Source organism: Falco cherrug, chromosome 3 (genome assembly GCF_023634085.1).
Source record: "Falco cherrug isolate bFalChe1 chromosome 3, bFalChe1.pri, whole genome shotgun sequence".
NCBI classification, from domain to species: Eukaryota; Metazoa; Chordata; class Aves; order Falconiformes; family Falconidae; genus Falco; species Falco cherrug.
In genome coordinates this window covers 81919572-82207929 of record NC_073699.1, presented here as the reverse complement: position 1 = coordinate 82207929, position 288358 = coordinate 81919572, and the positions used below count along the sequence as shown (strand labels likewise).

At 38.1% G+C, this 288358-nt stretch overlaps 3 protein-coding genes across 5 annotated transcripts; all 3 read left to right on the top strand.

Moving 5' to 3' along the window:
• The first annotated feature begins 29500 nt into the window (after window positions 1–29500).
• C3H7orf57 (chromosome 3 C7orf57 homolog) lies at window positions 29501–43602 on the top strand. 2 transcript variants are annotated; one of them, XR_008731570.1, is made up of 5 exons: window positions 29501–29621; window positions 32433–32556; window positions 39177–39277; window positions 40303–40439; window positions 41386–43602. XR_008731570.1 is itself a non-coding variant. In XM_027798605.2 (4 exons), the coding sequence occupies exons 1-4, from the start codon at window positions 34698–34700 to the stop codon at window positions 41490–41492; spliced, it is 363 nt and encodes a 120-aa protein (XP_027654406.1). In that variant the 5' UTR covers window positions 34410–34697; the 3' UTR covers window positions 41493–43602. The 2 variants fall into 2 exon arrangements, 1 of the variants encoding a protein (XP_027654406.1); XM_027798605.2 differs by lacking the exons at window positions 29501–29621; window positions 32433–32556 and adding an exon at window positions 34410–34715.
• Window positions 43603–51893: 8291 nt separating this feature from the next.
• UPP1 (uridine phosphorylase 1) lies at window positions 51894–63594 on the top strand. Of its 2 annotated transcripts, none has more exons than XM_055705396.1 (8): window positions 51894–52031; window positions 54367–54431; window positions 57245–57362; window positions 57872–58051; window positions 59060–59174; window positions 59630–59839; window positions 61326–61472; window positions 62949–63594. In XM_055705396.1, the coding sequence occupies exons 2-8, from the start codon at window positions 54379–54381 to the stop codon at window positions 63086–63088; spliced, it is 963 nt and encodes a 320-aa protein (XP_055561371.1). In that variant the 5' UTR covers window positions 51894–52031; window positions 54367–54378; the 3' UTR covers window positions 63089–63594. The 2 variants fall into 2 exon arrangements, with proteins under 2 accessions (XP_055561371.1, XP_055561373.1); XM_055705398.1 differs by having other exon boundaries at window positions 51895–52031; window positions 57872–58030.
• A 7610-nt stretch (window positions 63595–71204) lies between these two features.
• ABCA13 (ATP binding cassette subfamily A member 13) lies at window positions 71205–282881 on the top strand. The gene is given in 62 exon segments (XM_055705974.1): window positions 71205–71458; window positions 79256–79349; window positions 80915–81038; window positions 89686–89837; window positions 90704–90732; window positions 92335–92498; window positions 95314–95429; window positions 96492–96625; window positions 98378–98542; window positions 100074–100276; window positions 101318–101445; window positions 105220–105314; window positions 105556–105732; window positions 106175–106380; window positions 107930–108069; window positions 109680–109797; window positions 111727–115451; window positions 115454–116408; window positions 118489–118595; window positions 121749–121867; window positions 122881–123053; window positions 124199–124275; window positions 124802–124923; window positions 127572–127766; window positions 129766–129930; window positions 134322–134499; window positions 136236–136375; window positions 140781–140894; window positions 141869–141959; window positions 147451–147627; window positions 149685–149985; window positions 150817–150931; window positions 152176–152505; window positions 154404–154473; window positions 158839–158973; window positions 160327–160464; window positions 163712–163898; window positions 164725–164943; window positions 167585–167781; window positions 168590–168747; window positions 169152–169382; window positions 175879–175969; window positions 196769–197015; window positions 197914–198003; window positions 198605–198677; window positions 200399–200517; window positions 201518–201605; window positions 206979–207087; window positions 216652–216706; window positions 217302–217479; window positions 220851–220966; window positions 224760–224916; window positions 225868–226121; window positions 226408–226600; window positions 227944–228053; window positions 237921–238071; window positions 247068–247202; window positions 249940–250043; window positions 252648–252740; window positions 267491–267596; window positions 268443–268580; window positions 270107–282881. Coding segments are annotated over 62 exon segments (13230 nt in total). The 5' UTR covers window positions 71205–71389; the 3' UTR covers window positions 270197–282881.
• Window positions 282882–288358: the final 5477 nt, after the last annotated feature.

Below are 288358 nucleotides of genomic sequence, written 5' to 3'. Positions count from 1 at the left end.
GACCAGAGCTGACAGGGCAAGGGTCTCACCACCTGGGGGCCAGTCCCACAGTACCTACGCAAGGCAAGCAGAGTGGGCCCAGTGACAGTGGCCAGGTTCAATCAAGGGTCCAGATCCTCAGGCAAATTCATGGTGATGAGGCAGGTCCCAGGCCATGCCAGGAGGTTAGTCTGCAGGACAGGGTCTGGATCAACAGGGGCTGGGGCTGAGCTAGTGACCAACACTCCAGTGACTTAGCTCAGGCAGGGACTGAACATCCAGGGATGAGCTTAAACAGAGATCCTGGGGCTTGGGACAGGTGGAGGTCCCTGGCAGCACTGGGTCAGGATCCTTGAGGCTTATTAGTACCCCCGGCATTGATACAGGGCAGACTTGTGCCTATACAGCAACTACACAGCAGAGAGCAGGCAGAAACCACAGTCTGCACAGAGTCATCCACAGTCAAAAGGACTTCAAAAAGAGGACAAAGATTTACAGAAAAAACAGCAACAAGATTTCACTGTGAAAACTGGTCAAAAGAGAGTAATGGGAAAGGAATATTAAATTGAACCCTGACAAGTGTTTCTACCAGCAAATTAAATGTGCCTGGTAACATTTCCAGGTGCTGAGGCCAGCTGGCATGTGATGGACTGTGTCTATGCTTGTAAGATACCTTGGCTTTTAAGTATCACAGCTGAAGAAATTCCCCATACAGAATATAGAAGGCAGGAGAGCACTCTGGGCATTTTTGAGCTTAGGCTGCCTAGTAAGGGGAGAGCCATTTTTCCTGTCCCAAAGCTGTTGTGTGAAGAAAATAGCTGGTAGGTAGGACAAGAGCCAGTAAATGCATATGACAAAAATGTGCTTGGATCTCCTGTCCAGGAGAGTGCCTGTTCACCACAGTGACTTACCATTCTGTGCTTCAGAGGTGGGACATGTTACGAGTCGTGGGAGCAGTTAGGGCTCTCTCATTCTGCCTGAGCTCTTGCAAAAGCCTCCGCAGCATGCGTGCTAACAAATCCCGAGCCATCATGGGCTGACAGCAGAGTTCATTCTAGGACACCCTCAGCCTCAATTTTGCTACTAGCCAAGCTGAGTCTTTGGGCTGTGAAGTGCTACTCAGCCAGGCTGTGATTGCTCTTTTGCCAAGGAGAGACCTCCAAACCTGAGACCAATCATAGAAAACACAGAGTAAATTTTCACTTTTCTGAGGCCACTGAGGATTCTTTATATCTATGTCATCCCCTTCTGTTATCTATGTTTTTCGGGCTGAAAAATTTCACGTAATTTTGCTCAGTAGAAGCAAATATACTCTGATCACTCATGTTTCTTCCTCTGTACCTTTCAGTTATGACTTGTCTTTTTAAGACTGCAGTCAAAACCGTATATAGTATTCTGGGATGGGCTATGGATTTGCACAGTAGAATACTGGGTTTGGTTTTCTCTCCAATTCCAATTTTACTTTTTTTTTTGGCTTCCTTGAGCAGCCAAAGTCGTTCACCAAGAATGACTGTCAACAGCTCCAAGACTGCTTTCAGGAGTAGCTATAGCTCATCATTGTACATGGGCAGTCAGGGTTGTTCCCTGCTGCCTCTCCAAGCTGCTGCAGCTTTGTGATTAGTAACACTGAAATCCCTCTGCTGTTTTATCACACAGTCATTGTAAATTCTAAGATCTTTTTCAAATCTTTGTGATCAGCTTTAGTTTTGTATACTTTGAATAATTTTGACTTCTCATTACTCAACAACTTGTCTAGATAATTTATGAATGTATGAAGCATGCATCCCAGGGTGTATTCCTGTCAATATAAAGGATCTGTTGTGAGGACTAGTCATTTAGTCACATCCTTTATTTTCCCTCTTTTAATGAGCATTTGTAAATTTGTTTTTTATGTGAGCACTTTTGATGAGACATCTTTATTGGATTATTTTTTTCTAAAATCCAAGTATACTTATCTGCTTCCTTGTTCACTGCCTAAAGAAAAAGATCATAAATTTGTGAGGGACAACTTCTCTTTACAAAAACTGTGTTGACTTTTGCTTATTTAATCATTAATCATAGATCTATTCATTTCTTCATTCTGTTTACCTCAGTTTTCTTTGCATGAAAGACAGACTTCCTGGCTCGTAGTGCCCAGGACCACTTTTAAAAATTTTGCGTGACATTCACCACTTTACGTTTTTCTGGTAGCAAAGTAGATTTAAGCAATAGATTACACTTAGCTGTTTGGCAATCTGTTTTACAATCTGGCCACAACCCACTGACTCTGAATTTTTTTACTTTTTTTTCACTCTAATTTTCTAAGATGTTTGTCTTTTCTTACCTTGCCAAGGGAAATTGTATTTGAGTTCCCAGTTTGTGGTTTTTGAAAGTGATAAAGAAACATTATGAAGAATGACCATAAAACTCATGATTCATAAAAATGTGTGAAGAGCATTGCAGGAAGAGTTTGACCCACCTCTTCCATTTAGTTTTGATGCACGTTGTATGTAGCCCTTCTACCAGCTATTGATGGTAACCAGAAGAATTGGGTTCAATACATGAGTGATATTCGGTAGTCTGCCCCTTTCCAAGCAGAATTTTTAAAACTAATGAAGACATATGGCTTTTCTGTCAGAGCTTGCTACAAAATTCCGGTTAGTTTTTTAAACCTCATATTGTATTGTATTCTACCCTTTAAATATATAGATACAGGGATAGAGTAACATATATATATATATATATAGGGGTAGAAAATATTAAAAGGTATATGTAAAGGTATATCTCTAAGTATATTGATAACTGATCAGGAAACTAGTTTTACTATGCCATTAACAAAGTGTTTCTCCCTGCTTTTTGGCTATGAAGTCTGCCATATAAAAAAGTGATCATTAACAAAAGAGTTACAGCTAAGATCTCTCAATCCCTGGAAAGGTCTGTCTTGAAAAAAATGGAGACATACTGCAAACTACCATTAGTCCAGATCACAAAGGTCTAATCAAATTACTGTATATATGGGCTTCTGATTAAAGCTAATGTAAGCACAGCAGTTTCAACCATGTGTTTTCTGCTACCCACATTATTAAGAGAAGCAAAAGTTTCACAAATTTACTACTTCCTAGGATACAAGAGCAGCCTACTTGAGACATCTAGATGAGTCTAGTATTATGAAATGATCTTTCAAAGTTGATAAGGAGGAATTTATGGGGAAGTTGTCGCAAACTTCATCATGCCATTGCAAATGTCTCTTTTGAACACAGAATGTGCATACTTGAAAAGTGATTTAGTCTTTGGTATTACAGTCAGTCTTTCAAAAGTTTTAATTCCTTCACCAAACCCACATTGCTTGATCATATTGTCATGGTGATCACTTTGGCTTTGGTTTGTCTTTTAGGTGGACAACAGTATACAGGATTCTATAAAACACTTATTGCAAAAAGTGTTTAACTGCTACGAAAATTCAGTAGGTTTTCTAGGACAGCTATACAGACTGGGTTTTTCCTGGTCATAGACTTATAGTAAGATTTGCATTTGCTGAGATATCCTAAAGTCATCTAGTCATCTAATTCAATGCCCCAGTTGAAATCAGGACTAACTTCTAAGTTAATCAGTCTGTTTAGGGTCTGGGACATGGCATTTTTTTTCCATGTCAGAGAATTCTGAGGGATTTCTAATATTTATAGACTGTGACTAGAATTTTAAAGTGCCCCAGCAAAAATAGGTTGAGACAGCTAAGAAAAGTGGCCTTTAGTGCCAAAAGGAATACAGCAACGGGTATTGGTAATCCACAGGAAAGGATCCAAGAGGGGGCCATCATTTGAAATATGGTCAGGAATGCAATTTCAAAACATTTGCATGCCCATGCAAAAAACCTGCACATGGAGCCAGAAAGGTCTAGGTGAGAGGGAGTTTGAAGGAAAGAGGACTGTATAGGAAGGATAGGTAGAGGCAGGGAGAGGAATTGGTTTGGGAATAATGTGGGGAGTATCAGCTGACTTGATGAAAAGGATTTAAGTACAGGGTGGGGGCTTGTGGACTGGAGGTGCTTTTGGATAAGAAGGCTTGAGGAGCATTTCTCTTTGAGTTTGTGGATACTCAGAAGCAGGAAAGTTAAAGGACTTCAAGCTCTGACAAACAAAATAAGAGATTAAGGCTCCCATATTAAAGAGAGATTAGGAACATCCCTGCACGCTAGTTGAGGCATTGAGAGGATTTTTGGGTGTACCCCATCTTTCCCTGCCCTGTGTTCAGCCTATCTGACACAAGACTGCTTTCCCATTTGGCTTGTACTGTTGCAATTCTGCATAGTCAGCATGGAATGACATTGCCACATGGACATGTTTCTACTTCAGTCTTAACCCTAAAAAGGTAAAAAAGGCTGGGGCAATTGCTCAAAGATAAATGACTAGCCTTTTAAAATACTCTGCTGCTTTTGCTTATGATCACAAAAAAAAAGTATCTTGTGAACATTTCCTTTAGTTCCAGATTATTGGAGAGAGAGCGAGAGCAAGTCATGCCTTATTCCCAGATATCCAGGTCAGTGATTCATACATGCTGGTTTTACAGCAGTAAAATACTGCTTTGAATTCCTTGTGGACTTTCTGCTTTTGTCTAACACCACAAATTCTTTATTGTAAAACTTACTGGAATATTTTTTTCCTTTTCTGATTTTGTGCAAATCATTCCTTCACTTCATTCCTCAGTTTTCTGATTTGTAGAAAGGAGGTCTACATCAGAAGTTCTACATTCACCTCATGTTTTGGGCTGTCACTGTTCCTTACAAGCCATTCAGACACTCCAGTAGGGGCCTCCAGGGAGAAATTTATAAATTAAGGCACAAGTCTGATTGGTGTACTCTGCTCTTCAGGGGAATTTACCATCTCATCATATTCACATTTTTGTTGAGAAAGAGGTATTATGAGAATAAATTGTTTCCATCATAAACAGAAGCTGTTGGTAGAATTTTGTCTTTATTTGAACTGTGCTAACATAATTTCTGGCAAGTTCCTCTCTCTTTTTAATTTCATTCTTAGGTGTCCTAGGATATGCATAATCAAGTCTTCCTGTTCCTATTGGTGTACTGAAAACCTAGGAGTAAATTATAACTAGAAAATAGGCTAGAGATAAGTAACCCTTGAGCCTAAGCTGTAAACCAACCCCTAGCTACTTAGATGAAACTCCCATAATATGGGTTCTTCTGGAATGTAGGAAGTAATGAGCTATGAAAGCTCCTGGGTCCAGAATCACTGGCACACTAGATGTGTACCACTCCACAGTGGAGTAGTGGGAGCTATTTTCCCTTTTGAAGTCATTCAGCTTTGAAAAAACTGTGAATGGAGAATACTTAGGCCTAAGAACAAAGGCTAATAAATGGACTGCTCACTTAAATGGAAAGGTCAGAGTGACCTTGTTTATTAAAGAAAAAGAAGAGAATTTGTATTTTTATTACTTCGGAGTTTATGAGGTTTTTCTTTTTAGCTGGCAATGATGTGCAGGTTACGTTATAATAATAATGTAACCACGGTAATAAAGCAACAAGTGTTAATGTGGGCTTAATGAAAATTATTTGGTTAACTAATTTTACCAAATGTATTAACTAAGGGTTCAAGTAAAAATAAGGGCACAGCTCTTTCTGTCTTTTCCTAATGTAGTGTTTCTAGAAAATAAACCCCTCTGCTTCCACTCAGGTAGGTCAGGATGAAGGAGGCAGGTTACTGCTTTGCTTTTAGCAATAGAGGTTGTGTTGCAGAGTGTTTTAGTGTAGGTCAGAAGAGTACTTCCCAAGGAAGTGTCCTGATCATCCTCATTTCCCTGCTGCTGTATGGAATGATGTCCAATGTGAGAAACAGATTCCTTTGAGGTGAAGCTAAACTAAAAGGTGTGTTTCAGCAGCACATCCAGTGTGCTCCAACTCCATATGACCATTCCATCCATGAGACCAGGCCAAGGCCTGATCAAAATAAAGCTCCCTGAAACTTAGTCTGCACATTGATTTCTCAGCACTGGGTGTTTCACTCTACATATCTGTACTAGTCTTTAATGCAGAGGTACTCTGTTTCTTGAGATCTACTTAAGTATGCCTTTGACTTTCTGCAATAACGTTAATGTTAAAGCAGAAATTGAACCTAACAAGTTTCACAACAAGTGACAAGACACTAACAAGTGTGAGCCAGTCCTACCCATTTATAATAAAGTCTGATGACTGACATAACCACAGGGGTCTTTAATATGACAGAATCTCGTCCCAGAGATTTCTCTTCTGTTTCTTTGAGGTCTGTTGTTGGTGTCTTATACCTCTCAGCCTTATGAGGATTTTCCCATGTAGATTGTATGGTGGAAAAGTTATCTATGGCTGGTAGAAAAAAGTACAAAGCAGAAGTTGCAGTATTGTAGTTTACTTTTTGGTACTACTTATACAGTAGGTAAGAATGGGAGAAAATGCCTTGTAGAGAGAAGAGAAAGTGTTCAGTGCAGAAAATAGAAAAAAACAAAATTCAGAGAGTGCTTGCTCCAGTGTAGTTTGAGCAGATACCTCATGGTCATGAACTAAAACGATTCCATGTTTCATGGAAATGGAATCATAAGGGTATCCCCAACCTTCATGTATTAATGTTACATCAGATTGATATGGGTATATCTTAAGTTATACCTCCTGAAGAAGCTCAAAAATGAAAGCAAAAAAGCACCAAACCACTGAAGGAGAAAACAACAGCAGAAATATTGCTTTTGTTAATGACATGACTGTAGTTCGTGGAACATTGGTCTGGGTATTCACCATTTGATTTGGCATGACAGAACTTGGACAACACCTACAGCTGCTATGACGCTATGTAATCTGACAAATCACTGCTGTATATAAGCACTGAGTCTTTGCTGACAGACTGTAGAATTTTGAATCCACAATTAAATTGTAACTTAAAATCACTATATCAGACAATGCAAAGGAAAGGTTTTGCTTCTTTTAATCTTCAGGTACCAAAATTTTATGTGGCCATTCACATGGAATATAGTGATATGACTTAATAACTGGTACAAAACCATTATTTGTTCCTGATCTTAGAAATCACTTAAGCCATAGCATTTCCTCTCTTGTGAATGTAAGTAGTCATTAGTGATCATATTATAATAAAACATTTACCTTGTCATGCTGTATTGTGATATTTTTCAGATGAAGACCTCAAATCTTTAAATAATTCATTCTGTAGTCTTCCTCGTGTCTGCAAGAGAAATACAAGTGAAAAGGTAGGACAAATAATATTGATTAATATTAAAGTTAATAATGTCATATTTACATCTGTGTTTTATGCTCCTCTATCATCTTTTAATCTGTCTCTTCATTTTTAATTTGCCAGTTACTCTATTCACACTCCATTTCTCATCTCTTCTCTTTATTGTTTAGCTCAAGAGTTCCCAACAGGTTACACATGTGGAGCATGACAGGGTAGGACAGGGTCTCACCCTGGCTTGTTGTGTCACTCTTTGCCTTTCCAGGTCACTTCTTAATTCTTATACCTACTTTAAACCAGTTTGGGAACAAAGATTGTACTCACATCCTTAAGGAAGCATGTGTTAATTTAGTGGTAGCCCAGTGTGAAGACATGCAAACATCAGGGAGCTCTCCTCATTCCATTGTGTGTCGGAAGCCTTATACAAGAAAGAAAATGCAAAAAAAAGGCTCATAAGGAACTGCAGAAATCACTGATATTTCAGGTTCTGGAAACCTAAGAACTAGATAACAGGTAAAGTGGGTAATAACTGGCTGAATACTGCACTGTTAAATGCACGTTGTATATATCAGTAACCGCAAAGCACTGGAAAAGCTACATCTTTAAAATGGAAGCACATAAATGCAGGGCTGAAAGGAGAAAAAATCTCTTTACAACAGGCAAAACCATCTTCTATCTCCTTTCATTTGGACAGTAATGCATGAATAGTGTGCGAGTGAAGTCGATTCAAGCTTTCAATACAAAACAGTTCATCATTATGACAAAGAAGGAAAAAAACCAGAGATAATTCAAGAGATGAGCAAGAGAAAGCATTAAAAATCTAAAGGGGCAATGGAAAAGTTTGAAGCAAATACAACTTAGGTCAGTGATGCCTGGGCATAACAGCTTTCTACAAACTTAGTAACTGATGGACTGGGGGACTGAAATGGGGATCACAGGAGGATGCTGGGAAACAAATCCCCCACAACATCTTTTATGTGAGAAAGACTCTCCTCCTAAAGAAAGTTTATAGAAAAAGTGGACATAAAAATGTGCTCCAACATTGCATTAAAGACTTGTGGGGCCACAAGACAGAAAGTTGAGAGTAGTGTCCTTTAGATTAAACAGAGCCTAAACCATACTGATCTGGACTGCAGAGATGAATCATGATCTGAGGTTGGCCTCTGAAGAAGAAGAGATGTGGCTGCAATTTCTGTCCCAGAATCCTCACCTATGGAAGCTCATCAGGCTTTGTACACTATGCAGCCCTTTTCTACCTTCACACACAGTTGGCCTTAAAGACCATATACAGAGGTTGTGAATGATCAGACTAAACTAAATTGTATATAATCTACCCTAGAAACTTGTTCTGGCCTTCTCCATCCACCTCTACTGTATAGGCAGGGTAATCAAATTTAGCACAGATACGCAGTTTTCGGAGGAATAATGCATCAAGACTACAGCACAGAGCAGACCACAGCAGAAGACATGAACTCTGAAGGACAAGGTTGGCAGCACGGTCACACCACATGGGTTGTGCCTTTCTTCATCCTGATATTTTAATAGGAAGAAAGACTGCAGCCAGAAGACACCCAAAATGTGGAAATAAAGGAATATAGGCAGCCACTTTCTCTAAGATTTACAGAGGATGAAGCAGACAATATTAGGAGGTGAAAGGTAATGCCTAGGAATCAAATAAATACTGATTCCTGAAAGATGTGAAAGACCTACCTAAAAATCACTTAATTGTTATCAATTAAAATGAAGCCAGAAGATGCAGTGAGGACTTAAGTCACATGTTGTGTTCCTTGTTGCATAAAAGTGATCATAGCCAGACCCCTTAGACACACATTTTTGTGCTTGCATGTTGGAGTGAGAGTGTGGTGGAGTTAGGTCAATACTTAGAAATCGAACAAAACCAGAATTATCTTCCTCTTCCATATGATCTCATCTTGAAATTCATCACATTAATTCGTACATAACAAATAGGAGTGGAGAGCCCCACTGTACCTCCAGGTGTGTGTGTGTGGAAGATATTACATCTACCTCCAGAAATCCACAAGACATTTTGAACTGGGCCTTAAAATGTTCTAGAAAGAATTTCAGCTGGCCTGAATATGTCTGCTTTGCAAGAGCTGTAGCTGACAGCTTCTGCATGGTGGGTGTGGAGGGTATTGGTTAACACATGCTTGGCGTTCAGACTGATGGTGTTTTTCCTCAGTGGAAGAAATCTTGGGATGTCTGCATGACATCACGATTCCTGTGATCCTCAGATTCCATACTTCCTGTACTTACTCATGGTTTGTCACGGCTTTTCATTCCTATTCACTAGCAGTGTTTATCAAATCATCTAAAAATAACCATGTTTTCTGATGTCTGGAAATTAGCAAAAGGATACCCTGCCACAGTAAAAATGAACAAGCACAGAGGGACGTAGCTGTGCGAGCTAAGATACATTTAGCAGAGCTCTCTACCCAGCTCCACCACGGCTTTCCTGTTGTATTCCTAACTGTTCCTGCAGTGAGCTTCTATCTAATTAAGACACTCAATCTTGTTCTATATCTGGTAACAAAGAAAATAGTATCTTTTTTCTCATTAGGCACTCCACTAAGTTCCACAATAACTGGAGCAAAAATCTAGGAAAAACAGTTGTTATATTCAAAGATGTCCTGTCAATAACTGTGTGACTTCAAAAGACTAGGAGCCCTCCCATGGGCTTTTATTCCTCTCCCATGATCTATGACAAACCTCAAGGGTTTTCTTGCAAGATATCAGTCCACTACTGTATTAGTGGGACTGGATATCTCTTTGACTATAATAGCTGCCTGGAGGGAAAAAAACTGTGTCTTGTACCTTAACAACACAAACCTATATATAGCAATGCAGCTTGCAAGGTTACAAACTGGGAAAGCCCTGTACACCATTTTGCTTTCTCAGTTCTATTCCTGCTTTGTGACAGTGGGCTGCTTTGCCATCTCTTTCCCATAGATAGTTCGGGTTGATCTTAAAATTTTAGTATCTCACCAGCAATGAGCATAAACTGTTCTTCTGAAGGGTAAAAATCTTAGCTGTATTGTGATGATTTTTGAATAAAACTTCAGCTTGTCGCTGGACATCATTCCATCAAAATCTTCTGAAAAGGTCAACAAAATGCATATTTTCAAGAACATCATAAAAAAGGGGGGGGGGGGGGACGACGGGTGTGCGCAGGAAAGGAAATAATCATTAGAGCACTGAAACCCCCTAGCCTGGTGGAGTTTGTTAAATCTTATACTAAACAAAAATGCAAAGAAACTGTTAATCCAGAAGCTTCACTTTTATGTACGAGTGATCTGATTTACCTTTTCCTTCAGCATCAACTTGTTATCAAATGGCTCTTGCAACTTTTGAAAATGTTTCCTGCATCACTACATTTTGTGCCCGTAGGTCTCTAAACACGGGCTTTTCTTTACTTTCATGTTTTCAAGATTTCTCCAGATCCAGGCTCATCCCAGAACTGTATTTGGTTACATACCTTCCTGTCTGAAACATGCATTCACAATAATTACAAAAGTTATTTTCTTGAGTCTTCCAGGTCTGTAATTTGGAGACTGACACACAAACGTTTATTCATGCCGAAGAGCAGAAAATAACACTCATTACATTGCTTTCTTTAGCTTTTGTGATTGCTGCCGATGTAAGAGTGGCAGTAGCACACTGCGTTTTAAATTGGCCCTCAGCATAGTTCTTACTGATCCACAGCTGCATGTGTGTTTAAGTGCTTTTCTGAAGGAATATACTACAATTAAGCCAATTCAAAGACCACTTACCCGAAGCTGTCTGCGCATATTGCACTCAAATAAACAAAACAGAAACTAGCAAGAGAGCTATGACCACCTGATGTCTAGCCAGAAATTTCTCTCTCTGGAAAGTTATTCACATCCAGAACACCACGGTAACTGTCACCTGTAGCACAGCAAAACATATCTGAATACATTGGAGTGTTGTGCATTTTGAAAACATCCCAGACTTTTTCTCACTGCCTAGGACCTCCTTAGTAATAACCAGCAAAAGTTTTTCAAAAGCCATCACATCATTTAGCAGTATCTCCTTTTGATCAGGCCATCTCTATATACATACACCTCTGTTTTTGCCCCTGCTCACCCCACAGGTGCAGTCCCCAGTAGCCGTGAAGTCAACTGCAGAACAGTTGACTACATCATCCACACCTAAAATTACCACTCTGTGCACCCATAGCCTGTGTTCTTTAACTGCATGCCCATTGTATCTGCGTGTGTTTGCTATAGGAACCAGAAAGGGAAAAAACGTATTTTGGGCATGGGGGATGCAGGGCAATCCTCCCTCCTGGCTTGTGAGGGCAGAGACCCTGGGTATTCCTCCAGCCCCTGGTGGTAGTGCCAGGCTGGGGTGGTTCCCTATTTATAGGAGGAGGTTGCAGCGAGTTTGGGTGCATGTTCTCAATACACACACAGACGCATCCCACGACCCCAAAAGTTTTCACATAACTCCCTCTTACCTGCCTGTGAAAGTCAGCCCTCTCTTACAGTGCTATCTGTAACTTTTTTCCACCTCTGACTCCGATACTTCTTGCATCCATACAATTCTTATGCCATGTTCAGCAGTTTTTCAGTTCAGTTACTTTCAGCCAAGGCCAGGACCCTAGTATTTGCATGCATTCTTCAGGAGGAATGGTACAGATTACTGAACTGATTTAAGAAGTAGTCACTCGCAAACAGATAATCCCAATTAATTTGTTTGGAATGCAAAGTATAAATCACATCACACTCCTGCAAACCTTCCCATATCTTCTTCCACCCCCTGCAAGGGACTAGCAAGGACTCCTGACGAAACTGAGATATCCTAATGGATAAAGACCTCAGAAGCTTAGTCATCAGACACACACTGCAGATTAACAAAGCAAAATGCCTTTGAGTATGTTCTCCCTTCTTAAAACACAGTATGTCTTGAATCCATCGCATTCATGTCACACGCATTCTGGGCAGAGCCCTTTTTGGCCTTAGGTTTACTAACCAAACAGAAACTCACACTTCCCCTTTTTTAGTTCTGTCCTCAGCCATCATGCTACAGACTCAGTCCAGGGTATAAACATTAATGAAGGACAATGGAAACTGTAACACAGATACCCAAATCATGCGGACACAGACTGAAAATCCAAAGTTTATATCCAGCTGACTAAGATTCTGGGAACAGTTATCTAATGGAAATAATCACAGATTAAAAAAATTGCTTTGAACCAAAGAAGTTCCAGACAGATTCCATAGGAAGAGCTTCCAGTAAGGAAGGCCACTTCTACCCCTTCTACATAGATCTGTTGATCTCAGTCAAAAAAAGAATGTAAATTAGGGAAAGAATCTCAATAGCCATAATATTTTGAATATAAACTCCAGATTAATGATTCCACCAGAAGCTACATGGATATCCAAATCCTAGCTCAACTTGCTGACCATAAGCTGTACAGACTACAGCTTCGGTGAAGGAATTTCCCGTTCAAATATTACAGATTAATAGGTTCTAACCGTGTAGTGGAGCATACAGATATTAGACATATTAATACCAGCTAAAGGAATGAGGATGTCTTTGCTTGCAGAAGAATCAGAAGTCAATGTGCTTAAATGTACATACTACAGTGAATATAATCTGTTGAAATGTTGCACGGAAATATATTGACAGAAACACAGAGGGAAAATTTAGAACCCCAAATGCTAACCAATAAAACCTACTTGTGTTCATGTTCAAGCTATTGGCAGGTGTTAAAAGTATCTCAGTAAGCAAGCACTCTGTACCTTACTGAAAGTAATTAACATATGGAATATACAAGTTTTCTAATGACTGTATGTTGGAGATATGTTTCAAAAGCATATATTTTCTGGAATGGTATTAAACTTAAATCAGTGCTGTAGATGTGCAGAAAGAAGCGTTAGTTATCTGCACAATCGCTACTTTTGGCAAGACACCAGAGGAAGCAAGACAATCAATCTTTAAAATCCCTTGAGAAGTGTGATCATGTAAGTCCTCAAAATATTCTCCGGTACAATTATCACTGAAAGGAAAGGAGACCCATCAAACTGTGCAACACCTTATGTTGGTGTTGTGAAATTACTGTAATAAAAGTTAATCAGAAAATGTAATGAGATTCTGCATAGCACTGTCTAATTTTATTGTGAGGCATTGATGTAGGCATCAGTTTACATACTGGTCAATCAAGGACCATGAAGTGATGAAAATCCATACTAATAATAACGCAGAGATGATTAAGAAGTGGCCTGATTTTAATACAATGAGAAAAGAGTATTATACTTGCCTATAGCACGTCTTCTAATGAAAAAAAAGCACCCACCCATCATCATACAAGGTACCTCTTGATTTATAATGTTAGAACTAGCAATCTCATTCTAGAAACACACAGATTTGGTGGGTTCATATTCCATATTTCCTCTGTGACTGGAAGTAGGGCTCTCCCATGCTGTATATGTTACACCCATTGCTCTCCTTCTGGTTAACAAAGGTATTTCTCACCACAAGACCATAAAGGATATGCCCACCAGATAGTCTTTTTAAGCTACATAGAAAGTAAATTTAGTTGGGGCTTAGGTTGAAGGTTTGGGCCAAAATGACTGGTGACTTGTTCAGCCTAATTTATCATTTTGGTACATTATATTTTTCTCTTTTTTTTCCTTTTTTCTTCCTCTTGATGTAATAGTCTGTTCTTCTGATGTATTTTGGAAGAGCCTCTGTACCCAGTTAGTTATCTAAACAAGCCAACCCCTGATTGTCTGATCAGCTTACTATGTATTACCTATTTTGTGGGACATGATGTGTAGTAATATCCCTTTGGTATTCTATCATACAATTTCTACAAAGAAACTTCCCAATTCCATTGGGAATTCAGAATTTGGAGTGGCTGAATCCAGCAGCCTGAGAGTGGCGCCGCTCCTGCAGTGCGATGCTCAAGATCCAATCTGTAGTGAGGCTGAGTCTGTATTCCCAGTAAGTGTGCACACACATACACACACACGGAGTGTACTTATGTACATAGATACGTAGTTGGCTACACAGATCAGCACTGACAGACACGCTCAGCACACACACACATAGCACCAACAGCCTCATCCTGCTCTCCTCTCTGGCTGACCAGGGTGAAGGTCCATTAGTGGGATATACATAAAGACACGTGTACAATGTGGATCCCTCCAGCAGCTGAGCTCAGGCACCCAGTCTGCCCAGTAGATGCCCTGGCATCCAATTCTCCCCAGCTTCTGGCACCTGGACATACAAGCCACTGAGGCTGCAGCCCTGCTCCATCTGCTGGTCCAGAACCCCCTCGATCACAGCCATGCACGAACATGCACCACACACATGTCATCTCCCAGTAGTTGGCCATGGACAAATGGTCCATCCTGCAGCTTGTCCTGTGCCTCCTTACGCTTCCCAGGTGCCTTACCCCCAGAGACACAGACATACATGCACACACAGAGATACACACATGCCCACACATGCAGACGCACACCCCTCACTGGCACTTCGCTGGGAGTCCCCTGGTCCCTCCGTAGCTGGCTTCCCCTCCTCAGAGACTGCCCCAGCCCTGGCTCCCAGGCCACATCACCTACTCAATGGTTAGTCTGGTTTGACAGTCAGACCAGTGACCTGGCTAGCACTCACACGCTCCCTTGCACACCTGCACTCACTCCAGTTTCTGGCAACACAGACACAGGTGCCCCTGTGACCCATGGCCATACCCCAGCCACTGCACGCAGATGCCACGCACGGACACTTGCACACAGAACGGGGAGCCCCGCACCCAGGAGAAGAGTTAGAAATGCAGTTAAATGAGAAGACAGGACAGACTATGTGGGTCAGGCACGGGGCATGGCCAGGTGAGAACGCTGACCAGCAGACTGTTTAAACACAATCAGCCCCACTTATCTCTTTATCCCTCTATTTTCCCATGCTTGTTCCTCCATAAGCCACCACGATCCCTTTCCTCTCCTACCTTTAGTTTCTCTTAAACATCCCAAGGAAAACCTTGGCCAGTCCTAAAGCGCTCTACCCCTGCACCCCATAATGCGTCCTATACTCCTATAAGCAGTGACCCCTCTCAGCCTGTAAGGTGATGCCGACAGCCTTTCCTCTTGACTTGTGGTGCTGAGATCATGGGGCTGATGATGTCCTGGGACAGCCCTGGGAGGAACCAGGGCAGCACGTCCATTCCTTTGACTGAGTTATTGGGGTTCCCTCACCTACCATTATGCATCCTGCTCCTTGCTGTGTCTGGAGATGGGCTTTTTAAACATATATTGTAACATTTCTATGCTTCTGTGACCTCACAGTTCTGTGACAAGTTCATTATAAAAATAAAATATTCTTCAAAGATCTCTGCCAGTAATGTTCTTCTAGTCTCTTTCACACACACTACTTTCCATGCCTCCTGCAAGTCTTCTTTGGCTTTCCTCTTAGTTTTCTGTGAAATCATATTCATGTCACGAATTTATTTTGCAAATTTGTGCTTAAAATACGGTTTAAGTTAGGTTTTTACATTCCTGTTTCTAAGGATTTATTTCTTAAATGAAGAATCAACTTTTGAATGGAGACAAATTCTTTGTATGCAATGTGGATTGAAGCCAAACTTCAACAATTAGATTTTAATTTTTACTTTAATTTATTCACAGTTGTGTCATCATAACAAGATGACTTGATTCTGATGTCTGCTTTTGAAAGAGTGAAGAGACAAGGGCTATGGAAGGGGCTTTTGTTTCTTTATGTCAACTCAAACTTGCAGATGACGCTGCAGAGATCAGACAGAAGTCAGAGTATTGTACAGCTTTTGGTTCTCACTAAACATAGAAGGAGGAAGAACATCCTTCACATGTTAAGCCTGCTGAACGCTAACTAATGGTATGGAGTAATGGTTGAATAAACTGTGCAATAAACCCGTATTGTATAAAGTAATTTTTAATATTGTATTCTTCCCATTTTAAAGTGAAATAGAAATATCAGGTGAGATTTAGGAAGAATCCATTTAACAGCAGGTGCTGTTCCTGGTGGATACTCAATTTTATTGCAAAAATATATTGTTAAAGTTTTAAGTCTGGCAGAAAATGATTTTAAAATAAAAGGGGCTCCCAATTTGTACTCATTTGTTACAAAAACCCATCAAAATCTGAAATCTAGACTTTTTGACAATAACTGTGGCATGTAAAAGGCATTCCTAGAGCTCAGACAAAACCCAGTATAAGTTACTTATAACTGTGCTTGTTAAAGGAGGGTGAACACTGTAAGAACAGTAGCATTGGAGCACTTGATCAAAATACATAGGTGAAAAGAAAACAGCTTGAAGGGAAAATGCAGCACTCCATCTTGCATATGCTACCAAACAGTTTTCTTTCACAAGAAAATCCAGGTAGGTTGTTTCCAAACAATTAAATTCCTTGGAAGTGCTTAGTCAGAAAGAATACTTCCTCTCCTGTACTTCTCTCACTCATCCTCCATTGTGAACCACAACCACCTCCTCCACGTCACCTGCCATTTTCTGTTAGGCCGAGATATATTTGGGATCTACTGTAATGCCCTGACACTAAAGCTTCCAGCCTGGGATTTACCTCCTAGGTCTCATGCTCTGGGATCAAATGGAAGCATTTAGCATAGTTAAACTTCTAATCATCCAGAATTTTTCAGTACTTCAAGACAAACAAGAATTCAATGATATTAAGTAAAAAGGCAAGATGATAGAGGAACTCTCCCCAGAAAGGAACCATCTCTTTGACATATGAATCTCTATTGGAGATTTAGTAAGAATAACAGAAATCTTAAGTGCAAATGATGAGAAACAGATAGGGAAGAAACATTCAAAGAAACATGTATTTTTTTTCACATATTGATCAGAAAACACCTGCATTTATGAGGGCAGTTAACTGGTTATATTTCCAGACTGTACCCAATTGCATTTTGAAGCAAGCCAAGGTATAAGTACAATTTTTCTAACTGGAAGGACAAACTGCGAGCTATAAACACACACATAATTCAGTAACCTTTCAGAAAAAGAAAAGGATCTGAGAACTTGAGCCCTTAAGGAAAGGCAGTCAAAGCATTTGACATCTTGTTTTCTTACCAATTGATCTTTACCATTTTCTGTCTTGCTGCCAAGACCTACCAAATACAAGTGACGTCAAGGATTGACAAAGATATTGTTCTTCCCCACCTTTTTTGTTCTAATAAAGGCTATTTAAAAAGTAAAGCTCTATACATATGTTTACAGTACCTGGTTGGGGAAAAAAATTTCCCTTAAGCTGACACTCTAAAAATGGCACACATCAATATTACTATACATTTTTCTTATACCCTTAACACACATCTCAATAGTGTTTACAGCACAAAAAATGGACTGAAGAATACAGCCCAGTCACAATCTTCATCAGTTCTGAACCACCAGTATAGCAGTTCAGAATGTCAATGGAGGAAGGGAAAAGAAGGGAAACAGGAAGACCTTGTGATGCAGAGGGGACATTTTAAAAGGAAAGAAAGTTGTTAGGATAGAGATGACTGAGTAGAACACAGTAGGAGTTTGATGGAGAGGAGATATATTCCTCCGTATCATTCCCAACCCATTGTTTTGTTCCCAAAGTGTTCCAAAGATGGCCATAATGATGCTGCATCAGCAACATTTGCGCCCATCTGTCATATTCTCCAAGAGCAGAAATACAGACAGATTAGGATTTTCCCACCACTTGCTCTATCAGGAGTTAGTAAAGCTGTTTGGAAGTACTTTTGCAAAAACATTCCAATGAAAAGATGAAGCTTTTTATAAGAAGTGAAAAGTAAAATGTTTCTATCTTTTACATACACGCCTAGTCAGTGAAAACTTCTTCAACTTTCATATTAGAAAGAAGTGTCAAGCATATTTTAAGACAACTTCTTACATAGTTTGATACCATGCTTATGCTGAATCTTTCATTTTCAGCTATACTTAATGTTTAAAACAGTCTTTGTAGGCATAGAAGGTGAATAAGATGTGGCTCAGTTTTCAGAAGTGTCAGATAATTGCTGCTTAAATTCAAATCAATGCATTTTGGCAAGTTAAAAAACTGTGGAAGCACAGAAAATGAGAGGTGGAGCTCGCCTGGACCAAACTTATGTTTAAAACAAACATCAGATGGCTGTGCCTGGGTGTGAAGAAAGGCCATAACAAAGGCCCATTTTTTAGTTTCGTGTCCTGAGGTCTTAAAGTGAAATGGATACTATCAGATTAAATAAATAAAAAAAATTACCAAAAATACACACCTGCTATTCTGCTCTTTGTTTGTCCTTCATTTTTTTAAAGATTAATTAAAAAAGTCCTGGCTTAGAGAACAAAACGAGAAAAAGTTTGTAGGTATGACTAGTCCAGTGATCAGTTCAAAGGATATATGGGCAACTGGGTTCTAGTCCTTGATCCAGTGAACAACTTCATATTTGATCAAAATATATAGGTGGCTATGATGTGTTGCTAAGGACTTTAGCTCTGTCCCAAATCAAACCAAAAAAGCACCCAAAACTTGGTCTTCTGTAACCAAGATGAGTTTTTCCAACAGCTGAGTATTGCAGACTGAGAGTTAACACCCTCAGACTGTTTTTTTATGAAGGTGGGAGGCTTAGGCACCATCTCTGAACCAATTCTCTTGTGTTGAGTCACCTGAATGAATTAACGAGATGAATCCCAACAGAGTATTGGCATTCCTTCAGTTCCGCACAGCCCACACAGAAGTGATCCTGCACGTGCCTGCCAACAAACATACAGGGAGAGCGAGGAAGCCCTGTTTTTTGAAGATCTATTTGTTTTATTTGAATGCTTACTAAGGCAGTCAGTATACAAATCCTCCTAGTGAATCTAGACTTGTTTTCACTTCCAGAAACACACATTTAGAGCATGTAGTCTAGTGCTCATGAACTCAAGAGGAAGAGATTTCACTGACATGATATTAAGTATTTCTGATGAATTTGCTCCAAGATAGCTTTATTTAAGAATAATTCACTGGAATAGGGCACTCACTCATGTCCTATATCTTCCTGATGTACCTTATTCAAGTAGAGGTTTGGCTGTGTAAGCTATTTTAATTAACACTTTAAGCTAAGCCTTCACCATCTGCTCTCCTTTATAATTACAAATGGAAAGGGAATCTCATTCTCAGTAGTATCATTAAAATTCGAGATACTAAGGAAAAGATATAAATGCATGCCATTTTATTCATTCCAAGGACATTCATTTGCTGTGTTCCTTTTTACTGTCTTTGCCTTATCTAGGACTCAAAGGACAGAGCAGTGCTAAATGGTGCCAAAATACTTCCTTGACTGAGCTCTTGGGACTGCCTTTAAAATCATGGATGACTCACACAGGCTTCTGAATCACGAAAGAGAAACACGTACTGTAGCAATATTATTCTAGGCCAATAAGGATTTACTTTCAGGAAATGTCACAGAATTTTTCTATATCAAATTCCCCAGCTTTATTAATTATAGGGGAAAAGGGTTCATCAAGAACATTAAATTAAAACCAGGAGTCCTACGAGTAAAAGATGGAAAGAAAGAATGACAGAAGAAAATAAGTTTCCTTGAAGTATTGTAGTACTTCCATTCTCCAGGTACTTGGAAACCTACTCAGTTATGGTTTCTTGTATCCTGTGCTGACCTAGCAACTTGTAGAGCAATCTAACCATCCGGTTCACCAGCATGAAAAAATAATCCCTGCTAGCTTCCTCAGAAATGTCCCAGTGCCACCTGCAGTATCAAACAGCCATAGGTCCTTGTTATCTGATGTTCACCAAAGACAAAGTTGAGTCAACAGCCAACAAACTGCTAGAACTCTGGTGGGAAAGTCCTTTCAGTAGCTTTGATCAAGATTTTGTATAATAACCAAGGAAACTCTTAGTAGTTAGTTCTCAGTATATTCAGGAAAAGTTTATGTTTGGAACTGTCTTTGCTGAAAAAGAAGAGTACACGAAAGAAGTGATTCTATCATTGGTTTCTCTTGCTAATGGAAACCCAGCACAGGACTCTGAATAATACTTAGTCTCTTGGCTCCCCCAAGTCCATCTGAAAGACCCTTTCCCTGACTTCTACATTCAAAGAGACCCTCTAGAGATGTTTTTCTACTGTTCAAGTACATGCACAGATAAGGTTCCTTTGCAGAAGAGACCTAATTGATATTTTGAATGAAAAGAGTTCACTTGCTATTAAATTGCTGCTATTTTTAGATGGAAACAAAGAAGACATCATGCTATAAATTATTCAACAGCTGTTAAATAGAAGCATTAGGACTTACAGAGGTTTTAACTTGCCCAGAATTGGAGTATGATTTGTTCCCAAATGCAGGAGAAGCAGGAAAAATAATTTTGAAATTATTTGATACAAAATTATTCAAATAATGTATTAATCTTAGATTTATAGTTTATAATCCCAGCAGTTTCTTCATTCTTTCAGCATTTCATATTCAGCTTGATGTTCTTCTGTAGTTCTTGGTGGTTAATAGTAAATATTCTTAATTCATTAATGTCTCTAATATTTTGACTCATGGAATTATTTCAGCTTCTTTGTTGGCCTGTATTTCCATTAGAATCGATCATTCCTGATATAAGCACATTCCATTAATCAAACTAAAAGTGAGAGATATCAAATGCCAGTAATAACTTGGATATGATCTATTATCTCTTTAGTCACAGTGATTTCTAGTCTGTAACTCAACATTTATTTTTATTTTTTCATTTTCATTCTAACATAAAATTGTCTTAGAGGTCCACAGACTCTGGGCTATTCTTGCTTGTCCTGTTGGCTCCACAAATTTGGCATTATCTTCTGGTAATACATATGTAGCTATGGGATATACCTCCTCCCTGCAGCTGTAAGACTTTGTTACTTTTATGGGCAAAGTGAACTCTTAGCATCACCAGCAAGTGTGCAAGCCACAGGTTCATGACAGAAGGATGGATATTGACACCACTGCCTAAGGGAAAACTGGACACAGCTTGGGACTTTGCTGCTGTTCTTTCTAGTTTCAGCATGCCAACTCAACTTATCCAGGAGATATCTTAGCAGATGCAGAACTTCAGTTACAGCATATATAGAACCTGCAAACTTATCTGGAAGATGACTAGTAAATTTCGAAAGTTTTTAAGCTCAGTTAGCAACTGAGCAGTTGTTTTCTCATTTGTAATTTTGAAGCTTGACACCTGAGATTTATCTTTATATTATATCTGGCACTGAAGGCCTTTCCTGTATGTTCTCATTATTACAGGTACCACTGAAGTTGATGACAGTTGCTTGTTTCTTATCACCAAATAAAATTCCTGCTAGCAGCCTTTTAATTAATTCTGATGTTCAGTAGACCAATCATCAGAGAAAGGCAAAAGGGGTTCATAAGATTTCATTTTGTCTATGCTTACTCCTACTGAAAATTATGACTCAGTGGGAGAAGAGGAGGCCAATATGTAGCACTGAATGATTCATTACAAATATTTCAGAACTCTGACAGCAGTTATTAAAGCTTTTATAAGAGTGTTTCCTGGAGAGAATCCCATGGTTCAGATCTTCCAGTACGGGCAGACTTGGTTTTGCCCAAAACAAAAGTGGGCAACAGTGGGTTCAAGCAAGATTTATAGGCTTCCAAATTTCTAACTTCCCGTGAGATAATCTCAAACAATTTTGGATTTATGTCAATTTTCCCCAAGCTTTTAGAAGTGGCAAATAAAGACTGTATGTGTTTTGTAGATACAACCCAAACACAATTCCTGGGGAATTTGTTAGTTGGGTGTTAGTAAAGATCTAAAAAGTTTTTGACGACTAAGCGAAGGCAGTATATTTTTTATTAGACTAAATTGCATAGACAGAAAACCAGGAAAATTTTAATATACAGAAAAATTTCTTTGTGTATGGAGCAGAAGGAACGAATTTTAAAGCTGAACAGAAAGTTAAGTTCTTCTTGTGCAAACCAGAAATAAGCGTATCCTTATACCTGATCATTTTGCTGTGACTGCTGAAGCTTTTCTGTCTGAATCTCACTCAACCAAAAGAAGAGTAGACTCTTCCAGATGATTAGATACTGTATCAGTTAAAACTGCAGCAGCTGAAACAGAGGAGTCAGTGAGTACTTTCATTTAAAAGGAAAAACTGAAGCAGAAAATGTTTAATCTTGGATCACAAAATGTGTAATTGAGGTACAATCTGAATCCCAATAAACATAATAGTGACCCAGGTACCACCTGCAATTTCTTCACAGACAGCAAGCTGTAGGTGATAACTTCCCCATAAGCACCTGCCTCCAGGGAGCTCACCCAGCAAAAGCTGTCTCTGCTCTGCAGCATCTTAATTTCAACATCCACGCTATTCAACAAAGAGGTTGTGAAGGAATGGGTCACTGTGGAGGGGCACCAACAGTTCAGTCCTCCTACTCTGGGCCATCAGAGCTACGCATTGCCTAATCCCTGATCAGCACCATTTGCATGAGCTTCCTGCTGCCCAGATGTGTCTTTGGAGAAAAAAAATCTTGTTGAAGAAATGTGTGGACAGCATGATATAGCTGTAGCTGAGGAGCAACCTGATGACTGGGTGGTAGGAGAAAGAGCTGCATCCAGATCTGGCTTATGAATCAGTTTTGGACTTGTAAACCGGTCCAGCTGTCTGAAATCAGAACCTACAGCTCTTTCACCATAGGTCTATAGCATCTCTCACACTGAGCTGCCTGAGCTATGCTTTTCTGTAGTGTCTTTATTGAGATGAAGTATGTCGATTAGCATATGACTAACTTCCACTTTTTTGGTAGGAGAAAAAAACCAGTGTAAAAATTATATACCTTATTACCATACAGGATGTCTGTGATCGTGACTTCTAAAACTGGAAGAAAATACAAAAGAGACCTTTCTTAATCATTGCTTAGTGTTAATATAAAGGCACCAGAAGGAGCAGATGAAACAAACCATTTAGGTTAATATACACTTGTCAAGCAAGAAGCAGTATGATGGCATGACTCCAGCCTCTCAGAGGAAGGAAATTTTTTTGTTCAGTGAAAGCTGGTATCTCAGTAAGCCGCCCAGCACAAAAATAGGAAATGAAGTTAAGAAATGCAAAGCAATTCTATTCCTCCCATCTTTTCTCCCCACACTATTAAGTGATTATGTGTAATGTTATGGGAGCATACAGAAGAGAAAATAACCCTAGCTTGTCACCAGAGCTTCACAAAACTAGAAATAAGTTTTCTTTTATTGTCAACATACAATGACAGTTTTCATAGTACTATTACAAGTGTCAGCACCCTATAAATACTTATGTCCTGTTATGGGTAAGCAATACTTATGGGACAGAAACCAATTGAATGAAAACCTATCACTTGCTAAATGAAGAGTCAATGGCATGCCGACAATGTCATGTAGCAGATTCTGGATGACACACACATCACAGTTCATTTGGATGTCTCAAATTTAAAGTACAACGTACTCTGTTTACCAATCTTTATTTCATTATCTCATTAGGTAAAAATCAAACAAGAGTTCAATCCTCTTTCAACAGACTAGTCTAACTTGATCATTCCCTAATTCATACCTTCATTGATTCACAAATTCATTAACTCACAGAGGCACTAGCTCACAAATTCACTCTCTCATCCAGTGTACATGTTGCTCTCACTTTAGCTTAATGGCATTGCTCCCACTATACACCAGGCTTTAGCATGAGCTGTGTGTTAAGCAAAAACCTGTGCAGGAGTCAAGTGAACACCCACATTCCACCACTTGATATAGGCCAAAAGTCTAGTAAATCGCGTGCCTCAGTGAGTGGAGGTTCTGTTACTCCTTTTGCCTCACTGAGGGTGAGGGTAGGGGAGGACTCTGAGCAGTTTCATGGAAGTCTAGCATTACAGTTTCTTATTAGGTAACATACTTTCAGCATCATGATGTTAGCAATAAACCTGTATATATAAGTATGTTAATAGAAAACAAATAGAATACAGAACAACAATACAATGAGCATAAGGTTCAACATATGTGATACGTCAGTTGCAGATGATGCATAACCCTCAAAACTGTCATACCAATGATGTCTAGCAGTTTGTTCGATTCCTGTTGCAATCTTGACAATCTAGTCAGTAACACACCTGATAGCAACAGTCATCTGGTTTTGATAAGCAATTGCTTTTTTATATTTGGTGATTAAAATTTCAAATTCTTCAGTCTGAGAATGTGCCATGTCCCATATTCGTGCCAATGGTCCTATCTAAGTTGTAGGTCAGGGGTCCTCAAACTACGGCCCACCGGCTGGATACGGCCCCCCAGGGTCCTCAATCCAGCCCCCGGTATTTACAGAACACCCCCCCCCCGCCGGGGGCTGGGGGGGAAACCAAGCAGCCGCAGATGGCTGCCTGCCACTTCATCCGCGCGCCGGCCCCCTGGTTAAACAGTCTGAGGACCCTTGTTGTAGGTCAATATTCCACCAGCATCAATGTGAATTATCTTTTTGGTTTCTATAAAGTCACTGTCATTACGCAGAACATCACAAAGCAAACCCAACACATACATAACCCAATTTTCACTTAAGTACAACCATGCAGTTACCATACGTAGCCTAAATAGCAGGTACCTGAGGTCATATTACTCGTACAAGGGTCATGTAACCAAGGGCAGCACTGTTCATGGCATCCCCATTTTACATCCACGAGTATTGATTAGGTTACCTTTGTTACCCATGCATTTGGTCCCTTGAACTGGCAGCCATATTCTATTAGCTACAATAATGGGGAGTGGAGCCTATTGGTAAACGGGTTCTTCTTTCCTTACTTATGGTGCGGTGATAAATAGATACACTCAACAGACTACTTTTATTTGCTACCTCTAAGCTTTGATAAAACGGAGTTTATGATACTGGCACCAATCCATTAATAGGGTCCCTAACAGCAGAATTCCCCTATGGAACCAAATGGCCTGTGTTTCATATTCATTTATAACAAAGGTTTGCATGGTAACACAAGCAATGTCACTGCTGGTATTAGCCACAAATTTGTGAACACCAACTCATGTTTTCTTGAAAATCTTCCAGAGTGTTTTCCAAGGGTTTAGGCTAATAGTCAAGGTATTGGTAGTTGCATTTTTTCCATTTATTAAATCCATGGTTTGACCCATTATAGTTTGTTTGCTTAATGATCTTACCTTGGATACTTCATTAAATGGTCCTAGCCTGGATACTTTATTACCAGTGATTTCTAAGTTGATAGAAACCTGTTCCCAGTCCCCTGGAAAGATCCCTAACTGTGCAGGTTTTCCAACGGGATGCACTAGTGTTCATATATAGGTACTATCCATTGTAAGCAATTTGAATAAACATATGTTAATGTTGTCCCATTAAATTTGAATGTAAGATTCAAATACTTCAGAGGTAAAACCTGCATATTGTGGGGGAGATCCTTGGGTAACTATTACTGGTGTAGCAGTGGTAGTGGGAATCAGGGAAATTTCAAATTGCATACTGCCTACTGTGGCATACGAGCCATAACCAAGGTTACTTGGCTCACAGCCTCCTACAACGAATTTTAATGGTTCCATTCCCAGCAGGCATCACTGACCCCTGTTGTGTTGCCTGATATTTTTGCATGTGTACATTTGTATAAGAGGAAAAACTGAATGGGACCTTCAGTAGTGTTGCGATCATTTGGGGGGGGCTGTCTCTCCTTTATAATGTATTGGCTTCTCCACTCAATTCCAGGTTCCCAGATACAGATCTTTAAGCAAATTTAAGGTTCATAAGGGCTTTCAAGTGGATACCCTGCTTCTTGCTAGCCTACTAGTGGGTTTTGAATATGTTCAGCCACACACTCTTGTGTTGTCATGGAAGAGGTTACCATCATCCTTAGGTTTGCCTGATTATCGCATAGTGCATCAACATTTATCTAATAGTATCCTAGATATCCCAACACAAGGGTCAGAGCTGTTTGATATATAAAGGATCCCAACTTTGCAGATGTTGTCAACATTCTTTCTGATGACAGCTTCCTGACAGGAAGTGTTGTTAATGAAGTTCCAGGGAACATTTAGTGTCCTCACTAGATGGACACTTTCCATAGCATGCAGGGCAAATGGCATCTTTCACTCATTCATGCAGGAGGTCAGTGGTTCCTAGGGAGTGAGAACAAAGACTTATGACTTGTACTGTATCCAAGCCTCTGTAATGACAAATTTCACTCCCATACTATCTGCAGCTTCCTATGTTCCTTTCCCTCAAAAGCACTGCAAAGTAACCCGGAGTTTTCCTAGTAATGCGTGTTGATTTCTCACCTGATCCACACTGAGGTGTTCAAAGCATCCTGCTGGCACTGGATAAACACAGGAGATTGTTCAAAACCTTTATACAGTGGACTACCTGTCCTGCCTGTCAGGATTTTAGAATTGCATGGTGTCCCGTAAGTTTCCTCCTCAATCAGTGCCACCTATGTGCCATTTGATTTTTTTAAGCAACATGCTTCATCTTTCTTCTCTACCATTACTAAGGTCAACAGAGTAAGTGCAAAGTCAACTTAACTCCATGCCCAAGACAGCATTCCTGTACTGATTTATTTTTAAAATGTGACCCATTATCTGACTGTATCTCTTGTGGCATTGGTGGTGTAGCAAATCATCGGTTTCATCACGCTACAGTTTGCAATCTGGATGCAGTGTGTGCAAGGTAAGCACTATCCAAACCACTCACTACTTCAGCCACGGTCATAATAAATTTCCACCCCTTGGAGGTACATGTCATGAGTCTGATATAGTCTACTTGCCCAGAACCCCAAAGGACTTTTCCTTCCCTAAGTTTTGCTTGTAGTTGAATAGAGAATTCTTAATTTCATTATCAAATCCACTGGTTGTCACTATATGATCTGTTTGTTTCTCAGTAATTGGCCAGCCTCGTCTTCACATGCTAATGCAAGTCATATGCTCCAGTGTCTCCAACTCATTCATGCAGTCATTCAGCACGCAAGGCAGAAAGCAGGCCTTGAGTACTAAATGGCTAGGAAAATGCCATCATTTTCTGGTGTGCTGCTATATGCCCTATAGTAATAGTACGACAACTGGAAATATATTTGCTGGCAACATTTGCTTCCCTGTATATTGAGATATATAGGGAATTTGCCCAATTTCCTAGCCATTTTGTAGCACTAGCCCATACAGCATAGGAATCAGCATACATGGCCCGTGCACCATTTCTAAGCACTAATACTGTGGCATAGAGCTCTCCTAATTGAGCAAAACCTTTTATTTGCTCAGTTACTACAGGTTCTTTGGCTACAAATACAGCAGCAGCCATCCCTTGCCATTTACCCTGTATTCTGTGAGCACTCCTGTCAGTAAACCAGACACAATCTGGTTGACAGCAGTTGAATTCGGGGGCACCCTGCATAAAAGAGCAAGGAGGCTCCATGTATTCAATGAGAATTCCTATATGCTCTGCTTCGGTAATTTTATTCTGCTTAGGTAAGCCATCTACAGTTTCATGGTGATAGATATATAGTACTCACCTTCGTACAGGGGTCTTACACACTATAACCTAAAGGTACTGGTTTACCAGCAAGCATAGGTTTAAGAATAGGTATTGGCAATGTAATTTTATGCTCCCTGGGCCAAGGGTTAGTCCTCTCTGTAAGCTGCTAACAGCATCTTTTCAAAAGTGGGATGATGGTGCTCGTCGCTCTGCCAGATATACATATATACTGCACAGCAGTGACCTCCTGTGGTAATTTTAATGTTTCTAGTTCTTTAGATAATACAGCATGAGCAATGGTCAGCGTTTAAAACATGCACTAAGGTTTTGTGAGTAAAACCTTAGTAAAAGCTCTGCAGGAGGTGTTTGTTCAGTACCTAGGCAACAGGTGCTGGTCCTTCCAGTTCAGCTAAAATAGTGGTTTTCAGGGAGGCAGTCTGCAGGCTGCCTGCTGAGGTCCACTGCTACGTGCTTGCTGCCCCAACATCAGCAGGATGTAAAGTACGTTGTCAACACAAAATGCAAGTCCAGGGACTTCTAATATTTGTCCGTGCAGTATTTAGAAATAATACTGAACCTAATGCTAATGATCAAGCCTCAGCTGGGGTATGGTGGAGCTAGTTGGCTCTGGCTGTCCAGATTTGTGCTAGACAGCCAAGGGTGTTTCCCTCAGGGAAACACAGGGGCTCCCAGCAACCTCCTCTTGTGCCTTTCTGCGTTTGTAACTAACTGGGGCTAAACTTTTGACTAAAGCAACTTAGTTTGAATTTCTAGTTGTCTAAAATCTGTTTCTCATGTATACCTTTCCTTTTCCGCATCTTCCTTTTCCTTTTTCCATCGTACAATTTCCCCCTTCAATTCATCAATCTTATCTGCTGCTGCTCTAAGACCGCTACCTAATAGCCAGTGTATAGCATTTTCCCCCTTTCCCTTCTTTCTGCTACATCAGGAAGATTACTACTTCATGTCTGAAGTCCTACCTTTCAGGCATTTGCATTAGACAAATGACTAACCATTGGTTAAATGATGTTTTTGCATCGGTTGAAAGGAGCAACCCCTTCAGGTAGCTGTGAAATTCATACAATAACATGCTCCTGGTAGAGGTGTGTTGGAAGTCCCTTATTCATTGTGGAATCCATGTTCTTCACCTCTGTTTTCACCTTTTTAATTGCTAGCTTCCCTAACTATGTTGGGGAAACAGGGAAATTATAGCAGCACTTTTTCAATTGTTCTGCAGTTTGGACTAGTAAACAAGCACACTGGCTTGGAATACCTGCACTCACCTAGACATGAATATAGAAATGACCTAGTCGTGCACTTACTCACCACCTCACTGGGCTGAAAGTTCACTGGTGGAATACACACATTACCAACTTTCTTTTACAGCCCTCTCTTGTACCTGCTACACAAATCCTAGGTGTCTCCAATACCTGGCTCTTCACCTGCTCACCAGCTAGTCCAGCTTAGTTTAGGAGATCTCACTCACACACAAAAAAACGTTCTAAATGGAGTTTACAGAACAGACTGCAATCACCAGGCACAGCAGGATAATCGCATAGACCAGCAGCTTGCTGTCTTGCCATGGACCCCTTTCATTACTCATCTTTTCTCTGCCTTCCCACCTTTGCTATCCCTGCTGGGTACTCTTCAGAGTCCCTCAGAAAGGGTCAGCCCAGTGCCCTCCTTAGAAGGAGCATGGGGTCTGCAAGTCCCATCATACAAGGGGGCCAGGATCCATTTCCCCTGCAAGCACTTCCGATCTTTGCAGTCAGTCCCACCTCTTCCTCTTTTCCTGCTGCTCATAAGGGTGCTTTCCTCATCTCCTGGTCTCCAGTGTTCCAGCTGCCTCACTGCTAACCTTTGGCACCAGCTGGCATCACCACCCTCTTCTTAATTCTTCATGAGCTCTTCCTGGGCCAGGGCTTCTTGCCAACCCAACGGCACCCTGCATGACAGCACCTGTCACAGAAGGTACTTCCATACAACTGCTTGCTGCATTTTCTTTCCTTGAGTTGTATCTAACTGTATTTTTAGGCTTCCTTTTGATATGAGTGCATATGACATGGATTTTGTAAAACTCTTCCAGTGTCTGACTGTGCTCTATCCATCAGCTCTCATCATAAACTTGACAACAAAGCCCATTATAACCTGTCCAGAGGGTCAGTTAAGGCTGCCTGTTAGAGGGAAGTGTTTCCTCTATTGTTAATTTTAAATACCTGCTAAGTGTCTGCAAGATTTATGCGGTGTTTTGGCACAAATGGGAAGAGTATCTACTGCACCACAGAATAAAACGGGGAACTTAATTTTGACTGTTGGTTTTTATTTAAAAAATGAGCCATTTAGTGGTGGGCCCAGCTTCACAGATATTACTGTCCAGGTACTTGTACTCACTGTTAAGCCGAAGGCTGCTGTCCTGTCCTTTTGTTGGGCACAGAAACCTCAACTTCTTTAGAAAAAGCCTCACAGAAGATCAGCCCAGCCTGTTGGAAAATGAGGGTTTTTTTAATGTTTCTCTCATTTTCCTTGTACCAGAGCAGTATCTTTCCACAAAAGGAGTCCATCCTGTGTGCCTGTTTCCTACTGAAGGAGATTCAGTCCTTCAGTTCTGCTGTTCCCTTGGCTCCCTATAGCCCTTGAAAACCACAGCACTTGCAGAACCAGTTGCTTCTTTGGCTTCTCAGCACTATCCAGGTTGTGTCAGGCTGAGGGCTGGCTGCTACCTAAGGTATGGAAGCCCAGAGTCACCTCTGGGCAGGGCACCCACAACCAGCACCCACACCACAGCACACGTCCACTGCCTGTCTCCCACAGACAGGCTGGGACCACTGAACAAGAATTCTGTTTGCCAAGAGTAGTGAATTGCATAGGAAGTAAAGCCTAGGAAGGTAAAAACTAACTACTGGCTTTCATCCACACTTTAATATACGTCCTACATCATGTGATCAGGAACTGCATTTCTGGGTCCTATGCTGTGCCTGCAGGACTTCAGAGAAACACAGCTTTCTTCTCATTCATTAACTGCAATATGAAAACTGCAGAAGCTTGGGTGGACTACACCTTCCCTTCAGTAATAATCCAATGGCCCAGCTAGAAGCATCTTGCCAAGCACTACTAACAAAGCATCATCCCAGAGTGCTTCTCCATCATACCTATTGTACCTTCTTTTTCTCTGCATTTTAATCGTCCACAGCATCCTGCTGCCAAAGCCTTTGTGCATCCAAACCAAAAGGCTCTCTTCCCAGCTCTTAGCTGTTACCATGATGGTCATAAGCCTTAAACTTTCTGTGAATCATAAATTCTGGTAGAGATGAAACAGCTCTTGCAGGTAAAGATATAATGCTCATTTGTGCCAGGGATACATTCTTAAGTTGCACTTTATTACAGAAAGATTCTGAAAGGCTAACAGGCAAAGAAATAACCAAAGAAGTTATGTGGGCTCTCGGCTGACTTGCTGTGGCTCATCAGTTCCTGGGGGACTGGAGCAGTGCAAGTACCAGTCAGGCACAGCATATGCTGCTGGAGATGACATCCTTGTCTCAGGAGCGTAGTACCTCCATTGGTCTTAAGATAAAAATACAGGAGGAAGTAAGGGATACTGGGTTTTCTGTGGATTCTGTTGTTGCTGGTAGCAAGTAGTGACAGGGCAGCCATTCTGTTTCAGTTGCTTTGTAGAGAAGGCAACGAGGCATTATACTAACACCATTGGGTGTCACTGCATACTGCTGCAGTCCTCCAGAGGCCTTCTTTGCCAAGCTGTCCCATGTGGGAGACACATGTCGTACATGGACTAAAGCTCTCCTTACACTTCAGACTTGGTCTAAGGCTGGGTTGATGCCTCAGGCTGCCTGGTCCCCTTTCTGTGGTCATGATGGCATACAGGCTCCACAGTGGACAGACATTCCTTCCCCTGGAATATGCTCCTTGTCCTGCAGAAGCTTCTCAACCTCCTGGGGCAGGCAAGGTTAGCCACTGCCTCTCTCCTTGGCTTGAGAGAACTGGCTTAGCCCTCCTGAAGAAAGCAAGTCACCCCTTCCTCACCGCAACACCTGTTCCTCTGAAGCAGGGGGGGCGGCATACCCCTGTCAGGAACTTTCTGCTCTTAGCTGGGTTCCTCTGATCACAGCAGGGGAGAAGTTTGGTTTGGTCCTGCCTGCAGACCCCAGTGCTCTGGCAAGCAGCAGGTCCTTGGCTTGCAGATTGCCTACAAAAAAGGAAAGAACTTAGATGTGTGAGGCAGGCACTACCAGCATAACTGGTCTTGTGAAGGCTGAAAAAAGCAGGCTAAACTGAAAAATAAAAATCCTTTCAGCCTTGCAGCCCAAGTATTTCTTACTGGAAGGGCTGCCAGGAGCTGCCTGAATCCACAGCTGAAAGCACAGACAGGTACACACGCAAGGAAGCTGCTACCTAGCCTATACCCCTACAGTTCAACAGTCTGCAGTGCAGGGGGGTTGTCTGTCTCCCATCTAGCAGCATTTCTTTAGCAGCCAGCTTGTCACTGGCCCTTTCCGTGGCATATTTGCAGACAAATGCAGACTGAGTAAAGAGGAAGAGAAGGAGGGAAGGAGGGCTAAGTGTAAATGCATGCTGGTAAGTCTGGGGGAACTCCAAAGAAACATCCCAGGTGGCTAGGTCCTGTGCTGCATCCCTGAAGCGTGATCTGCCAAGAGAGCACACACAGCTCTGCAAGGTGCAAACTCCTCCTCTGTATTCTAGGAAGCTCTGGAAAGGTGTACAGCATACAATTCATCAGGAATAAACAAGCCACTTTTGTTCTACTAGGAAACTACCACCCCGAGGATCCTGTGCTTCTTTTCCTACTGCAGACCACTAGTAAGGAGCTGGCCAGGCTTCTGAAGCAAACCTCACCTGTCAGGAACACGAGTCAAATCCACTGCCAAAAGAGGTAACATCGGTGTCCTTCTGGTTTGGGTCGAAAGGAAAACCAGGACAGCTAAGGGACATAATCCATCCTGCAGAGCGCAATACCGGCTGCATGAAGCTCTCACAATCCCTGTAACAAGATGTATCAGGGCAACTGCTTGGGACTCCCTCAGTGTGTTCCAAAGTGGACTTGTCCCTCATTTCACTGAGACAAAAACCTTTCTAGGCCTAGTCCCGGTGTTCATGAAGAGAGTGGAGAGACTGCTGCTGCCTTCCACCCCCTCCCGACCCAGCTCTCGGGCTGCCCTCATGTTCCACCCCCACCACACCAGCTGATGAGGTGGAACATACACTTGGGGAAAAGGGAAGAGGATCTTTCAAACAACCCCGTTCAGATCTTGGGCCTTTGGTGGCTGTCTCTCCGTATCGGTTGTGGTGCATGCACCAGACACCCTGAGTGAACCCAAAGCTCTGCAGTCTCCATTCCCTCCAGACTGAGAGTGACAAAGGCACAGGGACAACCTGGAGCTGATGCCCCGCTGTGTCTGCCTCAGTGCCAATGATGTGAGGCAGGTGGCAGGGCAAAGGATGTCAGAAAATTGTCAGCAGGGTACCTTACTGCCTGTTACGGAATACCAGCTGCTGGTTTTTTTCTGTAAATCGAGACCAAAAAATGGAAACTCCCAGAAAGAAGACTCATTAACGAAAAGCAAGGCCATTTTTGTGACAGCCTGCAGCGCGGTCACAGAACCCAGGGCCTTGCGCCCCAAAACCTTGACCCTGCTCGGCACCGCCGACCCAAGCCCAGCCAAGGTCCCGAGAGGGCTCCCCCGGAGAGGGGCTCCGGCCCTCGCTGGTCCCAGCGCCGCCCCGGGCTCTGCGACCGACCGGTGGGCAACGCACCGCTTGCCCAGCCCAGGGCGGGAAGAGAAAGATGAAGAGGCATCCCGCCACAGGCTGCGGCCGGCGAGGGAGGGCGAGGGACGGACTCACCGTCCCGCCCGCCCGCGGGGCAGCCACCCCCGCAAGTCCCGGCTGCCGCAGCGGGGCGCGGGCAGGCGGCGGCCCCCGCCTGGCTGGGGGGAGCGTCACGGGCCTCGGGCGCCCCCCGGCGGCTAGAGGCCACCACCGGTCGCGGGCCGACTCCGCTGCAAGAGGGGTGTGGGGCGCTTGCAGCGGCGCGGCCGGCAGCCGGAGAGCGGCCGGGGCTGGGTGGGCAGGGGGCGGTGCCGAGGGCACCTCGCAGCGGGCGGGCGGTGCTCTTCGGGCAGGGCCGGGGCCGAGGGAGGCTGCCAGCGCTCCCCGGGCCAGGCGCCGGCTATGAGGAACGGGTAGCGCCGGCAGGGGCGCGGAGCTCGCTCGGCTGCGCTGCTGCCTGTAGCGAGTACGCGCTGCGCTGCGCTACGCTCCGCCTCGCACAGCCGCCAGGAAGGAGCGCTGCCCGGCTGTGCTGCTCTGCCCCCACCCCGAGCTTTTGCCCCGCCCCGAGCCTTTGCCCCTCCCCGAGCTTTTACCCCGCCCCGGGCCGTTACACCGCCCTGAGCCCTTGCCCCGCCCCGAGCCTTTGCCTCGCCCCGAGCCCTTGCCCCGCCCCGAGCCCTTGCCCCGCCCCGAGCCCTTGCCACGCCCCGAGCCTTTGCCCCGCCCAGAGCCCTTGCCACGCCCCGAGCCTTTGCCCCGCTCCGAGCCCTTGCCTCGCCCCGAGCCTTTGCCCCGCCCCGCCCCTTTGCCCCGCCCCGAGCCCTTGCCCCGCCCCGAGCCCTTGCCCCGCCCCGAGCCCTTGCCCCGCCCCGAGCCCTTGCCCCGCCCCGCCCCTTTGCCCCTCCCCGAGCTTTTACCCCGCCCCGGGCCGTTACACCGCCCTGAGCCCTTAGGCCTCCGTGCCCGGGCGGCAGGGTGTGTGGGGTGCGCTCCGAGGCGGATGCTGGCTGCAGGCGCTCGGGGGCGGCTCTGTCCCGGCCTGGGGCCGCAGCGTGCTCGGGTGGCGCCGTGTGCGCCTTTCCCTGTTCGGCGGGCCAGCGAGGGAGCTGCCGCCGCACCGCTTAGCGGGTTCCTTTCCCTGGCGTCTCTACCCCGGGGTGGTGGCTGTCGCTTGCTGCTGGCGCCGCTCGGTGCCGCCGTGCGGGGGAGGTTGCCGGGTGCTGCTGTCGGGTTTCCCTCGGGATGGCAGCCAACGGCACGGTAAGGCGCGGCCGCCTGGGCACCCTTGCAGCGCCCATCCCGCTCGTTTGCCCCCGGCATGGTGTCTATGGGTAGCGTAGCTCAGGGTCGAGCTGCCGACGCCGGGGGGCTAGGCCATCTACTGCAGCCAGGTCAGAGTGGGCACGTCTTTCTCGGTGCCAGGTGAAGAACTTGCTGTTTGGTTGGATGCTGGGAAGGTCTTGGTGGGGTTGGATGGAACATGGAGCTGATGGCTGGCTCTGGCTTAGCTCTGCCGGGAGAGTGCCATCATCATGGGCTCTTCGCTGGCTGGTTCCTACCCGACTGAGTTTCCTCAAGTACTGTCTGAGCTCTAGGCACCTTGACCACCCCCAAGCCATTTTACCTGGTGTCCTCCTGCGGTCTGTCTGAATGCCAGCATTTCATCCTTTTGCAGAGCTCTTCTAGAAGATGCCAAGTGGAAAAAAGTGCTCTGAAACATTTTGCCCTCAAGATGAAGCCCAGCAGGGTACGTTTCTTGTACCCTGGTGCTTCTTTCACAGCAGTTTTTTTGTATCTCCTTTTATAGGAGGTTTTTAACCAGTGCTTCAAGAGCACCTTCCTGAAGAGTCTTCAAGTGAGACAACGGACCTGGCCTTACCAAACAGTCTTGATTTTAGTTTGCTCACCTACCTCTTGTATCTTGAAATGCAAGAGGTGTATTCCAAAACACCGCAGGCAAATTTTTAAAGAATGTTCAATTTATTTGTTTGACTGCATGTTGATACTGCAGCAGAAAATTACCTCTGAGTGTTGGGACTGAACATACTGAAAATATTTTTCAGTCCAGTCTGACTAAGCAGTTGTTCAGGTGAGTGATATGTAATCACGGAGGTAAATCCCAAAGGGTACCCTTAGGAGCAAGCACAAAGACATTTCAACCTCTGAGGGTACCTCTTTGACTCAGTTTGAAAAACATTGTTCCCAAGTGGGGCCTTGCTTTGGAGCTTTAAGCCTTTATGCCCCTTTGTTCTGGGTTGTTAGAATCTCAGTTGTTCTTCATATTATGGTTGTCACTGCACAGAGGAAGACTGGAGATCAGGGGGACCATTACATGCTTCTGCATGCCTTGGGATGGATCTTGTAGTTCCTCTGTAACACCTTAGTTAATGGTGATAATTCTTGTTCTTCTGGAAATTTTGTGAAGCAGCAAATTAGTGCACGAAGGCTTTCAGCCTTTGTGTGCATGGCAAAGTGATGGACTACTAGCCCAGGTGGAAGCATCCTTTCACCTATGCATCCTGTGGACCAGCCAGGCTGGGTTGAGAATGTTGTGACCTTAAGAAATAGGTGGGCCTGTGTATGAGTGGGAGATCAGCTGAAGGTGGTATCAGGGTCAGCATCAGTATTAGGCAATCTTCCTGCAGCACGGGTAAGATTACTACTTTGTGTCTGAAGCTGTCTCTTTCAGGCACTTGCCTGAAATGTATGTGTAAATATGCATACATACTTACGTATATATGTACTGTAGCAAAAGGATTACTCATCTGAGGTCAGAATTTTACCTCAGAGAGAGATTTGAAAAGTAATCTAGATTTTTTTCCCTTGATCCTGGGGAAGCGAGGATTTCATCTGGGGGCTTCTAGCCTCCCATGCTGGCAGCAAGTATCCGTTGTTCTTTGTATGCCAGCCAGGCACAAAGCACATCACATTTTATGGCTCTTGAATCTGAGACTAATAAATGTGTATTAGTAATAAGTGTAGGTAGTAATTTTTAGGATATGTCATTGCCATCTCTTCACAAAGGGAGAAAATGCTTTAAACCAAGAACACGTAAAAAATGTCTTACATAGTTTGCTTCACCTGGGAAGGTTGATGGCTATTAAATAGAGGCTTCTCAAAGTGAAGATGCCTCCTCAGCTATAACCATTGAGATAGTGGCCGCAAGGGTCTGCTTTTAATGCTGAATTTGCCCAGTAAAGTAACAAACAGCATCTGGTGGGACTGTAGGTGCCCTCCAAAACCAAATTCTTGTCTGTTCCCTTGTTCCTTTTCTCAGTTGTTAGCTGGTTTGAACAGTAGGGAATGTTTTGAAACTTGTAATTTATGCTAGCCTGTCTCATTTAATCCCAATAAAAGAAAGACAACATTTAAAACAATGTGCAAGACTTGCTAGCAGCCTTCAAGTCTTTTCTCATTGCCTTTCTTTTTACCTTTTTTTTATTTTCCCCCTTGACTTTAGTTTTGATACTTGGGTCTTTGTCATCTAGACAAAATCTCCCTAGGCTTCCCCCCTCCCCCTGCCCTTTAATTAACTCTTTAATTACTAGGCTTCCTTTTCTAGTGCTTCTTTTTGGTGCCAAGAGGAGAGTCTCATCTCTTTCCATCTACTATTTATATATCCTGCCTATCAAATCGTTTTTGTGCTGCCCCGTGTGCCATCATGCCTTCAATATTTGAAAAAAAGTTACCTGAGTTTGGTAATCTCTACTTGTCTAATTAAATTCTTTTTGTTAGTTGAAACTGTTGGTAACCGTCCTGGATCAGAAACTTCCATGGTATGTCAGATCTGAAATGGTACAGTTTAGTGATAGATGGAAGACAGCACTGCAATTTTTTGCACAGTAGGATAGCGTTTTTGAAATGTAAAGCACAAGTAGGCAGCTTCAGCAGAGAACGGTGTTGACGGATTTGAAAAGTAGTTCTAAGAGGCTAACATGTTTTGGTAACGTCCAGATTGGACAGCAGACACCCCTCTTCACCCGACATCACTGCTTCTGACATCACTGCATGCTTTTTTGCTAGTCTCATCTTTTTTTCTTTGACAGGTGTCCCAGTTTCTCATCTCTTTAAGCTTCAACGTAACTGCAGTCAGGCTGCAATCTTTACCAGATTCTGGAACTTCTGGTGAAACCTGGACTCCACTGAAGTCTGTAGGGATTTCAACACTGACTTAACGTGTTGGTTAGCACTGATGTCCTGTTTCAGAATCAGTAGAACTGTTTGTCCTAGGCTTCGTTTTCTCCTGGAAAATAAGAAAACTTACACTCTCTGAACATTCAGGTCTGCTTCTTTTAATTGGTTCACTGATCAGATGTATTCAAATGCCCTTATACTTTTCTTTGCTCTTTCCATACTAAATGTGCATGGGCTTCTTGAGAAGTTTATGGTGTATTTACATCTATTTTGGAATCATCTCCTTGTGGATGGTTTCATGGGAGTTGTTTTGTAGTGGCTGCAATCCAAGTGCAACTGAAGCTGATGCATCTGATTTTTGTACTCTGTTCATGATTTTTTGTTCTGTTACCTGTATTGCAGTAGGTATGTCCACATAGGTGGGAAGTATCTTTATCCTTTGTACACTTCTAAATTTATAGAGTAATACATTTCACTTCTAGTTACCCTTCCTGATTTTTAAAATAACCTGCAAGTAGTATCTTTTACCCCATGGGACTCTCCTAGGAGTGTTGCATGTTTAAAAGAGAGAATGCTCAAATAATATGTAGGTTCTAATTAAAAGGATTTATTAGTATAATACAAAATAATGTTAAAAAGCTTTGAAAACTTTGTGCTATCTTTAGGATTTTTTTCCCCTTGTCTTCATGCAGTGAAGGAAGCCGTGAATAGTCTATAAAGATGTTTTGTTTTTTCTTTAATCTCAGGATTTCTTAGCAGCTGTAAGTGAAAAATATTTGGGAGTTGTTTGGGATATTTAATTTAATGCTTTTATTTAGGAGGGAAGTAAGTTGACCTTTGAGCAGCTATTGATCTTGATCGAAGTTATAATAAACAGCTTTGATATGTGTTGCTAATGTCTCTTCATCGCTTTTCAGTTTTCCAACTTTCAGGCCTAGATTTTGTGATGTCCTTTCACTGGCTTTCTTGATGTCATCTTACCTTTCTGTATTTCAGTTAACACTGAGTTTCTTTAGTGATCATTAGCAAGTGAAAGATGATAAAAGTAAAATATACTTTTCTGCTCTAGGCTTTCCCCAATATAGCTGTGTTTGTTCGAATTTCAAACCTCTGTTCAGTGTACCACAACTGTTTTCTTATATGGGGTTCTATCCTTTTTATTAAAAAAAAAAAAAGTAGTAATTAAAAAGGAAATGAATGTCTGGTCCTGTTGACTTTAGTAAGACTGGGATGTTTTTGTACACTGCATACAAAGAAATGAGCCCAGGTGAGAGGTTGCAATGGGTAAGTTTCAACTTGAAGCTTAACTTTGGGTAAAGTGTACTGTGAGGGAAAAGCTTGTGGAGAGCACATTTTGCATTATTGACATATTGAACAAACAGCTGATCTCACCTAGAATAACTAAAGTGCTGCTTTATTTTTTGCTATTCCTTTATACTCTACTCTTACAGAAATTACACAGATAAGATAGTTGTATTTGAAGATATTTAGGACCTTTAATATAACCTTCAAAAGCAAAGGTTATATTATCAGATAATCCTTATTATCATAATTCCTTTTCTTAAATTAAGATTTCTCTCAACACAGGTAAAGCTCCCAGCTATAAACCCTAAATACCCAAGCAGAATGCCAAATGTTTCTACAAACAAGGAATTTAGTGGGAAAAATAAGCTTTCCTTCCCACCTATGTAAGTAGTACGCTTATGAAATCCATTAAACTCCTAAGCCTGCAACTATTTGTGCATGCAAGTAGTATTACTCCTTGTAAAATTGCAGGGATCAGTAGATGTGTGTATGGACTTCGTGGATCCTTACTGCTAGTAAACTTGCCATCATGTGCGATGCTAAAATAATTTTACAAACAACTATAATAGTAGCACTTTAACTCATATGGAAAAGCTATTCAATATACATTTACTTTAGGAAAACTAAGCATACTGTTGCATGTCTTCATGTAGCACTTTCATCGTATTCTAAATTGTATGGGTTTTTTCTCAATACCAGTGAAATAACAAGTATACCTTGTTAGTTCTGTAAGCATAGGTTACAGAGACACAAGTAAGACTACCATTTTAAGAAAACATAAACTGTAGCCCATATAAGGTCAGGCACAGCAAAAATACTGTAATGAACATCTGGAAGATAAGTCTTTTAAGCAAATTGTTGTATCATCTGTGATGTGATGTAATCACATCATCAGTTGTGTGCACAACTGAATTGTTTCTGTGTACTTTGTCTTAAAAATTTATTGCAGAGCGATCAGTAATCCCAGTGTGGTTTAGAAATGTTAAGGATACAAAATAAGTAATTAAACTGTCTAATGAACTTGAGAGCAAATCTGTGATAAACTTTCACCTTCATGCAGCACAGAATGAGTACTGTCAGCCTTTTTTACTTACGCATTCTTTGTATGATTTCCCTTTTTCATTTTTTCACCTCTAAGACCAGCACTGTGTAAGTATTATACATGTAAAACTGCAATAAAATGGGTGGCTTTTCTCATGTAAGATTACACATTACTGAATCAGACATCATTATGTGCTTTGATTTTGTTAGTTTTGTTTATTAGATGATTACATGTAGAATATATAATTAGTTACTTAGAAATAAATTATAAGGCTATTGCCTCTTCTGTGCAAAATAAAATCTTCCCACCTAATTCCCGTTTTGGTTTATTTATGCTTTGTTTTCCTTAATATATTTGGATTTACAGGCCTGCTGAGAGAAAAAGTGAAGCAGTAAACTTGAGCAAATTAATTGGCAATGGTTATGGGACGGACTGGTTTCAGCAGTGTACTGGATGTGAAAAAAAGATTCAAAAAACATCTGAAAATAGTGAGCAGTCCAAAGGTAAAATTATTGAAAGCGGTTTCTTCTGAAGTGAGTTTGGATCTCAAGGTAACAGCAGAAGTTAGCCTGAACAATTTGTGTGGTGCACTCTGAGTATGATGAGACTTAATGAATTACTATGCTTAGCTTACAGTACGCTACGACCAGCTAAAGAAAAGAGTGTTCCTGTTTGTAGCTGGTGAATACTGGGGCTTTCATGGATTTTTTTTTCATCTTTACAAATGCAGAAGTAGGCTCTGTTCTGATCCAAGGGCTTCTGTGTGATGCGTTTTTGTAAAATGTTACAGACACATGCTGTTCTTCTGCCTAAATTTAAGCAGACCGTACAATATTAGTTGCCTATTTGTTGTGAACAGCATTTGGCCCCAAATGTTTTTCTGAAAACTTCTGTGACAAATGTCGTCAATACTTGTGCTTAAGAAATAGATGACTATTCATAAAAAAATTACCAACATAAATATATGCAGGTTGTTGAAGACTGTGTCATTGCAGCAAGTTTTATTCGAGTGAAAGAAAGTTATCCAGTGTTTACCTATGATTTTAAACCTTTATCATGCATAATGGTAATAGTGATTAAAGACATCACTCGAAAACCCCTAGATATAAAGGTTAAAAGGCAGAAAATTCCTGTTACTTCTGTCCAAGACCTTTTGCTTGGTCTTTATACGGTGGCTTGGTAACCATGGTAGTTACATCAGTTTTCTATAGCAATCTCTTAAAATGCTGTTGAACATACACATTGCAAGCTCCAGACTTTTTTTGTTGTTTGTATCAGTGAATGCTTATGTATACACTGGGGATTGCCATCACTCCCCTGACTTTGATACATCAATGTGTGAAAGTCTTAGAGACCAGTTAATTCAGTTTCTCTGGCAATTTAGCATTTCCTGGATTCATCTTTGTCTTCCAGTAATATTTTTTTTTTTGTGTGTGTGTGTGTGTTCAGAACCTCTTCCTCCGGGTGAGCATCAGAAGAAAACAGGCAAACAGAAAACCAGAAGTGTGTTATTGTTCAGAAGAAAAACTGCTATAAAACTATGGGATGAAGCCTGATCTTGATCTGGACCTGAAAGAGGGTGCACAATCTGAGAAGCCACTCTTCAAAGTCAGCTTCAGTATCCAAACTCTGATCATGTAGAGGATGCTGCCTTAGGAGGTGCAATGACCTCACAATTCAACTGTGGAGCCTAAAAGTGCTCTTCCTTAGTATGAAAGAAAATCTTGAATATTATTCTTTTGTTTTCAGGTTCAGTGTAGCTTTCCTGTGCACTGATATTTTTCTTTTCCATTACTGTGAGTAAACTGAAACGATTTGTGATTTTTTTGAAATGTCAAATTCATTCATTTGGTGATAGTTTATTTCTTTAATGTGAAGTGTTCATCTTTTAAGACATTTGGGATATATAAAGCAATCTGAAGAGTTTTCAGAGCAATCATGGTATTGGTTTGGTTATACCACTTATGCATAGAGAACAAAATTATAGGTATACTCTAAACCTGCTGAAAAGTCAGTATGCTGCATAGTTTGATATATAGATAGATCTTATTTTTGAGATGCTTTTCTTTCACAGATTCTGAGGTAACATGACACCTGCTTTACTCGTATTGCCCTCCTTTTTCAATCATAGCTATTCTGATTGAGACTGATTCTGTATTTCGGTGTAAAAGGAGATATTTTTTTTTTTAATGCTCTTAACAGTATGGTTTCATTCAGGCATGTACCTTGACTCAATTTTGACCTTGTCCTTTTCATTCTTACGCATATGTATTGAAGGTAGTGCTTGTATTTTCTTCCCACTTGGGTACTTTTGTCTGCTCATCCAAAGCCATTGGCAGCATGAGCATCTTGCAGCTCCCTTTTGAGATAGCGCTTTCTCTGTTCTCTCTTGTGCAGGACGAGTCCAAGACACATCAGACAGGGGATATAACCCATTCTGTATGTAAATCTATAACCCATTTGTGTTTGATTATAGATTAGCATCATACTTCAAACTTTGTAGGTAGCTTGTCTGTCTTGTTAGTTAAAAAAGTAATGGAATTTGTATATATTTTGATGTGAGAGAGAAACTGAAAATTTTAGTTGACCTTTGTATTCTTATGGTTGAAGTTACCCTAAGAACTTTAATCTTTTTTTATTGTAGATTCAGAGCCATCACAGTCTGAATAGGCACCTGCAGGTAGAGTCAAAGCCACAGTTTCAGGGATGTTAGAAGTAACTTAAAAAGACTATTGGGGAAGTAAAGCTTTATGTGGCTTATATAGTCCACTATTTACATGTTTGTCAGATAGCTTTTTTATAGTTAAACTCATTCCTGATTGAGAAGTTTATTTGACTTATAATATGGATGAACTTTATTGTGCTTGATTACAGCAAATTTTAAAGAACAGGCAACAGCTGTCAGTGCATTTTCCTAGACATTTTTCTTAATGTAATAAACAAAAAAACCCAAAGCCGAAGTTTTCTCCTACACTAGACTAGTGCTCCTTTGCTGCTGTTAAACAGTTATCATATTGCTGCTGAATTGACTAGACACAGGCACAGTATCGATGTGTCCAAACCAGCAACTTTATTTAAGTACAGTTATACTCATGACCTATGCCATAAAGAAAGGTGAGGGGGAACTGTATGATATGGCATAAAATGTAAATAGAAAGAATCAAACTGGTATGGACCCTTGCAGTGAAAAAGGCAAACCTTCACTGGAAAGATGGCTTCTTAGCCGTTTATCCAGACCAGCTATTCAGCTTTCTAGGACAATTCTGTTGCTATGCCTGCTGCAGAAGAACTAGTTGATCAGTCATAGTGTTCAGCCACATAATTAAATTAAGACCTGCTGGCATTTCTTGTTACAGTCTTGATACACAGAAGATGAATCATTGGGTAACGGTGCTGTGAACTAGGCTATATATGATGTCTGCACTTTAAACTGTTAAATAAAAATTTTATTTATCCTGAAGTTCTGACTGAAAAAAAAAAATAGTATGTGCTAGATCCCCATGTTTATTCGCACCAGCAAAACAGTTTGTACTTTGTATATAAATCATCTGAATATTTTGAAAAAGCTAGATATGCTGATATTTTTAACACTTGTTCTTTTATCTACCTGAATTAGGCTGTATTCATGAAATCTTATGAATAATTAAATATTTATTATAAAGCACATTAGAATTTCAGTAAATTTTTTTTGCTACTACTATGAAAAGTGAAGGTTTTCATAAGGAAAAGAGTAATTTTTAGTTTCATTTTCAGAGTGCACTCAGTACATTATGCACCTCTGAATCCAAGAGCTGAAGATTTTAAGATGTATTACTGAATATATATTTCTTTGAACAGAATGTTTAGAGGATTTGGCTCGATAGTGCTTTTCTTTAGAACTTTGATATGAAAATTGATTTGAAATAGGTAAACCTGTTGCTAATCTGAACCTTCACAATTTTCAGTGAAAGTTTGTGGAAGTTTTACTGTTGATGTTAGACCCAGCACCTGAATTTCTTTCCTGTTCATTCTAACCAGCAATTCAACTACATTTTATTTACAAAAATAAAAGGCTAAACCATACGAAAATATCTAAGTAAAACATGTGAAAATACCTAAATGTACAGTTATTGGTTATTCAGCAACATTTTCCAAATATAAAAAAGCTTACATCAGGCTGTATCTGAGGGGCGAGGGGAATAATTACTGCCTTCTGTCTGTTTTCACTTACAGTTTGTATTATGGATTATGTTCAGATACATTGAAACCATTAATTTTGCTGTAAAAGCAGAGCTTTTGGTGAGATCTACTTTTCTAGGTTAGAGTACAAGGAGATGCCAGAGCTGGTGCTCTTAGTATTAAAACCTGACCAGTAGAAAAACTGTCACCTGCCATTATAGAGAACCGCTAAAGACTAAGGTTATGTGAAGAAATCGTGTACATATAACAGTGAAGTTGTTGATACCGTTAGAATTTCAACAATAAACTTTTACATCTAATGCAGTAATCACCAGTAGCTGCATGATGTTCTCCTAAAAAATAAGTACATTTTATGAACTACTTAGATTTATTCAGTCATATGAGCATGCCTAATCCATGAATTCAGCTATCTTTATTTGATAGAGTCTTTGGATAAGGTTATAATTTTTATTTCTAGTGTCTGTAAAATGTGTAATAGAGGGCTGGGTTTGTTGTGCCCAGTGAAACAGTAAAATAAGTTACATGTATGACACCCTTTGTAGCATACTTTCAGGGTATAACTATCAGCAATAGTACTAATATTCAGTCTCACTTTGATCTCCTGACTCCTCTTACTGTAGGAAAAACTTCTATTGCAAATACTAATTGTAGTTACACGCTTTACTGTAAAAAAACTGTACAGTTACAAAACATAAAAGAAAGGGGAAATGTGAAATGATGATGAAACTTTCCAGAGTTAAGTAGCTTAACGGTTTTAATGCTCATCACTTGAGTAAGAAGGGTTTTGTTCTTGAGCATATATGGAATCTATTTCAATGTGGTTTTTTTTTCTTGTAGAAAGTTTTCTGAAAGGGGTTTAGTACACATCTACTGAAAAGGTTGAAGACAGTAATGTTACGGCAAAAAAACGCAGCAACCACCAAATAAGCAACTAGAATGGATATCTTAGTGTTTACAAATTTATAGATCACCTATTCACATAGACTTGAAGGTGCTTGCTGTGCCCAAATCCTCAACATCTACTCCATAAAGTAAGAATTCCTGTGTGGCTGCAATACTGCTGACCTGCAGACAAGAATCCTAATAATTCTTTTCTATTTGATGGTCTTGTTAAGATCTGTACAAAGCTTCCTAATGTAACTTTATTACTTTGAGTTGTTTAATGTCTGAGTCCTCTTCACTTTTGGACACTTATTCCTATGTATTGGAGTTCTTTTCCAGAACAGTCATATTTTTAGGCAATTCTTAGAGGCAGAGACAGAAGGACAGCTGAGATCCTAACTTGGTGATTCAGCGCTGTTTTGCTTTACTGTAGCTGTGTACTTAGAGGTATTTACAGTCCTGGATTTCAGATATTTTAAAATTGTACACCATATCCTGTTGTAAAAATTGTCTCTTTTTACCTTGGTCACCATTAGGTAATACTCACATGACATTCCTCAAATTCTTAAGTTTGCTAATGTGGCATTAATGTATACTCGGCTTTCCTTAATCAAGCCAAGGAGATGTTTGATCTGCACTGTTGGCCAGCTGAGTCTTCTTGGATCACAGTTTGAATACCATGAGTTAGAATATTAACAGCCTAAGATTTCTCTTTATAGGAGCAGGTAGAGAACCCTGGAATTTGTGTTTGTGCGTTCAGAATAATGGAGAGCTGCAGAAGAAGCATAACTTGCCAGTTCTCCAAGGGACATGAAATCAAAGCAGGGTAACAAATCAAAAAGCTCCATCTGAATACAAGGATGGAAATGTGTTGCTCAGGTTCACCTTACCCCAGTAATTATGTTGTTTTATTTACTTCTGAGTCAATGCAGTCATGCTACTGGCGCTTTTCAAAGTCATCAGCAGTTCCATATAAAAGCAGGGGAAGGTTCTGGGTCTGGAGGGGTTTTCAGTGTTTGTTTTTCAGAGACATGCTGAAGTCAAAAAGCTGGGCACTTCCGTACAAAGTCTAGCCTTAGTGTTTTAAATGCTGAAATGTTTATTTAATTGCATTGTGCTTCATCTCTGACCTGAATGCCTTTTAGTAATAAGTGAGATTTTTATATTTTTTTAAATACTGATTGCTTTGCAAGCCCAAAGATAAGACAAAAGTGCAATTACATTTTATGAAATCATCCAAGTATACTGAATACATGGAATATTTTTAAAATAGAATTCCAGATACAGATTTAAAAATAACTTGGCAGTTTATGTACTGAGGATTAATTTTCCTTTTACATGCAACCATTTCGCTGTAGTGAAGTCTAATGGCTGTTTTAATTTTTATGTGACCAAATATATACTTAATTCTTACCATTTATGTCTTTTTAGACTAAAATATAAACACGTTTGCAGATCAAGGGTATATATGCATTAACTTTCATTGTGTAGCAATGCAAACAAAAATTGAATTGGCCGATGCATTTCTTAAGCATCTAAAAGTTCATTGACTTTAGCATATCTGTTTCCTAAACACTTAAATCTGCGCTGAATATGCAGACTTAGTTGTAAAAGATGTAGGATGAAGCCATTTTTTTTCCGTCAGCAAATATTCTGCTTTTGCAGTCCTCTGCAGATTATTTTTCAGAATGTAGTTACATATTGTGCTATAGCCTGGGAAAAAGCTAGAAGGAGAAATACGGGAGTTCAGTCTTAGAATGTTTTGTCCTGCTATTAGTAGTTTTACTGATGCTAAATATGCAGAACGACAGAAGAATCAAAATGCAGTAGGTATGTGTCTGAATAGCTGCACTGAATTATTTGACCAATTGACTATAAAATGATATATAGTAAGCAGGAAGGATTATACTTTTGATTATAAAAGAACAGCCAGCCTTATTTTCCATAGATGTAAGTTTTCATCCATGCAATATAAAAGTTTGTAAAGTGAGGCCAGTTGCAGGTTTTGCAATTTATGGTTGTAATAATCCCACTATGTAGTTGTGTATTTTTCAGTCTTCTAAAGTAACACATTAACATATTTCATAATTATACTTGAGGTGTTTTTCCCACTAAAATAAAAAATTGAATGAAAACCCAAAGATTAAAAAACCAGGAAGCTTAAAGTTAAATTTTAAAAAAGTTTTCTGGAGATTACTGAGAGCAAAGGTTACTACCAATTATTAGTCATAGAGCTGCATTATTTATTGAACGTTTCAGACAAAGTGGTAACTACAGTAACCTGATTACTCTTTATTTACAAAATAAGTAATTTACATTGACTATTCTCTTAATATATAGCTTAATGAGAAACCTCCTGAAAGCCAAAGCAGATTTTTCAGTGGACCCTGAGATCAAGGGGTAGGTAATATTCCTATTTAAAAGAAAAGTTTCTTCCACAGAATTAAAATGTTGTTCTAAGGTCCTTATTTTGGATTGTCTACTACCATAGCTTTCAAGTATGCTGTTCAAGGAACAGAAAAACAGAAGATGCCTTAGGAGGCTGTGCTTTTATTTTACCTATTGGAGATTTAAACAACTTGAGCAGGTGACATTTTTCTTAGTTTGTTAAGCAATCTCTCTTGTATGCTGTTAAGGGCTAGAAATGCATCTGTGTGCAGGGCATTTCTCTCTTTTATATTCCCATACAAAGTCCTTTGGTGTGAGACAGGATATTAAGAGATTTTACTCTAAATGCCCAATACATGATTTTGTAAGAAATGCATCTTAGCAATGTCTTGTGCCCATTGTGTTTACCCTCCTGATGGACAGAAGGGTTTAGTTGCTCTGTCTCACAAGAATTCCCTATTATGACAAACTACAGTGTGGTTCTGGTAGGAAAAACTATGTTAAAAATTGTGTTGAAGGATTCTGGATTTAATGTCTTCAGTTACTGTGTGAACAATGTTTATGCTTACAGAGTATTTTATGTTTTTTTCTTTGGTTTTGCTTTAGATTTCTTGCTAATTGATGGAAAAGGGTAATCCTTTAATCATTTTAAGTTTGTCTGTTTCCAGCTTGAACCAGTTCTGCCAGATTAAGTACATCTTCTCTGGAAGAACTATTGCTTGTCCTATGTCTCTCACATAAAAACCGGGGACTTGACTCTCTAAGATAGACACAGGAAAGTGTGTGTCAAGCTAAGTAAATTTTGCAGTCTCTCTTTGCAGGCTCCTTATAATTTCAGACTTGTGGGATTGTAGCTCTATTTCCATTGCAAATGTTACTTCTGTAGCTAAATGCCATGGGTTCCTCTTGCAAATGTTTTCATTTCTTGTTTGGGATCTCACTGGTGCTTTATGAGGAACAGGTACTCTTTCAGAACTAAAAATGGTGCAAGCTGAATTCACAGCTTAGTTTTGCTTATTTTTCTCAGGCTAATTGATGTAGCTCTAGCAGGGTCAGCTGTATCAAAGTAACGCTGGAGATGCCACGGTGACAGTTGTGCTGTGCTTGCCTGTCTAGCTTTAGGAGCCAAGGGTGTATTTTATATTCCCTTGCTTTGCAAAACTTTGAGCTTAGCTAGGAGCTATTTAATTGTGGAGAATCTGTTCTTTTTATTTAGGCAGAGGGGACTTGTGAGAACTTTGTGAATTAACAAACAGTTGCAGGCTAGCTGCTTTAGTGATGCAGTGTGTTAAAACCTGTGGATTGATGCTCAAGCTTGTAACTCTAAAAGATCATCTGACCTAAGATGGTAGTGTCACACTCTCCAGGTTTCTGTGTATGTTTAGGATGCCAGACATAAATCAGGTTTTTGTTATAATGAAGATTAGCCCTCTGTTGTGTTGGTTTGATTGATGTTGAGTAGATTTTTTTATTTTAAATACTACATCATTACCACTGGCTGGTGCAGAGGCTGAGTAAGCTACTAGTCAGGCAGCTCAGGTTCTGTTTCTGAGGCAATTTTTCAGACCCACATGGTGGTCTTTGTATTAACACTTGTTTTCCATCCAAAATGCAGACCTGCATTTTATATGCTTTGTAGCTGTTAGTTGGTTGACACACTGAATTTGATACCAGCAATGATACTCACTGGTGCCTGTTTTGCCAAGTTAGGTACAACTAACTTAGTACTTCTCAAGTAGAGGAAAGTGTTACGGTGCTGAGACCTGACAAGATCCACCTGTCCTGATGGGGAAAACACATCTTTGGATGTAAGTTGGTGGGAATGATTGAGAGGGCTTTACACTAGAATCAATGGTGGAAGGGGATACCAACAGGATTGCTGAAGGTAAGCCAACGCTTGAGGGTAGCAATGCTAGTGGGAACGTTTATGCTGCCCCTGGGAGCATTTGAAATGCTCATACACCAATGCATGCAGTATGAGAAACTAACAGGATGAACTGGAACTGTTGGTCAGTTCCCAGAGCTACGGTATCATTGGTATTAGTGAGATTTGGTGAAATGGTTCCTATGGAGTGCTGGGATGGAGTGCTACAGGCTGTTCAGGAGGGATAGGCTGGGCAAGTGTGGTGGGGGAGTTGCATTGTATGCAAGGGAGAGGTTTGATTGTACAGCCCTTACAGTTAGTGATGATGTGGTTGAGAGCCTTTGGATGAGGATTAGGGTGTGGAAAACAAAGATGTTGTAGTGGGTGTCTACAACTGATTGCCCAGCCAAGATGTAAGCACTGAGGAGTTACTCTATAGGCAATTAGGAGAAATTTCTGGATCAGTAGCGCTTGTCCTTATGGGAGATTTCAACTTGATAAACATCAACTGGGAATATCATACTGCTATGATGAGCAGGTCTTGGAAGTTCTTGAAGTTTGTGGAAGATAGCTTCTTGTCACAAATACTTGGTGAGCACACTAGGAAAGATGCTCTTATAGAGATGCTGTTTGTGAATAGAGAAGGACTTGTGGGAGATGTGATCATAAGTGGCTGTCTTGGCCACTGTGATTGTGAAATGGTTGAGTATAAAATTTTTAGTGTAATGAGAAAAAATAACAATGAGTTGCTACCCTGGACTTCAAAAGAGCAAACTTTAAGCCATTCAGGGACCTATCTAGCAGAGTACCCTGGGAATCTGCTTTTGAGGGCTTAGGAGTCCACAAGTGCTGACTAGTTTTTAAGAACCACCTTTCAGAAGCATGGGAGCAGGCAATTCCACTGTGTTTTAAGTGGGGCAGAAGACCAGCTTGGCTGAACAGGGAACTGCTTATGGAGTTCGAGAGAAAAATAAATCATATGATCTCTGGAACTGAGGTCAAGCTTCGCAGTAAGATTACACAGCTGTGGTTTGTATGTGCAAGGAGAAGACACGAAAGGGCAAAGCTCAATTAGAGTTGAAACTGGTCAGTGTTGTGTCACACAATAAGAAGGTCTTTTTTAAGTGTGTTAATAGCAAGAGGCGGTCTAAAGAAAACATTGGACTGATACTTGTTGAAGATGCACATCTGGCTAATGAGGAAGAAGAAAAATTGGAGGCATTCAGTGCTTTTTTTTGTCTCAGTCTTTAATAATACTGATAGACCTTGGGCTGCCCAGTCCCCTGAGTCAGAGGATTGTGAGTGTGGGAACAGTGACTTTCCATTTGTGGACGCTGAAATTGTAAGGGACCAGCTGTATCAGCTGAATGTTCACAAGTCCGTGAGTCTGATGAGATTAATCCCACAGTACTGAGGGAGCTAGTGGATGATATGGCAGGACCCCTCTCAATCATCTACCAAAGGTCTTGGGAGTCGGGGTGGGGGGTCCCTGATGACTGCAAGCTAGTCAATGGTATTCCAATCTACAAAAAGTGTGTGAGGGAACAACCAGGGAATGACAGACCTGTTAGTCTAACCTCAGTTCCTGGGAACTATTCAAAGCCATTTAAAGATTAATGCTACCATCAGGCACAGTCAACATGGGTTCACAAAGGGAAAGTCCTGTTTTACAGATTTGATAGCCTCCTATGACAAGGTCACCCACCTAGGGGATGAGGGGAAGGCCGTGGATGTAGTTTTTATGGAATTTAGTAGGGCTTTTGATACTGTCCCTCACAGCATCCTTCTGGAAAAGCTGTCCAGCTGTGGGATGAGCAGGTTCACGGTACGGTGGGTGAAGAGCTGTCTGAAGGGCAGAGCTCAAAGGGTTGTAGTGAATGGGAATGCATCTGACTGGTAACTGGTCACCAGTGGTGTTCCTCAGGGTTTGATTCTAGGGACAGTCCTGTTCAATAGGAGGAGGCTGAGGGGTGACCTGATGGCTTCTCTGCAGCTCCCTGAGGAGGGGAAGGGGAGAGGGAGGCGATGAGCTCTTCTCCCTGGGATCCAGCGGTAGGACACGTGGGAATGGTTCAAAGCTGTGCCAGGGGAGGTTCAGACTGGACATTAGGAAGCACTTCTTTGCCGGGAGAGTGTTCAAACACTGGAACAGGCTTCCTGGCGAGGTGGTCAGTGCCCCAAGCCTGTCAGTGTTTAAAAGGCATTTGGACAGTGCCCTTAACAACGTGCTTTAACTGGGTCACACTGAGCTGGTCAGGCAGTCGGACCAGGTGATCCCTGTAGGTCCCTTCCAACTGAAACAGTCTGTTCTGTGGTATGAGCAGAAGCCACCAGTGCTCTTTCCTCACCCCCTTCTTCTGCCGTACAAAAGTGCTCGTGAAAGACGTGCACTTAAAGACAGTCTGTACGAATATACATTTACAGATGTAGGTACCAATGCCGGCGCAACGCAGCCCGACTCCGCAGTCCCGCGGGTGCCAGCACGTACGTACAGGACGGCGCTGGGAGCTGGCAGCGCTGCGGGGGAGCGGCGGGGGCCGGCGCTGCCCGCACACGAGGCGCGCTGCTCTCGCCTCCCCACCGCCGGCGTCCGTGGGGCCGGTGCCACCGCCCCGAGCGGCCGCGCCGCCGGCGCGCAGGGAGTTAATGGCGCCCGGTGCTGCGGGCCCCGCCCGTGGCGGGGCGGTGCCCGCCCGTAGCCGGCAGGCGGCTGGGCCCCCGCAGCGCCCGGGTGCAGGAGCGGCGCGCCTCGGTTCGCAGCGGGCGGTTCCCGCCGCCGCAGGTGAGAGCCGGGCCCCGGCGGCTGCCGCTCGGGGGGCGCGGGGCGGGGTGGGGGGGTGGGGCCCCCTGCAGCCCGGGGGCCTCCCTCGGCCGCCGCGGGGGGACAGCGGCGGGGACAGCGGGGGGACGGCGGCGGGGAGGTGCGGCGCCGCTGCTGCGGGAAGGGCCGCTGCCGCAGGGGTCTCGTCGGAGCGGGGTGCGGGCGTGCCGTGCCGTCGCTGCCGCGGGCAGGTGGGTGGGAGCTGCCTGCAGGTACCTCCGGCGGCGGAGCAAGAGGAAGGGATGTGCATGGTGAACGAGCTGTCGTTGTCTGTACCACCTCAAGAGGGAAGCCGCGGTGTAAATACCGATTTTGCGCTGATGCCGAACTAGAGCGTTTCCTTAAAGATACTATTAATTGGGTTTTCCGTTAAAAAAAGGAGAGGGAGGGGGAAATGAGAAACAATAATTGTCGCGGATTCTGCCCGGTTTTAAACATCGGCCCGGGGATTTGCACACTTGTTACGGCGGGCTGTGCCTGCTCTCGAGCTGAGCCCTTCTGGGAGCACATTTTTCTTGGACATCAGTTTTAAGTTTGGCTGAGGAACAGTGCTGAAGCCCTTGACGTGGCCATAAAAACTTCCTTCTCTTTAGGCAGTGTGAAATTTTTTGTGGCTTTATATTAACTGGCTGCCTGTTAGCTACCACCCGATTGCCAGAAGGGTCTGCTGTGGGAAAATGCTTCCGCACGCTCCTGTTCCTGCCAAGGCAGCAGCTTGGGGGCTGTGGAGAGGGTATTCTGGACTTTCGACTCGACCAGGGAACTTTGTTCTCTGTTTTTTTGAAGTACATCATTACCTAGAGGAACACAGAACCAAGAACACTGTTAAAAATCACGTAGTTGCTTAAGACTCTGAACAGCAGCTGAATGAGTATCCTCAGTTTATTTGCAGCGATTTGTCATCTAGGTACATCAAAATCACTTTGTTGTTTGTTCTTCTTATCTTCTAATGCCTTGTTAATAGGACTCAGAGCACTGTAGTTTTCTTGCAACAAGTTACACATTTTTCTCATAATATACATGGTATAATAGCGTAGTAGTAACTTACTCTAGTCATACCACCATAAAGATGCGTAATTGATTCTAAAAGCAACTTTCATACTTTGACTCCTTGAGCACAGATTCTAGTATACATTTAGACATGTTATGTGTGAAGTTTAGGTGTATTCAATAAAAGTTAGTATTTTAAATGAAGAAAACTAATTGTCCTTATACATTTTAGTACACTTCCATTATTCAGTGGCTTTTAATAGGTGGACTTCAGGTTTATTTTGTTTCATTCTTCAGTTCTTTCAAAATTCACGTATTACGTAGTTCTGTGGCAAGATTGATTTTTTTTTTTTTTTAATTTATTTATTTATTTCCTTGTAGTGTAATCCTGGGGCTTTTAAGCATTCTAGTCCTGTCTCTATTACAATCTCTGTGCTGTCAGGACCTTTGCAAGGGAGGGTAAAGAAAAACTTTGTGATTCAGTACTTCCTGTAAAGACATTCCCAGGAATTAGCAACTTTGGCATGTAGCCTTAGTCACTTCTGAAAATAATAACAAATGAGTCAGTCTGTGATTAGAATTCTGTCATCCTATCAGCACCAAAGCCTCAGGGATACATTTGCCTATTTAAATGTAAAGGAGAATGCAGAAAGGTTTTTGGTATAGGTTATGGTAATGGATTAGGAAAAAAGATACTCAAGATGGATGATAAACTAGAGTGCTGCTGCTTTTTGGAGTCATATTTTGCTTTGGTCTTCCTCATCCTTAGGCTGGGACAGATAGAAAGTCTCTTCAGGTCAGTAAGCGGAGTTTAATGAAGAGGATATTATGAGTATGATGCTTCCTGGAGTCAGGTTTCGGGCATCATGACAGTCAGAGATGAGCTTTGGAAACCTTCTGGAGCCAGTGGTGAAAGGGCTAAAGCTATTTCAGCAGTCACTGACACTATGGGAGGTATATAGAAGAAAGAGGATTAGTTAGTCAGCTATGAGAATTAACTCCCTCTGGCCTGTGAGCCAATTGTTGTTTATACCACACAACAGAAGTAGTGGGAGATAAGAGTTATGTTAGCCAGGGATTAGTTTAGGCTTAAGTGGTTTGAAAGTGGTGATGCTCAGCCATAAAAAATCTGAGATGCTAATTTGCTATAGTTATAAAAGCTGTAGTGTGGCTGGATTACTTTAGGAGTTTAATATTCATGATAGTATCATTTGTATAGAAGCTTTCTCCCACCGTTAATTATGCTAGCTTTACAGATGGGAGTATTCTGATGCACTTACATCTGATTTTTTTAACATAATTCTAGGTATAAGCACACATGGCTCCAGGTGTCTCAAATGAGAAGAAAACTGATGATGAACAGTCTTCAAAGTAAGATTCAGAAATTAATTGCCTTGTCCAAGTTTATGTTTACCTTCCTTCCCAAACTCATTACACGCTCATTTAGTTTAAGATAAAGTTTAGGGTACAAATACTAATTATAACATCAGTTATCTAGTAGATGCTGTTTTGACAAATGGAGTCTTTATCTGCTTTAACTACACCTACACAGAGGGCTCTGCTGGCTAGCTGTTTTTCATTTTTTTCCAAGCATATGTGATGTCTTTATTTTTTAACCCAGTGAGCTGTTGAATTGTTGACTTTGGTTGCTGCATATGGCCAGACCTACCTGCTTCAAGAGTTTAAACAAATATTTCAATTTGTTTCTCTAATCCTTACTTTAAGCTTATTTTAGTAAAACCATACATGCATATTTAGTTCTCAGATACTCATGTTTTATTTAAACCCCCAGAAGTTGTAGGTGCTTTACAACAGTATGAGGGGGATAAATTGTCTGCTCCTTAGAGTTACAGGACAAAGATTTTTATCAGGCAAACTTTGCCTCTACTGTAAATCCATGGCATTGATCCTATGTACACATAGTAATACACGTACTGTTATTGCCCATTTTACCCCAAGGTCCAAGTCTGCAATTAGATCTGGATGGGCAGATAACCAGTATAAGTTAGTAAGAGCCCTTAGCTGCAGTGAGGCGGTGGGCTGAAGAGTGTTGCTGGTGGGGTATGAGATGAAGAAGGTGAAATACAGATGCTGCTGAGCAAGGAAGTTATTTAGGCCAGGCATGAGGACAGCGGTGTTGGAGCATACCACGTGAATTTCCCTGTACTTTTAATAGAGGCTTCGCCCTTTCCCATTTTGTTTCCTGGAGAGAAGCTTTGATTGCTGGTATTCTCATAAAGAAGGAAATATGTTTTGCTTGCCTGAGAAAAAATTGTAAAGTGATACCAAATCATGGGCTATTTGTATGTAAAAGCCATTCCAGTAAACATCAGCACAGCCAACTATGTGATCTGCATTAAAGAATGACCCATGAAATAAGGGTCAAGAGTCCCACAAAACTGAACAGGAATAATTCAGAGGAGACAGCCTGGGAATTCTGTTCACATGAACTGGCAAACTCCTGGGCTGTCTGCACTACTTCTTCATTTCTCACAGAGTCAAAGGTGTTGTTTGGAGGAAAGAGCAAAGGCAACTAAAGCCTTTGCTTCCACCTTAGGTGTGATTAGTATGAAGAGAGGCAAATGGGGCGTGTGGGAGATGGAAAGAAAGTACTATTGAAGGGGCAAATAAACCACCTGCCTTGTTGGGCTGCTTTTTCGCTTGCTGAAGGTGGTAGTCTGTGGTGGGCAGGGACAAATAGGGTGGATTGGGATGATACCTCTTTCTTCGGTTGTGCAGCTGCTGCTGGATAGTTAGTGACATTGGAGAGAGAATTTCAAGAACAAAAAATGATTGTACTGGAATATTGAGGTGGTAACAATTTTCTTTTGCTTTCTGAGGAACAGTTCAGTGACCTTAGTGTGGGCATCCAGGCCACTTTAGGCTTCTTAAGGTAACCAATACATCCTGCACAGGACTGACAGATAAGACATAGGATCTACAGAAAAGCATTGCCTTTCTGGACAGGCATTAGGAGACAGATAAGATAACCTAAAACATCTAAAATAGCACTAAACACCTCTGTTTAGGCTTCAGTTGTTCCTGTGAAGTCGTAATTTTTTGCATAAACTCCAGGCAAGCTCTTTTGTTTCTCCTCTGACAAAGCAGTTTGAATTTGCTGAGGCATGCTGTGGCTGCAGTGAGCCTTCATTAAGCTATTAAGTCATCTTCTTGTGTCTGGAAGGTATTTATTGCTTGATTTAGTCTCTCAAAAACTACTTTGAAGTATTGGCCGGTATTTTGCTTAAGCTTGCGATTACTGGCTAGTTTTTACTACCTGTTTCAATTTAACTTAAAACATCAAGGACACAAGGCAGACATTTTATGAATCATTCAGCTTGCTTGCTTAGTCCACTATCAGATTTTCCATGAAGGTGATCCCATGTGCTACGTATCCTTGCCTTGTTGTTTCCTGGTTCTTCAGAAAAGCCTTTTTTTGCCCTTTTTTTTTTTTTTTTAAACTATATCACTTTCTTGCAGGAAACAAGAGGAAGTGAACTATTACCTTTTCTTCTTTTCCTTTTTCTTGCATTTTTTTTTCTTTTTCTCTTTGCTTCAAATTCCCATTTGCCTCTTTCCTATCCTATTTCAGATCATCTGTACTTGTTACTAGTCCCATACTGTAGAGTTTTTTCCTTCTGACTGGGTGACACAGAGTTACAGTGATCCAAATAGCCAGAATTCCCCTTTGTGCCTGTCTTTAAAGCCCAAATCTTCCTACTCCTCTTAGGTGGCCAGGGGGGTCAGTCAAACTAGAGGTCAGGTTTGCTTTTCAGCTTAGTTACAGATTGTCTGTGTAGTAATGTGGCCTACTGAATATTCCCTGGTCCTACTCCTATTGTTCTGCTCACCATAAAGGCCCAGCCTGGTTCACAGCTTTAATACTCTTTAAGGTAAAGGTTGTGCTGTTGCAAATGCATCCTACCATCTGGGCTTTTCTTCAGCTATTTCATCCTGTGCCATGAATGGAAGTTAAATATCATATGTGATTTTATTATAAGACATAAGATGGTCAAGAAATTTAGAATTTCCTTAACATAATGCATGAAGAACCGAAATAAGGTAGTGCAGTCATGCTTAGGTGTGGCATTTTCCAGCTTCTCCTGCTTGACTTTGCAAAATTAGCATGTTCAATGTAAGGGTTTGTATGTACTCTGTGTTTCACAATGCTGCTGTCCTGGTAGAGAGAATTTTATTCATCTCTGCAACCCTCATCTGGAGAAAATGAAAGAAGACTTCCTGTACCATTTTGCTCTTGGGACTGGTACCCATGATTTTCCGACATTGTTTGGAGATGTAAAGGTAAGATGATTCATTTCATTCAGCAAGACTAAGCTTTTCTGCAGAAGGTGGAAGTGTAGCTGTCTTCAAAATAAGACTAAATGTATCAGCATGCCACCAACTGAGGAATAAATGGAAAGGTGGTAAGATTTTGTGGGTTCTTGTCACTTTCAATATCAAGCAAATGGGGATAATTGTTTCTGACTGTTTCTTTCCATCCAGTAAAAAAGAAAACACTGAACTTTCTGTTCAGGTAGAACTCCTTTTTGGGTGGCCTTTAAGTCAGTATCTGTCTTTTACTAGTTGAAACAAGATGAAGGTGTTTGAGTGCTATATAGAAGGGTTGGTGTGGTTTTTTTTCCCCCATGATTTTTCTTCATGGCCTTTTAGAATGATTACGAGAAGAACTACATCTGGGAATAGCTTTGTGTTAACTGAAGGTGTTTGCATCCTCATGTTGATCTTTGCATGTTCTTTGATATGCTGCATCGTGCAATTGATTTTGTTTTGTTGAATACTGTCCACCCCAGTTTGTATGTGTTGGAGGAAGTCCTTCACGGATGAAAGCTTTTATCGCCTACATAGCTGAAGAGCTGGGGCTTGGGAGCCCTGATTGTGACTATCCTAACATCTGTGCAGGAACTGACCGTTACGCAATGTATAAAGTGGGACCCGTTTTGTCAGTCAGTGTAAGTGCCTCACTGAATCAGGTATGCGACACAGTTCAATTTTGCTGTTCAAAGTAGAAAATATGAATGCACATTTCTTTTAAACACTTAATAAACAGAGTCAGGTTATTAAGTTTGTGTCAGCCACGCTCAAAATAGTGCAGTCAGCTAAATAAGAATTCCTTTTTAGCCCTTTCTTGTAAGAGGTCAAATCTCCGAGGCCTTCATTCCTTTGTTACCTCCTTTTTCTTTAGCGTACCACTGAGATATTGCAGGAATTGCCTTATAATTTAACAGACTTACTGTTGAGTCCTCCCTGTTATGTTTCCTGAATAATGGGGGGAAAAAAGGTCATGTGATGCATGTGGGGTATTGGAAGATATTGCTCTATTGCATCCAGAGCTAAGTAAGTATCTGCAGTGGCATTATCAGATATGCTAACATAGCTTAAGAGTAGCATTCCATGGGACTTGTGTTGCTAACTCATGTGTGCATTTTATAACTTCATACCTTTAATTTGTAGATATGATTACATATTTCAGTTGCAGTTACATAACTGTAGTATCATTCTGTACCCTTTCTTTTGGGTTGTAGTTATTGCATTGTCATGCAAGTTAAGGTGGATTTATGTTTGCTGAACTTCGTGGTGATAAACCACAAAGTCTGTGTTTTGAAAAAAAAATAGCTTAACTACTTACTAGCACTTCAGGTTGGTAAAAAAAAAAAATCAGAGTGGGGTTTTTCTTGTTTTTAAGAAAAGTTCTATGATGAAGTGCATTTGTCAACTATTAGGAAAGGACACCACTTAAACTTTTAGGAATATAAATATTTTGTAATTCATGATTTTTAGAAATATTGTACTTCATCCATAGGGTACCAAAGCCAGTGGGAGTCTTTCTGTTTATCTGCAGTAGCCTTTCAGTAGGCCCATAGGTTAGGTAGGGTTTTTGTGGGAATGAGTTGGAAGGAGATACTGTCCAGCTCCTTCTTCCATATATGTTTTGCATTGTCTATGTGAATGTCGAATATGAATTTCTGCTTTCATTTCAGCACGGTATGGGCATTCCTTCTATTTCAATCATGTTGCACGAGCTGATCAAACTGTTGTATCATGCCAAGTGTTCCAACATAACCATTATTCGCATTGGCACATCTGGTGGAATAGGTATTTCCCCTCTTGATTTCTTTTTATCTTCAAACCAAAACATCTTTGTAGGAGAGTAAAGCATCTCTCTTCAAGTAAGTGATTGATGGTGAGAACAGTTTTGCACAGGAGATGAATAATTTTACTTCCATAATTTTAAAATAAAAGGCAGTATCTGTCCTTGGATAGAGAAAACACACTTAAGAGATCTGACAATGTGAGGACAAGGACATTCCTGTCCTGTACGAGGTATGAAAGAATATATAGTGAAAAAGGAAAAATTTCATTCTTTCAGATATTATTTATAATAATAAACTGAAGCAGCTAGTCATGCACAAAAAAATCCCCTTGGTGAATTCAGGGGCAAAAGTGCCACCTTTAAAAGAAGCAGAGTTCAGTCAAGATGTGTATTTTATGTGTATGGAAACAGAGCATTAACTACATTGTGAAGCTATATCTGTTTATTTTTACTGCAGGTCTGGAGCCAGGCTCAGTGGTTATAACTAGGCAGTCTGTAGATGCCACCTTCAAACCTCAGTTTGAACAGGTTGTTCTGGGAAAGACTGTAATTCGCAGTACAAACCTAGATGAACAGCTAGCTAAGGAACTGATGCAGTGCAGTAAAGAAATCAATCAGTTCAATACAGTCATTGGAAACACGATGTGCACTTTGGATTTCTATGAAGGTAAGGCTGGTGACTAACGTAAGTGTATTGGTAAGCAGAGATAGGTAAGTAAGTAATAAATAATATTTTAACATTAATGTTCCAGTTCACTGAACAGAATGCATTTCCTACTTTGAGTAGTCTTGTCAACTGTAATTAATCTATTTTTCATATATGTTAAATCAAGCATTGTGTTTAGTAGTTTACTGTATTAAACTTTTAATTTTGTGGAAGTTTTGTCTTCCCCCAGCTCTAGTAGATCCTCTGAACTACATCTAGTACATCTACTGTACACTTTTCATGCACTCACCAGTTAGGTACATTTGTCACAAAATTTCTGTGATTTTTTGAGGCATCCTAGAGGATTAAAGGAGTGTGAATTATCTGTGGCTGTTTCGGGGTTGGTTTTTTTTTCACTGGTTAAGTATCTAAAGTAAATCTTTTCTAAAAGAAGTGTTGAGACTTGTTTCCAGTGCTCATTTTGAGCCAAGTGGTGGTGATCAGATGACTGAAGACAATATTCTGCTGAGTTGTGTAAATGCGGCTACATAGGAGGGGCAAAGCTCCAATGCTTACTTTGGGTAAACACATAGACATTCAGGTGATTTTTCATCTCCCATGTCTATTCACAAACATCTTTCAAATCTTGCAAGAACAGGATGTAAATGGCACCTGATGGCACCCGTCTTTCTCTAGGTGTTCCTGAATAGGTGACAAAGGGTGCAATGCAGAGGGGAACACATGGTCTTTCATAATAGTGCTCAAACTTGGTCAGAAACTGTCAGTTTGTGTATCTCCTCAGACACCAATCACAGGTGCAAGCTACACTAAAAAACATCAGGAATGTTTTCAGCTTATACAGCAAAACCAGAACAGGCTCAAGGACATTAATTTAGGAGTATATCTGCTGAGAAGAAAAAGATAGAGTAAAACACTGTGTAATTTAACTTTACTGTACCTAACCTGCTGCCGTTTTATCTGTAGGTGTTATTCTTGAATAATTGGCATAAACTAATTTTTTCAAAAAAATACAATAGTATTAAGCTAACTGGCTAAGAGACTCTTCACCTCTTACCTTAGAGAGTCTGTAAGTAACAAAACATTCATCCTTTTAAGGTAGCATCAGGATAGCATTTTCAAACCTGGCAGTTTTTCTAGACAGCGATTAAACAGAAAAAATGCAGCATTTCCATACAGCTTAAAGTTTGCTGCTGATTTTGATACATGCCACGCATGTGGAAATCTACTATTTACATTTTCCCATTCATGAATTTGAGAATTTAAGCTGGAGAAGATCAATTACTGGATTCATATTACAAAAAATACAAATAATATGTAGAAGCTCTAGCAATAGACACTTTGTCCTGTTTGTGTTGTTCATGACAATAAAGAGTAGTAGTAAAAAGCTGGATACTTATAGGGGAAACTGCAATAACTGGGTGTTTTAGAAACTGAATTTGTTCTGTGGCTTCATCACTCTGAAAATTTCTACAAAATGACTTTGTAGGACAGGGCAGGTTGGATGGTGCAATCTGCTTGTATAATGAAGAAGAGAAGCTGCAGTATTTAAAGGAAGCTTATGATTCTGGTGTCAGAAACATAGAGATGGAGTCTTCCGTATTTGCTGCAATGTGTAATCTCAGCGGTGTCAAAGGTAAACTAACTTAAAGTCACTTTATTCAAGCTATAGGAAGTTTTCTGCATTGCAGGGGGCCTGTGGTAAAAACTGACTGAGGTGCTAACATGCGTTCTGCCTATTAAGAAAACAGTTTTGGTTATAGTTTTGTTGCTATGAATGTTTGATTTGTGTCATATATATTCACAGTTTATGCAAACTTCCTCACATCGTTCTTACACAGTTTAGTTCTGTCATTTGCTGTTCCAGCCCATGCAAGCACATAAATAATTAAAATACCTAATTAACCTATAGCATTAATTTGCTTTCTTCAGTTAGTTTTAGAAGTTTACAGGAAGCAACTGGTTAATTTAAGCAATCAGATGATACTCATATATATAAAACTATAATAACTTTCTGTACTTTCATATTAAATTGAAAATATTATGTGTCGACTTAGGGCTTTAGTTCTTGAACAGTTATAGATTTTTAGTGGCCTCATGAATAAATAATTCCTAATCATATAGACGTGTTTAATATTTTTACATAAGCTAACTAATTTTCAGTAAAGATCAGAAAGAAAAAAAAAAGTTTACAAATAATATGATATGGTGTCTTTCTACTTACCTTGTTAACTATAGTCTCTCACTTCCCTTGGCAAGGAATTTACCAATTTAAAACACTGATGTTTCTCAAACTTCCTTAAATTTGAGGACGAAATGAAGGAAAATAAACAAGTCATCCAACAGTTACATCAAACATCCTCAGTTCTTACTGACTTGAGGATGATTGATTAAATACCCAACCCATGCTGTCACTGAGCCATTAGGGTGCCTGGTCCTTTTGCTGCCTCTACTTTGTAGGTCTGTGATGTGTGTTACTGCTTGTGCTCTGCAGATTGTCACTAGCAGCAACCTCAGATACAGAAGAGTGGTGGTTGAGCTCAGATTGAGTGAAAGCCTCCTTTACATTACCTTTGGGGCTTTGATTACCAAAAGGTGGTAGATAAGCCTGAGATGATCTGTGAGATCCTCATGTACTTGCAGTGCTCCCCATCCATGGAAGTTGAAGCGGCTCATCTGCTAGTTCCTGAAGGATGCTATGCACAGCACAGGGATTTGAGTTGGGGATAAGGTAGATAGCAGAGGGCTCTAGCTACATCTGCTAGAACAGCGTCTCTCATCACTTCCTAACAATCAAGTCCTGGGTGCTTGTGAAATACATTTCCTAACCAGAAAAACATAAGAATCATGATACAACAATAAGTATCTGCAGCTGCCTGAGAGCTTTTGCTTTATTAATGTAGTGATCAGTTGCCTGAAACTATTTTTAACTTTTTTGTGTATCATCCACAGCACGCTAGTCCCCTAACATCTTACAGTATTGTGCACCATTTTTGGGGTTTGTTTTCTCTCATATTTCTAATATTCTAGCTGTTCATTCAAATGTTTATACTTTTGGACTGTAGAAGTGCCAGAATGTCATTCCTAACTAATGCTGTCTTTTAATTTCTAGCTGCTGTAGTGTGTGTCACTCTTCTGAATCGGCTTGAAGGGGATCAGATTAGTAGCTCACATGATGTACTTCTGGAGTATCAGCAGAGACCGCAGAAATTAGTGGGATATTTCATTAAGAAAAGTCTTGGGAAAGTGTGAAATATTCATCTTTGTTTTATAGAAGCAGAAGTCCTTTGCGCAGCTGAAGTCCTGGTCACGACTTGTGTGTATTAAAGGTCTTTTGCCTCAGAATACCTTATGGCATTCCATGTGTCTATGGAAATTAATCATTTATGTCACTGCTTTGGGAACTGACTGTGCTGAATGGACTTCAGTTAAGTATTGCTTAGTCACGTGTTGCTGGATATGACTCACTTTTCTGTGACTTGGAAAGTGGATGTGTTGTGAAGGAAAAGCCTGTTATAATATATGAAAAAGCTTTATTTATCCTTGCTGTAAAACTAGGAAGAAAATCAAACTTTTATTGCCAAGTACTTGCAAGCCACCAATTTAATTTTAACTTAAGAATGCTAATCCCTTTCTTGTTGTTATAAAAATTATATAAATTATAAATGTATTTGTTGCTTCACTTGTAAAGAAAACTTAAAGTGAATGCAGTTTATTTTTTTTGCAGACTTTGACAAATAAACAATACTATTTTCATATATTAAAATTTCATGACATTACAAAATGTGGGACTGAATTTTCTAAGCATTAAGGACTTGACACTGAGCTGTTGAATGTCTATACTTCATAGATATTGATCCAAAAAGGTCATTCATATCCCATTTTAACTATATGATTGAATCAATACCCAGGAAACATTTATGCATTAAGTAATTTTGCACTGAAGAGCATTAGTCCTTCGCTGAGACAAGGCTCCTGCTTACTGAAGAGGAAGCACACACATTCAGGAGATGCACAGCATGTTCACAGGACTGCATTATGGTAGTTCATTTTTTTTCCTTTTACTTTGTTTCTTTTTAAATTCTTTTTCGCCTCCATGTCTTCAGGACATAACACTCACTGTTGCAATGGTTCCCGGTTCTTCTGAAGACCTGGAGAATGCCTATTGACTGTACATGCCATCAAAACAATTTCTGCAATTTTTCCAGTACCGTTGGCCTAGTAATGAATCATACTCATTGCAGCTTTGCTGCTGTGGTTAGCATGTAAGTATGTGATCAGCTAAAGAAAAATGAATATTTTTTTTTTTCCCTCCTGCAGTGGAGGAGTCGTCCTAGGAGGAGTTACAGGTCAAGAGAGTCTGAATAAAATCTCAGAACAGCTGTCACTGGTCCAGCTAAGGATTGTAGTCTGCAACACTGTTAACGAGCGTAGCGAGCTAGGTCTAAGAGGAAGTGATGTAGTAGTAGACACAATCACCAAGATGTGGCAGAAACTGGAAGCAAAGTAATGAAAACATCAATAAAGAAAGGGATGACTCCTGTGAACAGGAAACTGCCAATGAGGATTAGTAGTAAATTTGAAGAATTTTCAGCTGGAGAACAGGTAAAAATGTTAGATTTTTAAAAATTTACTTATTTAGTCTTCCTTTATTTTAAAAAACATTTTCTCATTTATGCTCAGGATATACAATGAATGTAAGTTTTCAGAGAAAGCACTTTTTTTTTTTTTTTTTTTTTCTCTTAAGCTTAAGGAAAGGAGTTGGATGGGAACGGCTCTACATGTGTTTGAACCCTTCCTCCCTTATTTAAAAAAGCAAAAGTCAGTGCTTAATTGTTCCTATTGCTTGCCTGGGCATTGCAGGAAGCCTGTGAGGTCCCTTGAGAAACATGCAACAAAGCACATCCTTGCTTTGCAGCCTCCTGTTCCCAGTAGCAAGGAGATAAAAAGATCACTTAAGAAGCAAAGTGCTGCACTCTGAGCTCAAGAAAAGCTTATACCAAACTGACCAGTATGGGTTTGGAGGAGGCAGTGTGCTGTTGTAAAAGAAATACTTACTATGAATTAACTAAAGAGAAGAAAAATACCAAGAAAACAGAGAAACGCCTAATGTGGCTCTTTGAAGCTTTAAGGAAGCATATTACTGCAGTTGCCCTGGAGGTATGAATCTGGAATGATGTGATTTGTCTTTTTAAAGGAAGGACAGCAATAATTTGGAAACTGCTTAAAAAGAAAAAGTTCTTAAATCATTTAAGTGTGAGCTGTCAATTGAAACTACAAAGATTTTGTGTTTACAGTCATATAAAGTAGGCATATCTCTTTTGATAACTAATACAAAAATCTACGTGCTACATGCTGAAATATAATTAGCATTATGGCCTAGCTAACTTGAAGCTAAAGGTCAAGCGTTCATGGAGTGATGCAACTATGCTATTAAATCAATACACAAGACCCTAGCAGAAACCCCTGGACAAATGTAGCCATTCACTTTTTGCCAATATGTTCTTTCTCCTTCCCACTGTTCCTTAGGACACTGTATTTTCTTTCTGCTAAAATATTTTGCTTTCTAACGGATGGAGTAAAGGGATGTATGACAAGGTAAAATTTGCATTCAAAGGGGACCAAGTATCCTGTTGTTTCTACTGGTCACCATCCTGTAATGCTGTATTCCTAATGCAAGAGGGTGCTCTATAGACATTTTATGTGCAGCAAATACTTGGCTTCAGAGGAAACTTGCCCGAATGTTACCCTGATAAGAACTATTGTATTTTCCCTTGTGACTGCAACTGGGCAGAGAGATAAAGAAATGAGTCAGCTGTGTGCATCCGGGAGTGAAGTTACCTTCCTGTAGGTTTTACAAAGACATCCATAAATAATTATAAAATATTTAACAGGCTTTTATATGTGAATCAATTATTTAATGTTAGCCATTCACATTTGTTCTGTGGAACATGAATCAGGACTTGGACTGGTGATATTTTTAAAAGCATCTATGATATTACATATATGTTTGATATTACATAGTGCAGCGTCTCCTGGTAGATATACAAATCCTGCAAACCCTATACAGTTCAATTTCAAGTCAAAGGCCTGCTTTAGTTCTCTGTGCCACCCTGTACCTAGCAATAGACTATGGAATCAGTTTATTCCAGAGATCAGAAAAGGTAAAAGCAAAAGGAAAGGTAGAAGATATGAATAGTGTGGAAGTGTGAAGGGGGAAAATAGTGGTTTCTACAAATGGTTTGTTCTGTGATTCATGGTATTCTGGCCTGTTACTACCTTTTTATTAAAGAAATCATTGAGACCATGATGAACATATGCTAGAATGAATTTGTGTCACATTTGCAAGAGATTGAGAATGTGCAGTAACTTGATTAGCGACTTGGAGTGGATTTTTATTTTTGACATCTTGATAAATTTCAGAGAAGGATTTTCTTAAATGGAAGGTATGAGAAATCCCGAAAAGGAACATTTTGAAATGACCTATTGACAAAATGCTTAGAATATAAATATTTTTGTCTTTAAGAAACAGGCAAAATAATTCATTAATTTCAGTATTTCTTGAAGATATACACATGTAATATGCAATATCTCTTTTTTAACATTCTTCCTAAGTCCTTGCAAAGGCTTTTCAGTGCATTGTGTAACAGAACTGGATTTTCTTCTCAAGTCTGGTTCTCAATACATTCCTAAATAGAGTTTTTATATAGTTGAATCAGAAATGTGTTTAATTTCCATTGATAAGGTAGGTGAAAGAAACTAAAGTGTGAATGTTTCTAGATTTGCCCATCAACAGGCAGTTATGTTCTGGATGCAGCACTCAGTAGTGCAAGCAGCAAACTGAGATTTGGGCACTGGATCTGCATGCAACAACTTGAATACAAAAAAGCACAGAAATGTGATTTGATGAGATTTTTGCTGTTTGCTACAAGGTGATGAGGTTTGCTTTCCTTTAACGTTTGTCAGTTTTTAAGTTGGAGTGACCTAAATACATGCTTTCTCTTTCTAAAATAATTACCATTTAATATTATACTCCAGAGTATGAATTAGATTACAGTTAAAAAAAATCTTCTGCCTGAAAGGCAGAGAAAGGAGGTCACTGAACAGAGCAACATTAAATCTGAAACTCTATGGTACAATAATAGAATAAAGAGTAATGCTGACAGGGACGATGCTTTTGCTCAGGCTGCAAACAAAATGCAGCAGTAGAAAAAGGTGGACAGAGCCGGTTTTACACGACACAGAAACCTGGTTCCAGATGCTTCTTGTTGGCACTGAGCTTGTAACTCTGAGAAAATTTTCAGTTTAGTATCAGTCTGTCATATTAAAAGAATAAAATTCCTAGAGCTGTCCAGAAGCTCAAACAAACCACTGGCCACCTTGTGAGATTGGGTCTGTTTGTTTGTTTAATGTGCTCCATTTTATTCAGCCCTATTATTTGACCTTGCCCACAACTATCTTTTTTATCATATCCTAACTTTGCATACAGGAAGTGTCTCTCAGGAAAGTTGTTACTAATTGATGTCATCTTGCATCTTTGCATACAAGTGCAAAGGCACTTTGTAAAACAGGTCTGTGCTATGTAAATATTTACAAGCACTACTTCTAAGAATGTTAAAAGGAAAGCCTTGTGATCACACAGTAAACCTTGTGAAAGGAATTGTGGGTGGTAATAGGAAAATATGCTAGTTTAGCAGATTCCCAGCCATATTCTCATATGATTTGACTGCATTCCTGTCTACCAAACAATATTTTTGGCTCCTGGGCTTTAACCTACTTAACATATGAAACTATGTTTCTTTGAATGTACTTGTCAACCTACTTTTAATTAGTTTATATTAAAACTGTAGGCTAGACATGGCATGTTGATGGTATATTATAAAGCAGTCAAGTTTTAAAACCAGAGTTGGATGCTGACAGAAGATTCTCTGCCTTTTCTGCCCTAGTGATTTTGGATATCTTGCATATTATAGGAGTATTTTTTTAAGTTAAAACCAAGACAAAGCCTGCTAAAGCTAAGTAGAAGCAGAAAAGGGCAGGTCACTGTCTTGTCCTCACTTGGAGACCCAATTCTGGGTGTATTTTTTTTTCCATTCCAGAAGGAATGAGTGGAGCACATGATGAAATAGATGACCTTCTAATTTGCCCTGAAATATTCAAGATGATGTTGACTACAGCTGCTCTGTTAAGGAGCCCTGAAAACATATAATTTATTTAGCCTAAAAGCAACTGTGCTGTGTTTGAACCTTTTAAAAAAAGTTGCTATTTAAGGCTGGTACTTGCACAGGATACTACTTGACACTGTACTGATGAAAGCTAGATCACTCAAAAGAGCTTCCAGCATGGCAGCAATATAGCTGGCATGTCTTTCAATAAATATTCAGAACTGATTTGCTTTTTCTGTCTGTATGCTTAATTTTTAATATTGTCTCTTTTGTGCCAAGGGTTTGTTTTAGGGGGTTGTGGGTGGTGGTATGATTTCATATTTCTCTTATTTCTATAACATTACAGATAATAAAATCAAGCTTATACATCCTGCTTCTTCTAAAGTCACTGTTATAAGCAATTTCCCAGAATACCACTGCAGGGATTGTGCTTGGTTGAATGTTTATAAGGTATCTTTTACTTTCATAAATTTTGTTCTAGAAAAAACAAGTCTACTACTGGAGAGCACCATACCAGGCAAGAATGAATTTCTTTAGAAAGGACAATGTATGAGAGCAAATAGTTAACAGAACTCACTGGGGAAAGGTGTTTGTCTATTGGGTATCTTGTATAGTAACATAAGGAGTCAGTAGTTCATTAGTGCTGAATACTAATTGCATACAAAATAGTTGTTTCCTGTGTCCATGAAAAGCTGTTTAGCATTAAAAAACTGAATGCAACATTTATGAGTATGTAATTATATAGAGCATAATAAATATGCACATTATACAGTTGGCTGAAGAGAAATATGTAGAATTACGTGTTCAAAATAATTTGGCAAATGGTTCATGTGAGCTGTTTTGGCTTACGTACTGACCGTCAGGAACTGTCTTCTGTATCAGATGCTTTGATAAATAACGGCTTACAATTACGCTGAATGATTAGTTTATAATTTCCTACAAATCACACGTTGTAGATCCTGCTCCACAGCTTTCTAAAATGGCTGTGTGAACTCATGCATATATTCACAATATTCAATTATTGACAAATATTTGTTTAAAAATGCAAATTGTGCACAGAATTTTCATCTTGGCTATCTTAGAATTTCACTTTTGGTCCTAGTAAACAAATTACTGTACGTACTCTGAAATAGCAGGGATTTTAGTATTGCTTGACTAAAGGCAGAAACGTCCCTTATGCAAATGCCAGCCAGCTGTGAAGTGGAGCTCCTTGGTGAGGTAAGTTCTTTGTTTTCAGTTCTTTGTCCAGCTACACTTAGCCACCATAGGGCATGCCAAGAGGAGAGCTGCATAGTGGGGGCATGATGGGAGAGAGTAGGCACCGGGGACATGTGGCTCTGCTCCACAGCACTGAAGGAAGAATAAAGATAGTGACATGCTTGATGACTGCTGAAGATGTGCACTTTGATGGCAGAGTGGAGTGGGAAATAGAGGTTAATGGAAGAACAGAAGATGTGCTCAATGGACCCACATTCATGCATAATTAATCCTGTCTTAGAGGTACAAACATGCTTAACATCATTCAGGTAAACACTGAACTACTTAGTTTTCTAGTATGTCCTGAGGACTTTCACATTTCCATTTAAAGCAAAATGATTACTTTGTAATTTTTCAGTCTCAGAGCAGAGAAACAGAAATCCTGCCATAAAGAGGAATAAAGGTGTTCAGCTAATCATATTCTACATCTGTGATTTCTGCTTTGCTGGGAGGAGATTTTTACCACTGTATAAAAAGTTATGAATTCATGACACCGATATAATCTGCTTTTTCTCTACTCTTTGAACCCATGGAAAATGTAAAAATTCAACCATTTCAAATACAAAGATTTTAACAGATTAATCAGTCAATTTAACATGGATTAACTAAGATTCCCAACATGCTTTGGAGGGCCAAAACTTGCTGCTAAGTGACTCAAATTCACAGCTTGGGAAAGGGAAGCTCAGGCACTGGACATAAGGCACCAGCTGAACCTCATCCCATGGAGACTGGCAGAGCTCAGTGGACTTACAGATGCGCAGTTGCTCATTGCAGAAGTATCAGATTTACTAATTTTTTAGATTGCTGCCTTAGCTCAAATCTAGTGGAAGTCAGATTCCTCACTGCTGACTTCTGTATCCAAAAAGTTTTTACATTGATGGGGATTTTTCACTTAATGTGGAAAAATAGCTGTGAATGTTAAAATCTATCTTCCATTCAATACTAATAAATTTTGCAGAAAGTGTAATGATGCAATTTACTCAGCAATAGTGAGACATGAATATTTTGCTCAGACATCACACTGTCCTAACGTGTGTCTGTGTGACTCGTGATTCAGATTATAGGTGGTTTGAATTGCCTTCTATAATGGCTGTGTTATGTGTCTCCATTGACCATAAAGAGAGCTTTTGGGGATCAGATTCTACCTTAGGCAATTCATTCGTGTAGAACAAAATACACAGAAAGTTTGCTTCTCTGCTCACAGTGACATTCCCAGTCGGTAGGGCAGTCACTCTCACCCCCCAGGAAAACTGCACACAGCTGCACTGCCAGACACCTGCTGTGTCTCTGGGTGGCCCTGCTGCCACACATACTTGTAGGCTCCCCCCCGCCCCCACCCCCCCACCCACCCACCCCCGCTGCAGATCCCCACACACAGCTCCAGGAACTTTCCTCCTTCTTTGCTGAAGGAAATGCTGGAAGACTGATTTTCATCCTGGGCAGCATGTGGCAATCATTAACAGTTTTCTGACTCATCAGAATATTCCATCTTCATGTAAGTAATGTATACTGGAAAAGGAGAATGAAATGTCAAACACATCCTTTATAAGATAAAATTAAAACAGTCATATGATGATGCAATGGGACCACCAAGTGCCAAATGTGTACTTGTAAGGGTTCTAGATGTATACAGAAATTTATAAGGCTACGTGGTTAAGCAGCGCACTTATTTTCCTACTATGCTTTTTAAAAAAATTCTAAGCATATACATGCATGACATTAACAATGCAGTGACAGAAAGTCACCAAACTGGAAAAAGACAAATGTGTGTTGCTTATTCTTTTTTCCTGTTGTTTACATTCATTTTTACTCCAGAAAAATAGAAACAAGTGCAAAATATGTACTGTGGAGTAAAGCACCCTGAAGGCATTTATACAAACCCATCCCCTTACTGTCATTGCACTGAGAAGCAAGTGGAAAGATGAGATTCCTCAACGAATGCAAAACAAGAGGCAGAAACATAATCTCATCTTTTCTCAGCAAGCAGGAAAATCTCTTGCACCATTCTCTAGTGCTGGAATTAATCAGCTTCTGAATAATACTTTCAGACTGCTTAGGAAGATGATTGTATGTTAGAAAGTCTCAGTTTAAGAAGCCACTCTGCAAGTGGATGAAGGAAAGAGAAGACGATATGGGGCATGCTGTACACCAGTTCAAGGCTCTGTTTTGGAAGAATTGGCTCTGCCGTGTGAGGCAACCGGTGAGTTTTTGGAAATCATAAAAAAAAAGCAGTTTTTTAAATCTTCTTTTAATATCTGTTGGAAAGATTGTACCTATTGGTTTCCCTTTTTTTTTGCTGCAGATTGTTAAAGGTAGGCTGGCTGCAAGTGGTTCTTGTTTTGCCTTTGGTCACCTAATTGTTGGAAATACAAGTAGAGAATAACACTATATTTTAATTCTGAAATAGCCGAATACATCAATGCTCCCCAATTTGCAAATGAGATAGGAAATCTCATAAAAGTTTTGATGAACCACAGCTTATCTTTAAATTATCCATGGATGCTACCAGTGCTTCTAGCAGTGGTGAGGATGAAAATAAATTTTCTTCACATTACAGGTACTCATTTGTAATGTAATAAAACTTGCAAAAATGTGATAAAAATCTAGATATGGGGGAATGCAAGGACTGTATGTTAAAATTGTATATACTTCTAAATTACTTTTCGTACCCACTTTACAAAGCCTAATGTAACCTTTCAAATTCCAATATGCAAAAGAACGTGGCAGCTACTTCAACAGCAGTCAAAATTAAAATAATACTTAAATGTGAGATGAGATGTCATTTGCTTTTGCTGTGATTGATGTGATAATTTAATATAGAAGGAAGTGAATTTTCTCAAGTGAGCTAAATTTTTTTGCGGGAAAAAAATGTCACTTCAATTAATAGTTTCTCATTGATTTCCCTTGTCTGTGATGATCTGGGGATTTGCAATGAGGCTTCTTGGTTGCTTCAGATAGGATTGCCTCAATTAAACATACAGCTTTTCATTTCAGAAATATTTCACTTAAATAAAATTGTGATTTAGAGAGACAATTTCTTCTCCAAATGATTTCAAGTGATGTTTTTTAATATGAAAAGTATTTCTGGGAGGGATACTGTTGGTTATATTCTTATTCATTCCTAAACACTTCTCTATGCTGCCTGTCCCTTGTATGTCAGGGTGCATTAAGCAGCTTCTCAGTATCTCCTGTTTTCCTCCATACTGATCCATTTCTCTTCTTTCTCTGCCTAGCTTTCTCTCTCATATATTTAAGGATGAAATCTTCATTTATGTACGTTTTCATTTTGCCTAACTGGTAGCTTTCCCAAAGAGAGAGCTCACTGAGATGCATACTTCCCCAAACTAGGAATTACAGTGAATGACCCAAAGGAAACTTAATTCTGCCTGTTCAGAACTAAAAGCTGCCCTGGGAAATTTTCAAAACTTCCTTATATACTCATTGTGCAAACACTGAGCTGTGAAGGTGCTCCATATGCAGTTATGCAAGAAGAAATCCAGGTGGATTGTCCACCTACGCAAAAGACAGGTCAGACCCTTGTGAATCGGAACAGAAAAGCATGTCCTGAAAGATCTGATGTGCTTCAGCTCTGTATTATATTGTGTAGGTCTATCTATAGAAGGCAATTGTCTTCCCATGGTTATTTATCAGCAGTCAGGACTACAAGACAAGTGTGGTCTGTTGAACTAACGATGTGTCATGAACATCACATTGTATTAGTTAATATTACATGTGAAGGGAGTGAAGGGGCTATGAAAGACATTGTGTTCTGTAAAGAGTAGGTGTTTTGACTGAATTCAGACAGGCATCAGTGCCTCTTATTAACATGGTTCAAAGGCAGCAGAGAATAATATGTACATTTAGACATCAGTTGGAGTTTGAAATTGCAGTTGTGTAGAAGATACCTTCTCATTTCTGTTTTCAGAAGCTTTTGCTCCTGATCTACAGATTCTGGAAGCTCAGGAGATACATAAAAAACTTAAGTAGTAGAGTTGCCTGTTATCACTGCATTTTTTAAATATTGTTTATATAGTATTTATTACAGTCCAAATTTGCTACTAGGTAAAGAAAGAAATGTGATTCCCAAATTCTCTTGTTCTGATACCTTAATTTAGAGGAGAATTGGGATTATAATCATGTTGTGAAATGCTTTGAGTGTGTAGTTGCTAAAATGGCTATTAAAAGAAATATGAAACAAAGACTATCCTAAATCTATGCCTTTCTTTAAAAGCTGTTACTATTCATAATTTTCATCTTGGATTAATGTTAAGTTCAGAGAAAATGCTGCCATAATTATTTCTCTTCATCTGTCCCTACACTGTGTCATCTTTGCCCTGCTTCTGTCCTTTGCAGTTCACACTCCTTTCTTCCACACTTTAAAAGATATAAACATCCCTAAAAGTTGCTCACTGCTGAGCACAATGTTTTGCACATGTATGTTTTTGCATCAGTGCAAAACAATAAAAATAACAGTGAACAGTTACAAAGTTGTCCGTTTTATCTGTCAGATCCTAAAGCTCTATTACCAAATTCACCATTCCTCCCAAGCGCAACTCACAAGAATGGCATGAGCTCTCAGATCCCAGTTCCGCTCAGTGCCTGGTCAAAGCAGCTGCACAGGGGCTGCCATCTTTCAAATGCCCTTTTTTTGGACCTTTTTCTGTTTGTGCCTTTCCTATTTGAACATGAATATGCCTTACAAAGCAATATTACTTCCCACCTTTACCAGGAATAACTTGCTCAGTGAGATCAAATTTTCTTGCTTAATGTCTGCAGCATGCTGATGGTTCATTGAGTCCTCCAACCTATTGTTGCCTCTGCAGCTGCCTTCTCACTTCTTGTACTTAACCCCAGATTCCTCTTTTATCATGTGCTCTGCTAGAAGCCAGCTGAATGGGATTTGCTTCATTTGTCTAAAAAAAAAAAAATCATTAGTTTATCAAAAGACAGGACTGCTAAGGGCTCTTTTGGGGGGTTGGTGAAAAAACCCCCAACTATTTCAGACTCCCTCATGTCCAAGCATCAGCTACGTGGTTGCTGCTGTTGCTATACAGGCAGTGGTTGTGATGGTAGTAAGGACAGCTGGAGCAGACTACAGCAATGTGGACAATGGGATTATTTCTTAATATTCCTAGGTTCTCTGCAATTGCTGTTATCAACATCCAGACTCATGGTACTTTAACAAAGAAAGGCATAAGCATGTTAGACTGAGAAGTCTACCTCTGATAAGCCATTAATGCATAATGAAGTTTTGGAGGCAAATGGAAAATGAAATTATTTGTGTTCTTAAAGTGTTGTAAACAACAGAAGTTACTCTAAGGGGTCTATTCTTGGCTCACTGGTATTCTTCAGCTGCAAATTTGATATCTTTATTAAACCTTGAATTTTGTATATTCACCAAAATCATTGCTATTTAACTTGTTCTATAAGTGCAATGAGGTTTCTCAGGTGAATGGTAACAGCCAAGGAGAATGCATCCCAGAATAAGAGTAACAATTGTTTACAGCTCTTATCGTTTCATTAGATGCCTTTCTACCCCAGTGCCAATGCTAATAGCATTGTGCAATGTTCATTTTGATTCCTAGGTTTATGAAAAAAAAAAAAAGAATCTGCCCTTTTAAAAATAATGTATTTTTATATTTTAAGAATTTTTGGCTCATGTGTCCCAAATTTGGAATAGTAACCCTTCTCTGCATGCCAGAGTTTTGGATGTTCTGACTAAGCCAAATAATTTTGGAAGAGCTTAAACAAGAGGCGAGTTCTTACCTGTAACTGTTCTGTACCTGTCATACCCTACAGTGTTACAGCCTGTGTGACTTTTCTAGTCACAGAATATTCTCTTGTATTTCTAGCCAGATGACACTCAGTTATACCTATGAATGGGTGATTTCTTCTCCTTTCTCTGTTTTGCTTTCTACATACCATCAAATAATCCAGCAGCAATTCTCAGTGGGTCGAACTATTCAAGTTCAAAATCTAATTGCAGACAAAAAAGCCCAGGAACAGGCCAAAAACTATTAACTGAACTCTACCTGAAATAAATTAACTTCTTTGGCTCCATCCAAAGTACACAGAGATGTAGAAGAACATCACTCAAAGTTTTAGGCCAAGTGATATACCACACCCCATGAAAGTTGCAAAAGTGGACCTCTGGTCACCTGCTATGGTATACCAAGGGGAGTGTCAATGGAGAAAGTCCAATTAATTTCACAGCTATCTTAAACATGAATGACTGATCCTTAATGCAGCCTGAAAGGGGAAATGGTAAGAAAAAAGAAGGTGCAGACCGAGGGTATTTCTGTACTTGTTTGGGTGAACTAATCTAGATTTTGAAGTCAGAAGCTTGCCATATTCTGAATTGATGGGAAATTTGTTTCTCCATTAGTAGGTTTTTTTCGGTCTCAGTTAATGGGAAACATAATATGTTTTCTGCTTTTCTGTTTTGGTAAGCAACTAGAATAGAATTTTTCGGGTATCATAACTCCTATAAAGCTGTTTGTACAAGCTCAAATGCATCACACAGTGCTAGTACCATGCTGTTCCTCAATTTTAGTGATAAGATAGCGTGATATTTTTGATCCTAGGTCTAATTCTCCAGATAAGTTTAATAAAATCTGTTCCATCCCTCTGGGAAGGCCTTTGTAATGATTAAAAGCCTTCAAGTCTGTCCATTCTCTGCTTTGTAGCACAAATAAATCCCTCTCACTAACATATTTAATCCCCTGCATTTTTTTGCCTGAAACCTTCTTACTAAGTACAAACAACACATTAGATTTCCTTGAACAAAGAGGTACTATCATCAAGAAGTGTCCTAGTGAAATGCTGCTCCAAATTCACATCTTTTTTAGTAAGGCCTAGATTTAGCTCTATGCAGTAAGACTAGCTTTTTTTCTTAACAGTTTGGATACTGGTGACTAAGCCAGCAAGTAAAACCATTCCTGTTCTTCCCACATCATTAGCCCTTGTTAAATATAATGAAGAACCTCAAGGTTTTTTGGCTGGTGGTTGACAGCCGGTGACAGCCGTGAGTCCAGTCCTAGGCTTTCAGCCGTAGAGCTGCCTAGAATTAGCTGTGGCGGCTCCACACCATGGCTGTATTTACACGACTTTGTGTTTTGTCCTAGTTGTTGTACTGAAAGAGCAAAAAGCTGGTACAATTATCTTAGTGCCCAGGGCTCACAAGTATGATCCTGGATATTGTGCAATTGACTTAGAAGCTATTGAGCCAACTACTCTTTCAATTTCTTTATTTTTGCTTGATCAGCTTGCAAGAGGTAAAGGAAGCCCCTGGTAAAAGTTCAGTACAGCAGGACAGACAGAGAACAGAATAGCAGGTTTGAAATCAGGCTTTGGTGACTGCCCAGAGATGGTGTCCATGATACAGAACCCAAAGGGGCTCCTCTAGCCTACAGAAAAATGACTAGGAGCAAAGAAGGGCAAGGGATAAGTAGCTCTATCCTATCTAGACATCATTATCAAATGAATACCTAAATACACCTACAGCTGTGCTCCTAGATGTCAGGGCCCTGAGGGCACTGATAGCTCTTAATGGCCCTGAGCAGCCTCACCTGGGGCAGCCACCCACACACCCAGCCCTGCCCCTACTCAGACACCAGCTGGGGCCCTGCCCTGGTTTTAGCTCAGATAGTTTATTTTCTTCCTTGATGGCGGTACGGTGCTGTGTTTTGGATTTAGTATAATAATAATGTTGGTAACACACTGATGTTTTAGTTGTTGCTAAGTAGGTTTACCCTAAATTAAGGGCTTTTCAGTTTCCCATGCTCTGCCAGTGAGGAGGTGGACAAGAAACTGGGAGGGAGTTGTTGGGACAGGTGACCTGCAGTAGCCAAAGGGATGTTCCATACCACAGAATGCCTTTGCTAGGAACGGTGGTCTCTGACTCAGCTGTACCTTTCCATAGGCTCTGCCAGTGATTACAGGACCGTGTTTGATCCTGGCTGCTCTCACTGAACATGACCACAGCCTGCAGATCTGCCTTCTGGCTTGATCTTAGGCCTGTCTCACCACTGCAGACCCACCTAGAGGCCCAGACTCTCAGCTGAACCTAGCTGGTGCTACCCAGCCCACTTGCCTTGCTAGGGTACTGCAGGGCAGGCCCTGCCTGGCAAGGGCCCCACTGGCATGGCATTGCCTTCGGTCCCCTGCCCCCTAGGGAGTTGAGGGCTGGTGCTACACCCTGACTGCCAGCTTAGGTTACCTTGAACCCTGAGGTACCAGGGAGCCCAGCCTGTGACTGACCAGGACTTTCCCCCTATAAACAACCCCATGAGGTCTGGTCTTTCACAGCCATGACCCCCTGCCTGAGCTTCTTGTGGGAACCTCCTCCCACCCTTTCCCCCAGCACTGACCTGGAGGTGGTGGTAGTATGTGTCTCCAGGGGCAGCCTTGGCCCTTTCCAGCCCCTCATGGGCAGCCTGGTGATGCCTTTTCCAAATCTCTTCTGCAGTACCCTCTTTCTCATCTGCCATGCCTGGCTTCAGCTCCTCAGATACCCCAGAGCAAATGTATTGCTCTACAGCAAGGGCCCTCTGGTTCCAGATAGGAGGTATGGAGATGAACATACAAAGAAGGAAGGCTGCTTCCAGGCCCCTAGGGGCACTGATAAGCCTTAAGAGCCCTGATCAGCCTCACCTGGGGCTCCACCTGGGCCCAGAGCCCAGTTGAAATGGGGCTTCCAGGCCCTCAGCTCCTGTCTGGGTGGATGCTCCCCTGTTCAGCTCCTGTGCTTGGTCATGCTCTAGCTCCATGTGCCTCAGGGAGTAGCTGGCCTTTGTGGCTCCCTAGAAGTTTGAAGGTACTACACTTCGTGTTTTTTGGTTGGCTTCTATTTGGTTTGGAGTGTGTTCAATTTAGATAAATGAAAATTTCTCTAAATTTCAGGAAGTTTTTCGTTCCTTGTCTCATGTTCAGCAGAAACATCTTTTTCTGCAGGGAAGACTGCCACTGGATGTTGTTCTTAAGTATTATGTTACTTTTCTCAGGTATTTTTCTAACGTACCCAAGTTTAGGAATCACTTTTCTAGTGGAATTTGATTCAACTCTGATATTTTAGAAATAAAAATCCATTATATGCTTTGAAGAAGTTAATAAACTCTAATGGGAGAACTTCAGTGGTGTTCTTTGTAATTTGTACTACATTCCTGTTACAGAGTTTGGTATTCACACCTTCCTAGTACTTTTATCAATAAATCTAGAAGTCCTTGGCTGAGTGGCAGTTTCTTCCTTTTTGCAGCTGAAAATTGAGTCTATTGTTTATGTTTGGTTGGTTGGGTTTTTCTTCTTTGTGTAATCCGTTTGGGGAGTTGCATCCTCTCCACAGAGGTGCAAGCATATATCATGTGTGTGCAATTTGCTCAGAGGAGACATGCTCAAGACCCACGAATCCCACAGTGCACTGGCTTGGGTGCCTTTTCATTGTGGTCCTGGAGGTGGGAAGGCAGGGAAATGTGAAGTGTGGTGGTAGGTGACCTCAGGCCTATTAGCTTGGCCTCGCAATGCCTTTCTGGAGGTGACAAAGGCAGCTTTTGGAGAGAGGCAACTGCAGGTGAAAGAAAGGGTGTAATGGCAGCAGTCAGAGACCCTGGGAAGGACAAGGAGGTACGCCACCAGGCAGGGTTCAGGGGAGCATGAGAAGTTGCAGCAAAGGTGCAGAATGCTGCTAGCTTCTTAGGAGATATGGGAAATCTGTATGTAACTATCGTCATGTTGTCAGAGTCACTGTGTTGACCAGTGGGAAATATCTACAAATAGAAGTGATAACTACTTTTGTACTCTGAAAGCAGTGTATTTGGCAAAGTTACAAGGACTTCAATAGAATTTTTAATTACTAATTTGCTTTTAATGATCTTATTTTCCCTAAGTAGTTGTAGAGGGGATACTTATTTATATTTTTTTAATTAAAAGATACGTTAATTTTAATTATTTTTCCAAAATCCTGTTTCTATAGTACTCATGATGTCTTGATTTCCCTTCTCAGGTCCTGTCTCTCACTGAAATACTCTGGCCATGCGTGCTTTTCTTGATTCTGGCTGCAATCCGCTTCCAGGAGCCCCCAAAATACAAGGAAAACTGTATGTTTTATTTCACCTCTGTTCTATTTTGGTTGCCTCTGCTTGCAGAAATATTTAGGTATTATTAAAGATATTCTAGAAGGGGAGACTTACATGTAGTGGAGTCAGTGGAAAGAATCCTATAGTGGTATTGTCTTGTCTAACTGTGGGTCTGAGCAAGTCCTATTTAGGTGGGAAATAAATACAAAATTTAAGGTCTGATTTGTCAGACAAGTTTTAGATATTTACTCTGAACTAAGGTGCGTCACTTATGTTTTAGTTGTACTTATTCCTTTCTGTTGAGTAATGGAGTTTCAATGACTGGCTCAGGAGTAGATAATTATGCAGTAGATACTAACAGTTAGACAAGATGAATCTTACCCCTATCCACTTCCTGGGATTTTGAATGAATATTTTGTAAATAATAAAATCTTCCATTTCCATCAACACTTCCAAACTTTTTACGACTACCTCCATGTTATAAAGTTGGTTTTGCTTTTATCTTGTCAAATGTTAACTTCATTCAGGAAAGAATGATTTATGAATTATAATCTACTCAGTTTATTATTCTGTTACTCACAGATGCCAGTAAGTTGGGGATAAACCAGCTAAATTACAAACCAATTTGGTAAAACAGTTGTAGATCTGTAGAGTGAATCATCTGGAGAGAATCTAGCCAGCGCTATACACATTTACTTTAGACTTGCTCTAGTCTGGACACAAAGATGCAGTGCATAATAATGGTTTGAGTCCTTTAAGCGTGCTCCTCCAGTACATTTTCTGCTTTGTTTTAGCAGAAAGGTGTACAATGTACATGCTTGGAGAGCTTGCTGCACTGTGAACTGGAGTGTGCTAAGTAAAAATATCTCATCTGCAAATGGTCATTCACAACTCAAAATTCATTATTTTATACATAAGGTACAGTTCCTGAGGAATGAGGGATGGCTTGATTAAGAGTGCAATTTCTAATGGTACATGTCTCAAAAATATTGGCACATGAATTTAAATAAAATTGGGATTTTTAAGTATCAGGTGCATGTAAATTCCCCGTTTCTGCATCTTTCAATTCTAAATATTCAGTAAGAGTGCTAGGCCAAATACTAGCTTTCTTATTTTGCTCTCATTTAATTCCTTTAATTTTGGTGCAATGGTTGCCAAAAGAAGGTTATCCAGAGGACAAGGGGAAGTATTGCAAGTATTTCTCATTTTTTGCTATTTTAAAGAAAGAAATGAGGTTAAATATGAATCCTATAGCTATTCCTTATGTTTCAAAATAAGAAAAAAGTTGCTTTATATTTTGAAGTTTAAATTGTCAGAACTATGGAAACATGCAATGGTGTTACTACCGTGAAAATCAGCTTTTCAAAGACTGCTCTCAAATGTTATACCCTGTTGTCACATTCTGACACAGGTTATTTTGTTTTCTGTGGTGAATTAGTTATTCTTAAATGGGACACCTACCATTGATACAACTTCATTGTTTGCAGGTGACAAAGCCACTTTCTAGGAGAAAGGCACACAGTGTGATGGTACAGGTTTGTAACCTCAACATCACTGGTTTTAATTCTGCTGCTGCTTGGTTTTAGGTTACTTAGAAGCTCGGGATTTACCAAGTCAGGGCCTTTATCCTTTCATGCGGACTCTTTTCTGTAATGTTGGTTCAAGATGCAAGAATTCTAGTTACACAACACAGACAAACCACCGCTTACGGTAAGTTACGAATTGGGCAGAGCTGTCAGCATCACACTGCGTCTTTTTCTAAAGCAAAGGTTGTCACTCTGTGCTAAGTTTCCTTTAGTGACCTTATGAATGCAAAAGGTGTAGGGTCTTTAGTCATGCCTCTTATGAATTTTTGTTTGCCTTTCTTGGGCATTTTATGCTGTTATTAGATACTGAAAACTTTTTTTGGGGGAAAATTGGAGGTGTGCCTTGTATTCTCGCCCTTTGTTGCTGCTTTTATTCTTCACTCAAAAGTTTTTTATTACATGAGGGTGAGACTGGGCAGTAAAAAGTGTATTATGCATGGATTTAAACTTTGGGTAGTTTGGGAGCACACATGGTAGGAGAAGTAAAGGCAGAAAAGCAAAACAAGGATAACTCTTAAGTAAGACCACAAAAAGCCAGAAAGGAGGAGTAGTAGTAACTCTGTACTAAAAAGAACTTGAAGTAGCCTGTAAAAGGGCCTTGTCACAGGATCCCAGAGTACAGAAAAAAAAGGGATGGACCTGAATTTGAGCTTTTTCTTTAAGAAATGTGGTAATTTGACCTACTTCAAAATGTTGAATAGCATTGAGATGCAAGGACGTATGTAAATTGGCTGAAGGATGCAGTCATAAGTAATCTTTCAACATACATAACAATAAAGTCAAACTGAGGTGAGCTAATCAGAATATATGTGTATATATATGTATGTATTACTGTTAGAAAATTGAGAATATCTACCAAAAAAGATCTTAGAGAGCTGAGCCAGGTAAGTGTGTAAGACCATTAAGTTTTTATGGTTTATTATTGTAGAAGTTTATAGATAGCAATAAATTCAGCATGCAGCAAGTTGGAAAGCTTCAATATCACAGTAATGGGCCATGATACTTACCATTTGATCTAGACAGTCTGTTCTAGTTATTTGTATATGTAGAGAACTGTTGATTAAGCATAAGATCATGCAAAATAAATCTTGTTTATGGGCAAATACCTTTTACATAAAGCAATCATTTCTTAGTAGAATTGAAATCTTTATGGTTTAAGCCACAAATTGTTATTAGGCCAGTTCTTTTATCATAGAAAATGCTTATATACAGAAATAACAGCATTACAGTAATCCTAAACAAAAATTCTCCTAGTAATAATAATACAGTTCAAATGTTACACAGCCACTTAGTTTCTTCTCCTTTCCCTGGGGTTATGCTTACCTTTTCACTGTTGCTTTGGTTCATAAGGTCAGTGGCTACAGTCTGGTGGTAGTAGGGTTGTTATGGTAAATTGTGATCTGAAGCTCCTTTTGCCTGGAGGAATGTGTTGTGTTGATGGCTTCTTTTTCACTCTAGGGTACACTTGGGGTCATTTGTGTTTGCTAAAGTGCTTTTAAACCTTCTTTGTCCTCCACTGGTCTGCATGTCTATGATACATCTGAAGGTATATGGTATCTTTTACGTATGTTAGGTATCTGTTCTTTTTTCTTGATACTTATAGCCAGACAAAGCTGATTTATAGTTCTGCATTTTAACTGACCGCTGGCGAGTTGTTTATAGCCATGGGATCCTCGGTGCCAGCCTATGCCCCATCTCTTATCATCCTAGACCTGTACTCCAGTACAATGCATCCTGTGTCCCCGCTTCTCAAGGCCTCTACTGTTACACTGGGCCTGAGTTGCTCTGCACTGATTTGCTATGTTAATCATAAATACCTCATTTTCCACAGAATGATCACTTGTTACTACTGTCTGTGTAAAACTATGGTGGTATTATACAATGACAAGTGAAAGTCAAGTAAATAGCCATAGCCATCTGGCCAGAAAAAAAATAATAAATTAAAACTAAACCAAATCAAAAGCAAAACTGCAGGTACGTTAAAACAATCCAAACAAAGCAAAGGTGTCAAGCCTCTGTGCTATGGTCTGGCAAACTCAGTACAAAGCCTGTAGCCTGTTACTTTCAGTGGCAATATTATATCGCTATGCAATAACTGTTGGCCTTTTTAAAAATTATGTCCTAAAAGGATAGGTCTTATCTTTATCACTAGTCCAGATGCCATCTAAGTGTGTTAAATCTCTAAAAAATATGAAATATATTGACTTCTCTGCATGTTTATTTATACTGTTTTGACTGAGTTGCCCAAATTATATTTCAGCTCAAAAGAAAAGCAGGAAAGAATTTCCTGGAGGCAGTCTTAGACCTACTTAAGAATTGGGGAAGTTATTCAGCGGCTTTCAATTTTTCAATGAAAAAATAAAATGCAAGCATGTATGTATATGTACATACTCAATAGGCTACACTAAGTAGCATATGGCCTGGGTAAGGAAAAGAGGTGTAAATGTAGTATGAAGTTCATTCTGAAGTCAGTCTATTCCAGTAGGTCCATCAAGTATAAATTAAATCAACCTTAGGTCTGCTCTGACTTATGCTGGCTGCGAACAGCCTTAGGAATACAGACTGTCAGCTTGATCAGCCAAACATAACTAGATCCTACAAAGTCCCTGTATTGACTGGAGAGAAGGGATGGCATAGGAACAGTAATACAGATTATCTTCCCTTTCAGGATTATATCAAACCATCGGTGGCTCTTTACAATCATTTTCAGGGACATTTTTACATCAACAATGTTGCATTTATTAAGGGTAAATCAAAGACTCTGCACAGTTTGCATGGACACTTAACCCATTTATTTTCGCAGTATGTACCACATCAGTGCTACCAGTTGGAAATATAGTTGTTGTCTTTTGGAAAAAAAGTAATTCTATGACTTCTCTTGGAACCTCCACTATGAAACCCATAAATTACCCAAATGACTATTTGTCAGTGAGCAGCCTGAGCAGGACTGCTCCTTGAGGGGAGCTGAGCCAGGGGTTGAAGTCATCCTGGTGCAGGCCATGCCCTCACAGATGTGGTGCCATCCCCTCAAGCAACAGGCTCTATTAACAGCCATTGATATAGTGAGAAGATGAGCCAGGTTAAGTCTACAACTACCTCATTAATTCTGATTTACAGCAAAATCCCTGACGACTTGAAAACCATCCATTTGTTAACAGCTCTGAAGCTTTGCTCCTTGCTCCTCTCTTCAGCCACTGCAAAAGCTGGTGGCTTGCAGCTCTTTGATGTGATTCCCTAATCTGTTACACTCAGCAGTATCTCAGAGCAGAGTAAGGAAATATTTAGGAGGTATCTTTAGGAACTCCCATGGCAAATGATGTTTTTCCCTGCTCTTTCCAGAATGTTCCACCCCCCACCTCACCTTAATGGAGCACAGAGTAAAACTGAGAGCATGCAGATAAGATAAAACCATGCAGCACAGTGTCCTATGGCCTAACATCTGCAAATGCAAGTGCCTGTGCATAGAAACATAATATATCCCCAGTGCTCTTAATTCAACTGCAAATATTGCAGAATGTGGTGGGATTTGCCCTTGCAGCTCAGACTCCTAGATCTATGTTCATTAGACTTCTCAATACCTAAAAGAAAATGAAGCTTAGGTTTTCTTGGACTTAGAACTACAAAGATCATTAAAACAATACTCTAAAATGTTGTTTCTAAGCTCATTAGTTTATTTCTCTCTATTTATCTACAAGCAGTAGCAGCCTGAGCAGTGCCAGGCGAGGCAAACCCTGTAGGTGTGTCAGAGCCCCAGGTCTGTCTCTGGCATCTTCTCCTGGATGGACCCCTCAGACCCATGTGGTAGCTCTGTCTCCTTTTGCACCTGACTGGACTCCTGGGTTCATTCTGCTGTGTTGGGGCTGTTGCTGGAGCCTGTGACCCACCCCCAGCTCTGCCTGCTTGCCAGGATTGTGGGGGATGGTGCCTCACTGGGGAGGATGTGGCCTCCTCCAGGGGTGCTTCAGTTTCTAGCTTGTCCCCCCTGCTGGGGCCATCCCACTCCCCCTGGTCACTTTCTTGTTACTGTTTTTATTGATACCTGGGCCTCTGTGGTTCTCTGGTGGAGTAGTATTGGAAGAGCTCATGTACAAGAGCAGGTGTGGAAGAACAAGATCAAGCAAGATCTAAGCAGTGACAGCACTTGCATAAAATTGCTTAAAGGATCAGATTTTTCTTTACTTATGTATCTTAAAATGAAAAAAGAAATAATTCTGCAAGATAGCTGTATGTCTGCAGCAACTTACTGAATAGTCACCCTGGCTTTTGTAGTCTTGTGCTATGTAGTTGGAAAACAGAAACTTAAGCAATTTTAGTGATCTTGCTTACAGATTGTCAGAGTTGTGGAGAAAAGGAATTTTTAACATGAGTTTTCTCCATTTTATAGCCAATTAAGAACTATGTTTTTTTAGTTCTTTATATTGTTTGGTCCGTTGCATTTTATAAGGGTTATAATAGTATGCAACATGGAGGGGAAAGATCTTTCTGTGACAGACCTGCAGTAAGCTATTTTCTGGCATGTGTTTTGGTGTTGATGGAGATGTCATGTCTCCAGGCTGTCCTGAGTTGGTGAGAATGGGAGCCAGCAGAGTTGGGGATTTGCAATTTTAGAGACAAATTTTTAATGTGGTGGCAGGGGTGAGATTGAGACAAGAGTGTGCTGAGAGGCTCATGAAAATCACCAGTCTAAACGGCATTGCACATCATAACTGAGGTCTCAGATGAACATTCTTATCATCATCCTGAGTAACTGGGTAATTTGAACAGAATTAGCATTTCTGAGTCATGGCTTTAGGAAATTGCTTTTACATGCTCAAAAAGATGCAGAGTCTTTTTGCTCTTTTGCAGTGTTTTATCAAGGTCAAAGTTTGTGTGAATGTATGTCTTTAATTTGATTTCTGTCCTCACACAGGTATTTCTGGAAATGCACAATTAAGGAAAGAGTTACCATGGATGATAATAAATTCATATATATATATATATATACACACCCCTTCTCCTAACACCCCAGTTCTAATTAGATATGTTCTCTCCTATAAATTACTAGCTTCCTCCTTTTGTCCTTTTTCTCATCCCTTGCTTCTCTTTATTGTTCCTAGTAACTGCTGCCGTTGACTTATTCAACGCATACACAAATAAGTTCATGTAGTCTTCTGCTCCAGAAAACACACACTGAAGGCTCTCTGGGAGAGTAGCAGTACAACTAAATATTTTTGTTGGCACACTGTCTGAAAATTGCTTGTCTTGACTGTCCTTGCAGCTGGTTTTGAGTCTAGTTTCTTATCTTTTTGGCAAGACGGTGACATCTTCCTCCAATTTTGTGTTGTTTGTGTTGAATTAAGAAACTAGTGATCTCTCATAGCATTCTTATTAGGAGGTAAATATCGTCCCCTATTACCATGTTGAAAATACGTAAAACTCCTTAAACTTAACACAGATATTCAGTAAATAGAACCCCTGTAATATTTTAAGCTGTTTCATAAAATGGAGCCTGATAACTAATATCAGGCCCATTGTGATTTCCTCTTCCAAAGGAGGTTGCTCCAAGAGTGACCAGAGCAAGGGCTGTGGCAATGATGGCAAAAAAGGGCATGAGTGGCAGCTGGCTGAGATTTGGTCCTGCCCTGGAAATCCCCATAAAGCTAATAGTTTAGAAACAGCATGTCCAAACAGCTGTTCTCATCTGTTGAGAGGCTTGTTCTTGGGAGTGTGGTGTTTCTATGAGTTTCTCAGGTTGCATGTGCTGTCTTCTCTTCTGTAATAGCTGGGCCTTATGCCTCTGTCTTAGTCCTTTTTTCATACTATAAATATCTACACCAACTTGCTTTTCCTGGCACTTACCCTGGAGCTCTTTAGAGCCACCATGCTCTGAGTGCTGCCAGGTATTTTCTTTGTTTCTAGTCTGTGTACCCTCTCCAGTTCCACCCTGTGTAGTCTGTGAGACCCCTCACAGGAGAGTGGCTGGTCTCCCCAGCCCTCAAACCCACAGATGCTGAAAGAACATCCCAGCTGAGCTGCTGTCCTGCTCGGTTAAGGGACAAAGCAGGAGGGCTAAGCAGGCTGCTGCTGTCTCGCACAGCACCTAGGGCAGTATGGCCTGAAGCCTTCTTTGTTCAAAGGAAGCTTTATAGCTGTCAACAAAATATTGTAAAGCTAAGTGATGAAGAGCAGACAGTGTTTTTCCTTACTTAAATTGTGGGGTGAGGGAGTTCAGTTTTCCTCGTTTGAAAAAATATTGCTAAACAGATCTCACTTAGCTATTACATTTGCTACCTACCTGCTCCAAGAACCACCCACTGCTCTGCTCACACAGTGTGAGGCTGAATGGTTTCTGGGCTGGGATTACTCACAAGAGATTCAGATTAACAGAAGAGATTAATAGTCACCTAACTCAGCCTGTGTTGTCAGATGTGCTTCTGCTATATATCAAACAGGTGGCTATAACACATAAAATTTGGTGCCAAGATCAAAAGGGTTGTTTTCTGCTCCCCCCCAAGCTTTGCAGATCCAAGATGCAGCGGAGTCAATGATGGGGGAAGAGGAGAGGCAGTTACTGGCTCCCTCTGTCATTGTTACCTGTGCAGCCTGCTGCTGGCAGGGAGGCTGGGGGGCGCCTGCAGCCCTGGAGCCAGACCTGAGCCCAGCCATATGCTCCTGTGTGGGTAAAAGTGTCCTTTTCCCCCAGAGCATTATTGTTTGCAATGCTTCTAAACCAGGGACAATTGTACATGGGGATGTAAGGCTTATGTCTAATTTGGAGGGAAATCAATGTGGGTTGAAATAGTGCCTTTATGCTCCACTTCTCTGAATACTTGTGATTGTATTAAGGCGTGATATTTTGTAAGTTTAGTTGTCAATTTAAAGTTCATCAAGTATTTAAAAAAAATAAAAACCCATGGCAAATCCTGTGGAAACTGAGCTAGGGTTGTTTTATTTATTTATTTTTTAAGTTCTGACTGGATCTGTGTTTTAACCAATGTGGTGGTTGTTATTCTGGTCAAGTACTGGCCACTTTTTCATGCTTAAAAAGCGCAGTGCTAGAAAGTTTTCAGTATGTAGTTAGCGTTCCTGTTCTTTGCCAAATACCAGTGTTTCTAGCTGTCTGAAATTTCAGGCAGTAGGTGTGTTGGTAACACTGGAATTTATGTGGTGGTTTTCAAAATCAATAGCTAAAGCCTAGCTGTTAATCACCTAAAAAGCTGCCCTTTGAGCAACAGAAACCTGCTTTTTAAAACTCCATTTAAAAGGAGAAAAAAAAAATGTAGTGAGGAATTTTTTTACTTTAAGCCGTTGAAGTTTGAAGCTGGTGAAAGAGTTTTCCAAAATCCTACTGGCTATTTGCCAAGCTGGGATCAAAATAAGCTGTACTGAAACAATCAAGAACTTGATTGTTTTAAGATTAAATTTTTTTCTCATCTCTTAGTCTAAAGTTGCAGACAGCTTGGTGGCTGTCTAAACAAATGAGCATCGGGGAGGGAGGGAGAGAGAAATGAAAGAATCAGAAAGCAGTGGCTGATTCTTTGGTTTAGGAATCTGTCTCATTAGATTTTTCTTTACTAATAAGTAAGAATTGTGCTGAAAACTAGTATTCAGATACAAATTTGACAAGAAAGGAATGTAACTCATGATATTTTTGTAACTGGTGCTTATGTGACAGTTAATTGTGCCTATAATGAAAAATAGCAATGTTTTTGCTGCACAAGATTTCACTTTAAGATCCTTTGAACTTCCTATAACATAAACCAGAATTCAACTGCCTAATGACATGCTAAAGATGATTATTCCATTGTTTATGGTGCCTTAGGAGAGTCTAAGTAATTTTGTCCTGTAAAGTAATGTTTAAATGACTCTTTGACTTCTGATTTTATTTTATTGTTAGAAAATTGTTGTGCTGTCGAGTAACCACCAGATGGTAGTACGATAGAGATAATAGTGATAACAAACTTTAGCTGTAAGCTAAAATCAGAGGAAAGCCAGTAGTGATAATTAGACATTATTTTTATAGATTCTGTGTGTATTTGAAAAAACAAGTTGTCGTAGCTCAAATACAAACTGTATAGGGTTTCCTTACAACGGACACTGAAAGTGTGTGAGTCAGCATAGGGCAAAAATGTGTAGCCAGAGATGCCATTCTCACTTTTCAAGTAGAAGGGTGCCTTGGGGAGCATGTCAAGTGGAATGTGCGTGTTTGTTAGTGTGGGCATTTTTTTGCTAAGGTGGTGGAATTGTTATCATAGTTCTGTTGCTTAGTAAACTAACTAAAAAGGAAATGCCAACTTTCTTCAGGGCCCAGAAAGAGGGACTTAACCTGTATTTGGTGACATTGACCAACTTACCTGTTCTGGTTGCAGTGTGTTGCCTTACCTGCAACAGGAAAACTTGAACTTCAGGGTACAGGCTATCAAAGAACTATGACTTGGACTCATGATAAACCAGGGGAGAAAAGTTAAGTGTGTTCAGAAACACCAAAGACTTCTTTGAATGTGTCTGTCTTTGGCTGTTGCCAGAATTGTTTTACTGGTGTAGGTGAGTGGCTCCAGCTCAGAATTTTTAAATTGCTCTCTTTCCTGAGGTTTTGAGACTTAAAGCTGCAACTTTCACGCTAATGAATTTAACTAAATGAAAGTTGTGTAAATGTGTAATAATTTAAAAAAAAATCAGAATACTGCTGTGAGTATATACACATTTTTCAGCTAAAATTTCAGCTAAAAAAGCTTAAAACTTGCTTCCAGTTTGTAATTACATCCTCTGTTCCATTTTTTTCTGTAAAAAAGTACTGCAGGCATCCGAAGTGGTCCAGAGAGATTCACAGGACCTGATCTAGACTTCATGAAAGAGGTAGAAGAACTTGCAAAGGGATTTATTGAGACCACAGAGAAAGCGATGGCTCTGGAAAAGCTATGGGAGGAAACTTCAAAGCTCTCAGGTAAACTGTGATCTTTCTAATAATGAATTGATTTGTCTATCAGGTAGTGATAAACCATCAAACAAAGGAACACTCTTAAAAATAAAATGAACAAACTAAAATTTTAGTTAATCTGAAAAAAACCTACTTTTATGATTACTATTACTGTGGCTGCCATAAAATTATCAGAAAAAAAAGTTAGATTTCTAAAACTGTGCCCTTGTTTTCCTACTTGGTAGTTAACAAAATACTGGGAGGGGAAAGGTTTAAAGCTAAGGATTAATAATCTAAGCACGTGGTTACTTGGTCTAGCATGCATTCAGAAGTAAATTATCAGGCTTCAAGTCTTTCTCCCCAGGTTTTTCTGTTGTACTGGAGAGTATAGGGATGGAAAAATCTCAGTAGCTCACACCTGGTGACCTTTAGCAAACAAGTCACTCTCTCAATAAAAAAGTGAGACTTCAAAAACCAATGTCTATTGTTTCTGCTCTGTTCCCACCCATACTGCACAGCCTTGCTGCTGTAGCAGGTGGACATTTAAGGCATATTACTACTACCCTGCCTTTCTGGCTGAGTTTTCAAATATAAAGATTTAGGTGAAACAGTCATTTTCATGGCTGTTTGGGAGCTAGTACATTCATGTAGTGTTTCTTTTGCCATACTGAGAAGTGAATGGTAAACAATTTCTTTTAAATTATTTTTGTTACAATAGTAAAAGTATCAGAAAGCCCAGAAAATCATTTGGTTCACTTTCTAGGTTATTTGTTGTTTCACATGCCTTTACTCCTGTAGAAATGCCCTTTGTGCACTACTTGTTATTGCTTATAAAATTGATTATTCTGAATTTAATAATGCATCTCTGTAAAGAAAAATATTTGATTTTACAGGGCTCCATAACATCACCACTTTTCTTACTGTAAGTATTTTTACAGTCTATTGCTAAATTACAGTTCTGGATATTGAGGCATCTTTATTATAATGGTCAGAAATTTGTAACCTATCAAGTTATAGTAAACTATCTTTAAAAAACAAAATTGGTGTGCTGTTGAGGTAAAAAATTATGTTTTGTAAATTTGATAGAGGTTCACTGGTTTCTAGATTACTGATTTAAACCAGTCCAGGCTGTTAATAGCTAATATCCACAGCTATTTGAAAGCTAGTTGTTCATTAGGAGCAATTTCAAAGTCCATCCACTAGACTTTGTCTAGCTGTATAAAATCATATTACAAAATGTCTTGCAAGGAACTCTAGTGTGTACTTACCATTAAAAAAAACCCCAACAAACAAATCAACAACCCCCACCAAAAAAAAAAGGCAACCCAAAACTTAAAAAAGAACTGCAGTGAGATTGAAAAGATGAGCCCTTTGCTTGGGTGAGGTTACTTTGAATTTGAATTTGTGATATGGCAAGCAGACTCAAGCAGGGGTGTAGGAAGACAAATATGCAAGAAGTAACATGATTCCTTCCAGAATCTGTTTGGCAGTTTGTGTGACATGAGTTTGGTCTTTATGCTGTCCCTAACGCATTAGTTCTTTCACCCTTCTGTTCTCAACAGAAAAAGGAAGGCTGAATGGGCACAGTAGTGGATCTCCATTACCGCTAGTTTTGTAACTTTCACAGATGACTGTTTTCACTTTAAAAATAGTTTAAAATTATTTTTCTCCATATTTGGTTGATTGTAACTGCTACTTCATGGAACTTAGGTTTCCATTTTATAACTTGAAATTAGATATCATTTTTATAGTAACACTTTTAAATTGCTCATGATGCTTGATTGAATGGACCTGTATCAATAAGAAATTTCATTTCAGAAATGGAATATAAAATAATAATAATGTAATTACAAATATTAAGAAAACAGTTGAAAGCAGCCTATCATTATTGGTAACAGAGCTTGTATACACAAGCTTCTTTTTGTATAAACCATGCTCATGTTACTATTATCCAAAAGACCTCTAGTGAAACATAAGTTTAGAGAAACAAAGACTGCATAATAAACAAGTGTGATAGAACCTATGTTTTGTGTAGGCATCTGGTAGTGTAGTTCTATAAAAGAGTGATTTTTACCCTAGTCAGTTCAAGAGCCGTTCTTATAAATTGTTATTTCACAGCCCCCCCCACACTCCATAAGGAGCTGTGAGGCAAGAATCGCATGTCCCTGGCAGTCCCCGGGTCTTTATACCCTAGACTTAGAAATTCATTAGAGGGCTAAAGAGCTCCTTGTGTTTGAGATCTCAAAGATAATTCTTCTTTTTGGCAAAGAGTTACCCTTCTGAGTAGAGATTGATTAACTTTTTTCCTAGATCCATTTTCCATCATAGTAGGGAAAGGCATCTGAAACAAAGCTGTCATAAGTTCAAAGTACCACCAAAATAATGTGGTGAAATACCAAAGCTAGAGATGCATTTCTATGCATTTAAAATTCAAGAAGGCTGGGGTAGGGGAAATAACAGGCACCTACTACCTCTTTATCCTGTTAATGGAAGTGTTTTGTGTAAATGTTTTCTTCACATAAAGATGGATTTGAATGAAGTGGAGGAAATGATTTCTAGAGCAGAAAGCCTGTACAAGCAACCATATTTCTGGAACTTTCTGCATTCACTCCCTTACCTTGAATTGGATAACTTTTATACAGAAGATGAGTTAGCTGCTGTAGCACAGTTTCTAAAAGTTATTCAAAAGTAAGTACTTTTACATTCTTAAAAGTGCTCAGTTTAAATATTTTACCTGCAATTCTTGTTCTTCTCACTGGCTATTTAATAAAATAAGCATCCTTATCAGTGTAAACAGGCTGAAATTTTCTTTGGTTTATCAGATTCCGCTTTTATAGAAGCATAGTAGGAGTTTTAAGTCATTCTGATTCCTTCATTAACTGTATTTTTCATCTCTGTCAAACTCAGCAGAGATTCTTTAGGAGTGTCCAAGAAGTAGCTTTGTGTTAGCAAAGGCTATCCCATCACATAATTGGGCTTTGAACTTTGTAATGTGCTTTGGGAGTCTTTGAAAGACAGAATATTTATATATGAATTTAAGAAAATGATAGTTTGGATTCTAATCAATTTAATATGTATGTAGCACCTAGACAATATCAGGAAAATTACTCTATTTTGTTTCTCAAGCCTCTGGTTATCAAAATTAGTTGCTGTCTTGCAAGAAGTGAAGCAGTAAGAAAAAACCCAGAGTGTATTCTGAATATGAAAGTTTTCTGCCTCAGGTAAAGGACAGCTAGATTCAGAGGAAGACCTGGTATCAAAAGCACAGACTAAGACAATTATCTACAGGAATTTCCAGTAAAATAAGGGGATTGTTAGGAAAAAGTCAGAAATATATTTGCCAGAGTAGGCAGTTGGCTGTAGTATGTTGATAGGTAATTGTCATTGTAGTCAATTAACATATTTATAAGGCTAGAAGAAGCCACTGAATCCAGCTGCCTGTGCAAGACTGGCCATGAACTTCACCAGCCTTACCCTACAAGGAGGCAGAGGCTCAAAGACTTTAAATGGGAAATTACTGTGCTGATCTGTCACCCTTTAGCATTCCACCACCTTTTTCCCAATAAAAAAGATATGAATTATATGATTGCTTTTTTTTTTTTTTAAACTGGGAAATAAGTCTCCTTTGATGACAACATGGATTGCAACTGTGTTGGGCCTAGATTTTTTTAAAATCTTTTTTTCTCCTTTATGCCCGAGTAATTTGTAACCTTATTCCAGCTAGTTTTCTGAACTATTAACATGCAAAGCTGTATTAGCTGTGCTCATAGTACTTAAAATTTCAAAAGCGAAGGTCTTTTCTGAAAGATTTGCAAACTGAGTCTGAATGTTCCTGAGGTAAAACAGGAACTTGATTATAAAGTTATGGTTATTGTTTTCTTCTTCAGCAGTGGTAAACAAAGACAACAGCAACTACTGGCTGCTGTGCTGGGTCACATTATTAATCTGTTAATATAATCTCAGCAGTGGTTTCTCTACCCTGAGCCTATAGCACAGATAGAGGGAGAAGGGAAATAAAAAAGTGGAGGGTGTTCATGGTTATGGTGTTTTTCCTCCCACATAACTGTTACACATACTGAGCCCTGCTTTCCAGGAAGTGGCTGGGCATCTGCCTATTGATGGGAAGTCGTGAATAAATTCCTTGTTATGTTTCATTTGCATGCACAACTTTTCCTTTACCTGTTACCAGGGGTCCTCAAACTTTTTAACCAGGGGGCCGGCACGCGGATGAAGTGGCAGGCAGCCATCTGCGGCAGCTTGGTTTCCCCCCCAACCCCCGGTGGGGGGGCGGGGCGGGGGGGTTCTGTAAATACCGGATTGAGGACCCTGGGAGGCTGTATCCAGCCCACGGGCTGTAGTTTGAGGACCCCTGTATTAAACTGTTATTGTTTTGATCCATAAGTCCTCACCTGCCTTTTATTTTTTTCCTGTCCTATGGGAGAAGGGAATGAATGAACAGCTGTGTAGGTGCTTAGTTGCCAGCTAGGTTTCAAAGCACAAGAGAACTAATAAGGGCGCACTCAGATGTTTATGTTTGGGCTTTGATTTTTTTATAAGACTTTGATGCCCCTCGATGACCAAATTTGCCATAATCAATTTAGCAAGCAAACCACAAAAACAATACTCTCTTCTGGACTAGCTTTGTATTACTAACATACATTTCTAGAGGTCGTGTCTCGGGTAGAATTTAGTCAGCAGAAAGGTACCCAAATTTACAACTTCCCCCACTTCCTGGGCCGTACCATGCTTGCTGTGTCTCTGAGGTACTTAAAAGAGACTTTTCACATCTACTTGGTGAAGTTAAATGATGTTGGGGTTTTTGGTTTTGTTTTTTCTTCCTCTCGTGTTGGAGATTGCTGATCCACTCTAACAAAATGAGTTTCTTATTTGCATACCATAAAAAGAATATAGGAAATAACTGGTAAATTTGACATAAGCTTTATTAAATTACAACTACATAAGCAAGGAAGTTTGTTTCACAGTGAGGGTGACTGGGACTTGTAAGAAGTTCAATAGATATATTTTTATCAATGCGTTCTGAAATATGTTTTGTTTAGTTTGTTGTGAGAATAACTGTTCTGTTGCTTTAAAGGTTCTTTTTTTCTCTGCAGACTGAAAGTAAAATGTAAGTATTTTGTGTCCACCCTGCCTTGTTATGGGGATAACTGGGATAATGCTTGTGGTGGTTTTGCTCTCACTTTGAACTCTTTTTCTCTCTCTCTTTTTTGTTTTTGTTTTGGTGTTGTTTTTTTTTTTGTTTAAAAGAACATTGGTCCTTTTACGAGACATTTCTTTAATGAAAACTGAGTGAAACACTAACTGTAAAATCTCAACTTGTGTTTTTTTTCATGAAAAGTCTAATTTGAAAAAAATGTTAATTTTTCAACAATATAACCAACTATTTTAATGTGCAATTGCTTGAATGTCATCTTTTTCCACCAGGCCCTTTCAGTTTTTCTGGGTGTATAGGAAGCTTGATTTTTGGCTTATGTTTCACTTTCAGTACCTTACCATCATTGAAGGATTTAGCTATGATGCCATTGGGCCAAAATTTCTATGAAGTGGTGAAAAAAGCACTGAATCTAACTGCTGCATTGGTACAGGATAGTAGCTTAGAAGGTAAAGAATTTGCTTCAGGCTTTCTTTGAAGTACTTTGTAGGCATGCTGGGAATATGTGATAGCAGTAACTGAGCTTCTGCCAAATTCCTAATGTAAAAGCTCTAAGAGTTGACATAAATTGCTGTAGTGCTAACCTATTTCTTTACTGATTTTTTTTTTAAATGTTTTTAGGTTTAGCTTAAAGTTTTAAACCTGATTTTTTTTAAATGCTAATAACTAAATTTCATCAGAAACTTTGATAAGCAAAGCATGTTGGTCTAATATATAGAGTTTAGAGTGATCTTTCAGTGGTGAATTTTGGAGAGACTAAATCACTACAAAGGACAATTTCTTCCATTTTATAGAAGTATAGCCTCTTGTTTTGGATATACTTGGTAAGCATTATGGCTGTTTTCCTTCAAGCTTCTTTCTTCTGTTATCGTAAATTCTGCTGAAGGGCTATGTTTCCCCATCTGCTACTTGAGTATGGGAGATGAGTTTAATTGGAGAAAGTAGGCTGGCCCCAGGACAACTCCTCAAGAAAAGGTCAGGAACATGTTTCATTGGCAAACTGTCTGGTGGCACATGATTAGATTCTAGGTGCAGCTGTCTGCTCTGCACGGAAGGTCAGGCTAAGAATTATATGCAGTCTAAATCCCATTTCACCTGTCAAAATGAAGACTGAAGTGGTACAAAGGTGTGTGTTGGAGCCCTTACACAGAAGCTGGACTTGAATTCCCTGGGTCTTCTGGTATTCTCCTGGTGTTCTCCCTCTCAGCAATGATTCATATCCAGCCCATACACACATTTGCTGTCTACATGCAGAATTAGACACACAGTTCAGAATGCCACCCTGCTGGCAATGGCTCTGCAGGGGAATCTCACCATTGTTATGACCTTGCCATACTACTATTGCAATCATGGATTTTATCTTAGTGAAATTGGTGTTTAGGTACACAGGTGTTCCCACACCCCAAAAAAACTAGAAACATGGTACTTGTTTCTCACCAAGTATGAATCATCAAGAAACAGAATGAACAAAATGCAGGGGTGATATAAACAGAAGTTTTTCTTTCTTTCAGGTTTTCAGTACAATCTTTCTCTCAGGGATGCCTTGTGGAATCCACATGCTGTGAGAGCAGAACTCAAATCCAGGTTTGGTTTTGATGATCTTCATGTTGAGAAGCTGCTAAGTTATACAGCACAATTAACAAAGGTAAATCACTTGAAAATTTCAGCATCCTCCTTTTATCTTTGTTTTGACTTATATCCTCAAGGGATGTTTTTATGTCTTATGAAAGCTTCAGTTACAGTTTAGATTTGTGAAACAGCTACAAGACTGCTAAATATTCTGGATTCATTCCCATCAAAATAAATGTATTTAGCTTCAGCTGAAATTTCTGCACATGAAGATCCTGATAGGTCTTGCTGTGTACATTAGTGAATTTATGCTGCTCTGAAGTCACCATTGAGCATGGCAAAGTCCTGAGCTTATTATCCGGTCCTGTAGAGAATTCTGGTGTTTTCTCCGCTAAGTTTTTAAACTAAGTCCTAGATTTGAAGCTGCCTGGATTAATTTGGCAGGTAACATTTTTCATCTGGTATGTTGGACAAAGAATGCTTGTCTCTTCTGTCCATAAATTAAAACACATCAAGAGTTCTTTCTTCTCAGCAGTGCAGTCTTGATATGAATATACTTGACTGATGAATTGTCTCAGTGGAGCTATTCAAATATACCAGTGATGTGTCAAATTTTGAAGGAAATCTCTTTTCTCAGAGAGCGCTTTCTAACCTGTCTTCTAGACGAAAGTGATCTGTTAGGATGATCTGCTTTGAACTGCAGAAAACTTGAAACGTCTTCCACATTTCTACTGAAGTCCACAGTTTTTGAATAGAACATGTTGGTATTTATCTGAAATATGTTTGTTCTTTGACAGCTACAGTCTAAAGTTGTACTCCAGAAAAGCTTGTAATGAAAATAGCTGATTTACACAAAGAGATAAATTATAAAAAAACCCTTGACTCAAAAGTTGAAGCATTTTAATGAAAGATCAGTGATGGCCAGTTTGATCAACTGAACTGAATTTGATTGCAGCCTGGTAGCTATGGTTGGCTATGTAATCCCAGGGAACTCACTTGTTAGCTGTTTAATATCTTGATATTGTGTGCTTGTGTTAAGGCACTGGAGACCATTAAAAGGTATGAAAGGAAATATGAAAGCCTGGACAATACCTGTTCTGAGCACTTCAATTCTGTATGTAGTGTCCCTGCTTGTTTGGTGTTAAAACATCTGCTTAAATTTTCTAGTCACAATTGAAAGGAGTTAAGATGTAAAGGGTCTCAGAAAGATATTAATAGGGAGAATTAAAATATGCCGAATTATTTTTGTATGCTTTAATATTTGTATGATTTGGAATAATAAATTTTTCAACATGGAATTTGGAAGTCGGGGTATGAGGAAAAAATCTGGTGTTATGGCCACACTGATGAAACCTGCCAACTTCAATTTAAAACTAGTCTGCATGTAATCCTTGGTTGAAATGTATCATTCTACTGAATACTTTTTACATCAGTAATTTTTATACTTGTGAAGTTGCTTTGATATATTTATTCTAGTGTGGGTGCATTGTATCATTGTCAAGTTAGTTCAGCATCAGCATGCAAATGACTATAGAAGTAGCAACACTGGTGCAGACACATGGTGAAAATTCCTTGCATATACAAGCCTCATCATTCTGCCTGCTGTTTGAGCACCCTAATGGGGCCACTGGTATTTTAAACAGACAGCACTCTGCACGTGGAGTTCTTTGAAGAAGCACTCAGAATATAAGGCTGGATTAAATGGGTTTTGTTCTCACCAAAGGAAGCTATGTGATACTTTTTTTTTCACCAGATAAGTAAGTTGATAGCAGAGATAACACTCAACAGCTCTTTTGAGATACTCATTAATTTCTTATGTCCCTGCCAGATTCCCACAGGAGAGACACTGGAGCAGTTTGTGTGCTCTGCTCTATCCACTGTGATAGAAGATGAAGCAAACAAAGAGAATAATGAAGAGGACTGTATTTCTGCATGGCATGAGGCCAAATTGTATCTTGTTAGTGCTGTCAGCAAGCTCAGACTTTATGTACAGGTACACTTTAATAAGTTAATAGATTAAATTCGTAATGTTTGCATGTAGACTGTCAACAGTAACTCAGTTAAAAGATCTGAGTTGTCTATTAAATATTATTGTTGTGATTTTTTTTCATCTTGCTAGTAAGACAAAGTAATCCTTTTAAAGAATTGTTACAGTAGAAGTATAATCTATCACCACATGTCCACTTCATCAGATTTTCTCATTAACTCAAATACAGGTTTGAAATCTAATAGGGAATATAGTCAAATATAGTGCATTGCAGAGGCCTGACAGAAGGAAGACCTATTTATTTACTGTCCCCGTCTGAGCCTGAATTTTGGGCAAAACTGAAAGCAGACTACAGGCCTCCACTGATATATTGTATAATTTGTTTATTTTTAATTCCCCTCCACTATCTTTGGCAATAGTGGTTGAAGCATGTTGAAATGATGACAGTAAAACTCCAGCACAGTATCTTAAATTTCTGCTCTGGAAGAAGAGCTTGGCATGCAGTCTCTATGATGACATATGTGTAGTTGCATGGAGAAAAGGATAAACCATTCAGGTGTTTCTGAAGGAAAACACTTTCCTAGCTGCCCTAATGCTGGTGTTTGTTTTTCCACTGAAATATGGTTGGTGAGGGTTTTTTTCCCATTAAAAAAAAAATAATCAGTTGTGCATTGAGCTTCTCTGGAGATGTTTGTAATATCATCTAAAGAAAGCATGTAAAGCTTATCGTGTATTTCCTCAGAAATGTAGCCTTTGATTTCTATCTTGATAAAGGTTTCACTGATGTATGATGGCTTGAAGTAATAATTTAATGTGATTGCCAAAATGAATGCACTGATTTTATTGTAGCTGTAGGAAAATCCAGTAATAACTTCAGCCATGATTTTAAAACTTTCCACAAGACCTGACACCCTTATAATGGCAACTTGAAGTACTGCTGACCACTGGGAATTCCCTTGGTGAACAGGGTATCTCTTAACAGTAAAAAATGTTAGAACCACTTGGCATTAAAAAAAAATAAAAATGTAATGTTCGTGGAAAGGACAGCAATAGGTTTGGCCAGGCCTCTGTATCCCTTATTCTAGTCTACACAATAGAAGCATACGGGCTCCTTCTCCATCTTTTTGTGTAATGGGACCCCAAAAATGTTGAGGCTGCTGCCTTTCATTATGTTGGTAGTGTAGGCAGAAGTCCTGTAAGGGAAAGCAAGCCAAAGTAATTGACTGTGGAGGAGGTCTGCTTTTGGCTGGTTTCAGTCTTAGGCCATCTTTTTACCATTCCTGGGTCTTTGGGCAAGGGCAGCACAGCACAGGACATTAGCTCTCTGTATCATATGGCATGTTATGTTGCAACTTGCAAGTTAGTCCAAAATATTGAAAATCAGCTCTTGTAAGGCCAGTCATTTCAGAGTCTAGACACATTGTTAGGGAGAAATTTTGCTGTCATTTTTTTTTTTTTAAAGACATTCAAATTCTGTATATTGAATAAATAATGATTCTCTAAAAAGGTGCTTTCTGTTTTGCATTCAATCTGCCAGGTATTTGAGCAATGGTTCAGCAGCAGCAGGCTCTCTCAGAAAGTCCTTTTGGAATTTGAAAGAATCATAGCTGACTTAATGTCTCAGTTTCTAGATGACGGGCAAGCCAAGAAACTTTTTTTGGAGATAAATACCCTGATCCAGCAATGGAATGAGAAGTCGGATGCTTACTTTTCTGAAGGATATACTGCATCTCACGATCTGTAAGCTACACTTACCTTTCTGCAAGTTGTCTTACAAAGTTCGGATCAGCTTGTACATTTATTTTTCACATTACCTTTAACTGATTTCTGATTTTTGTCTCTTTTGTGTTTTTATTTTTTATTCTGTAATTGAAAATTTCTTAGAATTTCAAGTTGCCCATTTGGCTTATCGCTTAATGCAAACGTAAGCAGTTTATATGAAGATATAGCCATACATTCTGCACTTGTTCAGAATGAAGCAGTCTCAATCTCCCTGTACAGTATAGTTATTCTTTTAGCAGTTGGTCACTGATCTAGTAGAAATCTATTTTGTTGCAACTTTGGAAATTACTTCAATTCTCATTTCAGGACAAGTTTGTAAAGATTGACTGTGTTTTAATTTCAGGTATTCTGATTCAAAGCATATGTTTTAAAATAAAATCAAGACAACAGTTCTGGGTGATTTTTGCAAAGTAAAGTGTTTTAAGAGCTCTGTTTCCCCATGTATAAAAAAAACCAAAAGGACTCATTAAAAATGAACTGGAAGGTTCTACACAGGACTTGAAAGTTGTAGGTACAGGGAGTTAATGTTTGTATGAGTTGGCAGAGCCTCATGAAGTCCGTGGCAGAGCACAGGAACTGATTGATACTTCCCTCTTTCTAACTGCACATCGGATGACTTGCATTGCTTCTGGGAGTTATAATGTTGGTCTCAATTTGGCATTGCTTGTAATGGCTCTACTTGTTCATATCAAAAACTCTCCTTCATTGGAGGAGATATGATCCACACTATACAAATCAACATCTGAGGATAAATCTGAAAGATACAATCCATTATCCACTGTTAAGAGACTGCAGTCAAATTGTTCAATAATTTAGAGTACATTTTGGAATTCAGTTCCTTTTTTTAAAAAGGAAACTACTATACTGCTGTTGTTGTAAGAAACTGCAAAGTAGATGATATAGTGACTGCACAACAAAAAAGCCTCATAATTTGTCATCAACTTTACCTTTTTGTTTGTAGTACACGATGTTTCTGTGCTCTATCTCTTTTGATTGCAGAATCATGCATCTGGAGAGAATGCAGTCTGTACTTCATGATGTACCTCAATGGCCTGTTACAAAGAGATTGCTTCTGGTAGATGGAGCTATAAGGAATGTAATAGCGCAGTATTTATACTTCACTGAAGGTAAAGCTGTGCATGGTGGTTATTCATTACTGGCACTCAAATGGCTTCCACGGAATAACATGGGAAATGGATAACATTCCTATCTCAAGGAAGGCATTTGGGCTTTAATACATGTCACGCTTAGATATCTACAGCAGCTTTTAAATTCCTAAAATTTTGCTTCTCGTAGTGACAGTAGAACATGACATAATACCTGTTTTCACTTCTCATATCAGGAAAAAACTATTTCCTTAGGCATGTTATCGGATGTTATATGATTCTGTGGCTGTTGTTTAAAGATCTAGCTCAAGAAAAAGAGCCTGCTTAATAAAAATTAAAATTATCAATGCCTGAGAAGTTTCTCACACCATCAGTCATGCATGTGTGAACAAAAAGTCTTAGTTTTAGATTTAGATGCATCTTGACTTTTCTGGCTGGTCATTGCAAGTGAAGCAAAATGTTGAGTTGGACATACGGCTTTTCTGATTGCAAAGTAAGGGTTTAACTGAGGGCTGTGAAGCACAGAGGCAGGTTTCTTTTCTCTCTATGCTTTTGGACACAAAGCTAGTCTGATGGTGAAGGAAGCGGAAGATGCCATTCCTAGAAGACAGGGGACAGTACTGAAGAACTTGGGGCAAGTGGAGGTGTATTTTACAAAGAGCTGGAGAACCGGATCTGTTTTCAGCTGTTTGACTGAACAAGATGAAGTGGCTCCCATAAAGTTCTTGTAAATATGTCGGTTCAGCAATCATGACTTTCAGGTTTGGAATATATTTATAGCATTACATATTGTGCTAGGACTCAGATTGTGTGATGCCAGCACCATTGTACCCAGGAGCTGGTCAGCAAAGCAATCATATTACAAGGTCCACACACATCTAGAATAAAAAAAAAAGGGGGGGACACACATGACACGGGGGGACGGGGGACACGACAAGTTATCTTCCTGTGAAATCTTGTAGTGGAGACCCGCAATATTATAATGTGGGCATATATAGAAAGAACACTTGTATTAGTTGTAATTAGGTGTGTGAAAAACATTTTGGTCTTTTTGGGGACATTGATAGTCTTGAATTACTTTATATGGCTTTACACTAAAGAAGAAAATATATTAAAAGTACAAATTTTGTCCAAGATGCCACTGAAATTGTGCAATTTTGTTCTTGATTTCTAGCTCAGATGTCTTCAGATTGCAAATAAAACCTTCTTGTTTGAAGATCACTGTTGGAAACTGACACAGACTGTGGTGCAAGTTTTGTGTATTTCAGTCCTGTGCATTGTTGCTAGGGGTAAAGATTGTGCAGGTCACATTACAGCATCGGTGATGACAGCAAAGCCCACTTTCCTTGGGTTATGTTGTATGACATATGTATGCTCCTTGCCTTTAATGGCTTTATAGCTGATCACTCTGGGAATTTAGTGAGCAGTTCTCTTGTTGATAGGCAAAAAAATTATAGAATCCAACACAACCTTTAGTTGTATCAGCTAACTGAACTAAACTGTAAATCCTCTTTAGCCTCTAAAAATGAATAAGGACTGAGTGCACAGCAGGGAGCAGATCTCTTGAGAAAACAAGTACTCCTTCAACATAATTTTCCAAAGATGCACTTTTAAGATATTTAATATGAAATTTGATTGTTTATCTTCCATGTTAAGGTCATTGGACCAAAAGGTGTAATTTTTGTCTTGTGGGTTTTGTTTTATAGCCCATGGCTGCACGGAATTGCTACCACTAGTTGTATTATTGAATCCTGATGTATTTGCACCCAAACCTGCAAGACACCCCTGGAACTTCAGGATAGTTTCTGCAGTCTTGTTTTTAGGATGGGTTGATTTTGAAGCCTGCTACACAATTTTGCCTATATACTATTCCTTTCTTCATGGTGGTGGAGTTAGACTGACTTATTACAGCTGGGCATCTTCCCTGCCAGTTTATGTGGTAAAATACTCATATTCACCCACACAAAGGAACATACAGGAACAAGGGCAAGTGAGAGATTCCCAAACAGTACCATGTCACAAGGCTGGGTCACTTTACAGACTGAGGGGTTTACTGTCTAGGGGTATGGGACTCATGGGAAGCATGGAAAGAGTGTTTGGGACTGTACCACACTTAGTATGGGAGGTTTGGAAGAGGAGCCAAAGTGGTGGAGTGGAAGTGATCTAGGTGGTTTGAGAGGAACAAGTACAGGACAATAGAAACAAGGTGATGAAAGGGGCTGCTCACATATAAACAGGCTGCTTGGTTAATATGTTTGCCTGGCCATGCCCTGCACCTGACCACTGCAAGCTGTCCTGCCTTCTTGTTAAAACTTAATTCCTAACTCTTTCCCTGGGTGAGGACTCTATTCTGTGTGTATGTATGTGGGTCTGTGTGAAGCAACTGAGGTCAGACTGTGGGATGTATAGGGGCCCATAGGAACACCTGGAAGAACTGGAGTGAGTGAAATCAAGTGCCAGCAAATGGGGTGGGACCTGTGTGTCTGTGGTGCCAGAAACTAGAGTGAGGGTGGGCATATCAGTATGTGGCTGCTAGTGAATAGCAGGCTGGGCTGGCTGAAGGGTGGGTGAGGTGACCTGGGGGCTGCGGAGGTGTGCACTTCTTTGATAGTGAGGAGTCGTCAGCTATGAGAGGGACCAGGGGGTTTAGGCAAACACCAGAGAGACCATGGGTCTGAGGATTGACTCAGAGATCTGTTTGTGTACCTCATATGTGTGAAGCACCTGAGGGACCAGGACTAGCTGCTAGATGGCCTGTGTATCTGAGAGCAGTTATTGCAGGGATCCACTCTGTGTGTGAGCAAGCTCATCTGTATCAGAAACTGGAGCAGGGCTGCAGCCTCAAGGGCTCGTATGCCCAGGTGCCAACAATGGGGAGGGAGACTGGGATCCAGGGGCAGCTGCTGGGCAGACTGTATATTTGAGCCCAGCTGCTGTGGTGGATCCACACTGTGTGTACACTGTATTCCCTCTAACAGACCACCATGTTGACCAACCAGGGAGGTGAACAGGGTGAAGCTGTTGGTGCTGTTTGTGTGCGTTGGTTCGAGGTGATCTGTGTGGCCAGCCATGTTCATTTACTGTTTATGTGTTAGTTTGTGTGCCTACCTGTCCAGACTTGCTGCTGGTTGGACCTGGGGCATGGAGCTATTGCAGCCTCACCTCTGTAGGGCTGCTGGGTTTGGCAGCTTCCTAACATGACCTGGTAACATTTCTGTGGTTGCCTTTTTTTTTTGAGAAGGGGGAGATTAGTTTTGCTTGGGAGCTTGAGGAATTAGTTCTTTCCATATTTCAGAAGAATTTTCTGGCTAAATCAATAGTTATATATGGAAAGAATCCAAGTTTATTTACAGCATTCAATAGCTAGAAGCCCGCACAGGACCTCATTTCCTTTTCCTGAAAATCATGAAAGCTCACTGAAGTAATTGGAGCTATTCTGATATAACTGAAAGGGAATAGCGTCATGCTTTTGCTGGTGTAAGAAGACTGGTCTCTTCTTTCTGCCTTGTCTTGATCAAACTTTCTTAGTGGTGGTGCAGGGGGGAAGTAGTCTTTGCTCCTTAGAAGTGCAGAGTGCAACTGTGTGCATATTTTGTGCAAAATGATGGAGTGCTTTGGGCAGAGTTGACATCTAAACCAAAGTGGAACCTTCGTGCCTCTGTAACTGCTGTATTTTTAAACCGTGTCATGCACAATTTTCCTTCCTAGAAGGATGATTCCTAATATACTGTCTCTGAATTACTCTGTAGGTTAAATATTTTCTTTATGTGGGGTGTGTGGGGAAATGTCTTACAGAAGCTTTGCATAGCCTGGAAAAACTGATTCCCTTTGCCCAAAGAGATGGATTCGTTCATCTAGACATCAGAAAGCTCTTTGTGGAGCTAAAACAGGTATGTTGTTATTTAATGTTTGTATATTAATTTGCATAAAGCTGCAAAGGCTTATTTTGAGGGGATAAAAAGTATGTGCTGAATATTTCACTTGCTATTCAGCAGCGTTTTGGTCCAACTTTACTCTGTACTTTTTTGCCTTTTGACATTTCATTGTGAGAATTAACATGGAGAGTGAATAAAATCTGTTCCTTCACACCAAGTTCATTTTTAAAGTGACCGTATATTCATTAAATTTTAGATGTTTATGAGTAATGCTTCCTATATATGCAACGACATGCTTACAATGTTTGAGAAGACCCTGAGACTTCCACAGAGCTCAGACAACATTGACATTTTAGCAATACACATGTGCCCTGGCAATGGCTCAGAGGTGGCTTTCAGGCTAAGTACCCAGGTCCAGTCACTAAAGGAATCTGTAAGTATTTCTGGTTTGGGGTTTTTTGTTGGGTTTTTTTGTTTTTTTTTTTTTTCATGTTGAAAGCTTTCAGTGCCTTAATTATATTACTATTACAAAACAAAATAAATTAGCAGGGGTTGTAGCTTACTACTTAGTATTTGCTGTTAATAAGTGGATGGGTAGCAAATAATTATTTAAATAAACTGATTATAATGTGCTTGGCAGCGAGGGACAAGTGGTCCTGCGGAGTTTCTTGAGTAGCTATGACATTCTAGACATGTTAAGTAGCTGTGGCTTCAAAAAAAAAAAAATAATTGAGAAGGTTTGAAAGACTGCTTATTTAATCCATTTTATGTTGGTTTTTAATATAATCAATATTACAAATCTAAAAAGCAGGGCCAAAGTCTCAGATGAGTTTCCCTTTTACTGGTTTCAAATATTGCTTTCTTTCTTGTGAAAGGTCCTGCTTCTGCAAAAAGTAACTCAGGGACAACAGAGCCTGTCAGATTCCATAATGGATGGTTATTTGGGATGGCAAGAAATAGAAGAGAAGCTAACTGAAAATTATGCTTATTACTGTGAAAATAATCAATTGCTGAACACAGAGGCACCATCTGAGGAGGGTGTCCATTTCAGTTCTTGTCAGGAACAGCTGCTCTTTTCACTGTATGTATCTTGTATGCCTTCTAATACATAAGGATCCTGACTAGTACCCTGCTTTTTCTTTTGATTACCACCTAGTGTTAACAATTTTTTATAAGCACAAACAGGAAGGTAGAGGGTGATTTTTTTTTTTTTTTTTAGTAGTAGTGGTATTTGGGAGCATAGGGGTGGAAACAGGCTGAGGATAGGCAGGGCAGGTATCTAGGATTCTAAAAGTCTATTCTCCCTTTTTATCTTCTCACACCCAAGCATTTTCTGCTACTTTTCAGCCTGCTTCCTGGTACATACCTATACCTCTCTGGTACTGTGCTTCTCAGGATGCTTGGAAACTTGGATCTGGAAGACTCCTGGGAGACACAGGAAAACATTAAAGAGAGGGTAGCTAGGAAGTGCACTAGGAGGGGTATTGCAGCCTCAGATTGCTTTCTGAACACATCAACTGATCACTGTTTCTCTATTTTGCCATCTTTCTATTAAGTTGATTGTAATTTGCAATGACTCAGTAATTCTACTGATTTCAAGCTTTAATAATGTTAAATCAGAGTATATTAGAGACAAATTCCTTTATTGATAAAGTGCTTTAAAATAGGATAGGATTTTATTATTCTTGCTTGGCAATGTAAAGCATGAGCATAATGCGTTTAATTGAAATTGCATTTATGCTGGACATATGTCCTAGGTCACAATTTAAGCATGTGTAGAAGATAACTACATTACTTAGGTGTATGAGAAACTTAGGTGTATGGACAGAAGCATTGGCTATTAAAGCAGTAAAACTATTAGGTCTAAGCATTCAAGAATCTGTCAGAAGTTACACAAGCTGCGTTGGCAGTAGGGATTAAATCCACAGATATTAATAACATTTTGAACATTAGAAAATTTATGTCATTTTTCCTGGCCCTTTTGCTGTTGGTCTATGGTTGATTGCCTTCCCTCCCTTGGTGTATGTAAATGGTTATGAAATAACCAGGAGGACTAGTTTAACATCTCCTCCTTTTTGAGCATCAAAAAACCTGATAGAACTCAAATGCCCTTAGGAATAGAGGCTTGTGTTTAGGTAACATTGGAGAGCAAGAAAAGCTCAGTGCTGTGTTTATATGAGGGGTTTTGTTGTTTTTTTGTTTGATTTTTTTTTTTTCAGGGAGAAAGCAATCGTTTTCTTTAATGCAGAGGTGTATTTCAGGACAAGAGAAAGCATTTCTCAGTAATTTTTTTCAATTTCAAAATGCTACTTTTTGAATCAGAGCATTTTTTTGGAAGTTTCTTAAAAGGCTTTTTAGATTTATCTTTTTTTAATGTTCACAGACCTGTGTAGTAAAGTCTAGTTATGCTTACAGTGATGTAATAACTATGCCACTGTTTCTTTAGCAAAGGACTATGCAATTAGCCTGCCTGCCTCAGTTCTTCTGTATATCAATGGCACTCTAAGCATAAATTAGCAATAGAATTTAGCTAAAGATTTACAGAGAAACTGCATGTGTTCACAAGGTAATTTACTTCGAAAGAAATCACTGGTTTAACCATGGTAACCTTGTTTTCTGTGTCATTTCAGAATTAATAGTACACTTGAAGAAATTTTGTTTGCTTTTGAGAGAAACCCATACTGGAAGGATTTAACAACTTTTGTCAGTTGGACATGCAAGGTAGCTCAATACATGAATGAGGAAGCAGGCTCCACAGAAGGTCAGTCAGGTGAGGAAAGAACTACTGTACAGCACAGGCTATGGTTCCCTGTCTGTTTTAGAGTATGGATTTCCTCAGAAAGGGAAATGGTGATGTTTTTTACATCTGTGAGCCTGTTTCAGCCTTAGGATTCATCAGATGACTGAATCATTAGCAAGGAAAATTTCTAATATACAGAGCCTGTCTCCGGTAAATAGCTGTGATTTTAGTGCCAGCTGGAAAATTTTTTGATTGTCCATTTCTATTGGGAAAATTCCAACTGGTTGAACCAGGTTGGGGTATCTACTTTTGCAGTAGTATTCTGTCAGGAAAGCTTCTTAAGTCCAGGATATAAATGGGACACCAGACTAGCTGGTCATCCAGTAAAGTATTTCTAGGCTTGCTTCATATTAGACAAGGACTTCATGCTTGATTTCCTTCATGCCAGTTGTCCTGTGATATTTTAGATGTCCTGACGCATCTGCTGTTAACTTTCTTGTTTTATATATATATGTATATATATACATATATACAGTAGTTTTTCATTATTTGGGGAAAACTTTGAAATACCAGCTTTATGCTGAGGAATGGGAGATCTTGCATTTCAGAGTTCTTGCTCATTAAATATTTGTGTTACTCTTCTCAACGTTTCAGTGGAGCTAAGAAGCAGGGCTTCTTATCCAAATAACTCTATGCGGCTTATCCAAATAACTCTAAAAAATTACCTCACCCAATATCACCTATGTGTTTCCTTTAAGTATTCTCACCATGTTCCCAATTCTTACATTTTTTGGTCACTTATTTTCCCAACTTCTGAAGGATTTAGGTTACTGATTTTTGTTTTAAGCTAATTCTTGGGATTTCAAAAAGATCTCGTTCTTGCTAAAGATCTCTTTTTCTGAACATACTTCCCCCCCACTCTCCGGCGCGTTTTGTCTGTAGAGCTAATGAGAAATATGCTGATTACCTGTTCAGTAAGTGGGCAGCTATGGAATGTATGCAAAATTAAGCAGTATTTTTAAAAATTGAATAACTGTGCTAGTGAAATGAACTGTTCAAATGTGAATTGCTTGTGCTTGTTTTATAATCTATTACAGTTCCAGATATTTCAGTTATCTGGTTAGTAATAGCAAATTTCACAGAACTGTTTTCTCTTTACTGAAATTCCAAGGAAAAAGAAATATTAAAGTTCATTTCAGTGCTGAGTATAGCACTAAGTGTGTTCTGGTATAATAAAACTAATCTTATTTGAACTAGTTCTGCAGTTCATATAACTTCTATCAAGATATTTGCTATATTTCCTTTTTTTTCTATAATAATTGTTTTTGAATTTTTCTGTAAGGAATTCTGTAAGGAAAATACAGGTGTGCCTTATGTAGAGCTGATGTTTATTGCTTCTGCATTTCATTCCTTTAAATCATTCAGTGGAAGTAACATCTAACACTTTAATAAAAACTGCATATTTACTTATTTTAAAATATAAATAATGTATTTCTTTTTCTGTACACATTCAAGTCCTACTGAATTTGGTAGGACTTAATCAGGTTGTTTCAGTGGGAGTTGATCAAGTTGTTCTTAGATGTGTTCATAAAAACATTTTTAATCTGTCTCTTGATACTGAAGTGTTATTTTTTCTGCAGATGGACTAGAAGCATCTTTATGTTCTAGACAAAAGCTCAGTTTGGAGACCATGCTAGGTCATTATTTAGCATTCCTGAAAGACTTACCAGATCATTCCTCATTTATTTCCTGGGCACGGTAAGGTTGAACTAGTCTGTGTAGGTTTTTTTGTTTAACCATTTTCCAGAAATCCTTTATTCCACCTTCACTTTGGACTTTTTGAATTCTGGAACATTATTACCCTGCTTCTTTTCACCGATTGCCTGGTGTTTTTTAGTATTACTGGGAAATTTAATCCTGAAAAAAAGTTACGTCTTTATGGCTGTCATTCAAAAGCATTAAAAAAAGACATCTCTATCTCTGGTTATCAGAAGTAACAAAAGTAGTGGACTCCTGACAGTTCCAGTGTATTGTTACAAGGGCTTCTTGTCACTAAGTTACTTGCATTATATATAGCCCTGCTAATGTCTAGATGAACAGTGAAACAGAAGCCACTTACAACTCTGTTTAAAAAAAAAAGAAGAAAAAATATCCATCATGGAACAACTTCAGACTAATTGTTGAGTGCTGCCTCTTCTGTTAAGTGCTATTAACTATTTACTATGCTATGCTGGTGATCACAGCTGTTAATAGATAAGAATACTTTATAAATGCTATTTCTGGACTTTGAGCTTTATTTTTCATTGTGCTGCTATTTAGGCCTTTGCTAAATTAATCCCTTGTTTAACGTGTCAAATGGAAATAACCACTGGCAATGCAGTGAAAGACGAAGAATCGAAAGTTTATAAATGGCACAATTTGTGTATTTCCTCCACTGTTAGGCAGGTCACATCCTGCTTTTCCTTCAAGCAGAACTTGACAGAACTTTAGTAGCTTGATTAAAATGGTCTCTAGAGGCAAAGAACTCCTGGTCTGAGTTTTCAAAATCTTAGATATTCTTGATATCTACAGTAAAAACAAAATGGAAGTTAAGGAGTAGAACACAAATTGATATCTGGCATATTCAATCATTTTTCTGGTCTTTCCCAACTATGTTATAAAGATCAGTGCAGGCACATTTGCTGGGGCAAGGATTTGGATTTGGTCTTGAATGCTGTTTCTAGAGTATGCACTATTTACTCTACACAGTACTACTAACAAAATCACCTGACTCTTTTGGGCTTTCTTTGGTATACATGCAGAGGTATTTCTGTGACTTGAATGAATCTAGGAAAGAGCTTCTGTGTGGGGAATGCTTTTGTTTTTCAATGGTTTCTCTCCTGTAGAAGCCATTACAGTAACTGACACAGAAATTGCCTCATAAAGCTTTCCAATGGTGTGTGGTGTTCTGTATTTGAATTATTAAAAGAAAACATGTTTAAGGAGAAGGTATTCTCGACTTGAGACCTTTGGAGTGCTACTTTTCTCATGCACCTGAATCTTGACCAGCCTTAGAGAGCTAGTAAAATTTTTTATTTCTTTGATAAATAGTATTGACACAGTGGAAACATCAGTGGGAACATTCAAATTTTCACTGTGATTTCATGTTTTGGTGTTTTTCTAGATATTAAAATAGCAGTGCTCAGCTATGAGTAGCTTAGCTGGAATGTTTTGGCTTTCAATAGCTACGATAAAACAAACAAACAAAATCTTCAGAATTCATGGAAAAGTAGAGGTTTTGATTGATTTTATTGATAAAATAATTAGTCTGTGGAGCATAAAGACTTTGCTTTTTTCAGCAGCTGAAAATGTAACATACTTAAAGGTATTTGACTCTTTGTGGCTTACAAGCTTGATAATAATTACTGATAAATGCACACTTCTTTAACCCAGGTGCCTATATTCTGGTTTTGTATTGAATGTGGCTGTGACTTTTCAGTGAGTTTGTTCACATTTTTGAAAAAAAAAGTGATTGTGATTTGTGCTATTTCAGGTGATTAATTTGTAACTGCCATTTAAATGATATTTAAACATTTTTAAAGTAAATATAACTATATTCTAAAATTATAAATTATACATATATATTTAAACAATTCTTGTCTGCCTGCTAGGTAACTAACAAGAAAAAACTCGTGCTTAATTTTTCAGGATTTTGACATCTTTCAAAGAATTTTTGAAGAGAGAAGAGAACTTAAGTAGTTCTGGTGAAAAGGAAATGGATCATCATTTTAATTTTGTAGAAGTCATAGAAGAAATCATGCTTGATTTCTCAACTGCTTCAAACCAATCTCTAATTGAAAATGTCCTGAATAATACAATCATATGGATGAAAAATTTTGCTGAGGGGAAGGAATCTGCCACCAATTTCTCACTTGCAGTTTCTGAACTCCCGGATGAGCTACAAAGAGATTTCCACCCTCTTCAGAGGCTCTGGACAAAAGAGATGACAGAAGTTTTCTGGCATATAGGGAAAATTGTATTCTATGAACTTGATTCTAGGCTTTCTCATTTGAGTCAAGTGGAAGAGGAGGAGGTGTTGGAGACTTTATCTAGAATTATATTTTCCATTACAGAAAATAAAATCCACCACAGAAGCATGCTATTGCTCCAACATATCCTGACTGATTGGCCAGAGTTAAATGTTTCTGCTTTGAACCATCTAAAACACTTAAGTGAAAACTTCCTAAGGAAAATCTATGAGATTGGATCATTGACTGATGATCACGTCAATATGTTTTTAAGAACAATCCATGGGGGGAGTAATGCTTCCTCTTTATTACTCTCAAATGAAACTTTTATATATAAAGTAAATACATTAGAAGAAATTGTGCATGATTTCTTCAAGAACATAAAAAAATTAAACAGTACTAGTGCGGCCTCATTTGTTCAAATACTTTTCTCTCTGTATCAGAATGACGATTTGGTCTTAAATATTGAGAGCAACAGCACTCTGTTAACATTTCTCTATGAGACTTCAAAAGATATTTCATCTTTTCAAGTATGGTGTGATTTCCAAGATAGGGATCAAGTTTTTGATTTTCTGTCTGGAACTTTTGATCTTCTCTGGAACTTCACCAGTAAGTCCCTCTGTGAAAAGTTACTAATCATTTACAACTACACCGAGTTTCAGGCCCAGTCTCTTGCACATAAAGGAAAAAAAGAGATGCAAATTGTCTATAACACTCTGAGCAGCCTTAAAAATTTGTTTATAGATGAAGAGCTCCAAACAGCTGCCTTTTGTTATTTGGAACAGTTTCTTGATATCTTCCCAGAATGCCTGATAAATAATGGGTGCATTGATTTTTATCTATCAAACATTACTTCTGTAGATCAATCAGCAGAAGTTGACAACTTATTTCTGCTTCCATTGGATGGTGTTCTGTCTAATGCAACAAACATGGGAGATAAGGTAAGTGTGCCTTCTGCTTTGCACTGCACTTTTACATGGCTTCAAACCTGGACAGACATTTTTGAAGAAGCATCCAAAATCTTAAATTTGAATTCAAGCTTTTTTGTCTCTCTAAGAAATGATTTGACATATCTCTCTGAAAGTCTTGTAAATGCAACCCATGATGAACTCTGCAATAACACAGCTATGGCTATTGTTGAAGCTACAACAGCAGCAATGAAGCTATTAAAAATTATATTTGAAGGAGGTGGTGATGTAAATGACTGGAAAGATTTTGAAGCTTTCCTTAATCTTCAAAGTCTATTTAACAATGCAGTTGGTGTCACAAGCTCACTTAAAGGTAACAGTTTAGAAAGTGTTTTAGAAATTATAACAGTTGTGATAACTGAATTACAGAAATCTATACTGAAAATTGTTAATGGAGAGTTTTTGAACTCTCAACTTGGCACTTTCATCTCAGGAGGATCCGAGGAAGAGTATAGGGGTGCTGATGTATTTTCCATTGGAAATTCCCTTTCTAATATTCTCAAACTCTCTGAAGAGGAACTTGGAATTATTCTCACTGAGATAAAAGACACATCTGATTTCTTTAGAAGTGTTACTCAAGGCAAATATATGGTTTGTATCAACATGTTCCAGGATATTACCAAATTAATTTTGGACAATACTCTGAAAGATGTAAGCCATTTGCAAACAAATTTTTCATCTTATTTTAATTCCCTTCTAAACTTTTATGATACAGTGGATGAAGGAGAGGATTGTAACAGGTGGCTACGTGGATTAAGTAACCTCAGTCAAAACCACAACTCGCCTTCCCACCTTGAAAGTGCAAAAAATATTTTATTTCTACTGAAATCTCTGGGAAACATTGAGACAGATACTAAGCTAATGAACATGATGGACTTTGTTAATTTTATTTTAAATTTGATATTCCCTGAATGTTCCCTAACTGGTTCTGATATGATTTGTGTAAATGTTTATTTCAATATTATAGCAAAAACTTTAAAGTTTATTCTCCCTGAATTTTATGTAAAAGATGACATTCGTGTGCCTAAATTTATTTTTAAACTTTTAAATAACTCTGGAGGGCAAATACAAATGGGTGTCAAAGATTTAGTGGGGCACTCGCGGTACATGTTAAATAAGACCCATTTTAGTCAGTCAACCCATGGATTTAACAGGACTTCAAGGATGTTCCTTAATCCTTTTCACCATCTTCAACTTTCATCAGTAGAACTTTTGGCAGAAATTCAAACTCTTCTGAAAAGTAAAACTTTTGAAAACCAAGAAAACAGCTCCTCTCGTGTGGATATTGCGTTTGAACCTTTCTTGCATGAGAAAAATACCAGTTTGTTGGAGTTCTTTCAGTATGTGATTAATGAACTTGACTCAAACTTGCAGGGTGAACACAACACATTTCTCCAGAACCTGATGGAAACAGTAGCTCTAAATATTGAACTGGTAAGGAAGGCACTCGAAATTTTCAGTTCTTCTAGTTTTACTGGCTCTCCATTAAGAGTTGATAAAGAGTTTTTAAAGCATGTGGTAGCCTTGGTGCAAAATATGAGGGACATGGATGCTGAGTTCTTGATAAGTCAATTCAAACAAGTCCAGAGGAGCCTAGACAATGTCTTTAAAAATATCAAACCTTTGTATATTGAGAATTCTGAGTTAGGAATGTTAACTGACTGGTGGGATGCATTTGAGAACAATTCATGTAATTGGAACCTCACTGGCTTATGGCAAATAACACGACTCTTTGGACAAGATGAGCTCTATGATGTAGAAGAGATGTTTCATCTTCTTCTCAGTGTCATCAGCCTTACAGAGAGATTAGCTCATGGAAACGTTACAGAAGCACTAGCTGAAGTATATGCTTTCATACTGACTCAGGAAGCAAGAATGCCAATGTTTACTAAAGAGGAGTTCTCAAATCAAGTAGAAAGTCTTCTAATATTACTTGAGACACTGACAGATATGTCTGATGAACCTGCAGAGGCCTCAGTCTGTTTTTCTGCAGCGTTCTGCTGGAGTCTCACAACAGCAACACCTCAGATGGAACCTTGTGACTTTGTGCATAGCAATTCTACTCTTGGTTACAATGCAGTCATTCAAGTCATTAAGGAGCTGAAACTCATCACACTGGAGGACAGCTCCTCATGCACTGTGGAAGACTTTCAAATGGATATCACTCGCAATCTGACTTGCTTTTTTCATCAGATCAAAGAATGGAACTCTATTCTTTTGAAGTTTTCTGAGCTCACTCGTGTAAATAGCTCAGTTCTCAAAGAGCTGCTAGATTTTTGGAACGAGCTATCCTTCTATGCTGTGCCACTGCAAATGAATTATACATACTCAGTCAATTGTTCCTCTGCACCAAAGAGACAAATGGTTTTACAAATTGTAGAAACACTGGGCAGTATGCCAGTGGCAGAAATGGAGATGGCCAAAGTTGTTCTTGAGGTCTTTATGGTGGTCTAAGTTGGACCACGTCAAGAACATCAGTTATAAAGGCTGTGCTTGCTAATATTAAGAATATGACTAGTGAAATTTCTGGACTCCTGCATACAGAAGCTGTCCTTTCTTTTCTTTCTGTAATTCAGCCTTTAATGACGCTGTCTCCTGATGGAAACCAGACATACTCAATGCTTATGGTAATATCAGCTTTAAATGGAAATAGTAATATTTCTGGTAACTTTGAGAACTTCTGGTTTCCTGTAGTTACAAGCATAGAAGATTTATTGGTGGATTTTAATGTTAAACATTTACTTGAAATGATAGACAAAGAGTTTCAGTTACTAAGGTTAGCCACTGGATGGTCCTCTTCGATGACTCTTGATGTTTTAATACAGCAGTTTAATACATCATCTGTAGATGTTATGTTAAGAAATTTTGAAGACATACAAGAGAATGTGAACAGCTTTCTATGTGAGTGTAACAATAAAAATTATTCTGAAATAATGCATGCTCTAATTCTCCTTATGGCTAATGAAAATTCATCAAATGACCTACTGCTGGTTGTTGAAGACATTATTGACTTTCTGGAACTATTCCAAAATATGTCTAAGGAAGGTTACACTGATATATTATTTGCTGATGGTCATCTTAACAGAGAAAAATTGAAGAATGCTCATACAGCTAATTCAGTTTTGTTAAACGGTCTCCTTCATATAATTGATGATCTTGCTGTTATAGAAGAAGCTCTGCATACAAACAACACTGAGCTTCAGATGGTTGACTTCATTGATTCAATTTTTGATAATGCACATCATAAAGAAGTTTCTACTCAGTCCCAAAACAGAACTCTGGAGATAATGCAAGAGGTCTTGCAAATGATATTTCAGTCTACCACAGAACATGACAGGAACAAACTAACGTTCTTATTAAAGGATTTGCATAAGGATATAATGGCAGAATTGAGGTGAGTGTTTTCTACGTAGTCATTTTGACAGTGTGCTAACAATGACAGAAGGTCTTTTTGTGAACATCTCAATCAAAACTTTTATTGAGTTACTGTTTCATTTCAGATTTGTTCCTTTGAGTAAAACAATCTTTTATGTCAACTTCTATTGTTCAGACCAGCCATATTTGGTATCACACTATATTGTGTGAAACAGATTATTGATGTGTTTAATCATCTGTATTGATACTTGAGGTAGTTTCTGTGGAATTATTATAGAACAAAACATTTGAAGATAGTAGTGTTTTAAAATCTTTGCAGGTCTGAACACTGAACCCACAGTTATTGGTGGATAACAGCCATTTGGCTATGGAGCTAAATATTGGGAAATAGGAATGCTTGGGACTAATGTTTTGTGGTGGGGTTTGATTTTCCCTTCCCCCCTTCCCCCCTTCTTCCCCCCTTCTTCCCCCCTTCTTCCCCCCTTCTTCCCCCCTTCTTCCCCCCTTCTTCCCCCCTTCTTCCCCCCTTCTTCCCCCCTTCTTCCCCCCTTCTTCCCCCCTTCTTCCCCCCTTCTTCCCCCCTTCTTCCCCCCTTCTTCCCCCCTTCTTCCCCCCTTCTTCCCCCCTTCTTCCCCCCTTCTTCCCCCCTTCTTCCCCCCTTCTTCCCCCCTTCTTCCCCCCTTCTTCCCCCCTTCTTCCCCCCTTCTTCCCCCCTTCTTCCCCCCTTCTTCCCCCCTTCTTCCCCCCTTCTTCCCCCCTTCTTCCCCCCTTCTTCCCCCCTTCTTCCCCCCTTCTTCCCCCCTTCTTCCCCCCTTCTTCCCCCCTTCTTCCCCCCTTCTTCCCCCCTTCTTCCCCCCTTCTTCCCCCCTTCTTCCCCCCTTCTTCCCCCCTTCTTCCCCCCTTCTTCCCCCCTTCTTCCCCCCTTCTTCCCCCCTTCTTCCCCCTTCTTCCCCCCCTTCTTCCCCCCTTCTTCCCCCCTTCTTCCCCCCTTCTTCCCCCCTTCTTCCCCCCTTCTTCCCCCCTTCTTCCCCCCTTCTTCCCCCCTTCTTCCCCCCTTCTTCCCCCCTTCTTCCCCCCTTCTTCCCCCCTTCTTCCCCCCTTCTTCCCCCCTTCTTCCCCCCTTCTTCCCCCCTTCTTCCCCCCTTCCCCCCTTTTCTATGCCCAAATGTAGATATCCTATATTTGAAATTTCTTCAACTTAAATTTGCTGATGACTTCTGCAAACAAGATGACCTTTTTGGGCTATGGTTATAGTGGTTTTCAGTTTAACAAATACAGTTCCTGAAGGAATCTTGAGACGAAGATCACTTTTGTCAGATTATTTAGATCAAATGTTATTCAGCAGCAGAGGAAAATGTTTACTTACAACTTATTTAATAGAAGTACTGCTAGTATGGAGTTACTGCATTTAAATAATACTCACTGAATGGATCCCACAAGATGATTGCTCCAAACAGCTCTAGGGTGCCTTGCTGGTGGAGCTACTGATCCAAGTGACATAGACTACTGAAAAATGTCATACTGAATTCGATGTGTTATGTGGTATTTAGACTTTTATGACTAATTTTATGCAAATATGTGACATGTGTGGTCAGCAGGGCCAGGTATTAACCAAATTTGTTGAGAAATCAAAAAACAATTACTAGAAAAGTGGTTTATTTTCTCTAAATGCTGTTTGTCAGAGATTTTGAGTATTCTGCACTTTGCCATCAAATCAGTATATGCTGTGAGCTTTCAGTATTTCTGAAGCCATCATGAATTTGCTTATTTTGCGAAGGTACTTTCTAGTACTCTTAAGCTTCTAAGAAAGCTGATGACTTGCTACCTTGAGGGAAAACTGTTGGGTTTTTTGTTTGTCTGTTTTTTGGTTTGGTTTTGGGTTTTTTGTTTGTTTGTTTGTTCTTTGTTTTATTGTTTGTTTTGTTTTGTTTTTACACCGAAGAATTGTGTTAGGATTTTAAAACACTTCAGACAAATGTAATAATACTGAAATCCTTATATGGTCCACTGAAGATTGCAATTGTACATAGTCAGTTGTTGAAAAATTTCTGTGGTACCCTTGTTTTGAAAATAATACCTTATTATTAATCTTTCTACAGAGCATCTAAAATCTGCAAGATTCTTCATAAACATTTACACCCTGCTACTGTCCTACTATTGCAGAAATTGCAGTTTACCATTTTGAATGTGCTTAAAATCTTTTCAGGTTGGTTACTACAGTAGTGACTGTATGGTGATACATGTTAGTACTGTAATCTTAAGGCTTTACTCTAAGCAAACTTTTGTAAAAATAAGTTAATTTGGGTGATGCCATGCAAGGCAAGTATACCGATGCCTGGAAATTAAACCAACAGAGGCACAGGAAAAAATTTGATGCAGATCACATAAAGGGATGATTTCTTTCTGGAGTGGTCATGTTGATTCAAAATCTCAGTGGAAGCAGGAGGTCTTGCAGCTCTTTTCTTTCAGTTTTAGTCATGTGTTCTTCCCCTTCCTCCTGGGCTTACTGATACACGAGGACTTCTTTTTTTTTGCTTTGACTCACAAACCCAGCAGAATATTGTATACACATTTGGGTTTTGTCTTACCTTTTTTACTGGATATTTTTCTGCCAGGCTAGTGAACTAAGTCAAATAACAGTTTTTTGACTGTAAGGCAACATATAGCTGACAAAAAGGAAAAATGTGACAAATATATGTAGGAAATGGCACCTCTCTCTTCTGGCTGTGTTAAGCCAGTGGGTTGGCTGACTGTAGCTGAATAACTTCACATTCAACAAACTGTTCAAATTTTAAAGTGTTTGGCTTGTTTGATTCCTTGGACATAGGCCCTCAAGATAAGCATCAGGCTTTGTATTGACCTAAGGGTGTAATTTAATATGTTTTCTTTGGGGAAACCAACACCTTTGCTTTTCAAGCTATATATTTTAACACAACTATGCCCAGCATTGTTTGCAAAGAACAATTAGGAGGCATTAACTTCTTGTTCTAGAGCAAGGGATGATACCAGTAATGTCTTATGCCAACTTAATTTCCAAACAAAACATAAAATGCAATTACAATCCAATTCTATGTTCTCCACCCTCCCGTGACTTATGGCAGTTCCCAAAGAGTAAAAAAAATAGCAATGAAGAGCTCACAATGTGATAATGAAAATGTGTGCCAGGTGCCTTGGATCTGTCTTTGACCTCCTGAAGAACAGTTTAGTCATTGAGAGAACTGAGATTAAGGAACTAAATTTTTGTCATTCTTATTTCGATACTCTGGTCACAGGGATGTTACAGAATCACAGGATGGTCAGGGTCGGAAGGGACCTCTGGAGATCATCTAGTCCAACCCCCTGCTAAAGCAGGCTTTCCTAGAGCAGGCTACACAGGGTCACGTCCAGGTGGGTTTTGAATGTCTCCAGAGGAGACTCCACAGCCTCTCTGAGCAGCCTGTTCCAGCACTCTCTCACCCTCAAAGTAAAGAAGTTTTTCCTCATATTGAGATGGAAATCCCTGTGTTGCATTTTGTGCCCATTGCCCCTTGTCCTGTTGCTGGGCACCACTGAAAAAAGCCTGGCCCCATCCTCTTGGCACACAGCTTTCAGATATTTGTTTGCATGGATAAGAACCTCTCTCAGTCTTCTGTTCTCCAGGATAAACAGTCCCAGCTCTCTCAGACTCTCCTCATAAGGGTGGTGCTCCAGCCCCCTCATCATATTTGTAGCCCTTGCCTGGACTCTCTCCAGTAGTTCCCAGTCTCTCTTGAACTGGGGAGCCCAGCACTGGACACAGCACTCCAGATGTGCCCTTACCAGGGCAGAGCAGAGGGGCAGGATCACCTCCCTCGACCTGCTGGCCATGCTTCTCCTAATACCCCCCAGGAACCCATTGGTCTTCTTGGCCACCAGGGCACACTGCTGGCTCATGGGCAACTTGCTGTCCACCAGCACTTCCAGGTCCTTCTCTGCAGAGCTGTCTTCCAGCAGGTCAACCTCCAGCTTGTACTGGTGCATGGGGTTGTTCCTCCCCAGGTGCAGGATCCTACACTTGCTTTTGCTGAACTTCATTAGGTTCCTCTCTGCCGAGCTCTCCAGCCTGTCCAAGTTTCTCTGAATGGCAGTGCAGCCTTCTGGTGAATCAGCCACTCATCCTGTTTTTGTAATATCCACAAACTTGCTGAGGGTACGCTCTGTCCATTCACCCAGGTCATTGATGGATAAGTTGAACAGGACTAGACCCAGTACTGACCGTGGGGGAGCAGCGCCAGCTACAGGCCTCCAACTGGGCTCTGCACCATTGACCACAACCCTCTGAGCTCTGCCATTCAGTCAGGTCTCAATCCACCTCCACTGATCTAACCCACACTTCCTCAGCTTACCTATGAGGATGTTGTGGGAGACAGTGTCAGAAGTCTTGCTGAAGTCAAGGTAGACAACATCCACTGCTCTCCCCTCATATAACCAGCCAGTCATTCCATCACAGAAAGCTATGAGATTAGTCAAGCGTAACAAAACGTTTCATTTGATACAGAAAGCAATAAATTTGATACAGAAAAGCTAATGAGAAAAGATGAAAACTGCTTGACTTGGTTTGCATTACTGAGTTGCATTGTATTACTTCTGTGAGCAAGATGTTTTAGAAGCAGTGGTAAATGTTTATTATTCTTTCTTCTTGACTTCTGAACCAAACATAAGGAAAAAAAACCATAGGGGAAAAATACCTAACTTCATCCTTCCATAAACCATAATTCAACTGTCAAGGTAAACTCTTTCCCTGCTACTCAATGTACAAACCCACTACAGGTAGGGGAATGGAGTTTTTTTCCAGGGACCTGGGGGCTTCAAGCTTGGGTAAAAACTTCCTCCATGGATGGTCAGGTGATAAATATCTCTTATATGGATTCTTTATCCCTAGATACACAAAATGTCTATGTAATGCTCTTTCCCTCCCCTTACACTTAGGGTTTGAAAGTTGTTACTGGAATTTTAGTAACATCCTGTTGTCTTCACAGGAAAATAAAATCAGGGGTGCCTGCCCGAGGAGGAGGTAGATGTGGTTAACATACAGAGCTTCCCAGAGTTATGCTTGCTCACAAAAAACAAAAAAGAAGATTTCTTTTATGGTCCTATAGTAGATATTGCTGTTCTTATTATTAATCAGGCACAATGGAGAAGAGTAATGGAAACAAACTAGCCCTTCTTGCCCTCTGCAATGATAAATAAATTTAGCCAGAAATATTTCTCATTGCCTTAACACATCATATTTTCTTTGTTTTTAAAAACTTTTGTTTCTTATTATTTGGTTAATTTTAATCTGATTACAGTAATTTATTTGTTTCTTTAACTGATTAAGTCTGGATATTTTCTCTTACAGAAGAACCAGTTGTCATTGGCAACCTGTTCTGTGTTGTTAGAAAGTGTAAAGATGGAATAACAAGTCACTTACTCCTCTCTGTCATTGAAGGAATCACTCTGGTTCAAGATCATTATCAGGTTTGAGCGGTTTCCACACCTACAAGTGTTTTTTACAACACCCGTTAAACTTTGGAAACTAATGGAAATTTCTTCTTTTTTTTCCTACTTTCTGAATGATGAGTCCCCACTGTGCCTATACAAAGCTGAGATAGCTCTGATACTTTTGATAGCAATACCTGGAAATAATTTCTTAAGTAAACATTGGTAAGCTTTGAAACCTGTAAATATAACTGGAATAACTAGCCACCCGATACAAAACAGTAGCCCATTTTTAATTCCTTTAGATTTTGTGATACTGCTAATTTAATGAATCAGAGTACATTTATACTTCTAAATCTGCACAGGAACAGCTGTGTAATCAAGCTAGATACAAATAAACTTCTTGGTCAGAGTAATTCAAACTAAAACAGGAATGGTGGTTACCAGTTGGGTTCAGTCTTTCTTTAACAGTGCATGAAATTACCAGCAGGAGAGAGTAACATTTGACATTTACAGACTCATCCAGAGTTGGAAGCAGGCCTCTGGATAGCACACACATGTGCATAGAGACAAAACACTAAACTCATGCTTCTAGTATAGAGTTTCCCCCCTCTTTATGAAATAGCTCTGCTAGTTTGTCTACCTGGACTTTTGCTGATATGAACAGCAATGTTTTAAGGTAAACAGACGCCAGAGGCATCATTGATATTTCAAAGTAGACTTTTACAGAACAAATGCATTTCTGCAGTCACCACCACTCTATGACCTCATTTCATTATTCAAATTAAATTTCAAATGAAAACATTGGCATTTCTGTTAATGGATGGATCTCCTTGATAAAATATTTTTGGTTGTTTCTAAAGCCCAAATCTTTGAAAATTGCTTGGTTCTTGAAAACCTCTTGCCCAGTTTCAATTAGAAATACAATGAGTAAAAGACTACTACCTTTTTATCATTTGAAAATAGGCATCATCTAGTTGCCAAGACCTGCTGCTTCAAGCAATAACATAATCTCATGAAATTGCTAACCCTATGATTGCTGTCTTTTGCAGGATATTGAAAGAATGTGGCCTGCTTTTAACAAGGGGGAATGTGAAAATGTGGCATACATAAACCAGAAACTTTCTAACACTTTGGAGAGCTCCCTGAGAGCCTTGCAGAATACCAGCAATGGCAGCTGTGAATGTCAGCTAACGCTGGGGAACATAGAGAGACGACTGCAAATGTAAAACCTTTTACATTTTGGTGTCCTAAACGGTTCTTGTTAGAGATATCATTTTGTGCATATGCTTGTGTTTTAAATTATGTAATTACATGAGAAACAGTGTTTATCCATGTCTCTAAGCTTTGTTCACTTAGCTGGAAATTGAGCAGATACAATGCACGCATTATTTAAGTAATTAGCAAAATTCTGGATATTTCTAATAGCCCTTACAATTTTGCTGAGCACTTGCAGCAGATCTTGCTGCTACATAAGGAGAATGTTTTGGATCACAACTAAGAAAATTTTTAATTTTTCATGACCTTGGTTAGGTCAGAATTTTGATATTTTAGTTTTTTCTTTAAAGCTGTTTTGTTACGGCCTTGTCCCCTCAGCTGCTGGATATTGTTTGCAAAACATTAAACATTCAGATCAGTTCAGTAGTTCAAACAGTCAGAAACACAGGATGGTTCTTCTAAACTGACAGGCTTGAACTCCAAATAATTTCAGATATTTGTTAATACCTTGAGGAAAAGTAGTAGATTCTAAGTAAATGAATAAAGCTGCTGCTACAGAGTATTTAAAAGTTATAGTCATTGCTATACTGGTTTGATTGTTGGATCCTTTCCTTAATGGACTTGAATATTCTCTGTGAATTACAGTAATAATACAGAAGAACTTGTGCTTAGGTACTGCTTTTATGGACCATAGACTCATGTTTATTTTTTGAATTATAAATAATAACTGAAGTATGTATACTCTTTATTTGTTAAATTATTATTAGATAGACTTTATTCATCCTGAACTGCAGTGCTTTGTATCTCTAGGGTCTGAAAATATGTGTTCAGTAAGAAACATGGAAGTGAGGCATCGCTAGACCTGTGCTTCTCCATGAACTACTGTTTGCTAGAGCACTTAGCCATCATGGGCAGATCTCTAGATCTGCAGTCTCATATAGGTATGAAATATGGTGGATGCTGCACCATATAAATACAGTGTGAGAAGGTCTGTAGAGGTGCTTACCACATGCACGGTGTGTGCACATAAAGAGCATAATGTGACCCTTTTGCATCATTTAGTGGCCGTTTCACTATTCATATTGCCCTTTATACATAGTAATGTCAATGACTTAGTTCTGATAACTTGTGAAACTAAGGCTATCATTTCAGGGTGGCTGAAAATTTGGAGCTACAGTTGTCAGAATATCCAGCGGCAGCTTTTCTCAGCAATTTTAACATTTTGAATGGTGGGTTCCACTTTTCTTCACTTTTTTACAAGTCAGGGCTGTGTAATTCTGTAGGACAATAATTGTTTCCTTGCTCATCAAACTTTAAAAGGATACTGCTTATGGAGACTACTGACTTAATGCAATAGATTTTCATTGTACATATATGCACATACATGCACTTGAGTTGACATAGAACAGCATTAATTTATTCTGTCAGAGTCTGTCCAATAAAGTGCAAGGATTTATTAGAAAGAAGAGGTGACAAATCTTAAAGGACTAAAGGCGGCTTCACTAATTTCAGATGTTCTTATAATACAGGGATGTGGGATAACTTGTGCTCTTAAAGGATAATGCAAACTGATGCACAAGCCCTTCAGTCTGCCAGGAGAGTGATCCCTACATTTGAAATAGAAGTGAATTACATGATATGAAATTTTTGTGTCCTTTATCACCCCTCCAAACAAATCTAACAAAAAAGTTATAGTCCGTGGGCAATTTAATCAAACAGATTGGTATTGTTGGAACTGTTTTTCTTCTCTTCCAGATGTGAAAGTCAAAGACTGTGTGCAGAATCTTACTCAGCTGAGGCTGGACATTGGTTCTTCTGTCAATATTTCTGAAGAAACTATCAATACTGTCTTGGAGGCCAGTATCTCTCATTCAAAGGTAAAAGATCAAAAAGAGGTGTTAAATTAAAGGATTAACCTGTAACCTGGTGTGCCAACTAAAACAAAACAAACAACCTTGTTTGTATGGAATCTTATATTTTCACTCATCACTTCTGAGATTTAGGACTTCAAAATAGTGATGTGAAGCATTGAGAGATCAATTTATAGTAGCACTAGTCTCCTGCTCTAAATGGCACCACTTCATTGCTTTCAGCAGTGTTTTACACCCTTGTGCTGGCATGGAATTAGAGCTTTGCTATCTTGGTACTGTAGAAAATGTGAGGGTTGTGGAGAAATCAATTCGTATTTTCCCACCTCAGATCCTTGCAGTATGAAGTTGTCTGGTTTTTTTTTTTCCTTCCTTCATATGCTCCTCACTGCTATTACATTATCTTACCAGTATCTTGACTTATGCTCACGTTAATTATCGGTTGTCTCCTGAGTATTCTGAAGGGTGGATTGTGTTAAGTTTTCTGAGTGAAGAACTGTGTGTGTTATCATTACTGCTGTTTCCTGTGATCTCAGTGATTAGTAGAAATAATGAAAAATGCCCCCTAACTTACAGGTTCTCTCTCAGGTTAATGATTGTATGACTGAAAAGAGTTGGGGGTACATTTGGTATAAAACTAGTCGGGTCAATCAAGCAGCCACTGGGTGTCACTGATGCTCTGCTTGCAGAAACAGTTTCAAGTTTTGTCCGTGAAAAGTCTGGTTATTAAAAAGGCAGTTCAGACCATCATAACTACTTATAGACGATTTATTCTTCTGCTTCTTTGACAGTGTGACTGCCTTTATTGGTAGCTTGTTATTTTGATACCAGTAGATGGTAATGAGAGAAGACATCTGGAAGTGATTCAGTTAAATGGGATTCAGTACATCTTTGATCTTTTGGAATAATAATACTAATTGACTGAATTTTCAAATTACTTCCCTTATTTTTTGAAAAGTCCTATGTAGAGTTGTGATATATGTACACATCTCACATTTGCATATCAATACAGAACTTTTTATTTGCTTAAGTGCTTAAATCCTTACCTAGTCCAACTGGATCACTAAAGCTTATTTCTTGTACTGATTGTGCAAGATGCACAAGTACTTTTTAAAGCTATAATTTAGGCATCCCCGTTATGTTTATCGTATATATAGCTACTGCCTGATAACTAATGATAGCTGCAAGCCCATAGCAGTCCCGTGACTGTATGCTACTACTGTGCTTGCCTCTGGAATGGAAAGAGTAAGCCTGCAAGTTATTTGTGCTTATTGCAGTTAGCCTTAATTTCTACCACAATATTATGCTCTGGCCATGCTCATTGCCATATGATTAAGTGTTTTGAAACTGCTCAAAACCTGTAACCTGAAGACTATAAACATTCATCTACTGAACACAGGAGTCTGGATTGGCTCTAGGTCTCACAAAGCTGCAAGGAAAGTTCAGAGGGACTTGATCTAGTGGAGAAAATGCTGAATGAGTTAAAACTAGACTGAAATGGTGATATTAATGTGGAGCATGAGGAAATAAATTTAAAATGTATTCGAGTCAAATTTCTTCTACAACAACAAGTCCAAATCAGTATCTTTTTATGCTGCTAGCAGAATTATATTCACATTCATGTTCTGTTCCTTTTAGATACACACAAAAAGTGAATATTTAAATATATAGGAATTTTTTTTGAATCACAAAGCAAAATTCTATTCCAGAATAAAAATTTAAAAGTTAATTAGCTGGAAATTGCAATGTCGTAGGAATTAAGAAGTGAAATTGCATATCTTGACCAACTTTGACTCCTAATTTGATTTTCTTGGGGATCCTCTCCCTCACTGAATACTGTTGCTAGCTATAGGTACATTCAGTGGAGGCAGTACAGGTTCTGTCCTAAGGAGTACAATGGGACCCTGAGTACTTTACTTTGGCTCCTACAACCTTTGAAGTTGTAATTTTTCTGGACTTGCTGCCATTTGCTTTCTTTCAGGCATGCCAGGAGAAAGGGTAGCTAAGAACTCTTGAGATATCTGGAATGCAAGCATTTGTCTTTTGATGTGTTATTTTTGTAGGAGGAAACAAACCATCATTATTCAAGGAGTTTTTACTTTAGTCTTGCTCAGGTCTGCTTAGGCATTTCTCCCTTCATCCACTATTAAATAATAACACTTCAAAGGAGTGTTGAACTGAGAATGTGAGCTGGTTCAGAGTGAGCATTGCTCCACACAGGCAGCCCTAAGTGTTAAATTTGCATGTCCTCTGAAAGAGGGAAGGTCCACATTGTTTGGTTTTAGTGATTCATACATCTGGATTTTGATTTTTAGGTGCTTTGCAACAAAGGTGTACATCTGCTAGAATGGATGTATTCAATATTATAAATATGCCTGCTTATGGTATGAGTATGAATGCTCATAGAACAAATGATCAACCTGCTCACAGATGAAAGTAAATTTTTATAAGAAATATACTTAATCTCTTTATATGTACATGGAACATAAAGTAAGAACATACCAGTCTGATAGTTGGTAGAGCTCTATAGTTCCTTATTTCAGGTCTGTTGATGATTGCAAATTCTCATGCTACTGTGACAAAATTTTTCACCTTATTGACTATAAAAGAAGGTGATGCATATCAGGGAGAAAACGTTTTAATATACATTGTGACAGGTTTTTTACAGTGCCTTTGTGGTAGCTTTAACTGGAAGATGTGATGAAGAAGTACTTAGCCTGCTGCTAAAGCTACCTGAAAACAATAAAACTTCCCAGGTGGTGGAAGAATTATGTTCTTTACCAGCACTGGACTTGTATACCATGTTTGTACTGGTTATAGAGAATTTGAACTTACGTCATATCATTTACAAGGTAAGACGGGAAAAAACATTCAGTTCCTATGTTTTTGTTTTGAAGGTGGTCTAAAGCATGCAGGTAGATAAATGAACAATTCTATTATTTCTGCAGATGTTCTTTCTCTGTGGAAGCAAACACTGGACATATGGTATTTTTTGTCCTTATTTAGCTCCACAAAGCAAACACAAGAGTTGAAGAATTGGGTTGGTAGATGTTACTGTATTCTATTTCTTGCTTCCTCAGGAAAATTATCACTGAAGAGTTTATTACAAAGCTTTAGATAAAACACAGGAAGATGAAGACATAGCTTTATTAATCTTTAACAGAGTTTGCAGTTCATGCAATTAGTCACTTAATTTTTAAGTGTGAAAGACTGATCTGGCATCATGGAAGCTAAAGCATAGGAGCTCACATTACAAGAATTACAAAATCATTTTATAGGAAAAAATCATAGCACTCTGGAATGCGTTTTATTTACTGTAGAAATCATGCTGGCAATTCAGGTGGCTTCTTCAGGAAGGAGCTTGTGCAGCTCTCAGGATGATCCTATAAGGGCAAACCTCCTATATTCCATATGACCCAAATCAAACGACTTTTACAAGAATAATGCAGTGCTAAAACTGTAATGATGGGAATGCAAAAGTCTTTATCAGAACTGTATTAACTGTACAACTGTATGTAATCTGGGATCTAGTATGGGTTTTCAGTGAGTTAATATTTTTACTTGTAGAGCAAAATGGGATGGGATTTCTGACAGCAGATGTTTATCTCAGTTCTTTTAGGGTAATTGATTGACAGAATATAAAATGTTGCAAGTACAAGCATTGAAAAATAGTTATAACATTGGGAGGAAGAATGTTTTGTTCTAAAGCTGTAGGTGATGAGTTATATTCTGGATGTTGTGTGCACAGTTAAACAGGTTGGCCACATACTTTTAAAAACAAGACAATTTCCCAGAATAGGTTAAGATACCAGAAGGAAAAGAAAAGATTCCTACTTTCTGAATTATCTGCCAACCTGGGTGGGTGGGTGGAGGGAGGTAGGGGGAAGAAAAAACCCAGTGCTTATTCTAATGGGCTTTTCTACTGATCCCTACTGAAGCATAATGAATTTCTAGCAAAGCATAAAAAATTATGTCAGCTCACCCTAAATTATTATGGAACTTTTGCTAATTTTTTAACTGAATAAGTTTTTTTACAGTTTCTTTTTTATTTAATGTGTGAAAATAGGTGAGGGCTGAGAAGAAAATTAAGCACAGACTTTATTATAGTAGCAAGTCAAATAAAGGTGGATAACTTAAAGATAATCACAGGAAGCAGCTGAAAGTATATAATAAGATTATATTGTTTTTATTATCATGCATAGAGAGGTAATGAATCAGTTTGTATTACTGTATCATCTAAATAACATATAACAACAAAGGAAATAGAGGGAAAATTAATAATGCCAAAACTTGCACAGTAGAAAAAGCAATTAGCCAACTGAGCTGTCAAGTAGGGAATAAAATATACACAATTATTTTAGGTAAAAGGCAAAGGGAGGAAGAGTGTGACAGGAAAGTTTGTTGTCTACTATGATTCCTAAAGCAATTAAAGTCATTGCTAGATTTAATTTAATAATTATTTTAATATATTAAACTGTACATTACGCATCTTGAACCTATTGAAGGAATAGTTCTCATTTACACTGATTTCCAAGGGGGCAGGATGCTGCAGATCCCATTAGCATCTTAGTAGGAGAGTTCTTTTCAGCTTAGTAAGTATAAACATGTTCTCTGGATTTTTAATTCCTGATTTGTCACAGGCCAGTTCTAACATTACAAGAGAATTTTTCTTTAGCTGAATTTGACAGTAAGTGGGGAGTTAAATGAAAATTAGCCTTGTTAAACAGAGTTTGCTGTGACATTGTATAATCAGTTTTAGAAAAGTACTGAATGATTTTGAGTATTTCATTGAAAGGTTAAAACTTGTTTCTAATTGGAATTTATTGTTCCAATTTTCCCTTCTTTTCCAAGATTAAGGTACCATCTGAGATAGGCAACATACTAAACATGCTACTGGATGTGGTTTCTAGTATCAGCTCGCTTCTCAATAAAGCCCATCATGTCATGGAAAACCTTCCAGTATTCCTCCAGGGAGTACAAAACACTGGTGTGCTTGACATCTCTGCATTGCAACAGGTATGTGTATGATTTTAATATGCAAACTTAATTCCCATTGTGAGGTGCTTTGGTAATGATGCGTGCTTAGTAAGGAGGAACACTAACAGAAATTGTGTCCCAGAAAGTTGAGAACTTAGAGGGAAGAGAGTCCATAGATTCTAGGAAGATTCTTTTGGTCTCCTTCAAGCATTGTGGTAATTTTGAGACTATTGAGGTGTTATTTCTGTCATCTCTTTTTTTTTTTTTGGTTAACTTACAAGGTCATAGCCTAAGTTAAAATGGTGTTAGGCTACTGAATAATAATAAGATGTATTATCTGTGATTTGGAGATAGCCACATTTTTTTCTGCTAATATTGTTTATTTTTTTAATGAGCAGACTATTGCTTTGTTTTTATCAAGATAGCATGTGCAGTTCTTGTGTCTGCCATGGGTTTCTGTTTCTGTCATTTTAAGGATTTTGTGTGATAATTGTTCTTGACATTTTAAAAAGAGTGGCATGAGGTGTGAGTGAGGATATTTCTTTTGTCCCTGCCTTTAAGGGCAGCTGCTGTGTGGGCATCTGTAACAGCTAGCGCAGTGGTGGATCTAGTATTAATTAAATCTGAAAAATGATTTCCGTTTCTTAGTAGGGTACAATTCCATAAGATGACCTGCTGACCTCTCTGCCATTACCTGCTGCATTTGCTTTTCTGTGTGGAAAGTTTAGGGTTGAATCTGTTTCTAAAATTGCAAACCTTTAAAAAAATCCCTCAGTGGTAAACAGTACAAACTGGTTTGTGAATACAGTACAGAGTAAATACTGTTTTCCCTACTGATATGAATCTTTCTCAAGATCTTCTAATTTATGTGACAGAGAGGCATGTTGTAAAATGCTGTTCTGTGCATATCAGTTTTGGGTTTTATCCTCTTTTATTTGCGGTAGCTCTTTGGCTGCCACAATGAAAGCTGGCTTTCATCAGATGCTTACATCCTTTCTGCTTTCCTTAACCCATTTCTGCTTGTATCAGACTTTCCTTCGAACAGATTTTTTTTTTTTTTTTGAGTGAAATCACAAAGTTGCTTATTTGGTAGAAGACCCTCTCAGTCCGTCCTGTTGAAAAAAAGCTTGCAATAAAACAACTTGAACAGCAGAGGGCCATCTGGTCACACTTTTAATCTTTGCGCCATGGCAACACATATCCTGTAATATAGCATAGATTTAACCTTGGAATTGTTCCTTTTCACATCTTACCTTTTTGGTCACTTTTTCTGAAACAATCTTTATTTTCTTAATTTTAGTTAATTCATTTTTTCTTGAGAAATTGCTGGGTTTTTTTGTCACCTAATAAATTGTGGAGGATTAAAAAATCAGTGTCTATTTCTTTTGTTAATAAATTAGATGTTTGATGTTTTGAAGGGCTTTACTGTCTGTAACTTTTTTTGTTTTGTAGACTAGTAAAATTTGTTTATTTTTAAGTATCCTTTCTTTTTTTCAGTTTTAACTGGATTTTCTTCTACTTTCCAACCATACCTTTAATTATTGATTATTTTGTTTCCTTCTTTTCTATAGTGGCCAAACTTGTGCTACTCAATAAGTGTGCTTCTGAAGTGCAAATATTGCTTGTACACTTTCCACCTTTAAATATTCTCTTCTATTTTCAAGGAGTCCCTCCTCCAGGGTTTTTATTTTCAGGATAACCAACAGCAAAGTAGTTCAGTGACCTAGGAAGTTTACCAAATAAAGTATGTAAAGCTATTAAAAGTAAGAATATGTAAAATTTCAGCATAGAATAAGACTGGTTGTTGTCTTCTTTAAATTCTAATGGAAAAAGTTTGAAGTTGATTTAAAAAAATTAAATTGCTTCTATAGTGAAAGAAGTAATAAAGTAATTGTCAATTATAGATGTGGACTTTTGTCTGAAAGACAAAATGAAAAGCAAGAAATACATTTAAAATATCTGTAAAATGTGAAGTTGAATTGATATGCTACATATTTTGTAATAAAAGGCCATATTAAATTCTACTGCTCACATAATTTTTGCCTTTAACTGCTCACTACTTATTGTATTCACAACTTATTGTATGTCTTGCCCTATTAAATGTCATGAGATATCCATTATTCACTGGAACGTTGTGTCACCCGTTCTTGAGTATAGATGAATTTTCTACTTTTCATTCAAATATTGCCATCTAAATTTGACAGGTTTCTGAAAAATAATTTAACCAGATCAGCAATTTTGCCTTCACCCCTCCCCTGATTCTGTCAATTTCAATACAATAAAGACTGTTTTGTTTATGACTCTACCCACAAGTAAGAATATCTGTTTCTCTGCATTTGTTTCCTGTAGCACTTTGGTTTCATCAAACTTTGAATTATCTTTAACCTCCTTGTAGTTTTCCAGGAATATTACAATTAATTTTTATTTTTTTTTCTCTCTTAATGTAATGATTCTGAATTTTATTTTAGTTTTACGTGTGAGCTGTAACCTGGTATGACTTACAGGATTCTTTTGTTGAATAGCTGATATTACTACTCCATATTAATTTGTTTTTATACGTAATATTTCTTTTAAACATACAGCTGTCCAATTACATCAGAAGCCCCTGTGCTGTGAGGTTTTTTTACTCCATTTGAGAATCCAGTTCCAGATAGCTTTCTAATCTTCAGTACCAGCCTTCCTCTTCCATGAATTTGTTGGAGCAACTGACTTGAATGGTTACTTTGTAGGATGCTGCTTGTTTAGATTCATCAGCCTTGATTACAAGCCTGCTTCATCTAGTTTAAACTAGAAAAACTGGATCAAAGACAACTTTTTGTGAACATTCATCCTATATAGTTCTCCTACTTTATCAAAGCCAAATTTTAGAAAACATATCTTATTGAGTCAGTGGATATTTAGTTGAAAGACAGTAAGTAGATTCAGTCTGTTGGTGGCAGCTTACTGCATAAATATTCATTATTTGAATTTCAAGTTATTTTGATTGGAACTGGAATTAATTAGCAGGTTTGTGCTTTTTGACTGAAATAAGTCTCATTTATCCTTCTAGTGCAAATAGTTACTAATATAGATTCAAAACCACTTTTATTCAGCATTGTACATAAATAAAGTTTATTCCTCCAGTAAAGTCCATGCCAGCAGATTCATTCAAGAGCTGTAGATGATGGTATTACAAAATCTGCATATTATTTATTTACTATGCTATAAGCTGAAACTGTATGCAAAAAGTCAGATTTTGGGACCAGCCAACACTGAGTTTTAAATAACACTTTCTAATATTCCTCCAGGAATACTAAAGAAGCACCTGGCACTTCAGTAAATGCATTGATCAGGATAAACTGTTTCTAACAGTACAATCTTTAAATTGTCTGTAATTCATTCTTTTTGTACTCTTTGAGAATTGACTCTTCTGTTTAAAAAAAATCTCCAATGATAAAAATGCTAATAAATTTCAGTGTCAAATGTGTATGTTTGACATATCAGTGTCTTTTTCTGTTTGCCAGTTGTGCAGTCTTCAAATGATATCTGATAATCTAGTTATGTTTTTCTTGACGAGTGTCTGCAAGAGTGATGATTATCAGGCGGGCCAATGCATCCTTCAGTTACACTCTAGAAGCATGTTGCCTTGCAGTTATATCCTCTCAGAACTGTGCACCTGTACAGCCCGCCATGAGATACCAGTTACAACTGAGCACGTTAGCTGAAAAATGAAGCTGCACGGAGAAAGTTGGTTTTAATTTCTATTTATTTAATTTTAATGTGGGGAATGGAATGATGGTGCTTAAGCCATAAAAGTAGTCAATCGCTCTCCTTATTAGACATATGCTAGTCATGAGCAAATGGCAATAAGAAATGCTGGTATGACTCAAGATGTGCAAAAACTAGAAGCACATCTAACAAATTAAAAGACATACTTGAAAAATAGGCTTTTAGGGCATGTGCATTTGAATATCTTTTTTGTTCTTATCAACTGTTTTCACTGCAAACATTATATGGAAGATGGGTTTGGTTGTTTCTAGTGCTTTGTGACATAGCAGCAGTCTGTCAGAAGAGCAGACTTTGTGAAAACTGATGTTACAATCAAGGAATCTGTAGTGCAGTTGTCCTGATATTTTCATTCCTTTTCTGCCTAGGCAATACAGAGTATTTTTCAAAGTTTAATGTTTCAGAGTTTAATGTAGTACACTATACTACTGTCTTAACCTGGAAATTAAAACTGCATTACTGTTGTGTCGTCCCCACCCCCCTCCATGATGAAGGTGATAAGGAGAACAGAAACCAGCACAGCAGGCCCTCATTCTTGTAGGCAGTTTCAACAGACTAATTTTGTCAATCTCCTTGGATGCCGATATTGAGAGAACACCAGGGCTACTCCCTGAAGCTACTAAAAGCAACTTTGATTCATCTGTGTTTCTGTTTGTTTGTTTTAGTTCTTGCAAGGTGGGCAGTTCAGAAGTTCAGCTGTTGGATCCCTGGAGTCTGTAATCAAGGCAGTGTGCAAAGAAGAAACTTCATTTTTCAGCAATGCAAACCTGTTCATCGACATGCCTAGAATCATGGGACTCTTGGATGACAATAAGGCAAAATATGGCATTCCTGAAGACTCAAGTAAGAAAAACTATCAATCACAAGTTGCATGTATGCATTCAGGGTGTAGGGAAGTTTTTCCCTCTAAAATGGAAATATTTATATACCAGCTGACATCTCAATTGACACTGTAATCGGGAGCATGAGGGTCAATCAGTAAAAGTTTTATGGCTACAAGGTAATTGTTTATGAGACACAAGCGATTCTGGTTGTTTTCTATCTTTGCAAATAATAAACAAGACTATTTCTGTCTTAGAGACATATTTATTAGAAATTTTAAAGCACTTGGTGTTAAAAATATATCTTTGAGATACAAGATTAAGAATTTATTGCTACATGCCTTTCTGCTGTGAACACAAAGCTGTGGTATTATTGTGCAGTAAAATATGCAAGCCCTCTGGATAAAGTAAGTTTTTAAATAGTTAATACTCCTGTTCTCTTGATCACCTTTTTCTCCCTTTCTTCAATATACATTTGACTTTACACTGATTGATTTTAGTATCGTTAATAACATTGTTAGTGCCTTGGTGGCCCTGTGCAAGAGAAAAATACAGTGATAGAGTGTCACTAGAGAAGGATCTGTGACTGTAAATCATGACTCTTATGAACTATCAGTTTCTATAGTCTGCAAAGTCTTTCTGAAAATTGCAGCAAACTCAGGTAGTCTTCTGTGTCTTTAGCATATTGATGTTTCTGACTGGTCAGCTTGGAGCCTCTTAATTCTTTTCTGTCATTTATCAATGATTGCATTTAGTAATGATTGTTCCCTTGAAGTAAGTAAAAATTTGGGCAAAGAACTTGTTTTTGGGCAAAGAACTTGGTGTTCTTGATACATTTCTGACACTTGTTTCTTTAACTTTTGGCAGGAATTTAGATGTTTTTGGCCTAGTTTTACATTATGTACAATAATTTGTCTTCTTTGAGGACTTAATGACACTATTTAATAATTCCTCATAGTGCTAGAAATGGGTTGTTTCTAAATCTACTCATAATAAATTTAAAAAAACCACCAAAACAAAACCAAAACCAAACCATCCCAAACACATGAACTGGACATAAAAATCTAAATGTTTCTCACAGGAAACTCATTGTCTTTACTTGAGTGCAAGTGCAGCAGGATATCTTGGAAGATATTCCTTGCATCCTAGTTCTGAATGACATGCACCCTAATGCATTAATAGCTCCATCTGATGCAGGAACATGTTTTTTTGGTTAAGGAGTGGAAAAGTGAATTGACTAGATTTTTCAAATCAAGAAGTTGAGTGTCATGCCAATTTTTTCCCGTACTTTTGGTAGGTTCTTATGAAATTATACAAATAAAAAAGTTTGTATTTATGAAGGTACTTTTGTATTCCTACTTCTTTCTTAAGCAGGAGTAGAAAGCTACAGAACAGAGAGTGTGGAGTTAGTCCATCTTTTTTTTTAAGGTGACTTCCCTCAGCATTCAACTTTTAGGATAGATGGGCTTCATAGACTGCTTTTCAGAAATGTGAGAAGCCCTTTGGACTCTGATTCTTTTTTTCTTGTCTTAATGTTTAGAGTTCTACATCCTCAACACTATCATAGAATGCGGTTAAACAATTTCTATTCAGGGACCTGTAGTGGTTACTTAGTGACAGGTGGATGGTATTTGTCATGGTGCTAAGGCAGATCTGAAATTATGACCCAAGATTTTCTTTTAATTAAAGAAAAAATAAAATAATCCAACTTCACCTGTGTTGTATGTCTTAAATGTGAGTCTGTCTTTGTTTTTGCAGCTCCATTTTGCTTGAAGCTTTATCAGGAGATTTTGCAGTCTTCTAATGGGGCTTTGCTATGGACTTTCCTGAAACCTTTATTACATGGGAAGATACTGTACAATTCAAACATCAACATGATTGACCTGGTGATGGAAAAGGTAAGTATCAAAAGAAACACTATTTCTGTTTATTGATTTTGCCTTTGTACTTCATTTTAAAGGTCCACTTTTTCAGGGTAGGTAGAAACAATTGGATAATTGCCTTTTAGAAAACTGGATCCACCCTGCCCCTGGAGTTCTCACCTTATTCCTACTTTAAGCTTAGTATATCTCTTGTTACAGTGGTTTCACTTCAGCATGAAAAGCAGAAGGTTGTTTAAAGTCCCTTAAACCTTGTATAAAAAGAACACATTAGCAGAAGTGTCATGCTGTATCAAGGTGTAGGATATACATATTCCAAGTAAGCATTTGCCTTCAACATTTTCTTATGATGGGAACTCCAATGGGGCAGCATAGGGAGCTGTGTGGAAGGGACACCAGAGTAATGAAAGCCTGTTCTGAGGGAGTCACTGAGCTGCCTTGAAAAAAATACAAGCCAACCTACAGTACGTCCTTCCTGTTTATGTTTCTAACGCCAGTAGTACGAATGGCCAGTAAATAGCAGAGCTGCCATATTTGTGGATGCTGGTGACTTGATATTATTCAACAATTTTGCTGTCTCCGCAGTTCTGGTATGGTAGGTACTCTGTCTTGAGCATGATTATCTGCAATGATATGTTTGTTCATGACTAGCTTTGAGGTACTTCTGTAAGAGGAGGAATGATGACTTCTTTTAAATACACATTAGTGTTCTGTGTAAATTTTGCATTTATCTTGCAAATGTATTATTTTAACCTGGAATATTACTTATTGCAAGAATGGTAACTTAGATTAATTTAAAATGTAGAAAAAAACCACTACTGCTTGTAAGTAGTACACAAAAAGACTGTAGTAACTTTAAATGTGATGGTAACTATATTCTGTGTAAATGGAATATGTTGTGGTATTTTGATTTATACTCTAAAAAGATAGTAAAAAACTAAGCTGAAAAGCACATACATAGGTAGTAGATACTAGAAAATTTTATAGTTTCTGCTGTGAATTGGAAATAAGGTTTCAATGATTACAATCTTTGCTGTTAAATAACTTAATTTGGGCAATGGGCTGTCTCTGGAGTTGAGTATAATTAATTTTAAATTTTTAGTCAGCTAAAAATGAAGCTGTACTTGATGTTTATAGATGGAAATACCACAAAGAATAAGTTGTAAGAAATGATAAAAATCCCAAATTGTTTTGAATATATGGTTATATTCTATGTTACAGTGATATTTAGAATAATGCACTGAGAACATTTCCACATTATTTTCCCAATTAATATATCAAAATGACATTCTTAAAAATATGTGTAGAAAAGATAAATATCCTGAAATATGCCGTATTCCCCTATAGATCTTTTACTGAAATTAAGACTGAATAATACAGTTAACAATGAAGTTTGCTTGTGGTTTTGTTTTTTTTTTTTGTTTGTTTGTTTTTTAATACTCTGGAGCAATACAAAGATTCTGGTAGATGCCTCTAGCACAATCTCTCATTCTCATTATGTATTCTCAAGCTCACAAAAGTTCCATCAGTTTATTCAGGAACCTGTCTATGCACATCTTCACCCTTCCCCTAAACCTGTAGATCTAACAAGCAGTTATGGATGTATCTGTTTATGTGCAAATATGAAAGTAGTAGGAAAGTTTCTTCAACAGGTTTTTAATTTATTTTATTACAGAAGCCTATCTGCTATTGCTTGAACAGAAATAAAATTTAAGTGCAAAGTATTGTTCCAGGTACCTCGAACACAACTACTAAAACCCAACCCTGTAAGCCCTTACACAGCCAAATCTACTGAAATCGGGACAGAAGTTCTAATTTCCTTTAGACTATGTGACCACATGGCAGCTGTTTACTAGAAGAAAAAAAGTAGCTGTTTAAAGCTAAAAAGAACATTAAAGTTTGTAAGCTAAGCTATGTTCTTGAAGTTTTTAATATGACTGTTTTGTTTCAAGACTGTATAACTGATGATTCTTTGTTAAACTGTGAGGTTGCTGGTTCTACCTTCTGAGAAGTCAACAGTTCTACTGTGTAGAATAACAGTGACTATCACAGATACAGGCTGTAGTGCTGACTGAGAGCAAAAAAGTTCAGTAACAGCTGACATCCAGGAGTTCAAAGACCATGTGTGATGTCTTTGATCCTTGCTTTTGCAACTGTACTTTTTGCAACTGAGGAGCTATTCTTATGAGACTATTTGGTATTTCAAAAGATTCTGAGCTGATCTTGGGCAATCACATTAGGACAACCTTGTACTCTTTCTTTGTAATTGGAACAGTCAGAATGTATATAAAAAACATAAATGTAGCAAGACAATTGAGAAATGAAAGAAAGGAAACTAGCAAATTAAGTTCAGTTTCCTGTCTTTTTGTCTAGTATAATTTGAAAAATTGATAATGAGTTGTGTAAGTTCTTATTTTAAACTTATCACGTCTAGCTTTGCAGGAGCACACTTGACTTGTGAGCCTGTTAAAAGATGTAATTATAAAGGCAGTTCAATAAGCTCAAAATACCATTTTTATTTATTCTTACATCAGGAAGAGGCTTAGACATATTCAATCCAGACAAAACCATAGGTGATATTGAAAGCTCTAATTTTAATCAAAGGCAATATCCAGTCTAGGTGTTACCAAGAATATTTATTTTAATGAACCTTCATTGATTAGGAAGAAGAGAACTTGAAGAGACTTTATATTAAACATCTAAGTCCAGCAAGTCATTAGCATACAAAATCACAGAGGCTGCTTTATAACGTGTAAGATTATACATTCACCTTACCCTACGTTCTGATTCCTATTGTAATCAGTAAAGGCTGTATAGGGAAGAACTGAACAACATGTCAGTGAAGTGATATTCCCCACAAATACTGTTGCAGCTTCCAAAATCTCAAGGGCCAGGCTTGCCAGGACCTTTGCTGACTTTAATTTCTTTCAAATAAGCCTATACATTATATAAGGTTCACCTTTTCCAAAAATCCATGCTGCTGCAGTAATTTTGTTTTCTATAGTTTGTATAAAGAGGTCGAATACAAGCACATTGTGGTTACTGTAGCTCTTTGAAAGTGACTTCAGCAAAAAAATAAAAAAAAAACCCATCTCTTCTGAATCAAGTCAAAAAGGACTAAGCGTAGAGCTCAGATCTTACAAGATGCTTGATATAACAGTTTCAAATGATGTCCAAAAATTTGATCTCCTTGTGTTCCAGTGTGACCTGTGCTTGCTCTGGGCTGCAGAAATAGCACTCTCCTATTTTGGCTGTTTGCCACGCTTGCAGCCTTTCTGGTCTCCCTCTGCTTGCCATCATCATGCATGGACAGTGAGTTACATGATCCTGAGAGTCAGGCCTGGGATTTCAGTCCATGAGGTTTCTGTGTTTGTTAACAGAAGAACTTTTTTAGTTGATTTGACACCAAACTTTAGTTTAACATTTAGGATCACTCTCTCTCTGAAAGTGGAATGGGGAATGTCATGGAAGTTAAGTGCATAAATTCCTTCAGAAAAATGAAATTATCTGCAAGGGTCTTATTGGGTCTTCTGTCCTACAAACAGGAGAAAAGAATCACCACGAATGGTCTTCCTATGTTGTGTTAGGAGTGAGATTTAGCAAAAGGCACTTAAAATACTATGGCAAAAATTGTTTGCTTTCAATTGGAATTACTGCAAATAGTATGGTCCCAAATTGGAGTTTACAACTCATTGCAGACACTCTTTGCTGGGAAATGTCATGATCTCTACCATAATAACAATGCTGGATTGTTCTTAAATGCACTTCTGTGACTCATAACACCAATTTAAACAAAAAGATACTGCAGTGTTTTCTAAACTTGAGTATACTTGTGATCTGTTTAAAACAGGCTAGAAAAAAATGGTCGTTGTTTGCTAGTGGCTAAGAGAGAAATTGTAGCTTAGGTTCGACTGGGACAGAGACTATGTTGCTATACTCAAGTCTTCCTGTGTGAGAGTATTTTGAAATTGATTTATTGGTCACTTCAATTTATTGCCCACACCATGCTTCCAGCTTTCACTTTTATATTTGGTCAAAGTAGCTTGAATAAAAGACCTACAAGTTCTGTAGAGGCTTTCTTTTGAGTATGTCCTATTCTTTTTCTTTTTTTTCCTGTCTCTCTGAAACACCTCTATGATACTCTGTATGAAAGAGACATTACAAAATAGAGGTCTTTATGATACTTCAAGTAGAAAACATACATGCTGCAGGAATAATTTTCTTTGATTTACTTGATATCTCGAGACTGCAACAAATACTTTTCTTAAGTAGGACAATGAAAACATTGATATCCTTACTGCTGACTATCAAAGTGAAATGGAAAGAAATTGCAGAAGATCTGAAGCATGCCAGTTTTTCCCGTTTTTAAGATTTGCTGTGCACAGTTTTTACTTCATTTGTCTCCATGTATTCTTTTTCCCAGGCTAATTTCACTTTTGCTTTTGTGGAAAACTTGAAGACTTATTCTGAGACATGGCTTAGGATGTCTGAGGTTTTTAAAACCAGTGGAAATGTCCTTACAGTCTCACGGCTGCAGGTTGGTGAACTGTGGGAGGGCTGCCTATTTTCCAGTTTGCTATGTCACCTGGACAGAATTTCTGTACATGTAAAACTGCATATCTATCTGGCGTCAGGTTTAAAAAGAGCTGAAAAAGAGGCAGATTAGCTTTAGGTTATGAGCCTACAGTGTGATACTGAAAAAATTCTGAGGTGAAAAAACTTAAAAGCAATGTTACTTCACTATATCCAGTATTACCAGGCAATAAGGGAAATAAGTACACCTAAAAGCTTTATGCAGTTACTTAAAATAAATGTAAGATTGTAGGAAATAAAATATTTTCTGGAACTTGCTTGTTTATCACTTGCTATTTTCCAACAATGTGTGCAACTGATAAAAAAAACCCTGATATAGGAAATACTGACTAAAAATAAAGAGCATTTTTGTTACTGGGGTTTTCCCCATTCTACATATTTGTGTCCTTTTCCTTTTTTCCCCAATAAAATTTAGTTTTGCCATGGTTGACTTGTGAAAACATGCATGGCTGTTACACTTCAGGAAAATTTTACACTTTAGGAGTATTTTTTTTACTACTTTAAGAAAAAAGCAGAATCCAGTCATGGCCCATACATATCAATTGAGCTATTACTTTTAAGTTCAGTTAAGGAATGATGTCACTAATCATTCATTAGACTGGCAGATCTCAGGATGCTTTTGTAGAGGTAGCAATTTTTTCCCCCCTTAGAACCTGGCAAATGAAGTAATGAAGCTAAAATAATGTAAAAGGAATTCCCAAATGCCAGTTCTTTTAAGATATTTATTTTGCTATTGCTAGTGTTAATTTGGAGTTAGCCTGTTAAGAGGGGAAGACTGAAGACATGGAGAGGCTAAGTGACTTCTCCAGTGTTATGCAGGAAATCTTGGTCATAGAATTGAGCATGAATGCATACTTATATTTTACATTTCTTTAGAGACAATGAACCTGATGTAACATCTAACACTTTTCATTTTAGGAAGCACTGCAAAGCAATTTCATAAAGCACTTTCTAGAAACGAATTTGGATATTGACATGGAAAAACTCTTTAAAAAAATGCAAGTATACGGTATGTACATAAAAGTACATGTACTGATTACGCTTATAAGACTTTAACTTGAACTTAGAGCTATGTTCACTTGTAATTGAAGGTTTTATCTACTTAAATAGTATTAAAGTACTAGACTTTAAATTCTCTTCTTCAGTTAGTCTCAAATATTTCTAATTGTCTTTTTTCTTCTGAGTGAATGGTTAATTTGCATTTCAAAATATTGAAAGACTTCAAAAATCTGGTAACAAGTTAGAAGTGGCAAACTGTCATGGGAGAGTTATAAACACAGGGGCTATACTTAAAAGGAGTAGGGAGAAGTAATCCCAGTAGCCACAGTTCCATTAGTAGTAAATCTTTGTAGCAGATTTTGAAGGAAATCTATATACTTTAAATGGAAATAAATAGAAAATGAGATTGGATACAGTGTGTTTAATCAAAAGGGGTCTGTATTTTTTTTCTCCTTTTATTTGAGGATTACTTTCATGTAGTCTCCTTAAGCCTCAGAAAAGCTTGAGATACAATTAAAATCAGAGGGTGGCAAGTTTGGGTTCAGATCAGCAGAGACTAACCAGGGTCAGACCCAGCCCCTGGCATGGCTGAGTGGGGCCATGTGGGGTGATGCTGAGGCCAGGCCAGGATATCACCCTGTGGGTAGGGGGTCTGGGTCCAGACTGGCAGGTCCATGGCCAGGTCCACAGCCAAGTTGTGATGTGGTGAGATCTGCAGCCTGGGGCAGGCCCAGCCACAGTTCTGTGCAACATGGAAAAGCAGTGGCCCTGGCTTGGGCATCTGCACAGGGCTGTCCAGCAGTGTCCCCCTGGGTCACAGCCATGCACCCTTCCTGCATTGGTGCTGAGCCCTGGTAGTCAGACCTCCAGGAGTAGAGAGTATGTCCTCCAGGGCCAGACAGGTATCCCAAGGGGAACAGTTTATAATGGAGGACGTGGAGATTATGATGAGTAATTTTGGGTATACAGGGATTTAAGGAGAAGAAGAGACAGGATAACGTTGGAAATTCAAGTTACTTTTAGAAGAATTTGGTAGGTGACAAAAAATCAATATGGCCTGCTGTCAGTAAGGTAGGTGCATGATAATTAAAATGATTGCTGACATGTGCCAGAAGGAATTGTCCATACCAATGTAGAGTCTAACATCATTTAAGAAAAGTTCATGATTTTGAGGACCAGAAAGAGAGAAAAGTGGGATAAAATCCAGTAACAGGTAGTATAGCATCATATACAAAGGGAACTGGGTGCTTTCTAAAGGAGGATAGTGGTAGAGAGGACCGATCTGTGTAGTTTGTTATCAATGAGTGTTAGGATAACTATGAACCAGACACAAATCTGTTCCAGTCATTTGTTGGAGAAGAGAAGTGATGAGCTCCCATAAGCTCCCATAAAGGGGCTGTGTGGCCCTCAGTGCTGGAATAAATGGACATTACAGCAATATAGGTTATGAAGTCTGCTCTACAGTCAAAGATTTTTTAGTCTAGAGCTAAAATAAACTAATAAATGTACCTGAAGTGCAGCTTTTATTGGATTTCTGTACCTGCCTTTCCACAGGAGACAGACAAAAGCTCCTGAGAGATTGTAAATAATGAAGTGTTTTTCACTTAAATTGTACTACTTTCCTGAGCTGGTTCTGTCATGGTTGATGTGAGATGAAGTTCTTGGATTTTCTTTTGCATGCAGGATGTGAGATTTATTTGAAACTGGCCTTGATTTGGCTCTGTTTGAAGGCTAGGACTAGCTGAACTTACTTGCACTGAGAAAAATGGCACATGTTGCCCAGAATTCAAGCCAGAAAGTAAGAGCCTGGGCTCAGTATCCTCCTTAGATTAGGGACTCAAATTTGAATTCCTTACATCTCAGGAAGATTTTCTTAATCACTGAACTGTTGTCTAGTCTGGGTCAGGCACAGCACACCTCTAATGGTGAAGCTGGATCACAATACAACTGAAAACCCCACACACAGAACCACATAGTTTGAAAGATAAGAGGGAGGAAAGAGCAAGTCTCTCAGCCCACAAGGCCTGCTGGAAATATAACTATCTCAATATATTAGTTGAGTAGGAGATGGATTTTGTTTGGATCTAACACTGGGAGCTACATGATAGGTTACGGGCAAACAATATTTCATTAAGTAGGTATCAAGATCTCTGGACTTATCAGGTCTATCTTCACTGTTGCAGACAACATCATCACATGTGCATGTGTTTCTCAAGCTATAGATTTTTATGAGAGCTAAGGGTATGTGAAAATATGTAATAAATGGTCAACAGTCTTGGATGGTGAGTACAGGAAATCATTTTAGTAGAATGGCTTATGAAACTAGAATTTCTTTATTTTAATGGAATACAGCCAAGAAAATTAACATCATATAAAAAAATGCAAATCAATATGGGCTATAGCAATAGCATTTATGCCTTTGTCAAGCTGATATGTCCAAGGTGCCAAAGCACTCTTCTGCATTTACACTTTGATTACACTTATATTTACAGATTCACTTTGTCATTTTGGTTTTTGAAAAACAACTATGCCCTCTTATTTTTGTGTTGGTTTTGTATGCTTTCTTTGTTCAGTTTATTAGTCTATAATCATGTGCAGCTGTTACTGTAAACCTCTGTTCTTATGTGTGGGTTTTTTTTTTTTTAATCATTACTCTTATACTGCATCAGCTTTTTACTTTTAGTCCTGTAATTATCTTACTTGGATCCAATTAAAGTCCTAAACGAATCCATATATGTTATTGGGTTTACCACTCACAATCTGTTTATTTCTATCCAAAGCTGAGGTTTTCTAAAGTCACCTAATCTGTGTGATTATGTATTTTTCTTTTAACTAAAGCAAACATTCCCTTGGTTTATTACATCTACCCTCACATTAAGATAAATTCTAATTATGCTCAAATCCAAGATGTTTGTGTTTGTATTTTTTTTTTAACTTTTCCACAATGCTATAAAAATGGTTAACAGTCTTAGTGACATCTTATTAACCCTGCTATTCCTGCTGCAAAGTGTTGGGGACACAGAGTGGATTGATGTAGCACTCTTCCAACCCCTATAAAATTATTATGCATAAGACCTCGCAAAGTTATCAATTTCTAAAACAGTTCTTCAGGGTTACTGTGCCAGTTTTACTCACCTGGAACAAAATAAATATTTAACTGAGGGCAAAAAAGTTTGTGGTTTTCTTTTTAAACTCTTTACCTTCTAAGCTAGCTTTGTGTTGGCAAGGCAACTCTATTCCTCTATGCTTGCTTTCTGACTCTGTAATCTGCAGTCATTTCCTGGGTGCAGCCAACTTTATACAAACTCTGTTCCACAAGAGCTTGTGAGCTCCTTGCTGGCCACAGTCCTTATGAACCTTTCAAGAAGCACTGGGAGGCAGCTGTGCTGCAGGGTCTTCTTTTGGATTCTTGCTTGCTGAGTCTCTTTCTTGTACTACTTCTGTGATTTCTCCCAGATATGTTTTTCACAGGGATTTCCCTTATAGAGGGCTACCTGTGACCTGGGATGTAACAACCAGGGTAGAAAAAAATCAGGCAGCTTTCCTCCATGCTACAGCTCTACTGCCCTCATTGAAATGAAATAGTTTTATGTGTATATGGAAAGCTGGAAACAAATAGCTCTATCATCACCACTGAAAACTATGCCATCACCAAAACAGTCTGATAACTAAAAACCTTCTCCTAATTTCTGACCTAAATTCATTCATTGCTGGTTTATTACAATTTATTAATCTTGCAACCTTTTACTTAAATAGCACTTCTACCTGGTAGATTTACATAAACCAGAAATATTTTCTCCCAGTAACTTAATCATAAGTTAAACAAGCTAAGTGGAAGATGAGGGCTGAGTTGGTATGTAACGAAGTATGATGATGATAATAGTAAAAACAGATTTGCTGAGTTTTTTATTTGTAATTCCTACATTTATAAATGGGAAAAATACAAGATAGGCAATTCTATAGATGTTCATTCTAAAACATTCCTATGGATTGTATCAGTTCATATATATGTGTTATTTCTATACTAGAGTACCGAAATTCATGCACATTGTGAAAGACAGTATTTTGCTTCCAGAAACAGTTAAATATGCCATACTCCAAGCAAACAGCAATCTAGTTGGTATTTCTTATGCTAAAATGTTCAATAGTTTAATCCATAAGAGAGAAGGTGTTTTGGTTAATTACTGATTTCAAATTAAGGTCTTTCAAAGATCAGCTGGTAAAGAGATCTCTGGTGGTTTTGGGTTTTTTTGTGTGTGTATATATATGTATAGGGTTATATATAGTTACACACAAACACATAGGCATATACGAATACATATATATATGAAAGCTTAACCCTACTACTTAATGTTAGGAATATTCTATTCTCTCTAATGCTGCAAAAAAAGTAGCAGCACAGATATTTCCTTTGTTGTCTTCCTCAAGGATAGCAGTAAATAAGACTTGAAGTTTCTACATTTGGCTCTGTTTTCACTCAACCCATGAATTCACCTTGTCTTTGCTTGCCTGTCTTCTGAGTTCTAGACTATCAGTTCCTCAACTTTTTTCTTGTGTTCTTTATCCTTTCTCACTCGTAATCATGTCTGTTCCTCAGACTACTCCATGCATTTTCCCACTTATCTACCTTCCTATTTCCCTATACGGATGCTGAATAACATCGATGATTCAGATTTATCTGTCACCACTGTTATCAAATGAGGTCATCACCTATCCTTTTTAAAGCCTATATCTCCAAGTGAATCTTGAAAAATTTATGATGGAAATCTGTGTTGGATGTTTTATAATATTGTTTATTACCTGAGAAATTCAGATGTTTCCATTAAATCCAGATGAGTTAAGACTGTTTCTAGACCATGCTATCCTGGTTGTTCTCTCAGACATAAGAATATAACACTCTCTCTACATTCTCTACCAATGTATGGAGATCTGAATTCCTCCAAAGGTCAGCAGTTTTGGGAACCAGGCTTTAAGGTATACATTCATTCTGGATCCATAGAAAGGATCAAAGTAAAAATAGAGGGGTTGTAGGTTTTTTCAGATGCTTTTTAAATGTAGAGCTCGAGTCAAAACTCTTACCCCCTATACAACGATATTTGCAGTGTCAAGGAAAGAACTAGCAAATATATTGCTGGATGAAAAAGATCTCTGTTGTGATGTTTGAAGTATAGTAACTTGTATTTGTGTGAGTAGTTACGGAAAGATCGGGAAATGTTAAGTCCTGCAGCTTCAAGGATGTGGTCTATTTCTAGAACTTTATTAGAATTTGTTACATTTTTGTTGCTCTGAAATTGAGGGAAGACATAGCTGAAGACTTATAAAAGCCACTGAAACATGAACTATGCTTCCACAAGTTCACACTAAAATTCCTATGGTTTTAAAACTTCTTCCTTTTTTTTTAATACAAAGGGTATTTACTCTTATAGGATGTGCAACTGAGAACATACCTTTCTGTTCTGATCATTAAAACTAAGGAAGTCAAATTTATTTCCTCATCTTAGAAACTATGATGAACAAGATGCTTAACAGCTCAGCAAGTAAACAGATTGACCTGTTGTCACAGCTTGTAGTAAATATCTCTTCCTGTGTGTTACTGGACCGTTTCCAGCCTTTTGACTCTGTTGAGAAATTGGAGGAGAAGGCTCATGAACTCATGCAGCAAAACAATTTTTTAGCTAGTAAGTACCTTAATTAAAATTCATATTGACATCAGACTTTGTAGTTGTCTATGTTTATTGATAAGGTAGGTTAAACTTACACAGCTTCACATTATGTATTAAAACACATATAATACAGGCAAAATAAAATACGTTTACCTTAAGAGGTATTCCCTAACATTTGAATGCTGTAATATATATTGTAAAGACTAATTATGTTGTTTTAATTGTGGAATTGCCAAACGAATCCATGAAGTCTGTTATTTCTAACAAAATGTTGAAAAGAATAGTCATAAATGTTTAAAATAGAACAAAAAAGCTGAAAATTGTATAGTACTAAGGAGACTTGATTAATTATTATGATGAGATCATAGTTTACATCCTTTCTAATTTTAATTTTTATATTCTTGTTTTTTCAAAATGAAGCAAAGGAAGGGGTTTTTTTTGGTAAGTTTTATTCTTAAACCAACACCTCAGAGAAATTAGCTTGTTTATTCAAAGCAAATAAATTATTAAGCAACAGATATATCTCTTTTCTTCCCTGGGATTCTACTGTCTATCCTTTTCCTGCATTATATTCTTATTGATGAGATTCAATTAACTGTACAGAAGTTTAAAAGACAAGAATATTTTTCTTGTTGCACATGCTTTCTTTTCTTGCATAAAATGTTTTAAGTTGCATCTAGCCTTTCCAAAAGAGAGCCCCATTTAAGTCTTCATAAAGTGTGCCATGTTTTTCCCCCCTGTTGATTTTTATTGTCTCCCCAGACTCCTGTAAGTACACAAGAAAAGACATGTCTAAACAGTTCCAGAGAATGAAACTACTTAGTCTGGAATCCTATGTTTGTTCTACAACCTGCACAGTACCCCCATTTGCAGAATATGGAAATGACCGCCCTCCAACAATACAAAAGCGACAGGCCATACCATGATATAAGGAAAATTTCTCAGGAGTACTTTGAGGGGGTGAAATTTTTTGCCTTTTCAGGGGAAGAGATGGATAGATCTTGACCCTCAAAAACTGAATTGTCAAGTTCTAGATCCATTTTGCTTCTGTTTACATAGGGAAGGGTCATATGCTAACATAAGCTAACATTTCTTGGGAGTTTTTTTTCAGTACTGTGGCCTTATAATCTCTTTATATGCTTAAATCGGTAAAATGGCATTTTAAGGGACCTAATGAGTCCAATATGCCAATACTACATGCTCAGATATAGGCATATCTGGGCCTTACCTTTCCACAGTAAGGTATAAAACTAAAACAGAATAAACAGAATTTTCTTTGCTTGCTTTTTTTATAGTTTCATAGCTTCATGAAATGTCTTGGGAAACTAAATGTTTTGCATAAATAGGAAAATGAGATTGGTCAGTTGAAAAAATAAGCTTTACAGAAGAGGAAAAAGGTCAAAATTTTACATTCATCAAGAAGTCTTAAAAAATCTGGGTCATCCAGAAAGAAAATACCAACCAATCTGCTGTATTGGTACAGATGTATCTTCATCTTTTCATCTACAATTAAGCTTTCACCTGCTTTTTTTTTTTTTTTTTTTTTTTTTTACACAAAGCTAGAGAAAATAAACATGCAAATTCTGCTGTGCTAAAACAGAAGTTTTAAAATTGATTCAGAAATTAAAAATCAGAGTAAATTTTAGTGTGTTGGTACTGTTTACTTTATCACCCACTTCCAGGGGTTGTTATCCTTTGATGGACAAATTTTATGGCTACTGCTTTCACTGTAGAATTGAGATCAGTCCCAAAGAACGAGTTAAATCTGGATATAAAAAGAATAAAATGCAATTCAAAGCAACAAATTGAGAAGGAATTTTCTCAGATAAAAATGGTTGTTGCAAACACATTTATTATGTGAATAATCTTCTACATTTCATATTTATGAATGTAAAAAATTTAAGTCTCTATGAAACCTACCATTCTTGTGTTGGGGGGTCAAGAAATTTTAGAGGCCTGCCATGAAAGGTGAATGTATCCTACTATCATATGGTAATTGGCCATGAGTTAGCTGTGTAAATGGCATAAATCATGTAAGCTTGGGTATGAAGCTCTTTTTCTTCTTGTGGCAGGTATCATCTTTGATACACCAAAGAACAAGACACAAGATTCTAGCAATCTCCTTCCACGACACATTTCATATACAATTAGAACAAGTGTTCTCTACAGCATGAGAACAGATTTGATTAAAAACCCAGCGTGGAAATCTCATCCACAGAAATTGCCAGCTGATGGGTTTAAATACAACCACATCTTTATTCCTCTCCAAGACATGATTGAAAGGGCAATTATTTCAGCACAGACTGGGACAAATACCTTAGAGCCATCCATTCAGGTGCAAGCCATGCCTTACCCTTGTCATACCAGTGATCTGTAAGTAAACTTTCAGCTTTTTAATTCAGTATATTATCCTTATTAGATTAATACTAGAGGACTTGGGAAACTACTAGGTCTTTGTAGTGGGTGAATGTGTGTATCTCAGCACAAGACTGAACCAGTATGTTCAATACCAGATGTTACAGCATAGCAAATGTTGTTTAACAGCTGTGACCACAACAGATTATGCAACTTCTGTCTGGCAAATGACCCCTGATGAGCTGTTGGTGGCTATACTGTGGAGTAGTCTGCTGGACAGAGACCGTGTCAAAATATGGTGCAACTAAATTAGATTATGCTAAGAAACCCACTTTCCATCCTTAGTTGTCCTGTACACAAACTGTAAATTAATCCCTGGTATGTGTTATAATACAGCATAAGTTGATGAAGAAAAAAAAATAGTGTAGAAATGTTCTTTGTAAAACCATGCAAACATCCTGAGTATTAGAATTAAAACTTAGTGGTAATATATCTGTTAAAGTGGAGCAAAAGTTGACTGGCTCTTGGTATTCCCTACTGTCCAAATATATTATTTTGCCGTAGAAACAAACCTGAACTTTGTTTAACTTTGAATGGAGCCCTGAAGAATGATTACATCAGTTGTACTGTTGACAAATACTAATAAAACTTTATAGTACTAATACATATATTTAGCTTCTTCCATGAAAAATAAGCAATTCTAACCAGAACAAGAATCAACCTTATTACTCATGTCAGATCTTATTTGTGCATACTTTGAGAATAGTCCCAGTATTAATCTATTAGCATTCTGCTAAAAAGTATTTTACCTTTGGGGGTTAATAACTCTGCATATATGTTCTTTCATAGATTCTTGAACAATATAGGGTTTTTTTTCCCGCTTATGATGATGTTAACATGGATGGTTTCAGTTGCTGGCATGGTTCGCAAACTGGTTTATGAAAGAGAAATTCATCTAGAAGAGGTAAGAGGCAGATTAGCCTCTGAAAATAAAATGTATGTATTAAAGTGTACTGTAATACAAAACTTAAACTTTGAAGTATGTTTATGTATTTATAATCCAGCTGGCTTTGTTTTCACTTGTTTCCTCTGAGCAGTAGGTTTTAGTTCTACCTGCCAACTCAGATTCACAACCATTGTTTAAGCATCAGTCTTCTTAATATGCAAGTATTGTCTCTGAGACAAAAAGCAACAAGCAAAACATCCATAAAACGTGAAGCTGGAAACTGTTTTTTGGGAAAAGTCCTTGTGATTAGAATGATTTTTATTTGGGATTATTTTTCATGTTTTTCTATACATGGTCTAAAATGATAAAACTTCCTATACCAAATTATTTTTTTTCCATATATTGTGTAATTCTCAGAAATATAAGGGAGGATGATACAGAAAAAAAGCGAAAATTATTTGGTTATATCAAAGGCTAGTCCTAGCATGTGCTAAGCATATGGAAGGACAGGGGGTTTATGATAAGTTTTCTATATGGACAAATATACTTTTTTGGAAGAATTATACTGGCCTTTAGACTGCTAGAGTAAGCTTCTTTTAATCTGGGAAATTATCTAATTTCTCTAGACTTTGTGTTCTAATATAGGCCTTATTGTTTTAAAAATGCTTTAAAATATTAAATCAACTTAATAAACTTAATATTCATCATCATATGAAAAATGTTTCATAAGTAGCATTGGCTTGTTTCCAAAAGCTTTTTTTTTTTTTTTTTTTAAAAAAAAAAAAAAAAAAGAAAGAAGGGTAATACATCATACCTGGCTAAATTATTATTTGCATGCTAATACTTAAAGGTTTACAAACATATCCATATGTTACTTTTAGTTCAGCAACAGGCTGGGAAAAAAACATTTGCTTATACAGCGCTGTAGATACCTTCACTACTTTTTAGAGTATAAAAAGGCGAACTCCTCACCGGAGGACCCAGTAATCTGACATCTGGTGGTGCAACCTACGCATAAGGGTTGTGCCTGAGCACTGGTATTCCTCATGTTAATATGTGATAAGCTCAGAGGCAGCCCTGCTCAGAACGTGGTTCCAGGAGAAAGCAGCAGAAGGGGTAACACAGGAAAAGAGAGAAGAAAGTAGTAATTTAATGGGAAAATTACATCATTCAGGAGCTAGTAGTGTCTTGGTGGTAACATGTTAAGAGAAGAAGAAAATTTGTTTCCTAACCTTAACTTGCTTTGCTGTGCTGTCTTGCAGTATATGAAGACAATGGGTGTGCATCCAGCCGTTCATTTCTTTGCTTGGTTTCTGGAGAATGTCATTGTGCTCACAATAAGCAGCTGTGCTCTGGCCATTATTTTAAAAGCAAGTGGTATCTTTGCTTATAGCAATGGCTTCCTCATCTTCCTTTTTCTCCTGGATTTTGGAGCTACAGTTATTATGTTAAGCTATTTTTTGGGAGCATTTTTTAGCAGTGCTGACACAGCAGCTCTGTGTGCCAGCCTTGTATATATGATCAGTTTTTTACCCTACATAGTTTTGTTGGTCTTGCAGAACCAGTTGAGTTTCATCAGCCAGATTATAATGGTAAATATTTATTTTCCTTTTCTAATTTTTCCTCTCCAATCATGCTGTGGGTTTTCCATAGTTTTGAACTTTAGACTGTAATTCACTTATTTTTTTCCCCAGGTTTCTGTTTGCTTTTCTGTTTCACTGGAAATAAGTCAATTAATAAATACCAAATTGAGAAAATATTTTGAACGTACAGAGGAATAAAAAAGAAATTCTTAAGGAAATTTTGTAAACCTACAGAAAATATAAGGAGGTTGCATTCCTCATGCTCAGAAGTTCTCTTTACGTTTTGATGTCAAAAAATTTTTAATGTTACTGTACTTTCAAGCACACCTGGTGACATGCCACTCCTGAAAGTCATTATTTGTTTGGACAAAAACTAGTGATTGATCCTCTATTGAGTACAATTGGGGATTAGATTGGAAATTTGTCTAGTGTTTATCTAGCTATACATATAGCTAGTCTGAGGTAATATGTTTCTTTGGTGTCAGTTCTTCCATGTCCTTTCCTGTTTTATTTACACCATGTGCTGTTTTATGTCTTTGCATTGTCTTAATATACTATATCCCTGATTGGGTCATCAAATACACCATCATACAATGCAAACCGTATTTCACATTATGGCTTCACTCTTTCAAAATAACTCACATACCAAATTAACCTGGTGGAATAATTCATAAACTATTAAAAAATATGGTTGCTTTTTCAGTGTCAGTTGGTCAGATAAAATATATTGGTTCTTTGCATACAAGTAAGCAAGATGTAAGACTACAGAATTCAGGCATAAACAGACAGGGTGGAATTAATTATTTTTTTTCTGTTGCTTTTTTTCACCCCTCCTTTGGGCCACAGAGAGGGAAAAGTATGAATCAGATAATTTGCACACTTTAAAATAATTTATTTCAAAACTCTTCAGATATCCTGCATTTGCTGAAAATCAGAGGCAGCAGCATGTGAAAAAGGTAACAATTTTTGAAGAGAGAGGAGAGGCCATCAAGTGAGATAATGAAACCTTAGCAATGTAAAAGGCAGAAACTCAGTTGATGGTAATTAGCATTAACTTCTCTGTACAAAAATGTAATCCATGCCGCTAATGTTTTTGAATTTTTTCTAAGTAGCAGCCTATGTTATACTTTTTGCTTCATACAGCTGGCAGGATGCATTCCTTTTGTGTCAAATATTGCAGAAAAAGTATTTAATTGCATTATTTTGAAATAAGATAAAATGATCTTCTGTTTCAGCTCACTCTCAAACTGCAGAACTTTGTCACTGAGTAACACTTTAATTGCAGTAGTGTTTTGGATCTCCCCATCAACCTTTATGAGCTCACCAGTGTTTTTCCACTGATCAACAGTCACACTTCCTTGTTATGCTACATCACACTAACTTGCTTGTTTTCCATTTTGTAGTTTTGTGATACAGCATGATTATGTTGCTTCTTGGAAGTCAAATGTTATTGCCTTGCACAAAGATGCTGTCTCAGCATATAGGACCCGGTGTGTGTGTTCCTTCTGCTTCTGTCTCTTCTTGAGTTCTGGTCTTACAAAAAGGAGTAGGAGCACTGCTTTTACTATAGAAATTATATTTATTTGCTTGCCTTTACAGTGTTATGTATTATAAATTTTCAGTATACGCTAGATTTATGATGGTCTATAACTTGTTATAAAGTTAAATAATGCTTTCCAATATTAATAACTAGATCAATGGTGCTCTTTAAGGTGGAGCAAATACTACTGCAGTATGTGGAACAGAATTGTTAAAATGTAAAAGAAAATAATGACGATTAGTCAATGTGAAACAAAGGTCTGTTTACTTTGTGCTTGCTTTTAGTGTCACAAAATATTTTATTTCATGGAGCTTGTTAATGAAATTTTATTTGATGTTCACATCCTGTTTCTCCTTTGGTGTTGTAGTGTCTTCTTTCTACAACTGCCTTTGGGCAAGGAGTATTTTTCATTACATTCTTTGAGGGCCAAGAAATAGGTAAGCTCACCAGTTAGAAGAAAAGTTTTGCAATTATTTCAAAAACTACAGCTGGAAATGTTTTTCATTTTGTTCAGAAAAAAATATCTCTAATAATGATTTAAGAAGGTAGATCATAATAGGAGAAAAACTTTTTAGTGCCCCTTGAAAACAGCTTGTGCCACTTCCTGGCAGTAAATGAGAGTGCTTAGCATTGCTCTGTTTGCAGTACAGGTTGGAGGAAAATCTCCACATCCTGTTAGATGACAAAGTGAGTGTATTCAGCCAATGAAATTGTTCTGGAGATGCAAACCCAAACTTCATATTTAGTGAAATTCAGTAGAGCTACCTAAGGGCGAGCATCTGACTGAATATTATTTCACTCATTGAATGTGTTATTTCTCAGTCCAGTGGAAGACGTTTTGGCAAGGCATTTAGAGCAGTTTGTTGGAAATGGTCACTGGTGTCAGTGGCAGCTCTAATGATTGATTTCCGGTGAGGATATTAATAGGGAGTTTTGTAGGATCACAAGGTGGTTGAGGTTGGAAGGGACCTCTGGTTGTCATCTAGTCCACCCTGTTGCTCAAGCAGGGCCACCTACAGCCAGTTGCCTGGGATTGTGTTCAGATGGCTTTGGAACATCTCCAAGGTTGGAGACTCCACAGCCTCTCTGGGCAACCTGTGTCACTGCTCAGTTACCCTCACAGTGAAAAAGTGTTTCCTGATGTTCAGAGAGAACTTCCTGTGTTTCAGTTTGTGTCCGTTGCCTCTGGTCCTGTCTCTGGGCACCACTGATAAGACCCTCACTGTGTTTTCTTTGTACCCTCCTTTCAGGTATTTATATACATTCATAAGATCCCCTTGAGCCTTCTTTTCTCTAGGCTGAACAGTTCCAGTTCTCTCAGTTTTTCCTCATAGGAGAGATGCTCTAGTCCCTTAATAATCTCTGTGGTCCATTGACGGACTCTCTAGAACCTCCATGCCTCTGTTATACCAGGGAGCCCAGAACTGAACCCAGTACTCCAGGCATGGCCTCACCAGTACTGAATAAACGGGAAGGATCACCTCCCTTGACATGCTGGTAATGCTGTGCCCAAGACAGCCGCGATATCATTAATTTTCTTAGTGGCAAGGGCACGTTGCTGGCTCATTTTCAACTTGGTGTCCACCAGGACCCCCAGGTCCTTTTCTGCAAAGCTACTACCCAGCTGGGTGTCCCCAGCATGTACTGGTTCATGGGACTGTTTGACAGGTGCAGGACTTCCAACTTATTAAACTTCATGAGGTTCCTGTCAGATTGTTTCACTAGCCTGTTGATGCCTCTCTGGGTGGTAGCATGACCCTCTGGCGTATCAATCACTTCTCCCAGTATTGTGTCATCAGCAGGCTTGCTGAGGATACACTCTGCCCCATTATCCAGATCATTAATGAGGATGTTAAACAGGATCAGACTCAGTATTGGCCCCTGGGGTACGCCATTAGTTACTGGATTTCAACTAGACTTCACTGTGCTCTGGGCCTGGCCATTCAGCCAGTTTGTAATCCACCTCACTGCCTGCTCCTCCAGCCCATACTTTATTAGCTTCCTTAGGAGGATCTTATGGGAGACAGTGTCAGAAGCCTTATTGAACTCCAGGTAGACAAGACCCACTAGTCTCCCCTCATCTAACAGGCCAGTCCTTTCATCATAGAAGTTTAATCAAGTTGGTCAAGCATGACTTCCTGTTGGTGAAGCTATTCTGACTACTGATGATGTTCTTGTCCACCAAGTGCCTGGAAATGGTTTCCAGGATTAGCTGTTACATCACCTTCCCAGGGGTAAAGATAAGGCTAACCAGTCCGCAGTTCTCTGGGTCCTCCTTTTGCAGATAGGAGTGATATTTGCTTTCCTCCAGTTTTCAGGTACCTCTTCCAGTTGCCATGATTAATCAAAGATCATCGAGACTGGCCTTGCAATGATGTCTGTCAGCTCCCTCTGTGCTTTTGGGTGCATCCCATTAGGGTTCATAGACTTAATGTGTGTGCAGTTTGCCTGACCTGACCTGACCTGAGTCTCTTCCACAAAATGTACATCATCCTTGCTCCAGACTTTTCTCTTGGTCTCTGGGACCTGGGATTTCTTCAGACTTGCTAGTAAAGACTGAGGCAAAAGTGGCATTCAGTACCTCAACCTTTTCCACACCCCATGTAACCAGATCCTCTGTCTTGTTGAGCAATGGGTCCACATTTGCCTTAGTCTTCCTTTTGTCACCTATGTACTTACAGAAACCCTTCTTATTGTGTTTGATATCCCTGGCCAGATTCAATTCTGTTTGGGCTTTAGCTTTCTCCGCTTCATCCCTGGGTGCTTAAACGATATTTCTGTACTCTTCACAGGTTATCTGTCCTTGCTTCTGCCCTCTGTATGCTTCCTTTTTGTGTTTGAATTTGGCCAGGAGCTCCTTGTTCATGCATACAAACCTCCTGGCACCTGACTGACTTCCTATTCATTGGGTTAGACTACTCTTGAGCTTGGAAGTTGTGTCTGGGTTCACACGTGCACTAGTGTATAACACAATGGAGGTTTATGAGAATATAAAAAACAGGAACAGTGTAAGTTATTCACTCTCAACATAATGTTAAGATGAATATTTAACTGTTATACATTGGAAAAAGATCACCTTTACTTTGTAAAGCATTTTCTATGTTTCTCCTGTATGACCTTATTCATACTCAGCCTGAGTAGCAGCTTGCTTCTGCAAGCTTGGAAGCAGCTGGTGAAACCCTTACTCAGCTACTGTGCAGGTGCGGAAATGCATGAGAATACCCTATTATGTTTATATGTTAGGAAGAAAAGAAATATTTGGAAACTGCTTAGATGTTCTAACAGGTTGCTAGATCTTTTAACATGGTGATACCAACTATCCCTGAGCTAACAGCTGCCCCTATAGATGCTGAAGTTTTAGAAAAGTAAGAAATGAACACCTCAGCCCTTGATAAATGTCTACAAGTGTATGTATGTAAATATACAAAGGGTTGTAATGCCTTTATACTTTTACTACCATGGCAAGATCAGTATTGATGTCAGTGGATATTTCAAACCACTACACACTGAAAAATATCATAATGATACAAAAGTTGTGAAGAGTGGAAGAGACAGTTGCAGGAAATAGTATTTAAATATCCTACCAGTCCCTTCAACAAAATGATTCATCTTTACTGAAGAAAGGGCAAAACATGCTTTGTGGAAAAACTGCTTTTCTTGACAATTGTAGAAAAAGAATTGGAGAAACAGTATCATGACCCACTGTACTGCAAACAAAGCAGCATTTTCAAAAGTGCAATGCTTTTTGTAAATCTACAGTTTGGTTACTTTTGTTTTCCATTTAGCAATATGGTAGCTTTCTGTAGTACTAGTGATTTGTACCATCACAGAATCACAGAATGGTTGGAGTTGGAAGGGACCTTTGTAAACCATCTAGTCCAACCCTCTGTTAAAACAGATTCTTCTAAAGCAGGTTGCACAGAATCATGTCCAGGTAGGTTCTAAATGTCTCCAGAGAGGGAGACTCCACAGCCTCTCTGGGCATCTGGGCAGCCTGTTCCAGTGCTTCGTCACCCTCAAAGAAGTTTTCCTGATATTCAGATGAAACTTTCTGCATTGTAGTTTGTGCCCGTTGCCCCTTGTCCTGTGACTGGGCACCACTGAAAAGAGCCTGGCCCCATCCTCTTGACACTTGTCCTTAAGATATCTGTAGACATTGGTAACATCCCCTTTCAGTCTTCTCTTCTCTGGGCTAAACAGTCCCAGCTCTCTCATCCTTCCTCTTGAAGGAGATGTTCCAATCCCCTAATCCTTCTTTCTTCCTTTCATGTCTTCTGCAATGTAATAATTTTATGAAGCAATTATTCAGTGAGTTTGTTGTTCCAGTTTACCTCTGAATACTGTTAGTGCTCACAAATACTTGCTTCTTAGAATTCACAGATTCAAGTTTTCAGATTAAGCATTATATAAATGACTTTAAACTTTGTGTAACCCATTTTTATAATATCAGCAGAATGACATAAGCCTTATTTACTGGTGAGGTCAGTGCCCCATTTTGTCAGAGTCGTAGTTCTTTTTCTTATGCCAAATTAAGGGCCAGCTAAAACTTCATAAACAGCCTTTTCTACAACAGCTTTTCTGCATTCTCCCACCAGCAGTGTCACCTGCTGTTCTAAACAGAGGCTTGTAGAAGCATAAAAAGTCGCTTCTATTCATTAGGATTACCGTTATTAACTATGGTCTTTCTTGTGTCAGTGCTTAAATACCCAGAAGTGTGTAGTGATGTGTTTGTGATCTTTAATGCTGTACTGATTTAGCACTGACCTTTTAAAAATAATAATTATTATTACTATTACTACCAGGAATTCAGTGGAATAATGTGCACCAGTCAATGGCACAAGGAGGATACATGACCTTTGGATGGATGTGCTGGATGATGTTCTTTGACTCCATTTTATATTTTATAGGTGGCTGGTATTTCAGCAATATTCTTCCTGGTAAGATCATGGACTTGTTCTTATTTTATGTTTTTGAAGAAGTTATTGAATGGAATGGATAGAATTGGCTTTTCTCATTGAATGCAACTAAAACAAAAACATATCTTATTCTGAACCAAGGTTTGATATGCAAAACTAGGCGATTATCATTAGGGACTGGGTAAGAAAGTCTTCCTACATACATAAATATTGCATAGTGCTAACACATGGACTAGAATTTGTAGCTGGGCATGAAATAGCTTTTGTTTGCTTATGGAAATGACTAATATTTGAAAGATTTAGGAATTTGTTGGTATTTTACAGTAACAGAGCTCAGTCTAGTTGCAAAACTTCCTGTGAATATGGTGAATCTTCTGAGTCAGTACTTGGGTTGAAACCCATGAACCACAAGTTTTCAGATCACAAAGACTTCAAACTGCCTGGTAAATATATCCCAGTCAGTCCACAGTCCAATGCATAAAGGAAACTATTTAACTTTCAAGTATATTTTCAGAAAGTGGGACTTTTTTTTTATTAACCAAGTTTTATGAATATTATGGAGTTGGTTGATGCATTTTTAATCATAAGCTAATGCCTCACTAGCTGTTTGAAATTTACCTTTCCTCTGATTTGCATAGGTCACCTTTACTTCCAGCTACTCTCTGTTTGTTTTAAAAATGTAAAAATAAAAAATGAAATTTGCATTGAAAGACAGGGGTGTGTGGAATATACAACTGAATTTTACAGACTTTAGCTTAAGTTGATGTCTGCCCTTCAGTGTCAATGAAATGCGACTCCAAACACACAGAGTGTATTGTGTGATCGGTAAGTGAATCCTGGAAAGATTGGGCAATGCCAAAGTTTAGGTTGTGTGTAGGAATGTATTTTTTTCCCCTTCTGTTTGCATGCTACAAGAAATGTTTCTTATGCTGTCTGATTTGTTTAAATTGTGCAGATAGTAATGGAAGAATAATCTTTAACAATTGGCGCAATGGATTATTGTTATAATGAAAAATAAGGCTGTTTGCCTTGGCAGGCCATTTGGTGCATTTTCTTTCCTCTAAGTTACAAGATTATGTTAGGCTGTGACTACATATTGTTGGCTTTATGATTGTGTTGCACTTTAAAGATGATTTGGAGGTAAAACAAAGCACAGTATCACTGAGGACCGATTATTTTATAGCAGGACCTGCTGTTATGGCCAAATGACTTTTTCCCCCCTTTTATTAAGGTTTGTTAAGTGCAGCTAGGAGTTTGAGCTAATTAAATGGTCAAATCAGCTCTTCATAAGGGACAATAGGACATTAGTAGCCTACAAACAAATATGAAATGAATATAAATTTTGCAAGAGTTTCTATCATAATTTTCTTCTAGGAAAAGTTGGATTAAAGAACCGATGGTACTTTCCCTTTACTGTTGCCTACTGGAAGAACCTGTGTGGTGCAGAGAGGAGGAAGAGGCATCATCTGAATTCTAATATGCTTTTCTTCAATGAAAACTTCCAAGAAAAAGGTTTGTAATCATAATAGAATTTTAATAAAGTCTTTTTTCTGAATGCTGTGCTGATTTTTTTCAATCCGCTTTTATCACTGCTTGGTCCTTTATTAGGTGTTTAGATCTTGTCCCTTTCTCTCCTCCATTATATAATGTATACTACGAACATTATATACTGTTAATTCTGCAGTCACCAGTAATGCTTGAATCATTCAATTAAAACTATTATACATATATATTTATTAAAACTCTTTAAAAGATGTAAAATAGCTGTCTCTTGGGTTCATCCTGTCCCAGTGTATTGCTTCTTTGCTTTTTTAGGTTCTTCTGAAGCTCCTTGAACCTTTTCATCCCTTACTGAATCTAAAAAGTGTTGTGCTTCATTAACACTTTTTTTTTCTCTGCAGTTTGATTTTCTTCCTCCTCCTCCTCCTCCTCTGCTCTTTTTATTTGCTTCTTGTTTAAGTGGAAAAATTAGCTTTGTTCATTTATTTCCCTTTTTCTTATTTCCCTCTTCTATGATCACTGTTCTTTCTGTCTCTGCTTTTTAGACTTTTGTTTAAAAAGCTGCAGGTATTGTAACTAATTTTTATCTGCCTCCAGATACTTTCACTGCTCCTCTATTTCTTTGTTCACTTGCTTAAAACTAATTTAGATTTTTAGTGGTTTTTTTCCTCTCTCAGGTCTCTTCAAGGACTTGCTTACTTCTGATTTGTTTTGTGCATGAAGTCAGTCACCCTCACCTATATTCTCTCTAGGGCATCAGAAGAACATGGTGGGTTGTTGGGGGTTTTTTGGAAGTTACAGTGGTTTGGAGATGATCCAGTTGCCTGTAGCGTAGGTGAGGAAGCCAAACAACTCAGCAGTTTTGTGTATTGATATCTCCTCCAGAAGGGCAAACTTGAAAATTTCATTTCGTGCTAATATTTGTGGAAAAACTATCAGTATGAATTTTGTCTGAATTTCTGCAATTTGGAACAATTCCATTTTGTTGAGATAATTGTCTTTGGTCCTTACATAAAATGAAGACTTCCCTTTGGTTTCACCACATCCTCTGTGGAGACTAAAGAAAACCCTTTTCTCTGCCTAAAATGTTACTAGCGTGGGCTCTGGCTCCAGCCATCCAAATGATTGCCTGCAACTTTGTGGATCTGTTCATCTCGCCTCTCCTCTGCTTAAACTGATGCACCTCATGCTTGGTAGTAAATTGCCTTTTTGTGCACTCTAACATTGCCATGCATGCAAAGGAACTTGCTCTCTTTCATTAGAATTGGGCATCCTTGTACTGATAATGGGATAAAGGCATTCATGGATAATTTGCTTGGAACAGCAAAATGACTTGCTCCCAGGTAATTTCTCCATTTGTTCTATATGGCCCAGGTAAGGGCTGATTCAGTGGGGTTGGAAAGCGCTTTGGAAATCAGAGGTGTGACAGGGAAGGGCTGGTGGGAATGTAGGTCCTACAAGCTGGAACTACAACTACAGTAGGGCTGGCAGAGGTCTGGGTGCCGAGTACCCACTTGGAACTCCTGTTAGGAGAAGTCCTAGGGTAATCAATTTACTACTTTCAAGCAATTTAGAGCTCTTCCTCTGAATTTTATCTGAGATACATTGTCTGAGGCTCACTCTGTATTTAAAGGATTTTTTATTAAGTTCCAGGATGTACTTGAAAACTTGGGAAGCAGTGGAAAGGGCATGAATAATATTTGTTTAGTGGTTTTAGTCTGCAGACCAAAAGATAGAGAAGCTAACTGGAAGAGAGGTTCATGAAATGTCACAGGGGCTGGCAGTGTCTTTCTGTAAGGTAACCTCAAGCTTCTGGCAAAAGTTCTTTCTAAACTTAACATTGTGAAAGGAGCAAAACCCCCTTTTTCATTCACAGCCTAAAGAAACCAATCCTTGACCTCATTGCGTAATTTTTAATTTGTAATCTGATTTATATATTTTTATATAAAGCATATTTCTATTTCCTTGTAGCATTTGTTTATATTTAATGATATATAAAATTATTACATAAAATAGAATTATACATAATAGATTTTATATATAAATCTATAATTTATATATTTGATCCATAAAGTACTGTGGTGGTTTGACCCTGGGCTGGATGGCAGGTGCCCACCAAAGCTGCTCTATCACTCTGCTCCTCAACTGGACAGAGGAGAGAAAAATATAACAAAAGGCTTGTGGGTTGAGACAAGGACAGGGAGATCACTCAGCAGTTACCATCACGGGCAAAACAGACTCGACTTCAGGAAATTAGTTTACTTTATTACCATTCAAATCAGAAAGAAACCCAGCTTCCCCCCACCCCTCCCTTCTTCCTGGGCTCAACTTCACTCCTGATTTCTCTCTACCTCCTCCCCCTGAGCAGCGCAGGTGAATGGGGAATAGGGGTTACAGTCAGTTCATCACAAGTTTCTGCCACTCCTTCCTCCTCACACTCTTCCCCTTCTCCAGCGTGGGTCCCTTCCACATAGTGCAGCCCTTCAGGAACAGCCGGCTCCAACATGGGTCCCGCACAGGGTCATAGGTCCTGCCAGCAAACCTCCTCCAGCACGGGCTTCCCACGGGTCACAGCCTGCTTTGGGCCTCTGGCATGGGGTCCTCCATGGGCTGCAGGTGGATATCTGCTCCACCATGAACCTCCATGGGCTGAGGGGAACAGCCTGCCTCAGCATGGGCTTCACCACGGGCTGCAGGGGAACCTCAGCTCCGGTGCCTGGAGCCCCTCCTGCCCTCCTTCTGCTCTGACCTGGGTGTCTGCAGGGCTGTTGCTCTCACATACTCTCCTCTCTTCTGTTGGTGCAGATTTTTTATTTCCCTACTCCCCTGTCCCCCTTAATATGTTACCCCAGAGGTGCTACCGATGTTGCTGATGGCCTTGGCCTTGGCCAGCAGTGGGTCTGTCGTGCTGACATTGGCTGTATCAGATATGGGGGAAGCTTCTGACATCTCACAGAAGCCACCCTTGTAGCCCTCCACTACCAAAAGCTTGCTATGCAAGCTTCCAGGCTTTGGTCAATGGCAGCAGGGATCACACGCACACGCACATGCGCATGCACACAGACACACAGACACAGACACACACAGACACAGACACACAGACACAGACACACAGACACACACAGACACAGACACACAGACACAGACACAGAGACACACACACACACACAGACACACACAGACAGACACACGCACACGCACACACACACACACACTTAAATTCAGCAACCTTCTTGATCTGCTGCTTTTCCCCATACAGACACAGCACCTCCAAGCTGGAGAGGCCCTTGCATGGAAGAAGCCAACATTGGTGTCATGCTATTGTCTCTCACCAAAGAGCACGAGGATGGCCAGAGGGCTGCTGTTAAAGATCTCAGCCTCACTTTCCACAGAGGTCACATAACAGCGCTCTTGGGACCTAACGGAGCTGGCAAGACGACAGTTATGTAAGTCTGCCATTTAATGCTGTTACACTCCCCCTGATCTCTGCTATGCATCCTCACTTCAAAATGTTTCTAAACTCTTTCCTATGTCCTTTTTTTCCTCAAATAAATATTTAATAAACTCCCCAAAGCACATGGAAAGTGCTATATGTCTATGACAAAAGGCAGTGTAATGAATAGTGAACCAGGTCCTGTGTGCCACTGAAACCATGATGGAATAGTTCAGGAGCAGCTTGAATAGGAGCTGGGCATGTCTAGCTGTGGAGTTGAACACGTCTCAGGGAAGTGTTCTTTTCTGGCATCCCATATGTACTCCTATCACATGGAGACTGTGGAGTTTTAGGGGGTTTTGTGCTTTTTTTCCTAGAAGTTGCAAAGAAATTCTTTCTTGGCAGTTGACCAGAAGTGAAAATAACAAAATGAAAATGACACTTAAAAATGCCTCAGTTAAGAAGTCTGTGTGTTTCTACATTTACGTTAATTTTGATCAGCTTTAATAAAAACAGTGGTGCAAAATGGGATACAATTGGGAATTACTCCTCAACTAGAAAACACACATGAAGAAGGAAACAATGGTCTGTTATATTTGGTTGGGAAAAAATTCATTTTGTTTTGGAAGTAAGGAAATGAAGGATTGTTGAGATCTTGTTTTTTTGTTTTGTTTTTGGTTTTGTTTTTTTTTTAAAAAAGGCCAAACCACTAGTGGTGTTTATGTGACTATGTTGCTCTAAGGATGTTAAGATGTGCCTCAGGATATCCAAGTGTGAGCTACGTAATATGGTCATTACACATGATCTTACTGTTTTTTTAAATCTTTTTCCTGTATCAGATCCCTGTTGACTGGTCTGTATCCACCGACCTCTGGTACCATTATTATTAATGGGAAGGACATACGTACTGATCTGGCTGCCATCAGGACACAGCTGGGTGTTTGCCCACAGTATGATGTCCTGTTCAACATACTGACGGTGCGAGAACACCTACTGCTTTATGGATCAGTGAAGGCACCTGGCTGGACAAAGGAACAGTTGAATCAGCAAGTCAATGGGTAGTTTTTTCTTTCATTTGTTGCAATTTGTCAAGTAAATCGTTAGTGTCTGTTGCAAGCCACTCAAACAAGAAACTGCTAAAGAAAAATTGCAAGTAGAAGCAAATGGAAATGGAAGGTTTTCCATGAGTTTTTATCACACTTCATGTTCTGAAAATGTGCTTGAAAATACATTTCCTGGTTTCTAACCTTTACTTGAATGTATTTGTAGTGCAACTGTCAGTGTTTAAAAACCTGGTGTATAAAAACATCAAATAATCATGTTTGTGTAGAGATGGTTAGCCTGGTAGCAGCTGTAGTGGTCCTGCCTCATGCTGTCTGCCTTACCTCCGTCCTTGCTGGAGGGCTGGATAGAAAGTGAACTGCTGTGTGCTCACCCTGAGCTTTCAGATAAGTCAACACTGACTTTATGTATTCATCATCCTGTATTCCTTCACCTGTGGTAGAGGGAAGACTGGAAAACAAGAAAAGGCAGATGAACTAGTAAGTAAACCTTACAAAGTGAGATCTTGTTCACTAATAGCAAACTTAGTTTTTTTGAACTTTAGGAACAAAATGTATCCTCTTCTAATAGTATGGCAGTGCAAATAGTTTCTGTTTACCTTCTGATTCATGCCAGACTGTGTGGGGGGCTGGGCACTTCCACGCTTCAATGGAAATAAATGCCAAGTTGGTGGAACTTCTCCTTGAGTGTGCAATTAGGCATATGCAGACACATTTGTGGCATAGTGGCTTTCCTTTTTAGTAGCTAATCATAAAAGCCTGTTACTTTAAAATTTTGATCTGAAAACTCTCTGGTGTGGGACACTGCATTCTCTCCAGAAACAACTGTCTTAAACAACCAAGACAAACTAAAGCTAGTGTTTGGTTAAAATTTATGCAAAATAATATTCTGTATTTTACTGTGCTTAGACTGCTGAATTTTAACTTCGGAAGCACCCTGTCATACTAATGGCACGTAAGAATACTAAGGATCATTCAGGCCTTGCTACTAAGAAAAACAATTATTTTAAAGACAATGAATGCTTTAATATACTTCAGACAAATTAAAAAAGCAACAAAACAGTGAAACAAAATTTGCTTTTTATTAAGCAAAAGAAGAGGGCTTTTAAAGAGATTAAGAATAATTTTTCTAGATATATCCATACAACATTTATAGAAACCTGTTTTCTTAAAAATAAAAAATTCTTTAAGAGTAAATGGTATGTTTTACAGACTGTATATTCACTCAAATAATTCAGGAGATTAGTTTAGGACTATTGATATTTTTATGTCTTGCTTGCCAGGCTCATAGCAACAGAAAGCTTTGAGGTCAATTGTTGCCCTGTAGGTGGGTTTATTACCCAGTGCGCAGTGCCATTTCACAGAATGAGTCAAGGTATTTCTGTTCCTGTATTCTAGTTAGTGCAAAACAGAGAGCTAAATGGTAACCCCCAAATACTTAGCTCCCCAGTTGTCCAAATTTTACACTATTTATACAGTTTAGCATGCAAAGACACTAGCCTGCATTGGTTACAAGCTACCTAACTCCTCCGTTACCTTTTATTCAGTTTCCTATTTGGCAAATAATTCTGTCACTTCTCATGTTAATTAGTTTGCATGCTCAGTCTCAACTTCTTTTTGGGTCTGGGGGATTTCTTGAGTCAGTTGTCAATGATCTATCTCCCCCTGCTGGAACTAACCTTTCCGCTTGTTTTTGCTGAGCTCATTCCTCATGGTGAACTTCCAGTCAACTGATCTATCTTGTCGAGGTGCTTCCTTTGGAAGTTACTCTTTTGAAGAAAGTATTTATCAGTGCTCAACAAAGCACTTGGCAGGGTATACAAAAATACTTATATCTTGAATTAGCCATTAACAACTCATTTGTTTCAATTGTCTTAAAGTCAAACTTGTAACAATACGTTTGATTTTATTAATCGTATGATGTCACAATGGCTTGAATATTCAGTGTGACAAAAAATAAAATGATGGTCTTTCAGTACTGCCTTTATTGAGCACGTTTCCACACACTGCTCAGATGCAAGATCATCAGAGGGCAGGGGCTGAATAGACAATGTCTGTAAGGCATCTCCTAGTCTTTAACACAGGAACTAGATTAGGTTGTATTAAGTAGTACTGTTCTGCCTAGGGATTACTAATATGTTTACTTCACAGAAACACATCTTAAAAAAAATAAAAAAGGGCAAAAAACCTGCAGTGTGACCTTATTTAATTCAAATGACTACACATTTTGTCGAAACTCAGGTGTTTTTAAGGTTTCTTTATGTAGTTGCTGAAACTGAAGCAGTATTTAAGTTATGAAACTAACCATCTTTACCATGGTTTATGAAACTATAATCTAGAGTTTGCTGAAATCATTGGACAAATTGGTATTTATTTCATTGGACTTAATTTCAAAATTTTCTGTTCTTATCCTGCACAATACTTATCCAGAATTTGTATTTCAGTTGGTGATGAGTGTTTATACTTTGTAGGTAAAGAGTTAGTTGGATTTTTCTATTTTTTTTTTTTGTCATCAAATTGTATAGCCAGTTGGAGGTGGTGTTTTTTTCACTTTCCGTTTACAGTGACTTTTCAGTAATTCTGCTCTGAGTGGACATTATGTGACTGGAAAAATTTTTCAAAATTGATCTCGTTTCAGAGTTCTGGAAGATATGGATTTATGCCAACAACAGTACAAACCTGTTGGAGCCCTTTCTGGGGGAATGAAAAGGAGGCTATCAATTGCCATCTCCTTTATTGGAAACTCAAATACAGTTGTTCTAGATGAGCCCACCAGTGGAGTAGATCCATGTTCTCGCCGTAGCATCTGGGATGTTCTTCTGAAGTACAAAACTGGTACAAAGCTTATACACAAAATTTGCTGCTTATTTTCCTTTCTGGAATTCTGTTTTGATAAATTTAAACATGATATTTTTTTATATCCTGCATGTAATTTTTTACATAATATATAAAATATTAATATTGTTATTTGGTAACTAAATACATTAATTTCAGAAATTTAATCAAACTTGGGAAACCTTAAAGCAGCCAAGTAAGACTGCAAGTATTGTCTGCTATTTTACAGAAAGATGCCTAATTTAATAGAAGATTGAGCTTAGTTCTGAGTCCTGTCCTGAAGTTTCTCTTTTCTTACTTTTTTCTTTTTTATTAGTCTCAAAATTATTTTGGGGTTTTCATTTCCCATTTTGTGCATATCTTTATATAGATGCATCTATAATGCCAATGAATACAGACTCATCAGTCAGTCAGCTACATTAATCTTTTAAGTGCCATAAGGTTAGAAACTGATTGTGGGAAGCAAACCGTTCAGCTAGTGAGCGCTCGATTAGCTGTATTAACTCACAGCGAATGATCCATTGAAACAGACACTGCTGTTATGTGGTCTTAAGGAATCCTTTTAGCCTGTAAAATAACTTAAAGTGGTAATGGCTTAATGTTGCTTACTATGTCTAATACAAGGCAAAGCAAGTTTAGACCTGACTCTAACTCAGACTGTAAATCTGAATGTTTTGTTTATGTCTTGCAATTATGTTTTGAAGGGACCTGAAACGTGTTTCCTTAAGGTTAAAGGATCCTTGTGAAGCAAAGATGTGTTTCTCTAGAAACCAGGTTTTGTAGACATGTACCAATCTTTCTGATGCAGGTTGCACACTGATCTTTACCACTCACCATCTTGATGAGGCAGAGGTGCTCAGTGATCGCATTGCCATCCTGCAGCGTGGCCAGCTGAGGTGCTGTGGTTCTCCCTCTTATCTGAGAGAAACATATGGCCAGGGACACAGTCTGACACTCATAAAAAAGGTATACTAAAAATGTACTGTACGGAACTTAACAGTGTCTGCCAAGTAATAGCTGTGTATATTCTAAGTGAGCTGTATGTCCCTGCCAGGAAGTAATATGTGATATAGATTATTAGAGAACCAGCAAAACATGGTTTTATCAGTTTTCTTGGTTGTTTTGCATGGGTGGTATTATTAGTATTATTATAATTATTAAGAACTAAATGAAATCTTTGAAAATGATGAATTTCAATATTTACCTGAAAAGGGATTTGTCTCACTGTTCTTTATTCCTGGCAAGTAGTCTGCACCTGAGGTTTCACATACTTTCATCAATGGAAGTTTTCCTGTATGAATTCTACTGTCAAGTCCATACTGCTGGTAACATTTAATTTTTTGTGCATTATTATCTTTCTTTCCTCATAGCCCTCTGTGTTTGAAATCCAGGATCCTAAGCATATTGTTCAGGTCACATCTCTGGTACAGACCCACATCCCAGAAGCCTTCTTGAAAGATAACAGTGGGACTGAGCTGACCTATGTGATTCCAGAAAGGGCAGATAAGACCTCTTTTAAAGCTCTTTTTCAGGCTTTAGATCAAAGCCTTCATCATCTACATGTGACTGGCTATGGCATTTCTGACACCACCTTGGAAGAGGTACTTATAGTTTTTCTGTGTAATGGTATTTGCTTGGTTAGAGAATCCTGTATTAGCTTCCATCTACTCTTAATTGTATCTTTCATATTATACAACACTTTATTGTTTTCTTGTGTGAAACATGTTTTCTAAAAAAACCCAAACCAAACCAAAAACCTCAGATGAAATATATACTTCATATTTTGCTGTGCTGTGAATTTCAGCACCTACTCTACTACAACTTATTTCTTATTTCAGGAATTTGATGTAAAGACTGATGAAGTGTGTAACCCTTAAACCTATGTTTCTGCATTTGCTTAAGGAAAATCTAATGTGTCATTGATTTAATGAGAAGCACTGTTCTGAATCTCTGGCATTGGAATGAACTTTGAACTTGTAAGGCTGGAGGTTCAGTTCAGGCAGCTCTTGGGGCAGAAAAAAATTGCTGACAATGCTGTCTGACTTACAAAGTTCTAAAGCTTAGGACTTGGCAAAACTGTGTGGCAAAATCTCTAAAAAGTATTTTATGTATATACCGAGAAAGAGATATACATGTATACAGTAACATATATGCACTCTAATATATGCATATACGTGTGTGTGTGTGTGTATCTAATGGACCAGACAAAGAGACTCTGTTATGCTTTTTATTTCTGAATTTAGCTCTGTGTAAACTGCCATATCAGTGAGAAGTTATTTGGCTTGGACTGTTTTTATCCCAACTGTAACTTCTAAAGATTCCCTAACCCACCACTGTTTAAGTTCTGTATTATAGACTCTTCTGAAAATATTTTTTTCCACTTATTCAAATGATGATAGGAGACTAATCTCAGTATTTTTTGATGCACAAAGAAAAACCCCTCTTTTTATTTGACAGCACAATTAACCAGTATTACTTTGTGAAATAGATTTCTCCAGTGATTACCTATCGGGTTAAATATAAAGTTGGACTGTTTTCTAACAGAAAATTTAATATATGCTAGAAAAACATCACTACAAAAATAATCAAATCCAGATTCCTGTACAGTGATTTTTTTTTTTTTTAAAATATAGCAATAAATACTTAGTATAGAAAAGGGATGTATCCCTTCTCCCTCTGTTCCCTGGAAACATATGTGATAATATGATATAGTACTGTGGTCAGCTAGAACACAAGATCCTCTAGGGATGATGTTTACCTTTCCTGGTTTTATGAAAATAATACACTTTAAAGCTTGTCAGACATCACTTATGCATTGTATTTTATCTGTGTGAGTTATACATATAGGAATTAATGGGATCAGGTATTTGAAAATATATCAGCAGTTCTGGGTTTGTTCTGAAAGTTTAGAATTGTACATCTTATATAATCTCTGGAAAAAAATATAAATAGAACTGCAATAATGCAAGCAAACCTAAAATGACAATTGTTCATGAAATTTATTGAACCAATACACCACCATGTGGAATTTCTGTATCCTGAAGTGGCCCACTGGGACACATCTTTAGGACTAAATTGATTTGTTACATAGTTTTTTAGGACGCTGCACAAGCATAAAGGATATGGTTTTGCACATTTCTTTTTAAACTGCAGTCCAAAGAATAACCTACCACAAGGTATGTGTTTTCCTTTGAAACTAAGCTCCATACAACTGAGTTATTGATGAAGAAAAAAAATAAAAAAGCATCTCTTCGGTGTTATAAATGACTACAGTATATAAAGCTAGTGTGGCAAGCATTTGCTATGCCAATGGGATGGGGGGGGTGTGGAGGAAGGAAGGCCCAGGAATATATATCATACAAGTTTAATCACCATTTTACTTACTGCTATGAAGTAAATTACATTTCTGTTACACAATTCTATAAGGCAAGTCAAAAGCTCATTGAAAATGCTTATTGAAAAATTGTTGGTTTCTTTCAAATTATATAGGGTGATTAATGTGCTATAAGAAAGAATACTGTTCACTGACAAACTTTATGATTATGAGGTAATGTATCTGTTGATAACCTTTTGGTTACATTCCTGTGAGACTCCGACTTTCCAAAACTGGCATCTGTAAAGTAAATGTGAAGTTGCCATGGAATACGAGGAAGCTGCCCCAGTGTGCTGCATCTATTATTCAGTTGAGAGCTTACTTTTGGTTGTTTTCTGCAGAGGAGGTTAAAAAAAGCTTTAAAGGTGGTGTTAGTTATTGAAGTATCATTCTTCAGCTTGAAGACTTAATGCGTTAATTTGAGGTGATTTCTGTCATCTCTGCAACTCATCATTAGTCATCATTACAACCTCAATTCTCCGTTTTCTTATCAACAGCCTCCCTGCACTGGCAAGTAAATGGATAGCACATAATAGTGCTATTTAGTCTATTCAAACAATTCAATCTGGAAACAAAGAACTCTGACTTTAAAGGAAAAAATGTGTTATAATTTGTATTTTACCCTTTCTTCTTGTTCTCTCATACACTCATCATTTATTCGTTTTCCGTCTGAGGGACACTCAGGCTCTCTAAAATCATACTCTTCAAGAGAAACCAGGCTTCCATTCATACTTCAAAGGAGTCTTGAAGTTCTAACAAAATCAGTTCCTGACACTTTCAGATCTCTGTAATATTATAGTTGCTTCATTTTAAATATCTTTTCCAACCATTTGTATTTGTGTGCTTCATAATTCTTGTAACTTAAAGAGTGTTAACAGAACCAAAAGGAGGGTAGAAGGGTGTTTAATTAAATTAAGTGTATGCTGAGAGCTTTCTGGAGGATGATGTTTCACTTTCTGGCAACTCTGGAGAAGCTTATTGCTTTCTTGCTTTGCTTTGAGGAGAGAACAAAACATTGAAACATCTTTACAGAGTAAGATGTGTCAAAATACCACTTAATGGAGTACTGCTTTAAATTCTCTTCCTTGAAATGACCAGAGATTTTGCCCCAAAACTTTCTGGGGAAAGTCATGTACCTCCTTGAAATATTTTAGCTTTAAAAGACTATGTAGCTTCTAATGAGATTCAGTTTTTTTGAGGGTGCTGTAACAAACATCTAGTAATGGCACAATCATATTAATCTATTTCACTGTAGTATTACCATCTGGCCAGACCTTTTTTCTAGTAGAAAAAAGCACTTCCTATATCTACTGTATATTACTATATATATATACACTATTACTATATATTATATATTAATATAATTCTATATTAGAGTGTATATACATATATATATACACACACACACTATTACTATACTACTCTATCAGTCTGGTGGTTTGGAAGAAGTAGCCAGGGCGGTGGCTGCTGCTTGCAAGTAGGGCAGTCCTCCTCAATGGCCAAGCACGAAGACTTGCTCTCTCCATCCCGAGGGTGACCGAGCTGGTCCTTCAGTGCCTGGTGTGGAGCAAGCTCACAGGTTCAACTGCTGGAAGCGAGCCCTGCTACTCCTTACATATTTTAAGTACTTTCCTTGAAAGCATACAGGGTTTCTTCCTGTGGCTTTGAGCTGTGCCAAGTGCCTGTCTCCCTCTGTGTATGCATATCTAAGTCTGACAGTCAGAATTGTTCCTGTTTAGCAGCTAACCATTGACCTGCTTGCAAATGTTCCTCAGTCAACAGTCACCCACAGTGAATGGCTCTAAGACTGCTTCTGCTTCATTCTGCTTAGTGAAACACACCTGTAGCTGCAGGAGGCTATACTGAGCATGGACTGCCTGGAAAGAAATATAAAACCAATGTGAATAGGAAATGTAGTAGGGCCCAGAAGTGTTGCTAAAGTGTCAGGCAGTGGTTTTGGATGATAGACGTGTCTATAAGTGTTGGTTTGTTCTGGTTTGGTGGTTTTTTGTTTTTTGTTTTTTTTTTTTTTATGTCTATAGGTGTTGGCTTGGTTTTGGTGGTTTTTTTCCCTCTTTGCTTTCTCTTTCTTTCAGCCATTTTGGTTTTCTGCATATTTTCCTTTTAGAGGAAGATGGTTTTAGGAATGATCAGTTAGCTAGGACAGTGTCCCCATGCTCTGCAGTGAAGTGTCAAGGATACTGTGCCGCTTGGTTCTATGATGCTGTCCCAAAGAAGAAATCAGGAAGAAATCAGGGAGTAGCTGCCTAGTCAGCTTAGAGGGGGTGCAAGAAATGTCTTTTTCCTCAAGTACCCCTACAGACAGCTGTCTGGACAAGTCCCTGGTCAGATATGGACTTGCTAGCCTAAGCAGGAATTACGAAGGCATGTAGGGAAAGGCATGCTCTGCTGAAGCCCAGGAGATACCTCGTCTTGTTGAATTTATCCAGTCTGTTAGCTATGGGAAGAACACATTGTCACTCTGTCATGGTGTCTAATCCTGACTCTTCCAGATACGTGTGTTTTGGGGTGTACTTACTCTGCTAATACCATTGTTAGGCTAATATTACTTCTGTCCACAATAGCCTGTGCAACATTAGATAAATTGTCATTTCTTCTCTACACTATGGTCCCTAATGATTCCCATTCTTAATGGGATGTTTGAGAGCTACCTGGATATTATGGGGAGGACTGGACAATGCAGGTGGCCTTTTGCTTGCAGAGCTGTATCAGAATAGCTGTAGAAGTGAAGCCACAGTAGACAAGAGTATGTATTAGAAAAATGTTTTGCTGTTCTGCTGCTTTTCTAAGGCATAGCTATGTCTTCAAGTGACACAATGTGACTAAAGAAATGTCCATCTGCAACCCCAGCAGAAATTTTGACACTGAAATGAGTATATGCAGGCAACATTTTGTAGTGTAACCTATGTCCAAGCCCGAGAGGAGCAGCTCCTTTGTGGTTTTAGTCAGATCAGTTTAGTTTGGTTTGCTTGATAGAACTGATGTATAGAGGAGCCATCAGCAAGCAGATCCATGGCAACAAATTAGAATGGGTCTTTGGGCAGTCAGGATCTCCCTTCAGGGTCTAATAGAAAAATGTCAGGAGGTATTAATTTCTTCTGGCCTTGCAGTTGCTAATGGTCAAAAGTGTTCCCTGAAAGCTGGCAGGTAACAAATGCAACCAATAACCACTCTTAAATGGCAATTGTATTGCAAGCAAAATAGGGTTTATGTAATAGTCAGACTTCGGCAAGTAAAAAAATATCTTCCCAAAACAATAAAGCACTTCAGATTGACTGGGTTTTATTTTCTATTGTATGAGCTTCTTGGAAACAAGGAATTTTTTGTTATAGCTGATATCAGGTTCTTTTGTGGGAAGAAATAAATAGTTTCTAAATGATTTCTGAAAGTCACGCTGTGGTTACAATCCAGCTCAACCCAAACAGAGAAGAGAAAGCAAGAGAAGGCTCTCATCAAGAGAAAGCAAAACTTTCTTTTCCTTGTACTTCTGTTGTTCGGTTAGAGATGCTCATGGTAGCTGTATTTTACGTTATTTTTTCTTTTATTGCTTTTTATCTCAAGTTCCTAGATCACTGTTTAAATTGCAGTTTGGGTTAAGATAGGATTAATTTTAATTTTCATTTGAGCTTACATGAACTGGTGTGAATGTTAATAACAGACTCACTATGAAAGCTGTTCCAAGCTTCTGCAAGGCTGAGGGACTGATAAATGAAATTAATCCCTATGAAATTTAAAGGACTTTATGTGGACAGAACTGTGAAGCAGCATTAAGCAAGTAGTGGGATAAACAGTAGGATGAACAGAAATCTACTTGGCAAAGAGTATATACCATTTAAATAGATCTCATGATTATAAAGTTTGTGAATTCTGCTGGGGTTTTAAAACATTATCTTTGAGTCCCTTCTGATGTGTGTTCCCCTGCTTAGGAAGATTCAACCCTTACAAGTTTACTGTAGTGCATATTTTTAGGTTGTTACTTTTACTAAAAAATAATTCCAGTTTTTTCCATGGTCATTTTAGGTAACGTCTCCCAGTTTCGGGTATGCATGATAATACTCTTGCTAAAAACACGTATTGTTGCCCAGTCCTCTCCGTAGCATTGATTAGACAGGACTTTGTTAACGTTGACTGTGCTTGGTGATTGCGTTGTCCTTTAAATGTCTTTCAATAGCATTATTGCCCACATGCTTGCATAAATCTATGGACACTTCCCAGAGCTCTGTGAATTCTCAGTTCTGTAGGATCTTGTACATTAGATTTAGTTGTACTGGTACAACTAGAACTCTGGTAACAGTTCCAGTTGTGCCCACAGATTTCCAGCTAGAGTATCAGAAAAGACTTGCTTTCAACATGCCTTTGGTAAAAATGGCAGTAACTGAATTCCAACACATACCACGGTTTTGGAATGTAAAATGTCAACTAAGAGTAGCCAGTCCATTGTAAAGTCTATACAGACAGTAGTGTGCGTGGGGCAGCAATGCTTTGCATAGGTTCTTTGGCATCTATTGGTATTTATTCCTTTCCCATTATCCCCAGGATTCTGCCACTGGAGAGCTTAACTAATTTTATAGTCATATTCCAGAAGGGTGGCTACAGAAGCCACTACTAATCTCATAATCTGAATGGTTTGGGATATATACGTATATATTAAGTAGTTTTTAGAAAATGGATTCTAAAGTTATTTTTTTCCTATTTCATGAAAGGTATTTCTGAAGCTACTGCAGGACTCGGAGAAGATGCCCTATGTTCCACAGGCAACACACCTGGACCATGCAAATGATGTTGAATCAGCCAGTAAGTAGAAAATTAGATACTTTCTGAAGCAGCCAGATTTATAAAGATCACAAACGCAAAGACAAATATGCATAAAGTTCCCAAAGTTGAGGAATGCACAAGCAAATGGAGAGCACTGCCTGCTACCATCTGGCAATTCTTTTTTGTGTCAGTGATCTGCCTTGTGTAGTAGGTTTTTATACGTCTACTGTGATCCACTTCTGTATCAGTTCACAGTTGTCTTCCCACCCTTCTACTATGTATATACATGCACAAAAGCATTCTCTCACTGTGTCAGCATTAACATACTGCTTCCTTCAAGCCTCTGGCAGCTAATTACTTTCTTTGACTCATACTGGCAATGGATAAATATTGCTGAGATACACCACAGATATAAATTCTGTAAACTATTAGAAACGTGTATTAATCTCCATCCATGTGCAAATAAAATAATAATAAAAACTGTTGCTCCCCATAGTAGAATATAATTTTTCCTCTCAAGTGGCATGTTATTTCAGGTTTCCTTACATGTTTGTTTTAAAGCAAGCTCCTTTATCCTTTCTATTTTATTGCCATGCAAGTTTGGGATGAGGTCCTCATTAATATTTCTGAAATCTTAGGAAGCTTCTTTCTCCTCAAAAAACTTTTCTTATAAGTCACTAATGTGATACCTCAAGTTCTGTAATGACAGTGTTCACCAAACTGATCAGTATTTTCTCATTGTTCCTGGGATTCTCATACTTCCATACTTACCATGTTTCTATTTGATGATTTATATCTAGATTGCAGTCATCTTTGGTTAGATGTCAAACTCTTTATTCTATATGCAGTCCTTTTTGGTTTGTTTCTATAGAACACAGGCACAGACAGGTCCTGATCTGTGACTAAGAACATTCATTGTTACAGTAATGGAAATAATAATTGTGAACCAAGCTTGTGTTATTTGTTAAGATAAACTCAATTGGATCTCCCAGTAATAAGTAATCAGTACCAAGAACTGTGGCCTAAGATGAGACCTTTTCTTACAGTGTTAACTTGACTGGATGACTTTTTCCAGAGGGTCTTTCTGGTGGACTATTTCAGTCCCCGTTGAATCAGAAAAGATGTAACTGTATAGCAAAACCCCCTTCACTAAGCAAATAAAATATCCACTCAAGTGAGGTGTGAGAACAAGACTTCCATTCAAAATACAACTTTGAATATCCCTTATTTTATAACAATCAGTCGTGTATATCTTCAAAGCTCAGCTAGGGTATCTGAACCAATCTGAAATCAAAACAGTCTGTCTTCTCCATGTTGCATTTTCATCAAAGAGCAAGATTTACAGTTCCTAAAGTAATGAAAACAGAATATACTGTACCTAAGAACTTGATAACTTTTATCATCTGCATTTCAAACCACATAACAGTATTTGTTCAAGTTATTATATTAATAAAGAATCTAGTAATCAGAGACTGTATTTCTCGGTCTGATAAATTATAGAAGAAAATATGATGATAATGCCATTTCTTCAGGGATGAGAGTACTGGAAAATTGTCATTCATTGCAGATGACTGTCATTCATCATTAGGGACAGTTGTGAAGTGTAGGCATAAGGGATCTGGGAAATGGTCATGAAAGGTATCCATCATTGTCAAAGCTAACCAGAATACTCCATGGGCAATAGCTTGATCTGTATAACTTTGTCTTTGAAAGCAGATTCAAAGGCAGTCAAACTTCCTTGTCAAAATAATGAAATGAATTTTCAAAACCCCCTAGAGCAAACAGCTGGGTTATTGAGAAGATCACAGGATGCTTCTATTTGATTTGTAAAAGAATTAGGACTAGTGAGCTGCTTTGACAAAGCATGGATCTGAGCACAAGCAGGACTATTGGCTATCCCTTATAGTACTGAGCCCTTGGGGCATCAAAACTGTGTAGAAACCCAAATGATGTCTCTTGTCTCTCAGCCAAGGAGGTGTTGTGGAGTGGTGTGCATGTCCCTTAAATGAAACTGCAAAAAATTAGTTGTGATTTAGGTTGAAGTCTCTTGCCAGTTTTTGGCATTGGTCATCACTTCAGCAAAATATGACAGTATGTTACTGAAGTTGGAGATTTGATAATTTCTAGTTGTGTTTTACAGTGTCTTATTGTCCTGGCTGGAATGGAGTTAATTTTCTTCATAGCAGCCCTTATGGTGCTGTGTTTTGGATTTGTGACTAAACCAGTGCTGATAACACACCAGTGTTCTGGCTATTCCTGAGCCGTGCTTGCAGTATCATGGCTTTCTCTTTTTCCCATTCTGCCCTCTCTGCCTGTGGTGAGTAGGCTGAGGATGAGCAAGAAGCTGGGAGGGTATATGACATGGACAGCTGAGCCAAACTGACCAGAGAGTTATTCAATGCTGTATAGTGTCATGCTCAGCAATAAAAACTGAGGGGAGGGTGTTTTTTTTGAGGAGGTAACCATTGCAACCAGACTGGCTGAGCATCAGTCTACTTTGGGGGAAGTGGTGAGTTACTGCTTTTGCATTGCTTGGTTTTTTGTTGTTTTCTTCTTTCTTCTTCCTTCACTTCTTAAACTGTCTTTATCTTAACCCTCAAGTTTTCTCACGTTTTCTCTTCCTATTCTTTCCCATACTCTGCTGGAGGAGGGGGAGCCTGAATGAGCAGCTGTGTCATGCTAAGCTGCTTGCCAGGGTCAACACACCATGATAACATAAAATAAACTCAGAATTATATGACCCTTTCTAAATGCAAATATTAGGGGTAAGTAGCATTCCATTAATTAAATTGTAACAATTTTAATATTGGCAACGTTAAATATATGAAGCACACTGTGTAATTTCTAGTGGTTTAAGTTTCCTTTGTGGAAGGTTTACTCATAATTTTGAGTTATATTCCAAACGAAAAACCTTGGAATAAAACTCATCTTTTGGTGAGAACAGTTAACATTTTGAGTCAGGGAATGCCTATGTGTGCAGGCATAATATGTGCATGTATTTTAATAGAGATGTGCAAAATTAAATTCTCCACAGCTGGGGCACACAATTGATGGTTACTGTTTTGTAGATGTATAGAGAGCACGCAGAAAAAAAGCTAGACTGAGCTTGCAACAACTGCATCACAAGATCATTGGAGCCAAGTAGTCTCGAGAAAATGGAAAAAACAAACTCTGTGCAGTCCAATAAAATCATAAACTACAGCAGGCAGTATATGAACACAAATAATCAGGAGAGCTAAGAGGAAATCTAGGGGGTGACTAGCTAACCATGGATAAATAACAAAATATTCTGAGCATATGCAAACGCAGGCAATCGGCTAGAGAGTGGGCTTGTTGGATTGTTAAGGGACTGCAGAACTAAGATATTCAGATATGTTGCTGAAGAGCAAAATTAATTACTTTTGTAGCATTCTATGTCTTTGATTGATTGATTTAGATAGATAGTTTGGGAGATACCAACTTTGGATCTAGCCTCTTTTTGCAGTAAAATACGGTTGGAACCTGAGATATAGTAAAACTAAACTGCAGAAAATTCAAAATGGATTAAACTGTGTTTCACACAGTGATTCATAACATTTGAAATTCATTGCCATAAAAAGTTATGAAGACTAAGTGTGTGGTGATATGTTTTAAAAAAGTGAAAGAGTGGTTCTTAGTGTATATATAACATTAATAGCTATAGTCACAGAAGTGCTATAAAAGCTTATATGCCTTTGAATTTGGGTAAGTTAGCCATTGAAAGTGTGGGAGTGGAAGCAGGTTGATTCATAACTAATTTTTATGGTTGCTTAAAACTTTGTCTGAAAGAGCTGGTGTTAACCATTTTGAAGGCTATTGGGCAAAATTTACATTACTCCTATTTGGATTTAAGAGATCAACAATATGCAGTGCTTATAAAGCACATCTGAAAGCTAATTTAAGTAAGAAATTGTAGATGACAAGAAGCGGTCAGCAGTAGTGAAACATCAAGCTGAAGAGATTTCAGTGAATTTTCACTGGGTTTCAACTATGCCTTTTGATTATTTTCATCAGTGATACTGAAGTAAATATAACCTCAACTGTTAAAAAACCCCAAAACAACACTGCAAGGGATTGGTAGAATGCTGATGAGTCAGACCAGTCCTAAAGAGTGAGTTAGATCATTTGAAAAGCTAAATCTATTCTAAATAAAGTGTGTTTTAATTCAGCCAAATGCTGGCGAAATCTATGTAATAGAGAGTACTGTCCTCGAAAACACAGACTTTGAAAGTTACTTACTAATCCTGGTGGAAAAGTGTTTTAAGACAGTATAGATAAGATGATTTATGTTTCAATTTAATGTACTAAAGGATGTGAAGAGGTCATTTTGACTATCAGTACAAAATTGATGAGATTCATGCTACAATATCATGTACAACTTTTGTGTCCATGTTTTGAAGTTTTAATGTCTTTAAGTTGGGAATTTGGAAAGGGAAAAAGGAAGAGTTAATATCGGAGGTAAAGTCCTTATAAAGGCACCATCAGGGCTCAGTCATTGTGGTTTATTAAAAGAAAGTAAGTTGTTCGCTTAAAAAGTCTAATTTTTTTTATGCATGGAGAATACTGCCTATTAAGCTATAGTTCTAACTGTTATAGGGGCAGAAGTGATAAATGTAATAAAGAACAAAGTAAGAGAAACAAATAGCTGGAAGGTAGAGGCAGGTGCTTCTCCTATAGGTTATTTAACAATTGGAGTTAATCTACCAGGGAAATATGATCCTTCTCCTGGGGCTTTTGACACAAGCCTGGGGGTTTTGCAGAAAAAAAGCTACAGTAAGTGGTGCTATTGATTTCTGTGCATGGATAATAGAGTGGAATTTGATGTTTGTTGACAGGTGATCAAGTAGTTTCTTCTGTTTTTAGAGAGAAGCTTTTAATCCTCTGTGATTAATTGAGCTTCCTGTATTTACAAAATAAGGGCCGACAGAGTATTTGTATGTTTGATGTTGTATCACAACATCAGTTTTTAAGTAGAACTCCCTTCTTTCATTTCTCTGAAAAATTCACTTAAAAGGCTATAAGAATGAATCGAATCCTCTACCTTGCAAAATGTAACTTAATTTCAGAGTAGAAAACTGTGGACAATTAGGAGCAGTAGCTCTGTTTAGAGGAAGTGGCTGCTGACATGAAGACTGATACTAAAATTTTCAATTTTTTGCCAACCACTGATGAGAAGATACAGCATACATTTCAGTCTTCTGGTAATCTAATAGTATAGATGACACTACCACTTAAATTCAGCACTAGATCCTGAAAAAGAAGTGTCAAAATAGCTAGTCTAAAAATCTTGAATACATTATATTTTCCTACAGCTTTTTTATTGTTGTTTTAATTACTTTCTTGCAGGAAATCTTGTGATTCTAGTATATGTTGAAAACTTAATTTCACCTCTTCCAATTACTTAGCTTTATACTCCTCAACCCTGAATCTTGCTTTATTTTTCATCACCGTTTCAGGATTCTCTGAAGCATTGAATGAAGATGGAGCATTTTTATAATGTAACCAATCAGTAGTCATAAAAAGATACCTGATCTCAAAAATAAGACAATCTAACTTGTTTAAGGTTTACATAAATTTGTTTTCTCAGTAAGTGCGTAAATGTAACTCCTTCTATCCTCCTGAAAGTAAATGGTCATGTTCTTCCACTTACCTTAAGCGTGTTTCATTCTTTTCATCCACTATCTTATCTTGTCTTATCCAAACATTTTCCCTACCAGCTGCTTTCCTTGTGGTTGCTGCCTGGTCCTTTTCCACTTTTCAGCTACAGTATGGACATCTTGGGCTCTTTGTCAGACAACAGAAAGCTATTAGAAAAATAATGGAAAGAGAGCTATTTTCCAGTAAAGGGATGTACTCTTACAGTGTCCAGAATCTGATCCACTTCCTGTTCTGCACCTCCTTGTCTTCATGTTCATCTCCTAACTGCTGGCAAATGATTGTAGTGAACGCTCGCTGCCCTCCTCCTAGAGGCCTTTTGCTCCCTTCAGATCTAGAGAAAAAAATGGTCAGTAAAGCACCTACCGAAAGGGGGGCTCAAGTAAAAAAAGGCTATAGTTTTCTGCAAGTGCTAGAGCACCAAAGAAAAAACCAATAATCCCTTCTGAAATTTCAATTTTGAAAATGATATTAATTCCTCATGAATGTGTTCTGTTGGTGAAATTAAGTTGGTTCCGTAAAAGGTCACCCATGTGACTTAGTTGCTGCTTTCCTTCGCTATGTAATTTGGTATTTTTGCACGTTCTTAAAACGTATGAATCTCAGTCAGACTGAACGGTATGCTTGAAGAAATGTGTTGTGCTATAGATATAGATCCAGACTTCAGATTGTGGTCTGAAATTTATTATTTCCCATTTCTAACTACTTGAAAATGAATGAGGAAAGTTGCTGCATCATTCCATCTTATGAGGGAAGAGATGATGCCTTTTGTATCCTGCCTAGAAGAAACAGAATCATCAGAGACTTCTTTTGAATTTGTGGGTCACCAGAACTGATATGCATGTAACTTTTGATGCTGATGACTAGATATTGAATTTCTACACATCTCAAGTGCCTTCTAAACAGAAAATTGTATTGACATTAACATTTCTCAGCTCTTGCTGCCTGATGTGGATGCATGAGAATATTTTGAACCTGTTCTTTCCAGCAACCTGCTGCCTTCACCATAATCTAAACTGTTTGTCATGTTAGTTATTAGTAGTGCTTCTTTCAGAAATTAAATAGCTTGGAAGTTCATCCACTATGCTCAGATATTTCTTTGAGCTGAAGGACAAAAGATACAGACAGTTGTGAGTGCACTAGGAATGCTTTATTTACCCAAAGGTAAATGTTAGAATGTGAACTTCCTTAACATCTTGAAAAGCAAGTGATCCGTTCATTCTGCTGTGTAGCTCTTATGTCTTGCTTATAAGCTCTTCTTTGATTTCTTCTTGACAGTATATTTCTTCGTAGAGGCTGTGTTTTCCCTCAGACTTGCTAATGCTCCCTTTTGTCTCTCATTCTCCAACCTTTCCTTTGCACTCCAGGATTTCCTGTTGCTTTCTTTTAGTTCCTCTGTTTTGTTGAGGCTATTACAACAGCTGCAGACAGGGAAAAACTGTTGACAGCCTTTATGTTTTTTCATGGTATTTTTGAAATCCTGTCCTTTAATAAATTATTCAGGAGTCTTGTCCTCCACTCTGCAGGACTGCTTGTCTTCCATTTCAAGTTGTAATAATCCCTAAATAATTTTTACCAAAAAAAGGAAAAAATAAAATAAGAGAAGTATAACTCTTTCTCAGAGGACAAATTAGATATGGCAGACTGTATTCCTGTGTTCAGTTGTTGCTTTTGTAAATGACCTGATTGCAGTTTTTGGAGATACTCAATTTTTTCCATATCTGTGACATCTTCAAAAATCCGTATTCCCTGTGTGGTTTATGTGATCATCTGTTATCTGAAAGCAACTGAAATTTAAACAGCAATGGGTTGCCTGGTGCAACAGCAATGATGAGTTGCCTGGTATAACACTAATGTGTTTTTTGCTGCACCTATAGTAATATTTTCTTCCTAGCTTAACTAATGAAATCCTTTTTGACTTACGCTTTTTCTGTTGCACAGTAGTAGGAGTTTTCCAAAGATAGCAATTCCTTCTCGTGTTCAAGACGAAATGATTATTTTTCTCCTTCATAATATGGGGCCTATGTGCTGGAGCAGTTTGACTCTTAGATAATTAATACAAAGTCACACATATAGTGTCAGAAAATATTTGCTTTTAATAGCTAGTCTTTAGGTTCTATATGCAAAGTAAATTTTGGTGGTTCCTTGCCTTGCAATAAGGTCAAGTATATATTTTCTAGATATTTTTTCCAAGTGTGCCTGTATTTGTATATATTTATGTATTTTGATAAATGAATGTAGTGTATGTGCATATACATACATGCACACAAATAACTTTGCTTTGTTAATGCTGTTGCACCAGTGAATAAAGATACTTTAAATTCAATTATGTAAGTATGTAAATGGTCTATTTTTTGAAGAAATGCTTATCAAGACTAAGTGTACTTACTTTTCATTTTGAAATGGAACATTGCTTACGGAAGGGTCTTCATCTTTTTAACATCTTGCTTCATCTAATAAGTAAATGCTATATCCATGTAGGTGTGTTACGCATCTTAGTTACACTAGAAAGGCTGTATTTGATGTTGATACTTCCACGTGAAACCAGATTATCACGTGTCCAGTAGCTTCTTGAAATGATCTCCTTTGGTGAAATTGTTGTCTCTGCTCTGTCACTAAAACATTTATGTTACAAAAGCCCACAAAGATCTTATCAATAGTCACGCATCTGCTTTCTCACTACTAGCAACATTCTGCAGGATCACAAGGTTTTCATTTCTTAAAGCTAACAAAAAAGTGCTTTAAGAAGTTACAGAGACAATATCCAAAGTAGATTCAGTATGAAAGGCAGTACACTGAGCAGCCAGCACTTAAGGCTGAACTTTTTGCTATTGTTCATGCAATAAGCTTATATAGGTCACAAAGTGACACCATGGTAAGATTTGTATATTACACTGTTGCCAGTCAATTCCTCATTTGAAATATATAAGTGGGACTTTATGATACGTAGACCTGGTGTTGGGACTCTTGTATAGTTGAAAATTTTTATCTGTGTCATTTTTTCTCTTTCTATCTGTCTCTTGATCTATTTTGCAGTTTACTTAGGTTACCATTTTCATTGGAGGTATTAGAAAAAATGAAACAGTTGGTTCTGTTAATCAAGATCCTTGTAGCTGTTTAATACCACTGTTCATGAGATACCAGCATGCCTGAAGGAAGAGATTATTCATCAAATACATTTTTCAATTGTTTGCTATAGCTGTGGGTCTGAATAAAACATGCCTCCTGCAGAACTCAGTCATCTTTCAGTTTTGAATTGTTTCCCTGCACAAACTTTGATATGATTTTATTGTTAACAGAATAACTCCAATAGAGATGGTGTCTAAAAATATTCTTGATTTTGGAAGTTGCAATATTTCAGACAAAGTACTTTGTTCACATTAAGCTAATACTTGCACAATTTGTAAAAGTTGAAGTGGTTAAGAATGTCCTGTCTATCAGGGTGAAATCTTGGCCTTACTGAGGAGGTTTGCTCCATTTGTTGTCTGAATTTTCCCTAGAGCAATTCCAGGAGGTTTGTTCCAGAGTGCCTTATATGGTGCTTCCAAAGGCCACTCCCTGCAAATTTTGCAGTTGCATAATCTGCAGTATAGAACTGGATAGCTCTCCTTTCTGGGAAGAAAGTTACCAGTGGGGAGTACTGGAGAACACCTGGTTTGAATATATACTTGGACCTTTGCTACATTTAATCTTTCTAATTTGAACACGCTAAGATATTTGGCATTGTCTCCCACTTAAGTGCTGTGCTAAGGAGAACATTCAGATTGTATTGCTGTCCTGCTCTTTCACCAAACTTTTGCCAAACACAGCAAAAGTCCTGTGGGTTGTAGCCCTAATGTCTACATAGTATTCAGTCCTGAAACGTAATCTGAGTTTACAGGTTGAATTCACTGGATTGAATTCTAATAGCTTTCTGGCTATGGATTTCCACTTCTATGAAGAAAAGGAATCCATCCCCAAAAGTGTCCTACTCATTGTAATAAAAGAGCATATTCTAGTGCAGATATATCTGATGGATGTTTGCTTGTGCATGTGCAGGAATGAAATAATGGACTCAATGACATATCAATATGATCCTAGTTGAAGATGCTTTACTTAAGTTTCTGCAAGCTTATATACAATTTTCATATTCGTACACGTCACACCTTAATTCTATTGGTTACATACGCTGTTCAAATGTTGCTATACAGATACTAATTGATTAAAAGCATACAAGCAGTTAATCCCATCTTTAAAATTGTTGACATTCCTGCGGTTATCAGCTCCCAACTCAGCTCCTGTTTTTCTGCCTGCTTAACTGCCAAAGATCCTGTTTTCTTTGTTCACGGTGTCTTTCTCACACAACCTTGCGGCCTTGCTGAGCAGACAAAACTTTTAATCATATCACGCTGCTAAAGCAAGAGTGAGTTTTGATAGGCCACATGTCCCTTTTCTTCCAAATACATTGCCACATGCATGTACAAGTGTATTCTTTCTCTCTGCCAAGTCTGATATATATACACATATATATATATATGTATGTATATAAATATGAAATCAGTTAGAATTCTTTTTTTGGTAGTTATGACAGACTGTGCTTCTCTCCTTTTGTACTTTAAAGAATACAGACAGAATGTTCAAATAAGCTTTCACTTTGTGGCCACCATTCTGTGCCTGTTTTTCAACTGTTCCTGCTCTTGCTCCATCCTCCACGCGGCAATTCATTGCAGGTGCATCACTGCAGGGGACATAGTACTACAATAAAAGCATATCTATTTGGAAAATTATCTCCTAGAAACTGAAATTAGCATATTTGTTAATATTGCAAGTTAATCATGCAGGAATTAAAACTCAGAGAATTAGGGCTCCCAAAATTATAGTAATTTTCCCTTTCATGGCATGATAGGATTGTGCCCGCCTGGCCGAATATCTGTCTTTTATTTGTTTCCAAAGAATACGCCCGTTTCATGATGATGAAGGTGCTCTGGCCACAGTAGTGTTTGCCACAGAAAACTAAAAAATACTTGGTGCTTAATTCCAACTTCTTTTTCAGTATGGTTTAGGCTGGCAGCAACCCCAACTAAAATGTAGAGAAGAGATACAAATCAAGGCAAAGTGGAACACATGGAAATGTTATAACAGAGATTGTATTCGGCACCAAAAGACACATCTCTAGAAAGAAATGAAACCCTGTATTTACGAATTATGGCAACAGCGCATTAAGCAATGTGTCCTCTTCCATCAGGACCAGACTAGTTTAGGTGGCCATTCATCAAATCAGCTTGGCTGTCAGTGTAACAACCCTTTTGGTTCTCTTTGGGTGTCTGTAGGGTAATGGATAGGAAGACAGCAGCATTATTTCCCATTTCTTTAGTCTTCTGTGCTATTTGTTTGCTTCTGACTGGAGAAGGGAAGGAAACAGACTATTTTGTACTAGAAAATGAATTCCCTTCATTGAAATTTATGACAGTGCTTTTATAACCAGAGTAGGTGCTGGTACCATTCACTAAAAGTGTTACATTCCAAAGTAACGATATACTCAGTTGAGTTTCTGTTATAGCTACATGCCTACCCATTTTCATACTAGTAAAAACAAGTGGAGTTTTAACTTCAGCAGCAAACAGGGCGTTGTTTTTTTCCTAGCTGTTGTGTTGGCCATTATTGTTTATTATAGTAGCAGCAATACCTTGGAAACCCAATCTAAAGTCAAGCCCTGTTGCTCCAGACACCCTATGGACTAATAGCATGGATAAAAAATCCCCAGATTCTCACTACCTTTGACAGCTTGCAGTCTAGTTTTAAGACTGAATGCAATGAGTAGATAAAACAGACAAATGGGATTGGGAAGGTAAGATTATAAATACAGTCCATAAATTAAAAGCAGAGGTCTCAGTTCACTGACTTTCTATCTACCATATTTACTTGCTGAATGCTATTTGGACTCTTTTGCTTCCCCAAATTTACCCTTATAATAGAGAGTGGCTGTGATGCGCATCTGTTCTAAAATTCTTATCTATCACCACACATGAGGTGCTGTTGCATGGTGTGGCATTTATACTTTAGAGGATTTTCTGTTATTTTGATATGAGTGATGAGAAAGCTTAATGGATTTTTGCAGTGGTATGAGACTGGGTATTCTTGCATTAAATAGAAGGTTAAAACAGTCAGGAAATGCTATGTGTATTTCAGTATTAGTTATACGTGAATTCAAGAGGCTGGCTTACCTTCTTTTTATCTTGTATGGGCATTATAGATACATAAATTACTACTACATATAATAGAATTATAATTTCTAATATAAATAGTAATGGTTGTCAGTGAAGACATAAAGAAAGGGAAAATTTGAATCTAATTTTTTAGTTTTTATGTAACTCATAAAATTGCTAAGCAATATTTGCATTCAGTAGTGCCCACCTTTGAGAGCTTTGGCTGGAACTCAGGAGAAAAGGAGAGTTTACCAGTTTTTGAAAAAGGGGTAGAAAACTCTGGGGGGCTATAAGGATGTCATGAGGTTATGCAGGGTGAAGATTAGAGAGGTGAAAGCCCATCTAGAACTCAAGTTGGTCACCATCATAAAAGATAACAAAAAATGTTTTTACACATACATTGGAAACAAAAGGAGGGTCAAGGATAATCTGTGTCTTTTATTGGATGCAGCCAGGAACGTTGCCACAAAGAATGAGAAGGCTGAGGTACTTGATGTTTTCTTTGCCTCAGTCTTTAATAGCAAGACCAGCTTCCCCCTGGGTACTCAGCCCCCTGAGCTGGAAGACAGGGAGGAGAAAGAGCAGAATGAAGTCCCCACAGTCCAGGAGGAAAAGGTTAGTGACCTGCTACTCTACTTGGACATGCACAAGTCTATGGGGCTGGATGGAATCCACCCAAAGGTACTCAGGGAGCTGTCAGAGCAGCTCACCAAGCTGCTCTCCATCATCTATCAACAGTCCTGGCAAACTGGAGAGGTCCCAGAAGACTGGAGGTTAGCCAATGTGATGCCCATCTACAAGAAGGGCAGGAAGAAGGATATGGGGAACTACAGACCTGTCAGCCTAACCTCAGTGCCAGGGAAGGTTATGGAGAAGATCATCCTGAGCAACATCATGCAGCAAACGCAGGACAGCTTGGGGTTCAGGCCCAGTCAGCATGGGTTTATGAAAGGCAGGTCCTGCTTGACTAACCTGATCTCCTTCTACAAGAAGGTGATCCACCTAGTGAACGAGGGAAAGCCTGTGGATGTTGTCCACCTTGACCCTAGTAAAACCTTTGACACTGTCTCTGATAGCCTTTTCCTGGAGAAACTGGCCGCTCATGGCTTGGATGGTTGTGCTTTATGCTGTGTTAAAAGCTGGCTTAATGGCTGAGCTCAAAGAGTGGTGGTGAATGGAGTTACATCTGGCTGGTGGCTGGTCACAAATGATGTTCCCAGGGCTCAGTACTGGGGCCAGTCCTGTTTAGTATCTTTGTCAATGATCTAGATGAGGGGATTGAGTGCACCCTCAGTAACTTTGCAGATGACACCAAGTTGTGGGGGGAGTGCTGATCTGCTTGAGCATAGAAAGGCTCTGGAGGGGGTCTGGATGGGCTGGACCAATGGGCCAAGGCAATAGTATGAGGTTCAACAGGGAGAAGTGCCGGGTCCTGCACTTGGGTCACAACAACCCCAGGCAATGTTACAGGTTTGGGGAAGAGCAGCTGGAAAGCTGCCTGGAGGAAAAGGCCCTGGGGATGCTGGTTGACAGCCGGCTGAACATGAGCCAGCAGTGTGCCCAGGTGGCCAAGAAGGCCAACAGCACCCTGGCTGGTATCAGAAACAGTGTGGCCAGCAGGACAAGGGCAGTGATCGCCCCCCTGTACTCAGAGCTGGTGATGTGGCACCTGGAATACTGTGTTTGGTTTTGGGCCCCTCACTGCAAGAGAGATGTAGAGGTGCTGGAGTGTGTCCAGAGAAGAGCAATGAAGCTAGTGAAGAGAAGGATTTACAGAACGTGTCTTATGAGGAGCAGCTGAGGGAACTGTGGTTGTTTAGCCTGGAGAGGATGAGGCTTGGGCAGGGGGAGGGGGATCTTATTGCTGTCTACAACTGCTTGAAAGGAGTTTATAGACCAGGTGGGAGTAGGTCTTTTCTCCCAGATAACAGGTGACATGACAATAAGAAACAGCCTCAAGTTATGGCAGGGGAGGTTTAGACTGGATATTAGGAAAAATTTCTTCACTGAAAGTGTGGTGAAGCATTGGAACAGGCTGCCCAGGGAGGTGGTGGAATCACCATCCCTGGAGGTATTAAAAAACTACATAGATGCAGTGCTTAGTGACATGGTTTAGTGATGGACTTGGCAGTCCTGGGTTAATGGTGGACTTGATGACCTCAGAGATCTTTTCCAACCTAAAAGTTTCTGTGGTTCTGTGGTTTGTATAATAGAGGTAATAGTATGTTCTAACTGAAAAAAAAAAAAAATCTTGAAATTAAAGGATGATATTTGTAGTGTGGATAAGGCTATGGCATGTCTGTAAAGAATAAGTAAACACCTTGAATTGGATTCTTTCTTACACTAATAATCTGTTCTGACTGTTTTGTAGATCTTTGCAGCTGCATACTATGATGCTGGACTTTGTTCAAGTTCACCTAGTAATCTGTACAGTAGTTGAAGAAGTTGGGGGACAGGAATCAGTCTTTTTGAGGCAGCCATTTGCTGCAGATGTCTGCAGTGTTGAAGCTGTAATTCTACATTTTCACCTCTAATTGCTTATCCTCTGTCAGCAAAAGCAATATATCCATTTAATGAGCTGTTGAGAATCTACATAATGTATTCTATTCAGTTTGTTATTTTGGTAAGTGTAATGTATTGTGTTCAGTTGGGTTATTCAGTAGCGAAAACTAGTCATGGCTTTATTTCTGTTTACTTGTTAGCCATCCCAGAGTTGTCCTGTAGAAAGTAGAGTTAAGATGCATCAGTGTGCAAGAGGCATGGAATATTTTAGATTGGTGGTTAATGTGTTTGTATGAGTCATCTTTCATGTGAAAACATGACTGGAAAATTCCTCATTTTAACTGTTCCTCCTCTACTAACAACAACAACAACAAAAAAGACTGAAGTTAATTTATTTATTATTGAGGTGTTGTGTGCTGCACTACACATTTTTCATATTATCTCATAAAGCTTTGTGAAAAACTAAAATAAAAGAATGGGAAGGAAGGGGAAAAAAAGCCTCCTATACTTCTGTCTTGTTTCTTTCCATTTACTGGTGGATACTACCAATGTATTTTCCATTGCCATTTAATTATGTGCCTTTGGTGAGTCTGTACAATGTGTTTACCACCTGCAACAAACCTGAATGAAAATCCTGGATGCAAACAGTTCAGGATCAAATGCTGTTGCTTGGCTGCATCTCTGTTGTTGATTTGATAACAGCGCAGCAAGAAAGAGCAAAGAAAAATATTTTATGGATGAAGGTTTGTTGTCTGCTAACTACTGCAGGCTGTATAATTTTCCTTTTCACAAAAGCACTTTACATGACTGTGTGTTTTGTTTAGCAAGTGAAGGTCAGATCTATCTCCTCTTCAACCTGTTGAGCAGGGGTACCGTAAAGTGTTCCTGCCTTTAAAGAGATTTAGCTACAATGGTGCCCTACCAGTTCTTCACACTTTTAGACATTGCTGTGGGTAGATCATAGCTGCTGTGTTTAGGCTTGACTATAGAATGTATTTCTTCTAAATAGATGGTGGGTGGTTTGAATTAAGTTTGCCCCCTTCTTTCCTAAGTTTCTTGCCAACAAATGAACTTTTGTTCATACCATTTTCTCTGGGAAATGCAAAACCAAGGTGCTTAAAAAGGCTACTTTACAAGTTTGTTGGTAGTTTTTCTAAATACAGGTTTTTTGGTTGTGGGACTTGGGTGTTGGGTTTGTATGGTGAGAGTATTCAGCGCATTTTTCTGGCTATGTTGGCTCTTTCATGTTTTTCTAATAAGAATCAGTTACATGCTTCAGGCTTGGACAATAATCTTGAACAATAAGAATGTCATAGACAAAGGAAGGAAATCCTCTGATCAATCTGGATTGAGGAAAAGGGCTTGGGAGATCTGAGTTGTGAAGAGGCTTCTCCACAAGGTTGTGTAGAGACACACACCAGTGCTTTGGCTTTAAAGTGTGTAAATTTTACTGATGAACTTTAGAGTTACCTAGATCTCTTGTTATTCTGTCTCAAAGATCTTCAGACCCATGCAGCACGCATTCTGGAATATGGAGACCAGAATGTAAAGCTGATTTTTTAATTAAACAAAACACTTTTCCCTTCAAGAAATGTCACTTAAGTGGATTGAACAATATTTATGGGGGAGGGAGGAGCAACTGCAAGTTTTGCTGAAGTTTTGCTTTTCTGGACAGGAAATTCTTGAGATGGAAACAATTTGAATCAACATTTTAGAAGAAATATTCACAGTGCTTAAAATGAAAAATACCCTTTTTTCATTTTAAATGAATGAATGATGGAAAATGAGAGGATTTATACCTAAAAATGCCAGAAGGGAATTTCTCCTGTGAAATTCTCCCCAAAATACAGATTTCTCTGACCGGCTTTGTAATGGAGACAGCTCATGACATTATTGCATACAATCAAGACTTAATCATAGTATGTAACACAGGCTAGAGGCATTCCCTTTATACCTCACACAGTCAAAGTGCTTTTTATTCAAATGCACTGTTGAAAATTGGTCGTGAAAGTTCTCTTGGAAAAAAATTAATATTTTACTTATTTTTATAATGAGTAAATAAATATATAAGAAGATGAAGTTCTTGTTGGCACAGAACTTCTGATAAGCTAATAAATATATACTGCTTCCAAATGCAACCAGTTTAATGTAAGCTAGCTCAACTGTTTTGCCATGGTATTTCAGTTCCAAGATTTTCTTCCCCAAGTTGGACCTTCTCGACTTGTCTAAATGACAAAATGACAGAAGCAGAATTGAAAATGTCTACTCTTGGCTGTTAACATAGACGTTGCATAACCTGTTTTTTCTCATTTTATTGTGCCATGAAAGAAGTTTAGAATAACATTATTTTCTAGAAGTACAAAAAAGGGGAGGAAGAAGACCATCTAATATCCAGTTAACGACTCTTAAAATATTTGGATCTGCTCCTAATTCTAGAGCAGTCTATAGGGAAGGATTTTCAATATCTTGGTTCCCAAATTTTAGAACTTATGCTGTTTCCCTGTACCTGGTGTTAACTATATGAATTGCAAAGCAGCAAAAATCTCTTCCATAGTACAAAGGAGTGTCTGGATGAATTCGGAAGTACAACTTCATTGTGAACATAATTGCACTTCTTGCACATAATTGCAATCGTAAGTCAAACAAGACAGCTTCTAACAGTTGGGTCAGATTTTTAATTTTATGATCTAAATTATTAATAAGAATATTTCCATAAACTTTCTGCATAAAAATTGACTTCATAACAGAGAGGTCAGTTGGTCTTGTCTTCTAGCCTTTATGTTTATCAGTGGTAATCAGAAACTGTTTTGCCATAAATGCGTGCTGCTTTTATGCCTCCTGACGTACATACTAAATATAGGTGGTGAATTACTTAAAAGCTTTATGAAGAAAAAATTAATTCTGTAGGTTCTAGTTAAATTAGATTATGCATGGATTAAGAAACATGAGGGGTTAAATGGCAAGTGTACACAGGAATACTATTTAGCTTTTTCTTTTTTTTTTTTTGAAATGATTTAAAACCTTGGGAATCTTAAAAGCCATAATCAATCAATTATGGAAAGCCCGATCCAGGCTACTTTTCATAGTGTGGCTGCAGTCAGACAAAATGGTACGGTGCATAAAGACGACAAGCAGATCAGTACAAGAATGCATAATGCTATTGTAGAAATCAGTAGGGTTTCCACATCTGATAGACAGCCATGTTGAACACAATATTTCTTGAGAATGATACCGTGGTAATATAAGCAGACTTGCAGCAAGTGGTGAGGTTGATTAGGACTATAAAGATTTTTATAAGAGAATACTGAAAGGTTGAGATTATTTATGCAGAAGATAGATTGGAAACTTCTATAACCTGCCTCCTAAAGTAAGATTTAAGAGCATACCCAGTACTGTCAAATAGAATAAATTCAAAACAGATAAACAAGATTTTTGAGCTTTACCTGAACAGAAAGAAACTGCAGAATTCAAGGTCACAAAGACTGAAACTTAAGATGATTCAAAAAGACATTGGACACCTTTCTCAGTGAGAATTTTAAATAATAAGCATATATTTTTTTAGAAAAGACAAATCATTTTAAAAAGCTGTGCCCAAGGCAAACGTACACTTTTAATATAACAGTATATTGCATCTTCTTGTGGTGTATCTTGTCTGGCCAGCATTAGAAATAATGAGTAAGAGTCAGGATATTGGACAAAATGGACAATTATTTTTTTTCAAGATGACAGTTTCTCTTCCTATTGCAATCTGAATTAGTTTGTTATAATTTCTCTCTGCTCTACTTGTCAAGAAAAAAGAATGAATGGCAGCTTTGGTGTCCCTTTCTGCCCCCAGAAAAGGAAATCTGTCATAGTCCTCTTTCAGAGATTCAAAGGGTCAAGTATTTTGAGGCATCTTTCACTCACATTTCATGCTTATAAGCTGTGAACAGGTCTGGGACTAGGGTAAACATCTCATTCTGTGCTCCTTTTCTGGCATTTCACTACTTTGATAAATGAGAGGTGGTATATTTTACAGTTTCAGGCATGCTCAGCTGGAAACACAGGATCTGTTTTATTCTAAGAACACTCATCCCTTGAAAATTGTTCTGCTTTTGAGTTTCTCAATTTCTGTATTAACTATTGAAAGTCTTACCATAATAATTCAAAGAGCTTAATACATTCATAAGAAGTTTGCTTTAAAGAGACTCTTCTTTTACTAAGATTGTCTTCTACTAGCCCAATTTATGGAAAAAACAGGTCTGGTCTAAAATATAGCAGTTCTTGATTAGGGCACAATGCTGAACCAGGAACTGAATTTCATAGCTACTTTCTCCACAGAGATTCAAAATCCTAAATCCCATTTGTGTTAGCTGTCAAATTACAAGATATGGCTATGATTAAAACTGCTTAAAGACAGAATTCTTATTCCATGGGATTTTCTAGGGAAAAAAAAGAAATGTCATTCAGTTGTAGAATTAAAAGAATAGGTACTAGATTTTTTTTTTCACCCAGAAATAAAACCAAAGTTAATTACTTAGAGTTAATTGGAATCTGATAGAATCAGAGAATATTAAGGTTGGAAGAGCGGGTCAGGTGGGTGAAGTAACAGCAGTTACTCAGTGCCTGATCCAGTCTGGTCGTGAGTTTTAGTTGTCAACCTCACAGTGAAATTATTTTTCCTGATATATTGTCGGAATTTCCCATGTTCCAGCTGGTGCCTGTTGCTTCTTTTTTTTTCCCTGAACAAAGATTTTGCTCCCTGGTGCCACTGGAGTCCCTGGGAGAGCTGCTTCTGTTGCCAGGAAGTTCCCCTTGTCTCCAGTGCCTGACCTGCAGGTGCCTCCAAACAGTGGGGGTCCCCTCCAGGTGCAGGTGTGCACGTGTGTGTGTTAACAAGTACTGTCAGTCAGCATTTTCCTCATCGCCACCCCTAAGGGACAACCCTAGTAACCAGCTGCTCCTCAGCTGGCCCATTCCTGCTGCTCACTGCCCACAGGGTGGTGCTGGCAGTCCAGCCAGTGGTCCTTGTAGTTCTCACCCCATTTGCTCTAAGGGCACTGCAGGAGACCATGTCACAGGCTTTGTTAAGTCAACGTAAACAGCACCCACTACTCTTCCTTCATTCGCCAAACCAGTCCTATATTCATGCCAAGCTCTCAGATGGCACGATTTGAACTTACAAAGTCCGTGTTGTTTATTACCAGCTATTTCTTGTTCTTCGTATCCTGTGTGTTTTCTTAAGGATTGGTCTGTACCTCTTGCAGGGAGTGAGGATAATTAGCTTGTGTTTACCTGGATCCTCTTTTTTGCAATTAGAGGTGGATGTGATGTTTGCCTTTTTCCAAAAGTCTTAGACTTGAGGAGTCCACATGAGGTATTCTGTGTCACCATGAAGCCCTGTCTCACCTGACTTCCTCCTCTTGTGTAGGCCCAAACCCTAAAAGCCACAATCTCCCACAATGTGTCTGCTTGATTAAAACTTTTCATGGCAAATTACACATAATTTTTAATATAAGAAATCATAAGTTTGCAATTCACACTCCAGTTGTCATGGAGTGCAAAATTCGAGCTGTTTTTCTCAATAGCCACTGTATCAGAAGTTCAACCTATTTTTCTGATTATTTCCCACCCACCCCCATTTGTCCCACAGCTCTCTCTTCTGGGATTAAAGTTCTAGCATATCAGGAAAAACCTTTTGTAATTGAAAGAAAATTAATTTGAGGTTACTTGAAAGCTCCCATACAAGTACTTGTTAAAATGTAACATGGAAATGCTACTTAGCATGATCTCAGTATACAGAAGGGAAGGTAGTAACAGACAAATCACCAGGGATCATAAAATGTAGTATGTATTTGAGCACTATGATAAACAGACTATTCAGTCTTGCTACGGTACAAATACCTGTGGTAGTAAATCTACCAGATGCTGCTAGGCTAAAAGGAAAAAAAGTCTGAGGTATGTTCAGTCTGGCAAGGCCACAAGTAAGAGAGGCTGTAATAGCTTGCTCATGTCTCTAGCATCTGTGATGCTCTATTACATAATCTAAAGATGTCCCTTTGAAATCTCAGTGGAAAAGTTGGCACTGATTTGAGTCAGGGTTGATCAAGACCTTAGTGCTCATACAGGCCATGTTTATCATAGTAATTTGCCTAGGAGTAAAGGTGGCATTGCATGAGGAATGGTTTTACCAGTATGAAGATCATGGGAAGATATGTATTCAGTACTCCTTTAGCTGTGTACAGGGATCTATAGAGATAATTTGTTAGCTGAATATCTATTTTCTCTTATAGGAAGAGTTAACTAGTTATACTTGAGGGGGTTATACTATTCCATCCAAGAGAACATTGTAGCTTTGCATAGTTTTGCCTCTTTTTTTTCCTATCAAAAAGACATGTTCTGTATTTGAAAATATAACACATGAAAGTTAAATTTGGTTTTCCTGCTTGTCAGGAGGTTTTGTTTTGTGGTTTTTTTTTTTCTTTCTTTTTGCACTCAGATATGTCACTCCCGGGAGCCCCAAGCATGCGTGGAGCCCGTCTTGTTCTCGCACAGACTGCTGCCCTTCTGGTGAAGAGGTTTCACCATGTTAGGCGAGACTGGAGAGGAAGTGTGTCAAATGTGCTGCTGCCTGTCATCTTTGTTGCACTGGCAATGGCCTTGTTTAGTGTGAAGCCGCTGACTATTGACTATCCTTCTCTCAAGTTGACACCAAAACTTTACGACAACGCAGAATCCTTCTTTAGGTGAAGAGCTCATCTGTCATCATCAATATCCAGGGTTTTGGGACCTTTATTCTTGTGTTCTCATATTCTAAAGACTATTTGTATTCTAGGAAGAAGAATAGGTTACTTTTTACAATAGATGTTTATTTTTTAGATGTTTAGTACATTTTTATAGGTTATTATGAGGGAGAGATAACATTAGAAAAACATTATGCAGAGGATTTTCTGGAAGGAAGGGCAAAGACTTTGAACAGGGTGATCTGTTTCAATACTAGCCACAGCCATTTATATAAAAATGCACAATTGGAATTAAGCAAGCCTTTGCATGCTTCATTTTTGCTAATTGCTTAGGTCTGAGGCCATTTTCTCAAAATAATTCTCAGGTTTGAAAGTGTCACACAGTATTAACAAAGCCTGGTACCCTTCTTACTCAGCCTTTAGTTTCCATGTTTAGCTTTGAAACCAACTGCATTTATTTATTATCTACAGTACCTATAGATCTGAACTATTCTGTACTGAGCGCATATCACACGTAGATCACTTTATCTACTGAACAAATATCCAGATATCTTCATAAACATCATAATGCTGTTTGAATTTATAAATGAATCATAAAACCATTTAAACCATGTTAACTGTTAGGAATGCATGTTTATAAAGAGGAAGATGGCCATAAGGAGAGATTGAGATTTGTTTAGCCATTATTGTATAGGATTTTATTTATACATTCACACATAGTTTTTGAAATGAGATAATTTTGCTGTTTTGGTATGTTTCCTATGCATGGATTTTATAGTTCTTTAATTTATTGGTAAACATGCAGGATCTTGAGCCTGAAAGTTAATACAATTAATGTGTTTGTCTTTCTTTTTCTCCCCTTTCTTCCTTTCCCACCCCTGTCACGGCCCACTTTGAACAGCACTGAAGATGATAACCTAGGAAACCTTTCTCACATTCTGCTGAGATATTTCTCTGATTGGGACCACACATGCATGCATTCAAAACAAGGGTAACAATGACTAACATAACTACTTCCTTAATTGTAAATTGTAAATATTGTAAATTCAGTATTTTTTGTCTGTGGAATGTGGACTATCTTAAGCTTTTCTTGGCAGCATGAGGTTAATGACAAATCTGTTCTGATGAAGGAGCTGGCATCCAGGTAAAGTACGTAAGCAGCCTTCATTGTTAAAAGTCTGATCCAAATCCCTTAAAAGCCAGTGACAACTTTCTGATTAATTTCAGGAGGACTTTGATCAGTTCTGTTGCCTATATGAATGAAAGCTAGACAATAATTACAATATTAGTTTGGAGGCATTCCAGATTTACAAATTTAGGAGTGCAGAGTGGTGACCATGCTTTACTTATTTTATTGCTGCAAACATAAGGTATGTAGTTAATTTGCTGCATTAATTATATAAATATTTTTAGTAAAACCACTTTGATATAAATAAGTAAAATTGATGTATCTCTAGACACCACTGCTGCTGTGATAAAATGCTAAGAAGGTGTTCAAGATGCTAGATCTGCTCGTTACTCTGTGGATTTCTTCTAAGTATACATTCCTTTCATTTAATGTTTGTTCCTATTGTTATGTTTATTCCCATTAGAAAAAATAACTCATGTTGGCAGATGGAATCTACATCACCCCTGGATTCATGTGGATGTGTGGCTGAACAAGAGGTATGCCATTTTATATTTATTTATGTATGTAAAAATTATGTCTGTATATTACATCTAATACACATAATACACAATATGTATAATATACATACTTGGACTCTTCTTTTTGAAAGACTAGAGAAAGGACTGAGGAAATAAACCTTCAGAGCACTGGTTTTTTTATGATTGGAGATTTTCTTCTGTTTCATATAGTGTTTGGGCTACGTGTTTTGAAGTCTTCAGAGAAAGAGCTTTCACAGTTTTGATGTATATATATGTGTATATAAGTGTGTACTTATATAAGTAAGTGTACTTATGTATATTATTATGTACTTATATATATACAATTATATATGTATTTAAGTGTGTATATATGTATACACACTAGAAATGGCTATAGATTGATGTAAAATAACAGGAATCAGAGATGAATGAACTATTCTCAGGAGATGCAACTTTGCTTTAAATAGGACTTTGCTTACAAAAACACTCTTGTAAAACACAGTTAAAACATAACACTCCCATAGTCTGGAAGACTACCTGCTTTCAAAAGGACAGGGTAGGCAATCTAACTGACAGAAGGTACCAGGGAATCCACATGTGAATGCAATTTAATTGTTAGTGGTTTGTTTGGCTTGTGTATTTGAAAATAGATCTTTGAGGAAAGAAAGAATTTTGAAAATGATAATGAATTTCTGACCTTTTTGATTAGTGAGTTTTCCTGCTGACTGGCTCTGGGGTTTAGCAATAGACAAGAATGTGAAACTGTGGATGAACTGACAAATATATTTCCCTGGATGGAACCGATCAATCAAATACATTCTCTCCTTCATAAAATATAAATATGTAAAGTAAGAGTTGCATCTGAAATATAGCAATACAGTTTTGGGAAAAGCAGAAGGAGGAAACTAATTTTTTACTTTGCTGGGCAAGGAACAAATTTGCCTCTAATACTAGTGAGATTTATTCTTAAAATATGAGAAGCTTAAATAAAATATGAGAAACTTAAATAAAATGGGAATGGGAACTCACAAAGGGAGAGGCCCATTAACCATGAAAGCACAAAAGAGAGGTCACTTGACAGTGGAGGCAGAACCTGTGTCTGTGACCTATGGAAAATCAAAATCTCTGAGAGGGAATTTTAGTTTGTGTAAGGTTAGGATGTCAAATAAGCATTAAAATTTTTCTGTTGATATACATAATGTACTTTACAAGGCTTCTGAGATATTGGATCATACCATCTGTCTTCTTTTCTTCGGTTGTGAGAATATCCCACTGAATCACTAGAAAACATTTTCCTTTATTCTTCTCTGCAGTCCATTTTTAGAGGTACAGCGTTTTTAGAAGCATGTTGCATTGATTAGAATTTTGTTTTCATCTCATATTCATATGGTGCTTTTTTATGTTTCTTCTCAGGCACAAGTGAATAACAGTCTTGCCTTTCATTGTTGTAAACCTTTCTAAACATATATAAGTCTTGAAGTCTTCAAAACAAAACTGATTGGCAGGGTTGCAAGAGAAATCAAAATTGATTCTAATATGTAGGTAAAAATTATTTGAGATGCATTATAAGTATAAACCATACATAATTTATTAAAAGCTATCAAAGCTGAGAAAGGCAAATACAGTTGAAAAACAATGCTATAAAATCTATGTAAAAGTTTAAAAACATGGCTAAACATAGTGCCACTGATTTCTAAGAGTGCTTTACTTTTTTTTTTTTTTTGTATGCTGGTTTTCAGATGTGTCCAAATTTCAACACCTCTGCTCCCTATTTGAAGAATAAGAATGGACATATTTTGTACAATCTTTCAGGGTTCCTTGTGGAAGAATATTTAGTGAGGCCTTCCAACAAAGCAAGGTAACCTTAAATTATCTAACCTTTGTTTATCTTTTGAGTATAAAACCCACAGTCCTTCCTGATCCAAAGCATAGACATATGTCACTTAGGATATAAGGGGTAGTTGCCTTTATCTGTTGCCTGTTATCGAGGTGTACAGGCAGGTTTAGGTGACATGGAAGCGCCTTCATGGTCTTCTCAGCTTCCTTCAAGCACTTCTCAGAGCTTCCTCAAGCAGTTACATGATAATTGTATCTAGGCATACCCTGGTTCTTCTTGCCACATAGTGAGTTATTTTAGCATCTCAGAGAAATAAAATGTATATGCATATGCAAATCAGACAACCAATATAGTTTCCATTCCCCAGAGACTCAAATAAAGGTGGACATGCGCCGGTTTATCTTTCTTTGAAGTAAAAAGGGCTGGTATACCCCTAGTAAGACTTCATATTCTGTGATAACAGCCACAAAGGTTTTAATCTGCTGTATTTTAAGGTTTACTTACATGCCTTTACAGATCAACCACTTCCTTTGACCTAAGTGCAAATACTAGACCAAGCATGATTTTATCAAGGAGAAGAAAGTGTTAGCCATGTATGCATTAAAAAAAAAATGTATCAGATTTGATAAAAATAGAGGTAAACGTCTTAGAATAAAAGATTTGAGCTAGAATATGAATGTAATAGGAAGAAATCAGACTGTTTAAGATGTTTCTGAAAGTCAGGAATACCTCACTTGCTCACAAACCTCCCTGTTGCTCAGGGATTTCAGCTTTCAGAAAGTAGAAATTCTTATCTGGGGGAATCCCCCTGACTGAAAAGCACAGTAACATTCAGCTGATTCAAGAGGATATGGAGCTTCTCCTTTTTTAACTGAGAAGGGGTTTATGAAGGGTGAAGTTTTGCTTTCGGTTGAAAAATAAAGTATTAGTGTAGATGTTACCACTTTATCATTGCAAGAAAAGACTGCAAAGCTTAAGGCAGGTAACTTGTTCTTACTTTGTTATTATATTCTATTACCAGATATGGTGGTTGGTCTTTTGGAGGGAGGAAAGCATCTGAACTTCAAGATAAAAAATTGAATAACACCAAATCTAAGCCTCTGGCTAAGGTAAGGGCTGCATGTATGTGTATGCATTTGCATGTAGGTATTGCTTACTTATTCAGACTCCAACATCACAGCACTTAGCAAATAATAAATCATTACATTAAATCCTTGCATTTAGAAATTGGGAGAAACCCCCTCTGTTATAGTCCACTTATCTGTTCATAATTCTTAAAGTATTCTGTATTCTGAGAAGCAGTTTTAAATGAGTTAGATGATACATCTTTTGTTTCTCTGAGGTCAGCTTTAAAACTTGTTCTTAAATAGTCAGCCCAGATATTTCTTTATGGTTTTTGTTTTCTACAAAAAGTTAATGTCAGAACTGACAAAAGTTCATTGAATGTCTCAAAAATGAGTTTTTATTGAATTTTTTAATTCCTGCAAATAATATTTTTCTTTGCCACATTTGTCTCTTTCTTCTCCACCCTGTGCCCATGTCCTGTGTATCCCATCCCCCCTTTGCAAAAAAAAGAAAAAAGTAAAGATTTAGCTTCTAGGACTAGTTGCTTCTGCATAACAAATATGCTACCCTGTGTTTATAATCCGCTTTTGAAATCTGAGTAACTTTCCATTTTTAACTCAGAGAAAATGTGCCTTGCTAAAATTAGTCAGGTTGTGAAATCCAAATCTCTTCTTGATAGTAGATTGTACTGTCTTGAAATGCTACCCAGATCCATTGTTTTCTGTCAGGAGCTACCTCTGAAGTTAGGAAAAGAAGGATTTGTAAGCACAATTGAAATAAAGAGCTTTTCCTTGAGGCCTTTTGGTATGCACTGGAAAGATACAGGATCTCCATACTGTGAAAACCTGGGACAGGACCTAGAGGCTAACAGGCAATTTAATAGTGCAAGGAATTTTATTTTCCTTGGCCATGCTTTGAAAAGTTCTTTTGAGATACATTCAAATGTAGACCAGTAACAAGTAGAGGAACAGCAGTCTCAGAGGAGTACTGAGGATCAGCGAGTGGTCTCTATTTTTGTATTCAAAGCAAAACAGATTTGATAAGAGGAAGCTCTGGACTTTCCAGATTCCAGATTAGAATATGAAAGCATGATGCTTCTGCCTTTAAACTGTTTTATGGGAGTATACAAACTAGATTTTGTTTGCTCTTATAAAAGAACAAGAGATGAAGCAGTGTAAATAAGCTCTATCCCAAAATCCATTGTGGGGCAAAGTGTCAAAACAATCATGTGTTAAAACAACATACAGATATTCTCCAATCCAGTATCATTTCACATTTCTTTTTGTAGAATCACTGCCGGTTTGCAATGCCTCTTCCATGTAGTTTTGTTAAAAATCTTATATATGCACCCTACCTTATATATATTTTCATTTTGGTCATTTGTGACATCCCTTCTGCCCCCAGATCTATTACAGCTTTCAACTTCAGTTCCATCAATCCTTCATTAGGAACTTGAAGTCCTACAGGGACTGCAGTAAGATGTGTTTTCTAACTGTTGTTTTTCTCCTATGTATCTTTAATCATTTTATACTCTTCTTTTGACATGCCTGCATTGTAGTTTTTGTCAGGGTCCTTTTTTTAAATTGTCTTTTGGCATAGAGCTCCACCTGCACAGGGATAAATTATAGTTATACTGTTAGTGAGTAAGCTTCATATATGAGACCCAAAGAAAATAGTGGAGTAGATTTATAAAGGGCACTGTGTTATATAAAATACCTCCTGGAAGTGGCTTTCAACTGATGCAATGTCAAATTATTGCATTAACCTTTCAGTAATTAATGACCAGACTTTTACTTTGACCTTTCAGGCTTGTTCATGAGACAGTGACTGTACCATTTACATAGCCTTGTATGAAAGAAAATGAGAAATTTGCATTTGAAGAGACTTACCATATGATTCATTTCATTTCAGAAAATTTCTGAATCTTTATCTGTTATTCTCCTGCACTATAAAAGGCCAACAGTTTTTCCAGTTCAAATTATATTACCTATTCAACACCTCTTTTCTTGTACCTAATCATACCATGCTGTATATACTGCATACGTATGCATGCACACAGAGAATGTGTATATGTGCATGCACAAGAAAGAATATATCTACCACATGACAAATATGGCTGATTAAAGCCATTATGACATTCATTGATGATCACTGCTATGTGGCAAAAGCACAACTCCTCAATTTTCTTATGTTTTCATGACTGTATATTCTTTAGTTTTCTTTGATAATGTGGGCAAAAAAAATATTCCATAATGATTTCACAGTTTCTATTGTTTATGACAAATAAGTATAGCAAGAACATGTGGTAATTTTAGTCCTGAAAAGCAAATTGTACTATTTATGTGGCATCCTGAAGGGTGTATATTTCCAGTCTCTACAGTTGGGATTTGAGGTTTTACTGTACAGTAACAGTATAAGTGTCCAGAGGAATTTACATCTCTCCAGTCTAATACCCTTTGTCTGGATTCTCATCATGAATCTGGTCCAGCAATGCTTAGAGATTCTCTACTCCTCCTGATCCTTTTTCTTTTTGATAGACCATAGATGTCAGTCTAGCATTACTCTGAAATATTAACGGCAGGTAAAAATGGTATAGAATAATGGAAAACACCTTGTTACAGAACTTGTATCTAATTTGGTGAGGTGCCACGTTTTTCCTTGGGAAGGAATTTTAACAATCATGGGAAAGTTGATAAAATAATGACTATAAAACCAAATCATCTTAATCTATATATATTTTTTCCATTGCTCACCTCTTTTGTGCCCTCTGTAAATAACTACCTGTGTGGTACACAAGAAATATGAAATGTATTTCAGCTGGAACCTTTGCAATCAATTTAGAATAAGCCACAAGACTTCAGAAAAAATGAGCTTAAATGCATGTACTGATCAACAGCTTCAAATGCCTTTTTTCCAGATTATAAACAACTAAATTTCCAGCTTCAGTTTGGTTATTTCCTGGTGGTTTGACTCAGTTACATAATGTAGCTTGGACGAAGAATTGTAATTAAAGTGTGGGATACTGAAATGTATTGTTATACACAATGACCTATTGTGGTTTTTTGTATTTTGTTTGAATATTGGTCATATTATTACATTTCTAAGGTGTTCTGTGAACACTTGAGACCTTTCCCCTACTTCAATTAAATAAGAAAGTGTCATCAGATTTTTGTTTTATTGTTTTCTTAATGCCTTTTTTTTCAATATAATGAGCACAATTGTAGTGGAGTTTCGTTATGTATGTGTAACTTTCTATTTGGCCCATTTATTAATTTTTTTTTTAAATAGAATAAGAAATGGGTATGTGTGAGTATGAAAAAGTCTGGTTACCCTTTATGACTTGTTTATGTTTCTTTGCTCTGGTTGACGTTTGTGCAGGAGATTCAGAAATGCAAAGACTTGCAGTTTTCCTCAGGACACTTAGGTTTTATTTCACTTCATTTTTTTAAAGAACTGTCTTGTTGATTAAAGAATGGGGGATCTAGTTTTTGTAGTAATTTATGGGACCTGAACTGGAGAACAAAGGAGTTAGTTGCACATGAGTTTGCAGAGAGATAAAGAGTTTGCAATTTGATATTTTTCTTTTCTTTAAACACGGGGACATAAGATGCTGTTGAGGTTTCAAGCAGTTGTGAAGACCACATAAAGATGAGTACAAAATGTGAAAGATAATGCAAGCAAAAGCAGTGGTAGACCACAGCTGCTCATTTTTTAAATAAGGACTAAACAGATCTTATGCCAAAGAAGGTTCAAAGGTGAAAGGTATAGAAGCTCAGAGTGGTATTTGGAAGCATGATATAGTATGATGGGAGAAAATGGAATGTTCAGTTACGAGTGTTGTAAACTTTGCCTCACAACAGTATAATGTGGAGATTCTAACAAGTAGGTAATCAGGAAAATAATAAGACAGGGGACTTGGACTGAAGATTAGACAATCTCACTGGGAAACACAGAGAAAAATGTGGCAGCAAAAACAGTCAAAATCTGGAACCAGTGTTTAAGTGAGGATTGTAGCTGGATACTACAAGAAAGAAAAACAAGAAGAATTTTCTGCAAGTAAATAAAAAAAACATATCTGGAAATTTACACCAGTATCAAGAAGAGGCACATATATTTCGAAGAATACTAGATGAGAACAGCATCTGAGTGAGGGTAAAAGAATCTTTAAGGAAGTTTCTAAGATGTAACTGTATAGATGGTAATTTTAGAAAGGATCTAAGATAACTGAAGTCCTAGAAGGACTGTTAAGGCAAGAAAGACCTATATAAATCTTTGTGCACTTTGCAGTATGAATCAGAATCCAGACACAAAATGAGAATTGCCCAGCATCCACCCAAGATGTACTAAAAGCAGATTATCAAATAGCTTGGAATAATTTGGAAAGGTTAAGAATTTTTCAACTATATAAACAAAAAGAGGATACGAAAGGTTACATGGAGTGAGGAATGAATAATAATCAGAGATTACTTTAAAAATGTCACTAAACCCCAAAACAAACATACATAATAATTTGACCTAGTTTTCAATATGGATGATGTGGGTTCAAAGGCACTATAAATAACAGTAATAAGGCACAGAAATGGAATCGATTTTCAAAGGCAAAGCAAAACTCAGACCTCAGTATTTTCCATTTTGAGACATATCAGTCTCCCAGTAATGATCCTAGCACATGGAAGTGTGAATTTTAAGTATATTTATCAAGTCAGGGTGATTCTTCATGATTTAGGATAAAGTATATGTTACAGCAGAATTGATTCCCTGTGCTTCTCAGAAAGACTGGCTTGCCTTGTCTGCCTTAAAATTTGTCTGCATTAATTTCCTCCATCCCTAACAAATTACTCGTGATTGCTTGTTGAAGGTGGAGGCACAGCTTTGTCCTTTATGGAATAGTTTCATACTCATCTTGTAAACAGTACCTCCTTGATTCTTTCTTCCCCTATTTTCTGGGATATTCTGTTTGTGGGGTTTTGGGGTTTTTTTATACTATATGTCACTTGCAGGTATTGTTTAGACAAGTATTTTTTTTGGAATTTCAAAGTGCTCTCCTCTTGTAACACTAGTTTTACTCATCTTTTATTTTCCATTGAATTGGCATATATTATTTTTGCATTGTTTTTCCTCTAGTTGTTCAATCAAATGTGTGTAGAGGAAGGGACACTGTTCCATTAAATCAGAGAAACTCAATTTAATAATTAACAGGTGTACAGCTCCAACAGTAGTAAACAAACTGCTGCAAACTGTTGAAAGATCTGCACAAATTAACAGATTCTGCTCTGCCTTTTTGACTTTCTTCTATAAATAGGTGTCATAACAGGAGAATTAGATACCTTTATGCAATTCTTAAGGGTATGGGAGCTTTTAGATCAGCATTCCAATTGAACTAATTTTTGCTTTACAATTTTCATTCCCTCTTCTAGGTGTGGTACAATCAAAAAGGTTTCCATTCACTGCCATCCTACTTAAATGAACTCAATAACTTCATTCTGTGGCTGAATTTGCCTCCTAATGTGGATTGGAGACAGTATGGTAATAGTCCTTCTTTAAGTCTTTTTTCATGTATTTTGAAAAGTAGTTTTTAAATAAACTAAAATAATCAATATTAAGTGTGAAATTTTTCCATAGTATAAAGTGGGATTGCAGGGTAACACATTTCCTAGGAGGATTTGAAAGCAGAACTTTTATTTAAACAGAAGGTTTGTTTGTGTGAAGAATGTGGTACACAAGTTAAAATTTGAATTTACAGCTCATTATGTCTTGTGAGTTTCTTACAAAGGACATTCCTGTGGAGTAAGTGTAAATTGGTTTACTACATTTGGGATGTTAATCCCTGTGAAAGCTGTGCTAGAGCTTGCTTAAATGGGATGATTAATGCACAAAGAGTATGGATTTATAACTTCTTTGTCATTTTACTCTATCTCCTTATGTAAATATCCAGGGTAAACCTGGAGTATCCTGTAAATTCACACTACAATGTGATATTCCATAGCATCCTGTTACTCAAGGAACATGGAAGGCTGGTATATCTTACTATTGTACATAACAAAACAGAGACTAGCATGTTTAACATCTGAATTAGCTGATTTAAATATCCCAGAACTTTATAAGAACTAGTTATAATATGGATTTTACAAACTGACTTTAAAAAAAGAAAAAGACTGTAGCCAAAGAATCAGCTGTCAACACAGGTGACATTTCAGGATGTTGAAACCTAGTTTGAAATCTGGACTTGATAGTTCAGGCTAACTTCTGTTCATTCCAATTCTTTTCATTCTTAAGGTTCTGTTAAAGAGGAATTAGTTTGGTTTAGAGAAATTGAAAAATAGCTTATGACCAGAGTTTCTGAAAAGGTGACATGATTGTCTGTAATGGTAAAATGATTTTCAGTATGTTTGTAATGAAGAAGGAAAAAGATGACAGAAAATCACCGAGAAAGGGGAAGGAATCCTGAGTATCTGAAAATAGAAATCCATTAAAAAAGTTTCTAGAATGTTAATGAAAAAAGAATAATTCCTTGCTTTCAAGATAGCTAGGGGTTTATTTTTCTAAATGAGTTATGAGAATGAATCAAAGTTAATGTATTTCTGCAGCAAGTTTGAATGAAATGAAATCAGGTATTTTAATGAGAATTTTTAATAGAAATAAATTTTTAATCACGTTTCCCTGCACTTCATGAAGAGTACTAATGCTACCTTGTTTTCTGTAGCATTAGATAATCCATTCTGGAACTTAAATGCTTAAGTACCCTTACTTTTATATCTGTCATGGAGAGCTGGGGCCTTACCATCCAGATTACAGCTGGAGAAAATTATAGTTGTCCCAAGGATTGTGGAAATTTATGTTTTATGTTGTTTCATGAACATAGAAACACAATAAGCAAAACAATGCTTAATAAATATTTGAAGTCTTGGGCTGTCATCTATGCAAATATGGGTTCATTATATAATCTTCTGGGAGAATATGTTGGCTAAGTCTCTGCAGACATAGATTTTATGAACTAGGAAGCAGTTTATTTATGTGTGTATCTATTGGAAAGGTGCAGTAAAGATGGATTGATCATACTCTTGAGACAAAATGCAGAGGAACCTGTCAAAGAAATCCTAGAAAGAGAAGTTATTTACCTATCTGTATGTATTTATATGTGTATGTATGTGTAGAAACAAATACATATGTATATTTTATTTTTAAAAAAACAACAGTTTTACAATGCTATACAGGGCACTTAAGCTCAGTTAACTTTTAATGGTCTCATTTAATGATACTGTGCTGATGAAGAACTATTTATGTGCTTTTCTTACTAAAATGGTTCTATGCATTCGTATAAATTAGCACTCAGAAGATGACATACTGTGTTTCAACGCTGAAATCTATTTTTCTGATTCCCCCCCCCCCCCCCTCCTTTGCAAACTCTTTATATGCAAGGTCAGTTCTAAAATATCATTGACAATTGCTCTGAGGAAGCTTGTTAGGATGTTGCAGAAATGTATCTTTGTAATTCTGACTTGCATTAATTCCATAGTTTTTTGCACAGGATGACTTTTTTCTGTCAACAGAACCGGTGCTTCTGTATTACTTTTAAGTGACTTAAAAGTAATCAGACCCTTGAAAAGGGAGTGTGAGAACAGTCTCTCCTTACTTCACAAAAAATACATCTTGCTTTACTGTATGATACTTCAATAGGGCAGAGCATTACCATGCATGTAAACAGAGCAGCAACGACTATGATATTGAAACAAACCTGAAAGAGGTCAACGGCTTATTTAAACAGTCATAAAATTCTGAGGAACCCTGTCACTTAGCAGTTATATCCTGTGGGTATTTCTTGAGCATGAACCCAGCTGGAGTTCTCCCACGTTCTCTGGAGGAGAGAAGTCATTGCAGACAGTGCCTTGTTCTACCTGCTTCGCTCACAGGGACAGTCCTACTAACTTTCATAGGAAATCAGTAGTTCTGGTCCCAGTTTGTGATAGGATTTAGTGATAAGGAGCTGAGAAGGAGTCTAAATGCTTTTGTCTAATGTATTCTCTTCAGTCCAGAGGGTACGGGGAATACAGACTTAGGATTTTGTATGAGAGTTTGAAGAAAGTTATACCCAAGAATACAGAGGACATTGCTACCCTGTGCTGATTTATATCCTGAGGGATTTGTATCTGTTCAAAACACAGTGACAAAAAAATGATGATTGGGGTTTTTTTTGTGTCAGTCCAAGTTACTGACTTTTGATCATCCTGAGCATGCAGGAGCAGGAAATGGTAGTTATTTAGTGATCAAAAATACTTCATTTTTATTATTGTGTAATCTGATCTTCAAATACTTCCTTTGCAAGTGGAGAGATTTCTCTTTTTTTACCCCCATAATGGGATTATCAGTAAACTTCTCTGTGAGGATGCTTGGAAAGTGACAATGTTTACTTCTTGTAATTTTCATGTAGAGTAGTATGGTTGTTGAAGAAAATGTGTGTGCCAGCTGAAGGTGCATGTAAATAGACAGAGCAACAGAAGTTAACCAGATTGATTTTTGTCAGTTTATCATAGCTGATCGATCTATTTTGGAACAGCAGTTCAGGAATACTTCTTATGTGAAAAAAGCTCCATGTGGATAACCACCTCTAGCTTCATAATTTTGTAAGTTTGTGGTTCTGTTGTGGAAAAAGTCTAACTCATCTGTCTTACTGCAAAGGAAATCAAATACATTTTGTTCTGTAGTTGGTCATAAATTCAGTGACAGTTAATGAAAATGAACATGTTAAACAATAAAAAAGAAGTGAGAAACACTATTCAACAGAGAAGGTAATATGTACTTTTGTCAAAACTCTTCCTCTTAAGGAAAGGCTACATAATTAAAAAATAAAATTAAAAAAAAAAAGTGCTAGTAATCTATAATAATGTCTGTAAAATATAGTGGTCAAAAAAAATTTCTTACATCGATACTCAAAGAACAGAAATGTATCAATATAGAAAGGCATTGTGTGGTGCAGGACTTCTACTGAGGTCACTGATTTTTTAAAAAACCTTTCATGCTAGGGCTTATTGTAATTATTCATATAGCATCCTCATTTATTTCAGATTTAGTTCTTCAAGAGAGATGAAGGGATCAAGAGACACATTTTCAGCTGAGTTTTGGTGGAAAGTGACTGTAAAATGTCCTGACTGCTTTGCAAATTCTAAATTTAAACCTCTTTTCAAAGGAAACTGTGAAATGGCATTTAGTAGGAACCTCCTTAACCTCTGGTTAGTGGGGGAAAAGTAAAATAGAAATTATTAATGAGGGTGCTGCCTGTGAAATTCTCCATAAGATATCACTTGTAATTTTCCATAAATAGTAATATCTCATTTTATACAATCAGAAATCTCATAATAAATTTTAAATGGCCACAAAGACAAGCTTGTAAAAAGCATGTATGTATATATATGCTACTTCCATTTTTGTTATACATATTATTTTATTCTAATCTGAAATAAAATGTCTGGAATAAAGGAACCTGATTGGTCCTTTATCCAAGTCTGTAACAATTATGATATTTAGAATTAGTAGCACATATCCATATTGATCTGTGTACTCAAGACTCAGCATGCTACATGACAGAAAGAAGAGACAGTTTACAAAGGAGTGCCGAGAGACAGGCTCAGGCACACCCAAAATACAGTACAGAACCACAAAATATACCTAAGGACAGCTCCGATTAGCCTACAGTGATGGCATACAACCTTGAAGATCCTTGAGATTTTTTTCTTCTAGATCTCTCCACCCTATACTGAAAAAGTACTGCTTGGTTCATATCACTGTCCTCGTTTTTACTGCAAACCCATAGATTTTCTAATGTGATTATGTGGAAAGTTGCACTCAGACAGGATGGCCTGGGCTACCAGTAGCTCTTGTTCTTTAGAACCTACAGGAAGGAAACATTCCAAGCCTCTAAGACTGCCAAATTGCATGTGGCTTTCTTTTCTGACAGTCAGGTGGTTTAGATTTGAAATAGAAGACCTCGAGCGCTCCTGAAGGTACCATTTGCAGACCGTTATAGTAAGATGTTGGTATAGGAAAAGGTGTCTTGAGTTGTGCAGCTCCTGAATGGCAACAGGGCAGGATTTTTCCTACTACAGCCAGGATGCTGTTCATTTCAAAAGTCATAGTGTGGATGTGTTTTCCTTTTCCCTGGCAACTGTCGTATCCAGAATGGAAATTGGTAGTATTTTATTCTAGAGAATGTTGTAATGCTTATAACATTTTATAAAGAATTTATTTCACCAGGTTAGGGATGCCTTTTTAGCATAGTAGAATCTAAAATTAATTTAATCAGAGCAATGTAAGAAAAGGAATAGAATTGTTCAGCTTGGAAGGGAGAATTCTATGGGGAAAACATGGAGAAGCTGAAGAGGGTACAATTAATTGTTTATTGCCTCTTCTACTATTAAGCATGCAGTATGGAGCTCTTAGTGGCATTTCCAATGTAAATACTTCCCCCCTTCCCTGGCCCCAACTGGGTTATTAATGAAATTTATAGTTAAATTGTGAAGCTCTGAACACTTCCCTTCTCTTTTTTCCTTACTAATGTGGCTTGCAGGAGTGGTAAAAATGCCCTTGTTTCTCTGTTGTGTAAAGATAAGTCTTTCACTGAATAATACAAGAGATAACAGCTGAGCCTTTTATTTAAAAAAATAAATAATTGAAAAGAAAAAAGAAAAAGAAAGAAAAAAGAACACCACCACCCCAAAAAAATAATGCAGTTAGGTGTAGAAAAAACTACTGAGGAAAGAAAGAACAGTAAGTTTCTTAGGTTTCTTAGCTGAAAACCAGCTAAGAAAATATATTACCAAAATAACTTACTCTGTTGGGATCTGGCTTCATTCCTTTTCAGAACGATACCTGCACATATATATCAATTATACAGTTGTGTTTCTTTGAGATGGCTTCTTCTTCAACCCACTCTAATTGGGGAAATAATGCTTTTAATTTCTCAAGTTCATCTTTATATTGGAGAACGTTAAAAGGTCTAAGAAAGTCTTGGATTGCTGGTGTTCACTTACTCTCTGCATACAGCATTAACCCCCTGATACAGTATAAGGATCTCCATGGTCACAGCTTTTTCTGTTCTTGAATTGCTTATGCAGGGCTTTGGAAAGGTTGGAATTGGTGGCTATCACAATTTGTCAACTGTGCCCATAAAGAAACCTAAATTGTCACTATAAAAATAATGTGACCAACTCCATGCCAATGACATAGACAGAAGATGTTTTAGGACAATTGGGAAAATTCTGGCTGTGATTAAGTCAGGAGAACATAATGGTAATCTGTAGATGTCGAAGAAATAATTCCACACTGAGAAATTTATGAAAAGGAGCAGAGCTAGAGCTGAATCGTATCACATTTGTTGATATTGCCTGTCTTGTTTTTTGCCTCGTGAATACTGATTTGTTAAAATTTGTCTTGAAGGCTGTTCACACACAGTTTGCAATACAATCCTTAAAAAAATCCTTCCATAAACACCATAAATCTACTTAATAGGAGCTTTGTCATTTAGAACTTCTTGGTTTATCTGTCATTTCTGGTTTCTATTTTAAGTCCTCAAAGGTGATTAGTTTTCAACTTATTGAGCATCATTATAGCAGCTTTCTATAGAAAGAAAGCATATAAAGGCAAGAAAGAATAAATACATTTTACATCATGTTAAGAGCTGTATTGGGACAAAGATACATGCAAAAAAAGATAGTCTAGGTGGTTAGGAGGAATTTAGGAAGGAATAGATTATAAAAGTACATGGAAATTTTCTTTATTAAAAAATACATATACCAGCAGATAGCATGAATCAATGTTGGCTTATTTTGCTATTGGAAGATAGTTTATAATTTACTACTCATTAGGTTCAAGGGAACTTTTTTTCCTTGGAATTACGAGCCATTTTGTTGGCTTTATATAAATTCAACATCTATTTTTGGACAATGTGGTTGAGGGAAGAAATCATTATACTAAAATATGTAGCAAATGTAGAAGACCTTCATGCTCTAGACTAACTGAAAATTTAAAAAAAAGAATGAAAAGCAAATTATTATATTTAATTTACATGTATACATTGATATATTTTTGAATTCTAACATAGAACTCAACACGGTCATACTTTGGTTAATTGTAACTCAGCAATCCTGGGAAATTGAATCTCATTTGTGTGTGTAAGTTTTCAAAAATGCAATTCTTGGTTTCATCTACACAGTTTGAATGGAAAGTGACTGTAGATAATAGTTGCTACTTTTAAGAAGGGTAAGTACTTTTTGGGACTCTTCCAGTGAAGGAAATTAATTCAGTGCAATTTTTTGATAGTATTGTATGATATAAGACTGCAAGGAGAATTTTGCTATTTAATGGCATGTTTGGGGTTTTTTTATTATTTTCCCCAGCAATTATCTGCCTTTCACAGTCTTTTTTTATTCTGTACTAGAGAGTTTTAGCAGTGTATTTCTGTGTATGGAACACAGTCAACTACTGTACGCTTTTGTTAAATAGCAATGCAGTAACCTGAAAGTTTTGCTAGTTTCCTCTTGGGATCTGTACACTTAGTAGGGACGGGCCATGGTGATTTCAGGAAAGCGATTGTTTCCAAACATATTAAATATTCCTGAGCAGAAGTTATTCCTTGTAACATATTTGGTGTCATTTTTGTCTTTGTTATATTTTGCATGTTTCATTAATTGCCTGTGGGTCTTTTTCAAAAGTTCCAGCAGTACAGATGATGATCTATAAAATTCATCGACTACATTCTCAAAACATACAAATGGGCAAATCTATGTTTATGAGCATGCAGTCACTTGCACAGGAAATTGCACAAGCATGAATTCATAGCTCTGGTTTTGCTAGTGCATGTTCTTCTCAGTGGATACAGTAAATAGCTGGTAGCAGTAGAGCAATGGGATATGATTCAGATTGGCCTGGATTAATTCAGGGAATATAGTGGAGAACCTTCCTGTATTCCTGACAAACTGCCCCAGTTCTGGATACATTATGGGCAGTAATTTTCTAGCACAGTCCACATGATAGGTTTATCTGTCTCACAATTCTGGGAAAAGGGGTGTGAATCAGTAGGACCTGTAGGTCTCCAAGTCTTGGCATTTCTTGATTATGGGCAGTATTTTCAGATTTGCAATCTCTAAAAATGCTGCCCCTTGAACTGGAGCAATTTTACTGTAGGATTTCTGTCATCTGAAGCTTGGTGGAGGACAGCTTGGTTAGAACATCCAAAGTTTTGACCATGGAGAAAAACCTTGACAATTGCGGGAAGATCCAGTATAACTAGAACTTGGCTCATGGCCCAAAAAGAAGGAGACCTGGAAGACATCTTTCTGCCCTTTGCCAATTTATCTGACAACTACTGAATATAAGTAGCACATTGAATGCTGTTAACTTTGTGTTTTAGTGCTTCTGAAATTATCAGGATTCCCATTTTCCAAAAGCTTTCCTCCACTATAATTACATTAAGTTTGAAAATCAGATTTTTTTTTTCTCTTTTCCTAACAAGATCTGAAAATAAATTCACATTGGTTTCAGTTTGTCTGTGAGTAAAAATCTGATTTAATTCTATTTTTGGCTACTAAGTTCTGATTCAACAGTAATCCTACATATATATGAAGTAAAGACATTTGTTCTTCTAATATGCATACATTTATTCAACTCCTGGAAAAATCTTAGAAAAAAATTCTGGGAATGAAGCTTTTTTTCTGTCATGCTACTTTTACTTTAGATAAATGGAATTTTGGCTAATACTGGTTCCAGTGGGAAAAAATAATTTTCTTTGATATGCCAGTTTTAGCTTCAGGACAAATAGCAGCTATTGTTTAAAAAATTAATGGTGTAAAAGGAAAACAAAGGAAAACTTTAAACAGTCCCTCTAGGCAAATGACATGAAAGACTTCTGCAAATATCACATGTATCTACTAGGGATGAATCAAAACTTTATCGACTTGAATCTTCTTTTGATTTGTTAACTACCACTGGGCTTCAGTGTATAGCTTTTAACCATGTTTGAAAAATCATTACCTTGTACTAGTTTTGTGTGTGAGTTAATTATCATCCTCTGTTGGTCAGCTTTTTATTGCACAGTGACTTAATCATTTTTAGATTACTTTTTCTTGAAGATAAAGAATGAAAAAATGAAGGGGAAAAATAAATTTATAGTTATACTGGGTCAGATTGCACCTGTTACTAGAACGAAGACAATTTTTATCTTTATGCAGCTGGACTCTAACAAAATACGACAAAGTGTGTTCAATTAAGTGGCACCCTGAAGAGTCCATCTCATCTAAGGCGACCAAAAATTTATTTCTTCGCCAAAGATACTTGACAGATTATAATTGCTGTTAGGATGGATTTTTTTACTATCATTTTTTAAATTGGGAACAGGATAGATTTATTTAGATACTCTAGTAAAATAGTGCTTGTTTCATCTCACTGCAAGAATTTTCAGTTGGTATTATATTAACAGCTGGCACACCTGCCAGGTGCACCTGCAGAAATAAGTCAGGAGCATCACCATGACCAGTTGGACAGCAACTTTTGCAGTGACAAAGTTTTGCACACACTACACCACCACATCGGCCCCCCTCCCCCCCTTCTTTTTTTGTGCCTGCTTTTGGTGAACTTAGCTAAACAGTTTTTCACTGCCAAACATAAGCAATCTGTAAATGTTTTTAGCAATCATAAAATACCAAGTATATAAATTTTGATAACAACCTAGCCCACTCCAGAAGATTAGCTATATGGACAATTTCTACTTTAGGCTTTGTATTCAGTCTCTCCTGTGCTGTAGATCCTGCAGCAATATACAACATTGTTGAACCATTTGTGCAGTTCAGAATGCAGATAAACAGCTATTACTAATGTTTATTCATTATATTTGATTTTATTTTTTTAATGGATCCAGATCTGGAAATCACTTAACAGGAGGCAGTATTTGTTTTGGTAGCTCAGTGGTTGACCTTTTCCTATTACTTATTAAATATTTAGCCTTTTCATTCATCTTCTGTAATAAGGGCTCAACAGTGTGCTCTAGAACTTGAAGTCCTGATGTAGCATTTACTATTTCATAATTTATTTTTCTTTTCACAGGGATCACACTCTACAGCCAACCATATGGAGGAACGTTGCTGGACGAGGACAAAATGTGAGCAAACCATTTAAAACACATAGCCGCTGTAATGAGCAGACAATTTAAATTATTAATTCAGTAAGCATGTATGTTGCATGCAATAGATGTTGTGACTTGATGCAATTCAATTCCACTGAGTGAACCATTTTCTCTAGTCTGGTGTTTTTGTGTCATCTGCTGTTTATACCAGATATAGTTGCATTATTTTGTAGAGAAAAATACTGAATTAATGCTGACTTTGCTTTAGAGTTTGAACAGGTCATGATATTTTCAAACAGGTTAACTGCCTAAAATGATTGTCAAGTTATTAACTTAATTTTTTCTAGAGGGGGAATATTTGCAAAAGCTTCACTTTACTATTCAGACAAAGTGAAAAAGACAAACACATGTGTTGTTCTGTAACTCATGTACAGTTTTGTAACTTAAGACATCATCTTGCTCCTGTTTTCTAATTAGATGTTGACAGCATACAAACACAGTGTTTGCAAACAGGATTAAAGTCCTAATGTCTAGTGTTGTTTTGGTAAGAAGTTGGCCTTGAAAATGACTGGGTTTGATAGCTCTTTTTCCCCATTGTGTTTTCATTAAGCAATTTTGCTTTGTGTTCTAGAATGGAGAATGTTCGTCAGTGTGGGGTAGCACTGTGTATCATGCTGGGTTTCTCTATCCTTACCGCATCCATTGGAAGTGCCATAGTGAAAGACAGAGTATCTGGCACAAAGCGCTTGCAGCACATCACAGGCCTGGGTTACAAAACTTACTGGCTTGCTAACTTCTGCTGTGATATGGTATGTATCTTGTGGGGCAGCATGCGTTTAGGTGTAAATTTTTAACTAGTTTGTCATAAATGAGTAAAAAGGAGATATGGTCACAAGATACATGAATAAGATTTGAATTGTGCAGAGCAACAGCTCTTGGATGTCATGTTAATTAGCTTTGGGACACCATTCCTACTTTAATACTGTCAGATGAAATTCTTTAAGGCAGGGATTGTGTTCTTCATTTTCGAAAGTTGAATTGTAAAGTAGAGCATATGATAGCTTTAGGTACCTATGCTGTTTTACGAATAAAAGGAAGCTGGCTAATCAGCCTAGACAGAGAGAATCTTCCACACAGTAGTTGATAGCAGGAGTTTCTGTGCTTTGAGTTGCCACTGGCAAAATCTTTCAGATTATGGGAGAAACCTGAAGGTACTAGTCAGCTACTTTAAAGGCATAATTATGTTGTCTGTTGGTGGGCAATATGAGAGATACTCATATCTGAAACCTTTTCTTCCTGGCAAGACAGACAGTAGGAAAATATTGTTTATGAATTCACATAGACAGAAAGACCTAGATAAGAAATAGGTGAAGTCTCCGTCCTGAACATTTATTTTTCTCACACAAAGTAAATTTTACTATTGTTAGCATTACAAATAGTATTGCTGCGTGTAGTTCATTAACAATTCTGAAAATCTTATTTTTTGAAAATACGACAAAATGTATTATTTTTTCCCTAAATTTTCCCCTTTTAATTAAAAGTAAAGACAGAAATGCCACTGAGACCTTACTTTGGCAAGTGGGATTTAGGCCAACATAGTTAAATAAAATAGGAATTCTGTTTACCTTCTTCAAGCCTGAGAAGTTGATTTCTGTTCAGGCAAATAAGCAAAGGTTAGGAAATAGAATTAACTTTCTCACGTCATTGCTAGTCCCCAGTCACTGATTTTTCATCAGCTGTGTAATGGGGCATGAATTCCACAATTTATCCTCAAACATCTTTTCAAAGGTGACTTTTTAAAAACTAAAATTAAAAATGTCTTCATTATATATATGTATGCATGTGGTATGTGAATATACATATACATATACACATATAAGGCAGAAATAGATGTCCCTTACTGACAGGCTTTTTCATAATTCACTTGTGATGATGTTTGATAGTAGTATTAGTTGAGTGTTTGGTGGGGTTTTGAGATTAGGTCATCTACTTCTGGGAAAGGGATAGAGTTGCTATTTTTAAAGAACTAGGGTGATGTTTGTTGGTAGTTCACTTCTCAAAGAAGGTGTTCTGGATTGGGAAATTGATTTCAGAGACAATAGCGAACAACTGGAGTCAGTTAGGTTATTCAAAAGTAAAAGGATTCCTGTTCCCAGAGAGGGAATATAAACTTTCCACACCTTGCTTAACACACTGAGTCATGGAAGGAAGGGCTGGGATGTAGCATAGGCCACACAAACATGAACTAGGTTGGTGATGAGCAGAGATTTTTGGAACACTCTCTGTTCTCATTCAGATATTCTAAATCTGACACATTAGAGCTTCACCCACCCATGCTTGAAATCAAGATTTTCACACTTGAGCAAGCTTGAAGTAAAATCACATTTCTCCAAACGTTGTTTACCTGGCCAGTCAATCTTTGTATTCCCTTTTCCTGCCGTGTCAGATAAGGGCTTGGTTAAAACGTCAGTCCTTCATCATTCAGTTTCTCCTTGTGTAGCAAAGTCAACTCCTCATTATTTTCTGCCAATCTCTTCCTTTCAAAATGTTCTCACAAATTCAGCACAGTACTGCATGATCAATCATGATCTGGGAAAGAACAGACACTGCTTTAAATGCTAATTGTGCAGCAGATCATTTAGGGACACTGAACACCTGAATATATGAACTGTCAAATTCAAAATCCCTCTACATATTTTAAGTGTTACAGGCTGTGTCCTGTATTATTGGTAGCATAATCTTTACTAGACCTGCAGAAGTATTTGATTTATGAAATTGCTCTCATGAGAATCATGCAGTTCTTACTGTATTTATACAAATGGATGGGATTCTTTACTATTTTCAACAAATGGAAAATGTATAAATGCTAAGAAAATTTCATGACAAATAGAGATGTTTTGTTCAGATTAAGCTTGTTTCACTAGAGGGGCAAAATTAAGGTTATTTTATTTGTGTGTGCCCAACTTTATAACACACTGTAAATTCAGGTAAGATTTCTAATATAATTTAATGTTTCAGGTTATTTATTTCTAGAAAAAAGTCCCAGGTCTGTTGAAACATACTGGGAATCAGATGATTTTTGACTTCTCTACCATATTTCTTAAACAGCTCCAGAATAACTGAAACTTAAATCTGTGGAGTGGTATGGTATGATATTTGTGTAGGGTGTGATACATGTATATGGTACTGAATAAAGTACACTGTGAAAAAGATGTGTCCACATTTGACTCCATTACCCTTCTCTTAAAAAAATGTCTGTCTTCCCGTTGCCTTTAATTTTGAACAGGTTTGCATTGTACTTCACTAAGAAAACCCAGTTTTAACAGTAAGAATGTATTTAGCTAGATCTTGATATGTTGCCTCAATTGCAGTTGCATATCAAAATCTGTTATATTAGGATAAAGTTAATTATTACATAAGCAGAAATGGAGGCAGTCACTGCCCTAACGAGCTCAGCTTCAATGCACAGAACAGGCAGACACTGAGGATGGAACTGAGCGTAGATTTTCACATCTTGCCACTGCTAGTTGCAAGCAGAACCCTTCTCTTGAATACTTGGATATGAATCCCCTGTACCAATCACATCCTTCCCCCTTAGGCATTTGGTTACTATTATGTCAAGAGACTAAACAGAGAAACTGCTTTCCCTGTTGCCTAATGGCTATAACTCTTCTAAATACTATGTCTGTTCCCATTAAAAGTTGTCATTTGCTTCATCAGCACACATGGTCTTTCATTAAAGTCTCTTTTTAAATTGTATCCTTGCTATTCTCCTATGACTGAAGCACCAATCAGTGAAACTGTTATTTCTGAATTGAAGACTCTGTATTCGCAGTATAATTTGATGTTCTGGAGCAATAGTCCCATACGGACTCATTATCTGGAAGAGTTAGCTTGTTAAATGGATGTATTGGAAAGGTCAATAGAAATGGAATTAAGGGGAATATTCTGTAGTCGGATTTTATTTTGTCAGGCTGTTTCATGTGTATGTGTAAGAGGGACAGTTGCACAGCAAGTGTGGACTATGAAATCTCAGAGCTCTTCTGCCTAATTCTTCCTAATTTATAGTGTAATTATATTGCAAATATGGGAAGTTAATTTGTAGAGTCCTTCTACGCTAATTAAGTAAGACCAGTAAGAGATGCTCACTTGCTAAGTGCCTTTTTTCTTCTGTTTCTAGCTGTTTTACATGGTTCCAGTCACCCTGTGTGTTGGTGTTATTAGTGCCTTCCAGCTATCAGCCTTCACTTGCCGAAAGAACTTGGCAGCCACTCTTCTCCTGCTGATACTCTTTGGGTATGTGATTGGAAATGGTACTATGGAATTATAGCTTGTAAGAAAAAAACCCCAGAAATCTTTAGACTCGGTTTGCACCTGCTGCTGGATGCATGAGTTTCTTCCTTTGGAAATGATTATGATTCAGTAAAAGGTAGTGAGAAAACAGGCTGAAACATGAGTTGGAAAGTTTGACGTGGAAGGTGGAGGTACAGTTGCTTACACATTAGAAAAAAAAAAAAAAGGGTGGGTGGGTGGAGGAAAAGACTGGAAATGTCTTAGAAAATATTCAGTCTGTGTAACAATAATTTGCTGTTAGAAATTGATTGTATGTTATCTTCCAGAAAATGAGGGAATAATAACATAGCCAGGTCAGAATTTCAGTGTTTAGCTGTGTAGAATATCATCAAGAATGTAAGAAGTCTCTGTCTTTTATTACAGTTCTACCCAGTTTCTAGAAAGACAGAAATACATAGCCAGGAATTTATATTTCGAATGAGAAGTCTGTCCAGTGTGGAGTACTGGGCTGGCTGGAGATTTGTCTCCAAATAGTACTGTGAGAAAGAGAAGTCCTCACATATCACCCTCTTGCTTAGTTTCACATGAGAGAAACAGTTATAAAAAGTTAAAATAACTGGTTAAACAGAAGAGCAATTTTGCTATAGAAATAGGGCTGTTTAGCCCTGGGCTCAATCAAACTAATGGTCTGTCTGTTCTGTTCCTTAAACTCTTCCTATGTGCAGTCCCAGGTGATGTGAGAAATGCTGAATAGTTACAGGATAAGCATTCTGGGAAGTTTCTTCCTTATCTCAAGCAAACTGTCGCTCTCTTTTTAGGGGGGATTACAAGTCTTGGAAGACAGATGTTTAGATAATGAAATATAATTGCTCCATGAGAGAATGACAGAGATGGACAGTAGAAAGGACTTGCTGCAAGATCAGAACATGTTCTATTATTGCAGCAAGAATCTCAGATAAACACCTTAAAACCCCCACATACTGTATTTAATCTTGAAACTGTTTTCAAGGTGTCATCCCTCCAGCAAAACCTGTTTTGGAAAACTGTTTCGGTATCTCCATAGCTGGATGTATTCTTTGAAATTCCAGCCTAATTATATTTGGAACTGTACTTCATAATTTTCCCTCATCAAACATCTTTTTCAAGCCCAAACAAGTCAAGTACTATCTTGTAAAATGGCCCTCCCATTCCCTGGAATAATTCTATTAATCATTTTTCCCTATAACTCCAGTTTGAGCTCATCTTTCCTAGGCATGAGTGGCCAGATTAGTATGTAATATCCTAGAGGTCATGATGCCAGGATCTTGTAAATAATTCAGATGAAATATCCAAAGTTCATACTTCTCTCTGTGTCGCTCTCATCTTCTTCCTCCTTTCTTCTGCTCTACTATCAATTGATTCCTTTAAGTTAAAGGCATGAATTCCATCAGTCTTAGTGCAAAGGCTTTACACTACTAAATCTTATCCCTGGTTTGTTTGGTTTTTTTTATTACAATTGTCGAATTCTTCTTGCAATCCAGTTGCTGTGACCCTAGTGTAAGAATAGGCATCTATAGATATCTTAGTCAAGTAGCAAATGAACCATACAGTACATATTTGTATGTCTGCTGAGGTCATGACGTGTTTTCTGCGGTGTGCTATGGGCTTTAGTCCTGCCCACAGCATACTGCTGAATCCCAGGTGCTAAGAGTTATGCTGGCACTATTTTAACCAAAATGTTGGGTTAGAGTCTGGGTATTTCAGAAGAAACAAGCATTGACTGAAAACCTGCACTGTCTTCGAAAAAACAATGTGTTGGCTGCAGATGCAGTTTAATCATCTCAGCATAATCCCTCTTGAGCTGTTCAGCTTTCGCTGACATAACAGATATTATAGTGATTTTTAAGAAGAAAGTCTATGTATTCAATGTGTATTAACATGTATTAAAGGTACAATAACTGTCAGTCAGTAAGCTTACCATGTCCCAAGGACACTCTGATAAATTGCAGATCTCTTAACTAAACTGCATTTTTTCCTCTTCTAGCTGATAGCAGAAGTGTTTTATGCTGCAACTGCTTAAGCACTTTTGTCCAAAATGTTCTATCTTTGATACATACAAAATAACAAATTACAGCTGAAGCTGAAGGAAAAGAAAGAATTAGGATAGAAAGGTAGGCCTGACTGGCAGCTACTTTGAAGGCTGCGTTTGAACATCATACATCTTTAGTATTCCAAAAGTCTTACTCATTTTTTAGCAGCCATAAGCAAACAAATCAAATTTTGCTTTCGTTTACAGCAGAGTAACAGCACTCTAAATCATGTATCTTTCCTGAGCTGTTTCCAAGGATGGACTTGTCTCGCATTTACAGGGTTGTAATTCAGAGCAGATCTTAGAACAGTGATTTTGGTGTGTGCATGAAGAGAAGTAAAGATGGTGTGATTAAGACTAGCAGAGAATGCTGAGAAGTGTAGTATGATGGTGAATACTTACAATCTTCATTTGAGACCCAAACATTAAGTCATTTAACCTTTAACTTCCTGTAAACTGAAGATAATATCACTGTTCACAACAGGATTTGAAATTTTGTTTCATAAGATAAAGGATTCTATAGATGAAAGAAGCTCATCTGTAAGGTACACAACACTGAATTTAAAATGAACTTTTATGGCTCATAATCTGAACTACTGTTTAATGCAATTAAATGAACTCAGATTTTTGGCTAGTTGCTCTTGCATTGAGTTCTCTATTAAAGCAATTATATATACACATATTAATGCTATACAAGAAGTGTTTATATATACAACCATACATATAAGAACCATCATGGGATGGTTGTATGCTGATACTTATGCTCCAGCTGTCTGTATACTGTTTGCTTGATAGATATGTCTTGCACTATGTTGAATGGAAAATAAATTTCCTTTACATGACGTTCATGCTCAGCAAATTGCCTGAACATTTTTTTAGTCTGGCTAGAAATATCTTACTCTTTATGAAAAATATGACTGCTCCATTTTGGATAGCCATCATTTGACTTGCAAAAATGAAGTGTGCCTTCCCTCTTCCTTTAAAGATTTGCATTGAAAATGATGTAGCCACAAACATGCTGTCTTACCATCATTATGCTATGAAGTAACTATGCAATCATTTTTGGTGGCTACTGCTCTGCTAACTGATAACCTCTTTTAGTTAATAACAATGCTAACATGATGTCTGGCAAATTTCTTTTCTCAGATATCACCGGTACAAATATCACTTCCAGTTCAGGAATTCATGTGTTTTTTCCTTCTTTTTTCTTTTTTTCTTTTTTCTCCCGACTCCCACTCCCCACCCCCCTACCCCAGCTTGCTCACTCTCTCCTTCCTTTTTGGTTCTTTTCTTTCTTTATGAAAGCCTCTAAGAAAAGCTGACTGCTCAGCATCCATGATTTAAAGTTCAAATATTTGGTTTTAATTCGATCTCTGTGTAGGAGGCTTGTTAGGATGCATGGTTTTGCAATCAGTCAGAAATTAGAGTTGTGAGCTTTCTGGAACAGTGAAAGTAAATATATGCAGTTGATACATGCAAAAATGGACCATATCTTCGCATCACATGCCAGTACCTATGTGTACGCCTACAGAATTATAAGGTAATTTGATAAAGAAAACATACCCCATATTTGTCCTCTTTTCTCAGTGGGTCAAAGGAGTTGTTTACATGTCTTAAAAACAAGGATTAAATGCTGTTGGTTTTTTGCTAGCATGATAACTATTTTTTTTTTTTTGTGAGGTGAAAACATAACTTATTTGTGATAATTTTGTTTCTTTGAAATTTCAGATATGCAACTTTACCATGGATGTATCTTGTATCCAGATTCTTCTCAAGTTCAGATGTAGCTTTCATTTCTTACATCTCCTTAAATTTTGTGTTTGGCCTGTGTACTATGCTGGTGACTCTGTTACCTCGTTTGTTAGCTATAATTTCCAAGGTGCAGGTCAGTGTAAAACCTTTGCTTTACATTACTTGTAAGATATATGCACAGATGTACATACGTGTATATGTTTGTGTATATATATTGTATGTTTATACATATGCACAGACAAGATTTTTTCCAGCAGAAAAAAATTGGTTTAAAATATCCATTATTTTTCTGTTTTAGTGTATACTATAATGCTTGTTACCATCTTGAATTTTAACCTGTTTATTAAAAAAAAAAAATTAAAAAAATGTGCTGTAATAATAGAAAAACAGCGTTAATTGAAACCTTGACATTTTCCAGACCATTAAGTTGTAATTGGCACATAATGGGAGCTGTTCTGGTCCATTGAATAGATTATATGCATTGTAAAATGTGTTTGAATAATATTGACATAAGGGATAAACTTCATATTCCTAGGATTTGTAATGCACTGTATGAATAGTAATATGCGTACTCATTCTATGTATGTAATTTTCGTTAGTCATAATGATAATTAACCAACTTAATGGAGAGGAGATCCAGAATGTGTATGAATATCTATGTTTGTACCAGGTCAAAAACCTGATGTTTGAAGTCAAATCTGGATCACATGTCACTCAAGTCTGGAGGCAGATTTGTTATTGACTTGTATTTAAGTTGGTGATTCAGAATTTATAGCATTCAAATTTTAATAATTTTAAGAAAACAGAATGATTATGGACACATATATTTCGTTACTCTCTGTGAACCTCAACTAAAATTAGAATCCCATGGCCATTAGGCCATCTAAAATCCAGTAAGAGATGAACTCTGCCCCAAAATAGTGCACAATACACTCTTCTGAAATCAGTTCACCTGGAGTAAGATTTAAATGCTGTATCCAGCTTTGTAAGTGTGCTTATTATGCTGTTGGAGAAAAATAATTTAATTTATTTTTCCTGTTCCCCCCCCCCCCCCCCTTCCCCCCCTTGGTGAATCTTAATACAGAGTTTTCAGAGCATCTACAATATCCTCAAATGGGCATTCATCATATTCCCACAATTCTGCTTAGGCCAGGGTTTAATAGAACTTTCATACAACCAAATCAAGTTTGACCTGACCAGCAACTTTGGAATAGATTCATATGTGAGCCCCTTTGAGATGAATTTCCTGGGCTGGATTTTTGTGGAAATGGCCCTGCAGGGAACACTACTTCTACTTTTACGGCTTTTTCTTCAGTGGGACCTCCTCCAGAAATCAAGGTGTGTTACCATTTGTATTCTGCCATAGTGGACACTGAACTAATTTTTAAAGGAAAAGAATGGTGAACACCTTTGAAAACCTGAAGATAAATGCTTCTGGTAACATGATGTACCTGAATTAGTGGAAACTGCAGAAAAAAAACCCAAGTAGTGGCTGTTTTCCTTGGATTATGTGAGACCTGATCACCAGGATTTAAGGGATTGCAATCAGGGAAATAAAACAGTTATCCAGAGTTCGGCAATGTCCAATTTGCCATATGTCATTTGTTATGATCTTCTGTTTTAGGGGCCAGTGCTCAATTAACAGCATAGTCAGCCCTTCAGAAGATGTTGATGTAGAAATGGAGCGGCAGCGTCTCTTTGGTGGAAGAACTGGTAATGATGTTCTTCTTCTGTACAACCTCAGGAAGAGTTATGGAGGCTTCAGTAAGAAGAACATGGCTGTGGAAAGCATAAGCTTGGGAATACGGAGGGGAGAGGTAAAGAGGTCTTTTTTTCCGTTCAGAAAATAACACTTCTTTCTGAACAATTGTTCAGACATACTCAAGATGTCTACAATCAAAGATCTGTAGATAGCAGCATAACAATTTCAATTGCAGTAATTTCCAAAAATCAATAACTGGGTAAAAGCAGAAAGTCTGATGGTGTTTAAGAAGCAAGTGTTCACTTATTTTTTGGGTTACAAATTCATCAGTCTAACTTTTTTTTCTTGCTTATCCTTACCAAGTTACTGCTTTACAGGCTAACATAAAAAGCAAGTAGGTAGCATAGTAGTTCAATGTTCAAAGAGAAAGCAGGGAATATCTAGCTCAGTTGTAAACTGTGGACTGAATCCTAAAATTATCATGAAGGCAAACTTGTAGTTCCCATGCTGAAATCATCACAGTATATATATTTTAATATTTTAATTTTTTATATATATATATTAATATAAAATATATTAATATTCACTATTTTAATAAAGTGAAATTTAGCACTGAATGTGGTACTTCTAAAGATTTCAGAACAGCATTTATTTGGTTTTGTTTTGGCTTTTTAAAAATTATTTTGATGTTTTTGCGAATTGCAGATACACGTTTCAAAAATACTCATAAGGAAAAGACTTTTCTTCGTTCATAATAGCAGACTGGAAGATGTAAGAAACTGGTGAATGACAGCGCAGGTTCAGTGACATCCTGCCAGTTATAGATCAGTTGTTGGGTAACTGGGATAACCAGGAGGATGTTATTGCTGATTAAAAGCTATTTATCAATAAGAAAGATCATGAAACAAGTATTTTGAAAGTTTTGAAGTGCTATACATAGACTTACTATGAATCTTGTCCTAACTTAAACACATATTCATCGCAGCTTGGGGCCTGAAATAACCATTCAGAGTCAGCATGTGTCTTGGCTCTTTGGTGTTACTCTGCTTGTACAGAGTAAAGCAGCTCAGGAGAAACCGAGAAATATTTACTCTATGGACTGGTACAGGGCTCTAAAGTAGAACTTGAGATCCTCAGGTTCAAATCTAGTATTTACTAATAATGTGGAAAGACAATGCATTTAGTTACTGGGCAGGGTTTTAAGTGAAGAGCTAGAATCCTAAATAAGTCACTTTTAGGAATTATGGGGTAATAAAAATATTAAAATCATGGGTTTTTTGAAAACTGATTTTCAACTGGAAAGGGAATTTGCACATACAATATATTCATATGCAGTATCTTACAGACATATGATAGAAAATACAAAAAGGTGAGAAACTATTGAAGAACTAATATTACTTACTTCTTTCAGCATAGCAGATAGATCACTTTTGCTCCTTTGTTTTTGATCTCTGTTAGTGCTTTGGACTCCTGGGAACAAATGGAGCTGGGAAAAGCACAACATTTAAGATGCTGACTGGTGATATCATCCCATCGGCAGGACGTGCTGTTATCAGGACTCCTACAGGGTAAATAACACAGGGTTTGATCAGAATAGTACTAATTGATAATGCCAATGATCAAAGACACAGCATGTCTTCAGTCCTTTATACTGTACTCTAAGGACCTGTTTTGTTCCCTTTTAAATGTATATTGCTTTATTGCTGTTATGTCTCTGCAGGAAAGCATTTTAGCATTATTTAGTTCTGACAGCTCTGTTAATTGAGAATAAACTTGTCTGGTAGAAAAAATAGTAGGCTCTAGGAAGCCTTAGCATACAGTCTGTTTGAAATTGTAACAAGAATCTTAACATACAGTATGTCCAGATGCATGGATATTTATCCCCCATACTGCTGGTGAACTGAAAAGTTTTCAGGCTTAGGCTGATGAGCAGTGTTTCAAGTAGATAATTTCAAAATGTTTTCTGAAACTTGTGTCCTTCAGAGTCATTAATTGGTCAATATGCTATGTAGTTAGGATAGGAGGTAGCGTTGGTGATATTAAAGTTAATGTTGATGGAGTGATATATGAATAATGGACTTTTGGGGTTTAATGTAACCAACATTTAGCATTTTTCCCACAAAAATTGGAAGTAAAGTTATTTTTTAGTCAGGCCAAAGTAAAATGTATATGTGTATATATAAATGTATTCTGGACTAGCTAACAATTTTGAAACTTCAAAACATGCATTTTGGAGACGGACAGGGGAAAGGTTTAATTCAGAAAGTTTTTAAAGTAAGAATAATGGATTTTCCAAAATGACAGATTACATTTCTTCGTTTTAGAAATTAAATACTTTCATAGGTCACTGTTTGCTTACTCCTTTACAAAGATAATGAACAGCAGATTTAACTTCAAAATGTGAGTAGTTTCAAAATTCAGTTTTCTGAAAAGTTTACACCTCTTTTGAAATGGACACCATCACCACTACCAAACATGATTTTACGTAAGTGTATTTTGTTTGATTTCTTCATTATCTTTCATAACAGTTTTTTTCCAAGCGATACAGTGTAAAAATAATTTGATAACAAAGTACTCCTAAAATGACCAACAAATCATGAAGAAGGAATTACTAGAAAGATTTTGGAGAAATTATTCTTAAAATAAGAGGAACTTACATGGGTAAGGGTTTGCAATGGTTATAGACACTGCTAGACACTTGTTTTCATTTATAACTTCCCAGAACAGAAAACTAAACTTTTCAGACATTAAGCAACAACAAAAACAATAACAAAAGTTGTTTGGTTTTTTTTTTTTAATGATTTAAAATTAGATAAAAATTGACATTTGGTGTTCTTTGGAGCTGATGGAATGCTTCGCACCAGGATATCATGGAGGTCAGATTAGCTTGAGTCTGAAGAGGATTTGAGATTTACAGAAATAAAATAATCTGTAATAATTTTTTATAAGATATTGCCTTTAGGGCAGTATTTATGCTCCCAGGTTTTGTTTGGATTTTGAGGGGTATTTTTCTATAGATTTTAATGTGATTTGCCTTTGGTCCCACCTATGCATTTGTGGATTGTATGTGGCTTTCCCTGTACAATGCAGTACCAGATCTGTATTGGGGCAAATGATTTGATCTGGTGTGACAATTCCAAAATTCTAATATCCACTTGAAAGCAAATATAAAGTTATAAAAATATATTTCATCATCACATTTATTGACATTTATACTATTTTTATTGGCTACATAACTTATTTTACCAGAATCCTTAAAGATAACTTCTAAAAAAAATCACAAAACAGTTTAACAATGCCTGTATTCCTTTTACTAGACGTGTTATATACCTGTGGCTAAACAGATAAAAATTCTTCTGAAGTCAACATTAGTATGCTACTGGTTAAACAACATTAACAAAATTAAACTAAATTAAAAAAAAATAACAACAGATTAAATGCTCTCCCTGCACATGATGTGTACTACTTCCATTGCCTCCACTGTGTTTTATAAATCCAACATGAAAGCAAACTTTAAGATGCAATGTTATTTTCCAGATACTAAAATATAGGTAATGAAATTTGACACACTTAGGAGGCTCGAGAGGAAGCCGCAGACATTTACATGTAAATGTCCAAAATACTCTTGACAACATTAATTATCACCCTGTATTATGGTGGTGTCAATCCAGGTTATGGATTTTTATGTGTTTGAAGTGGCTGAAGTGAGGGTAAAACTCATATTCCCGTTTTCAGAACTTACCACTAGCTTGAGAAAGCAGCCTCAAGCCAGAGGTGCAGCTACACAGCGACTAAACTTGGGGAAACAAACAGATTTGAGGCTGGGAGAAGAGATTCATGTTAATCCTGACTTTGTTCCTAGCTTCTTATTTTGGCAACTGCTGTTAAGCAGATCATTGTGCACTGTGTTGCTGTACTACTGAAAATCACTAGCGGGCAAATTCATTGACTCTTCCGTAAGTAAGATGGTTAATTAAGTTGACTATTCCATAAGTAAGACACAACAGGTCGGGAGAACCCTTCCTCAACAGTAGAAAAATTACTAAAGTTACTCATCCCAGGGACTTTTAGGTTAATTGGTTTCTATTTAAACCCGAGGAAGGGGGATATCATGGTAAGAAGTCTTCTTTTCTTACTCCACTAGTGTGCTCAAAAGGCTGGTATTCCTGGCACAGAGGAAGAGGAGAATTAGCTGAAGAAAGCAGTTGCTGGTCACAGCTGCAGACCATTTGCTGCTCAGCAGATCTAGACTTCTTTGTTTAAAATCTGTGTCATGAAGCGGCTTCCATAGAAACATTACCTTTGATAGCGATCCCTGATGAATAGTTTGGCCATCAGCTTAGATGTAGATACCAACTCCATTGTGTTTGACTGGGAAGAACACAAATTTTGTCCTCTGTGACCCTGAAAGGACAGGATATTACAACCTGATGGATCCTTCGTGATTTATTTTTCATGATCAAATAATGAAATGAGTATGCAAAATTATTATTATAAATGTTGGAGAACCTAACTAATGTAACCCTATGCAGAAAATCCTTAATTCATTACAGTTCCCGTTTCCTTTAATAACTATGTTTTAAAGTTCCTGGTTTGAAAAAAAAACCACCAAACCAACAAAAAAGACAAAACAAACAAACAAAACCCCAAACCCAGAAACTCAAACAAAACTATATGTACATTTTCCTGATTGCTATTGTAATCATTTCACCAAATTTAAAATGAAGTCAGCAGTGTCTCTTTGAGGCAGGTGCACTGCAAACAGCCTTGAATTATTTTCCAGGACAGGTCTTGCACCTTTGCACAGTACAAGGGACCAGAAATGGGCAGTGGGCTTTTTGAAAAGTGCATGTTGAATTGCAAAGTAGATTTTTGGGAAGTTCAACCTAAAACATCTTGGAGGTGCATATAAGCCTTATAGTAAGAACCTCACACATTGATAATCAAATTGTATTCAGGGAACTCCTGCTAGATTCCCAAAGAAAGTAAGAAAAATGTACTGAGCAGCAGCTGCCTTTTTAACAGGGCAGAGGAGCAGATTCACATCATCTTCAAGTACTTCTAAAAGATTTGTTGGCCTCTAGGTTTGTTTGTTGAATGTTTGATACTGCAAAACAGAAGCTTATGCCTAAGAATCTGAGAGAAAACTGCCTATGTTTTCATAACAAAAACTTAGAAAAATACATAAAAGCTAGATGTTATGTGACAGTTTTCAGTATCACTGAGATTCATAAGATGGGGTGTTTTTAAGCAGGGATGTTTATTAAATACTAGAGCCAACTTCATCTCTTCTGCAAATCAGGGCTTCCTAGCATTCTTGTTGGTAGGGGCATTCTTTTGGGAAGGGAAGCCTAATCTGTTTTTATTAAGCTTTTCTTTTTTTTGTACACTACAAATTAAATAGATATTTGAAATCCACTGTGTGCTTAAACTTTGTACCTTACCATTTACGTGGCAAATAACATGTTTAAGGTATACAAGCAGGGCAGTCTACCAAAAACCTGATGTACTTTTTTTTTTATTTTCATATCCTTCTGCAGAAAATGTTTTTAGGAAACTTCTAATCTTTGTAAACCATTCTGGTTGTAACTGTGATGTGGTATAGTCCAGAAAGAGAAATAACAGGAATTTATCACAACCACAGCCAACATTGCGAAGATAATAGTAAAATGCCATTCACAGACAATTTTGCTTTTTTCATTATTTTGTGTACCTCATTAACATTGCCATTGTCAGTGAGATATCTGTGCAAATGAAACACAAAAATATTTATCATATAGTGAATGCATCTCCATATTAGGGATACTTGCAACCCCAATATTAAAGAGTGCCAAAGGAAGAAGCAGCATTGCAACAGTTACTTTGGAAGATGTGGAAATAAAATACTGATACTGAAGTACCAGCAGTCCCTCTCATAAAGGGCAGAAATACTAAAAGCAAAAAGGAAAATGACTAGCGAATATTTTAATAAAATTTGCTTACCTCTATTTATAAAATATGGTGCCACAGAACATTAGGAGGCTCTGGCATTTGAACAACATATATACGAACAAGTTGTCAGGCTTAAGTATGTATAATAGTTAACTGCATGGTCCGCTTGACATTTAGGTTTTATTGTGTTCTCCATAGCACAGCTGTTCCTCTTTAAGAGTACGAATGGACTCAAATTAGCTTATCCTTAGCTCTGCTGCCATAACTAGATTGCCACCAGTGTGTGAGCTGGCCAAATGAAAGCTAGTGCATAAAGCTGTAAATATTTTTGTAGTTACTTTTCCTGTCAAATAGCTTGAAGAAGTAAGGTGTTTATTAAATATGTACTAAGAAAAGCAGACACTTAACAAAGTGGTAAAACAAAGGAGAACAAAGTGAGTCCTCCTAGTCTTTGAATATCTGCTGGGCTGATTTGTCAGCAAATACTGTATGTCTGTTCCCCTTGTTTTGTTTTTGTTTTTTGGGGTTTTTTTGAGTGTACATTGGCCATTCTTTGTTTTTTTCCCCTTTCCATATTTGTGTCTAAACCTTCTTCAGTTACTCAATGTCATAAAGCTTCCCTTAGCCAAGGAGGGCTAAACACAGCTTGGAAGAGAGAGTATCAAAATCCTTTTAAGTGTCATGTCAAGATCAATGTAAAATAATGAATAGTATGACTAGTGGTTTGTTTGCTTTTTCCACAGGCTTTATTTTGCATTTTTTGCCATTGTAGCTTGCTGAATAGAGTTGACTTTAAGTTCATAAAGCAAAGTCTCACTTGTAGTGGGGTGCACAGAGGAAGAAATAGACAAGCTGGGTGTCATCTTGTTCATAAGGTGCCCCACTGAGGGAGGCCTGAAGCATTTGACAGTCTTCCTCATGTAATTAGTTTATCTCCCATGAATTTCCATCTTCCTTCTGCAGGGAGATCCTCAATGACAGCAGCTCCCCATCCTATTTAAATTATGTGTCAGTCATCTCAGTCGTTGAATTACAAAGTCACAGGACCAAAGAACTGCTTTCCAAAGAGGGGAAAATAAAATAGCTTTATAGCTTTATAGCTAGGACTTGGACTCTTTTGATAGTTATGATATTCAGCTTGATAAATAATTAAAAATGTAATTCAAATAGATTTTACTTGAAAGGCAGAATAAATTTACATCAATATAATGGCTGAGATAGCTGTTGTTACACTGTATATCAGTATAATTAGTTTAATTATATCTAAGCTATAGCTACATTAATTATATTTTAACCTTGATTTTTTTATAATGTTAATTGAGCATTAGCATGCACTGAGTTGAGTGTGCAGTTAAGAGTACAATGGAATGTCCAACTACTTTATCAATTTGTAAATTTATATTTCATTTTGACTAATTAGTGGAATTTATCTCTCTACAGAAGCCATTGTAAGTACCATATATATCACTGCCTTTATTTTAACTGCATTCAGAAACTGCAGAAAAAGCATAAAAAAATGAAGCAAAGTGCATAGCAGAGTCAATAGTGAAAAAATTTTTCCAAAAACAGCCATAAAGCTGATATTGAGGGTACTAAGTTGTCTCTGGAAACTTGAAACTGAGGTGTACCCGTGGATGTCAGCCCATAGCTAACCGCAGACTACGTTGCTGGTAACCACTGTAACAAATAAGAACCAAATCTAGTCTCTGCAATAACCTGCAATAAACCTCCTGGAAAGTACAGGTCCAGTTCAGACAAGAGAAGGCAACAGGTTGTGTCCAAGCTTATTCTCATTCATTCCAGTGTCTTAGTTTCTTTTCAGTGTCAGCAAAGGCTTCCTGAGCGCCACATGCCACCCAATGGTAGCCTTCAGGGCTGGAATCAGGTTTCGAGGGTTTCTTTCAACACATAAAAGAAATTGACTGATGTAAAAGGCCTTAAAATGCTCAATGGAGGAACAATTTTGATTCAAAAATTTTACTCACTCAGAGTTTAGGTCATTATCCCCAGTATCTTTGAAGTCTGGCAAGTTTCTTTCATTAATAATACAAAACTCTGTAAGATGAGCCCTCCAAACTTATGGAAGCCTCCTTGAGTCCTGGATTTGTTCAGGATGATTTGCACCAAAGTATCATGATTCTCACTGTATAAATGGAGACCAAAGCACTTAGAATGAGATGCAATACAATACCTTCCATGCTTCAAAGGCTGGACTGTGATATTTTCTTGAGGATGCTGTACATTCTGTTGACTCTTACCAAAAATGTACTAGAAATGTAATTTTTGGACACATTCTGTTGGTTTTGTCTGTTGCAGCTCTTCTACTTTTAGGGAAAAATTAAATAATAAGTGGAAGCATTGACTGCTTATAACAATATTGTCTAAAAAGAAAGTCTTCACTAGGAAGGAGATAACTCATGTTCCATGTTAGTTATATGTCTTACCTTTCATGATATGTAACGAAAGTTACTAACAGAATTTAAAGATAAAAATCACTCAGTTTTTATAACGATACAGGAAGTCTTCTAGTTGTGTAAAATTCTGGTTTCCTGCCTATAGTTTTTAGATATTATACTGGAATTCATTGTGTCTACTGTACTATGGACAAAAGAGCTGAGAGGGGTTCAAAGCTCTACTTATATGTTCTTTATTTATAAAACAAGCTGATTTTTCATCTTCTGTGCCCTGTTGTTTATATGAATAACCTAATGAGAAATGTTAGTATGCTGATATTAAAAGGGCAGAAAAGAAATGTCTGTTTTTCTTCAGGTTGACAAAAAAACCCACAAAACAAACAACATTTTGCTACATGCTAATCCATATGTCAGAAAATATTTTAAATCTACATTTCCAATTTTATTCTGGTGACATCATACATGAAGATGTTTGTTAAGGAAGAAGAAGGTTATCATTAGTTCAATGAATAACAGCAGAATTAAAGAAATGAAAAGGGAAAAGCTTTTACAGTATATCGTTTAGTGAAAAGGTTTTCTGGTATCATGTCATTACCACTTGAATTGTTCATTTCATTTAGACCCATGAAAATTAAAACTGAGAGATTAAATGAATTTCAAGGAAAATAATTTTGCAGAGATGAGGGCAGTTTTCTGTTATATGATAGGTACTATAATTAAAAATTATGCTGTGTTTTTCTTTCATCTATTCTTTCAGTATTCAGAAAAAAGCTTAGGACCTGGCTAAACAAAACTGAAGGATGAGCTCCAGCTTTTTGATTTGGAAATCTACTCAGGATATTGCTAAGGAAGGAATAGTACTATATGTACCAAAAAAAGTCTCAATAAAAGACCATAATCATCATATAATGCCCTCAACTTCCCCCACCCCAACCCCCCAGTCTGGTCAGATTGTTTTCTGCTTTGACAGATACAGAGATGGAAAAAAAAAAATAGATCCATGAGTTCTTTAGTGAATACATTAGAAGCTCATTATTAATAGGAACTCTTTAAGTGTTCAAGGTCAGCATTAATGAATAAAGTGGCAAGATAAAGACCAAACTGAGTAAGAATATTAAATGATGTATTCTCACTGTACTCTTCCTTTATGAAAGCTAAAGGTCAACAGGTGGGCTATTGTTCATCTAAGGCCGGGTGCTTTATGGGAGGCATAACACTAAGATCATATCTATACAATTAGCACTGGAGACACTGATAATGTTTTTAGTTCCTGGTGCAAACCTGAGTAACTATTATCTGATATAGTTCTATCTGAAGGACATTAGATATCTGTTATTTTTTGCAGCCCTGAAACTTAATTTTTGTTTTTCATTGTATTGGACCCATTCCAGACTAGCAGTTTCTATCCAGCTACAGGATTCATGCTGAGTAAATGTCCCTGAAATTACCCCTGAGTGCGATTTGTTCTCTTATGCCTGAACTTGGCATATTACCAAAACCTCAGTCTTGTTTCTCCAAAGACAGCAGCTGCACCAAAAGGAAACCTTGTTAGTGTGCCTGAAACTTCCTAGTAAAACAAACCTCAGACACATCTCTCTGTGTCATCTCTAGATCTCTTTCAGATCTAGATTGCATTTCACTGTGGAGAGTGTTTCACTATGTTAGAGTTCATTGAATAAGGAATCCGCTGCTTCTGACAGGTTATGCAAAAAGATCAACATTAATCAATCCATACTTTAAAGTATAGATCACCTTAAAAGAATAATTTAATTTGATTTAGGCGTGGCTGGAAAATGAGCTGGTAAAACTCTTTACATACCTCATTTAAAATAACCTATAAGTGGATATAAATTAATGAAGAAGTACATTTCTTGTATCCTTTTTCCCCTATTTGTGAAGACTTTGTCTAGAGACATGTCTAAGGACAGTTAACTTCCTTGGCACCATCCAAAGCTACAAAGACAGGAAATTTTTATATCTTTGCCATTAAGAGCAAAAGACCATTCTAATTAGCCCCCAGCAATGTTTTTCATAATCATAATTTATCTTTTCATAACATTAAAATATATTTTGATGCTGTGGTTCATTATGTAAAATGCAGAATTTGTGTTTTCTTTTCCTCCCCAGACTCTTGAAACTTGTTAACAGAAGATACATATTTATATTTTCGCTAGTGATGGTATTTGTAGATCCTGCATTTAATACATTTATTTTGTGTCTAAATGATTAACCATATATTTAGTTCTCTTAACTAGAAACGTAGAAAACCACTAAAGGGAAAACTGTTCTTTTACTTAGAACCTTTTAAAAAGTTTTTTTCTTTCAAAGATCATTTTTTTTTTATTATTAGGTAACTTAATTATGACAGGTCTTTTCTGTACATGTAAATCAGCATCACTGAATGTTGAATTAGATGTTGGAATAAATAGGATAGGTTTAGTGTCATTATGGGTAATGAGACACCCTTGCAATCAAGCTTGCTTCTTAGCAATGAATGCAATTTCAAGTAATGCTGTACAGCTACAGTGATGGCCAAAGTCTCTTAAATCAGGGTAATTTTATATTTTTTTCCTTTATTGTCTTTTCACCTGCTAGGTTTTAATATTCTGTGTTTTGTTTTATTCTTGCTCTTTAGAGAATGAATGCACACATATGTGTGTGCACAGGCACGCAAAGAACACACAGCAACATTCCCTCCACCACCCTACTGCCCTTTTAATATTGAATGTAATGCATGCAGAATGGTTTTGAATTCTGACTCCTTAGAGCAGGGTCTACCAAAGAGATAAGGGAGGTAAACCTGGTAGGAATTCATTCTCATGGATCTGTCCTTCTGTGTTGATCTGTTCACCTTGACACACAAGCTGTTAGAATAGTGATGTGTGGGTGGCAGTGCTAACCTGAAAGGGACAAAAAGCATGCATGGCGTGTGGGTGGCACTATGGCAAGTAATCATACCAAAGAAGTTCAAACTTATTTACTTACGAAGTTGAGGGGGTATGTGTTTGTCTTGAAGACCCTGTATGCCAAGGGTGAAGCTCAGGGCTGTGTTTTTCTTAACGTTCAAGGTTTTATTTTTTCTTTAAACAGATCTGAAATGGATATACTGTCTGCTAGCTCTGAAGGCATTCTCATTGGCTACTGTCCACAGCAAGATGCCCTGGATGAACTTTTAACAGGTTGGGAGCATCTATATTATTACTGCACACTGCGTGGAGTTCCAAAACAGGATATTCATAAGGTAACTATCCAGAACAAATTTGCAGGGGGACCTGAACCCAGGTTGGTCTGCAGAGTTTATAAAACAATTATACTTTTTTTACATGAGAGAATAGCTAATATTTCATCTTAACAACTTTAGTAGTAACCGTTTTCATAACTATTAATTTATTTAAACAATATGGATTTTTTTCTGTTATGTCAGTTCAAAACACAATAATGTCACTGAGGATAGTAAAATAACAGTAATGTAAATGAAATTTCAGGCACAAAAACTCTAAAGAAAATGAAATTTATGAATGATTCAACACCTTCATTATCACACTTAGAGAACTGGGAGGGAGTATCACATGTTCTGAGCCATGCATCTCTGAAAAACTCTTCTTCAGAGGGGACATAAAACTCTGAAGGAATTAAAAATTGTTGAATGATTATATAAATAAACCAGACATCTGGATGCTAAGATGGCAGCTGTCAGCACTTTGCTAAGTAAACATTTTATATTTCACAAGATGGTGGCTGCATTCAAACCACCTGCCTGGAGCACTCCCTAAAATATTCCAGCTGCCATACCAGGCCCAGGGCTGTCCAAGGAGAAGAGGCCAAATTCATGTCATAAAATGTTTTAAGAACTGAATAGCAGAGATGATGAAAATATCTGGGAACATCACTGAGAAGTTTTAAATTTACAGATACAGATGTAGCTTTGCTGACCAGCAAACACTGCTCTTTTTCTGTAATGAGGCAATCAGCCAGCCAATTCCAGAAATTAAGTACCAAATGGGCATCGTGTAAAATGTGGGGGGTTTTCCTGTCTCTGCAGATGGAAGTTTCTGATCTGACCTGGACTTGAGCAGCTCAGTCTCTGGTGCTTAATTGCATCTTTATTCACATGAGAAAACTGGAGCGTGATACGAAATCTGTGTCTGTCATTCCTGCTGTATAGATTGGTTCCATGTAGTTGCTATGGCTCTTGATTGTCCTCCTAACCACCTGTTGTCTTCCTTTTCCTTTTTTCCAGAAGCAAAACTGCAAGTAACTGAAATGACTTTTTTTTTTTTTTTTTTTTTTTTTTTTCCCCTACCTACTCAGCATTTTCCTGGCTATTGCCTCAGGATCCACTAAGTTGTTTACATTCATTTCCTTGTCTGTATGTGAGAGGGCCAACTTCTGGTTCTTTGCAGTCTTTTTTTTCCCCAGCAGCTAGGTACTCTTCCAGAAAAAGGTATGATTGCTGCAATGGGACATTGAGTATTCAGAAGTAACTGCCATTATACCTCAATAATGCATCAGGACAGGCAATGTCTTAAACTGATCATTTGAGTGTTTGTGGACGAGTCCCACCTGGCTGGACTTTTAACTGACTGTTTTAACCGTACAGTTCTTGCTACCTGCAAGAAATCATCATATGGTCTTTTATTTAGTTGTTTGCTTTTCATAACTCATTGGTGGTATTTTTTTGTTTCTGAGTACTGGCAGAGTGCTGAAGACTTGACTATGTTTCCCTTGATCTAAATGAACTATATAAGGGATAATTGTTATTGCACTAAACCCCTCAACTATAATTACCTGTTTTCTCCATGAACTCACAGTTCCTCGCTAACAGTTGGGCTAAAAGCCTATCATAACTAGCATCTATTATCGTGGCACTTTAATGGACACAAAGGTGGCAACATCTCCTCCAGAGCTTTGTAGTCATTCGAAAGAGTGCTGTTAAATATCCATACATCTTGCGTGTTATTTAATGCTTTTGGTTCTAAGTGTAATTTAATAGAGGAATCAAAGTTTGATTGTTTAATTATGCAGGAGTGCCCTTAAAATGCTCTAAACGTGGTTTTTAAACTTTTCTGTCTTCTTATTTTCGTAAGAAAATGCATATGCCCAAATGGTACACCGTGTACTATAAATGAAACAGTTTTTAAGACACCCTAAGAAGAGTGGAGATTTCAGAAGAATCTGAATGGTAGAAGTACATAGTTTTAATTAAATTTCAAGGGACTCGCTTATATAACATTGGGTCATATACATACAGTGTTACTCTCACCAAGCCCTCTCCAGAGCATAGACTAAGCATACTGCCCATTTGTGAATAAGCTAAAGCACATAAACCCTGGTGAATGGTGGTCCTCTGAGAAAGAAACTGAGTAGGAATGAGCCTAAGAAGGGCTTCTCTACAATTAAAATAATTGCATCAGCCTTATTGAAAGAGTTACTTTTATAACTGACTTGAAATTGCCAAGAGCGGTGTCTTTGAGTGAGAGCTGAGTAGGGCTTTTAGTCCTGTGCCACCTTTCTGACTGATCAGCAGACTCTTAGCTATTTTATTTTAATACTCACAGGTGTGAGGAAAAGCTGTTCAGGTGGCACTGGCAGACACCTTCTTTCTGATAATACCTCATCTGCAGACAACTGGAGATGATAGCTTTAAGCAGTGCGAACTGATCTGTGCGTTACAACAGGCTATTAATGCTTTAATCTTACACTCTGCGCAAACCCTGTCAACACCAGTAGTAGAGGAGACTGTGTGTGTGTGTGTGCATGTGCCTGTGAATCCCGCTGTCACTGCTTGATTTGTGACTCCTTCAGGTCATTTAGCCTCCCAGAAGCAACTGCTTGGCAGGGTAAGGAGCTGGATCAGGAGCTGTGTGGAACCTTGAGAATGGAGAGAGATCTGTGGTGTGCTTATGGACCTGGATTTCATAAGTAAATTGCCCCATGCAGCACTGAGCTTTTCTCAGGTGCCTGGGAACTTTTCCAGATTGCGATGATCAGGACGATACCAGCAGATTTCTATGCTGTGCCTGCAGGGTGTCTCTCTGCATGTGCATATGTAAATGAATACTACTGCAAATGCAGCCTCATGCCTGTATTTGGTGAGAAGCAACAAGGGTAACCTGGCTTCATATACCTTCTCAGTAGGTAATGTGAGAATAGTGCTCTCTGTGAAGTATCTGGCATTCATAAACCCCATTTCAGATGCAGCAGTCTTTAGGAATAATTGGTGTACCTAAAAGCTTTCACTTTATGTTCAGATCCAGCTATTCTGTGGGAAATTAGCACACAGCTACTGGAATGGCAGTTTTCAAACCCATTTGGGGAGCAGTTCTTCACACAGTGTGGTAATTCACGTACGGGCCCTGCTTCAAGTGGATCAAAATCAATTATGCGCTATTTAGAAGTGACTTACATTACTACGGTGCACTAGGAGAAGATAGATGTTAGTCTTCTGGTTATCCTGAACCTTAGATGATCTAGGTGTAGGCTCTAGACTATTCTTTACAGGCAGCCTTCTGTGCCTCAGTTTCACAAGTGATATAGAGACCGTTCTTCCTTCCATTGTCTTAATTTTTTGTCTGCAAAGATTGCAACGCAGACTTTGTTGCCATATGTTTGTGATCAAGGCATCAAAGGGCTCCTGCAAATAATATTTAACTACTCTGGTTTACCTTCATCAAAAACTGAAATGCAGCTATCTCAGAGGAAAACAAATATTTTTGTTAGCAGGCCCTTCTGACTGTGTGCCACTGCTGTGAAGTGTTGAACAGCTGCTGTGTTTCAACTCAGAAATGGCTGGTGCCTGGAGAAAGTGTGCATTTTAGTTGCCTATAAAGAAAATAAGGCCTGGGAATGCTTTGGAATAGCCAGCTGTATGAAAATGTAAGCTGTTATTTTCTCATTCCCTCCTGCATATGATATGGTGCTCCAAGCCTGCCTCTGAATGTTTACCAGTCAGTGTTTCTGCTAATGTGCATGCACACATATATATTCTAGAGTACATGGTTTTGATGTGGAAAGAAACATACATTCAATTTGTTTTTTAATAAATTAGTAAACAGGCAGGCGACTTACAGGATGTGTTGCTGCTAAAGTTATGTATTGAAGCACTAACTTCAAGGATCAAATCCTTTGCTAGACAGATATATCAGCAGCAGGAGTTAAGTGCCTGACATAAAGCTGAGTGCACTTAATGTTCCAAAACAGTAATTAACTGAATGGGAAAGGAGGAGAAAAATGGGTCATTTGCTATCAATGTTAAGCTTCATGTAACATGAAGTTTTGCTTTACTTCCCAAATTAGCTCTGAAAGTTTCTTTTTACTGCAAAACTGGAAAAGTTAGAGTAGAGCTTTTGGACTATTTAGACAGGTACTAATTTAACTTAGTATTTTTAATTCTTATTTTTATTTATTTAATATATTGAGTTTTAATATCTAAATTTGTTCCAGAAGACAGGATACACTTTGTTAAAAAATGTAGGATATTAACACAACATTAAATGACATCTCTTATTTGCATTAAAACTTGTGTTGCAAACCTCAAAACAAGCTTCATCAGGCCTTCAGAGGCAACTTCTGTAAGAATGTCAGCATGATTTCTCTTTACGTTAACTCTAGGAACATTTTTGCACTTACTCTGGAATCTCATTGACTTCCTTACATGTTATATTCTGTAGCTGCTGGAAAAGGAATTTTTAAATTCATTTATTCTTTGTGTGTTTGCTTTTTTTGGACTTCGAGCAGAATTAGTGTGTACAGTTTTATAAGATTCTGGGATAAAGGACTATTTTCCCCTGGAAGTTTGACCATGAGTATATGCTTTCCTAGTGTAAGAAATCTAATAATTTCGAGTTTACTCTGATGCAGAATGAATACTGTTTGGTGTGGAATTGATGAATTATTGTTACTCTAGGATGTTCAATCTACACTGCAGTTACTCACTCAGAACCCGACACTACGAATGACTATTTTGGAAGTGTATAATTATTTTTCAGATGACTCTAGAATTCATCCCGTGTTTTTCATTTGTACTAGGTATGATACTAATTTTCAGTATTTGGTTTGGTTTGCTTTATAAGGATATGTAAAAAAAAAATACCAAGAAGATATAAATTGTATTTATTTGGTCAGAAATGATGCACAGATCAGTACACTGATGCATACAACCTGTCAAGTCAGGATGGACATGCTACCACATTTCTAGTCTTCTATTAGATTAAGTCTTCACTAACTCCAGGTTTTTGTGGATCACATACTAACTGATGACTCTCAGTACTACTTAATTTTTTACTGGCATATTAATGGTAAATTTCAGAGAGAGTGAAAAATCATTAGTGGCTACATGATTAGCATCACTTACTGCTTTTCAGTGGGGTGGATGCGCTTTTCAGTTCCCTGATGGATAGAGGACACCATGACTACTTTATTAATGCAATATTTAGCACAAATAAAAATGTTTGCAAAAATTCAAGTTACCTTACTGCCTCTTCTGCAATGAATATAGTCTTTAGGAAATCCACAAAGTATTGAAAGATTTGGTGTAGACTTTACAGATTGAAGGGTTTATTCCAATGACTGTTCCAAACCTAGAGGAACTAGTCCCAGTTAATCTGCGAAAAAGAACTTTTGCTAAAGATGTTAGATTTGATGAAGGAAAAGTAAACATATTTAAGGAATACTGGAAAATAGGGAAATCGTTAGTTGATAGATGTAAATCTGTTATAATCTGGATGGGGGTAGGGGAGAGGAGGAAAGAGTTTAAATACATAACTACAGCCATGACTATAGGTAAAACATATTTATGGTTCAAGTGCATTCAAAATATATATTTTTGTGTATAATGGAGTCTTTTAACTTGGCCTCAATGTTACCAGCTTGCTAAATAAATTGATGTATCTTCTCACTCTTCACTGCTGAAAGCAATTGAAACCAGAAATAGAACATCATGATGAATTTGACAAGAAGGGAGAGAAGGTGCTTGTGTATATATCTCATATGCACTAAAGGAATAGAACCATTAGAATTGTAAATCTCTTGCATAATTGCATGTATCTGTTTGAAGATTTGTCACATGTTCAATTCTGAATTTAATTTAAAGCAGTTTAAGAGGGTTTTTCATTTTTACTTTATAGCATACTATGATACAAGCCACAAGGTACCACTGGTTATACAGATAAATGAAGTTATAATGGAGATGTGCAGGCTCCTCCACAATATACCTCATACGTAATATTTATAATTTCATTCAAATGACTGTGTTGTTGTTTAGGGCATACTGATGAAATTAAGACTTATTACTGGAAGTCTTATTATATACATTAAAGAAAAGAGAGAAAGTTTTGGGGTCATCTCTTGAAAGAAGAATGAACTCTATCTTATATTTGCTGAAGCATGCTCTGCAGAGCTCCTTTGAAATGAAAGGATTGAGGAGGATAGCAGGAATAGATCTTCTAGTTGCAGCGGGGAAACCATTAGGAGTAAGAAAGCTGGCTAATCCTTCTGCCTTTATGTTGCCGATGTGATTCAACTCCAAATCTGGTCTAATTTGATACGTTTTGCTCCGAAGAAGCATATCTAGATATCAAGCCAGACTGCAGTGTGTACTGCAATGATCTGCAAGGTTTATCTTGGAAGCTCTATACAGTCCGAGCAGCAGCAAAGTGGGTACTATGAAATGATTCTTAACCCTCTCTTTCTACCTTAAGTAAACCTTGTCTTGCAAAATTCCCATAGCAGAGGACTTGCCAGGCTTTCTCTACTAGTACAAAACAGGAGATGGCGTGGTCATGAGTATGTATGCACTGAATGCTTGAATACATACCAGATAGTTGCGAGGATTCTATGTTTGAATTGCAAATCTGGCAAAGTCGATTCTTTTTAATGTTGCTCCCTACAAAGAACATTGTGTTCATACCTGATACTTCATTGAGTCTCCTTGGGGACTTAGCTTGAATGTTTTTTCTTTTCTCTCTGGGACTGTTCCTTGGCTTTCTAAATTCTTCCCTGTGAGGCATTCATTGCCCCTTTCAAAGAAAGGCATTTTTCTGATTTAAAGTTTTGATAACATTTCAAAGCAGTGATAGAAATAGTGGTTCTGGCCATAGCTAAAGGATGGTGATTATTATATTTCAGCTGTGATATGTAGTCCTCTTTTTTCTTGTTGTTTAGTAACCCTTGAAGCCTGTTGTAGTTTTGCAATATGTGTTAATTTTGGTGTAAACAGAGATCACAATGGTGATCTTTCACTTTCTGGTTTTATTTTTTTATGAGCTTTTCTGTGCAATTCTCTGTATATTGTTGATGGATTTGTAGGAGGATAATATTGTCACTAATATGCATGCCTTCCCAGTGGTAGTAAAGTCAAGTCAGTTTAGTATAGTGGATAAGCTGTCTACTATATGCTTTAGAGGTGTTCGTTTTACAGGCTATTTCAGTGTATAATGAGACCTATGTTTGCTAGTTAGAAAAATAAGAAACCAAACAAACAAACACACACCCCCCCCCCCCAAAACAAACAAACAATAAAACCCCCAAACCCCAAGAAGCTTGGCTATTATATCTCAGAATATAGCTTAGATGCTTGACCATTTCTAAAGCCACAGAATGTTTGAATCTGCAGCATTTCTACAGATATATAGCAATAGTTTATTTCGTTCAAACAAAAGTAAACCACTGTGAATTAACTCTAAAATAGCAGATTTTAGCTTTTCAGTATAAAATTACTTGTGGGTGGTTTACTTTTTTTTTTTTTTTTTTAACTATCTGCATCTACTGTAGTCAGAGCAATATTTATAAATTGTAGCTTTTATCTAAGAACATGCATTGCTGTCAGGCTATACATTAACATATACTGAATGCAAGCGACTATTACTACCAGTGCCAGGATCCACACTAGAATACTGCAGATTTTCACCAGTGCAGCATTATTCCTGCTTACAGACAACTTGCTCTCTCAGAGTTGTCTCCTGTTTTTGTACATAGCACTGAAAAATCTTGCTAAAAGGGTCATGAATATCTTGATAAAACTGTCTTATAAAAATATTACTATGCTTATGGCAGTTTATTTGAAATGGATGGTGAATATTAATTCACAATATAGTTTATGATATATTTTTTCTATTAGATTTTCTGAATTAATTGTAGGCTGTCCCTGATTGACTTACCCTTCCAGTCAACCTTTCTTTTTGCCGAAGGTAGTGCAGAGGCAGCAAAAGGAAAGCACTATACTGCTGGGGATATTCTGGCTGTTGATCTCAGACTATAGAGCACCACACAACTACTTGTTTTACAAGAATCTCCTGGCTGTAGTACATCCAGGTTGAAGACATACTGACTCTATTACAAATTAAATCACCCTTTGATGATACAGCCACCCAGCAGCATGCCACTAAACACCTGCTGCTTTGCAGGGTGCACCTGGCGGTGGTGATTAGAAAATTTGCTCCCATCATGTTTGTGCATGATGCAAAAAACCATGATTGTGTCCATCATGTTTTTGCATGAGGACTCCCTGGGTGGTCCAGCAGTGATAACTGATGGAGGTCGAGCAAGGCTCTTGCTACATTAAAAATTCTCTAGTAGCAGTATTTGAGGGAGCCTTGTATATTAGGACTGTCTCTGACAGGTAAAGAAAGGCCATAGAGGACAGCGTGAACATTGTCTCAGGTATGCTCATGTCCCTGCCCTGCTTACTCAGATCACACATACTTATTTAAGCAATTACAACCAAATCAGCTAGGGTCAACTTTCTCCTCTCAGTTGTTAGAAAAGTACATGAATTTAAATCTAAATTACCTTGTGTGTTTAAGAAGCTCTAAATCCTTGACCTGTGACTTGCTTTTCTGTCATTTCCATCTTTTTTGTGGCTGATACAGAATTTTGTCTCCTGAATTTTCAGTTACTAAGATGTTCGATCAAATAAATACTGGAGAATTAGAAATGAGGAACATTGTAGATCACTGACCCATCGATGCAAAATGAATGCAAATGACTGTTACAAGCAATGACAAAGCCAAATTACATATATAAGAAAATACTTATCCTTTGTGGAGAACTAAGGAGTCCCAGAGCAGATTTTTGTATGTGTCTAGGATTCAAAAGTAATAGTATGCAACAAATAGGGGTAAATAAGGAAACAATATGTACATTTGCTTAATATGCATGAACAGAGTATTCTTTCAACCTAAGCGCAAGCATTACCTGATTTGGCTCATCTTTGCTGGCCTTCATATTTTTGAACCACAGGTTGCAGAGGACCTTGTTAACCAGTTACACTTCAACACCCATGCTGACCAACTGGTGAGAACATACAGTGCTGGCACAAAGAGGAAGCTCTCTACTGCTGTGGCTTTAGTTGGTAAACCTCAAATACTTTTACTGGTGAGTAGAGGTAATACTGTGCCTATGATAAATAGGTTATTTTGAATTTTGCTGTCTTGTATGTTGCTCTAAAGAAAATCAGGTAATTTTCTGATCAGTCAGGGAGTAATTGATACATGGATGTACAACTGTCCTCTTCTGCTGTATCAACACTCCTTATTTCATTCTCCAGTGCTCACAAAGATAGAAAGTGAAGTTGTAAGTTGTTTTTCCTTTCCTTTTTTTTTTTCTTTATTTTTTGGTCCTAAACACACAAACCCACATTTGTAGCATCCCATAGCCCAGGGGTCCTCAAACTGTTTAACCAGGGGGGCGGCGCGCAGATGAAGTGGCAGGCAGCCATCTGCGGCTGCTTGGTTTCCCCCCAACCCCCAGCGGGGGGGGGGGGGGGGGGGAGGGGAGGGGGCAGGGGGGTGTCTGTAAATACCGGGGGCCAGATTGAGGACCCTGGGGGGCCGTATCCAGCCCACGGGCCGTAGTTTGAGGACCCCTGACATAGCCCAAATGTATACGCAATTTTTTTAAAGATTTCCTTACTCAGAAGAAGAAAAAAAATTAATCCAAAATATATTAATGCTTTATATATTTTATACTTTGTATATAAGATGAAAAAATATATATGAACGTTCTACTGGCTTCCTTAAGAAGGAAAATTCTAATTTTAATTAGTAATTTGGAGCTGGTGTTATTAATTATTGACCAGTCTTTTTCAGGAAGGATATTCATATTCCTTGCCATGTCATGTTTCATAAATCTGGCTAGTTCTTATATTTTTGTTGGATTCACAAACCACACAACCAAACTAATACTCCTGGATGATATTAATTTAAATTATTTATCACAAGTTGTTTTGGTGCTTGCATCCTACTGTTCATTTAAGCCTGAAACTGGCCTTTCCAGTTTAAACAATGCCTCTTGTATTGAAGATCAGGGTATTACAAAGCTTTGGGAACTGCATCATTATGACACTGCATTCTCTTTCTTATCATTACCTATTGTTTTACCAGAGAAGATTGGACATCCCTTTCTTAAGACTTGTCCGGGAAGAGCTAAACCAGTTCAATAGTGGAATAAACCTTTCAAAACTGTCAGAGGGAGGGAATCAGCTTCCCAGAGCTGGGGTGGAAGCTAGTGCTTCCGAGAAGAGATGGACTAAGTAGAACCAAATTAAACTGGTGTTCTCACATGGTTCATGTTTCAGAAGATCAGACACATTTTGTTTCTTCTAACTTCCTATCATTGCTTCATTTCTGAGTTGAGTTATTTTATTTACATTTTATGCTTAAACTGACCCTGGTTCAGTTAGTAAAAGGAGGAGATAATCTTAAATCAGTGCTTTCCCAATCTTAGAAAATGCTCCAACTGTTTTTAATGCCTTTATGACAGCATGCTACTGCAAGTATCCATTTCAGCCTACTTCTTGCTACAGGGCACAGACTATTGTGTATATAGTGACAAGATGAAAGAAAAATATCTAAACATGTTAAATGCTTTAAAACATTTGGCTGGCTTTAGAAAGCTAGCAGATTTTAAAGAGTTATTCAGTATTTTAAAAGGCACTCTTTTTTTGTCTGCAAGCAAACACACCAATGTAAATCACTGAATCTGCTACTAGATTACATCCAAGATCATAAATATAAATTTAAGTAATAGCATGAGCTGCTTTATTTTTATTGCTTTTTATGTTTTCTTTGTTAGCTGTGCACAAATAAAGGCTATTGAAATGATTTCTCTTTCACATCTTCCATTGGTAGCTAAACACCAAAACTGCCATCAAACTGGATGTTTTGTTTGCTTTGTTTCTTGACAATTTTGCTTCCAAGTTTCAGCTGGGATTCCTTGCTGCCCATACATTGGCTAAGGCAATACAACACTAACAGATGCTGATAACTCTCATGAAATTCCATTATATAAAAAGCAACTGGAAGAGTTTTTTCCTCCCTAGTAATGTAGTGACAGAGATTTACTTTTGGCAATCAGATATCCTTCCTTCTGCTTCCATGAGTAGGTGAAGTCAAAATTTGATTTAGTGAGGACAGCAGGATTAGGTAGGAAGGGGAAAATAAGTTTTTGTAGCTGCACTTCTTTCTCCATGAAAGCCATCCAAGTGGGAAATGGGTTTGCCAGACAGTTTGCATTGAGCAGCACTGATTGGGTTATTATCTAATCCTGTGGATTCTCCCCACTGTGGGTTGGAGTTTTCCTCAAAGGGACTCTGGGAGTAACTGCTGGAGGATGTTGACTCCAAACATATGATCTGCCTGTCCACATCTTGTTATGGGATGGGCAGCGCAGGCAGCCAGGAGTTACACAACTTCTCCATTTGTTTGTGCTCATGGCAGATGTGCATGCAGGGGAAAAACAGGCACCAAACCCTCCCAGAAAGTAAGGAAAAACACCCGCAATTCTCTCCTATTCAAAAAGGTATATGTGTATATATGTTATTATTAAGCACATATATGTATATTTATGAATAACATAGTTTAATATAGAATTATATAATATATATAAATATTATTTCTATGCAAAATTAATTAAAAGTGCCTTCTATAAATTTAGAAATTAAACTATAGTGTTAAAGCAAAAAAGTGATCATGGTGTCTTTAAAGTGGCCTCCTGAAAATGTAACTTTTTTGAGAAAAATATATTACTTTATTGTGCATTTTGTTAATTCTTCATGCTGGGCTGGAGCTGCTATTCCCATGCTGCTCTATCATCATTTTCATTTTTCTTATAGGATGAGCCCAGCTCTGGGATGGATCCCTGCTCTAAACGCTACCTTTGGAAAACCATCCTGAAGGAAGTTCAGGATGGCTGTGCAGCTGTACTGACATCCCACAGGTAAGACCTTTATCTAAGCAACCAGAATATTCCTGTTCTTTCTTCTCACCTGCTGTCAACTGAGAGCAGAAGAGCATATTCTGAAGGCATGCTCACCGTGGTATCATATGTGAAATATGTCTTGGTATTTTATGCAGTTCCTTCCTGCTCATGAAACTTGAACCTGTGTAAATTCTAAATAATTTTTATATTCAGTTTTTAAGGATTAGAATGTGGCTCAAGGAGGCTGCAGTCACAGAAGAAATGATGCAATGAATTTTTCCTTTTCTATGCTCTTTATAATCAATGTTTCAGTGTCTCTTCTTGCTTGGAACACCAGCTTATTCTTTTGTCGCTGTTCGCTTTACAAATCCTTAAAAATGGAGGTGAGAGTGAAAAGCCCTCTTCTAATTTTGTTAAGGATTCTGTTTTGCATCTGTGTATGAAAAGAGTATGCCATGGCATCCTAAAGACAGATACCTCAGGTATTCTCTGTATGCACTACTGGAAATGGTAGAGTGACTCTTGTCCTCTTAGAAGAGTCTATCCACATTAGTTATCTTGTCAATTCTCTGATATGGTCATTGGTGTATCAGTTTAATGGAGAAAAGATACTGTTTTGTAAAATCTACAGTAAAATGGAATGAATAAAAAGTTTCCCTTAAGGAATATAGTACAGTATATATAATTATACATAAAATGGCTTTAAATGATGCCCAGAGAGGACAGAACTCATCAATCAAAACAGCAATGTAATATTTTGACCAAATGAGACTTGAAGCATAGATGAATCACTAAAAGAACCCAGCAAAACTTCCCTCAGTCTCTTCTAGATATTGCTAAATTTTTTCAGAGGTTCTCAAAATGTATTTGTTGTCTCTGTACATGTGCTCAATTATTGATGGAAAAATGCTCTCAAAAGTTTCTAGTATTCTGTTTATGAAAGCTGAATCTTGAAAATTACATATCTGTATTTGACCCCCAAGTGCTTACCAGCTCACTCATTTAGGGAATGCAAGTTATGCATTGTGAATTGACTGATTTTTGGTAAACTGTGTGCTTTGACTTTTCAGTCCAGATAAGAACCCTTAGTTGTCAAACATCACCTAAACAGAAGAGACCTGTCGTCTCACTACTAATATGCTCTAAACAAACAAACAAAAAAAATCCATCAAATTGTTACTAAGTACTCATTTAGCTACTACAAATTAATGACTGGAAGCAGATATGAGTACAGTGATAGTATACACATTTCATTTCTAATTAAGACATTGTGTGCTAGGGCGGAGGAAGGAGAAGTTATTTTATACTACATATACTATCTGCTGAAGGCCAGATTGGAGATTTATTTGAGATTCTTTCAAAGAATACTTGTATAAGTAAAGAGATTTTTCTTACAAAGTGAATCTTCATGCATATCAGCAAATAAGTGCATAATGTATAGAGATGATTTCCTGTGTAAAACTTAGTTTTGGATGTCTATCATACTTAATTCTCAGAGAAAAAGCTTTTTTTTTGAGAAACTGAGGACTGAGATTATATTAACTGTTCATACAGGCCTAAATTTGTGTTATTTTGCCACAGCTGGGGAGTGTTATACCTAGGGGAGCATTACGACTTACTGCACCCCAAGGAGACTCGGCTAACTTCCTGATTTTTGGGAAGATGTGTTAGCAAGCCCTCTCCCCATCTCTCTTAAATGTAGTGTTTTGGCTGTTCACACCATTTTCCTGTCCTGTTTTAAGGAAATTGTTCCTAGGAGGGTACTTAGTTCAGTAAAAGCACTATTTGATCAGGCACATGGCTGAGGTACACAAGACAGCTCTTGTTTAGCTATCTCAGAAGGGTTGGGGAGTGCATGCAGTGAATTGCAGGAACATCAAACGACTTTGACTCCTCTTTGAAATGATGGATTTGTCCTGACTGGTATCCTATGTCAAAAGTGATGCTTTGGAAGAACTGCTCACACAATTCTGTATAATACGTAGAATGGCAGCCCATCTGCCCTAAGCTTTACATATCAAAGTTATTATTTATTATCTGAAGCAGTAGTTATTTATTTTCTGAAGCAATTGCATCTAACAGGATCGTGCTTTTCTATTCAGCTGCATTTCCATGTCCTAAATTCCATTTAGACTGTAGTGTTTTGTACCTTCTTCTATCCTGCAGACTATAGGTAACTACTTTCTAAGTATATGTACTATGAAAGAGGCAAGCTGAACAAACTTACCTCATTCTTCTCCCTCTATCCTTCAGCTCAGAATGACCACAAACAGATAGTACAGGGAATAACAGAGTTCATGGCTCTCACAGTTACATTTCTGAGATATGTGCCTGCAGTAATAAAACCTTTGTGACCAGAATTCTCCAATTGGTTCTGGAATAAAAACATAAATTCTATTTTAGGGCTCTCTTTTCTACCTGTCATGTGGTAGTAACCTTTGGTATGTACTGATTAGGGTTACAATTTGGACTGTTGCTTTTAAAATGAAAGGTCTTGTGTACTCATTTTTGCAGCTGTCCAGATTCCTTCCACTTTAATTAAAGTTAGGTATAAATAATGTTCTCTGTTTTCAGTATTATTCTTTTAATTCTTTTTTTTTCCCCCACCACTTGATTTTGTAGTATGGAAGAATGTGAAGCCCTCTGCACACGGCTTGCTATTATGGTCAATGGAAGTTTCAAGTGTCTTGGTTCTCCCCAACACATTAAAAACAGGTATTATATGTCAATATCAATCCTTCTGTAGCTACATTCAATCTAAGAGCTGGCTATACAGTTTAATAGTGCCAAGGCATAAATACTTACAACTGCTAAGCACATCTTTCTTTCCCTGCCATCACTGAAGTTAAAAAAAAGCCAATTAGGATTTCTTAGCAAGCTAAACTGACGTATGGCATTCCTAAAATGCTTTGTAGTCTGCACTAGTAATTGAAAGAGACAGATCTGTGTCTAAAATGAAGCACTTCTGCACTCAACCTGAGAAAACAGTACGAGGGTTCAACATGCTGAGATGAAATACACTTGGGTACCTTGTGAGGATATCTTGTAGCAGGAAGAAACACTTTTGAACCATCTCTGTTTCCTACTGAATTCACTGGCAACTGCGGATATTTATGCTATGTTTTCTGCATCCTTTTCATGGTGAGCATGAGAGACTGTTCTGCTTGAACTTTGCTCTCCAGTTAATTTAATGTGTTAATGAGGATGTTTATTTAGAGGATGGTCTCAAATCACAATAAAGGAAACAGGATCAGAAGCTGTGGGGAAAGTTGCTACAACTTATAGCTAGATCATTTACATTCATAGTAAGTAGAATTCTTATGACACCCAGACAGTCAGCTGTATAAAGTGATGCAGCTCATTTACAAGCAGCAAAGCTACACTGCTTTGTATTAGCTCGGCATTCAGCACTAAGTGCAGATGCATTTGACAATGTAAGCAAGCTGTATAGAAATGTTTTGGAATTGCTGTCTGCCATTGTTATAGGCCAGAATTTATCCATGTCTCAACTTCTTGTCCCTTGAGGGGACTTTTGGCTTTCTGTCCTTCCTTTAGGGTAGAACGGTAGGCCCTTGTTTGACAGCTACATTAGCATGATTGGCCCGATTCACATTTACTTTAAGCTTTGCTTTCTCCTTCCAAGTTTTTTTCAAGACAAACTTTAAGCTAGAGACCTTAAAAACTGGGTGGTGAAAAAAGTCTGAGCCTTCTTTTCATGTTTGCATACCTTTCAGAGAGTATCTTCTTCAATTTCTGGAGGCATGAGAAGTCAACGGCTCTTCAGCAGTTTCTGGTTCTTTTCAGTCTAGCTCTTTGTCTTTGCCATCCTCTCTTATTCCCAAATTTCATAGCAAAATGTGGCCTGTTGTCCCACTAGCTGGAGTACTTTAGCAGAAATGCAGGCACCCTGTGGTGAGTTGACCCTGGCTGGATGCCAGGTGCCCACCAAAGCCATCCTATCACTCCCCTCTTCAGCTGGGCAAGTTCAGGAGAAAATGAGATGGAAAAAGGCCCTCATCGGTCAACATAAAGGGAATTTAATAAAGCAATGGCAAAGGTTGTGTGTGGAAGCAAAGGATGTTATTCTCTACTTCCCATCAGCAGGAGATGTTTGACTGCTTCCTGGGAAGCAGGGCTTCAGTATGCGTAGCGGTTGCTCTGGAAGACAAATGTTGTAAATAATGAATGTTCTCCTTTCCTCCTTCTTTCTGTGAGCTTTTATCGCTGAGCAGATGTCATATGGTATGGAATATCCCTTTGATCAGTTTGGGTCAGTTGTGCCAGCTGTGTTCCTTCCCAAGATCTTGCCCAGCCCCAACCTACTGGTGATTTGGGGAATGTTGGAGAGACAGCCTTGATGCTGTGCGAGCACTGCTCAGCAGCAGCCATAACACTGCTGTGTTAACCAACATTCTTCTAGCTGCCAATACAAGGCACCAGCACTATGAGGGCTGCTATGGGGAAAATTAACTCCATCTGAGCCAGACACAATACCCACCCTTTAGTCCTTTTGTAGTAAGATAGACAGATATCTGTAGAGGACTGTGCACACCTCAGACAGGCAAAACTGCTTTTTGAAGATGTGTGTCTCTCCTAATAAGGAAAAATGGTATTAGGCACTTCAGCTGAGTGCATAAAGTTAGCTGGAATAAATGCAGTTCTCCCCTTTTAATGTTTCAAATCCTTTGAAGTGCATCTCTGTCTTCTCAAGCTTGACCTTGAGAGGGCAAAATCAGACATTCCACAAATACTAGCTTCACCTTTATCTTCTCAGTGACTTTGTCATTGTTTTGCCACTCCTGATGTTTCCTTTAACAGCACCTTTTCATCTACCTTCTTAGGAAGCAAAGCATCATAAGCATACTCATAAGTATGCACCATATTCATATAAATAGGACAGTTATTTTTCAGTTTGCTGCACTGTGTCTGTAGATACACCTCTTTCAGATCACAGTAAGCAGATCAATGCAGAAGACTAAACTATTTGACACACTACAAGGATCTTCAAATTATTTGTAAAGATCTCAAGACATTCACAGAATAGCCATTCAGGAGTCAAGGCTATATGAGCACCGCTTTTAAATTCTCCAAAGCAAGACCATGATAAGAATGTTTGGCAATCATATTAATAACAATTAATTGATTAAAATCATTATAATGTTGAAAAAGCACACCTTCTCTACGGTAAGAATATTTCATACTATCAGTAGGTTTGTGTTCCTTGTATTGCCATGACAGTTCTTTAATGTATGTCAGTGGCATTCATGTGGGATTATATGTGTGCTGGATACAGATATGGCTGAGGCTTTCCACAGAAACCACGTACCTGAAGGTCCACTAAGGTTTTTTTCATTTAAGGAAGAACTAAAATCCCTTTAACTCCTAGCTTATTGATTGATTTAGTCTCCAAATTTTCCACAGTTATTGTTCAGGAACCTATTGAATTTTTCTAAAACTTTAGAACTTTTTATTATGAAAAAAATAGCCACTAGCTTTATCAAAGAATTTAATTAAAAGCATGCAATTGTCTGAATTTGCTCTGACTGCCAAATTCATTTTCTTTGCTTCTGGGAGCAAAGCCACTGTAGAGAGCACAGTCGGAAAACCTCATATACATACACACTTTTTTTTTTTTTTTTTTTGTTTGGTGGTTTTTTTTTTTTTTTTTTTTACATTAAGTATACAGTAAAGATATTCCATGCTTTCTTTGGAAAATCTTTGCTAAGTGCTGGGCAGAAGCCAAAGAAATTCCCTGTACTATTATTTTGTTGCTTACTCTAGCTTCCCAACTTCCATCCAATACTTGCCAATACAGTACGCTATCATAAATCCCAGGCTACCACCCACCTAATAAATAAAGTAATTGTTAGGAGATTAAAAACTCGGTACCTCTGTGTAATTCATATTCCAAACTTCTTTGAAGACCATTTCCAGATACACTACCATGTACCTTATGGAGGACTTCTGCATCTATATGAGACGGGAAAGGAGAACAGAAGCAGGATTATTTTACTTGTTACTTCAAAGAAAACCAATGAAATAATTAAACTTTAAATGATTTTAATATTTTCATTTTCTCACTTTCCACTCCATTGTAAGCATCCTGAAAAATTTTGAGGACTTGAAAAAGGAGTCAGTTACTCCTTCCATCCTGTTTTCCTTCCCTCCCTGTGATTTAATAGCCTTATTCTCACTGCCATACAGAGCAAAACATTGCTCCTTCTAACATGATAGACCGTAAGTATTTCTAAATCTACTATTATGAAACACCTACCAGCAGAACACTTTCCTTAACAAACACCTCCACTGATACGGTCACTAGTCCGTTCTATTTTTGAGTGTGTTCCTGCAATTAGCTCTGCCTCGTATATTTGTCCCTGGCACCATCCCCTTACATTTTGCTTAACAAAACTGTTCCATGAAGCAATGTAAATGAAGGAAAGTATAAGAAAAACTGATTTTGCTGATTCTGATTTAATCTAAATTACTCGTACCATAAAAATTGGTTTTTAATGGTGTGTTCACACACTAGCTATGTGTGTGAACAAATTATGCTAGTAATATACATATTTATATTAACAGGCAAGAATGGTACCAAAATAAATTAATGGAGGCCATAGTTGTAGATTATAATGGGTTTTCTATTAGATTTTACAGCTTTTTTTTTATTTGCTCTTATTTATAAGTAGCTCTTGATATCCTTTAATCTGTCTTCAATTTGTTTCTACAAATCAAATTGAACAAATTTTAAAATCAAGTGACCTGATCCAGCTTTGAACTTTGGAAGAAGGAAAGAAATCTAAACTGTATGAACACTTAAACCAAAGAAAACATTCATACAGTTTTTATTTATGATAGAATGAGTCCTGTATTGTAAGAAATAACAGAAGAAGCATATTTTGATATTACATGCAATTACATTTGCATGTCTCAAGAATTGTTTTCTTCTTTTAAATGCAGCTACATCCACTAAAATGACATTTTTTCTTCCGTGGCTGGCCATTTTGTCTGTCTTGATGGAAATAATCAGAATTGTTTTATTTGTTTTTCCTTTAGTACCGTTCCATCCTGTAAAGTCTAAATTATGATCACCTTTTGGATAGATGTGTGATGCAGGCTTAATGGTTCTTCCTTGGGGCCATGTTAAATTTCCTTCTTTGCTGTGGTGGGAAGTTTCAAGTTTCAGCTTTCTCCTCACTACACTTTCAGCCCTTGGCAGATGTGAAACACCATAATCTTGGACTGAATACAGCTTTGTCAGATGGTGGTACAAAATTCTGCTATGAAGGGTATCAGTGAGCTCCAGGAAGATGCTAATGTGAAACATAAAAACTTCATAGGGATATAAAAAATGACGCTGCTTCTAATGTGTGGGACTTGATTCATTTTTCCAGCTCTTGTGCAAGCCTGTTAAAAAACACTCATCCAAAAATGTCTTCTCACTACAAATGTAGGTGTTTGGGTTTCTGCTCCCAACTGTTGAGCCCTGACTATATTTATCTATGTTTAAACAGACTTAAAGTGCCCTCAGATGTTTCTCAGTAGCATAATAAGTGTTGGACTTCTTTGAAAGGCTTTTGAAGCAGGTGGCAAATTTCTTAATAATGCCAAGAAAGGTGTTAGCTGGAAAGAGCAAACTGAAGGGCAATTTCCAAAAAGTTAGCATCTTAGTTCTAGATGTAGTTTGTATGAGATAAATGTGTTAGCAGTTGTGCCCGTTAAAACCTAATTTCAGATGACTCCTGCCAACTGAGTCAATTACTCTAAATTGTGAATGGATTGCATTTAAATGCTCTCTCCAGTACTCTCCATTATACTTAATGTTTTTTTAAAAATTCACAGAAGCATTTCCATGTTAGATACAGCTGGCCAATTCTCTGGGAACAACATTTTGAATACTATCCTTCATTCTAGGGCCATCTGGACAGATTTCTTATAGCTGAAAAACCCATACCAATTTGTCAAGTGCTGGACACACATCAAATTTTTTCTCAAATTTTATCAGCAAGCCATCTGATTAAATTACTCAACAATTAATCCATTTGTTATAGCAGCATTAGAATGGAAAATGTGTTAGCAAGATATTTACACTTTACTTTTTTTTAAAAGGTTGATTGAGAATATTTTATTGCTTTTTTCAAACTGATACATGTAGATTTCTAAATGGAAAAGAGAGGATTAAATTTAAAGATCTCATCAATATTTCAGCCTTTAGTGAACTGACAGATACACTAGCAGTAAGTTTCTTACATACCATAAAATATGGAAGTGATATAATTTTTATTCCTGTTGATTAGAAAACAAATTCCTTTTGTACATGAAAATTGTATTAAGGCAGTGGATGTGTATTCATGCAATGCATCTATTAGTTTATCTTTATAGAGGAAAGCTTGAAGAAAAGACTTAGAACTTTAGAAATACACAGATTGAGAGTTCAGAAATGAGCAATGTCTTTGCACTCTCATAAAACTTTGTGCAACGTTAATTCAGCCCTACTGTGTATGTGCATTGCAATACTTTTTTAATCTCTGTTTTCCACAGGACACTGCATTATATCTGTGTACTTTTTCACTCCATGAGCAGCAGATAATTAAGATTTCATATTCTCCTTTTTCCTTAGTATGTGATATGTACTGGTTTTACCAGACATTTTTCAAATCTGTCTCTAAATACAGTATTATCAGCATTCATTGGAGAAGGGCTTCATAAATATCAACATCTATGTTTTCCACAATACTTCTGGTAAGCTGGATTTGAAATAATTATTCCCATTTTATGGAAGAGTAGCTGAAGCATGATTTTAAAGTTAAAAGGATTTGGGTAGTCAATCTGAGCAGCTAAGGCTAAATAATTTCCATTTGTTTGACATTGTGTTCAAAGTATAATGTCTGTTAAATGCAGCTGTAGCTGTTTTTCTGAAAGTACTACAAATTCAGTCTGCAAATTGGAGCCCTAGGTCTCAAGGTAGGCCCTTAACAAGACAGGAAAGCAGTAGTGAAAATTTTTTGAGTTACCACAGTTCACACAAGTATACTGGTGTGGAAGGGTAGGATTCGATTCCCCAGGGCTGTACCAGAAACATGAAACACGCTCTTCCCTTTTCTCATCAATCTGCTAAACTGTTTGCAGATGACACCAAGTTGTGGGGGGAGTGCTGATCTGCTGGAGGGCAGGAAGGCTCTGCAGGGGGATCTGGACAGGCTGGACCGATGGGCTGAGGCCAGTTGTATGAGGTTCAACAGGGAGAAGTACCAGGTCCTGCACTTGGGTCACAACAACCTCATGCAGCCCTACAGGCTTGGGGAAGAGCAGCTGGAAAGCTGCCTGGAGGAAAAGGCCCTGGGGGTGCTGGCTGACAGCCGGCTGAACGTGAGCCAGCAGTGTGCCCAGGTGGCCAAGAAGGCCAACAGCACCCTGGCTGGTATCTGAAACTGTGTGGCCAGCAGGACAGGGGAAGGGATTGTGCCCCTGTACCTGGCACTGGTGAGGCTGCACCTGGAATACTGTGTTCAGTTTTGGGCCTCTCACTGTAAGAGAAGCATGGAGGTGCTGGAGCATTTCCAGGGAAGGGTAACAAAGCTGATGAAGGGTCTGGAGAACGTCTTCTGAGAGGCAGCTGAGGGAAATGTGTTTGTTTAACCTAGAGAGAACACTCAGGGGTGACCTTATTGCTCTCTACAACTGCCTGAAAGGAGGTTGTAGGCAGGTAAAGGTAGGTCTCTTCTCCCAGGCAACAAGTGACAGGAGAAGAGGAAACAGCCTCAAGTTGTGCCAGAGAAGGTTTCAATTGGATATTAGGAAAAATTTCTTCACTGGAAGGGTTGTCAAGCATTGGAACAGGCTGCCCAGGGAGGTGCTGGAATCGCCATCCCTGGAGGTGTTTAAAAAACATAGATGTGGTGCTTAGTGACATGGTTTAGTGACGGACTTGGCAGTCCTGGGTTAGCGGTTGGACTTGATGACCTCAAAGGTCTTTTCCTACCTAAATGATTCTGTGATTCTATGATCTTCTAGATGTTGTAGTAAATAAGGTTACTTATCTGAGTAGGTACCTCCAAAATATCTTGTAAGATGTTCATGATAGGGATTTCATGAAGAGATGCTATGTGATGATGCTATTAAAGCTTATTACATAATGCAAAAATACCAGTTATTTTAATTTTATTTTCATAGCTGGTCTCCATTCTAGCACTTTTTAACATGAGAATTTAGCCTTGAAGTGTTGACAAGGCTTTTTTTGTAGACATTTCAGAATGTAACATCCTGATTATTTATTTTTTTAAACTAACTTTAAAAAAACAGTAGGCCAGAAATTAGTAATGCCAACATAATGATAAAGTTACTTCCTCCTGGTTTTTAATTCTTGATGCCCAGAAGCTGCAGAAACAGTTTTGGTTCTTTGTAGGCTGTGCCATCAGTCTTGCGTAGAATTACAGTGCTGCTGTTCCTGTTTCTCTGGGATTGTAATATATAAATAATACAAAAGTAACAGATCTCTGATACTTGTATGTATGTGCAGGCATACAAGCTTGTATACAGACAGATTTGTGTGTGCACATGTACAAAAAAATAACAAGATTTTTGGAGGGTTTTACCACATATTTGCAAATTGTGCTCAAGCACTTAAATGCCTTCACGCAGAGAGCTAGGCAAAGTTGTACCCTGCATTGTTCATAAACTGAGGCTGTCACTGTTATGGCAATGATATTGAATACAGAAATTAACTTTACATGGCTTTTTATGAAAGCCTGGAGTGTCTGTAAATGAATAGTTCAGGTACAATATACTTGAACAAGTGTTACTTGTTGTATTAGTTACTGTTTTCATGTTTCTATTCTTACTCTGGAAAAATCGTAATCAATTAAAAAATGATGAAACAAAATCTTTGAATAGTATATGGAAGACAGATTTTATAATTTGTTATGTATGTTTACATCTAATCAAGTTTATCTGTTCAGCAAGACTGAGATAGTTCTGAATAACTGCAAAAGGAATTCACATTTTGCAAGTGATAGTATATTTGCATTGCTCTGTTTTTTTAAAAAAAATGGTAGAACCCAATGATTTCAGATTTAATAACCTTTTTTCCTTCCTAGATATTGTCTTTACTGCCACTTAATAGATGAAATAATTAAATTTATTTTCTGATTTAAAATTATATTAAACTGTGATGCATTTTTTTTATATTTTAATTTCATTTTTTTTTTAAACATTGAAAAGTGTTTTGTTTTCAATGTTGTTCAAGTTTTGTTCTTTTTGTATATTGTACTTGTGTCTAGGGCTGTAAGGGGAATGACCTGACTCTGTATCCCATGCCTCAGCAATCATACTGGAATAACTGTTAGCTTGTCTAGATAAGAGCTATTCACTTAAGGAAAGTAGAACCGTATGTCTGCAAATGGGTATAAACCAAAGCAGAGGGGCAAACAGCACAGTAACAAATTATTCCCGTGCTTTGATTTCTGGCATCTATTCTAAAAAATGCAGTTCCTTGCAGACATTGTGTCAATGTCTCTTTATTATTTTTTATTTTGTTACCCAGTAATGTCATTTTGGAGTCATCTTTTGATCAAACATGAAGTATGCACATTATATTTCTCCCAGTAAACTTTCTGGGAGCTGTAATTTTTTGATGTTAGCGCAACATTCTCCAGGAAATATAATCTTTGATTAGTGGGGGAAAAAAAACCCCAAAACGTATGGATGATTAGAAACTTTTCTTACTTATCAAGGTTTAGGAAATAGGGCCATGTTCTTGATTTGCTGAGGTTACATTCAGCAGTTTTGATTGGGGGAGAAAAGAGATGTTAAATGGGCTTTTGGAAGAGTGTGGTTCAATGAAGTGGTCATTTGGGACTGTTCTGTAAGTTAAAACAGTGCTTTCTAGGTTTATTTGCAGACAAGCAAACTGTTAAGTGTTTTAAATTAAAATACAGGTTTATTTTTTTCTTTTTAAAGCAAATAGAAGTCTGCTAATAGTGTACTTGCTTTTTCACCCCTCAATGAAAACCGGATTTCATGGGTCAAGCTTCAAAACACACTTGGTCAGTATCTCTAGGGACCCCTTGTGACCAGCCAAGTGTTGGCTCAGCTGTGTGGCCACAAGGCATTGCGCTTCACCAGCTTCTCTTTCCCCAGTTCAAAGCTCTGAACAAGGACCTGTGAGGAACAGGCAGGAAGGGATCATTGAGTTGTTAGTATTACTTGCTTTACCTCAAGTGGCAACCCCTCTGCTTGGTATTTATGAGAATTTTCAGCCTTTGGGCAACTAAATCCACTTCCATTCCCATTGCAAGGCTAGAAAGACCACCAGGAAAGCAGCCAGGGGACTTCCTTATCAGCACAGATCTGGACACAGTTTATTCCCATGTGTGACTGCAGCTTTAGACACATATCTGAAGTAGTTTTATATTATCTTTGTATTGCTGGCCATGTGGCTATGGAACCGTATCATGTGCTGCAAAACCCTTCTGAGAACTGAGGAGCCATTTGGGCCATTAGCCCAGGCTAATGACCTCTTTGTGATATTTATACTGAAAGAGTTGTGAGATCAGGGCAAAGAACGGTCTAGCACAGTATCCTCTCTCTGACAGCAGCCAGAAGGGAAAAGTACAGAAACGAGATAAGCACATAAAGTTACTTTTCCACATTCAACCACCCTTCAGCAATTTGTTGCTTAGAGGCTTACTAAGCCAGAGGTGGGTGGTCTTAGTGGATTTCCTCCCCCCTCCTGAATTTCTCAAATCCTTTATTCAACTCACGTCCAGCTCTGGCATCCAGCACATCCTGTGTCAATGAGGTGTACAGCTTCCCCATGTGCTGTAAGGAAAATTACTTCCTTTTACTGATTTTGCATTACCTCCCTATAGTTTAATTGTATGCCCCCTGTTCTTGCATGAGAAACATAGGAGAATGAAGAATCTTGCCTTACATTCCTTAGGCCAGTCATGGTTCTGGGCTCTGTAAAAAAAACACCTTTCTACCACCTTGTCATCTTTCTTCAATGCTGAAAAGTTTTAGCCTATGTAATAATTCCTGATACAGGAACTGTTCCATTCCTTGTTACCGTTTTACGTTCCTTTTGTTCCCTTGTTATTTGAGCTGCTCAGCTAGCTTCAGGACCTATGTAGTTAAAGGTGTGGAGTTCTTGGACGTGATTGTAGTCCTTGCTAAGCTCATGCTTCTGAAGATGCTGCTGCTGTTAATATTCAAGTTAATTAGTTTACAATCAGTCTGGGAATTTATATTTTAGTTTCAGTCTCATGGTGACATTTTAGTAGGTAAAGCACTCAATAAGTAATACTCCCTGAAACACTAATGAGGTGAAAGTCAAGCTTGAGCAACTAGTTTGAGGGAAAAGAGGAAGGATAGAGAGGAAAAATATTTTTTTTTATCAGAATATGTGTTTTCGTATGTGTGTATACCCCAACAGAAATGCAGGTGTTTTTAACTAATGTGATAGAAATTAGCAGCAGAATATATTTTTGTTGAATATTTTTGAAGAGATAGTGATTCTTTTGCAGCAGATGGCTACTGAACAGGTGTGCTGGCTCAACTTATGCCATTTTAATGATAATGGTTCCCTCCTTAGGTCTTGAACTATCAGGTGCTAAAGGATTGATCCTAACAGCGCTAATCAAACCAGATTGTGCTTTTCTCTCTAATTCCACTTTGGGTTTCTGAATTAATTATATTGTCTGAATCGGAGAGGGAAACAGAGTGAAAAAAATGGTCAACTCAATTTCCACTGCCTCAGTTCACTACTGAAAGCAGCTTGCTGATTATAGCAAGGGGAAATGCTTATTGCTGATCAGCTTACTCTATACAGGGAGCTCTTGTACTAAAATGAATTATAAAATGAAGGTATAGAAGCATCATAATTTGACTAGCTAAAAGACAAAAATCTTTTACAGCTTCTTATTTGTACCATGCTGGTGTTTATGCCGTTCACAATTTAGGATTAAATCAAAGTTACACAGACTTATCTGTGTTTTCTGATCAGAATTTCGATTCATTTTCTTTGGAAATTTCATTGCATACAACAATTTCATTTTATAAGACTGTTTAACATCTCCATAAGCCAGCATTTTTCAAACTGTAATTCAATGGTGGCTGTGTAGAGATACCAGAAAACTTATCAGAATCAATGATCTCTTGTAAAACATTGCCTCAGGTTGGCTGCCAACTAAATTGAACACCCTTGTTAACTATATCTGTCTTTGTCACATCTTTTTTTATTGTCAAATGTATTTTCTTCAGGGAAGATGCTATGCATTTAAAACATTTAATTAGAGATGTGTTATGTGTTAGTAAATCATCGTAAAGCAAATCAGCCACCCACTGCTTTGGATTCCACCTTATCCTGGATCCCTTTGGTGTAACTGTTCATCTATCAGGTCACACTGCCCACTGAATATTTGGTACCCTGCAGCACAGACCCATAGGACTTAATTCATGTAACATCCTTCAGGAACCAAGACATGGGACACTGCCATCAGGAATGTTTCTTCTTACTCTGTTTTAAGCAGTTCAGTGGTTGCATTTGACTTCAACAATAAAGTAACTTAAAAACACCAACCGAAGACTAAAAAAACCTACAATAATTTATTTGTAATGCAGCTTTTCATACAGTGCAATTTTTTATGCAGAAGCTGCCAGTGTCATACCTAAAGTGTAGGCAACTATGGTTTCATTCTACACAAAGTCATGCACAAGTCTATGGGGCCAGACAGAATCCACCTGAAGGTATTGAGGGAGCTGGCAGAGCAGCTCACCAAGCCGCTCTCCATCATTATCAACAGTCCTGGCAAACTGGAGAGGTCCCAAAAGACTGGAGGTTAGCCAATGTGATGCCCATCTACAAGAAGGGCAGGAAGAAGGATCCGGAGAAATACAGGCCTGTCAGCCTGACCTTGGTGCCAGGGAAGGTTATGGAGCAGATCATCCTGAGCGCCATCACATGTCATGTGCAGGACAACTGGGGGATAAGGCTCAGCCAGCATAGGTTTGTGAAAGGCAGGTCCTGCTTGACAAACTTGATCTCCTTTTGCAAGAAGGTGACCTACCTAGTGGATGAAGGAAAGGCTGTGGATTTTGTCCACCTTGACCTTAGTAAAACCTTTGACACTGTCTCTGATAGCCTTTTCCTGGAGAAACTGGCCGCTCATGGCTTGGATGGTTGTGCTTTATGCTGTGTTAAAAGCTGGCTTAATGGCTGAGCTCAAAGAGTGGTGGTGAATGGAGTTACATCTGGCTGGTGGCTGGTCACAAATGATGTTCCCAGGGCTCAGTACTGGGGCCAGTCCTGTTTAGTATCTTTGTCAATGATCTAGATGAGGGGATTGAGTGCACCCTCAGTAACTTTGCAGATGACACCAAGTTGTGGGGGGAGTGCTGATCTGCTTGAGCATAGAAAGGCTCTGGAGGGGGTCTGGATGGGCTGGACCAATGGGCCAAGGCAATAGTATGAGGTTCAACAGGGAGAAGTGCCGGGTCCTGCACTTGGGTCACAACAACCCCAGGCAATGTTACAGGTTTGGGGAAGAGTGGCTGGAAAGCTGCCTGGAGGCAAAGGCCCTGGGGGTGCTGGCTGACAGCCGGCTGAACATGAGCCAGCAGTGTGCCCAGGTGGCCAAGAAGGCCAACAGCACCCTGGCTGGTATCTGAAACAGTGTGGCCAGCAGGACAAGGGCAGTGATCGCCCCCCTGTACTCGGAGCTGGTGATGTGGCACCTGGAATACTGTGTTCGGTTTTGGGCCCCTCACTGCAAGAGAGATGTAGAGGTGCTGAAGCGTATCCAGGGAAGGGCAATGAGGCTGGTGAAGGATCTACAGAATGTGTCTTATGAAGAGCAGCTGAGGGAATTGGGGTTGTTTAACTTGGAGAGGAGGACACTCAGGGGGGACCTTATTGCTTTCTAGAACTGCCTAAAAGGAAGTTATAGATCAGGTGGGAGTAGGTCTTTTCTCCCAGAAAACAAGTGACAGGAGAAGAGGAAACAGCCTCAAGTTATGCCAGAGAAGGTTTCAATTGGATATTAGGAAAGATTTCTTCACTGAAAGTGTGGTGAAGCATTAGAACAGGCTGCCCAGGGAGATGGTGGAATCACCATCCCTGGAGGTGTTCAAAAACTATATAAATGCGGTGCTTAGTGACATGGTTTAGTGACGGACTTGGCAGTCCTGGGTTAATGGTGGACTTGATGACCTCAAAGGTCTTTTCCAACCTAAATATTTCTGTGGTTCTATGAAAGAAATAGAAGTCTTGCATGATAACATCCTTGGAAATTATATTTTAAATTCATGTGAAGTTCTTCACATAATAAAATCCACAGTCTAGAATTTTTCATTGTGGAAACTTGCCCTCCCCTGAAATTAGTGAAGACTTTATTCCTTTTTACCAGCAATGGTATAATGGTACGTGGCAGTGCAGTCTGAGTTCCCTGTCCATCTACCAGCTCTACTTTTATTTTTTTTGATTGCTCACTGGCAACAGGGAATAGCAGTGGCAGAGAAAATCTCTTCTGACTTGCCTCCTGCTGCTCTTTCTTCCCTAGCAATTAACCAAGCTGGACCCAATGGGAAGATGCAGAGCTGCAAAGGAGAGATGGGAGGGCAGGGATGCAGCAGCAGCCCTGTGTCACCTTGTTTCTTTGCTGATGCCTGCCCTTGCATGTTGCTCTTGGAACTGGTGCAGTGTAACTTCCATTGCTTAAGCAATGTGCATAAGAATATGGTTGCCATTTCAGTGTTTATGGGTTTATTGCAGCTTCCCCATCTAAATATCAGCAGTGAGCAATTCTAATAAAAAATAATGTGTTGGCTAGATTGCCTGTACTTAACTTTTATCACATGTATGTTGAGGAAGAGAAGTTCATTTCCTAAATTATTCTGAGACAGATTGTGTGGTTATAGAGCTAAGGAAAATCCATTAACTTTGCCATCTCCCTAAATACCCCTATATTTGTCTTTGTGTATTTGTGAGACACAGTTGTACTCACATTGCTGAAATATGCATATGAATGTGCATCTTTGTTAAAAGATTTGAAAAATAATGCTACAGGCCCATTTTTCTCATTAAAAAGTTAAAGAACTTTTTTTTTTTTCTTTCTTTCTGTATTTATGATTGGTAATCATAGCTTTTTGCTAACCATTCCAAGCATTACAGCAATTAAAGCATAGTTTAGTTAACATAAGTTCAGGTACATTGGAGAGTGAAACATCCTGTAGTAATTAAAACATAGGCATAACACATGTTTTTTTTGTTTCTCTTTGTTATCATTAATTTAACAACTTTCTCATTGAAATCCTGTTGTTCAATAGTATAATACCAAAATCACAGTGATAATACAGTAGGCATACATGATGTTATTTGACATAATCACAGGAAAATCAATTGAAGCAAATGTTCTTCCTGTCTTCATAATGTAGACAAATGGCTTTATGTTTTTGTGTATCATTCTCAGGTTTGGAAATGGCTATTCTGTCAAGGTTTGGCTTAATAAAGAAATAAGCTATCAAAGAAAGATTTTGGACTGTCTACAACTGCATTTTCCTGGAACACAGTTTAAGGTACAGCTAAAACATTATCATCATAGTATTTTTTCTATGGCACGATTAAGTATGGGCTGGTAAGAACAATATATACACATTTGGATATATTGATCTTCTTTGAAAAACTACATATGAGCATCCTTTTTATTTTTCTATTAGGCAATACTTACAAATCTGACTTGTTATATTGATAAAATCAACTCCAAACAGTCATGTAATCAAATAGGCCCTTTCTCTGAGTCAAAATTTCCTTTTGATTTTATTGTTGATGAGTTGAACTTGCCTTTATGTTCATCTGGAGTAGGAGTGCAGTGTAGTCAACAAGAGTATTTGCTTTGATTGCTTTCTGATATGGTCCAGAGTTGATAAGTGTCAGTCTTTACTGAGATTCTTTTATTTGATACGAAGCCTTACAAAAGCCCTATAGTAATTACACTCAAAGAAAATTTCTCAAAGGCCTTTAATTATTTTGTTGTTTGGTTTTATTTTTACTTTATTCATGTTTAGGAAAAGAATCATGTAAAACTGTGACTACGTTAGATACAAACCTGTTTGTGTATATAAGCTTGCGTGTGTGTGTTTGCTAAGCCTTTTCCCAGACTGCCTTGAATCTGTGGTACAAAATTGTCCTTTAATGAAATTAACAAAATGTCATCTCAGAACATGCACAAAATGTGTGCTCTGAGTCTGATAATTTCTTTGTGCTAGCAGTGTAGACAAAATATATCCTTGTTTAAAAGCTCTCATTTTACACGTTGATCTGCAATGAGAGCCCATTGAAGGTAGACTGGTTACAAGCAAGTGTAACTCTGTCATAATGTGCATTTACTTTTATCTGTTTTTATAAATTTTGCTTGTTTTAAGGGACAGCATCTTAACCTGCTCGAGTACCTCATACCACGAAGCCAAGGGTGCTTAGCAGAGCTCTTCAGAGTCCTAGAGAATCTCAAAGCTTTTCTTCCCATCAAACACTACTCCATTAGCCAAACCACATTAGAGCAGGTATTTTTTCTTTATCCTTTTTCTTTTTCTTTTTTTTTTTCTTTTGTCTAAATATGCTGTGTATTGTAATTATTGATGTAGTAGAATACTGTATCGTTTGTTGGATCACCCAAATGTATGCAATAAACCAGCAGTTTAAGCCATCTGAGGTCTACACAGTAATTTCATAAACCCTACTGCTTTTACACTGGAGGGGAGCACAAAAAAAGCATTGCAAGTAAGCCTTATGTTTGTACTGTGTGCAAGGAAAATCAGTGCTTAGATGCATCTAGATCTATGTGCAATAAGAAGATGGGACTGTGAACCGCTACTTTCACAGTCCAAAAGTTGGGATCTTACCAATGTCCTTGAAAAGGTTGAACCAGTCCCTGTGAATTACAGTAAAACTTAGGCTTACAAGGACATTTTCCTTTGAGAGTTTTCTTTTGCAGTGAGTGTCACACTGAACGTTAGGGAACAGTAGAAATACACAAACAGACAGAAGAGATCCCACTACCAAAGGCTGTGAAATCCTATTTGGGTGAAAGAAAGAACAGACTTGTGGCAAGGATGGAATTTCTGGGTGGTTGTGATGTGTTACAGCATCTTCATATGCAACTTCTTATGTATTCTACAAACTCAGAGAGTTGCATCTAGTCAAAATATTAATTTTCTATGATAGATGGTGTGAACTTATTCCTTTTTCTCATGTGCAAATCATTAATGAAGTATTCTGATCTGTACTGATCTATTAACTGCTTGTAAATGATCTATTCACTGAAAGGCTGAAAATAAGGTAATTTCAGCCTGTTGATTGTTCAGGCATTGTTCACTCAAGCTTATTTCCTCTCCATTATTCATGGTGATTCATCACCTCAGTCACCTACCATTGTTTCCTTTCCCTGACTGAGTGTCAGTTTTAAACAGGGAAATCTTTTTCCTGAGTAACAAACACCCTTATAATACATCCTAACTTTGTTTGCATATGAATATGATCATTTGAATCAAGAATAGCCATCTTTCCCTCTGCATTCCGTGCTGTCAGATAGATGTGTGATTAAAAAGCAAACAAGCCTTTCTGTAGTAAGGTCTGTTAAAAAAAAAAAAAAAAAGGAGCTACATTAGTCATCGAATCATCACTGCAACGTTCATAAGTACACTTTCACCTTGAAGTAGCTGAACCCTCATCTATGATGGTTATTGATGGAAACAGCAGGCTTGAGTTCCTTAGGTGTGTCATTTTGAAGCAAACTAAAACAATTGTTTCCCACTAACTTGTGCAGCAATATAATTTTCATACATAAGTTGCTAAGTAATTTTACCATTATTTTTACAATTTGTCAAGCACTGTGTTAGCTGGAGAGGTGAAGAGGAATTATTTCTAGAGTTTACAAAACATACCTCTAGAGAGGTTTCCTCAACATCAGCTATTAATTTTTGTGTCACTAAAGCTTAGGAAAAGAACTGAAAATGTCATCAGCTACGTCTCTGAAGTTTCAGTTCAAGTACTGTTATTTTGAAAGTCCTACTTTTTTCATGTCTTACAGGTATTCATTAATTTTGCTACACAACAGCAAGGAGTCTCACATTCTTCACAAGAATCTCCTGTTGTTCATCATGAGCACCTGCCAGTCTAGGCTCAGAACAGAATGCAGCTTCAGCAGCATGTGTGTGTGTATTTGTGTATACATATGCCCATTTTACATGCAATAAATTTTCAGCTGTTTACAATCTGTGCATGAGAAACAAATTGTAGAAGCAGAGGTGAGTTTGCATTTGTAGGCTAGAAGGAATGCTACCAGTTCTGAGTAAAACAAGAAACTGGTTACATACAGACCAAAAATATGCCAAAAAGTAATGATTTTTAATTAACTGCAATTTTATAACATAAATGGCCTAATTAATACAGCTTTGTGTATTAAAAAAAATCAAAAAAGGAAAAAAAAGGGTGATTTGTAATGTCATGAAATGTCACAGTGTATAGTAGATTTTTTTTGTGTGTGGTGACTCTACATTCGACTACAGTAATCTTTTGTATGCACACTCAATATCTAATTTTTACATTATAAGACAAGAAAACCCCATTGAATGGTAGCAGTAGCTGGGCTATCATCCCATATTTGTATTTAATGGCACAGATTGAGAGCCTTTTGACTTCTGTATTAATTCAGTTCTGTGTTGTGACAAGCTAAATTAGCTTTTTTATTATATAAAGGATGCATTATATTCCATAAGGTTTTATGTTAAAGAGGTTATTAGTATATTAGTCTGCCCCCAGTTATCTTAAGTAAATTTAACAAGGTTTCATAAATCATACTTGACAATGGGTTTTCCCTTATGCCGGCAGGTTGCTGCTGGAGGAATTCTCAAGTATCTTTGTAATGACTTATTTCCTTTTTCTTATCTTGTTTCTTTTTTTTTTGCAAAAAGGAAGTCAAAGTGCTGTTTAACAGGCATGTTAAAGGAAAATAAGATAAGCATTCAGACATTGATCAACGAACTTTTCAATAAATGTATATTATGATGCTAGATACTTCAGATAAGGCCATGCCACAGCCTTCAACCTATACATGCATAAAATAGGTGAATATTTAATGAATAAAATCTCCTTGTGTATTGTAATGGGAGAAAAAATTACCAAAAATTTTGGAGTAAACTGCTTCCTCTTTCAAAACAAGTCTTCGCAGCTCCTGTGAAAAGTGGCTGATGCCACTTTTATTAGACTACATTTTCTGATAGTTGAAATTGTAGAACCGATGGCTTAGAAGTGAGTTGCTGCAATATAATTCTGGGGTAGGCAGGGGAGGGGGAAGTCTACTTTAAGATGGAAGAATTTGATTTTAAATAGACAATTTTGCAGTGCTGCTGCTCTAATTCCTTGCTGTACCATGATGGAATATTAAAAAATATATTCTTGTGGTTTAGGGTTTGCAAGCTGACTCAGAACACAGTTTATTGAGGCTTGACTCGTTGGTGAGTTTTTGGCCCACTATGCTTTTTTAAAGTCAGAATTCAGGTTACCTATTTCTATAAAGGTGAATTTAAATCCTGGAAAACTAAAAAAAAAAAAAAAAAAAAAAAAAAAAGAAGATTTACAGTCTTGATCTGCATGTACATATAGATCAGAGTGAGCAAGCTTATGAAACTGTTTTATCATTACAACGGCTTGGTATGTACAGTCTGCTGCATAATATTAGAGCTCTGCCATGGTCCTCAAGATCCAAAGCACTCGAGAGCCATTAGATCCCAACAGTCACCATGCTGGTAGAAATGCCATGGCACAATGGGGTGGCCATGTTTGAGGTGAAACCGGTTATCTTTAATTTCTGCACGAGGCTGAGAGTGGAAGGTTTCTGAAGTCCCCAGTTCAGAACAAAAAAAGGTCAATCTTACAAAGCAGAGTGTGAAAGAAGTAGTGGAGGTGAAAGAAGGCATCGGCAGATGTAGGAAATTTGGGCAGAAATAGGGTTATGCTGTTGAGATTGTCCTGCTTTATTTCAGGATCTTAGGGTGGAAGAAACTGAAGGTACAAGGCAAAGCCAAGAATCTTTGAGTTATGTCTCAACAGAATAACATTTCTGGACCCCTTGCTCAGATGGAAAAAGTAGAAGGGAATGTATGGGATGAACACGTGCACAGAGCTTTTTTATTTTTTTTCCTGTTGGTACGTTAATTTGTAAATTGCTGACATTATGATTGATTAGCCTTTTTTGGGTTTTGTTTGTTTTCATAAACTAATATCTCTCAGCCATCACAAGTCCTTAAAATATGAAACATACACAAGGAAATTTAGAGGATGGATTTGGGAAAGGAGATGGTGCCAGTTCTTGGGGTGTGAGGCAGTTGAGCCAAAAAGTCTCATTTGTATGAAACTGTGACATGAGTGCCCATTCCTGCTTAGGAAATGTGCCAGGGAGCTGAATTAATAAAGCAGTCGTGCAGTTTGCTTAGACCAAGGGAAGCATAAAAACATACAAGACTCACTGTGGTGAGACTGAAAAACAGTAGCCTAGCTGAATACTTAGATAGGGGAGCTTTTTCAAGGTTTGGCTGTGTAACACTAATTAAATGTCATTTTTTTCTGATTAAAATGTGAAAGATTATATTAGTTTAATAGATGAATACAGTAAATAAAGTTTACTTCAGATTGATGGTTGAGTAAATTCAGTTAACAGTATTTTTCTTTTTTTAAATTGCTTCATATGCATCTCAGGAGAGCCAATTTAATTCAGCAAGTAGCAAACAATGTCTGTCTACCAATCCTTTATGGCTGAAGAAGGTCAAAATCTAACTGAGTTCCAGAGTACTGGGCTCTGTCTTAGAGGATATTTTCCCTCTCTTTGACTTGCTGCATTCCTGACGTACGTAAGTTTCAAGAAAAGTCTTCTGAAGATTTTTCAGGGTTTTTAAAATTTAAATAATAATAATAATAATAAAATAATTCCTAAACTAGGAGTTTAGACAGAAAAGGTCACTTATACATTAATGATGGAAGAATCTTCGTACTCATTAATCATGCAGAAATGTCTCTTCTTCTAACACCTCTGTATTTTGAATCAAAGACAGCTGAGGATTTTAAACAATAACTTCTCTTGTGAGATTTTTTTTAGGAAAATTTCATTTTCTTTCAACTGGAAATTTCGCTGACTATGAAAGTGTGCCCTTCACCTTGACTCATAAAATACAATTAAGCTCAAAATTAGAAAATCAGCTGAATATCCGAAATGCTCAATACTGAAATCAGGGAGATTATTTTCATCCTTGTAGGGGACTATTCCCCTATCTAAGTCAAAAGAAGGGCTTCTGCCAATCATAGAGCACATTGTTTCATGCCCTAATTTAATTTTCATACAATTATAGAATGAGGTGGGCAAAAATAAACTGTAGGTCTGAACCTTACATCAAAGTACCACAAATGCAGTGGAGGAGGAGGGGTGGTGGTAGCAGTGGATAGGATGGTGAAAAGTCATGCACTGTCATTTTGAATCTGGCTACATATTAAATTTCTGTATGGATTTTTGTTCTGAGAGGAAAGAACTTATTTTTCTGGTTTGGTTCAGTCATGACCAAAGATGATAAATTTCCCCCAGGGTAGCAGAAGACCTGTAATGTGATTTCCAGCAGAGGAATTGGGCGCCCTTTGAGCTTGTTGGTCCTTGTGAAATTTGAATCACTGGGGCTTGAAATCTCATAAATTAGGGAGTTAAATCTGACTTTTGCTAGAACTGCTCAACTCCTAGATCAGTCTAAACCCAATTTAAGTAAGAATATTGCTTTCCTGGTCTTTTCCTAGAAAGTAGTAAAGCTGACACTTGCTTTGGTTCAGTTTAATATGATTTAATCTTTTTATGTCAGAACTTTCAATTTTTCTTTCTAAAGAATAGGGAGATCAAAGCTAGCAGTGCAAAGATCTTGCTTTAAGTGATTGAGAGCTGACTAGGTCAGACAGCTTTCCTGAGACCTACAAAAACTGAAAAGAAAATGCTTCCTGCGTTGTGTGTTGGATACTTATATTACAAATAAAATTGATACTGCAACTCCAGGGAAGGTGGGCAGCAGGTACAAAGCAGAAATCACAACTATCTTATTCTTGCGTGGAAAGAACAGTCTGCTACTATCAACAGGCAAATTACTGCTGAATGTTTTAACAGATGAATTCTTCATGCTGAATAATGATATGGATCACTGAAAGAAATCCAGGTATTTTTCTTCTTTATTAAATTTTTGTATTACAGTGAATATTGTTCCAGCAGTACCCTCATGCCTATTGCTACATGGAAATACATGTTGGGGTAGATTCTGGCCCCTTTCACAATGGCTCTGTAAAAGCTTTAATCAGACATAGGCACTATAGACATGTGTGGACTTCTTTAGCTTAGGCAGATCAAATCACCAAGGTTCATATCTACTTTCCCACAGAATACAGATAGAAAAAAAGGAGATACAAGCTATATTGGCAAGTGATTAAGTCAATAGTTGAGGTTTCCATCTGCAACTAGTTTATTCCAGCTATAGGACACCATACATATGTCATTTTGCTGCCTGTTAGGCTGCTGGCGCATGCCATGGACAATTTAAAGAAGTGCCTGAGGATTCAGCTGACTCTGAGGTACCCAACAGGAAAAGAATAGGAATATCTAATGTGCTATGGAATAAGGTAAGATCAAACAGGAGCCCTTCCACCTTCATGTTGAGGCAATAAATGCTACTTTATAATTAAGTGTAATGCATATAATTCAAGAGAAGTATCAGAAACATTTTTTCCTTTAACTTGTGTTAGAATAGAGAAATTGCAAAACTTATTTCATATAGCATTTTGATACCATGCTTAATCCCTATTGTGTATCCCTTACTATATGCAATAACCAGACCCCCAAACCCCTCAACTCTCCCCTCAGACATCAATCTTTTGCAGCTTGATTCACCTTCTACAAACTGTGAAAGTTTGTGGGGTTTTTTTCTTTAATTTTATTCAGATCTGGTTCTTAAAACTTTAATAACTATAGCTGAGAACTTAAGTGAAGGAGTGTGTGGCATTTATACTGAATCAAATGGAATATGCATGTAATGGTCTAGCTGAGCAGTTGTAGTCATCTAGTACTTTGTAGCTGGTGATAATTGTCTAATAAGAACCTGAAATTGTTTTCTTAGGAGTCTGTTAATATGAATAATTCTGGTATCAATGTGTGAATCCAAAATACATTTAATCTAGAGAAGAGGGTATTCTCAGTACATAAAAGGTTAGAATCAAGGTCATGCACAACATTTTGAAGAGTTGTTTCGTTGGAGTGGTTTTCCTCTCCCAAAGTTAATGATGCGATTAAAGTGGCACTTGTCAGTGGCCATCTAGTCACTGAAAATACTGATGGCCCAGAGCCGAGATTGTTTACATGCTGGTCATTGAGACAAGCCTATGCTCCCATTTCAGTAGTCTCTTTTTCACTAACTGCATGCTTTAGATGAACTGGTAGTAAAAGTTAATGCACAGAATTATATTTTCAAGTCTTTGCAAGCTGTGCAATTAGAAATTGATTTTCTACATGTTCAGCAACTGGCTAATGTAGAAGATTTTAAGTATTTCCATATATTAAATGATTTAAGTAAATTTTTAAAATAGTATTCACAGAAATATGTTACAAAGTTATGAGTTATTGTATGCATATACTATATAGACTTCTACCTTAAATCTAAGTGTGAATAAATAGGTCCATAATTATGTATTTCCAATTGTGAGAAGGATAGATTTAGCTTTAACCCATTTGGACACTTTTGATTCTACAGTTCTGACAATTATACAAGATATTTCTATTATTCATGACAACTTTAAGAAAAACATAACTATTTCCATCTTTAAATTTTCAAAACTTAAGAATTCTGACAGTTAAATTTTATTTATAATGTGATACTTTTCCTGAATTTGAAGTTGGGCTTGTCCCAATGCCAGGCTAAATAATGATCATAATAGCACAAGAACTCCGAGGTTGTTGAAGGATGGGAGGAGCAGAGGAGTGCTGTCCAGTGAGTGTGTAATCTTGAGCCCCATGGCTGCTTTATTTCATGAGGAATGCAAAAAAACTTATAACAAGTGAGTACTATCCAAAAAGTTTAGTTAGAAATGTATGTTATTGCAAGACTTTCTAGCACTGAGATGAAAAGTGTTATAAAACAATTGTTTTGACTTTTCATGCACCTGTTTTTGCTTTTAGAGGAAACCAACAGACTAACCCCAAAGAAACTTGATCTGTTTTCCCAGTTATGAACTCTTTACTGGAAATAAAGATACCAATTCACAGCAGAGCTTCAGGTATCACAGTTAAACAAATAAAAATCTTCCAAAGCTGGTTTCAGATCAAGTGCAACCATATACTAACAATGCCTTACAGATCTATTTTTTTTTTAAATCCTTCATATCTACTCTTTTGTTGTGCCAAAGAAGCAAGTGTTAGCTGGACCAAATGCAGAAGGTGATTGGAGACATTTTATACAACAGTGTATTCTTATTTCAAGCAAATTGCAGTAGATAGGATTGGACAACGAAATCTGCAATCCAGATGCCTGATGTGTCCTGAAGGCACAACAGTCCATGGTTTCAAAAACTTTCTATAAATAGTCAAAATAGTTTTATGAAACAAGAAGGAAAGCACAACCTCACTTGTCTGAGGTTGCAAAGGAGGATAGTGGCAAAATTAGGAAAAGAACCCTTTTTTCTTTTCCCCCAAGGTTAGTAAAACACATATGCAGTCTTGTTACTGAGTTTAGACAGAGCCATTTCACCTGAGTATCTGGATTTTTTCAGTCCATTGGTCATATAATACATACAGGTTTCACTGTATTTCGGGCTAAATAGAGAAGGGCTGTGTATTGGAAAATAAGACACAGAGTCTTACCCATCAGTCAAACCTAACCCATGCATGCAGCCAGGGCAAAAGAGAGAGAGTGGGACAGAAAAAGAGGAATGAAGTTAAGAAAAGAGGGAATACAGCAAAAGACATTTCTGAGACAGAAATTCTGTTGCTGAAAGATAGGAGTGGAGGAGCCTTGGAGGTAGCCTGCCACTGGTGATGTCTTTCTCAGAGCCAAAGGAATAAAAGAGAGGTCATGTAAAACATTTTGAGGAGGGAAGGATAGGGCTTTCATAAGATAGCAAAGAAAATCTTTAATACTGTGCAAAAGAAACCTAACATAATATGATGTTAATTTCCTTGTTTATATATATGAACATAATTAGGCCAGTTTACTTTCCATTTGGAGGGTTGCTTACTACATATGAATGTGGCTGTGTTCTGTTGATCAACTACAACCCTGCTCATTTCTAAGACTTTTGGGTTTATTTGATTTTTAACATCCTGATGTCCAATAGAAATTATAGGATGAAACACTAACACATCAGGATGGAGAATTCTGTATTCCCAGGTAAGCACGGAGCAATATGGAATCAGGACCTGGCCTTTGGTGGGAACTGGGCTAATTTACTGTGGTGGGTTGACCCTGGTTGGATGCCAGGTGCACATCAAAGCCAACCTATTACAGCCCTCCTCAGCTGGACAGCAGAGAGAAAATACAAAGAAAGGCTCATGGGTCAAGATAAGGACAGGGAGAGATCACTAATGGGCAAAACAGACTTGACTTGGGGAAATTAGTTTATTACCAATCAAAACAGAGTAGGATAATGAGAAATAAAACCAAATCTTATGACACCTTCCCCCCACCCTTCCCTCCTTCCTGGGCTTAAGTTCACTCCTCATTTTCTCCACCTCCTTCTGCTCAGCAGCACAGGGGGACAGGGAATGGGGGTTCCTGTCAGTTCATCACACGCTTTGTCTGCTGCTCCTTCCCTCTCAGGGGGAGGCTCCTCACACTCTGCCCCTGCTCCAGTGTGGGGTTCCTTCCACAGGAGACGGTCATCTGTGAACTTCTCCAATGTGAGTCCTTCCCATGGCTATACAGTTAATGAACTGCTCCAGAATGGATTCCCCACAGGGTCACAAGTTCTGTGAGCAAACCTACTCCAGGCTGGGCTCTTCTCTCCACAGGGCTACAGTTCCTGCCAGGAGCCTGCTCCAGTGTGGGGTTCCCATGGGGTCACAGCCTCCTTTGTGGGGGCCCACCTGCTCTGGTGTGGGGTCCTCCATGGGCTGCAGGTGGATACCTGCTCCACCATGGACCTCCATGGGCTGCAGGTGGACAGCCTGCCTCAGCATGGGCTTCACCACAGGCTGCAGGGAAATCTCTTCTCCAGCACCTGGAGCACCTCCTGCCCTCCTTCTGCACTGACCTGGGTGTCTTCAGGGCTGTTGCTCTCACATAGTCTCATTCCTCTTTCCAGCTACAGTTGCTGTTGCGCAGTAACTTTTTCCCCCTTCTTAAATGTGTTATCAAAGAAGTGCTACAACTGTCCCTGATGAGCTCAGCCTTGGCCAGTGGTGGGTCCATGTTACATCTGGCCAGCTTTGGCTCCATCAGACATGGGAGGATCTTCTGGCATCTTCTCACACAAACCACACCTGTAGCCCCTCTTCTACCAAAACCTGGCCATGCAAACCCAATATGTTGAACATCTCATAGAGCTTGACCCTATGTATTCATTGCTATTGTTTGTGCTGCTTTTTGTTGCCAAACCCATCCCTGAAAAGAATGAATCAAATTCTGTTTTCTCAAGAACTGTGTTCCCATAACAGTTCAGTCAGGACTTGGCAAGACTGTGGTAAAATATCTGATTTTGCCTGTTCCAGAAGTTGGTTCAGATCTTCAAGAAGACATAACGGGAAAAAACAAACAAACAAAAAACCCACACACAATTTGATGACGCCAAGATGGGTGGTGTGGTTGATAATCTAGGGCGAAGGGATGCTGTCCAGAGACACCTTGACAGGCAAGAGAAGTGGCCCCATGCAAACCTCATGAATTTCAACGGGGCCAAGTGTAAGGTCCTGCACTTGGGTTGGGGCAGTCTCAAACATGGATACAGGCTGGAGGATGAGTGGACTAACAGCATCCCTGAGGAGAAGGACTTGGGGGTATTGGTGGATGGAAAACTGAATATGAGCTGGCAATGTGCACTAGCAGCCCAAAAAGTCAATCACACCCTGGGCTGCATCAAAAGAAGCATGGCCAGTAGGTCAAGGGAGGTGATTCTTCCCCTCTACTCTTCTCTCATGAGACTCTATCTGGAGTACTGTGTTCGGCTGTGGGACCCACAGCATAGGAAAGACATGGACCTGCTTGAGTGGATTCAAGGGAGGGCTACAAAGATCATCAGGGGGATGGAACACTTCCCCTAAGAGAACAGGCTGAAAGAGTTGGGTTGTTTAGCCTAGAGAAGTGAAGGCTCTGGGAAGACCTTATAGAGTCTTTTCAGTACTTAAAGGAGACCTACAGGAAAGATGAGGTGGTACTTCTTATCAGTGAATGTAGTGATTGGACAAAGGTATTAAACTGAAAGTGGGTAGATTAGATATTAAGAAGAAATTCTTTATGGTTGGACTCAATGATCATAGATGTGTTTTCCAACCTAAAAAATTATATGATTCTACTGTGAGGGTGGTGAGGCACTGGAACAGGTTGCCCAGAGGAGCTGTGGATGCCCCATCCCTTGAAGTGTTCAAGGCCAAGTTGGATGGAACTTTGAGCAACCTGGTCTAGTGGAAGATGTTTCTTCCCCATGTCGGGAGGGATGGAAAAAGATGATCTTTAAGGTCCCTTCCAACCCAAACCATTCTAGGATTCTACAATTTTCCTGTTCATATAAAATTGCATCATTTTCTTCTCACTTGCTTCCCTCATACCCTGTTCCTTGGATCCAGCTCATGGGATCATGATTTGGTTTTATTCCCATGTGTATGCTCTGTTTACAAATTAATATATAAAGAATTTTACATGTTACACAACATTTTATCTCAATATTAAATTAATCTTCTAATGAAGTTGTGGCTGCAGATAAGAAGGCAGGGAGGTGACTTTTGGCCTTAAGACGATGAAGAAACATGATTCAGTGTTTGAGAAAGAACTGACTATGCAGCTGTTATTAAAAGCTGACTAGAGGCTATGGTTTTATTATACAAAAAGGTGTAATGGAAAAGAATAAAGGGCAAAAGACCAGCAACATTCCATTTCTCCAAACACTAACAAGCCCTCAGTTATTCATTTGCAATTAAAGTTCACTGAATTAGCTACACGAAAACAATAAAACATGGGTTCTCTCAGGCATATTCTCAACAACAGTGTTAGAAAAGAAAGGTTTGATAGGGCAAAGAATGAGAGTACCGTGACTTTGAACTTGCTCAGTAAATTGATTCAGTTTGGATTTTTCCATCATCTGTGCACTTTCTCCTTTCTTTGACTTCTGTGCCTCACACCTTCAGGTGAGAGTAGCAGGAGCACAAGGATCTGCTACGTGTCTGAACTCAGGGATGGAGTCTGACAGCAGATATCTAATGTTACTCTGTGCCTGAAGGGTGCATGTCTCTAGAAAGTGGAAAGAACCCTCTTTTTAATCACTCCAAGATATAGACTGTATGAAGAATAGGAAAGCTTCTTTCTGGTAGCCTTGCTCCCTTATAAATATCTGTGACTACATACGTATAGATGTAGCAGAGAAACTACCACAATTTTTTCAGGAAGGACATTTGCACCAAGGCTGTATTTGCAAGGACTTTGCTCAAGATTATTCTTCTTTTAATAGGCTTTTATCAATCAATGTTTTCAGTCATTGGCTTTTACTCCACTGCTGTCAAGCTGCAGCTCACTTCATGGTTTTTTGGTACTACATGTTACACAGGTCTTTAAATACACCAGAGCTGAGGCTGCAAGGTTTTTCTCTGGGGGAAGTATTTCCCTTGATAGCTGCTTTGCCTTTTGCTCACTATACTGGTTGCCAGATCTTGGATATGAAAAGCTTCCCCTAAATTGTCTTTGTAGGGAATACTGAAGAGCGGAGACATTTTCTGTAGGTCATTACTCTGTTTTACTTCTGCTAAATCATTAGACCATTTTTTCTAAATAAATTAGCTACTCTCGGAAAGCTCAAAAACATTGGCAACGTCTGTCTTCTGTTCTGCTCAGTGTCTTGGTGTCTTCCATTAGAGGGTGCATCAGTAGGTGTCAGATGAAAAACACCATGCTCAGGAAGAGCACTGAAGAAAACACTGACACTTCTGCAGCGTTCCCAAAAAATGTATGTAGAGGTCCATTTATTAAAGATTTTTTTCCTAGTTGTTCACAGGAGTAGCAACTGTTTAGAAACATAATATTAACAGAAAGCAAATTTACAGTTCGTTTAGGCCAACATTCCAAGATTCAAGGGTAACAGTCAGAGCTGGTTTTGCTCTTTCACTGTCATGTACGTTGCTTATGTGCCTGACCAGATCTAAGTGCAAGGGTTTGAATCTATAACTGCAGAAAGTTATGGAGGGCTTTTGGCAACTAATTTTCATTGATAGCACTACAAATTAGTTTTAGTTGATTTCATGGGCTGGGGAAAAAATGTCAGTTTGACTGCTAGCCTTTCTTCACGTTACTTTGGAGATGGTAAACGATGTGCATGTCTCAGAGAAAGGTCCTTGTTGACACAATCAAGAGCCCAAATAGTAAATGTGTCTCAAAAGTTATAGACAGGTTGTCAGGCTTTTTCAAGTGTGTCTGAGCAGACTTGGGAAATCTATTATAGATTTAATTTTTTTCTGTTCAAGGTTTGAATCTTCTGAGGCCAGAATAGGTGGGGCTGTGATTACCAGTTTGACTGTTGTCCTCAGGTCAGTCCTTTCATTTTGAACTGAATGGGAAATGTAGAAATGTACAAAATGCTGCAGGTGACCCCAGTTGCTGCAGTTTCTGACCCTGTTGCCAAGCAGCATAGAAAATGGTTATGACGCTGATTTAGATCACAGTAATAAAGAGTGACATAAAAGCAAATAGTGTGTTTACATGTAGCCCTTTGGCTTTAATGAAGCCCAGAGGGCTGTAGCAGTCCAAGTCTTAATTATATTATGACTGCAAATCTGATGGCAAGAGCCATCTCAAAAGGACAATACCTGCCTAGAAAAGCTACTGTGCTAGGTGTAAAATAGATAAATGTCTGAAAACAATAGCAGTATACCAGCGAGCATGAAGAAACCAAGGACATGTTCTTTTATGCAGTTTCTTCCAGCAGAAAGCATTTATGTTAGCTAGCAGCCTTGCAAAGGTGGAACTGTGACTGTTCAGGATACAACAGTACTTTTCCCCTATTATTTGGTTTGGGGAAAGGAACAACCCTTATATGGACTTTCCATATGTTGTAATATGTTCTTTTTCAGGGTCATCTGGTCTGAAACTATTGAAATTTCTCTACTGGAAAACATTGTCAGTTACCTTTTACAAAGAATAACAAATATTCTTTGATACTAAACCAGTAAAATACAAGCCATTCTTCTGGTGGTTTTTTGTTTGTTATCCTGCTCTCTTTTATTTTTCCTTTCTCTTTTCTTTTGTGTGTGTGTGGGGTGATTGTGTACGGTTTGTCATTTTTTTATTTTTTATTTTTTCATGTGGGAAGGTATGAAGATTGGGAGCAGAAGAGGATGAAAAAAATATTTTTGGCTGTGAAGTTTTCCAAACAATGTAGATCTTTTAAAACAATGTTAAGCTTCTACTTCCCCTCCCCACTCCCTCCCCCAAGTCTACCAAATGAAAATTACTCTGAAAATTAACCCCTTAAGTGCCTTTGAAAATTCTATGCATTTTACCCTACAAATTTGATCAAATAAATATAAACACTTATTTTGGTAATAGATATGTTCATTATTGTTGTAGTTAATTTACTTATCTGTGTAGAGATTTTATATGGTTTTACCTTGTAAGTGCAGATAAAGTATTTACTCTATTTAAATAAAACTTCATTCTCCTCAAACATATTGCATTCCATTTTCTTACCAAAGCCAATAAACCCAAATATATGAAATACTATGCAGTAGGTAAAAGGAAATATATTTTGGTCAGATGTGAATAACAGATTAGAAGAATCTTTATTTCATTTTTATCTTGCTTTGATCTGAAACTGAACTATGAGCAGCCAGAAACATTAAAGACTGGGAAGAAATAAAGATGACTCATTTTCTTGATTCACATTGAATTGATTTTCTAAAGAACCGAATATGACCCTGTTTGTTAAGACAGCATTATGTGAACACCCTTTAAAATGTTTTGAGTTGATTTCTCAAAAGGTACATCTGTGTATCAAAAGGATCTATCACTGCATCAGTGATTCTGCCTTAGGCACAAAGCTAAAACTTTCTCTGGTATTCCTTGTTATGTTACAGTTTTTCCTTCTAGGTAGCAGTTGGCTTAAATCTGCCTTCCAAGACTTAGGCATATATCATGGAGAAGGAAATAGATTTTGGATTTAAGTATGCAAGTGAAAAAAATTGCCCTCCTGATGTATCATTAAAGAATATGATGGTCAATTAGATACAGGAACTGGAAATAATATTTATATTTTCAGACCACCATTGTCTATGGCAAGCTTGATAGAGTAATTTGTAGATGTAGAGAAAAGAAGAAAGTGTCTTATTTTATATCGTTCTGATCCAAGATGTTCCTATGCATAGAAAAAATAGCTTTTGAAAATGTCTTTGAAAACTATGAGAAGCAGCGGCTCTGCTCTTCCCCATCTCTGATCTAGACAGTGGCAGGAGGATTGGGCCGATGAAGCAGAAGTCCCTTTATGTTTTATCGCCACAGGGATATTTTCATCTTGCCACTGGCAGAAGTCAGACTGGAAAAACTACAAGTGCTTATTTTTTAGGCTCTGCCCATGTTTTGATTGCAGAATAGTGTTTTCCACTGTAGATTCTGCAGATGCTTATACTGTAACTATGTCTACTCATCAGCAAGCTAATTAACACAGTCTTGTCTTGCTAGCTTGGCTTTTCAGACTTCAGCTTGTTCCACTGAGGTGACTGGGAGCAACATTGTTTTAGGTAGATTAGAGTTACAGCCAGCCAGCATGTCATTCTGTGTGCATGTTTTTGATCTGAGCATTGCAAATTTTCTTTTTAAAACTAAAGGTGAAGCTTTCAAATGTAGCAGCAGTGGTGTTTGGGAAAGGGTGTAGGTTTGGTGGTTGCTATCCTGTGCTAGGTAGCAGTGCTGCTTCTCATATACAATCAAGTAATTCAGGCATTCATTATTCAGGAATACTGCCATATATATCAGGATATAAGTGTTAATGATGACAGCTAGTGGAGGTTTGCTTCTCTTTTAAGCTTGAAGCTAATAGTCTCTAGTTTTATGTATCTGCATCATGATACAGATAAGCAATCAAGTACAACATGCACGGACATTGTTTTCTTTGGTTATAGGAAAGTTTACTTGATTATCACAACTTAGGTCTATGGCACCAATGTCAAACTAAAATGTGTGCTTAAAAGCAGGAAAAAACTCTTTGAGTGTGACAGAGCACTGGAACAGGCTGCCCAGAGAGGCTGTGGAGTCTCCTTTGCTGGAGGCAATCAAAACCCACCTGGATGTGACCCTGTGCAGCCTGCTCTAGGTGACCCTGCTTTAGTAGGGGGTTGGACTAGATGATCTTTACAGGTCCCTTCCAAACCTGGCCATCCTGTGATTCTGTGTAATGCATGTGTATCTACTTTGTTTCTCAAGTTCAAATATCCCTTTGTCTGCAAATGATAATCATAATAATTTGAGCAACGTAAAGGACCTTACAACAAATTGGATTACTTAGTGGCATGCCAGGTGAAGATTTACATTTCAAATTATTGCCATAATAGTCACTCTCGGTTCTTTCCTATCAAGTCACTTTGGGTGGACGTGATAGGAAAGGAAATAATGAAAAAAAAACCTGGTTAGGGTTAGGTTTGTTCATGACTTCTCAGAACACCAGAGGGAGTAAGAAGGTAAACTTCTTGAAAAGCAGCTGCTTCCTTGGAGGTTGAATCCTTAGAAAGTAAGTTTGCCATACCAGCCAGGTAATTAAAAAGGAGGCTATTACACCATTAAAAACAAACAAACAAACAAAAAAACCCCAAACCAAACAAACGAAAATCAAAATCACAGTGATCTCTTACATGTTTCTGGGGTTTTCTTTGTCTGTTGCGTTTTTTTTGGTTGGTGTTGTTCCCCACTGCCCCCCGCTGCCACCCCCACCCCACCCCCCAAATACTACTAGCATTCTCCCCCCCCCCCCCCCCCCCCATTTTGTTTATTGTTTTGAGAGGATGCTTTTGTTTTTATGTCTCTGAATGCTGACTGTGTGTTTATCTAGGCTAATACTAATGGACTGGCTGTGATGGAAATCAAAGTCCTTGTTTCTCCTCATCAGAGACCCCTTTAGGCAAATGTTAACCTGCCAAAAGCATGTGCATTCCAAGGAAGATTTGCAAATGAACTAGTTGTTTCCCATGAACAGTATTCCCTGATCTAAATATTTCTGTGCTAAAAAAAAAAAGGAAAAAAAGAAAAGAAATGGTATGAACTAAGAGGCTATTACAGAAAATATTTTCTCTAGTGTTCCCTTTGCCCACTCAGATTAATATTAACTATTTCTAGAGTATGATAATAAATTCTGGTGAGTACAGCATTTCATTGTGGTTATTCAAAGAACTGGCCCTGTGACTATAAACTGATGTTTTACCTAAGTGGATTAGCCCGCTTGCATGTTCTTTTAAATAACAATCTGCTAGTAGCATTGGAAAGTCAAAGACAATTGGGGAAATATTCTCACCTTAATGTGTTGGATATTGCCAGCTGACTTTTTTTTTTTTTTTTTTTTTGTGAACAACATTGCCAGTATAATGAATTGAGTGCAACTCTGCAGTACTGAAAAAGCCTGTTTTTCATGTGGCACCACAAGCACCATGACAGTAAATTAATTTAAGTGCTTTCTTTCCAGTTTTCCTCTATCTCTCTAGAAATCTTAAAGCACTGGTTTGAATAAATGAAGAGCAGGCCAAGCCTGGAGATGCAGCTGATCCTTGGTCTACTATTGTACAGTCTGAGGCAACTATGAGCTTACACGCACTCCTAGGGCCTGTGGGGAAGCTGGGTACAGGTAGATGGCTGCAACCCTTGCTAGAGGAATACTATTAGACAGCCTGTGTAGCAGGTGGTACCAAGTACAGAGAGCTGGATTTATGTCTCTCCCAGCTTGCTGAGAGATGCTTTATTTGGACTTTACAGTGTGATAAACACAGTCATGATTCATGTCAAAAATAGAATGTACTGTGGTAAGTGTAATTGTTGTACCCTGTGTAAATCTGGGACCTGTATCGCAGTTGTGGTGAGTGGGCATGTGTGGTTTTCCTTTAAGACAATGTGATGGCTTCCCCTTCCCCTAAGGCAATCGCTGCTTGGAAAAGCCCACCGAAGGAGATAAGGAAAGCGAAACCATGCCAGGAAAGGCCCAACAAAGGAGACAAAGACCTTAGGATTTGAAAAGGCGCGCCAAAGGAGAGCCAGTAGGAGGAGAAGGTGTACCCTAACGACCCAATGGGGAAAGAGCGGGACGGACATCCGGCGAGAAGAGATTGGTCAAGATCTGGGCATAAAAGATGCTGGTTTTAGGACTTAGGTGTGCGTGTGGTGGAACTAACTGAGTTCTCCGCGCACCCAGTGCTGTTTTTGCTTATTGTTTCTCAACCTAAATTGATTGAACCCAAAATAAAATTGTTTTAATTGTTATCGTTTATAACAACAGCACTGTCAGCAGGAGGCAGGACACATTCCCATATACAGTTGTTTCCCCTAAGGCTGAAGTGGGGAGAAACTCTCTGCATGCCTTTTCCCCTCATCTGATTCCTTTACACAGCAGCAGCCACTTTAAGACTTCCATGTTGACTGTATTGGTCCTGCTCTTGCAATACTTCTGCTACAGGTAGCAACAATATGACAATCATCAATGCCAATTCTTATGCACAGGACTAATGGTAGCATGAAAAACAGTGCATAGTGAGATGTGGAGCTCTTTTAAGTAGTTCTTTATTGCATGCAGACAGTACATTTTACTTCAATATTTGTGAACTTGTAGCTTTGTTGTAATAGCTTCTGCCTTGCAATTGAATTCTCCCTTGAAAACTGAAAAAAACCCCACCAAGAACAATCTCTTTATATAAGCTTATTTCTTGACCATATTTGTTGATATCTGTTATACCTCAGCTTTTTGTGCTGCTACTGTTACAGTAAGCAAAAGTAAGACAATTTATACCAGCTGATGATTGGCCTTGGTGGCCAATTCCTTGGTGGTACATTCCCAGCTACCTCTTTAATTTCTCAGTTGCTGTTGGTAAGGAGGTTTGGTGACTTCAGTAAGTCCACTGAAACCAAGAAAGTCTTTTCATTTCTACTGATGTTAGAATAAATAAAGGCCCTTATTTTTTTTCTGAAACACACATGTTTGATCTTTCAGTGCTGTTCATAAAATCCTCTGTGTTTTATAAGTTAAAGCCCCCTGGTAACTGTTGTCTCCAAATTATCTAGCATGTCTCCAAAACACCTACTTAGTCATCCAATGTTTTTGACTATTGCTATGATCAGGTAATATGATGACATGATTACAAGACAGAAGATTCTCACTTACTTACTTGTGGTATACTTATCTGACTTAGATATCTTTCCTAAGATGATAACAAGAAGACGGCAAGCAAGACTCTCTCCTCTGATTTACTGTAACCTACCCCATGATATGGTGAAACAGTGATATGCTGAGCAAGGTCCAGGCATGTGCTCGGTGATTCCTGGTGCAGTGTAAAAGTTGCTGCAGTGACAGGATCAACCCTGCAAACAGAGTTCTTCCCTTGAGCTGGCCATTCTCTCTGCAGGACTCTTCCTTGCCCTGATGCATGTGCTTCCACTGGACACCCTTTAGCACTTTCCTAGGTTCATCAAATAGTTTGAGTTGGAAGGGACCTTAAATATCATCCAGTTCAAACCTCCCTGACATGGGGAAGAAACATCTTTTGCTAGACCAGGTTGCTCAAAGTTCCATCCAGCTTGGCCTTGAACACTTCCAGGGATGGGGCATCCACAACTTCTCTGCAACCTCTTCCAGTTTTTTACCACCTTCACATTAAAGAATTTCTTCCTAATATATAACCTAAATACACCCTTTTTCAGTTCAAAGCCATTACCCCCATTCTATCACTACATGATGCCCTTGTAAAAATTCCCTCTCCAAATTTCTTGTAGGCCTCCTTTAGGTGCTGAAAGGCTGAAATAAGGTCTCCCCAGATCCTTCTCTTCTCCAACTGTATTTATTTCTACGTGTCCTCATTTATGAAAACAAAACTTTATTTCAAAATCAGGTCTGA

Bases quoted from the DNA above. Each gene is read 5' to 3' on its own strand.
- C3H7orf57 (XM_027798605.2), top strand. The intron at 39,278-40,302 runs GTAAGTAGTACG...TTGGATTTACAG, and splicing joins AAGCTTTCCTTCCCACCTAT to GCCTGCTGAGAGAAAAAGTG. The intron at 40,440-41,385 runs GTAAAATTATTG...GTGTGTGTTCAG, and splicing joins AAATAGTGAGCAGTCCAAAG to AACCTCTTCCTCCGGGTGAG.
- UPP1 (XM_055705396.1), top strand. From the start codon at position 54,379: ATGGCTCCAGGTGTCTCAAATGAGAAGAAAACTGATGATGAACAGTCT. The intron at 58,052-59,059 runs GTATGCGACACA...CTTTCATTTCAG, and splicing joins TAAGTGCCTCACTGAATCAG to CACGGTATGGGCATTCCTTC. The intron at 61,473-62,948 runs GTAAACTAACTT...TTTAATTTCTAG, and splicing joins TAATCTCAGCGGTGTCAAAG to CTGCTGTAGTGTGTGTCACT.